General features: G+C 40.2%; 2 protein-coding genes and 2 pseudogenes across 16 annotated transcripts; 1 reads left to right on the forward strand and 3 right to left on the reverse strand.

The window, feature by feature from the left end:
- The first annotated feature begins 4,330 nt into the window (after positions 1-4,330).
- On the forward strand, positions 4,331-120,787 carry Asah2 (N-acylsphingosine amidohydrolase 2). 11 transcript variants are annotated; one of them, XM_029472846.2, is made up of 25 exons: positions 4,331-4,671; positions 11,183-11,260; positions 37,487-37,588; positions 45,734-45,849; positions 46,455-46,576; positions 49,177-49,305; positions 51,408-51,568; positions 53,003-53,152; positions 62,940-63,116; positions 64,199-64,326; positions 65,632-65,709; positions 75,333-75,453; positions 77,773-77,898; positions 81,234-81,320; positions 83,475-83,579; positions 83,697-83,778; positions 85,996-86,111; positions 87,786-87,880; positions 90,822-90,861; positions 91,591-91,686; positions 93,947-94,042; positions 96,435-96,581; positions 105,425-105,484; positions 108,731-108,819; positions 120,412-120,787. In XM_029472846.2, the coding sequence occupies exons 6-25, from the start codon at positions 49,179-49,181 to the stop codon at positions 120,599-120,601; spliced, it is 2,271 nt and encodes a 756-aa protein (XP_029328706.1). In that variant the 5' UTR covers positions 4,331-4,671; positions 11,183-11,260; positions 37,487-37,588; positions 45,734-45,849; positions 46,455-46,576; positions 49,177-49,178; the 3' UTR covers positions 120,602-120,787. The 11 variants fall into 11 exon arrangements, with proteins under 11 accessions (XP_029328706.1, XP_085690125.1, XP_085690126.1 ...); XM_085833999.1 differs by lacking the exon at positions 37,487-37,588 and adding an exon at positions 45,474-45,621 and having other exon boundaries at positions 45,731-45,849; XM_085834000.1 differs by lacking the exon at positions 37,487-37,588 and adding an exon at positions 45,474-45,621.
- Positions 31,334-32,991, reverse strand: LOC110286018 (DNA-directed primase/polymerase protein-like; annotated as a pseudogene).
- A 36,385-nt stretch (positions 120,788-157,172) lies between the features above and the next one.
- On the reverse strand, positions 157,173-233,873 carry A1cf (APOBEC1 complementation factor). Of its 5 annotated transcripts, none has more exons than XM_021151318.2 (12): positions 233,785-233,873; positions 208,122-208,265; positions 194,325-194,459; positions 192,141-192,271; positions 185,259-185,497; positions 182,487-182,651; positions 176,631-176,728; positions 172,274-172,547; positions 170,128-170,309; positions 166,855-166,991; positions 166,050-166,201; positions 157,173-164,416 (listed from the first exon to the last, which is right to left on the reverse strand). In XM_021151318.2, exons 2-12 carry the CDS (start codon positions 208,218-208,220, stop codon positions 164,265-164,267), a joined length of 1,764 nt encoding a protein of 587 aa, XP_021006977.1. In that variant the 5' UTR covers positions 208,221-208,265; positions 233,785-233,873; the 3' UTR covers positions 157,173-164,264. The 5 variants fall into 5 exon arrangements, with proteins under 5 accessions (XP_021006977.1, XP_021006976.1, XP_029328740.1 ...); XM_021151317.3 differs by having other exon boundaries at positions 170,128-170,333; XM_029472880.2 differs by lacking the exon at positions 208,122-208,265 and having other exon boundaries at positions 170,128-170,333.
- Positions 185,504-192,134, reverse strand: LOC147000150 (bifunctional phosphoribosylaminoimidazole carboxylase/phosphoribosylaminoimidazole succinocarboxamide synthetase pseudogene; annotated as a pseudogene).
- Positions 233,874-288,358: the final 54,485 nt, after the last annotated feature.

A 288,358-nucleotide genomic window follows, 5' to 3' on the forward strand; every position in this document is an offset into this window, starting at 1 on the left:
TGTGCACACAGTACTTTCCCCTTCGTTCTCCTCCCCAGTCTCTGTGGTTTCCTGCTAACCATGAACTGTATCAAGAAAGAGGAAACATAGCTTCAGCAAGCAGTTAATAATATAACCCAGTACATAAGTGCATAACCAAGTGACCATGGTTGGTAGTAATTGTGGTCACAGTATACAGAGGTGATAGACGACATAACCAGGAAATTCTGAGTTAATTATTGGCCCCTAGCATCTCTCCATATCCTCATCAGGAGATCTAATTCCTTTAAAGCTCAGCAAATTTGTAACTTGAGTCAGTTCCTCATTCTTGCTTGGCTCACCTCTGAACGTTCCCATTAAGTCTTGGAACCAACAATAATACAGCAAGACCACCCTAACTTTTTGGTAATCACCTAACTGCTGTTTGGAATACGTTGGTGGGCAAATTGTTGTCAGAACTAAGTTCCCATCAGAAGAAAACATCCAGATGTTAGCTGATGTTCCCAGTCCAGGGCCTTGTGTTGACTCAACCTCACCTTCATTGTTGATCTGTTCCCCTCCCACAATCCTCAGAGAAAAACAAGAACAAGTCATAGTCCAAGCTTTCTTTTTCTGTTTCTGATACATCTGTAAAAGACAAAGTGAAAGTAAAGACAGCAAAGTCAAAAATGCCAACACAAGGCAAAAGTGAACCAAGCATTCCTCCGGGAAAGGCCAAGGGGGTTCTGCACATGTCCTTGTTACATGCGGACCTGACTCCTCAAGCCTTGCCATAAAGAGAGCAGTCTGCGTTAGACTCATTCACCGTTCCCAGCAGAGGCTAGGTCATTTCCACAGAATCCTCAACTAAAATTCAGAACTTGTCCATACTTTTATCTTTTGAATTAAGACTTACTGGTTGTGTTGGTTAATGTATTAAAGACACCTTACAGTGGGTGCCGAAATGTGTTAATATCTCACTAAGGAAGACAAACTTCCTCCTGGAATACTTTGACCAAGAGCCAGCTCAAAATCGAATTCTTCATTTTTCTCCCTGTGTCTTCTGTCTGTCTGTAGATTGTTTCTGGCCTGTCTGTCATCAGTTGTATGTGCCCGATCTGTTCCTATTGCCTTTCCATTCCATCCTATATCCCTACTTGGCCCTAACAAAGGGCTTTCCTCTTCACTTCTTGAACAGCACAGAAAGCATGTTATAGGAAAGGAACAAGGGATTCCTTAGAGATAGCTTTAGCAGACTTATACTACGGGAGAAGCTACCTCACTGATGTAACTTACCTGGAATAATACTCAAAGCTACACAGATGCTATCAACCACATCTACATGTTGCTTCCAACATTTGTGGGATATTTGTCCTGTTTATAGATGCTTTTTATACTGTTGGGCTCTTTGAGCAAAAGCTTACCACAACACACACATACACACACACATTATTCTACATTAGGGGCATGGAAAGAATACATAACTTAAAATTAAAGCTGTGCCTTTAGATGATATTATGAAGGCTGATTGCCTGAGAAATCTAAGACATAGTAAGTATGTACGTAATAAGGTAACAACATTGTTCTCTTAAAAGCAGGTAAAACTTAAACGGGTTACATACACAGCGCAACCTCAGGTGAAGTACATGCATAGTCTTAAATGACCTTGAGGCATATTATTAACTTGGCTGCAAGGCTCTTATAGTGATGCAGGGCTCTGTAGTGATATAGATAATAAAGCTTTTGTGTCTGGCTTTAAGTGAAATGTCTCAGCAAAGCCTTTGCTATGTTGGGTTGGTTAATCAGTAGAGGCTGAAAAATTGTTTTGAGACTGTTTGAACCTTAAAGAAGTGTTGTCTCCCTGGAAAATCTGCACTTGGTGCTACATGAGAGCTTGCAGCTGCACCAGCCTTAGTCCTCCTGGCAAACGTGGAGTTCTTCCTTTTGGTTATGGCTAGCCACAGTCAGAAGGGACCAAGATCTGTGTGGGTGGGTGGTCTGTTCTCCAGGCAAGACAACTTTGGTAGTTGGAGCCTTTCCCAGCCCCAGTTAATTTTTCGAAATGATTGAATAAAAGAAACTGGAGTGAGCTAACGAGGGTCAGTATTTTCCAAGAAGGCTGGACCCCTCTGCTCCTTAGGGAAAGGAAGGCTTAACGTCACCGTGAGCTCTGTTCTCTACTGTGGCACCCATGACCAACATTAATCAATAAGACCCAGTGTTTTCAGGAAAAAAATGTATATTCACAATTTAATGATAAAATATACAAATAAGCTGTTTGAGAAATGTATGCATTTATATAACCCAAACATCTACCATGATATCAAATAATGCTATTTCATGAGAAAGTTTCCTATACCGTTTCCAGTCAACCTTGACTAGCCATGAAGAGCTGAGGCAAAGTCTTTGTTTCTACTACCGTGCTTGCTAGTTTTTATGTCACCTTCAGGCAAGGAGACTCATCTGAGAAGAGGGGACCTTAGTTGGGAAAATATTTCCACACGATCAGGCTGTCTGTAATTCTATAGGACATTCTCTTAATTAGTGGCTGATAAGGGAAGGCCCAGCCTGTTGCAGGTGGGCTGGCCTGGGTTCCATGCCAAAGCAGGCTGAGCAAGCCAGAAGGTACAAGCCAGTAAGCTGCATCAAGGCCTCTGCATCAGTTTCTGCCTCCAGGTTTCCACCCAGAATGAGTTCCTGTTGGGGTCCAAAGAACTGGGGCACATGGCTAAGTCTGGTGCCTATTAGCATATCAAAGCCCATGCTGGCCTCCATACTCTCAGCATCATAAATACCAGCTATTCTGGCATCTTGGGGTTCCCACCCTAAACTTCCCCAGCTCGCAAGATCCCTTTCCCCAGATTCTCCTTCCTCTGCAATCTCAGCCATGGGTTCTCTTGGCTCCCTCTTTCTTTTGTCTTCCTCTCTTGGTCCCCCTCTCCCCACGCCCTCTCATGGTCTGGTTCAGTCTCCTGGCCATGTTTGGTCTACTACTTTCTCTCCCTGCTCTGGACTCTTCCTCTGGTGCATATTTGATTGTAGATATGAGGGATTCTTTATGTTTTATTGAAGATATGAGAAAGACTTTACTCTCCCTCTTATCTACAATGAAAACCTTACCCTCACCATCCCTTGAGGGATCATGTCCTCATTTGATACATCATCAGTGGATTGTAATCCAGGGTATGTAAACTGAATAGACCCCTTACTCCCCAAGTTGTTTCTGGTCATGGTGCTTTAGTACAGCAATGATAGCCACATATTTATTTTCCTTCTTTTTTACTGTGAAAGGATTAGGCAAATGCTCTACCACTGAGATATGTATCTACCCCTCCACGACTTTCCCATAATACCATGTATTCAATAAGTATTCTCTGCATCTGGTTTATTTTACTCTGCTTATATTTATATATTCATCTATGGTAAGTGTTACACACACACACACACACACACACACAAACAGAGGACTGTTTGAGTTCGTACTGGCTGGACCAGTACACTGCTATCAACAATCTCCTAGGTCAGTGGTTCTCAACTTGTGGATTGCAATCCCTTTGAAGGTGTCACCCGAAATTTTCCCAGGGATGGCCTAGGATAGTTGGAAAACACAGATATTTATGTTACCATTCACAGCAGTAGCAAAATTACAGTTACGGTTATGAAGTAGCAGCAAAAATAATTTTATGGGTGAGGGTCACTACAACATGAGGAACTATATGCATTAAGGGGTCACAAATGATTTTTTAGAGCTCCAGGGGCTCATTCCATAATTCTTGTCCTTGAGGAAATATGAAAATATGTATTTTATGTAGATTATAACTCATATTTTATAGATTTAACTTATATATAGTTCATATTTTAACATATCTAATTTTCACCTAATGTACATCATTTTCATTTAAAATATATCATTAATATTTATTCAGTGTACATGATTTTTATTCATTGTATATAATGTATGCAGTAATAATGTATATAAATCACATTCAGTGTATATAATTTATATTTACCGTATATAATCTGTATTTATCTTGTATAACTTCTATTCAACGTATAATTTATTTTTAACGTGAATAATTTATATACACACATGCATGTGTGAATATGTATGTAGTAAATATGTATACAGTTACTAAGGACGAGTTCTCTTCTGAGGACACAAATAAAACATAAACTTTATACACTAGACATGTTTCAATGTACATAATCCCTGACTTGCTTGTATGATATATGTTTAGTTTCTATAATGTAAATTTGAGGCCATCTGCGTGGAAATCAGGACTCCTTACTGCTTGTCAGTGCCTGAGCTGTGAGTTTGGAGCTGGTGGCCTGCTGCCTCTGGAGGAGGAGGGAGCTGCAGGAGAAGGGAGGGGCGAGAGCGCTCCAGCAGGCCGCTCGCTCTGGCTGCAGGGTCCTGCGCTCTCTCCTGCGCCACTTCTCTCTCCTGGTTCAGTCGCAGAGCCTTTTCTCTCCCGCCGCTGCAGCCATCTCCACCCCTGCCTGCCCCAGGGGTCTGTGGACGCCCGGGCAGAGAGCAAGCACCGAGCTGGGCCTGCTGGAGACCGGGAGACCAGCGGCCCGGCCCGGCCCGCCCACTGCAAGCCTCTTGAGCAGCTCCGGAACAGCTTACTTTCTGTTTCCATCTCTTTCGGACCGGGTTGGCCTCTCCAAAAGCCACTTCTCCTAACTCTAATCAAGGTTCAAAGGCTAAAGGTATCTACAGGCACTTTACCTGGTCCATGCACATGATAATAACTTGAAGTCTTTCCCCAACCTTCTTCCAGGTTGCTTACTTTATTGTACCTTCCTCAGGAAACCAAGGACAACCCTTCTCTATGAGATCTAAAACAATTCTGTGATTACTGTTGCTCCACTTTCACCAAGCATATTACATAGCATGTTTACTTCAAGCATGTTTACTTCAAGAAGTGTACGGCCGTTTCCATTTCCCATTTTTTTTTTCTCCCTGGACTTTTACTTTTTACAATCTCCTCACTTTTTCCAATTATCTGTATTCTCCTATGTCTGTAACTCCGAGGAAATTCTCAACATACCTTTATCTTTTCGGAGTGCTCCGGATTTTCCCACTTAATCCCCTATACTTTCAGAGCTGTCCTCTGTTTGAGACACCACACTGCACTGGTCCTGCCGGTGCAAAGTCCTCTGATGGGGAAGGGAAGAAAGATAGAAAGATAGGAAGAAGAAGAAAGAGACGGGTGTGGGAGAACACTGGTGAATACCAGTCAGTAGCATATGTATTTCTCATAGCCTTCTTATACTACAGGACCATGGGAAGCAAAGACACAAGATAACAGAAACAATTTTGCTAAAATGTGCACAAGACATTTGGTTCCATCTTCAAAACCTTTCTGTTCTTCCACCAAGGTCAATAGAATCTTCAGTCCCTAGCCTTGAGCCTGGGTTGTAGGCCCAGAGCTGCCTTGACTCTGCCTAACAGGCAGATCTCTCTCTCTCTCTCTCTCTCTCTCTCTCTCTCTCTCTCTCTCTCTCTCATTATCTCTCTCTTTCTCATTCTCTCTCTCATTCTCTCTCATTCTCTCTCTCTCTCTCTCTCTCTCTCTCTCTCTCTCTCTCTCTCTCTCTCTCTCAGAGGAGTTGCAAATGAGTCTCTGAGGACACAGCTGTGGGTGTCAATATGAAGGCTTTTCCAGAGAAGACCACTCTTAGGGCTGACTGTGAGCAGCGCTATCCCCTGACATGGGAACCCTGACACAATGAAAAGTGAGGAAGGTATCTCAATGTCCATATTTCCTTTCTTTTTGCTTCCTGATTGCCCTGGAAGTGAGGAATGCTTCCCTTCCACAGTCCCCATGCCATGACATTCTGTACAAAGGCGTAGGACCAAGGGACCATGGAATGAATATTCTTCTTCTTTGAAGTTCTTTCTGCTAACTCTTGGATCACAGTTACATGAAAGTGTGTGTGTGTGTGTGTGTGTGTGTGTGTACAATTCACTCTTTCTGTTAGGGATTAGTAACAAATTGAACAAGCATGCCACAGCTCAACTCTTGGTGAGTATTGGTATGAATAAAGCAGCCAAGAATATCCCTGCATAAGCATACAGTGCCCAGGCTGGGATGCATGTGTGTGTTTTCCTGTGGATAAATATGGAGGTGTGAATTGATGGGCTGTGGTGGTAGACTTATATTTAATTTTTTTCCTTTTTTTATTAGATATTTTCTTTATTTACATTTCAAATGTTATCCCCTTTTCTAGTTTCCCCTCTGAAAATCCCCTATCCTCTCCCCCTCACCCCCCCCCCCCCGCTCCCCAACTCCTGCTTCGTGACCCAGGCATTTCTCTATACTGGGGCATAGAACCTTTACAGGACCAAGGGCCTCTCCTCCCATTGATGACCAACTAGGTCATCCTCTGCTACATATGCAGCTACATATATTAGATATTTATTAGAAAATATCTAATAAAAAGAGCCATGAGTCCCACCATGTGTTTTCTTTGATTGGTGGTTTAGTCCCAGGGAGCTCTAGGGTTACTGGTTCGTTCATATTGTTGTTCCTCCTATGGGGCTGCAAACCCCTTTAGCTCCTTGGGTACTTTCTACAGCTCCTTCATTGGGAACCCTGTGCTCTGTCTAATGGATGACTGTGAGCATCCACTTCTGTATTTGCCAGGCACTGGCAGAGCCTCTTAGAAGATTGCTATATCAGGCTCTTGTCAGCAAGCTCTTGTTGACATCTGCAATAGTGTCTGGATTTGGTGGTTGTTTATGGGATGGATCCCCAGGTGGGAAAGTCTCTGGATGGTCATTCCTTCAGTCTCTGCTCCAAACTTTGTCTCTGTAACTCCTTCCATGGGTATTTTGTTACCCCTTCTAAGAAGGATCCTTTGGTCTTCCTTCTTCTTGAGTTTCATGTGTTTTGGAAATTGTATCTTGGGTATTCTGAGCTTCTGGGCTAATATCCTCTTATCAGTGAATGCATATTGTTTGTGTTCTTTTGTGATTGGGTTACCTCACTTAGGATATCCTCCAGATCTATCCATTTGTCTAAGAATTTCATGAATTCATTGTTTTTAATAGCTGAGTAAATTTTCTGTATCTATTCCTCTGTTGAGGGACATCTGGGTTCTTTTCAGCTTCTGGGTATTATAAATAAGGCTGCTATGAACATAGTGGAGCATGTGTCCTTATTACAAGTTGGAACATCTTCTGGGTATATGCCTAGGAGTGGTATTGCTGAATCTTTTGGTAGAACTATGTCCAATTTTCTGAGCTTATATTTAATTTTACAAGAAATTCCTAGAGCAACTTCTTGGAAGTTTTTCTTGCTCTTAAATATGATTGTGGACACAGGTGCCCTGTTCCTCTAGCAGGGCCAGATATGGATCCTTAAGCTGTCCTTGAATCCTAAGATAATGAACAGCTGGGACACCCTCCTTGGCCAGTCTGTGTTGCAATAATAACATCCATCATTGTTACTGTTATTGTATTTGTTACTGTTATTGTTACTTTAGCTCCAGTCAGAGAGACTTCCTACTTTTTACTTGACAGAATAAAATGAAACGATAAACTTCACTCAAGTATCACAGGCTCACAGGTGACGCTCCTTAACTCTCATAAGTTGAACACACATGTCATTTGCCTCCAGGCCGAGAATTAGGAAATGGGGCCAGCCGTGAGCATGTCACAGTAATTACAGGTGACAAAGCAAAATTAAGATGTCCAAATGGGTTGGTGATGGATTTCCCTTAAGGAAGAAATGATGATCTTTCTCGATAAAACTGAAATTAGACATCCCGAGACTCCCGTTCCGTTTTCTCTTCTGCGCTGTGTCTTCCCAGCCTCCTCTGGTCACTTTATTGATAAGGGTCCCCCTTTTCAGTTTGCTCTGTGGGATCAATTCTGTCACTTTTGATTTCTCTTAGCTCAGATTTCAGGTACAGGGCAGCCCTGACTATAGGGTAGACTGGGAAAGAGTAGAAAACCCGGATTTTTCTGGCATTTCTGGTGATCTTTCTTATGGACATTTAAAGTGGTCAGCACATTTGCTGGCGTGAGGCAAGCTTCAATGTAGCTGCCTTTGTTAGTGTCCTTTCTGATACCCAGGTGGTCTGTGCTCTCCTCTTCTTTACAGGTTGATTGCACTCTTTTCTGGAAGCTTTGAAACTCCCAGGGTAGACGAAGTTTAGGCAAAGGAGGCCCTGGCGCCTAGGAGCCCAGTTAGCAGATAATAAACCTCAGAAGGCAGCCCTTGCCATTCCAGATGGCAGAGAGAAGGAGAAAGGGCCGCAGTTCCTGCTGGCCTTCCGGGTTTCCCCATGGAGGGGTGATTACCTTTAATAGCTCAGTTATTAGCAAACACTGTCACACCTGCCAGCTTTGTACTTAAATTTTTACTTCCTTCTGAGGCCACCGCAAACTCTGTAGCCTGAAGAAAGCTAGAGGCTTGCTACACCTTGATTTATGCCTTGGCACTCTATGTAGCAACCCATTTATAAGCCAAGAGGAGCAGTCTTTTTTGGGGATTCTAGGTACATTAGGCTTCTGTATAGAGACATGGGTGGGGGTTGGGGGGATGGAGATGAGATAAACTGCAAAGACCAGAGCCAGGACCAAGCATGGGACACGTTTCTGAAATACCATCACTCCAGAGGCCCAGGAGGCCAGGGCATGGCTGTGAGTCGAGGCTATGAAAATACCATGATTACCTGTCCCAAGAAGAAAAGGCCCAGAAGGAAACAACAAAAAGAGAAGTTGATCCTACACTGGCTTTGCTTTCTGTCCCTGACTTTCATACTTGTAAAGCAACTCCCAAAGGCTCAGAAGACTGATCCTCTTCAATTCCCCTACCTGCCCTACTAGGAGCCCTGGTAATTGTAGGGTAATATTGCAAGAAGCTGGGTTTTTTTTGGGGGGGGGGTGTTCCTGGAGGGATATTATGGGAAATATAAATATGGCTTTATCTGTTTATCCAAATTACTAAGGTCTGTTTACTACATGTGAATAATAATTTTCTCCATCAAGTTGCCATCTGTCCAGAAACATCCTTCCTAGAATGTATGTCCTTCATTCAAAAAGTTCTTTACTCCAGTCACTGCAGTGATTGTCTACTTTTGTCTCTGCGGCGTGCAATTGATATCCTTGGGAATGAATTGCTTGCTTTCCAAATCCCAGAGGACAAGCAGGTTGGGCTGAGCGAATGATGTTTGTTCGTGGTGCAAAAAGACAGCCTCTAGGGCAGTGGTTCTCACCCTTCCTAGTGCCTCTACCCCTTCTTACAGTTCCTCATGTTGCAGTGACCTCCAACCATAACATTATCCTTGTTGCTACTTCATAACTGTAATTTTGCTACTGTGATGAATCAATATCAATATTTGATAGGCAGGATATCTGATCCGTGACCCCTGTGAAAGGGTCTTACTACCAAAAGGGTCCTGAAATGCAGGTTGAGAAACACTGTTGTAGGTGTTACCTTCCAAGTATGGTGCAAGTGTTCATCCATCAGCAGGCTCAGCAGGGTGCACCGTGTCTGCTGAATGAGTCAGCGTGTAAGTGGTTAAGTTACAGAGCCTTGGCTTTCTGGGTTAGAGCTTCCAGCCTTCAAGAGTTAACCTGCAGCAGTGTTCTGAAGAGCCGGGCAGAGGATACACAAGCATCCCAGCAGGCACTCTGGTTTGCCCGAGAACGATATGCGGTTTTGAATGTGCAGCTGCTGCAGCGGGTTTGGGTATGTGGCTTTGCTTTGATTGATGCTGTATTGTTTTCTCTCATGAGAACAAAGCAATGCTTGTTCCTGTTTGCAAACAAGGTCCCTTTGAGAAAGAGCAGTTGTCTATTAGCCTGCATTCTATTGTGAAAATAAGAGCCTAGGGTGCATGGGTGAGCGTTTGCAGATTTCTCCATCCTCATTTAAGCTGCATCTCGGATGCAGTGGATTGTCTTTAAACTGATCTGAATTCTAGTGCTGCAGCGTCAGGTCATTTGAATGTCACGATCGCAGTGGGATTCAAACGGTAGTATTTTGCTATCTCTACTGGAAATCTATACTTAGAGGTAAATATTTGAAGTTGTTTGTTGAATTGGTAGATGCAGGCGGCAGAAACACATTTTCCTGCCCATTTTGGAAGATACGTTTTAAAACCCCAGACTCAGAGAGCAAACTTCTATAATTCATCGGAAGCCCGAATGAGGGAGGCATCATCTAAGACCGAATGTTTTCTCCTCTCCTACAACCTGACTACTTTAGCCCCAGCATACACAGTGTGACCGGAAACATCTTTCAGCATGTCATGACTTCTAAGCAGTCTCTACGTGCTCAGCTGGGTATCGGTATTACTTCACGAACCTTTATTTTGTTCGTGGAAACGTATCTGAAACTCAAAACAGACTAGAAATAATCTTCAAAGACTTGAACTGAATGGAATTTCAAGGAATACAAGGTTTTAGCTTAAAGTTTTTCAGGGTTCCGATGTGCTGTGAAGGTACACTCTAGAAGCACTGTACACACTGATGACGGTGTAGATATTTGCAAACTTCCCGGAATGCATGGTGCAGTTAAAATGCAAGGCAATCGACGTTTAGGTCTACAACTTTTCTAAAAGTTTCCCCCAACTCGGACACCATATTGAATAAGAATACACACATACGTGCACACACACATACATGCACAGAGAGAGAGAGGGAGAGGGAGAGGGAGAGGGAGAGGGAGAGGGAGAGGGAGAGGGAGAGGGAGAGGGAGAGGGAGAGGGAGAGGGAGAGGGAGAGGGAGAGGGAGAGGGAGAGGGAGAGGGAGAGGGAGAGGGAGAGGGAGGAGAGGGAGAGGGAGAGGGAGAGGGAGAGGGAGAGGGAGAGGGAGAGGGAGAGACTCTTGTTTTTGATTTTAGGAAACAGTTTTTTACATATTTATTATATAATGTCAGCTAACAGGCTGGTCCTGTATAGTCTTTATGTGGAGAAATGTTCTTTATATCCCTACATATTCTGGGATTTTTATCCTGAAGAGATGTTGGAGTTTGCCAAAAGCTGTTTCTGCATCTATTAATTGTGTATTTTCTAGCCTTAAGCCTCTATATGTTTTGTATTGCCTTGATTGGTCTGTGCAGGTTGACCCAACCTGGAATTCCTGAGATGGAACCAACTTAATCACAGGATATGACCTTAATGTTATCATGAAGAGCTTGGGCAAATATGTTAGTTTTTAAAATATTTATTTTACTTTTATTCTTTGTATGTCTCTTTGTGCAGGTATGTACACATGAGTGCTGGTGTGCTTAGAGGCATCAGGTCCCTTTCAGCTGGAGTTGCAGTACTTGTGAGTACCATGTAAGTACCCCTGCATGGGTCCCGAGAACCGAGGTTCTCTGGAGGAGCAGTGCATGCTCTTAATCACTGAGCCATCTCTTCAGGCCTGCGGTTAGTTTATTCACCTGCTCTCTGGAGCAGTCTTCTGTTTGCATCTGTGTCCTTATCTGGTTTGGGTGTCAGGGCAATATTGACTTCCCAGACCGAGTCTGCTTTTAATGCTTTGACTGTTCTGTCTTGGGAGCAGCTTGATGAGCGATGGTGATGACTTGAAGACTTGGTGGAATCTAGCATCGAGCCCGCTACAGAGCTTTTCTTTGTGGGCAGATACTCTCATCACTGTCTGACTCTTGTTGCCAATGAACTCTTTAAGTTGTTGGTATCTTCTTGATTTAATTTAGGTGGGTTATATGTGTGTCGGGATTTCTCCTAGACTGTCCAGTTTTTAGGATTGCATTTTTAAAAAGTCTCTAATGAGACAATAGATTTCTTTGGACTTTGTTATAAGGTCATCCTCAAATTTTGTTTTTCTGTTTATATAATTGGCCCAACCTGGAATTCCTGAGCTGTAGCAAACTTAATCACAGGATATGAACTTAATGTTTTCATGAAGAGTTTGGGCAAATATGTTAGTTTTATTTTATTTTTATTATTTGTATGTCTCCTATATAGTATATATATGTGTGTGTATATAATATTTATCCTTTCAAGCATCCAATTTTGTGTTTAATTTATCCAACATTTTCTTCCATTTGTTTCTGCCCTTGCATTTTTATTTCTTGCCTCCTATTGCTTTTGGGGGGGTTTGAATTGTTCTTGTTCATCTAAAACCTTGAAGTTTATCATTGGTATTTATTTGAAATATCTTTGCAATATCTCTATTTTTTTCTAATGTAAGCATTTACAGCTATAAACTTTACCTCTTAGAACTATATTATTTCTATCTCAAAAGTGCTGATAAATTGTGCTTTATTTGATTATAGAAGCATTTACAAATCCCATTTCTGGGTTTGCTGATGATCTGCTGGTCATTTAATAGTATACTTTTCGTTTCCCTAGTATCTGTGTACTTCCTGTGGTTTCTCTTGCTATCTCTCTCTCCTTCTACGCCACTGTTAAGTTCTTAGAAATTGTTGTGATTATGTTGTTAAGACCTGATTGCCTAATGTGTTCTATCTTAGAGGACTATCTACAGGCTACTAAAAACAAAATGTGTTTTCCACAGACATACTTTGTTTCTATCTATTAAGTCAATTTGATCTGGGTATGCCTTAACCCAGAGGCGTCCTTTGTTGTTTGTTTTGGTTGCTGTTGTTTTTTCCCCTTGGTTTGGATGACCTATTTAAATATGATGTTACCCATTATTACTGCACCAGTCAAACATTTATTGCTCATTAGTATCTCTTTATGGCATTGGTGACCCCACCACTCAGTGCATATATAGTTACAGTTGTTATTTCTTCCCAATTATTTGTCTTTTCTTTATTAACAGGTAGTAGCTTTCATCGTCTTTCCTGTCTAATTTCAATTTGAAATCTTCTCGATCAAATCTCAGGGTTACTATACCAGCTTGTTTTCAACTTCCACTAGGCTTGAAAGACTGGCTTTCAAACTTTGATTTTTCACAATGTGGGTGTCTTTACAGATGAGGTGGGGTGGGGTTGTTTGTTTGTTTTTTGTTTTGTTTTGTTTTGTTTTTGTTTTTGGCAATAGGCAGTGGTCTTGATTTTTAAGCTGGTTGACCAGTTTGCATTTCTTTACTGGTGATAGGAAGCAATTACATGAAAGGCAATGTTTACTAAATCCAGCAATTTTATTTTATTTTATATCTGCTTTCTGGTTGGTTATGTTGTTTTCATTTTTAAAAGGTTTATTTTTATTTTATGTCTATGAGTGTTTTGCTTGTTTGTTATGCATGCATGTGTACCACGTGCGTTCCTAGAGCCCTCAAAGGTCAGAAGATAGCATTGGTTCCACTAAAACTGGGGTTAGAGATGTTGTAGGCTACCATGTGGGTGCCGGGGATCAAACTAGGGTCCTCTGGTTTGAAGAGCAACATGCGTACCTAAATGTTGAGCCCACTTTCCAGCTCTGTGCTTTTCCTCTGCCCGTTAAGTGTCCTATCTTACCATGCTACCCATGGTTAATTCATTTCTAGCTTTCCTTAGTTGTTTATCCCCCTCATGAAGTTCCTGTGCTGTCTTGATTCAGACTCTTCAAAGTCTCTGTATATAGTATTAAGTGTCTTCAGCAGTTTTGGGTTGGGGGTCATGAACTGCCTTAGTGTGGTGCACTTGTCTTTCCATCAACTTTGCTAGGTGTAACATTTTGATTGGCAGTTATATTCTTTAGGGGCTCCATCACTACATGGATACCTGCCTTCTAGGTTGCCAGTATGAGAGCCGGTCTTATTCTGTTTGCCTTTATAGGCAACCTAGTGCTTTCCCCTTTGTGTTTTTGATGTATTGATCACAATATGTTGTGAGGGCATTCTTCTCTGGTCATGTCTACTTGGGATATAAAATGCTTCTTATCTTTAAATGTCCATACCTTTATCTGGTTTTGAGAAATTTCCGTTATAATTGTGTTGAACAAATTATCTGTCTTTAGCTTTTAATCTTAGCTCCTTTTACCCACTGGATACTGAGGTTTGTTCTTTTGTTTTTTTTTTTTTTTTGTTTGCTTTAAACTTATTTTATATATACACAAGTTCTATCTGCATGGACATCTGCATGCCAGAAGAGGGCATCAGATTCCACGTGGTTGCTGGGAATTGAACTCAAAACCTCTGGAAGAGCAGACAGTGCTCTTAACCTCTGAGCCATCTGTCCAGCCTGAGGTTTCTTCTTTAGATCCCATGCCCCAGTCTTGGAGTTTGAGGTCACGCTCATGTCTGTTTGTCATTGTTTGCTGGAGCTGCCTTTACCTTCTCTCTTTAATATTCTCTCTTCTTGGTTGAGTCTGTTGGTGAGACTTTTCTCTGCATTTGCAATATGGCTCATTGAATCTTTCTTTTCTAACATTTCTATCTCTTTGAAAAAAAAATCCCCATTTCCTTGTGCACTTTCTCTTTCTCGTGGAGTAGTTTGACCACAAGGAAGCACAAGCTTGGATTCTCTCCTTAAATCCCTGTGTCTTCTGCCTGACACTTACAAAAGGCAGAACAAAACTCTGTGTTTATTGACTAGCACAGAAAACACACCGTGGGAGTAGATGAAGGATTCTTACAGAGTTTTACCAGGGAAGAATCTCTGTACTGACACAACTCACCCAGAATAGCACTCAAGACTGCAAACACATATTACCCTATATCCATATGTTGCTCCAATGTTTAAGGGATATTTGCTTGTTTGTAATGGCTTTTAATCTGTTAATCTCTTTCGGCATATTATTAACTTGGTTGCAGGGTCCCCCAGAAGTTCAGCCTCTTTGGAGTTTAGAGATATTTTCAGGGAAAAAAAAATTCTTTACCTTGTCCTTGCTGTTTTTTTCTCCTCCATACCCTGAGTTCTCCTACTCCCACCTCAAGTCCCTGCTCCCTCAATCCATTTTATTGTCTTTTTTTTTCCTCTGTTGTTGCCAAATTTCCTGTCTGGGCCCTGTATTTAATTCATCTGATTATTTGGATCTTTGTTGTTCCCTGAGACTGTGTTTGAGAGGTAGCTCCTAAGTGACTTGGCACAATGACAGTGATATGTGGGGGCCAGCTCGAATTGGCTGGTTAAAGTCAGTTACTCTACTGATCCATTCAGGCTGATGTTTGAGAATTATCTTTTGGTTACTAATGGAAATCAGCAGTGATTGAAGTCTGCAAAGAAACGGACAAATGTTATACATCAAAGCTTTTTCTCCCTTAACAGCTGGTTTGAACATTTACCAATTGTCTAACAATACTTGTTGTAGAACATTTTGGATAGAGAAATGATGTGCTGTTTTAAGACCCTGGGAGAAAAAAAAATAGTTTTTAACTCAGAATTACTCTGAATTCTTAATGGAACATTATGGTAACCCAAAGACCTACTTATTTCTAAGATGATTCGAAGAGGACAAATTATGGTCAGGTCACCCTTTTCAGAGCAGGTTACTACTTTCCTAGAGGTTCATACTTGTCAAATTATTAATTGAATCATACAAATACCATATTTATGATGCTACATTGCAAAGAAAAAAATTATGAAGACATTTTGAACCCCCCCAAACTCCAAAGGGGGCACTTTCATCTGAGTTCTGCTGAAGACGCACTTCATTTAGGCTTAGGAGATGCTTGGCCTTTGTAGACAGAACCCTAGTCCTTTCCTGGTCCCTGTGCCATTCCGTGAAACTAGAAGAGGTACAGGGAGTTTGTCAGGCCGAGGTGGAAGTGTAGCTCCAAAGCAGAATATTGCGCACCCCCAATCCCACCCGGATTGCACCTCCATGGTACACACATTATTTTGGTTTCCTGTTGAGCTCTATTGTGAAAGGTCAGTTGTCAAAGTCCTTCCCAACGTCATGTACATGGAGATTGGGTGTGGCTGGTAATTACAGTATATTGGCTTTGTGGTTAGGATGAGACAAGGAATTCCCTTTATGTCACATGTTTTTCTTGTGTAGGCCTTTAATATTTCTTATCAAGTCCAGATGTACTAAACCAAGGGGAAATTTCAGAAAGTCTGAGAACCAGCTATTAACAGTGTTAAAGTCCAGAAAGAATCGTTAGTACTCAACGTGACTGAAACAGTTATATTTATGGTTGAGTCCATTTGACATGTATTTCTCATCCATCCTTGCAACAATTATTTTATTAACTAATGGGTTTTTTATTTAATTTTTTTCATAAGATATACTTTGATCACACTCTCTCCCCTCCCCCACCTCCTCCCATCTCCTCCCTACCTTCCTGCCCACACAGCTTTATGTTCATTCCCTTTCTCAGAAAAAACCAAACCAAACGAAACCAAACCCTAAAGTACAACAAAAAAGGAAATAAAAAGGCCCTAAACCCAAGAAACGCAACAAGACAAAACAAAACAAAAATGAACTGTGTGCGGCCTCAGTCACCCAGAAACTATTCCTCAAGGACAGTCTCAAAATAAAACAAAACCAGAAAACCCATGGAGTCTGTTTTTTATTGGCCCACCACTCCTGGATGTGAGGCCTGGCCTAGAATGTGGTCAATTCACCTGAGCTGCTCCATTGGAGAAAGTAGATTTGCCCTTTCTGAGCAGGTATCAGTTGCAAATAGTTAGAGGTGGGATTCCATGTTTACCCCCCTCCTCAGTGCTGGGATGTTTGTCTGGTTTGAAACTATGCAGGTCTCGTGTGTGCTCTCTGTCACAGTCTCTGTAAGTTCCTATGTGTACCAGTTCTGTTATATTTGAAAGACACTGTTTTCTTAGAGTGACTACCAGTCTGTCTCTTACAACCCCTCTACTTCCTCTTCTGCATAGACCTCTGAGCCTTGAGGAGAGGGGTTTAATAAACACACCCCATTCAGGGCTGAGTGCTCCAAACTGAGGGCTATTACTTGATGTCCACTGTCCATGTTAGCTCCAATCCATGCCAAGAAAACCTCTTCAGTGAGGGTTAAATGATTGCTCCAACCTACAGGTATAACAATATGTCATTAGGAGTAATATTATTGCTGCATTCCGTTAGCAGATAATAGTATTTGTTTTCCCCCTAAGGCCCATGACCTATCTACTGTCAGATTTTGGTGACTTTGGCAGTATTGGGCATAGGTTGTATCTCATGGAGTGGGCTTTAAATCCAATAAAAACATGATTGGTAAATTCTATAATATTTGTCCCACTATTTTACCAGTATATCTTGCAAGCAGATCTCTGTTGTAGATCACAGACTTTGTAGCTGAGAACTTTTTCCTCCAGTAGCAGGCAAAGTACTCTACAGTACCATGAACACTAGTGGGTAGAGGTGAAGCTTCTAGTTGGGCACCAGCTTAATAATCCACGTTTGGTGACATAAGTAAGTCGTATCTTCAGCAACAGGGTTTTACTATCACGTTATAGAGATTAATCAATGGTGACTATGGGGTGTGATGTTTGAGGGCTGTCTATGAGATCTCTTTGGCCAATGACTCAGCACAATGCAAACCGGTACTGGCAATAGAGGTTTTAGCTGTCGGCATGAAATGACTAGTTGGGTTTTGTCACCAGTTTTATATGGTAATCCTATATAATTTCCTTTTATATATGTATATATTTAGGATATGCCTGTCACATTAGGCTTCTATATGGCTTTTCATATGTTAGTTGCTCCTCCTTATATTCCCTCCTTTACCTTGTCACATATAAGCAGAAGAGCAATCAAACAACAACAACAACAACAAAATGCCCCAAACAAAATGAGACAAATAACAAAAATACTGTTGAATTTGATTTCTGTTAGCCAAATACTCCCTAAGCTCTCCATGACTTTTACCATGAAGGGGTTTTGGATTGTGTCAAAGGCCTTTTCTGCAGCTATTGAGGTGGCTGTGTGGTTTCTGTCTTTCAGTTTGTTTATATGGTGGATTACATTTATCTATTTAAGAGTGTTGGGCCATATCTACATCTCTGGGATAAAACCTACTTGATCATCATGGATGCTCTTTTAGATGTGTTCTTGGATTTAGTTTCCAAATATTTTTCGAGGATTTTTAAATCCATGTTTATAAGGGAAATAGGTTTGCATTTCTCTTTCTTTGTCGAAATTTTATGTGGTTTGGATATCAGAGTAACTGTAGCCTCATAAAAGAATTGGGCAATGTGCCTTCTGTTTCTATTTTGTAGAATAGTTTGAGGAGTATTGGCATTAACTTTTTTGAAAGTCTGGTAGAATTCTGTGCTAAAATCATCTGGCCCTGGGCTTTTTTTGGTTGTGAAACTTCTAATGATTTCTTCTTTTTCCTTAGGGATTATAGGTCTATTTAAATTGATTATCTGACCTTGTTTTACCCTTGGTAAATAGTATCTAATGAGAAAATTATTCATTTCTTTTAGATTTTCCTATTTTTTTGTACATTTATCCTTGAGTGAAGGAATTTCCAATTTTGCGGAGTACAGATTTTTAAAGTATGTCTTTATGATTCTCTGGATTTCCTTGGTATCTGTTGTTATGTCCTGTTTATACATTTCTGCTTGGTAGATATTCTTTCTCTACCTTTTAGTTTGTTTGTCAATCTTACTGATTTTCTCAAAGAACCAACTCTTCATTTTATAGATACTTTGTATTGATTTTGTTTTTGTTTTGTTTCTATTTTCCTAATTTTAGCCTTGAGTTTGATTATTTCTTGCTGCCTTTCTTTTTTCGGACATGATTTTTTTCCTTTTTGTTCTAGAGCTTTCAGGTATGTTGTTAAGTTACTCGTGATACACACACACACACACACACACACACACACACACACACACACACACATGTGTATGTTGTAGATGGAATGTTAAGGCCTAGGTAAAATGTTAAGGCCTAGGAAACAGTTACCTGGCTAGCCTGTCATTATAAGGAAACTTTCTCATATATTTCTGCTGTTTCTAGGAAATTCTCTAAGGTTCTGTGCCCTTGGAAATCAATCACAATAAAAGTCAGTAGAACTGTTTTGTATAGTTACCCACAACGAGCTTGGACCCAAACCAACACCCAGCAGCACATGTGTGTGTGGTGTGTGTGTGTGTGTGTGTGTGTGTGTGTGTGTGTGTATCACAAGAGATCTATAAAATATAGGCACTTAATGCTATGAACTTGCTTCTGGGAACTGCCTGTACTGTGTCCTGTAAGTTTGGGTATGTTGTATTTTTACTGTTATTCAATTCTAGAAAGTCTTTGATTTTTTTTTTTCCTTAATTTTGTCTTGACCTGTTGGGACTTAGGTAAAATATCAAAGCTTAGATGGAATGTTAAGGCCTAGGTAAAATGTTAAGGCCTAGGAAACAGTTACCTGGCTAGCCTGTCATTATAAGGAAACTTTCTCATATATTTCTGCTGTTTCTAGGAAATTCTCTAATGTTCTGTGCCCTTGGAAATCAATCACAATAAAAGTCAGTAGAACTGTTTTGTATAGTTACCCACAACGAGCTTGGACCCAAACCAACACCCAGCAGCACTCCCTGCATCTGTGTATAAGCTTTTATGGTATAAGCTGCCCCTGGGTTGGACCCCAACATAAAAGAGACACTTGCACCAATAAATGAAAGTATTTGGAATAAGACTTCCATTTTGAGTAATAGTCAAGTAGAGTTTAAGTTCTGAAGATCTCCTTGGGAACTGACGTCCTACTTAGCAGAAAGGAACATGTTTGTGGGTAACTGACATTCTGGTTGGCAAGTTAAGACATGATTGTTAGAAAATTCCCACGCTGGTAGACAAGTTAGGACATGAATGTTAGACAAGGCAACTCCCTATACCTAAATCCTGGCTTGTGAAATAACATGGCACAGATATTTGTGGATTTGAGACTTAAGACCGCTGTGGGATCTTAATTCAGGTCATGGTTCAGTTCCAGAATCTGTACCATGGCCCTGGTCAACAACATCATGGCACATGCTCAACAAACTATCCCTATCTGACTGAGATCGTTGTTCCTGTCACTTGTGAGGCAATTCCTGGACCTCAACAGACCATTTTTGGTTGAGTAGTAAGTTGTTCAGTTTTAATAAGTCTGTACATTTTGTGCTGTTTCTGTTGTTGTTGATATCCAGTCAGATAGAATGCAGAGTGTTATTTCAATTTTTTAGTATCTGTTGGACTTTGCTTTGTGTCTTATTTAGCTAAAAATATGATTATTTTTAGCTAAAGTTCCTTGAGATGCTAAGAGGATGGTATATTCTTTTGTGTTTGGGTGAAATATTTTGTAAGTATCTGTTAGGTCCATTTGGTTTATAATGTTAGTTAGCTCCAGCACGTCTCTGTTTGGATTTTGTCTGGATGACTCATCTATTGGCAACAGTGGATACTTAAGTCTCACACTATCAGTGTACAAAGGTCCATATGTGAATTAAGCTGTGGTAGTGTTTCTTTTATGAATTGGGGCTTCCTTTTGTTTGGTGTATAGATCTTAAGAATTGCAATGTCCTCTTGATAGATTTTTTTCTCCTTTGATGAGAATTTAGTGTCCTTCCCTATCTCTTCTGATTAATTTTGGCTTGAATTCTATTTTGTCAGATATTAAAATGGCTAGATCAGCTTGCTTCTTAGGTCTATTTGCTTGAGATATCTTTTTCCATCCTTTTACCCTGAGGTGATATCTATCTGTGATATTAAATTGTGGTTTTTGGATGCAGAAGGATCATTCCTGTTTTTGCATTCATTCTGTTAGTCTCAGACAGTCTTTGACTGGGGAAGTTAGATGATTGGTGTTGAGAGATATCAATTAGAAGTATTTGTCATTTTATTTTAGTTTTGGTTTTTGAGACAGGATTTCTCTGTACAGCCCTGGCTGTCCTGGAACTCTGTAGATCAGGCTGGCCTCAAACTCAGAACTCCACCTGTTTATGCCTCGTAGGAGCTGGGATTAAAGGGATTAAAGACATGCTTCACTACCCAGTGTTTGTTGATTCCAGCTATTTTGTTGTTATTGTTGTTGTTGGTGGTGATGGTGGTGATAAGGTAGGGGTGTGTGTACGCTCGAGCATGCAGGCATGTGGGCACGTGTGTTCCCTCTTTTGATTTGCTGGTCTGGTTATTTATTCCTTGTGTTTTCTTGGGTTTGGTCAACCTCTTTAGGTTGGAATTTTCCTTTTAGTACCTTCTGTAGGGATGGATTTGTAGATAAATATTGCTTAAATTTTATTATGGAATGTCTTATTTTCTCAGTCTATTGTGATTGAAAGTTTTGCTGAGAAAAGTAGTATGGACTGGCATCTATGGTCTCTTTGTGTCTGTAGAATACCTCTCCAGGCCCTTTTGGTGTTTAGAATCTTGACAGAAGTCTTTGAATAGATCTGCCTTTATATGTTATTTGGTCTTTTTCCTCTTGAATTTTTTCCATCTTATTTTTTATTATATATTTTCTTTATTTACATTTCAAATGTTATCCCCTTTCCTGGGTTCCCCTCTGAAAACCCCCAATCTCCTCTGAAAACGCCCTATTCCCCCCCCCCCTGCTCACCAACCAACCCACATCCACTTCCTGGTGCTAGCATTCCCCTACACTGGTGCATAGAGCCTTCACAGGACCAAAGGCCTCTCCTCCCATTGAAGACCAATGAAGCCATCCTCTGCTGCATATGTGGCTGGAGCCATGGGTCCCTTCATGTATACTCTTTGGTTGGTGGTTTAGTCCCTGGGAGCTCTGAGGGTACTGGTTTGTTCATATTGTTGTTTCTCCTATGGAGCTGCAAACCCCTTCAGCTCCTTGGATCCTTTCTCTAGTTCCCCATTGGGGACCCTGTGCTCAGTCCAAAGGTTGGCTGAGAACATATACCTCTGTATTTGTCAGACACTGATAGAGCCTCTCAGGAGACAGCTTTATCAGGCTCCTGTCAGCCAGCACTTGTTGGCATCCATAATAGTGTCTGGGTGTGATGACTGATATGAGATAGATCCCCAGGTGGGGCAGTCTCTAGATGGCTTTTCCTTCAGTCTGTACTCCACACTTTGTCTCTGTAACTTCTTCCATGGGTATTTTGTTCACCCTTCTAAGGAGGACGACATTATCCATACTTTGGTCATCCTTCTTGAGCTCCATGTGGTCTGTGAATTGTATCTGGGGTATTCCGAGCTTCTGGGCTAATATCCATTTATCAGTGAGTGAATACCATGTGTGTTCTTTCGTGATTGGGTTACCTCACCCAGGATGATATTTCCTAGTTCCATTCATTTGCTAAGAATTTCATAAATTCATTGTTTTAATAGCTGAGTAGTTCTCCATTGTGTAAATGTACCACATTTTCTGTATCCATTCCTCTGTTGAGGGATATCTCGGTCTGTCCAGCTTCTGGCTATTATAAATAAGGCTGCTATGAACATAGTGAACCATGTGTCCTTATTATATTGGAGTATATTCTGGGTATATGCCTAGGAGTGGAATTTCTGGGTCCTCAGGTAGTACTATGTTCAATTTTCTGAGGAATCTCCCGACTGATTTCCACAGTGGTTGTACCAGTTTCCAATCCCATCAGCAATGAAGGAGTGTTCCTCTTTCTCCACATCCTCACCAGGATCTGCTCTTACCTGAGTTGTTGATCTAAGCCATTCTGACTGGTGTGAGGTGGAATCTCAGGGTTGTTTTGGTTTGCATTTCCCTGATGACTAAGAATGTTGAACATTTCTTTAGGTGCTTCTCAGCTATTCAGTATTCCTCAGTTGAGAATTCTTTGTTTATCTCTTTAACCCCATTTTTAAATAGGGTTATTCGGTTCTCTGGAGTCTAACTTCTTGAGTTGTTTGTATATATTGGATATTAGCCCTCTATTGGATGTAGGGTTGGTAGAGATATTTCCCCAATTTGTTTGTTGACCTTTGGTTCTATTGACAGTGTCCTTTGCCTTACAGAAGCTTTGTAATTTTATGAGGTCCCATTTGTCAATTCTTGATCTTAGTGCATAGGCTATTGGTGTTCTGTTCAGGAAAATTTCCCCTGTGTCCATGTTCTCAAGGCTCTTTCCCACTTTTTTTCCTATTAGTTTCAGTGCATTCAGTTTTATGTGGAGGTCCTTGATCCACTTAGACTTGAGCTTTGTACAGGAAGATAAGAATGGATCGATTTGCATTCTTCTACATGCTAACCACCAGTTGGACGTGCACCATTTGTTGAAAATGCTGTCTGTTTTCCACTGGATGGTTTTAGCTCCTTTGTCAAAGATCAAGTGACCATAGGTATGTGGATTCATTTCTGGGTCTTCAATTGTATTCCATTGATCTACCTGCCTGTCACAGTACCAATACAATGCAGTTGTTTTTCTTTTCTTTTCTTTTTTTTCTTAAATCACAATTGCTCTGTAGTACAGCTTGAGGTCAGGGATGGTGATTCTACCAGAAGTTCTTTTATTGTTGAGAATAGTTTTTGCTATCCTAGGTTTTTTGTTATTTCAGATGAATTTACAAATTGCTTTCTAACTTTATGAATTGAGTTGGAATTTTGATGGGGATTGCATTGAATCTGTAGATTGCTTTCTTCAAGATGGACATTTTTGCTATATTAATACTGACAGGCAATGATCATAGGAAATCTTTCCATCTTCTGAGATCTTCTTTGGTTTCTTTCTTCAGAGACTTGAAGTTATTGTCATATAGATCTTTTACTTGCTTATTTACAGTCACACCAAGGTATTTTATATTGTTTGTGACTATTGTGAAGGGTGTTGTTTCCCTAAATTCTTTCTCAGCCTGCTTATCCTTTGAGTAGAGGAAGGCCACTGATTTATTTGTTTGAGTTAATTTTATATTCAGCCACCTTGCTGTAGTTTTTTATCAGTGGTAGGAGTGCTCTGGAATTTTTGGGGTCACTTATTTATACTGTCATATCATCTGCAAATAGTGATATTTTGACTTTTCCCTTTCCAATTGTATCCCTTTGACCTCCTTTTGTTGTCTAATTACTCTGGCTAGGACTTCAAGTACTATATTGAATAGGCAGAGAGAGAGAGAGAGAGTGGGCAGCCTTGTCTAGTCCCTGATTTTAGTGGGATTGCTTCAAGTTTCTCTCCATTTAGTTTGATGTTGGCTACTGGTTTGCTGTATATTGCTTTTACTATATTTAGGCATGGGCCTTGAATTCCTGATCTTCCCATGAAGATCATGAAGGGGTGTTGAATTTTGTCAAATGATTTCTCAGCATCCAATGAAATGATCATATGGGTTTTTTTCTTTGAGTTTGTTTATATAGTGGATTATGATGCTGGATTTCCATATATTGAACCATCCCTGCATTCCTGGGATGAAGCCTACTTGATCATGATGGATGATCGTTTTGATGTGTTGTTGGATTCGGTTTGCTAGAATTTTATAGAGTATTTTTGCATCAATATTCATAAGGAAAATTGGTCTGAAATTCTCTTTCTTCTTTGGGTCTTTGTGTGGTTTATGTATCAGAGTAATTGTGGCTTCATAGAATGGGTTGGGTAGAGTTCTGTCTGTTTCTGTTTTGTGGAGTAGTTTAAGGAGTATTGGGATTAGGTCTTCTTTGGAGGTCTGATAGAACTCTGCACTAAACCCATCTGGTCCTGGGGTGTTTTGGTTGGGAGACTGTTAATGACTGTTTCTATTTCTTTAGGGAATATGAGACTATTTAGATCGTTTATCTGATCCTGATTTAACTTTGGTACCTGGCTTCTGTCTAGAAAATTGTCCATTTCATCCAGGTTTTCCAGTTTTGTTGAGTATAGCCTTTTGTAGTAGGATCTGATGACGTTTTGGTTTTCCTCAGTTTCAGTTGTTATATCTCCCTTTTCATTTCTGATTTTGTTAACTTGGGTATTGTCTCTATGTCCTCTGGTTAGTCTGGCTAAGGGTTTATCTATCTTGTTGATTTTCTCAAAGAACCAGCTCCTGGTTTTGTTGATTCTTTGTATAGTTCTTTTGGTTTCTACTTAGTTGATTTCAGCCCTGAGTTTGATTATTTCCTGCTGTCTGCTCCTCTTGGGTGTATTTGTTTCTTTTTGTTCTAAAGCGTTCAGGTGTGCTATTAAACTGCTAGTGTATGCTCTCTCCAGTTTCTTTTTGGAAGCATTCAGAGCTATGAGTTTTCCTCTTAACATTGCTTTCATTGTATCCCATAAGTTTTGGTATGTTGTATCTTCCTTTTCATTAAATTCTAAAAAGTCTTTAATTTCTTTCTTTATTCTTCCTTGACAAAGTTATCATTGAGTAGAGCATTGTTCAGAAATGTATATGTGGGCTTTCTGTTGTTTTTCTTGCTATGGAAGACCAGCCTTAATCTGCAGTGATCTGATAGGAGGCATGGGATTATTTCAATCTTTTTTTTTTATATCTGTTGAGGTCTGATTTGTGACTGATTATATGGTCAGTTTTGGAGAAAGTTCTTTGAGGTTCTGAGAAGAAGGTATATTCTTTTGATTTAGCATGAAATGTTCTATACATATCTTTTAAATCCATTTGGTCCAAAACTTTTGTTAGTTTCACTGTGACTCTGTTTAGTTTGTGTTTCCCTGATCTGTCCATTGATGAGAGTGGGGTGTTAAAGTCCCTCACAATTATTGTGTGAGGTGCAATGTGTCCTTTTAGCTTTAGTAACGTTTCTTTTCTGATTGTGGATGTACTTGCATTTGGAGCATATATGTTCAGAATTGAGAGTTCTTCTTGGTAGATTTTTTTCCTTTGATGAGTATGAAGTGCCCTTCCTTATCTTTTCCAATGATTTTTGGTTGAAAGTTGATTTTATCTGATATTAGAATGGGTACTCCAGCTTGTTTCTTTGGACCATTTGCTTAGAAAATTGTTTTGCACTCTGAGGTAGTGTTTGTCTTTGACAATGAGGTGCATTTTCTGTATGCAGCAAAATGCTGAGTCCTGTTTACATATCCAATATGTTAGTCTATGTCTTTTTATTGGGGAATTGAGTCCATTGATGTTAAGAGATATTAAGGAATAGTGATTGTTGCTCCCTGTTATTATTGATGTTATTTTTATGTTTGTGTGGCTATCTTCTTTTGGGTTTGATGAAAGATTACTTTCTTGCTTTTTCTAGGGTGTAGTTTCCCTCCTTGTGTTGTCATTTTCCATCTATTATCCTTTGTAGGATTGGATTTGTGGAAAGATAGTGTGTATATTTGATTTTGTCATGGAATATCTTGGTTTCTCCATCTATGGTAATTGAGAGTTTTGCTGGGTATAGTAGCCTGGGCTGGCATTTGTGTTCTCTTAGGGTCTGAATGCGATCTGCCCAGGATCTTCTAGCTTTCATAGTCTCTGGGGGAGAAGTCAGGTGTAATTCTGATAAGTCTGCCTTTATATGTTTCTGATCATTTTTCCCTTACTGCTTTTAATATTCTTTCTTTGTTTAGTAAGTTTGGTGTTTTGATTATTATGTGATGGGAAGAATTTCTTTTCTGGTCCAGTCTATTTGGAGTTCTGTAGGCTTCTTGTATGTTCATGGGCATCTCTTTCTTTAGATTAGGGAAGTTTTCTTCTGTAATTTTGTTGAAGCTATTTACTGGCCCTTTAAGTTGGGAATCTTCCTTCTTGTCTATACCTATTATCCTTATGTTTGGTCTTTTCATTGTGTCCTGGATTTCCTGGATGTTTTGGGTTAGGAGCTTTTTGCATTTTCTTTGATTGTTGTGTCAATGTTTTCTATGGAATCTTCTGTACCTGAGATTCTCTATTCTATCTCTTGTATTCTGTTGGTGATACTTGCATCTGTCACTCCTGGTCTCTTTCCTAGGTTTTCTATCTCCAGTGTTGTCTCCCTTTGTGATTTCTTCCGTGTTTCTATTTCCATTTTTAGGTCCTGGATGGTTTTGTTCAATTCCTTCACCTGTTTGGTTGTGTTTTCCTGTAATTCTTTAAGGGATTTTTGTTTCCCTTTTAAGGTCCTCTGCCAGTTTACCTGTGTCCTCTTTTATTTCTTTAAGGAAATTAGTTATGTTCTCCTTAAATTCCTCTATCATCATCAGGCAATGTGATTTTAAATCATAATCTTGCTTTTCTGGTGTGTTGGGTAACCAGGGTTCGCTGTGGTGGGAGAACTGGGTTCTGATGATGCCAAGTAGTCTTGGTTTCTATTACTTACATTCTTGCGCTTGCCTTTCACCATCTGGTTATCTCTGGAGTTAACTGGTCTTGCTATCTCTGGCTTTGGCTTGTCCCTCCTGCAAGCTTGTGTGTCAGTACTCCTGGGAGACCAGTTCTTTCTGGGAAGAATTTGGGTATAGAGAGCTGTGGTACAGAGTCAGTTCTGGGGTGTAGATAGAGACCAGAAGGATTCTGCCCCCAGTTGATCCTTGATTCCTGTGTCCTCATGGCACTTCGAGGGTCCCTCTTGGGTCAGGAATTTGAAGAGAAGTAGTTTTCTTACCTGTGCTTGCAGGTGTGTAGGTACTCCTGGAAGACCAGCTCTCTCCTGGCAGTATTTGTGCATGTAGCTCTGTGGCACAGGATCAGTTCTGGGTGCAGAGAGAAATTGGAAGTCTCTTGTCCCAGGCAGCTCCTTGGTTCCTGTGTCCTGAGGGTTCCTCTGAGCAGCAGTGGTGATTGTACCTGCACTCACAGGCCTGCCTAAACTCCTAGGATGCTCACTCCCTCCCAGCGCTATTTGGGTATGGAGCCCCATAGAAGACGATCTGCTACAGGCAGAGATGGAAATTGAAAGGCTCCTATTCCAAGCGACTCCTCTCTCTTGCAATTTTTAATAGTCTTTCTTTGTTCAGTATATTTTGTGTTTTGCTTATTTTATCCTGAGGGGAATTTCCGTTATGGTTCAATCTATTTGATGTTCTGTATGTTTCTTGTACCTTGATAGGCATCCCCTTCTTTAAGTTAGGGGCATTTTCTTCTATGATTTAGTTGAGAATATTTTTAGTGACTTTGATCTGAATTTCTTCTCCTTCCTTTATTCCTATTACTCTTAGATTCGTGTGGGTTCCTATCAGCTCCTCCACAGGGCACAGCCTCATGGGGAGTCAGAACACTGTCTGAGATGTGGGAAATCAGGAGCTGGTTCAGGGTTCCCTGGGCCCGTGATGAGGCTGGTGCTGTGGGGTTCCCAGACTCTTGGACATTCAGGTGCCCCTGGGAGCGTAGAACAGAATTGAGGGCCCACAGGATGGGGACAGCGTCTAGCCCAGGGCCAAGGAGGAGGATGTGACAGAGGGTGGGGAGAGGATCTCTGGCTTTCTCCAGTGGTAATTGTTCTCAGCTTGGCAGAGGTAGGCTTTGTGGTGGCTCTGGCAAGGAGTACAGAGGGGCCTTTTGTGGGAGAATTAAGCCATGGCTCTGTAGTCGAATGTCTTCTCCATGGCTTCCCACAGCATATCTTGATAAAAGAGATAATCCACAGTTCTAAACAGTTTATTGATTGTTCATGGTGGAAAATGGATGTATAACTTACCATACCCACTTCTCAGGGTAGACCTGAGATTTAAATGCCTTTTGCAGGGAGGAATGTCTGGGAAGGGAAGCTTACTGGCTAAGCCCTCTGGGCCTCTAGGACCTCATTAGCATGGAGAACTCTGTTTTGGGCCTACATGGCCATAGAACTCATTTCTTTTATGTGAGAAACATGGCGTATGTTCCAGGCCAGGAGTCTGGCAGGGAGCTGGGAGTCGCCTAAGTCTCAGGTGTGTGCCCATGGTGTCTCAGGGTCTACCTTATCTAACTTCCTGGCATGCTTTTACTGTCCAACAGATTTGGTCTTAATGTCCCAGATTTCCTGGATGTTTTGTGCCAGGAGTTTCTTACAGCTAACATTTTCTTTGACTAAGGTCTCTATTTCTTCTATTATGACTTCAATGCCTGAGCTTCTTGTGACTTCTTCCATCTCTTGTGACTACAAGATAAGGATGTTGATGAAGCTTGCTGCTGAGTTTCCTGTTGGGGTTCCCAAGTTTCTCATTTCCATTTTTACCTCACTGTATATGTTTTCCTTATTGAATCTATTTTCACTTTCAGGTCTTGAACTGTTTTGTTCATTTCCTTCTGCTATTGGTTTATGTTTTCATTGAGGGATTTTTGAATTTTCTCTTCAGGGATCTCTATCATATCCATAAAGGCTATTTTATAGTCTTTGTTTTGTACTTTAGCTATGTTGCAATACTCGGGACCTGCTGTGATAGAGTTATTGGGGTCTAGAAGAAACATATCATCCTGGCTATTATTGATTGTATTTTATGCTGATTTTTAGGTATCTGTATTGGGGATAATTGCAATTCTAGATGCTGATATCTACTCTTGTCTTTGTTGGACACACCTTTTGTTCCTTGGTTTCGGTTGCCCTCTCTGGTTCCTAGGAAGGTGTAGGGGCTGTGTGTTGCCTGGCAGGGAGTTCTTCTGAGATCCTGCTAGGTGTGGCCACTGTGTGTGTGTGTGTGGGGGGGGGTTCTGGATAAAATGTTTTTCTAGACATTGGGAGCTGGCACTTTGGGGATAGGATAGGGTAGGGCTGAGGAGATCCACAGGAAGAAGGAAAGCTGGGTGTTCCACCAGGATCTGCTTAGTCCTCTGTAAATAGGGTCAGAGTGAAAGAAGGATCCCAACAGGTAGTCAGCTGTAGAGCTGGGGATGAAATTGTGGGATTGGATATGGAGTAGAAGATTTGAAGATTTGAAGCTTGATTTTTAGCTTCACTGGGATGTCATACTAGCTTCTCTGGTAGGCTTGCCTGGTGGGTTCCCAGGGAATGCTTGCTGGGGTTGGGGGCTGGGATAACAGGATGAGTAGATTTGAAGGTTGGTAAAGCAAAACTGCACAATCCATTGGAGATGGGGGCAGAGAGGAGGAGAGGCCACAGCAGATAGCTCTGTAGTCTGCTTCAGAAATGGAGGAGAGATGAAGATGCGGTGAAGATCTGAAGTTAGGTTACTTGCATCTACAGCCAGAGTGGTGCATGTAGGAGTTGGGTGCTGGGATAAAGCAATGAGTTGTGGGAAGTTTGGAGAAGAAAATCTGTGTCAATGTCTTGTGCTTCAGCTATATCAAAATACTCAGGGCCTACTATGGTAGAACATCTGGAAAAGATGGAGACAGTGTAGAGGGGAGGCTACATCCGGTGGTCTGTGCACGACTGGGGATGAGAGTGGGGGAATGGATTTGGAGTAGAGGAGGAGTAGGGGGTGGAGATTTATAGTAAGCCTACCCGTTTCCCTAGCTGGAATGGCATCAACGAGTCTTAGATGCAGTATCACAAAAGGTCAGTGGGAGAAGAGTGGGTAGAAATATAATCCCAAAGCTGGCACCCATATCTAATTCTGCATCCTGGCTTAACTCTGGAGGTCACCCAGGGTATTCGTGTGACAGTATTAGATATGAACATACAGTCTTTTACATCGTGGAAGAGATTGAGGACTGTAGTTCTCAGCTTAGACAAATCATACCAATACAGATTTTGTTGTGTTTTGCTTTCTGCATATTGCCTGATGCTTACCTTTGTATGTCTTCCTGGCAAAGTCATTTTTATTCTTCAAAGTCCAGTTTGAATTCTACTTCTTTCATGATGCTTTCCCTGAGAGTTTTCAAACTAGATATGAGCCTAGATAATACTATGTTTTGGTTGTGAGCTTAGATTTTATGGGCTGAGTCATTTCTCTAGCCTAATATTATGTTTATCCAAGCGTAATATCTACTGCATGGTTGTTTTTCTGCAGGGAGCTCTTTAAGTCTCCCTGGGATGAATACACAGTGGGTCTCTCACGTCTGTCCTCTGATCACACTTTTGTGTCCTCCCTTGAAACCCTTTTGACTTTCTTGCTGCTGGCACAGTACACAATTTGTATTCCCTAGAACTCCATTTTCTCTCTCTCACTTGATTACGATCAGGGCTTTTCATACACCACATCCTCTATTAGTTAAAGAGTGTTACTAAAATGGCTACAGTTCTTGGCCTCACCCAGAAACTATGCCTTCTGCATTGTCACTCCCATCTGGAGGTGGAGATCATTGTTGAGTCTGAGCTGGCTCTAAAACTGGCTTTGGCCAACAGGCTGCAGGGAAAGTTACTCTGGGCCAATTCTAAGCCTTGACATTGAAAAGGCTTGCAGTTTCTACCCATTCTTTGAAGCTTGCCCAGATACCATCAGTGCAAACATCTGCCAAGCTATTGAAAAACAAAACAAAACAAAACAAATGAACAAACAACAACAACAACAACAAACCCAAAACAAAACAAAAACCCCAAGAAACCCAGATCTATCTGATGAACTCCTGCTATTTATTTATTTATTTATTTATTTACTACAATAAACTTTAATGATGTCAGTGCAAATGCAAGCATAGAATGATTCTGGTTAATTAGGAGCGTCTGCTGAAATATGTCAAAGGTAGCCTTCAATAAATCTGGCTTAGGTAAACCAAGTGATAGAACAGTTGCTATAAACAGGTTTAACAATAAGTTAATAATTTGATTTTTTTGTATGATGTTAAATTCAGGGCCTTGTACATCTTAGGTAAGTATTCTAATGTCGGGCTATAGTCCCAGCACTAATTTAAGATTTATGTTATCACATCTCAGGCTTCAGGCAAATTGTAGCCTGGTTGTGTATGTTCTATCCACAGCCAGCTATTCTGTAAAGCTTCTATAGTTAGTCCCTCAGGAATATCATCCATTGAACCAAGAAGGCTCTTATCTGCAGCGTCAGCAGAGTCAGCATCTTCTGTAGCATCTAAGAAAAAGGCATCATCTTCATCATCCCAGGCAGTGGCAGAAAGCCCACTGCTGGCAAGTTGCAGGATGGTGGGTTTTGAGAATCCTTGGTCAGTGAGTTGCTGGTTTCATCTGTTTCTCCAGCAGTGAAGTCTTCATCTTTCAGAAGAAATAGCAGACTTGCTTCAGTGGGTGATGGGGAACCGGGTCGTGGCATTTCTGACACCAAACTTCATTCTTCAGATCAACCAGAGTCATGATCTGATCACTCTTGTAATAATATCCTCTTCCAATGTCTGCACACCAGCGATATGTGCATATATCAGAAGCCAGTCATTCTCCTGGGAACAAGGACTTCCAATGCCGAATCCCTCCTTCAATGTCATGGTTGTTCACCAAAGAAAGAACACATTGGTCAACCTCAGGGTACAGGAGCCCTGGAAGCCCTCAATGGACTCCACTGAAGTGCCAGTACTGTTAAAACACTCAGCCCGCTTTCGTTTCGTCTGAGATGGGTCGCATGTGAGAATTCCCAAAGTGTCTGAAAATCTGATGTTGCTCACCAGGGAAGATAGGAAATACTGGTTTTCCTCAGAAATATCTTTTGACTGTTTTGGAATAGATCTGTTATCTTCAACAACCTCCAAAGGCACACACTTTCTTATTTTGAATGACTGATACAGTTGCAAGTTTCTGGGTTTTTTTTTTTTTTTTTTTTTTTTGTATACACTCCTAGATCCACAAAAAGGCATTTTTCTCTCATGTGATTTTTCATAACTAAAAATGAAAGATTGGGATCACACTGCTTAGGCAACTTCAGCTTCTCCCAGGCCTCTGAAATCTCTTGTTTTAATGGTGTAACAGAAAAACAGGAGGCTTCCTGGCCCACTGCCTCTGGGATCTTAGCTTCATCATCCTTGGCCATCAAGTGAAGAGCAGGTTGCAACATTTTTCTCACAAAATTACCAACATGACTGTTATCTTTGAATGCCACATTGTGGAGCTGAAATATTAGGTGTTGGCTAAATTTCTCTTCAGTGCTGGAATCCCGGTTGAAAAACATCTTCGGCTGAGCATTGAACATTGTAAAACTCCTCAAGTGCTTCACAAACATGCTCTATGAGCAATGCAACCATCTTCTACCCATCAGCTCCCGGGTTGGCCAATTTGTTAAATTCTAAATCAAAAAAAGCTTGCACACAGCATTCTCAGGAATAACTTCATAGCAGTGCAAGAGGTTTTCCTGGGTCTTATAGTAAAACCAAAGTTGAGCATAGGACGTTACAAGGTAAATACATTGTCCATTTCCCATTTTGCACTCCAAAGCAAATATGTGAACGCTCTCTTTACAGCTTTTAACAAAATTAAAAGCATGATTCTGACGATGAAATAGCTTCCAAATGGAGGATGGTTCTTCTCACTTGGCCAGTTTTGGTCTATACACGGAAGACAATGGCTTCCTTTCATAGTGGGATGCCCACTCTTCAATCTGCTTCACCCTTGCCTCCCATTTCCTCAACATTGCTATATTAATGCCTTTGTCTTCAATTTTAGCTGATTTCTTTGAACCGACATAATCTCATTAGCAAATAACATATTCCCTTCAAAGGCAATTAGATGATGTGGACCCTCTTCATGAATCCCTATGGTGGTACTGAGAGATGGTGAAAGGTAGGAAGTGGGGCTCAGTCTGAGGAAGTACTGTTTTCTGGCTGCCAGGATGTAAACTGCTGCTCCATCCTGCCCTCCCAGGCGAGATGGACTGACAACAAATGGAAGAGAGTGACCACGCCCCGCTCCTAGATCACTTCAGAAAGCCCTCTTACTCCAGCTCTCCCAACCTGGAAAGTGTCATATTGCTTTTCATGAATTCTTTCTCTCTTGAGGCCCACAATGACTTCAGCTCCCTCTGGGTCCCGCTCTGTAGACCAGGCTGGCCTCGAACTCAGAAATCTGTCTGCTTCTGCCTCCCAAGTGCTGGGATTAAAGGCATGCGCCACCACTGCCCCGCCACTTATCCTTTTAAAACCTCTGATGGAACTCAAGTGGCGCAAGTCCGCAGGAAGAGGCAGCTGGCGGGGCCAGAGATGGCGGGAACCAGAGCTTACTGGTGAACTCCTTCTTAAGATGAGTGGTTCCCATCCAACCCCCATCCAACCTAGCATCTCTGTGGATTTGATAGCCCCAGGTGACAGCTGCTCAGCTGGCCCAGAACTGTGAACTCAGGAAATTATTACTTTTAGCTAGTCAATTATGGGGACAGCTTGATAAGCAGCCACAAATATTGATAGACTGGGTTTCAATTTAGATATCATCTCTTTGGCAAAGCCCTTTCTGGTACTCTTTTTATAGGCTTACCTCATATATCCCAGAAGTACTGATAGCTCAGGATTAGAGTTAGCTGCGTATCATCTCTGTTTCACACTAGATTTAATTCTTTTCATTTATTATTATTATTTTAAAAAATTTAAAATAAATAAATAAATAATAAATAAAAACAATAATTTTGTTCTAAAAAAAGAACTCAATGGTTATTTTAAACAGTTTTAGGATGAAACCTTGCCTAACCCATGCTAGACATAGACTTTGCCACTGAACAGTATCCCAGCCAACCTGTGAGAGGTATGAGGGCAGGGACCTTGTTTTGTTTGTTTCTGAAGACAGGGTTTCTCTGTGTAGCCCTGGTTGTCCTGGACCTCCCTCATCTATTAAGCAACTCAGAAGAGTGCCAGATAAACATGCCTGCTATCTACTTCTGCCTTCAGTAGTAGAGTTTACATTGGCAGCTCTGGCCTCCCTAAGCATCACTAATGGTCCCTGCTCCATCCCTTACAAACGGGTTGTTTTCTTTCTCCATTCTAAGGATTTTCTATGATAATTCAGCTCTTTATCAGACTAAACTGAAGCAAGATTCTTAAAATCAAGTTAAGTTAGTTTTGTGATGGCAGAAACTGTACATGGCTGAAGGCATCCTTACCCATGAGTGCTGGCAGACTAGTCAGGAACATTATGCCACTTTTCTGTTATTTTCTCCTTTAATGGTGTTCTCAACACTCTTTGTAAAACTGCTGCTGTCTCCCTTATGAAGAATTGAAATAACTTTTTAGCATCATGAGATGAGATTGTATGGTTTGAAATGTTGGGGGGGGGGTTTCACTATCCCTTCTTTTTATAAAGCTTATATCTCAATGATTGAGTCTTTCTTGAAGCCTACCCTCTACCACTGCAAATCCTGGGTCTCTAAAGAGAAGCTCAGCCTGGCTGGTTGACACTTAGCAGGAACGTCAACCTGCCCATTGTTTACTCGGGTATCTGCTCTGACCTACTATAGTTGATGCTGAATCAGTATCTAGAAATTTGAATTGATCAACCTTTCAACTGATGCATAGGGATGGAAAATATTCTGGTTTCAGGTCATATCTTCAGCTCATCATACTCATTTGCAAAATCAACAGGCTGGGCAACTTAGTAACAGTTCCCGGAAAATGGATTTATTAAATCCCCTATGTAAATACCAGCATATTTATCCAATTCTGAAGAATTTTTTTTATCACTGTAGTGCATCTAAGGTTTAGCTCACCCTGGCATGACAGATAGCTAAACCTGTTCTTTGCTTATTGAAGTGAATTGGGCATGTAGAACTTTGATTCATTAGCTCTGACTCAGTTTACTTCCCAAAGCCCCACACACTTAACCCCTGACTAAGTAGCTCAACCTTGATGTAATCTGAGGTGGGTCCACTCTTAAGGATTCTGAGGAGAGAATCAGGAACTGATCTTATCAGCGCTAAATTGGTTGTGAATGCACTGTGATGTGATGCATTAGAAGGTGGCTTTATCTTATGCGGAAGTGGAGTTCATTTCATCAGAGTCCTTGAGAAATACCTGACTTCATCCCTGAAAAGGTTACTTTTGTATCACAAAAGTAGAATGTAATAATTATAAGAAAAATTAAATATGATGAAATGAATGAAAAAGAAAGAAAGAAAGAGAGAGAAGAAAGAAATTCTCCAAATCTCTCCCTAACAAACATTTTGAGCATCTTGAAATGTGTTTGGTGCAGCCATCTCTGCCTCTGTCTTCCTTTTTGTATTTTAATTAGTTTTAAAATGCCTACTTCTTTGTTTTAAAGTCAAAAAGTGGGATGAAGGTCAGGGTGGGGGAATAATGTATCTTGGACGAATGTGTGGATACAATATGTGTATCTTACAGGTTGTTAAAAATGACATGAATTAGCATGCACCTTTAATCCCAGCACTCAGGAGACAGGCAGGAAGATCTTTGAGTTTGAGGTCAGCCTGGTCTACAGAGTGGGTTCCAGGGTGGCACAGAGAACTCCTATCTTGAAAAACAGAAACAAACCAAAGCAAAGCAAACCCGATTTGTCACTCCAACCACTGATAATAGTTCCAGGGTGAGTCATTCTGAGTCTCTTTCAGTTGTCTTTTTTGCCATTGAGACCTACTTCCAGAAATACTAATTGAAGTAGTTGTCTGTGATTATAAAATTATATTATGATTATAAAATTATTTATGACTATAAAATTATATAATTGTCTATGATTATAAAAATACATGGCTAGACATAAGTGAATGAAAAGTCACATGGTCTGAATAAGTCCCAGAGCCTTTCTTACATGAAATCATAACTTTTTTTTTCCTAATGAATTTTTGTGAGCTAAAGGTTTTTTATCTTCCTATTCTTAGCTATGTCTTAAAGTTGAGATTTCCTGAAATTTGACATTTTGATAGCCTTTGAAATGAAGGAATAACCATTAGATTCGAGGTGTTTGGTGAATGGGATGATGTTTACAAACATGTAATTGAGCTAAGCAGAAGAATTGTCATCATCAACTGGCAGTGTCTTGGCATTTGGATAGACAAGAGGGTTTACTTTAGTAGCAGACGCATGCCACTAAACCTTAGTGCTTAACATATAAATGTTTATTTCGTACTGTGAAAAGTGTATACCTAGTCTGGTGAGTCTTTGAAGTTTGTTTCTTCCATTCAAGACCTGGCATCTATTGTGTATGGCAATTAAGTTTAAAGTGGTGTAGAAAGAGAGAGCAGGTGGCGCTCACCTCCCCTCAAATGCCTCAGTGTCATTGACTCTAGAAGTGACTCATGCCACTGACACCCATTGGCTTGTAACTGCGAGAGGGGAAAGCATAACTCTGCTATATGCTCAGGAAGAAGTGGAGAACCAGATATAAACGAGTTCAGCAAGTTTGCACAGGCAAGCAGACTTGTCGTAACTTCTATTTGCCTCTTGGCTAAGTTGAGATGTCCTTAGATTCCATGCTTAGAGCCCCAGAGTCTAAATGCTTGATTTCTTCTTTTACATTTTAAATTTTATTTATTTTTATTTCTTATGTACATTGGTGTTTTGCCTGCATGTGTGTCTGTGTGAGGGTGTTGGATCCCCTGGAACTGGAGTTACACACAGTTGTGAGCTTCCATGGGGTGCTGAGAACTGTATTTTGGGTCTCTGGAGGAGCAGTCAGTGCTCTCCAGCCCCTTCCTCAATCTTGATTTTTTTTCTTATAGTAGCTTTGGGCATTAGATTACATTGTATGCATTGGCTCATTATTACTTTGGGATTCTCATATCTATTAATAGCAAAAGGCACATATTCATGTTGCATAGTGAAATTGAGAGCTAGCAGGAGGACCAAAAACAGATAACTTTGTCCTCAGAATCTAGTTTGGCTATTCAGTTGTTTATTTTCTCTATGATAGGTTTTGTTTTGTTTTGTTTGTTTGCTTGTTTGGTTGGTTTTTAATTTAAATATATATTAAGGATAGGGATAATACTATCCTAGAGTTATTGGGACCACTAAATGAGGTAATTTGTATAGCATTTTTGGGACACTGCCCAGCATGTATTAGGAGTTGATTAAGTTTATTTTATGGTGATTTTTAAAAAGGTGACCCTTCTTATATTAGTTTTGTAGGAGTCTACATATAAAGTCTCAATGGGCTATTATTGTTTTAATTATTGTCTGTCTCATTCCGGTTAGATAAGCGAGCCCAACCCATGCAAACCTCTAATCTACTAACCCACAAGACAGAGCTATGTGCGTTGTGTGGTGGAGCCTTGGGAGTGAACCTCAATGCCTCAGGTTTGTGCTTCATAAGTCTTAGCTTGGTCCTTCCCTGGCCCCATTTTGGCTCCAACACCTGACACCTGAGATGGATCCTGCCTTTGGTTTCCTCAGGCTCCTGAATCCTGTCTGGGTTTCCTGCTCTGAATTTCACTCATAGACTGATTGATTTATGGCTCCTAAACTTTTAAGGAATCCAGATTAGGCAAGAGATACAATCTAAACTCTCGACTACTCCAGATTCAAGGTCCACCTCACTTTCTGGTTACTCTGACATCCAGGTAACTACGGGAAGTAGAAGGGTATGTATGGTGCTGGCTATTGGGGCCAAAAGCTGGTGACTTTTGGCAATTTAACTCTCTGTTGCTATTCTGGGGCCAAAGATGATGGTTTATGGCAGTTAACTCCTGCTGATGACAGCAGGGGATTACACAGAGGAGCGCAGTTACCTGGGTCCTCTTTTCTTTGGTTCAGGGGCCTCCAGGCAAGGGCTCAGATTTCATTAACTCTTCATGAGCCAGAGAGAAAAAAAGAGGAGAGAGAGAGAGAGAGAGAGAGAGAGAGAGAGAGAGAGAGAGAGAGAGAGATTGATTCAGACACATACACACAGATACATGCACACTGGGTGAAACAGAAAAGGGCTATACCAACTTTTTAGTTTTGCTTTTAGCTTTTTATAGCTTTTTAGACAAAAAGTTCTCTACATAAAAACAAAAAACTCATAGATAAAATATTATACAAAAGAGGAGTTCCAGAAGGATGTCGATAGTAAGTTGAAATCAGTGTTTCATTCTATAAGCTCGTTATAAGTTGAAAGAACCAGTTTCACACGGCCTTGCTTTATTCTAGTGCTTATCTGTGGTTTCAGCCTTGCACCTGACCTAGATGAATGTTTTTCCTTGATTACAAATCTGCCTCAAGCCTATTTCTCCTCTTAGTGTAATTTATGAAAGCTCATTATTATGCAGCCTTATTATGCAGCCTTTACTTACTATTCTATGAGGAGGGGGCACAGTCTATTCTTGAGTCTAACTTTATTACATCTTTCAGGCAAAACAACTAAAACCATCTCCTTAAGTTTTCTTCCTAAAATGATTTCACTCAAATCAGGAATTCTATAAAGTTATTAATTCATATAAACCACTAATTCATCCATCTCTCTCTCTCTCTCTCTCTCTCTCTCTCTCTCTCTCCCTCCCTCCCTCTCTCTCCTTCACCCTCTTTCTCTCTCTTCATGATGATCTGCAGGGAATTTGTCCAATATGCTGAGCTATGATGCAGGAAGTAATCACACCAGACAGTGAGGCTCTCCCAGAGTCCATTCACACTGAACCAAATAAATGAGGAGTATGGCAATGACAAACATGAGAAAGCACATCAGTAGCAAGAAGTCCTCCTGGGGCAACATCTCTGGGGCTGTGCCTCACTAGAGTGCACCCATCACAGTTGAGCAAGATGGAGGACCATCCCCAGGTGGCTTCCTGCATGGCATTCTTTAGCGGCAGACAAGTGTCAGATAGACTCTACTTTCAAGGGACTTGGTAAATTTAGATGTTATTTTGCCCTTGTCACTACCCAAATCCATAACAGATTTGCAATGATAAGTCCTTCTGAGGCAAGTTCTTTCTAGGAGATACATATAAGTAAGAAAAATTTTCCTTCATGGTTCAAGGATCTTACAGCAGCTCTCCTTGGAATGTAAAGGAACAGTCAAAGCAAGAGAAGATATAAGAAATGGTTGCTGGCTTCTGAATAGGAACTGGGATGACTAATTGTGATTGCCAGCATGATTAGATGATGAAATTCCTAGAGCATTAGTGAGGAGATCTTTGGGCATGTCTGCAAGAAACTTTCTAAAGAAGATTAACTCAGGAGGGAAGACCGACCCTGACTAGGCAGCATCATGCCATGGACTGGAGTCCAGACTGAACAAAGGAGACAAAGGAACTGGTCCAATGAGTGCTGGCATCCCCCCGCCCCCTGCTGCGATTTGAATTGCATCTCCCACCATGACTTCCTCCATAAGATACTGTACTCTCATACCGGAGCCAACTTAAATTTCTTAAGCTTGTTGGGTAGTCGCAGTATCACAAAAGTAGCAAACAGATGCCGTGAAGCTTCCATTTCCTTTTGCTTCTTGGTGAATCTAATGGGGGGACTTTCTTCATGGTTGTGGATGGTTGTGCTCTAAGCAGGGAAGTGAGCGATTCTCAGCAGGTGAAGCCCATCCTCGGACCTTCTTCTGCTCAGCACATGGAAGACAACACACCTTCCATCAACCTCCATCCAGTCTCTCCTTTATTTGTCATGCCTCTTAGAAAAAGTGTTGCTGAAGTCTGGCCTTTTTTTTTTTTTTTTTTTCTCCGACTCTCCCTATCTCTAGCTTTATCAAAAGATAACTTGGTGCTTTTCCCATAAGCTCACAGTCAGCCTAAGCAGGAGACACCAAGTTTCTGAGATTTATGTGGTGGCCAAGAGTTATATGAAAAGGTATTGTTACCCTGTCTCTGAAATGATGACAAATGCAGCTGTTGCCTGTTTTCTTCCAATCTGCCTTTATAATCTTGTATGGCAAACACAGAACATTCGTCACTGACAAAATGAAATAAGTTTTTATCTGTTGTTTTGGAAAGGGATAAGTCACCAGATAGTAATTTCCAAACACTCTGGAAAAGGTCATACAGATCCCCAGTGCTAATCACAAGTGCAGAAATGGTGCGGTTTTACAATTCCAATTTTATCTCTTCTCACTGGGCAGCTTATCAAAGCTTGAGAGGGAGATCTTTGGAACTTGGCATGAGACGCCGGCTAAGAGAAAACTATGCTATAGGGGTTTGACTATACAAAATCTATCCCTCTTAGACATTTATATAATGTAACAACTGACATCTGGTTATAAAAATAGCAAAGAGCTTTTTTAAAAAAAATGTTTTATCTCCATGATGTTTTAACAAGATATGTTCTTGTTAGGTTGTTTTCTAAAAAGGAGAACTAAATCTCAGAGTGATGAAAGAAACCAACAGTAACCTTCAGGTTCAAGTCCCAGCCTCTCCCATGCCCTCAGTGGCCCCACTTGTTTTTCCCTTTGCTTCCAGGGCAGGGCTGAAGTCAGTTAGGGGAGAAAAACTCTCTAACAACACTGGTATTTTTTTTTTTTTTCATTCTTAAAGACTGCTTAACAACTACTGGTGTCTTTGGAGGGGTGCATGGGCTTGGTGAATATTCTAGGGTGATGAGTAATGTGTTCTTCAATGTTCTATGCCTTCTGCTCCCTGGCACTGTGGTGGTCACTACTAGGTCTTTACAAGATTACATGGTAGAACGTTGCTAGCTGTGGCCCCGACTCACTCTAAGATGAGTATAGCCTTAAAGGGGACATCCAAATTCCCGATTGCAGCAGACAGAATTTCTCTTCCAGATCAAGGCTAAACTGAGACAAGAGAAGAGGTGAATCGACAGTTAGCTTTCAGTGTTTTGAGGCTCAAAGCAATCCCCCCTCCATTCCTGTGCAATGTACCACGATGTCAGTCCATCTGCTCTGTGTATTTAAAACTAATTCCTTTTGTGAAAATTCGTTATGTCAAACTGCTCCTAACTTTTTATTGTAAAGATCATCCTAGAGGATTGGGGTAAGGTGGCTCCGTTGGTAAAATGCATACTCCATAAGCATAAGGACCTAAGTGAAACCCAGCACCTACTTAAAAATTGAGGCACAGTGTTATTATGTACTTGTAATCCCACTGTTAGGGGGACTTGAGACGGGCAGTTCCCTGGGGCTTGCTAGGCAGCCAAGTTAGTCTGATCACTAAAGCCTCAAGCCCCAACCCAGTAAGAGGCCATGTCTCAAAACCACAAAATGGATAACATACAAGGTCGATCTCTGCCTCCACTTGTACACACACACACACACACACACACACACACACTCACACTCACACACATACACACACACACATACATCCACACCCACGCACTCACACACATACACTCACACACACTCACACGCACATACACCCCCAGACACATACACCCATACCCACATCTCCCAACACACAGACATACCCGCACTGAACACACATGCACAAGCAACATGCACCAAATGTTCTCAGAGACTGTTTAATATGTACAGAATTTACTGCTTAGAATGTTGACATTTTCCAAAGTGTGGAAGGTCCAAGTGCTTGTGTTTATGAGGCTGAGCTTAGACCGGATGTTAGTCAATTATAGCAGAGACACCTCCAGGGAGCCTAGAAAGTAAAGAATGTCTCAGGGCTGAGGTAACTTTTGGAATCACTGCAGAGGCTAAAGACAGAGAGCTGAGGTTAAGTTACAGAGCCCAGCTTTAGAGTTTAGGGCCAGAGCCATAGAGTGAGGGGAGCAGCCAGGAAGTTGCCAGCAGATCTGTGGAAGCAGGAGACAAAGCAGTGGGAGGCATGCCTCGGGCCCTGTGTCTCCAATAGCACCATCCTGATTCTAAGTCTAAAGTCAGTACCCTGACAAGCAGGTCTTAAAGCATTTTGGCAGGCTAGGCAGATGGGGGTCCAGTATCTGCGACTGAAATGGGAATTGAGTGAAGCCCTCTATTTCATCCTGCCAACTGGCAGCAGATCAAATAACAAAGCTTGTGCCTCCTCTGTCCCATCCCACCCATCCACCCATTCACCCAAATTATACTGTTTTTGTTTGGCTTCTTCTATTATCTTTAAAAAAAAAAAAAAAGAAAAAGAAAAAAAGATTCTGTTTCGGAATGCATTTCATTCACAGACAACCACAATAACAACAGCAACAAATTCTTTAAAAATATAACCACAATATCATCGGCACAGTAACATTTTAACAAGAATTTTCTAATAGCCTATCTAATGTCTAGATAATATTCAGTTTCCCCCAACTGTTTCAGAACTTTGGGTGGGAATGCAAATCCACTTTCTCCCTGTGAGGTTCCAAATGATGTCGTTTTGGGGGCTTACAGCATCCAATGCCACTCTGACTCTTAGGGTTCTCGTATTCTGCTCTCTCTCTCTCTCTCTCTCTCTCTCTCTCTCTCTCTCTCTGCTCTCTCCTTTCTTTCCCCTTGCTGTGGTCTAGGCTTTCTTGCTCTTCTCTCTCCCAGCCCCCTGCATTCTTCTCCTTCTGTGCTTCCTTCATCCTCTCTCCTCTTCTACATTTATACAAACAAGCTCACTTCTTTTCTGGTTCTGGCAGCCCGGGGTTTTCTTGCACTCAGCTTATTGGTCCTGGCCCACAGTCACTTGTCATTTTGTAGTTTGTATAAAACAGGAAGTCAGTTTTAGAGGATCATCTGATTTAAGTTTAACCTAATGATGAAAATCCTTAAGAGTAAGTTTTGAACATCACCTAGAGACTTGACAAATCTCTTTGTTCAGCCCTTTTCATTCTCTCCTCATTCCTTAGACCACGAGAAAAGATTTCAACAATTATTTGACTTCTCCAGGGTCTATTTGACCAGATAAAAAATTAACTGAGTAGATCTCAATTTCTGAACCCAAACCCCTTTCAATTTTTGCTATCAGCTATTAGAAAGGGCAATTGGTTCCTTAGGGTCTTTTCAAAAATGGGGGTTTATAGGACTGATAAATTTCTCTATCTATAGCACAGTGAGGGAAAGCTATGCATTATAATTTATTATGTATGGCTGATCAGAGGGCTCCAAAGAGAATAAGAACGAAGAAACAAAAATGCTATCCTGACTGGATTAGTACAATTGCTATGTTAATCATGAGATGAAAATGCTAACCACCTTTATGAGATTATAGATTCAGACTTACTTCCTTCATCCCATTGTGTAGTTACTTTTAAAACTAATTATCTAATTATCAATCTTTGATTAATAGATCAAAGATTTTTTTAAGCTCTTTTGACACACTGCTAATAATCTTGATGACTTTCTTGAATTCTTATTTAATAAAATATTATGGATCTGGGTTGGTGTGATTCCTGTTCCTGATCCCAGAGAACAACTGTCTTTCCAAGAATATTTGGTTTCTTGAGAAAGAAGAGATGCAAAGGACAATATGGATGCCACCTGAGACATGTGCTTTCTTAAGTTAATCCAATTTTTAATTATCGTAAGGGTTAAAGAATAAAAAGCTATGACTGTTAATACAGAGTACATGAACTAAGGACCATGCCTTTCAAGGCCCAGAAGTGATAGACACAAGTAATGTATTAAGAAAATTTGGAACCTAGACAGATGGTTCAGTTATTAAAGACCACTTGCTGCTCGTGTAAAGGTTCGGTTCCCAGCAAACTAGGTAGGCCTCTGTGATTCCAGTTCCAGGGACACATGGCATCCTCTTCTGGTCTCTACTAGCACCTGTGCACATGTGGTGCACACACACACACACACACACACACACACACACACACACCAATAAAAAGAAATCTTTTTTCTTAAAGAAGTTTGTGATGCTAATAACTATCAGCTAATGGTTGAGGAGCTAGTGTGTTTTAGGAGAAACACGTTCCTAGTGTGGGTATCATCTTCCCCTTACTTTGTGCTGGGTCATTTCTCTTTAGGGTATGAACAGTAATAGTTCTCAGCAGTCTGCATTCTAAGGCTTCTTTGGCCTCCAGGCTTAGCCTGCACTGATGACTGCCAGAGAACTCCATATCAAGGGGCCCCACATACCCCTAACAGTATGACCCATGCTGGATCAGCTACATGCCATCTTTCAGGTCTCAAAGACCAAGGAAAGAACACAGAACCCTAAAGTAACAGGAAAGCACAAGTCTCATTGGTAATGTTCTGCCAAGATGTTCTGTAGCCCCTACTCCCATAGCTGCAGAGATGCCCTTCCTAGAATATACATCTCCCCTCCCTCTCTTTCTGCTGTTTGGATTAGCTAGATCTATTACCTTTAAGACTTTTAACCAAACACACACACACACACACACACACACACACACATCTTGTTTGCTACCATGACTTAAGTTGTTTCCCTCTGCAGTAGCAGAACAGCATTAAGATATATCACTTAGGGGGCTGGTGAGATGGCTCAGTGGGTAAGAGCACTGGACTGCTCTTCTGAAGGTCCAGAGTTCAAATCCCAGCAACCACATGGTGGCTCACAACCACCCGAAATGAGATCTGACGCCCTCTTCTGGTGTGTCTGAAGACAGTGTACTTACATATAATAAATAAATAAATCTTAAAAAAAAAAGATATATCACTTAATGATCCGCCTGAGGGCATTTACTCTATAGACCACTGTCTTTTATAACTCTGAAAAAGATTTGGTGGCCTTTATGCTGATTCCTGGTCCTTGAATTTACCAGGAGAAAAGCCAGGAGGGTGGGCCTCTTTCTGCTTCACACTTGCAGAGAACACAGTCTCCAAGAAGAGGAAAATGTCTTTTTGTCCTTACAAAAGGGATAAAAGAGCTGTCATAGAAACCACAAAGAGATGGGAAAAAGGAAAGAAAGAAAGAAAGGAAGAAAGTAAAAAAAGAAAACAAAAATCCCACCCCACCCTTAATGACCAGATAATGACTTCTGACTGTTTTTGCTGTGTATCTTTGTGTCTGTTGGGTTTGTATCATGTGCTGTTGAAAACCTGAGACAACGTACTAGATCGTGATGCTTTTAGTGTCATTGAAGCTGCTCAACACATTTGTTCTATAATTCTGTCATCATGGCCACTATTTTATGGCAGTCTCTTGCAACATAGCTCAGATTAGTCTCTAAAGCTTGATGAACATGATTGTGCCTTGCCTCCAATATAATTTTAAATGTTATATTATTTATGAATCACATTCTTGTTTAATTTGGACTGTTTACACTTTACTAAAAAAATCACTGCTTTACTCTGAAATAGGAATATGTCTTACTCGGTGGTTCCTATAACCCACACCCATGTCCAACAACATTCATTATATTCCAGATCACAGGATGAATAAATATACCAGATGAATATTCTTTAATAATCTGGGTTGCAGGTCTGCCCCAGAACTTGTCATACTGGAAGAGTTGCATTAAGATTGAAATGACCTTTAGTCTAACAGGCCTTCTGCAAGTTCAGGAGAATGCATGTAAGCTTTCTTTAATCAATGTACTTTAGTCATATCCTATTGCTGTGGCTGCAGGTATGCTAATGAGAGCGTTAATGCTCCTGGACTTGACTGTGGAATCTCTCTTCAGTAGATTTGGAAACACATTGAGAAACCAGCCTGAGCAACCTGCAAGGCACAAGACACACGATTCTGCATGGCTATCTGTTCTCCCAGGAGGTGAACACTTGTTTTGATTCACAGAGTCAGGTAAGAATAACTCTATGTTTATTTTTAATGAAAAGAGATGGGAAAAGAACCATAGCTCATCTTATCATCTAAGACCTGGGTACAATCTGGGAGTTTCACCTCTTTCATAGTTTTGGAAGCCTGTTTGTGTTAAATTGTTTTTGTGTTTCATCATTATCTCCTTGAAACGCAAATCCTTGTGTTGCAAACGTGTGTGCCAAATTGCTGAGCTTGCTGGTGTCTGACTGATTGAGCCATTATGAAATCTAGAGTCATTTAAGTTACAGTGAAAAATGTTTTCATTCTGAGAATTTGAGGTTATACAGTGCTAATCAAGAGTCTGATTTCCTGAAAAGGACTGTAAGGTCAGATAAAGTGGTTTTAAAAGAATGGTATTGTATCGGAGCAAGCAATTTCAGCAGATAGAGTGGGGAAGCATATGAGGTAGACCATTCAAATCAAGTAAGAGATTAGATCAAGTGAGTTATTGGTTTGTATAGAGGGTTGGTTGTGTAAAACCAACACACACACACACACTCACACACTCACACACACACTCAATCTCTGTGTTTCATAAACAAGCTGTGATTACATTTATATATACAGTCTTCATTCTGATGATCTAGGGTTGAGATGCCCAGTTGTTCCTCATCTTGGCTCAGAAGAAGCACCTAGGAATAAAAGCTTTAAGCTGGTATTAAGTATAATGGGCTTAAAGTCCACTACAGGAAACAACAGCTAGTGACAGGTAAGTGTCCTTCAGTATCAGAGGCTCAGAGGAATGTTTTAAATGTGTTTTCTCATTCTTGAGACTGGTGAAGGGAATTGGGACTAAGACATAATTAGCCTTTCCCTAGATCTGAAGTTGCCCTACCATTGGTGTTGAGGGTGATGGTAGTCACCATCAGGAAGAGGAGAGCATCCCAACAAGAAGAAAACGTTCCCATCTTTCGTCCCTTCTCAGGTCTATCCAACTCAGAAGTTTCTGCCATTGTTGATGTTTTTACCTCTAGTCCAAAGATTGCAAAATCCAATGCTTACAGAAACCAGGAAATGATTTAGATGGATTAGGACCATGGGCAGGGGTTAGAAGCTAGAGAGTTTCTGAAACACCCAAGGGATATGGGTGTTGCTGCCATATTTTAGGCACACTATTTGAGTAAATGTCAACTTTCAGATTTTATAAGTGTAAATTCTACTTTAGCAGAGAATCTGATGATGATACTGTTAATTTTCTTGTCTGGGTTAAATAAAAACAAACCCTTGTCTGGGCCTGACAGAATGTCTCTAGCCAGTTTGAAATTCATAGGTGAACAGCATCTTAGCCTGAAATGACTTACTTTGAGGCCAAGCCCTGGGATTTCAATTCTGTATGCCTGCGTGCGTTTTCTAAAGCACAGGTTAAAAAAATAGACTGGAGACAACTCAGCTGTGAAGAGTTCTTGTTCTTCTTGCTTTAGTTTCTAGCACCTGCGTGGTGGCCCACAGCCATTGGGAGAATTTGACCTCTGAATTCCTTAAGAACCAGGCATACATGTGTTACACGTACAAACATGAGAGCAAAAGACTTTCTCACGTAAAATAAATAAATCAAGCCCCCAAATTTTAAATGAAAAAAAAATACTCCGAAAAATCCCACTTGGGTTTATAATAATCCCCTAACATTGAACCCTGGAGAGGTGTCCAGTTTTGGTGTTTTGAAATGTAATGATAAAGACTGTCATTTGAGCACTTAATTACATCTCAGGAGACCAAAGAAGTAATACAGATAGCATAGCATAGCATTTTATTGAATTCTGTAACATTGATACTAAAATGATCACTGCATACCTAAGGCTGGATACCTAAAAATTTCCTATGAGTTCCCTGTAAGGAGAAGGTAAGAGGTTTCAACTCTATAGTTAGGCTTCAGAATGTAGTTTTGAAACACCAGTTTATAATTTTTCTCCTTATATTTTATTAAGCAGTGGGTCTCAACCTTTAAAACAGATTCTGATTAATGTAATACAGGTTCTAATCCTTTAATACACTCCCTCATGTTGTAGTGACCTTCCAACCATAAAGTTATTTTTATTGATACTTCATAACTGTAATTTGTTACTGTTATGAAATGTAATATAAATATCTGTGTTTTCCGAGGGTCTGAGGCGACCCATGTGAAAGGGGCATTCCTTCGACCCCCAAAGGAGTCGCCACCCACAGGTTGAGAGCCACTGTTGTATTGCATTTTTAACTCCAGAAGTCACATTGAATGGTGATAAAGTCTAAAACAATTTATAGAAAATGATAAGGAAGCACTTTTGTGGAACATAGGGTTTGTAAGCCATGTGACATTTTTCTGATCACTGAAAGAAAGATTTTCACTAATTGCTGGCTTGAGCTACCAATTAGTACCTCTTCCGTACCAGGCAGTCAGTGAAGGTGCCAACAGAGTTTGAAAGCAATGCAATGGGTTTCACCTCCATTTGGTCGAGAAAAAAAATTAAAATGCTATCATCATCATCATCATTTTAATACATCTAGTTGGGCATGGTGGTAAACGTCTTTAATCCTAGCACTTAGGAAGCAGAGATAAGTAGATCTCTATAAGTTTAAGGCTAGCCTGGTCTACATAAAGAGACCCTGTCTCCATAAATAAATAGTTTATTTTATTTTATGTTTATGAGTGTTTTGCATGCATGTATGCCTGAGCACCACTTACATGCTTAGTGCCCATGGGAACTAGATCCCCTGAGACTGGAGTTACAGATGGTAGTGAAACTCCACTTGGATGTTGATGATCTTGGGTCTACTGAAAGAACAGTCAATAAATAGCCTTTACCACCAAGCCATCTTTCCAGCCCCTGGACAAGATAATTCTACTTAGTCCATAAGCAAAGAGTACAACTCTGAGCCAGCTAGCCCGCTGCAATGTACAAGCAGTGTGTTGTGCATCAGTCACACTATGGAAGCACTCTCAGCCCAGACCTGTGTATAGACCCATAATAGTACCACTGCCACAACAGAAGCAGTATGGTGTAGCCAAGGAACGCCAATGGATTTTTCTTCGGGTGCTGGTGTCATAACATTAGGAATGATTGCCAAGAGGATCACTGTGCTGAGACAGATTTGGAAACCATATCTAGGCTTTTCAAAAAGAGTACTTTTATTTGTTGGTCTTATTTTCTAAGGACTTGGGATATGGAGCCAGAGGTAAGTGTGTTTTGTGCTTGCCATCCTTGGTATAGGCTACTGAAATGGAAGAACCGTGGTTGCTTAGTGAGTCTTGGGCAGCTTGAAGTGCATGCCTGTTAATCAGTCATTTTTTTTTTTCCTCCTGTGTTTCTTCTTCCATCTTTGTCTTAGAAGAAATGGCAAAGCGAACCTTCTCCACCTTGGAGGCATTCCTCATTTTCCTTCTGGTAATAATGACAGTCATCACAGTGGCCCTTCTCACCCTCTTGTTTGTTACCAGTGGGACCATTGAAAACCACAAAGGTAAAGTGTCTTGGGCTCTTCTGAAGGTCACTCCCGGACCATAGGATGTTTCTAGATTGTTGGGCTGCACCAAGATGAGCAATGGTGTCTCTTTGCTTTAGCTGCCTGTGGGCAGCCTGAGATGGCTGTCTTCCACTTCACTATTTGCATTTTCTGCAATGATAGAAGCTTTTATCACAGCTACCTTTGCCCACAAATAGCCAGATAACAGACAATTACATATATCTTCTTAGTTTTTCTGTTGATGCACTCATAGTTTAAGGTTCTTTTAGGTCTAGAAAGTTCACCTTTCAACACTAAGCCTTTCTTTACCTGCCTGTTGATACTGGGGGCAAAGTAGAAACCAAACCAAACTAGCCAAACAAACCACCCTAAAACAGTAATGCCAGGTCTCAGACCCAGTCCCTACAAGGGCCAGTTAGTTTCTGTAAACAAGGTACACCTTATTATGATATCATATCTAATATTAATTTACCAAAGTTTCTGAAAGGACATAGAAATTGTGGCATTTAGATATTAATTTCCTTATTCCAATGCTGGAGGCAAGTTTAGTTTCTGAATGTGGTTTAGGGAGCATTTCTAGCTACTATTATCATTGGGCCATGGATGGAGCCTTTGTTTCAGAGCAAAGATACATGGCTGTTAGCTGAACAGAGAAGACGTTTTGATCAAATTAAAGAGGGAATGAGGGAGAGGGGAAGGAGAGGGGGGGAGGGGAAGCTTTTATCACAGCTACCTTTGCCCACAAATAGCCAGATAACAGACAATTACATATATCTTCTTAGTTTTTCTGTTGATGCACTCATAGTTCAAGGTTCTTTTAGGTCTAGAAAGTTCACCTTTCAACACTAAGCCTTTAGCCATGGCACGGTGGGGAACTTAATGATATCTTCATTATTAAGCAACTCTTAATAATATCTCCATTGCTGCCAGTCTTGTTACAGTTGGAGTTATTGACCTCTAAAATTTCAGTTCCAAAGTTCTGGGATCTCAGAAAAGATCAGGCATCAATCCCCTTCTTTAAGTACTTACAAGGCCTGTGGCACTGTCCTCTGATGCATTGACTTCTCCTGGCTCCTGTCTAATGGTAGCAAAACAGGAAGCAAGCAAATGTATATGCAAAATGTCTAGCTGTAAGGAAAGTCAAAGCTGTATAGTAGCACTGCTCCAACTCTTCACTGTGTTGAAGTTGAGTCACAAAATTACCACTCCAAACTAAATATGTGTATAGATATGCAGAGTTGGTATATATATAAAAGCACGTACATATTAGAATAATCAAAGTGAGGTAGAACCATGTCACAAGTATACAGTGATTGAAGCTGCAGTAATAAAAGGCCTGAGCATGCTGAGGACCAGAGTGGAGAAGTCACAGCTGGATGGTATCTTCCATGAGGACCTGGGCTCCGTGTAGAAGTGATGGAAATGGACTAGGTCTGAAAGGAGTGGTGGACAGTGTTCCCTGAAGAGAGCAGTGGGAAGTCTGGAGATGATGGGACAACAAGTCCAAGTCAGGGCTGAACTTAGGAGCTGAGTGGTAGCACCTGTACATGGTTTGAAAGTAGGGGAGGGGAGGTGGATGAGGCACCAAAGAAAGGCTTGGTGAGAACTGGAAGGTGAAAGATAATTTTGCAAAGACCTCGCTTGCTCTAAAATATCACTAGTCCAAGAGCAAGACTGTGCTTTGATTCATGATTTCAAACTGGCTCCCACTTCTTACTTTCTAGTTTATATACAGTCCAGTGCATAACACTGGGAGAGGTGGGATGCACCTATGACCCCAACATATAGAAGACAAAGGCAGGGAGACCTTTGAGTTCCAAGGCTGCTTGAGCTACATAATGAGACTCTGTCTTAAGAAAAAACAGGGGGCAAACTGGGAGGGGATGAAGACTGGACTGTAAAAAAGGATTAAAGAAATAGAAGAGAAAGAAATGAACCAATCCAAACCAAGCAAAAGTAAAAAAAAAAAAAAAAAAAAAAGAGAGAGAGAGACAATATGAAAAGTTTATGTTAGGAACTTGAAACTAGGTCTTTAAATGGGATATCAGGGAGTAAGTGGGATAAAGTGTTGCCTTTCAAATATCCTGTTTTGTTTTTAGATTCAGGAAATCACTGGTTTTCAACCACTCTGGGCTCCACGACAACTCAGTCCCCTCCAATTACACAGACTCCAAACTTCCCTTCATTTCGGAACTTCAGTGGCTACTACATTGGCGTTGGGAGAGCCGATTGCACAGGACAAGTGTCAGATATTAATTTGGTAGGTAAATGGCTTGGCTCCTTAAAGACGACACAAAACAAGTACTTCTTTCATTTGGTATCCTTTTTTTCCTGATTATTATATAATCATTGTTTCTTTTCTTTTCTCTTCTCTTCTCTTCTCTCCTTTCCTTTCCTTTCCTTTCCTTTCCTTTCCTTTTCTTTTCTTTTCTTTTCTTTTCTTTTCTTTTCTTTTCTTTTTAACATTGTTGCTGCTCAGTACTAAGAATCATATCCTATAAGGACAACTCATTTTAAAAATTTAATTACAAACAATTTTGTGGTGGATCCATATATTTTGACCTTCCTATTTTATAGATTTGTGGCGAAAAGCCAGAAAAATCTCTGAAGATTTGATACTGTAAATCTCCTATTTGTAAAATGCAGATGAGTATAGGGTTTTTTTTTGCTTATTTGTTTTTATTTTTTTAATATATTTTTAAAAATAATGTTTTGTGATATAAACCATGGCTGGCCTGGAACTTACAATGTAGAAAAGGCTGGCCTTAAGCTCATATAGATCTGCCTGTCGTTGCCTCTCTCCCAAGTGTTGGCATTAAAGGCATGTACCATGATGCCAGTACAGGCAAAGATAGTTAAATCTGTAACTCTAGTGTGGATAGCATCATGGACTTCCATGAGTCAGAGGCAGCCTATTGACAGCCACCATGCCAATAGTATAAATTCCCACTTACTACACTGCTTGCCTAGGGAATTAGAGCAAGAAGTTGTCGGCTGGAATTTGTTCCTTTCTAGCAAATACTCTTTATATATATATAAATGTATGCATATATATATATCCAGCTGTTTGTTCTGAAGAGTAAGCCTGAACTGTGAACCCTAAATGAACAATCAAGAGTGGGAAGACAAAAAGAACAGGTGGTCATAGGAAGACCTGGGTGTAGTTTTATTAGTGATGTTTGTTTCTTTCTTTGTTTATTTTGGATATGGTGAGAGAATCGTTGTGGAAGAGGAATGCATGCTCTTCCTTGGCTTAGCTAGAGAATGATGATCTGGTAAAAAGCTGAGTGATGGTGGAGGAAGGAGACAGGGTGCCTTTCTTATAAAACCTTAGATGAAAATCATCCAATTATAGATTTAGGAAGTCTCCTGAGGATGCAACCACCTGCTCTCTCCTCACGGAGAAAGATTGCCAGTGTGATCAGTACCTTTCCTTTTTCTTTCTCTGTACAAATACCAAAGGCTTTATCATGATTTTGGTTTCTTTACATTTTTGGAAACACAAATCTCTGTTTCTCTCTCTCTCTCTCTCTCTCTCTCTCTTTCTCACACACACACACACACACAACACACACACACACAATTTCACTGAGTCACCGTGTAATGCTGATTTTTAATTTGTGTCCATGAGTTGTCTCTTCTGGTAGGATGGTGCCTGGCTCCTGAAGAAGTTCAGTGTCTTTCTCTCTTTTAGATGGGCTATGGCAAAAATGGCCAGAATGCACGGGGTCTCCTCACCAGGCTGTTCAGCCGTGCTTTTATCTTGGCGGATCCAGATGGGTCAAATCGAATGGCATTTGTGAGTGTGGAACTATGCATGATTTCCCAACGACTGAGGTTGGAGGTGAGTGATACAAGGAGGGGCTGGAAAGGGCTCTGTGGACGCCCTTGACAGGAACTCTGTACTCTTCTTGCTTTCTAATCTAATGAGTATCTCCTACCTTCAAAGTAAGGTGTTTACAACCAGCCAAATAATGATACATAGGCGGGTGCCCTTCCTGACTGCAGTCTTAAGTGTTCCTTTTCAAAGCACGTTTTCAGTCATGCTGATGGCTCGTCATCGTTATGAGAGCAAATGCTCTCTGAAAGCTTGCTATGCTCCACTTGTGGTCTCCTGTGTTCTCACAGTCCCTCTTGCCAGCTTGTCAGGCATCTCAGAGCACCAACTGGTCCCTGACCTCTTCCTCGGGTTCTCACACAGTTGAGAATGCCTGTAAGGAACCAATTGAGGACTGAAAGACAGCAGAGAGGTGTAACACCGACAAGAGCAACAATCAGGTGTCAGTTATGCAGGCCTGTGTTCTGGCAGTTTCTCTTGCTGAACACTTTGCTGCTGTGCTGTGTGGAGCCTGCAGTGATGACATAGCTGGAAGACATCACCTGATGTTGCCACTCTTGGGACTGTAGAGATAGGAGATAGGAGGAGGAGGGAATTAAGTCCTATGCCAACCATAAACCCCTGAGCTGGCTCTGATGTTTTCCCCAGACAAAACAGCCAAATCCTAGAGAAGGGGAGTCACTTTCCAAAATCAAGGCAGTTATTAGCAAATGGTAAAGCTGGGTTATGAGAAAACTGTATTTATTTATTTATTTATTTATTTATTTATTTATTTATTTAAAACTCCAGATTTTATTCTTCTCCTGGGCCACCCTCTGACTGTTCCACATCCCATACCTCCTCACCAACCCCCTATCGCCTCAAGGATGTTCCCACCCCCTATCCCACCAGACCTCTAAACTTCCTGGGGCCTCCAGTCTCTTGAGGGTTAGGTGCATCTTCTCTGACTAAACCCAGACCTGGCATTCTTCTGCTTGTATGTGTGTTGGGGGGCCTCATATCAGCTGGTGTATGCTGCCTGGTTGGTGACCCAGTGTTTGAGAGATCGTGGGGGTCTAGGTTAATTGAGACTGCAGGTCCTCAAAAGAGAGATTTTAGCCCCATCCCATTTACTTGATACAGTGTCTCATGTAGCCCATGCTGATCACAAAGTCACTGGCATATGCTAGGATAACTTTGAACTTACAGTTTTTCTGCCTCTACATTCTGAGTACCAGGCTTACTTGTGGTTTAAGTATCTTACTTGCTCTGAGGAACTGTAGTTCAGGACGAGCTTAGTGACATGGTTCTGGTTTGGGTTCTCTCCTCAGTTATGAGGATGGCAAAGAACAGACATGAAGGCTTAACTCAGGCTGCAAGATCCATGTGCAAGATGACTCACTAATGGGCTTGTTGACAGGAAGCTTCAGGCCTCCACTCAGTCGTCCCGAATTCTTGCAGGGTGGGAGACAGTAGTTTTCTAACTCATTTTTAGTAGTTGTACACAATGACCCTGTTCTGTTCACTAAGAAAGTCTGTACATACTTAAAGTTAGGGAAGTTAAGCTTTAGCACTATGTTTTGTTTTGAGACCAAGTCTCACTATGAAGCTTAAGGAAGGCTATTTATTTAGGTCAGATGGGCGTATGTAGTCTTTTAAGACTATCACAAGAAGACAAGGAAATGTAGAGAATGAAAATCAGGAAAACATTTTCAGAGTAGATATCATACTTCACTGTGGAGAGGGAGTGTGTTGGTTAGTTGTATTTTTGTTTTTTTGGTTTTTTTTTTTGTCAGCTTGTCGCAAGCTTGGGCCATCTAGAAAGAGGCGACCTCAATTGAGAAAGTGCCTTTATCTGAGTGGTCTGTAATTTTGTGGGGGCATTTTCTAGACTAATGGGCAGTGCCTCTTGGTATATAAGGGTATATGGGTACTGGATTATATAAGAAAACAGGCCAAGTAAGCCAGGAGGGAGGGGAGGAGCAAGCCAGTAATCAGTGGTCCTCTATGACCTCTGCTTCTGTTCCTGCCTTCAGGTTCCTGCCTCAAATTCTTCCTCTAACTTCCTTTCTTTCTTTTTTTTTTAATTTTTTATTAGGTATTTTCCTCATTTACATTTCCAATGCTATCCCAAAAGTCCCCCATACCCACCCCCCTACTCCCCTACCCACACACTCCCACTTTTTGACTCTGGCATTCCCCTGTACTGGGGCATATAAAGTTTGCAAGTCCAATGGGCCTCTCTTTCCAGTGATGGCCGACTAGGCCATCTTTTGATACATATGCAGCTAGAGACAAGAGCTCGGGGATACAGGTTAGTTCATATTGTTGTTCCATCTATAGGATTGCAGATCCCTTTAGCTCCTTGGGTACTTTCTCTAGCTCCTCCATTGGGGGCCCTGTGATCCATTCAATAGCTGACTGTGAGATTCCACTTCTGTGTTTGCTAGGTCCCGGAATAGTCTCATAAGAGACAGCTATATCTGGGTCCTTTCAGCAAAATCTTGCTAGTGTATGCAATGGTGTCAGCGTTTGGAAGCTGATTATGGGATGGATCCCTGGATATGGCAATGACTAGATGGTCCATCCTTTCATCACAGCTCCAAATTTTGTCTCTGTAACTCCTTCCATGGGTGTTTAGTTCCCAATTCTAAGAAGGGGCAAAGTGTCCACACTTTGGTCTTCGTTCTTCTTGAGTTTCATGCGTTTAACAAATTGTATCTTATATCTTGGGTATCCTAAGTTTCTGGGCTAATATCCACTTATCAGTGAGTACATATTGTGTGAGTTCCTTTGTGATTGGGTTACCTCACTCAGGATGATGCCCTCCAAGTCCATCCATTTGCCTAGGAATTTCATAAATTCATTCTTTTTAATAGCTGAGTAGTACTTGATTGTGTAAATGTACCACATTTTCTGTATCCATTCCTCTGTTGAGGGGCATGGGTTCTTTCCAGCTTCTGGCTATTATAAATAAGGCTGCTATGAACATAGTGGAGCATGTGTCATTCTTATCAGTTGGGACATCTTCTGGATATATGCCCAGGAGAGGTATTGCGGGATCCTCCGGTAGTACTATGTCCAAATTTCTGAGGAACCGCCAGACTGATTTCCAGAGTGGTTGTACAAGCTTGCAATCTCACCAACAATGGAGGAGTGTTCCTCTTTCTCCATATCCTCGCCAGCATCTGCTGTCACCTGAATTTTTGATCTTAGCCATTCTGACTGGTGTGAGGTGGAATCTCAGGGTTGTTTTGATTTGCATTTCCCTGATGATTAAGGATGTTGAACATTTTTTCAGGTGCTTCTCTGCCATTCGGTATTCCTCAGGTGAGAATTCTTTGTTCAGCTCTGAGCCCCATTTTTTAATGGGGTTATTTGACTTTCTGGAGTCCACCTTCTTGAGTTCTTTATATATATTGGATATTAGTCCCCTATCCGATTTGGGATAGGTAAAGATCCTTTCCCAATCTGTTGGTGGTCTTTTCGTCTTATTGACAGTGTCTTTTGCCTTGCAGAAGCTTTGCAATTTTATGAGGTCCCATTTGTCGATTCTTGATCTTACAGCACAAGCCATTGCTGTTCTATTTAGGATTTTTTCCCCTGTACCCATATCTTCGAGGCTTTTCCCTACTTTCTCCTCTATAAGTTTCAGTGTCTCTGGTTTTATGTGGAGTTCCTTAATCCACTTAAATTTGACCTTAGTACAAGGAGATAGAAATGGATCAATTCACATTCCTCTACATGATAACCGCCAGTTGTGCCAGCACCATTTGTTGAAAATGCTGTCTTTTTTCCACTGGATGGTTTTTGCTCCCTTGTCGAAGATCAAGTGACCATAGGTGTGTGGGTTCATCTCAGGGTCTTCAATTCTGTTCCATTGGTCTCCTTGTCTGTTGTTATACCAGTACCATGCAGTTTTTTTTTTTTTTTTTAATCACAATTGCTCTGTAGTACAGCTTTAGGTCGGGCATGGTGAATCTACCAGAGGTTCTTTTATCCTTGAGAAGAGTTTTTACTACCCTAGGTTTTTTGTTATTCCAGATGAATTTGCAGATTGCTCTTTCTAATTTGTTGAAGAACTGAGTTGGAATATTGATGGGGATTGCACTGAATCTGTAGATTGCTTTTGGCAAGATAGCCATTTTTACGATGTTGATCCTGCCAATCCATGAGCATGGGAGATCTTTCCATCTTCTGAGATCTTCTTTAATTTCTTCCTTCAGAGACTTGAAGTTCTTATCATACAGATCTTTCACTTCCTTAGTTAGAGTCACGACACGGCATTTTATATTATTTGTGACTATTGAGAAGGGTGTTATTTCCCTAATTTCTTTCTCAGCCTGTTTATCCTTTGTGTACAGAAAGGCCATTGACTTGTTTGAGTTAATTTTATATCCAGCTACTTAAGGAAAAGTAATTGTTGCTTCCTGTTATTTTTGTTGTTAAAGTTGGCATTCTGTTCTTGTGGCTGTCTTCTTTTAGGTTTGTTGAGGGATTACCTTCTTGCTTTTTCTAGGGCGTGGCTTCTGTCCTTATATTGTTTTTTTTCTGTTATTATCCTTTGAAGGGCTGGGTTCGTGGAAAGATAATGCGTGAATTTGTTTTTTTCATGGAATACTTTGGTTTCTCCATCTATGGTAATTGAGAGTTTGGCTGGGTATAGTAGCCTGGGCTGGAATTTGTGTTCTCTTAGTGTCTGTATAACATCTGTCCAGGCTCTTCTGGCTTTCATGGTCTCTGGTGAAAAACCTGGTGTAATTCTAATAGGTCTGCCTTTATATGTTACTTGGCCTTTTTCCCTTACTGCTTTTAGTATTCTATCTTTATTTAGTGCATTTGTTGTTCTGATTATTATGTGTCAGGAGGAATTTCTTTTCTGGTCCAGTCTATTTGGAGTTCTGTAGGCTTCTTGTGTGTTCATGGGCATCTCTTTCTTTAGATTTGTGAAGTTTTCTTCTATAATTTTGTGGGTGCTGTCCCAGAAGCTGTTAGCTTCAGTAGTCCACACTCTTGCCTATGCAGACTAGTTTCTGTCTAACTTCCTTTCATAATATAGTGCAACTTAAAGATAAAATAAACAAACCCTTTCCTCCACAAGTTGCTTTTAGTCATGGAGTTTTATCCCAGTGATAGAAGACAAACTAGAATAGGGAGAGAGCAAAGTAAGGGGCAGAATAAACAGAGAGCTGGAAAGGAGGAATATAGACCTCTTTTGGAGGGCATAGAGGAGAGCCAGCTGACCATATGGAGTCATGTATACAGAGATATCTTTGGATGGTACAGAGATCACTGTCACAGAGAACCTTGGATGCTGAATGGATGTCAGTTATGTGGGAAATGTGGAACCTTGGACAGTGTTTGAGTGGAGAAACATAAAGACAGTTTTATGGGGGATGTTTGATCAGACAGTGAAGCTTTATTGGGATTGCAATTACATGCAACTAGAAGGAAAGTTGCAGATTAGTAGATTCGTTTGTTTGTTTGTTTGTTTGTTTGTTTTTGTTTTTTTGAGACAGGGTTTCTCTGTATAGCTCTGGCTGTCCTGGAACTCACTCTGTAGATCAGGCTGGTCTCGAACTCAAAAATCCGCCTGCCTCTGCCTCCCAAGTGCTGGGATTAAAGGTGTGCACCACCACGTCCAGCTGTAGATTCTTTAACATGGGGACTCAATTGGTAGGAGTATGAATAAGAGAACAGTGGTCATACTATGCGTGTCAAACAGAAAACGTGTAAGGTGTTAGAAGGCAGAAAGAAAAGTTAGGGTTTGGGGAGGGGTTGCCAACCTCTTCCTGGCAATTTCCTGTGTGTCCCATGAATCCAATGGGGGTAACAGTGAGACTACAAGATAGTAAGATATGAAGATAATTCAGGAATACATTGAACAAACACTAGCATTCATGGTGAGCCAGGTACTATTCAGAATGACCCATAGGTACTAATAGCCCTCGAACTTTGTGAAGGAGATGTTATTATATTGGGGCCAGAACGACAGAGAAACCAAGTTACTGAGACTAAAGTAGCTTAGCCAAAGTTGTGTGATGAGGAATTGTCAGAGCTAGGATCCAAACTTGGACATCCTGATGCCATAGGTTGTGCTCATTACCACTGTACCACACTGCTTTTCTGGGCAATCAAAGATGGTTGGCAGTGGGAGAGTCATGAGCAAAAAGGCAGACAGTGGAGATGGAGATGGAAGTATGGAGAGGTTGGCAGGTCAGAATCTAGATGCTCTTTGGTCAATAGTGGTCTTGACTTAACTACCTTTTTCTGTCTTCACTCCCCCTTGCAATCTGAGGTCCAAGGGGAAGGCCTTTATACCAACCCACTTAGTTTTTACAAGTCAGTCCAAGGAAACGTAGAAGAAAAATGAAAATAGCGAAGCACATGTGCTTTTAGGTCAGCTCTCCATCTCTGCTCTAAGACTGATGACATTGCCAGTGTGGAATGCAGATAGGGATCATCTGTAAACGTAGGGATCATCTGTAAACTGCGAGGTGGGAAAGGAAAACAGATGGTCTTTCTTGCTCTTTTGATCCTGTTCCCAAGAGTGTTGTCAGCAGAGTGGAACTGAAAGGGAAGACTCAGAAGTGAGCAATAGACAGGACTGCGACCACTTTGCTCTGGGCAGACACAACCCTGCTTTCTTGAAAGTGGAGCATGATTGTCTTTAACAGCTATTCACAGGTTTGGATATCACTTCAACATTTAATTTCTTTTCCCTATCTCTATCTATTCTCTATCAGAGGCAGTAGGTTAAGATATATATGAGCTGTTTATTGTTCTAAAATCCAAGGTTCATAGTATTTTTCTTAAGAACTTGCCTCTTGACTCAGCGTAAAGAAATGTGCCAACACCTAAAATTCTAAGTTAGCGTTTACTAGGGGCAAAACGAATGGTGTGTGGAGCTTTAAACTTGACTCTGCCTTCTCCCACCTCCCTGTCCTAGTGGAGAACTCTGGAGAACAGTGGCCTTTGACTTTAATTCAGCTCCACGGTGGTCAGACATTGATCATTTTTCTTTCTGATAGATTTTTCTTCTCAATAAGCATGGTAGTTCCTGCCTGTGGGAATGTATGGGAGAGGCAAGTCCTTGGGACTAGAGTTAGCTAAGCAAAAGAGACACTGAAATGTGTTTGGATGGGGTAGAGGGCTAGTTGGTCAGAGGGATGCTAGTGAAAAACTCACTCTCTTCCCACAGTATTGTTTATGTGAATATGACCTAATAGGGTTCTGTAGAGGAACATAACAGATAGCATGAAAAATAGAAAAGTGTGGATTTTATTAAATCACCTTTCATTGAAACAGCAGCAACAGTTTGTCTCACAGCTGAGAGGCTGAGAACCTGGTGATCACTGGGTGCTGGAGGCTGGGAGCGTGGGCAGTGGGAGTGGTCAGACCCACAGTAGCTGTCTCAAACTGCTGTCTCAAACTAGAGAGACAAAGAGCTTGGGAGTTTCTCAGTGTCTACGCAGTCCCAATCTGACACTGAGGTCCTGTTGTGTTCTGAGAGAACAGCTAGTCCTCAGCCAACGATGGAAGCTTAGAAACCCTGCTTCTAGCATCAGTAGAGGAGTCTGTAGCAGCTGCAGCAGGATAAATTTACGCAGGTGACAATGTTTCCTTGTCTCGCTGCTATTCAAAGGTTCTTCTCACATTTGGTGTGGGTCTTGCCGTATAAATTAAGGCAGTTAAGACAAGTCCTCAGGACTGGAGAGATGGTCAGTGATTAAGAGCACCGAGTGCTCTTCCAAAGGTCCCCAGCAACCACACGGTGGCTCACAACCAACCATAATGAGATCTGACACCCTCTTCTGGAGTGTCTGAAGACAGCTACAGTGTACTTACATAAAATAAAATAAATACATCTTTAAACAGAAAAGAGAATTCCTCAACTAAGGCTTCTTACTTCTCCTCCTTCTTTAGATTTACGTATTTTATTATCTTATTTTATGTGAACAAGTGTTTGCCTCCATCTATGTATATGTGCATATGTGTACAATAGCTGCAGAAGCCCAAGAAGGTGTAAGCTCTCCTGGAACTGGAGTTATAGACAGGTATGAGCAGCCATGTGGGTGCTGGGAACTGAACCCGGGTCCTCTGCAAGAGCAGTAAGTGCTCTCAGTCACCGAGCTTTCGCTCTAGCCGACTAGCAGGTCATTAATTAATTAATTAATCTGTAGCAAATTGACATTAAAAATAGCCATCACACATGGTAACCCTAGGGGCATAGATATGCTTTCCATGGTCTTCTGTTTTGCTTTTCTACACTTGATCTTAGCCAGAAGGCCGAGAAGTGATGCTGTTTTGCTTTCCTGACCACAGTATTGGAGCAAGGCTGATAGAGCTTGTTCGTTAAAGGAGAAGAGAGCCAATTGATATCTCTGCATGTTAAATCATATCACGTAAGCTGTTAAACCAGTGGTGTGCTAAAACTGGACTGCGCTATCTCATGAGAGGAGCTGCTAGTGGTTGCTTTGTGACTGACACTTTTTGGGATCATTTTAATGAGATGCTGCATAGAAACAATAATAGCACCAAATGAATCATAGTTAGCTACTCAGCAACACTTACATTTTTCAGTATTTTCTTGATGTGTTGTGTGTATAGGTGTGTGTGTACATATACATATGTGTGTTTATTTTTTTTTATTTTTTATTTTTTTTGATTTTCGAGACAGGGTTTCTCTGTATAGCCCTGGCTGTCCTGGAACTCACTTTGTAGACCAGGCTGGCCTCGAACTCAGAAACCTGCCTGCCTCTGCCTCCCGAGTGCTGGGATTAAAGGCGTGCGCCACCACCGCCTGGCTCCATATGTGTGTTTATTGATTGCCTAATCTAATGAACATTTACGAAAGTTCCTTTATCTGTTGCTGAACAATGAAATTAAAAATCCTGGTGGCTCAAAGCAGTACCGATCTGGTCTGATGACGGTGTGTTTTGTTTTGTTTGTTTGTTTTTAAGTCCTGAGGGGCATGGCTCCTCACTCATATGCCAATCATATTACTACTGATAGGATGGTTCTTTCCACCGTGAGTTCTCCACCGGATTCTTGGGGTGGCCTCACACACAGTAGGTGGTTTCTTATAGACCAGCTCAGGGAACAGAGGAGTTTTGATCTTGCAAAGCAAACCTTTGCAGTCTGTCTGTTCACTGTGGCTGGGATGTTTTTCCTATAACCAAAAGAAGCAGCTTCTCCATTTTCATGTAGACATCTGCCAAACAGAGCCCCTCTTCCAGAAGACCTCTTTTCACTACCATCCATCACCATTTTCCTTACCCTGCCGTGTTTTCCTGCGTAGAATTCATCGCTAGGTGGTATAATTATGTTTGTCTTTCTCTTTCATTGTAATAAGACACCTTGGAGGGCCAGACCTACTATATTTCTATCAGTAAGAAATAGTAGATTTCAAAAGAGGAATACATAAGAGTTCTGGTTAGAGAAACTTGGGCCTGAAATTTGGCCTCACTGCCTTTTAGATTTGTGGAAAAAAAATCAACTCTTGTGTATTAGTGTTGTCAGCTGAAAAAATGGGGTTAGCAATAACAAACTTTTGTGGTTATGAATATTTAAAATAACATAAAGTACATAAACTACCTAGCCATGGCTGTACTTGCATGTAGCAAGGCCCTACAGAATGATAGCATCCACTGTCATCATTATTACACTTGTTACTATGATGAGCAGCTTGGAGGGAAGGGCCAGCTGAAAGGGAAGTGGGCAGGGCAGACCAGTGCTTGAGCTCTTCAGAAGCCCCCATCTTGCTGAGATGCTATAGGATTCTTCTTAGTTCTATGTTTTGTTTTCCTTCAAGGTCCTGAAGAGACTAGAGAGTAAATATGGCTCTCTGTATCGAAGAGACAATGTTATCCTGAGTGCCATTCACACACACTCTGGCCCAGCAGGGTTTTTCCAATATACACTCTATATACTTGCCAGCGAGGGATTCAGCAACCGGACCTTTCAGTACATAGTCTCTGGGATCGTGAAGGTAGGTGAAGAGCATCCTAGCAGCTACAGTTTACTGTTCTCATGGATCTTTCCGTTTCACCCGCCTTTCTTCCTCTTTCCCAATGTTACCAGAAGCCCATCTGTCTCTTTTCAGCTCAGACACCAATCACTAGGAAATTATAGTGGATGCGAAGGTGGAAGGATGCTACAATGTCCTACCTCAGAAGGAGAGAGAATACCTCAGGGACTCAGCGGTGGCAGGGCTTGGTTAGGGAGGGAAAGGAAGTACTGTAGGGGCAAGGAGAAGGCCATGTGCTAAGTAACGGCGTTGTCATCCAGGTCGTGAACCTCTATTTTCTCCCTGAGGCTAGAGCACCTGCAGCAGATTGTCACCTGCCATGGTTAGTTGCAAAAACATGACTTTTCTGTAAGTTAAACAGTATAGTAATTTTTGTGACTTGGGTTAGTACACAGGTGACAAAGGCAGGCTTTTCTTTATAACATATTTTCTACTGTGTTTAGCAATGTGTTAAAGGTTTATGAAATAAAGGTCTTGGGCTTTAAGAAATACCAATTATAAAAGAACTCAGTAGATTAGGAAGCAGACATAACATACCTTAGTAAGAGTATAGTATAGCTTAATTTTTTTTTTTAAACCTTGGTTTCAGAATGTATAAGTTAACATGTATTAAGCTGTGACAAAAATATCCCCTTCCCCATGGCTCTCAGTTAAATGTTTGAAAATAAAGAGGATGATGAGGTTGGCTACTTGTATGACTTATGAAAATAAATTTTAACCCACACTGGTAGGAATCAAGTGTCCCATTTGGGCCACCTAAAAGGTGAAATTGTTCATGACCCAGATATCCGCAGAGCCCAAGACATGGAACTCTTGCAGGTGTGGTTAATAGACAGAAGCATCCTTACCAACAGCACTTTAATTATGAAGGTCATTTCTGTTTACCTCCGGAATGGTCCTGTGATTCTCCAGCTGTGGTCCTATAGTCAGGGCACATTAGAAACAATGGGTGTTGACAGAGGCCTCCTCTGTTTGAATTGGCCATCATCCCTCCAAAGACACATAAGCTTACAACTCTTCTTTTTTTTTTTTTTTAACTTCAGAGCATTGATATAGCTCACACAAATCTTAAACCAGGCAAAATCCTTATCAACAAAGGAAATGTTGCTAACGTGCAGATCAACCGAAGCCCCTCCTCTTACCTTCTGAATCCACAGTCAGAGAGAGCAAGGTAAGCGGGATCCATCTAGAAAGTTATATATCTTTATGCAACAGCAATGAAAGTCTAAGGTCAGAGCTGGTAAGTTGTTGGATGTTGTGGAATCCCAGAAGAAGAAAACAACCTTAACATGTTTATTTGAGGCAAGAAGAAACCAGAAATGAATATAGACATAGAAATCAATTCTTTTCACCGTCGTCTCTGTACACGGGGTTTTCTGTGGGAAGCCACATGGAGACTTGGACGACAGTAGATGCTCCTGAGATTTTTTTATTTTCTACTGTGTAGCTTTCTGGGATTTCTCATCTCAGTTTGTTGGATCTCAGTTTCTCTGTCTCTGGAGTAGAGATATGATCATACAAAGCATACCATTGAAAGAGCAGGGTTTAAGTTACTTTAGCTTATTATCTGTTGTTTGGAAGCATCATCATGTCTACCTGAGTTGAGCAAGGGAGGATGAGAGAGATTCTGGGAGGGAGAGCCAGATATGACACAATCATAACTAAATGGAACAGCCAGTGGGCCCGAGGGCTTTGTGTTTTTTAAAGTAATGACCAGGCTTGTGAATGATGAGAAGACATACATGGACACTGTGGAAGTTAACAGGGTTCTTAGAGCTTACAGCTCTAACTCTTATCAGTTGACAGCTTACATCTCTATACTTTCCCAAGCTACTTAGTTGTAGGAGTTAGAATCTGATTTCCCTTGAAAAGACAAGAATTCTGAAGCCTCAGGTCTTGACCAACTGTGGTTAACACTCTCCAAGTCCTTCTGAAGAGATTTCATTGAAAGCTGATATGAGTGGACATTTCAAATGCAAAACCTATTTGTAAGAGACTCATCCATGTTATATTGTGACATACATATGATTTAAAAATGCATTTTAGCTTCAGTTAGTTGATCTAGTGCCACCATCATAGATCATAATTGTAACCTGAAGAGTGAGGTATTGGCTGTATTGAGGGCTTCTCTTTACTACGGGGTTCACTAAGAGGCATCGACATGTATCTAGTCTGAGTGTGTGTGTGCACGTGCACGCAAGCACACCTGCATGCATGTGTGCATGTGTGCTTGAGAGCACTCATGCCACACCACATGTGTGCAAGCCAGAGGACAACTTCTAGGAGCTGGCTCTCCCCTTTCACTTTATGTGTGTTCTGAGTTCTAGAGATGGGGCTTGCCTGGGTAGTGCCTTTATCCTCTGAGGCATCTCACCCACCCCTGTTTTGTTAGTTTTTGTGTCTGCTTCTATTGTTTGTAGTAGATTAGGGTCAGTCTCTATGATAAGCTGACCAAGTTTCTTCATTTTTCTGACAGGTATTCTTCAAACACAGACAAGGAAATGCTGGTCTTGAAACTGGTGGATTTGAATGGAGAAGACTTGGGTCTTATCAGGTATTCCATTCCTTTCCTTTTTTTACTCTCTCTACTTCACTCCCTTCCTTCCTTCTCCTAGATTAGTGTCTTTTCATAATTCTAGGGAGAGAAAAAAAGAGACTATACACATGACATTAAGTATTGAGAATTGTTGTGTGGTTAGAAGTCCAGCCTTGGCATCAGACACAACCGGATCCTACCACGAGAACTTGGACATGGTTCTTAGCCTGTAAGGGCTAAGCAGCTCACATGTAAATTAATTAGCATAAAGAGGGCTCAAGTAAGGGATTTTAGAGGTAACCTCAGGCTATGTACATCTGACACATAATTTAAAGAACCCAGTAAAGTTGTTTTGCTTTGATTTCATGGTACTAGAGGCAGAACCCAGAGTCTTAACGCATGTTAGGCCAGTTCGCCACTAAGCTGCATCACTAGCCTTTAAGGTTTTGAGACAGGATCTTATTATATAGTTCAGGCTGGCTTGAACTTGCTGTTTAGCCCCAGGTTGGCCTTGAATTAGCCCTTGTCTTGCCTCAGCCCTACCGAGGGCTGCTGAGTGCTATCACAGCTAGCAAGACAGTAAATGTTATTGCTTGCCACTTTATCAAGATGTAGCATGTAAATTTCTCTGATGTGTTTCTTAAGGATAGTATTTAATGCAGAACAATGCCTACTAGGTATAGAAGCTGAGCCAACAACCCAAGGATGGAGAAGAGACAACACTGCATCTTAGTACAGATTTTTGACACAATTATCTGATAGGGACATCATGAAAGAAGGTACAGATTTGGTTTTCTTCAAAGAGAAGGCATTTGTCTTCATAAGACATTTTGCTCACTGTGATTGAACTAATCTAGGAATTGTATAGGTGGCTAGCATTGGTATAGACACCTTGATCTTTGGACTTAAAAGTGATGCAAAATGCCCTCAGAAAGTTTCTGGGAATGCTTGGTGCTACATTCAAATGTCTTGGGTTCCCTCTGGGCTCTCATCCTCTCAGCTATGTGACTATAGGCATCAATTATGGGTCTGTCTTATCCCATGCATACTAGGGAGCAAAGCGAGTCCTTTAGTAGACTCAATGGAAGATAAGCTAAAAAAATAACCATAAGACAAATAAGATGATCAACAGAACTGTTATGTTTATTAATGAATGATGAATGAGTTAATTAACTGTCTTAATAATACTGTAAGATATTGGGAAATATAGTACCAACTTATTTAAAGGCTAAAATGTGTCTGGGATAAAGTATGGAAGGAAGGAGGCTTCAAGTTCTAGTTTGTAGAGCACATTGGTATGAGCTACTATGATCGGGAGAGGATTAGCACAAAAACATACATCTTTAATTAGTTTTACAGAGTAACCCACAATTGGTGGGGCAAGAGCCTTGCCCTTACTCTTTCTATTTAGCAGTAGGCTGAGTGGTTGAAACCATTTACAGTTCCCTCGTACTAGTTTCAAATCATTCGACAATGGCATCAGGTGATTAAAACACTCAGCTGTGGGGCCAAGATGTTCTGTGCTGCTTGCACATCACTGAGTGGCAGATCTGGGAGTCTCAGGGTTAGCTGTTAAGATTATTAGCAGAGCTTCTCCATGTGCCGTGCCTGACATCCTGCAGTAACTTACCATTGTTTCCGGGCACTTCTAACATGTTCTCCTTGACGCAATCGTCAAGGAGAATGATTGCCTCTGGCCACATAGTGATATCTGTTCTTTGAATACATCGAAAATGATCCATGAAGTAAGTCTGAGCCATGAGACTGGAGAGATGGATTTGTCATCAAGAACCCTCACTGCTCGTCCGGAGGTTCTAAGCTCTGTTCCCAGGACCCATGTCGTGTAGGCCATCACTCTGTGTACTGCATGTACCTCCAGCTACGGGGAATCTGGTATCCTCTTCTCTCTCTTCTGGCTTGTGCAGGCATTCACTTGTACCTGGCATACGCACACACAAACATACATAGACACATTAAAAACATCTGGGGGCTGCTAAGTAACTTAGCCACCACGTGCTAGTCCCTGATATCATGTAGAATCCCAAAGTGGGAGGAGTTTGGAAATATCAAAAAAAAAAAATGGAAATTGACTAGTATGGCTTTCAGCTGGGGAACAGAGATGAAGTGATTGGCCCTGTGTCATAGCCAAAATCATCCTCGCATCTTCCCTTCCTTCCTACTTTCTTCAGTCAGTGAGTTTGTACCAGATATCTATAAATGAGAAAGGAACGGTTGGTTCATCCTTTGGCCTTAAAAATAGAAACCAAATATCTTAGAATTTAACGCTTGTGTTTGGATTCCTTGAATCAGTCCCTTGGAGTTACTCTTAGAGACCCAGTCCCCAAATTGTGGGCATCCTGTCTTCTCTCTGCACAGTGCTGATTCTTACTCTCTTACCAGTGCCTGTGAAACCTATACACTGTGGCCTGTGCTGCCCATGCGGTGAGCCAAAATAGGCATAGCTGGTTTTCTCATAGGACCTGTAACCCACCGATGGTAGCAGAAGGCATCTAATTAGCATAAGATATACATAAAATGATCGGGTTAAATGCTAGAAACTATACAATTAAAGTATAAGTGGGTTATATGTTTAGAAAGGAATGGGTACAGGGCTATCTTAAAAGAATTTGTAGGAAAGATCAGAAAATATTTCCTTTAGGAAATGAATGGAGCTAAAAGCTGAAGCCTATTAACTGGAAAGATGGAGGCTGAGAGGAATATTTGGTGTGCATGGAGAAGGGCGTGATGTTCCATTTGAACAACTGATAGGATATCAGGGTGTCTAGAGAGCAGAGGACAAAGGGGCAGGCTGTATGAGACACTCACAGATTAGATACAAAGTAATGATTTTTACCTTGCCCTGGGTGGTGGCACCTACCTCCCTTCCAGCACTCAGGAAGCAGTCCAGAGGTTTCATTCAACCTGGTCTACATGTTGAGACTTTGTTTCTAAAGCCAAACTAAAAACAAAACAAACAAACAAACAAACAAAAACCAAAAACAAAATAGTGACAAAACCAGGAGAAATTTTGGGTTGGACCTAGAGAATAGAAAATCCTTAAAGTATCTTAATCTGAGGTCACAAGTGGGGACTGACTGTTGAAGAGCTAGGAAGAGTGTCAACTTGAGCAACAGAACAAAGTTATGCGAGGCAGATTGGTCCACAAGCCACACATCTGTAACTGTCAGCCTTCACTACACTGGCTGATCCAGGTCTATAATATTTCTATCTTTTTGTGCACCCTCAACCTCCATGCCACCAAGCAAAAGCACTATGTGATCTGGTGATCTGATCTTACTCCATACACAGAGAGCATGTTCTAGGTCATTCTGAATCATGACTTGAAATAGAAGCTGTGCAGTATACATAAGATCTTCTTGGTGTGTGTGTGTGTATGTGTGTGTATATATATATATATATATATATACATACACACACATACACACACACACCCATATATATGTGTGTGTGTATGTATATGTATATGTCATTTATGTATGACATCATTATAAGACATGCTTGTGTGAATCTTGACCAAAGTCATAGTGTCTGGTTATTCTCAGTAGCTCCATCTTTTCTAACCTGTCTACTTTCCCCTCAGTTCACTTGACATCACTCAAATAGCAAATGCTAAAATTTCAGTGGCAGCTTTTCAAGAAACCATTTTTAAAGTATTGAAACAGGGTCCCATGCGTAGCCCAGTCCTCAAAGGTATGATCTTGGCTCAGACTTCCCAGTGCTACTATTGCAAACAATCACCATGGTAACTCATCTTCACTTTTTTCTCCCATGTTACCCCATCTTAATCTTCTCCACCAGTGCTAGCCCTGCTTTGGGAAGCTCTGATCTCTGTCCTTGTGGGTCTTTCCTGTCCTGCCCTTTTCTGAGTAGCTCTGAAAGCCAGCACTGGCTCTCTGCCCTGTTCTTCCTTCTGTGCTTTGCTCTTCTCCAGTGAAGTCAAGGTGACTGCGTGCCTGCTGCTAGGTCTGCTACCTCTTGGAATGGGAGGGTGCTTGATAAGGACTTTCAGGTGCCAGAGTAATGACCCTTGACTGATAACAGAATGTGTCCCAGCTTCAGAAATCAAAACCATAAAAAACCAGATGACAAGAGACCTTGAACTTATCTAATCATTGAATTCTGGGAAAGTTCCTAACCAGAAGAAATCTGTGGGGGGCTTGTTTTGTTTTCCTCCACACAAATTTCATTTTTTTTTTCCAGTATGGAAATAAAATGTTTTTACCATAAAGAACATGAAGAATTTAGAAAAGCAGGCAGAAATTTTTTTTTAAAAAATTACACAATTATCTTACCATAAGCCCACTGTGGTAAGAGTTAATCTTCCCATACAAAAACAATTGTAAAAATAAGTGTGAACAAAAAGACACGTGGTAAGGGTGGGTGCTTACCTGATTTCACTCAGCAAGCACTAAAACTTTCAAATTCCATGAAAAATATACACACTGCTCATTCTCACACTGCGATGGCTGAACAGAGTTTGCTGCTCACTAAATCTTGTGGCAACCCTTTTCATATCTTATATATTTTTTTTTTGCCTCAAAGTCTGTGCAGTTTTATTAAATTATTTTATAATTAATTCAGCAGGGCAGACATCTCAATGTGGGTTTTCAGAAATGATTTTCCAACCTTCCTTTGTTCCTTTGCGTGAGGTGCTGCTTCTAAATGTTGTCCATCTTTGCTGTAAACTTGAGCACTCCAGTATCCCACGGGGGCGGTCAGTCTCATCCCAGGAAGTGATCATTCTGTAGCCTGACTTTCATGTGCCTCCTATTGTGTGTGATTTGTTTCTTGTCTACAATGCTTTACTCCTGTCTCATCACGTGCACTCTTTTGAACTGGGGAAGATTTAAAAGCTGCCTTTACATGGCAGATTGTAGTTCTCAGCGATCCACTCAGGGTAACAGTATCTCTTGTCTCATAAGACCTTGCCAGCCCCGCCTTAATAACCAGGACATATTTCTCTTGCTTTGGTCCTATGATTTTTTAGCAGTGACATTGTCCTAGTGGTGGCCACAGTTTCTTGTTATTTAAAAGACTTTCAGGCACACATAGTTTTCAAATTGTGAGCCCTAGAGGAAATAATTTAAATAAAAAATCATCTGTTAATCTTGAGGATTAGAGACAGCTTTTGTGAACATTTTGTGGCATAGTCATTTAAACTTTTGCTAATTTGTTAATTTATAAAGTAGGATTTTATTATATATAAAGTTTTACTTATTTTTATTAAGCAATAACTTATGGATATGTTTTAATATTAGTGTTTTATATTACCAGTTAAATTTTTTCATAGTATTCATATATATATATATATATATATATATATAAAAATGTTCATAAGAGAATACATTCCATTATATTTTGTAATTCAAATGTAGGCATCACATTATGTGGGAATTATGTGTCTAATCATTGTGATAACAATTCTTCAACTAATCTGCATTTGCCAAAGGTTTCCTTCAGCTTTTTCCTTGAAGTTGGAACCTGAGGGCAGACTTGAAGTTGGACTTCCAAGGGGATACGTAACTTTCAAGCTCTAACTATCCAGTGCTGCAGATGAAGCAGAGTGTAGCCTGATTCTTGCTAGGCCAGTGACATCATTCATCACAATTCCTGCCAAGAAATAGACTCAGCAAAGTCAAAACTCTGTTGTTTTCCTCCAGCTTTCTTCATTTCCTAGTTGGGCTGAATTTCCACAGAACACCATTGCTGATAGCTTCCTAGTTTTCCTTTGCGGATTTCTTGGTCATACCATAAGGATAGAATCCACCGGTGAGGCATCTCCCTAATATCGTCACTGTAAAGGCATTTCTTGGGCAGGAATTTTGAAGATGAAGAAAAGGGCTAGTGAAGAGTATCTGTCTCTCTTCAGATGCAGGGATCTGAAACTACTGGGAAGATGCTGTCTATCAGTAAACCCAGAATGCCTCCTTTGACCACAGCTCATTGTCTTTCCCTTATCTGAGTATTATAGAAAGAGTTCGGTTCCATTTGAGACCAATTATGGTTCAAATAATGCTTCCGGTGTCATTCACTGAGCCATCTTTTCTTTCCCCCAGATTTTCCAGTGGGGTGAGGTAAGAATTGTAAGGGAGGTGACACAGGTGTCTTCATTAAAATAATTCATGTCAAATACCACAACAGGCAGGGCATGAAACTCCAGTAGCTTAACACATGGAAATCTAGTGAGTATTGATTGGTTCTTCTGCAAGCTTATCATTAGTCAAAAAAGGTTCACATGCCCTACCCTTCAAGTTAGCTTGGGAAATGAATGTGCTTATGGGTATTTAATGAGCATCCAATCTCTGCCACTAGAGGGCAGAGTTTCCTCATGTAATCATTTTAACATACATGGGTGGCATGTATGTTAAAATGCCACTGCTTATTTTAACATTGCATTAATACGATCAGTCCTACAAATATTGCATTAATACGATCAGTCCTACAAATATCTGTGCTCATGGATTTTTGCGTTTTCTTCATGATCATCGTTACCAGACTATCAGTAATAGTACCCTCAGGGGGAGATATTATCTCAAGCACTTATGATTTCTGTTACAGACATTAAATGCTCTGGTTTAGTGAATGCCACTTGTGCCTCACTCTGGAGTTGGTATCTTAGCCACTATGATATATACTCTGTGTATTACTTTCTCTTGGAGGCTAATCATGGAGAGAGGGACTTCCATCTTGTTCTCTAATACATCAGGAGATCAGAAATCCAAAACCAAGGCATTGATGGGGTTAGTTCCTTCCTTTGAGGGAGAATCTGTGCCAGGCTGTTCTTAGCTTTTACGGGTGGCCGTCAATCCTTGGCTTTCTCGCCTGTGGACACAGCGCTCTAGGCTGCACTTCATCCTCACGTCATGTTTCACTTGGGCTCTGGGCATTGCTTCTTGTTGTTTGTTTGTTCTGTTTTTTTTTTTTTCTTCTCTTCTTGTTTAAGTATGTCAGCCATCAGATTTAGGGCCCATGCTAAGCAGGTGTGGTCTTATTGAAGCTTTACTTTGATTATAAACTCAGGATAGCTTTTTGTATTGTTCAAAGAGTTCCCATGAAACTTCATGAACTCAACTTTTCAATGTCATTTCCTTGTCTGTGAACATTTAGTCTGGATAGGCCTACAGCTAGCACAGAGGCTCTTGCAAGATGTCTTACCAATCCATTCCTTCCTTTTGTCTTTTCTGGACTGACTGAGGTTCCTGACTCAGTGAACTAAGAGGGACTGGAGTTATGTGTATTTTCTTCAGTTGTAATGTGGTTGAATCTGGCTCATGTCACTGTAAATAGATTACGTGTTACTATTTTGGATGACAAACCATACACCTGCTGTGACCATCATGAAACTCTTTTTTCAAATCCAATAAATAAAATATTAAAACTACAAAATTCGCCTACTAGGGAAGTGGTTGATTTGGATTTGTGTTTGAAGAGGAAGATGAAAACTGAGGAAGGATCAGGGAAAGGAGGAGAATGGGGTGGGGAGGGGGGAGAGGGGAGGGATAGTGAGGAGACAAAGGGAGAGACCAGAATAGAGTTTTTTTTTTTTTTTAAACTGAGAATCTTGCAAGTAACTTCTAGAGAATGGGCATAGAATGTTTACAATGTCCATTCTTTTGTGTAGTGGTTAGTAGACATCTTGGAGATGGACTTATACTTACAGACTGACAATTTATCTAGAAACTTACTGTATTTAGAATTTCTTGGGATTACTTGGGAGTCTGAGGAGTGGGTGGGTAGGGGATTGGGGGGGTGGGTATGGGGGACTTTTGGGATAGCATTGAAAATGTAAATGAGGAAAATACCTAATAAAAAAATAAATTAAAAAAAAGAAGAATACAAGGACAGTATGCAGACTATATTTTGACTATGTATATTGTTTCTTAATAAGTTTAATATGTGACAATTCTATATAACTATTATTATATACATGCATTACATACGAAATGCTATTTTACAGATACATGCACATGTGCATGTGCACACACACACACACACACACACACACACACGATTGATTGATAGGTTTGTTTCTCTGTGGTGGAAGAGCTAGCTGCATCGGCTTGCCTTCCATAAAGCAACCCCAGGGTCGTCAGCTGGAGCCTCTCAGCTCCTGCAGACTCCCCCAGATCTTTGTAATCCACACCAGGCCCCATTGTACCAACCAGAGTAACTTCTTTGTGCTGCCTGCCTAGTGCACTGGGTTTTAAGGTTTCATCTCCAACCTACCTCCACTATCAGGCAATGAGAATAGCGATCTCGAAGCCTGAATCTTTAAATAAATGTTTACTTTTCTGTGCTGTTTAAACTGATGTAAGCAAAATGTTTAATTTTTTTCCAGCATAGGATCGAATCCATAAGAGTTTAAAAGTGCCTAAATTACTTGAGACTTAAGGTATCAACATCTCTCTTTACTTGAGCTTTTTGGTTTCTGGTTTATTGCCTTGCCTCCAGGAGATGCCTGTATTAGCTAACTTTCATCATTCCTTTCTTTGTTTGAGGTTTCACAGAGCACTGTGGCAGGGAAGTCCCTGAAGCATGGACAGCAGTGGACAGCTGTGGCTTCATGTGACAGCAGAGCAGGAGTAAAGGGCTTCAAGCCAGGTGCCTATAGATCTATAGTACCCATAGTCTGAGAGCCAGGCCCCATATCTGATGAATTGCATAATCCCCCCAAAATGGCACCGTCAGTTAGGAACTACGTTTTTGAATACAGGACTCTGCGGGAAAATTTTTACATTGAAACCACAACAGCTTCTTTCACTTATGTGAAGGTTTGATTTATAATTTGTAAGTCCTCCAGGCAAGCTGTCGTAGGACACTATCTGTGACATATGGACCACCATTTTGATTCTCTGTGTCACCTATGCAGATGGAGGCAGACAGCCTACCAGCACTGTGAAATAAAGTAACAGATGTGTAATTAGTTTGTAAATTGTATGGCTCTGTATTTAAACAAGGTATTACAATGCACAAGGACAGGTTGAATTATGCATCACACCCTCTTTTAAGCCTTCACGTACTTATTCTGCTGTTTGCCCTTTAAATTAATTACTAGTCATTGCTGGTCTGAAAAGCCTTTATGTGCATTTCTGTATACCATTTGTCATACAATATTAAGGCCATTTTTTTTCACATTGCTGTCTTCTGTGAGATTCAGAGAGAAACCTCCATTTATTCTGTGCTTGGCAGACAGCTAATACCCAGTAAGTATCTACTGAATTAGATTGGGTTGATTTGAATAATATTACCCTTGTGTCTGCCTTGAAGGACAATGTCCATGTCTATCCTATTATTCAGAATTATCATCTGGTACCCGACCACCCTTGGAACTCGTATAATGCTTTTATGGAAATAATGGGGATGCAATATTCATGAAAATAGAATTCTACATTTTTTAAAAGGAAATGATCAGAACTTCTGGGTGTATTATTTGCAATTTTATCTGATCTACTTAGAATTTAAGGCACTTTTATGTGCCTCATTAGTGCAGTAGGTAATGGATCAGCCTCACAAAATACTTTTATTTGCTGGAGAAGACTTAAGTCTTTGAGAGAAGGCTTCACCTTTGGCCCACTCTTCAGGCTCCCTTGGCTGACTTGGAGCTTTCTTCTCTTTCACAGCTGGTTTGCCATCCACCCCGTGAGCATGAACAACAGCAACCACTTTGTAAATAGTGACAACATGGGCTATGCGGCTTACCTTTTTGAGCAAGAAAAGAACAAAGGCTATCTGCCTGGACAGGTGAGAATGCACATCGCTGAAATCTTCATTGTGATGCAGCGAATGGAGGGAACAGCCCTTTCAGATCTCAAGAATAAAGTGTTTTCACGGGCCCCATGACTGTGCTTGCATGGAGAGAATTCACTGGTTGGGAGAAATGGGTAAGAGTGGGTAAATCCAGTTCTGGAGAACAGGACTTGGTTCTTAGCACGTACACCAGGAGGCTCACAACCACCTACAACTCCAGTTCCAGGGGATCTGACCCCTTCTGGCCTTTATGGGAAATTCTTGTGCAGGGTGTACCCCCCACACCCCTACCCTATCTAATCTATCTATCTATCTATCTATCTATCTATCTATCTATCTATCTATCTATCTATGCATCTATCATTGATTTATCATCTACCTACCTACCTACTTACTTATACCCAGTATGGAATGAAATGTTTCCAACAATAAAGGTATAATTTGCTCTGCACAGCAGATGTTTCTTATATTGAAGGCTTCATAAATTTATAACCAATTACATAAGAAAGACTTGTTTTATATTTTTGTAGCATGGGATAGTCTTTGATCAAGCTGGTAATGTGATACACTGCACTGACATTAACTTTGTTAGTGCTATAAAAGTAATATGCACCTTCTTAGTGGTGTAAAAGCATGAATGGAGACAGACCATGGGACCTTTTTCTTGATTCAGGATTTCCCAATGGAACATTCTTTCCAAGGATCTTGATCTGGTATTTTTCCAATCAAACATAAACGGCTGGAAATATGACCCAGCAGTTAAGAACACTGGTTGTTCTTCCAGAGGACCCAGACTCAATTCACAGAATCCAGATTTCATTTTATAGTTGTTATAACTCCAGTCCCAGGGAATCCAATGTTCTCTTCTGGCCTCTACAGGTACCAGACATGGACATGTAGAAAAAACACCCACATATATTAAAAAAAAAAAGTCTAAGCCAGCAGCAACCCTAATCCATGCCATCTGTGACCCTGAAACTAACCTGGTAATGAGATCAGAAAAAAAGGAAGCCAACTGTCCTACTACAGGAACCTCCTAAACTATGGGCAACTAGTGACTACAGATAGACGAGTGACAAGATGCTGTTCTGCTTGGCCACTGGTTGCGAGCATCAGATGCAGAGAAATAAAGATAATGAGAATCCAAGGTCTTAGTGCAGAATGAAGATTACGTTATATAGACAGTAGCCTCATTAAATAATTCTGCTCTTTTAGACAAAACCCTTCTATACAAAACTATCTCTCTCTCCCTGTCTCCCCGCCCCCCCCCCCCCCCCGTTAGCTTGCATTTAATTTTAGCCTGTTTTTTCTTGTCTTCCCACTTTCCTGAGTCCTTTCTTCCCTCCATTCATTTCTTCCTTTTTCATAGCCCCTCCTACCTCTTTCTATTCTATTTTTGAGAAGGTTTTGCTACGTTGTCTAGGCTGACCTTGAATTTATAATCCTCCATCTTTAGCCTCCCAACTTCCAGGATCTCAAGTATGTTCCATTATGAAATTTGGGCAAAAAGGTTCTCATTTATACATTAAAAAGACCATTGATCTATGTCTTTCTCTAAGAAAATTGGAGATGTTTATTGGGAAACAAGATGGGCCCACGTGGATACCTGGTCTGTCTCTAATCTGGTTTAAGAAAAGAGTTGCTCATAGTGGGCCAGCCAGGGTAGTGAATTCCAAGGGCAAGTATGTCTCTGGGCTTCAGGTAAAGCATTCGGACACTAGATGGATGGCTCCACATTTTATAACTTAATGTACTCTGTATTCACATCAAATTGTGTTAGAGAAAAGGTATGCTTTTGAAGGGATCCATTGAAAACTTTTGTCAATAATTAGATTACTTTCAGTAATAATAAGAATATTGATGGCAACATGAGCCTTTTCAGAAATAAAAAATTTTCTCAGAATATTATATATCCTCTTATTGTCTGTATATGATTTTGCCTGAGGGATTGGAGATAGTTCAGTTAGTAAAATGCTTCTTGTACCTGAGTTGAATCCCCAGCATCTAAGCCAAACTTAGGGCATGCTTATAATCTCAGTATTGGAGAGCCAATGGCAGGTGGATCCCTGGAGTTCACTGGCTGGTTACCATGGCCTAACCACAAATGATGTGTTTGTGAGAGATTGCGTCTCAAAAACCAACCAACCAAAACTGAACGAGGAGGATGGCTTCTGAAGGAATGATGCCTGTGTTGGATCTCTGCACCCATCCACACACATGTGTTCATATAGAGCGTTATGAATGCATAGAATGTTTGTGCTTCTAATAGAAGTCGTTATTTAAAAAAAATAAAATATGGATTTATTTTGGCAGGGACCATTTGTAGCAGGCTTTGCTTCATCAAATCTTGGAGACGTGTCACCCAACATTCTTGGCCCGCATTGTGTCAACACAGGGGAGTCTTGTGACAACGACAAGAGCACCTGTCCCAGCGGTGGGGTAGGTAGTGAGGGAGGACACACTTACCTCCTGCTTGGTTATTCATCCATAGCATGCGAATGTGTTGTTTCTAAGTACACTCTGGCCTGTCGGCCTCTAGTCTCTGCTCTTTTCTGAAGCACCCATGCAGCTGCTCTAAATCTTAAGTGGCTTGTCACAGTTTTCCATTATGACGTCAAATGTAGAGGTTGTGTGCAATTCCTTGAACCTGGGCAGCTTAAAATATTTTTACCTTGGAATATTTGAGTTTCTGAGTTTGTACCTAAACCTGTCTGCTATGACATTTCTCACAGATTGCATACCTATAATATTTTTCTTTAGAGATTTTTCCTTTTCTTTCCTCTTAAAAAAAGAACAAACCTGGTCTTTCTCTAAAACATCAAATAACATGAATGCACAAAATAGTAAAAATGGAAAGTTCTTAAGTGTGATAGTTTAATGTGAGTGTCCTCATAGGCTCATATGTTTGGATGTTTGGTCCTTAGTTGGTGGAACTATGTGGGAAGGATCAGGAGGTGTGGCTTTGTTGGAGGAGGTGTGCCATTGGAGGTAGACTTTGAGTTTTCAAAAGATTTATGCCGTTTCCTGACTCTTTCTCTGCCTCCTGCTTGTACATTAAGATGCGAGCTCTCAGCTGCTGTTCCAGGCACCTACCTTTGTGCCCTTAGTCCACCATCATGAACTCTTACAGAAACTGTAAACCCAGTTCAAGTCTTTCTTTTCTAAGTTGCCTTGGTTGTGGTGTTTTACACAGCACTAGGAGAGTAACTAAGACATCAGGTACCTCTTGCCTCCTTAGTCCGTAGTGATTGTTACACGCACCCTTCTTCCTGTGTTTGTCTATGCCTTCGTAAAACAATTTTGATTTATTTATGGATGCTAGGACTTGAATTTTCCATATAATTTCCCGTAGCAATTGTTCTGTACCTACATCTCTGTGGCAGTTTTGGAGGTCAGCCATTGAGGATGTCCTCTCATTTATTTACCCACTCTCCCAGAGTTCATGTGAGCCTGGTTCAGCTTTCACATAGCAGCAGGAGCGCTAGCTCCATGGTTCGCAGTGTTAGTGAAGCACCCCCATCCTGTGGTCGCTTTTGTTACACTGATTCTATTTTCCAACTGTACCTGATGCGCAGCAGGGGTTAACAGTTGTACTGTATGCATGTTATTATGTTTAGCTAGAAATTTTCCTTTTTCTTCATTTGTACATTTCCTCTGTGTATTGAAATTAAATCTATTTGCAATACATTTTAAAAGTACTTATTAACTCTGTAATTCATGATGAAATGGCTAAATATACTCACTTGCAATAGAATATATGCAGTAGTTTATCAAATGGGCCTGTCTACCCTCTCAGTTGCTCACACATGGGTGATCACTCATGTGTGAGCAACTATGGTCCCAACCTTCATTTAAGCCAAGTATACTATTCTTGGACTCTTTGATAATATGCAAAAATCTGGCTCTAGTTTAAATTTCCATTTCATTGATCACCATCACTCATGTGTGAGCAACTATGGCCCCAACCTTCATTTAAGCCAAGTATATTACTCTGGACTCTTTGATGGCATAATATGCAAAAAGCTGGCTCTAGTTTAAATTTCTATTTCATTGATGAAGTTGAACTTGTCCTAATATTGAATGAGAGTTCATAACACACACACACACACACACAGAGAGAAACAGACAGACAGACAGAGAGACAGAGACAGAGTCAGAATATGAGTCACCTGTTCAATCTGTAGTCCATGGTCCATGCATTGTGATGCTTTTTATTGCAAATAATAGAAACTCCAACTCAGCATGGATAAATAGAAGGGTATTAATAAGGATGTTCATTTGCTTTTATTTTTCAAATTTAGATACAGTACTTGGTCAGTCTATATTACAGTAATTTGTTGTATCTACTTCTGCCTATGTTTATATATGTTGGAAATTTTGCACCTTCCTCATTCATTAGTTTAAATATAGCATTCATTGTTGTCATTGCTACAGAAACCAGAATGAATCCAGCCTAGCACTGTTTTGGTATTCTGATCTAATTTCTCTCTGCCTTGTTCCTCTCTGCTCTTCCTTGGTCTTTAGTGACTACCATTCCACCCCATTCTTTCATGAGATTAGCTTTCTAGCCTTTACAAGTAAGCGAGAATGTGTGAGGTTTGCTTTTGTGTGTCTGGGTTATTTCACTTAACGGAAGACCTCTGACTCCATCCATAATGCTGCAAATAAAGGGACCCTACCCCCTTCTTACAGCTGAGTAACGTAGTATGTGTGCATAGCAGGCATCTGCCGACGGGCACTGTGATTGATGTTAGCTGTTATGGATAGTGTTGGGGCGAAGGCAGATCTGTGAAAACTGAGTAGAATACGTTCATCTCCTTTACATAAAGAAAAGCAGATGGGCTGGTGAGATGGCTCAGTGGGTAAGAGCACCCGACTGCTCTTCCGAAGGTCCAGAGTTCAAATCCCAGCAACCACATGGTGGCTCACAACCATCCTTAACGAGATCTGGTGCCCTCTTCTGGAGTGTCTGAAGACAGCTACAGTGTACTTACATATAATAAATAAATAAATCTTTAAAAAAAAAAAAGAAAAGCAGACACTCCAAAAAATCTTAAAGTCCCTAATATGTTATATTTGTTATAAACATTGCAGAGTTTCCTCAGCCTATGAAATTTTATATCTACCTTATTTATATTGTCTCTCCTATATAGGTGTTTAAAATATCAGGGTGTCAAATTTACTAAACTTGCTCTTTATTATGTTTAAGTCTCCCCTCCGCAATGATAACATTTATTCACCTGTATCTTCCTTCTGTACATTCTTTGTAACATTTATCAGATTTAAGTAGTTGACCAATCTTGAGCCTCTCTGATCTAAGAAATAGGATATAGAGCTAGAGTTGCTAATTTTCTTCCCAGGACGATGTCTGGTTGTTCTAATGTAATCTGAACGGGTTTCTGTGTAAGACAATCAGAGTAAGAGTCCCAGGCAAGCATAAGCAAACAAATAGGTAGTGATAGAGGATATGGCCTGGCTCCCAGTCCCAGCTCAGAGTTAGTTTCTGTGCAATGTGCAGCAAATCTCTCAACCAAGCTGAAACTTTGTTTCCTAAGCTTAAAAGGAAGTTAGTGGAAGAGATGGGATCTGAAAAGATTCCTAGCTCCGAATACATGCATGATTATGTTTGCGTTAGCTGTAAATTAAGACAATGCCTGAAGAGAAATGCCAGAGTCCGCTTAGCCCATGTATTTGCTTGGGTTCATACGTAATCCTCTATTTCTTAAAGCCGCCACTTACCGCACTAAGAATCATATTGTCTCACTTTGCTCCAGCCTAGCATGTGCATGGCCAGCGGACCTGGACAAGACATGTTTGAGAGCACACACATTATAGGACGGATCATCTATCAGAAGGCCAAGGTAGGCACCAGCGCAGTGCTTGACAGCTGTGTTCCGTGTTGTTCTTTAAAACCCACAGGCATCATTCAGTAGGAAGTCCATAATTGCAAGGAAGGCCGCAAGTGCTCTGGCTGGCCAGGAAGTCTGAACGACTTTGGTTTATGAGGTTGCCCTTGGGAGCCACGCAGGACTCTGTCTGATCTGCTCAGACTTCCTAGTGCATTTAAAACCAAGCAGGCAGGGAAGCGTTCTATTTTAGGATGCTGGAAACCCAGAGTGCACAGCACAGGACGAGGAGACAGATTCACTCGAAATGTTCAGTTAATGGGGTCCTGCTCTGAACTAGCTTCATCTAGCTTCTCAGAAATCTCTCCAGTCATTGCCTGGCTAAATGCCCCCATCACGTCTGAATTTGGCCTGCAGTGACAAAACTGAACATCTCAGTCACTACGAGCTCCCATTAGTTTGTATGCTTCTTTGAAAGGGCAAAGGGCACACTACTTTTCTTTTAAAACAAAACAGAACAAAACAAACAAAAACAGTTGTGCTGAAGGAAGTATCCAGTTTGCAGTGAGCTTCCTATGAATGGCTGTTTTCCCCTTGCTCCTAAACTTTTTGTTTCATGCCTGTGGTGTATGTATAGGCGTGTGCTTTGGGGTATAAGGGTGCATGCCCATGTGTGTATGTGTGTGCATGCACGTGGGGGCCAAGGCTGAGGTCTTGCTTAATTGCACTCCACCTTGTTATTTAGGGGCGGGCCAGGGGGAGTGTCTTTCACTAAACTTGGAACTTTATCAATTGCCTAGACTGGCAGGGATCCTTTAGCAACAAGCCCCAGGAATCCTTCTGTCTTTGTCTCCCATGTACTAGAGTTATAGAAATGTATAGAGTTATAGAAGCCTCTCTGCTTGGCTTTTGCATGGGTACTAGGAATGGAACCGAGATCCCCCTGTTTGTGTGATAGACACATTATCTACCCAGTGGTGTGCTAAATTTTGTCTTTCATGCTGTCCCTATTTTTGTATTTGTTTCTATGGAGATATTTCTGAGAGGGATATGATAATGAGAAATGGCTTCTAACCAATATGTCCATGATAATGTTAAATCCCCTTGTTTTCATAGTTTGTACACACACACACACACACACACACACACACACACGCAGAGACATTCACACAGAGACACACATACACACACATATATAGAGACACACACAGAGACACACAGACACACACAGGCACACACACACACACACACATACGCCTACTTTTGTTTAAATAATTCTGCCTGAGTTCTAAAATGTTTCCGAAGCAATTAAGAAGAACAAAAGTGCCTTTAAAAACAATTAGGCATAAAAGCCATAACCACAGCCTGACTAATTGCTGTAGGCTCTTTTTATTTACTGTGGATTATTCTAAATTTACAGATTCTTTGGGGACACGCCTATGACACACTTTGTTGTCAGAAATTTTGTTTCTGTCCTTAGCTTAGGGCAGAGCAACTCTGGATTCTCTTCTCAACAAAGTACAACTTCCTTGGCTATCAGGACGGCAGGCTGTGGCTGGGATTCCAGTTGCTCATCTTAAAAGTCCACACTCAGCTGTCATAGAAGTGGGCTAGGCATCAGGCCACTGTACCTGTGCAGAAATGTAATTTTCCTGAATCGTATGCCATAGATGAATAGGCCAGAATATTCTTAAAAGTATCAAACTCACATTTCCCACACACTCGGAAAAACGTCACTTGACTTGATAAAAAACAAGAATGTCAAAGATTAACTGACATGTGAGGGACCTGAAGTCTTTGAGACACTGCCTACTCCTGTCCTTGGAGAACTCAAGGGATTCTGAGAGGGCCATTTTATACCAAGTCTGGTGCAGACAACCTCACATTCTAGCAAGTGGAGGTTGGGGTTTTTATGTCACGGTCTGTTTTATGTTAAGTTCTTTTTTGGGGGATAATAGACAGAGGTCAACATCCCTGGAGGTTTCAAAATGTAGGGAACACTGGGGTTGATGGAGGGAATTATGGGGGGTTGGGGTGGAGTGGGCATGGGGTTGTTCTCAAGGAGTAAAAGAAAGGTGTTTTGGTGCAGAAGATACTAGGTGCCAGGGGTTGTGCCCATTTCTCTTCAGTTCTTTTCCTCAGGACAGTGAGCCTATGTGGCTTTTCTAGGAGCTGTATGCCTCTGCCTCCCAGGAGGTGACCGGCCCAGTGCTTGCAGCTCACCAGTGGGTGAACATGACAGATGTGAGCGTCCAGCTCAATGCCACACACACAGTGAGTATGGCAGTGGACAACGACCGACCTTGCTACGTGGGCCAAGCACAGCTCACTGTTGCTCCCAGCTCAACTTGTGTCTCTTTCTTTGTTTTTGTTTGATGATCTTTCCTTCAGGTGAAGACGTGTAAACCTGCCCTGGGCTACAGTTTTGCCGCAGGCACAATTGATGGAGTTTCGGGCCTCAATATTACACAGGGTGAGAGAAAGGAGGATGGCATGTGTGCTTCCAGGTTTAGGGGGCTTCAGGCTTCTGTTTCCTAATGAAGCTGAACTGTGGCCAGTGTGTTTATGATTCCCGTCTCTAACTCAAGAGGCTCCAGGCTAGCTGAGTGTCGGTGTGATGTCTCAGATTGCTCAGGGATAGGTGTCTTTTGTCCCTTAGCTTTGTTAATTCAAATATAACCAGAAACATATTCTCTTAGCATTTTAGCATATTGATGAATGTTGGTAACTCATTTAGTGTGTGTGTGTGTGTGCGTGCGCGTGCATGCATATGCGTGCATATGCACATATGTGTAGGGATCAGAGATGTTGGACCTCAAGCTCCTTCCACTTAATGTTAGAGAATGGTCCTCTCACTGGCTTGGAAATTGCCATGAAGACCAGGCTAGGTCTTCAGCTTCTTAGCATCTGCCTATTTCTATCTCCCATTTCACCATTGCCGAGATTACCAGTGTATACTAGCACACCTGCCTTTTTATGAGGGTTTTGGGGGATTGGAACTCAGATTTTCACACTTTAGAGACAAGCACTTTCCTCACTGAGCCATCTCCCTGCCCCCATGGCGACATGCAAGAGTATGAGGAAGGAAGTGAAAAGCATAAGTCCTGACAAGGACAGACAGTATTTTCAAATAATATGTCTGATAAAGGAATTGTATATAAAATATACTTTAGAAACCTCTCACAATTTAATAATAGCAGTTATTTATTGAGAAATAATTGACAAGCCATATAAGTCAGGTATTTAAAGTACAGTTGGTGGGTTTTAATATTTTGACAGACATACAACTTTCCCAAAGTCAATGTTGGAGGTTCCACCATTCCAGCAGAAACTCTGACCATGCTTAGCCGCTACATGTCCTCTGTCTCGGTATAAGCAAGCAGCAAACCTCCCATCCTTACATTTGCTACCTTAGACATTTCAAATGCCCAGGAATGCACAATATCTGGATTTCTGTTGCATCTTTTATGTAGCATTCTGCTTTAAGGTACATAGAGGCATAGAATGTGGAAGCGCTCCATTCCCTTTTAATGCCTGGATTAATTCATGCTATCAACATACCTGGATTAATTCATGCTATCAATATACCTGGATTAATTCATGCAATCAATATGCCAGATGCTATTTGCCAGATGCTTAATTGATGGATGTTTGGGTTATTCCATTTTTTTTTTGTATGTTAAAAATAATGCCTCCCTAAGTATATATGTACAAGAGTTTGTGTGGGCCTGTGTTTTCAGTTTCCTCTTAGGCATGTATATAGAGAAGTGCTTGCTGGTCACATGCTAACTATGTTGTTACATCTGAGGCCATTTCATATGAGCTTCCAAATGACTACATTGCTTTATGTCTGTGTCAGTAATGTCTCCGTTAAAAATGTCCACATCGTGGTCAACTTATGTTATTTGGTGTGCTGATTCTAGCCAGCGTGTGTGTGGAATGCTGTCTCCTTGTGTGTTTGATTTGTATCACTGACATAATGTCAAATATCTTTTCATATGATTATTAGCCATCATCTATATTTTGGGGAAAACTATTTATCCATATGCTTTTTAAAGTTTGGGCTTTTAAATTGTAATTATTAAGCTATGAGGCTTTCTAAAATTTATTTTTGTATAGAAATCCCTCATCAGATAAATTATTTGAAAATCTTTCCCTCATTCGATAGGTGGTCTTTGCAATTTCTTGATGATATTCTTTGAGACACAAACATCTAGATAAGTTTCCTGTTTGTTGCTTGCTATCACACTAAAGAATCATTCACCATCATGAAGGCTTACCCCATAGTTCTCAAAGTTTTACCATTCACAAGCTGGACAGCTGGGATTCCACTGTTAATATCACTGTTAATTTTTAAAATGAGAAAAAGGTGATGCAGTTCAAAAACTTGTGGATTAAATTAAACTGTCTTTATGACATAAATGAGCAAAGTTCATATGAATACAGCTTTGGGAGTGTCAGACAAAATGTATTGTTATTGTTTATTAAAATGACAGTCTAACTAAGGTCTATTATTTTATGAATAAAGGAAACACTGCCCTTTCTATTAATCAAATTGTTGAAGCCATTGAATGACAACCTTAATAAAGAATTTGAAATATCTAAAATGATTGTGTGCCATACTATTGAAATCATGGCCTCATTAGAGGGCTAGTCCAAGGTATCTTGTTAATCATAAGAATTCTAACAGGAACTACAGAAGGGGATTCCTTCTGGGACACTCTTCGGGACCAGCTCTTGGGAAAACCATCCGAAGAGATTGTAGAGTGTCAGAAACCCAAACCAATCCTGCTTCATACTGGAGAGGTAAGGCCTCTGATTGTCACAAGGAGCTCAGAGTGTTATACTTTGTCGCTTCGGAGCTATCAGATAATAAATCATTAATGTCCACTGACACGGAAGATCTGATTTATCTATAATTCTTAGCGATGTTGTTATTTATTGTTATTGCATATTTACTGCGACTACCACTATTATTGGATATATATGTGGGGGCATGTGTGTAGAGGTCAGAGGGCACCTTTATGGAGCTGGTTCTCCTTTTGCACTTGGATTCTGGGGACTGAACTCAGCTTTGTGTGCCTGGCACATTACCTGCAGAGCCTTCTCAGTCAGCCACCTCTCATGAATGTTTGATCTTAAAAGTTTAGATACTGGATCCAACTTTAAAGAATTACTACTATGAAGTCTACTGAGTTATCTAATTATTAAGAAACATGGAAGGGAGTGGAATATAGAAAAGGAAGACTAACATTTGTGTTATTTGGGCTCCAGGAAGGCAGTCCGTGAAGAGTTCTTTGCATAGAAAAACATGTAGGTCGTATAGGGAAGTGCTCATGTGTCAATTCTCTCATGTTAGGCAGAATGGTTTATTTGTTTATTTAGTTGTATATGTATGTATTTGTTTTTGTTTGTATGTGTGGCTGGGTGTATATGGTGACCAGAGATGTTATTAGATACCTCAGATGTATTCCCTGACTACACACCTTGTGTTTTGAGACACAGTCTTCCACTGGGACCTGTAGCTCACCAATTAGGCTACACTGGCTGATCAGCAAAGCCCAGGGATCCTTCTGTCTCTACATCCCAGTGCTAAGATTATGGACATGCCACCATGTCTGTCTTCCATGGGAGTGCTGTGCTGCAGATCCAACTCAACTTTGTCTGCTTAAGTGGCAACATCATTAATTAAAGTGTTTTGTTTGTTTTGTTATGTTTTTCTGGAGACAGGGTTTCCCAGTATAGCCCTGGCTGTACTGTAACTTACTCTGTAGACCAGGCTGGCCTCAAACTCAGAGGTCCACCTGACTCTTTCTCCTGAGTTCTGGGATTAAAGGCATGTATCACACCCAGGCTGAAGGAATTTTCTTTTCGTACTATTTTAAAACACATTTTTTTTGTTTTTATATTTGTGATTTTAAGATGTCATTCTACTCTTGGTAGAAGCATGATTGTTGAAGTATATGCATTTAAAAATTATCCTTTTCCCAGTATCCTATTAAAATTCGTAGGGTAGGAGAAAGAAGGGAGGAAGGAATGGCAAGATAGTTTCTACTAATCACCATATGGAAAAGATAGATTCTCTTGAAGGAAGGTTGGAAGATGAAGTCAGACTTGCACTACTGGGGTAAAGATAGAAATGATTGTATTAAACAATTCTAAATGGTATTCTCTATTCATTGAGGAGATAGCTTCTTATACTGCTCTGGCGGAGCCCTTGTTATACCATAATGAGGAGTCTACTAAAGCTCACTTGGTAAATTCAGGGTAAGATAGCACTGGGATTCACAGGTTGTGGTCAGGACATAAACATGCATGTGATGTGTTTCATGTTACAGCAGAGTTAGAAGTTCATCCTATGATATGGTAAAAACAAACCAAACTAGCTTCAAACATTCAAAATTGTTTAATGGAGGAACTTATGTGACAGTAGAAGGGGTAATTTATGCCTAATGTTACTTTCTTGTTTTGGGGTCTCAGCTGACGATACCACATCCTTGGCATCCAGATATTGTTGATGTTCAGATTGTTACCGTGGGGTCCTTGGCCATAGCTGCTATTCCTGGGGAATTAACGTAAGTTCTTCTTAAATTACTTCTTTTTAAAGTTGTTTATCTTTTTGGTTTGTCTGTGGAGGGGGCTTGTGGGCCATGCTATACTCGTCAGAGGATAAGTTGTCCAAGTCACTTTTCTTCACTCACCAAAGGGGCTCTGGAGTCAGAACTCAGCTCATCAAGCTAGATGACAAGCACTTTTACCTACTGATGCATCTCCTTGACTTTGGGATAAGTTCTTAGGGGAAGAGAATTCTCTGCTGATCTCTTGGTAGCCTCCTGTACTATGTTTGGCAACACTGAGAAATAATGTTTCCTTATTTGGTGGAGCCTCTGTAGAAGAAATCTGCCTATGCTTGTGACCTGTGAAAGAGACGAGGGAAAACATGAAAAATTCACAAGCCTGGCATTCCAAAGGAAAAGGGGTCCAGTGGATTAAGGAAGTGATATTAAATGATATTATTTAATGATATTAAGTGATATTAAATGATGAAATGATATTAAAACACTTAAGCATCAGTTTAGATAGTAAAAAGACAGAAGAATATTTTATGCCTGTATCTTTTACAGTCTTTCCTATCCCCCATAAGGGAAATGTGTTGAACTAGCCCTTGAATATTTTTCTTCTTTCAAGAATTCATCAAATTCTTACATTCTGCCCAACACATCCTATCATCACTGCCATCATTCACACAGATTATTTCACTAACCTTCAATTTGGGTTCCTCCATGGCTCCTCTGTAGTCCTTTTTCAACAGGATACCCAACTACATTCCTTTACAATGGTGGTTCTCAACCTTCCTCATGCTGTGACCCTTTAACATAGGTCCTCATGTTGTGATGATCCCTACCATAAAGTTATTTTCTTTCCTACTTTATTACTGTGATTTTGCTACTTTTATGAATCACAATTTAAATATTGCCAAAATTTAAATATGTGCCAAAGGGGTTGTGACCCACATGTTGAGAACCTCTGCTTCAAAACATGACCTAAACATGCTACTTCTCTGTTCCAGATCTCCCAGTCCTTTCCCATCTTATTCCAGGCACTCACTCACTTCCTTCCACGTTCTTTACAGGTCCATGCAGACTGTTTCTCAGCAAGTTCCCTGCTGTGATTTCTTTTGGCTTTCCTTCTTTTTCACCCTGCTTCAGCCATCCTGCATCACTGTTAAGGTTTTCTGTATAGAGAGAAATGTACCTGCTAAGAACATGCACCACTAAGCATGTTCTAGACTTGGAGATTTTGAACTTATGGTTCTTTCTGTATAAAACACATTCTCTTCAGCTAGCCTCAAGGCCAAGTCTTTTAATTTTTTAAAATCCTTTGCTCAAATCTCTAATGGAGATGCTAATACTATTCATACCACATAAAAGCATCGTTACCAACAGCAACCAACTGTCTCTCGCACATCAGCACCAGCACCAGTATCAGCACCAGCACTAATGCCATCACTCCCATAATTCCATTTCACCTTTACTCTGCTTTTTTAGTCTCTGTTTTTTTTTTTTTGTTTGTTTTTTGTTTTTGTTTTTTTTTTTTAACTAGCCCTTGGATTTTTTTTTCTTCTTTCAAGAATTCATCAAATTCTTACATTCTGCCCAACACATCCTATCATTCCTCATCATTGCCATCATTCCCACAGATTATTTCACTAACCTTCAATTTGGGTTCCTCCATTGCTCCTCTGTAGTCCTTTTTCAACAGGACACTCACTTTTCCATTTATTTATTTGGTCACCTTCCAGTTTTGGAATGTTGGGGTTTTGTCTTTTACCGTCTATTGTAACACCAAGAGTGGGCTCCCCAAAACCTGGAGTCTGGATATAGCCCCTGGGACCCTGACCCCAAGTTAATTCTGATTGGGGAATAAAGATCCCAATAGACCTTCACAATACCAGGAAGCAGGAGTGGGTGGGTTGGGGAGGGTATAGGGGGCTTTGGAGATAGCATTTGAAATGTAAATGAAGAAAATATCTAATTAAAAAAAAGATCCCAATAGTCAATAGCTGGGGAGAAGAGACAGAGGTGGGGATTAGGTTTCCTGGACTTGAGACTACAGAGGAGAGAAAGAGAAAAAAGCCACCATGGGATAGAAACATGCAGAAAGAGGAGAAAGGAGAGCCACCATGGGTTAGCTGAGCCATAAAATGTGACCATGTGGGCTGGCCAATTAGAGCTAAGAACATGATGAAACATAATAAGTAGTAACTTGGGTTACCATTACGAAGGTAGATTCTAACATCATGGAGGGTAGACAGTTGCCCAACTATTGTGCTGCTTAAGGATTATTTAAAAATATAAAGGTTGTGTGTGTGTTGTATCCAGGAGCATGCATGGTCCAAGGTGGGTAGAAACTCCATGCTGGGATTATTCAATATTTTTTTTAGTACAGAATGTAATTTTCATTCCATTAAATCATTATCACATTAAAGTGGGCCTGGTAAGCAGCAGATATTCAATATTTGATTGGAGGATTAAATATGAAAATGAAGTGGCAAGTTCAGTGTAGGTGGGGCTAAGTCTCAAACCTTCTCTCTGTCTCCCCTGCTCCCATTACTGTCATTCATGTTGGATGTAACTGACCCACTACGTTGATCTCCTGAATAGAAAATGATGTTGTCATTTTTTTGTGGTGCTGGGGGCAGGATCCTGGGCCTTGTACCCGTCAGGGAAGTACTCCATCATTGAGCTACACCGGAACCCTTGATGGTCTTCTCTCATTGATGCTCATTGACTTTATTTCCCTCTTTGGTCAAATTGTGCTCAGTTCAGGATTTGCTTTGAAGAGAGGCCAGTCAAGGGGAAAAAAACTAAGCTTTTTAAACCATCAACATCTACATATTTTACTGCTGTGTGTTGAGCTACTCTAGGACTTTTGGCTTGTACCAAAAGCCTTTCTGAATAGCTTACACATATACAAATCAGAGGATGTTGACATAATTCTGTTTTCTTGATTCAGAACCATGTCAGGACGAAGATTTCGTGAGGCAATTAAAAAAGTAAGTTAAATATCAAATACAATTCCTGTAAATTTATATTTGAGGAGAAAAAATTTCCTTGTTAAATTATTCTTTCCCCAAATCACTAAAGTTTATGTTCCTTGAAATTAGTGGATAGAGGTAAATATGAAATGTCAGTTATTTAAGAATCAGAATTCAACTATAAGGGAGTAATAACCAGGTTAAAGTATTTTATTGGCATTTACATTTATATAATTAAAAGTTGATAATGCTTGTATAGTGTAAATAGCAATTATATCTAGAGGTTGCTTAAATCCTCCAAAATGGGCTAAATAAAACCATCACGTTTGGGGATTTTTTTCCCTATATTTTCTTCAGGTTCAATATATATTGGAAACACTTGTAAAGTGATATACTAATGAATGTCTTGTCTTGTTATTTGGGTCTTATAAACATGTATTTTATTAACATAATATAAATTCAATATAGTTGAGGCAAGTTACTCCTTCATAGTAAGATTCTACATCTACTGATATGATTATTATGATTTTCATAGATCCATTGATTTGCCCAACTATAATGGGGATCTTGTCTTTTTTTCAAAGTACTCTTTGATACTTTCACATTCCTTGGTGGTTTGGGGGTCATTGGGAAGATTTTTCTTAAGAGGTATATCTTCTGTTAACAATTCATACAAAATGTACACTTTAAATGAAACTCAGATATTAATAGCCTTGAGCAGTATAACTTTTCACTTTTCCCTCCTAGGAATTTGCACTTTATGGGATGAAGGATATGACCGTTGTTATAGCAGGTCTAAGCAATGTTTATACACATTACATTACCACATATGAAGAATACCAGGTAAAGTAAAAAGTTCTCATAACTTTTTTTTATTACATAGTCTCTCTGGATCTCTTGAGCCATGCTTCTGAGAGATGACTTTGTTGTAGGTGGGAATTCTAAGAGAATAAGCCGAGGATTATATTTGGCTTGGGGTTCATCACTTCCATGTACATGTCAGTGCCATCGATTCACTCACTGACTACCATGTAATGCTGGCATTTGTTTCAGCAGGAGCACTGGTAATAAACCTAGGTTATGACATGCAAATAACTTACTACCCATAATACATTTGGTGTCTTAAGCTTCTGTAGGTCTTGCTGTCTACTATGGCTTGAATGCACTATGAATGAACTACTTTGCAAATGTAACTATGGACAATCCTTGAAGTATATCCTGAAGTAGCATATTGCTCTATAATGATATGACTCAACAAAACAAAACAAAACACAACACAACAAAACACAACACAACACAACACAACCCTCTGAGTTAGTAATATGATGCTTACAATTACTTCTTTATGTGTAGAGTTCTTAAAGCAGCCCAAATCCTTAAAAGAGAATAATTGGTTAAATATGGCAATAACCTAGTGTCCCATAATTAATTAATAATTATGAATAGATCTCCTGGCATACCATGGCAATCCATACAGGAGCGTTTGGTGATACAAGAATTGGAATCTGCCCTGCTGCCTTCTGTTGGCTTTGCTAAAGGATCCTATTGTCTAGAAAAATCTTAGTTGTTTCAGTCTGTTTCCCATCATTATAACTATCTGAGACATCGATTTACACAGAGAAAGGGCTACTTGGCTTATAGTTCTAGAGGCTTCCATAGCTTTTGGCATTGCTGAGGATGCTGGAAAGATATGATAGTTCATGCTATCATATGTAAAACTCTTTGCTTTGTAACCAAGAAGCTTATTGAAATAAGAGAAAAGAGACTGGTATTCTGAATCCCCACCCCCACCCCCAGGGCATGAAATCCTTCTTCCAGCTACACTTCCTGCAGGTGCCACCAACTCCGTGGAGCACTTTCCATAGAACCAAGACTTTACCATGAGGAACTTGGGGGTGCATTCCAGATCCACGTTGCTGGGTGAAAGTTCTTACCTGGGGTTAGGAACAGTTGAACTTTTAAGTGTTCTCTGCTATTTGGTACTCTTAAACAAGCAACGGTAATAGTAACAGACTTCTTACCTTGTCACATAGTTCTTATGGACCTAGAAATACCTTTTATTCTTTTTCTTTTGTAAACATTACAGGAGTTCCTAGGCCTGCCTTCATCAAACTATCTGATAGCGTAAAGAAGCAGTGCATGTTCTTTTGCAGAATTGGTCACTGTAGGTTGATAAACATATTCCAGGGGCTAGGGTTGGAGGCAGGGTGAGTAGAGGGAAGCGTTCCTTATGCAGCATAGTGGAGTGTTGACTTTGTTGAGAAGGTTTTGGAGAGAGTGCTTTGATTCACTCTATAAAAACATTGTTTGGAAGGTACTCTATGTATGTGGAGACAGAATTTGATTATCGCATTAGAGAGGATCTGGGTGAGAAATGAAGGTTTGCACAGAACTAGGGCCAGGAGGAAAACAGAAAACCTTGAGAATTTTTAAAAGGAGGCATAATGACACAATCTGAAGACTTATATGAGGTGGAGGAGGGGTCTAAAATGATTGTCAACTGATCGCCATGGAGATACTGAAGGCATGGCATGCAGAATACTGCAGGGAAAGCTGGTGTTTCTGGGAGGGTGAGGACCTTTATCCACTGATAGCTTTGAGGTTCCTGTAGAGTCACCAAAGGCAGGGAGCTCATAACGAGATGCACTTGATTTTATTTCATAGCTGTGTGGTATGGCAGAAGTTCTTCCATCAGTAGAAGGGACCATTAGTAGCCAACTTATCTAGAAATTATTAAATAAGATCCATTTCACCCTCAATTTTCTCTGCTGATGTTCAGCCTTGGAGGAGATCACTAATAGTACAAGAACTTACAATAGATACAGGCATAAGAAGTGGAAGGTTGTAACATCTTTCAGATGAAAAGAAACGGAGCCTAAATGGAATAAGCAGAAAGAACCCATCACTTGGATCAGATTCAGCCATTCACTTTGGCTGGTTAGTGGAAAATGCTCACATTCTGTTTTTACAAAAACCACTGAGTATTTGCTGGTATTGAATAATGTAAATGGTCCAGACATCACTTCAGCCCAAAATGCTATACTTCCATAAAACTAATTGATGTATACAAAACTACCTGTACCTCTTCTTGCTTTTACTGCAGGCTCAGCGGTACGAGGCAGCATCTACAATCTATGGACCACACACCCTGTCTGCATACATCCAACTCTACAGAGACCTTGCTAAGGCAATTGCTACGGTAAAGAGACCATGTTTTGTATGTGTGTGTGTGTGTGTGTGTGTCTGACTGTCTGTCTATCTGTCTGTCTGTGTCTGTGTCTATATTGGTCTTTAGGGGAAAAAGACACAGAGTCAAAAAAGAACCTTAGGTACACATGTTATTTGATTAATTTTATATTATATGCAATTCCCCTTAGGAAAGAAAACTGGACAACAATATTACTAAGAAAATAATTTAAAGTTTACTGATAGTAAAATTTTTTTTTCAATTTTCTATTAGATATTTTCCTCATTTAAATTTCAAATGCTATCCTGAAAAAAAATTCAAGCCCAATCAATTTCATTTAGTGGTAGCAATATATATATATATATATATATATATATATATATATATATATATACACACACACACACACACACACACACACATATATATATATAACTATAGCCAGTGTTCACTTGCCAATCTTTTCTTCCCATTCAGAGAGTTGAGTAGACTATGTAGTTACAGAATACTTAGATGCTCATTTTCTTCATTATATCATCTCTGAAATTAAGATACATTTTCCAATTGGAGAAACCTCACTCTTATAACTAGTAGCATTTTAAATTTCTTGATGATTTAAATAGTATAAATTGTTGTAATGAATGGAGACTTAAGTTTGTTGAACTCTAGTATTGCCTTGGCATGCACACATCTATATTTCTGAAATGTATACAACTGATTTATTAAAGTCTCTTATACTGAAAAGTCTCCTTTAGGACATACTTATTTATATAGCTGCAATTGTGGTATAGATAGTTAGTTGACAAGTGGGACAAAGAGCTTAAAACAATAAAATAATAAGCAAATCTGTATGTAGTGCATGTAGAATTTATAATAGTAAGTATATTACTTGCCAAATAATAGCTTTATAATAGTAAAAAGCTGTGAAATTATGGCATAATAAGTACAGCAAACCCTTTAAAGAAACAGTGTGCATATACTGGATTGAAACAGATGATACTTATGTGCTGTAGACCAACTCAGGAAATTTCCTACAATTCTATAGCTGGCTATTGTATTTGAAATTCCAGTACAATCTGGAGACATGAACATACTTTGCTTACTATTTTTTTAACCCATAGTGCCCCTCTGAATTTTAGACCTAGTCCTTTGCCTCATGGAAACTTGGTTCTTGGTCTATGTTATGGCCTCTTGTTTTAAGACTAACTATGGGGTCTTGAATACCAACTGAGTATATTCAATTCTGTCTTCTTGCCTGCAGAGTAAGAATGACAATATGCCCCCCCCCATACCATGTGCAGCTATAAAAACTAAGAATCCAACGTGAACATTAAGGAACATTAAATATACATCAAGGGCCATTGAAACAAAGAGGTTGTTATTTTGATGCCCCCCATTAAAGTAGCTAAATCTTGTGGAAAACATTATATTGGTCAGGATATGGCTGATCTTAAATTTTTAATAAAGATATATTTATTATATTGTTTAGCACAGATTTGGAACTAGAAATGACTTTGGGTAAAAGATTACCCACCATTGGAACCAAGCATGTTGGTACTTGCCTGTAGCCTTGGTACTCAGGATACTAGGATAGGAGTATCCCAGTTCAGGGTAGCCTTGTCTGTGGAGCAAGTTCCAGGTAAGCCCAAGTAACATTGATAAGATTTGTGACAAGACTCCACTTCTACTGTTAACTAACCAATCAAAGTAACATCTTAGAAGCTGGAGCTATGGCTCATATTTGCAAACATACTTTTCAGAGTTTGACCCTTAGCACCTGAACAAAAAAGCAAGACTATATCTGCACTGTACTCTTGTAATCCCAGTACTGGGGATACAGAGACAGGAGGATCCCAGGGCCTTGTTTATAAGCTACTTAGCTGAATCTGTGGCAGACACCTGTCACAATAACCAAGATATGTAGTACTTGAATAGGAATGACATTTAATATTGACTCTGACATGCATATGCCCTGGAACATGTGTATGTAAACATATATCAGACTCAATATTGAAAATATAAGCATAATTGCAGTATCATGTCATGAAGTTATAGCATGTGGTAGATCACTACCCTGACCCACACAGGGAAAACGATGGCTGCCCAGAATCTAACTTGAATAGTCTGCATTTGCTTTCTGATCTCTGGATTATACCAGCCAGCTTAGCAAAGCAACTACCTTCAACTAAAACATTCTTCTACCAAAAAATTTAAATTACAAACATGTAGGCTCTCATTTTAGGAACGTGCCTCACATTTTGCTAAATGTTGTTCGTTTTCAGAGGGCCGGTGTGTAAATATGTGTGTCTCCTTTAATGAGGGCATCTCTTGGGCTATGAATGGGGGTGGGGAATGCGACTTCATCTCCATTGTGCGTTTCTTTAACAAATGTTCTCTGTTTCAGGACACAGTAGCCAACATGAGCAGTGGTCCTGAGCCCCCATTCTTCAAAAATCTAATAGCTTCACTTATTCCTAATATTGCGGATAGAGCACCAATTGGCAAACACTTTGGGGATGTCTTGCAGCCAGCAAAACCTGAGTACAGAGTGGTAAGACTTACAGGAAAGTCTCCAAATGCTTTAAGAATTTGTGTCTGGAGGGAAAAGGAAAGATATCATCACCTGCTTTTAGTGGTTCCATATCACTGCTTCAGCAATGGTGATGTTGACAGTGCCACAGGCTAGCTTCATCAATGGTGATGTTGACAGTGCCACAGGCTAGCTTCATCAATGGTGATGCTGACAGTACCACAGGCTAGCTTCAGCAATGATGATGCTGACAGTACCACAGGCTAGCTTCAGCAATGATGATGCTGACAGTACCACAGGCTAGCTTCATCAATGGTGATGCTGACAGTACCACAGGCTAGCTTCAGCAATGATGATGCTGACAGTACCACAGGCTAGCTTCAGCAATGGTGATGTTGACAGTACCACAGGCTAGCTTCAGCAATGGTGATGTTGACAGTACCACAGGCTAGCTTCATCAATGGTGATGCTGACAGTACCACAGGCTAGCTTCAGCAATGATGATGCTGACAGTACCACAGGCTAGCTTCATCAATGGTGATGTTGACAGTGCCACAGGCTAGCTTCATCAATGGTGATGTTGACAGTGCCACAGGCTAGCTTCATCAATGGTGATGCTGACAGTACCACAGGCTAGCTTCAGCAATGATGATGCTGACAGTACCACAGGCTAGCTTCAGCAATGATGATGCTGACAGTACCACAGGCTAGCTTCATCAATGATGATGCTGACAGTACCACAGGCTAGCTTCAGCAATGGTGATGCTGACAGTACCACAGGCTAGCTTCAGCAATGGTGATGCTGACAGTACCACAGGCTAGCTTCATCAATGATGATGCTGACAGTACCACAGGCTAGCTTCAGCAATGATGATGCTGACAGTACCACAGGCTAGCTTCATCAATGGTGATGTTGACAGTACCACAGGCTAGCTTCATCAATGGTGATGTTGACAGTACCACAGGCTAGCTTCATCAATGATGATGCTGACAGTACCACAGGCTAGCTTCAGCAATGGTGATGTTGACAGTACCACAGGCTAGCTTCAGCAATGATGATGCTGACAGTACCACAGGCTAGCTTCATCAATGATGATGCTGACAGTACCACAGGCTAGCTTCAGCAATGATGATGCTGACAGTACCACAGGCTAGCTTCAGCAATGGTGATGTTGACAGTACCACAGGCTAGCTTCAGCAATGATGATGCTGACAGTACCACAGGCTAGCTTCATCAATGATGATGCTGACAGTACCACAGGCTAGCTTCATCAATGATGATGCTGACAGTACCACAGGCTAGCTTCAGCAATGGTGATGTTGACAGTACCACAGGCTAGCTTCAGCAATGATGATGCTGACAGTACCACAGGCTAGCTTCAGCAATGGTGATGTTGACAGTGCCACAGGCTAGCTTCATCAATGATGATGCTGACAGTACCACAGGCTAGCTTCATCAATGGTGATGCTTACATCTGTTTCTGTCTTTGCAGAGGGGACTGGGCAACACTGCTTTCTCCCTTGGTGGTTAGCAACATAAAATTGAATTTCCAAAATGCAAGTTATTGTTTTTATTAAATATATAGTAAGATCTGTGCACAGGAGTTAGACCAAGCTGTCTTTTAGATCAAGGAATAGGAAAGTAGCAACAGTGAAGCAGAACCGCACCGCTATAGTTTATTCTGATTTTGTGTTCTGCATTCTTGCTGAATAATGTATTAATTCCAGCAGGGTTTCTCTTCTCCCCCGCCTGAGGGATTTCTATATTTATTATATAATCAGCAAATGAATTTGACTTATTCATTTCTAGATTTCTCTTTTTTTTTTTAATGAAGTGTGACTAAGCTTCATAGTCATGCTTCATCAATTACTCAATGATCTGGAATGTAGTGTCAGTTTCTTACTGTTCTGATAAGACAGCTGAGAGAGCAACTGAAGACACACATATCAGTTAATTCTCTGACTGTGGTGACAAGATGTCTGACAAGAACAGCCTGAGGATGGAGGAGTAGGTCTTTGGCTCACAAATGGAGGATGCAATCCACCATGGTGGGGGGACCATGGCAGTAGGCATGTGAGGCAGCTGGTCACACTGCCTTCCTAGTCAGAAACAGAGAGGCAAATGCTTGTCTACTCACCTTTTCCTTTGTCTTTAGTCCAGTATTCTAGCTCATGGGGTAGTGCCACTCAAACTAGAGACTCCCATCATCCACTTACTCTCTCTGGAGTGTCTTCTCCTAAAGACTCCAGATGTGTGGTTCTCATCTCACCAAGTGGTGGGGAGAGTTAAACATCACGGCCATGAAGAGGACTTGTTTTGACTCATTGTTTCAGCTTTCAAACCTCATTGCTTGGCTCCATTGCTCTGGGATTATACATAGTGAGGTAGAACAGCATGAAGGAAGGGTGTGTGACAGGGGAACTCTTCCCACCCATGGTAGCTAGGAAGTATAGAAAAACCTAGGGATGGGCCAGGGATAAGATATGGTCCTCAAAATGTACACTTCCAGTGACCTTCTTTTTCAGCCAGGTCTTATCCCTTAATGAACCATTCCGTGTAAGTTCATAGTAGATAAAAATGAATAAGCCTATAGTTGAAATTAGTGCCCTCATAATTCTGTCATCTCAGAACAGTTCTAACCCCTAGAACCCCAGCCTTCACTACAGTAACCACAGTGGAAGGGAGGACACATCATATTTAAACCATAAGAGCTCTGGACTAGGATTTGTGAGACTTAGTAGTCTTGTCTTGTTTCTGATCGTATTCAGATTTCCTCTCTCTCTCTCTCTCTCTCTCTCTCTCTCTCTCTCTCTCTCTCTCTCTCTCTCTCTCTCTCTTGTGTGTGTGCATGTGTATGTGTGTAGCAGTGTGAATGTATGCTGCATGTGCAGGGGTACCCACAGATGACAGAAGTGGGTGTCAGTTCCTTAGAGCTAGAGTTATAGGTAGCCATGAGCCATCAAACACAAGTCTTCTGTAAGAGAAGGAGTTGCTCTTAAGTGTACATTCCATGTACTATCTTTAATATGACACACTTGTCAGGGGTTTAGTAGACAACAACTTAAATCAGGTCAAGACAGTTGTATTTCATACTCAGCATGCTGGTAGGCTTTTTTGGTAGATGTGGGATTTTTGTGAGTGCTTTTCTGTGTCACTGACATGACCATGTAGTTTCCTTGTGTTCAGTCTATTAATATGGTATTCTGTGTTAACTGATTTTCAGATATTAAATCCTGCTGCTTCTAGTGGCTAATCTGTTCTTTGTGCTGTCAGCTTTGCCAGCCCATTGTTCTGGAGTTTCAGACTCTTGCCAAGGAAGACGGTTTTTACCTGTTTCATGGGTTCTGGTGCCAAAGTTATTAAGGATGAGAAGGGAGGTGTTTCCTCTTATGTTTTCTGGGAATCTATGCAAAGAATATGAATCAGTATCTTTGACTATTTTTTGACAGCATTTTTAAAAAATTATGTATTTTCTTATTTTACATCTCAAATGCTATCCCAAAAGATCCCCTCCCCTCCCCCTTCTCCCCTACCCACCTACTCCTACTTCTTGGCCCTGGTGTTCCCCTGTACTGAGGCATATAAAGTTTGTAAGACCAAGGGGCCTCTCTTCCCAATGATGGCCGACTAGGCCATCTTCTGCTACATATGCAGCTAGAGACACGAGCTCTGGGAGTACTGGTTAGTTCATATTGTTGTTCTACCAATAGGTTTGCAGACCCTTTTAACTCCTTGGGTACTTTCTCTAGCTCCTCCATTGGGGTTAGATATGAATGAGTATCTTTGACGATTTTTACTCAGATCTGGTGGCCAAAGCAAATGGACTTGGACTTTTCTTCATGGCCAACACTTTTTAATGAAAGCTTTTAGTTTGCATAAGGAATAATGAGTTTCATCACAACATTCCTGTGCATTTTGTCTGAGATAGAGTTTCAATTGCTGTGATAAAGTACCATGTCCAAAAGCCACTTAGGGAGGACAGGGTTTATTTCATTTTATAGCTTGAAGTCCATCATCCAGGGAAGGTCGTGCAGAAGCTTGAGGCAGGAATTCATGCACAGGGCATGAAGGAGTGTGGCTTACTTATTTGCTCCACCTGACTTGCTCAGTTTGTTTTCTTATATGCTCCCCAAGTGCACCTGACCAGGGATGGCACAAGAGACAGTGGGCAAGACCCTACCATATCAATCATTAGTCAAGAACATGCCCTATAGACCTGCCCACAAGCCAGTCCTGTGGAGGCAGCTTCCTGGTTGCTTCTCTTTTTCCAGATGTCCCTAGCTTGTGTCACGTTGGGCAAAACTAGCCAGTCCGCATGTACATATAGCTACTTCTCTGCCTAGCTTCCACTGTGCCTCCTCCTGAGTCCCCTTAGTCTCACAAAAAGTTCTGGTCTGTTTTCACCACATATGTTTAAGTCTAGAGAAAACAGGCCATGCTTGCTTATCACCCCCAACATCCTCTCTTTACCTCTGCCTTCACTCTACAAATATTCCTTGCCCCATCCTTGGAATTGAAGGTCATACCGATTATATATTTTCATGCATATTCATCTTCTTTCAATTTTTAATATTATGTTTTTGGTTAGCATACAAAGAAATGGGTTTCATTTCTATATTCTCATACACACACACACACACACACACACACTGTTATATTTTGTTCTTATTTGCTCCCTACTTCCCTCCCCTAGTCAGCTCAAACTCTTTTTTTTTTTTTTTCTAATCAGAGCTGGGATAAATCATGACCCTGGTTTGTCTTTCCAAATGTAGAGCTTGTAGATTTCCTCATTAGGCTAATGTGTCTCTGCTAAGTGCCTTGGGCATCACATTCCAATGCCCAACCCCAGCATCAATCCCAACCGAGTTGATACAACAAAATATTCATGAGACAAAATACACAAACTGGGGCTAGAATAAAGAATAAAAGCTTGTGTGGCCCGTGATTAGACGGAGTTTAGACAAGGCTGGAGCCTGGTGATGCTAATTTTTGTCTGTCTCTGTGTTGTATAAATTTGTTTTTGAAATAATTTTATCAGCATGCAATGAGATGAGGAGGTATGAAGGTAAGAGGAAGTGAGAACAAGGGAGAGTTATAGACTAGGCATGCCATCAAAGCAGAAAGAGGAATGCTTGGGGGAAAGAAGGGCTCAGGAGTAAGAGGATCTGGGGACAGGGATTATGGGGTGAACAGAGACAAACAATTAATATGTAAATTATATATATAATTATATATACATATAAATTATATATAATTATGTATATATATGTATGTATGTATGTATATAATTTGTAACATTATCACAGGGAAACCTAGCTCATACCTATTTTAAACCCCATAGTTTTTTCTACTTTCATGTCACAATGTCAGTTATGTATTTACATGTGTTGAATCTATACCCACATGTGAAGCAAGGTACACCATGATTGTCTTTCTGAGTCTTGCTTCTTTTGTTTAATTCAGTGGTCATCAGTTCTATTACATCTCCTGTAAATTTAATTCTCCTTCATAGTGACATAAACTTCTATCGGGTTACATCTGCTAATGAGCATAAAGGATGGCTTCCTATCTTAGCTCTTGTCCATAGACCTGCAATAGCATAGATATGCAAATATTTTTCTGGTTTGCTGTGCTAATTAGTTTTTGTCACATTGGCATAAACTACGTCAGCTGGGAAGAGGGAGCCTTAACTGCAGAGTTTTCCTTCATCTTGAATTGGCTTATGAGTATGTCTGTGGGGCACTTTCTTGGTTAATGATTAATGTGTAGGGAGCCCACTGTGAGTGGCAGCATTTCTAAGCAAGCTGTCCTGACTTGTATTAGAAAGCAGGCTGAACAAGCCATGGGGAGCAAGCATCACTTTTCCACACTTTCTGCTTCAGTTTCTGACTCCAGGTTGCTGCTTTGAGTTTCCACTCTAAATTGCTCTAATGGTGGACTATGAAGTAAAAGTTTGAACCCCTTCTTCCTGAGGTAGTTTTTGGTCAGTGATTTACCACAGCAATAGAGAAGCAAGCTGGGCCATTGCTGACTTGGGATCCTTCATGTATATGACCAGGGTGGTTGTACTGGTTAATTTTGTGTCAACTTGACACAGCTGGAGTTATCACAGAGAAAGGAGCTTCATTTGAGGAAATGCCTCCATGAGCTCCAACTGTAAGGCGTTTTCTCAATTAGTGATCAAGGGGGAAAGGCCCCTTGTGGGTGGGACCATCTCTGGGCTGGTAGTCTTGGGTTCTATAAGAGAGCAGGCTGAGCAAGCCAGGAGAGGCAAGCCAGTAAAAAAATCCCTCCATGGCTTCTGCATCAGCTCCTGCTTTCTGACCTGTTTGAGTTCCAGTCCTGACTTCCTTTGGTGATGAACAGCAGTATGGAAGTGTAAGCCAAATAAACCCTTTCCTCCCCAACTTGCTTCTTGGTCATGATGTTTGTGCAGGAATAGAAACCCTGACTAAGATAGTGGTAAAGCTGGATCATCTCATAGCCCCAGCCTTAGTTTCTGAGCAGTCTCAGTACTGATTTATATATTGGCTGCCTATGTGTGCATGTCCAATAGCAGGTGAGATGGGTTTCTCTTCCCCCAGTCCTTGCCAGCAGTGGCTGTTGCTGGTTTAGTAACCAGTCCAACTGGCGTGAGATAAAATCTCAATGTGGTTTTAAATTGCATTTCTCTGACTGCTAATGATATTGAGTACAATATTTCTAGAGCAGTTTTCCTTCTTCCTTTCAGAACATTCTGGTCTACTCTTTAGCTCATTTATTAATTAGATGATTTGATTTTTGGTATTTAATTTCTGGAATTCTTCTATAGAGCCTAGATATGACTACAGAGTCAGATCTCGTGATGACTAATGTTAATTGTCAAACTTGAAAGAATTTAGAATCACCTAGGAGATGGGCCTCTGTGAATCCCTGTGGAAAAACATCTTGATCATGTTAATTGATGTTGTAAAACCCAGCTTTTCTTTCTCTGATTTTAAACTTAGTTACGTACTATATGTATTTATGTATGTATGTATGTACGTATGTATGTATGTATTTATAGGAACTAGAAATGTATTTTAGGAGAGACTAGTGTGGCATAATTCCCAGTAAAGTTTATCATTGAGGCATATAGTTCTACAAGCTTTTCTACTTCAATTAAATTCATTATTCAGTAATTTCATATGTGTCTAGAATGCATTCCAATTGTTCACACCCCACTGTCTCTTATCTCCTTCCCACTCATGCCCATGGTGCCCCTCCCTGCAGGTCCTTTCCTATGCTTGTGTGTTTGTTGTTGTTGTTGTTTGATGTCCCACTGAGTTTAATCAGCACCATCTATGTGATCATGGATATAGAATTAGACAACAGATCCTGTTGGACCCGCCAGTGGGTATATATCTGAAGATAAAGACTGATCATCACCCAGTCAATAAATAAATAGCCACTGCTTTAGAAGGAATGCTTGGGCCCCGTGAGAACCCACCCATTTCTCAATTGACAGTTGGCAGGTCCAGTCTTGTGCAGGTCCAGTGCAGCTCACAAGTCCACATTGCAATGGCTATGTCATACCCTGAAAATAGCATTCCACAGTCTCTTCCCTATCTTCTGGCTCTTACATTCTTTCTACCACTCCTTCTGCAATATTACATGAACCTTCCTGGGAAAGGTATAAATATCCTTTTTACAGCTAAGAACTCAGCTGTTTCTTTTTTCCTTTTTTTCTTTTTTGTTTTGTTTTCTTTTGTTGTTTTTGTTTTTGTCTCAGCACCTTGAGCAGCCAAGACTTTGCCATACACTATTCATTGTATAGAGAGGCTTCTCTGATTAAAACTAAGAGAAGCACTTGTCTATATTTACTTACATCAGTGTTCTTGAAAGCAGTTTGACACACTGTCAATCTTGATGGTAGGCATGAACATTTTGGGGGAAGGGGATCCAGGTCTGTATAAAATGAAGAAAGAGAGGGGTTGAAGGGAAGATACAGCACTTAGGAGTGTGCACTTCTCTTCTAGGGGCCATGAGTTTGGTTTCCAGCACCCATGACTGGTGGCTCACAGCCACTTATGACTCTAGTTCCAGAGGAATTGAAGGCATCTAGCCTCTGTAGGCACCTACTCACATGCAGAGGGACAGACAAATAGGCAGGCAGGCATGCACACACACACACACACACACACACACACACACACTCACAATTAAAAATGAAACAAATCTTTAAGGAAACTCAGAGAGTGAGCTCACTGCTGCCTTGACTTGCACTTTTGAATTGTGAGCCAGAGCAGGCTCTTTCTCCCTAAGGCTGTTTCTGTCCCATTATTTTATCATAGGAATAGGAAAAGAAACTAAGATAGCTATACAGTTGGCAAAGATTTGTTGCATCCGGTAAATGCCTCTTTACTCTGTGGACGGTTTTCTTTGCTGTGCAAAAGAAACTTTCTAATTTCCTGCAATCTCATTTGTTAGTTTAGGGATTATTTCCTGTGCTGTTGGAGGTCATGTTTGAGGCTGCCTTTTCTCCAGTTAATGTGTTGACACCTTTGTCAATGATTGGGTGACTCTAGTTGTGTGTGTTTACTTCTGATTCCTCTGTGGTCTATGTGTCTATTTTAAGACAGGGTTCTGTAATATAAGTTGAAGCCCTTTTCATGTGTTATCACATTGAAAATTATAGCTCTGGATCTTAATTTATTAGAATCTGAGAATCTGCCAAAGTCAAATTCTTTGGATCTGATTCTTAACAAACTTAGAAGGAATCACTTAATGAAATAGTGTGGAATGTGTACAGCATCTAGGGTGTTGGAACATAGAGCAGACAGTGTTTCCAATCTGAATAGAGAGGCTTAATTTAGATTTAATTCAATGCCATTTTTATTTCCAGGGAGAAGTGGTTGAAGTTATATTTGTAGGCGCTAACCCAAAGAATTCAGCAGAGAACCAGGTGAGCATCGCTGTGTTCCACATTTATACCAAGTTTCCCTTCACTTTACAGGAGACATCGCACATCCAAACATATATCAGGGTTTTTTTTTTTTCTTTTACTTTATTTGTGGAGGTGGGGAAATGTTCAGTGGGTACAGGTAGGGTGGAATTGGATGTGGAGATCAGAAGATTTAATCAACTTCTTCTAGTGCCACGTGTAGAATAACTCCTCCAAGACTACACTGCTTCCACAGAAGATATGGATTCAGAGACATTCTCACTTACATATTTAAATTTAGAACTTACTAAGTTTGTTAACTTATTGAAAGGGCCAAAAAAAAGGACATGTTTTCCCTGCCTTTTGGGGGACTTTCTAACCCCTCCAGCATTGCTACCCAACTCTTCTGTTAAGATGTGATCACACACTGGAACCTGCCCCGAGGTTCTGGCCCATCTGCTGTTTGTTATTTTACATTATCCATTTTCCTGTTCTTTACTCTTGCAACAATAAAATGTTTATTTATTAATCTTGAAAAATATATGGCCAATGTAAAAATAAACAGCATATTTAGAAAATAGAACATGCAAGTGCCTCTCTTCCCATAAACCTATTTTAGAGTTATTATTGTTAATAATTTCTTATAAGGCATATCTTTTTTTGCTTTTATTATATGTTATACACACACATATACACATTATGTCTAGAAATGAGATGAGTTTAATTTTCTGTAATTTCCTTAGAATTGTCTTATGTCCACACAAACAATAAATAATAGCACAGGTTCTGTCTATAAAAATCTGAGCAAACGGATACAGTGGCACAGATTGGTAATCCCATTTATTGGGAAGCAGAGGTGAGATATCAATAGTTGAATGCCAGCCATCGCCAGATACAGTGGCACAGATTTGTTATCCCAGAACTTGGGAAGTAGAGGTGAGATATCACTATTTAGATGCCAGCTACTGCTATATGTCAGCATTGACTTACAAACTAAGGAAATTAGATGGCAAAGTGACGCAATTTGTAAATATGTTTGTTACCAAGCCTGTGGAAGCTGAGTTCACTACCAGAAATCCACATAGAGGAAGGAGAGACTCGATGCTCACAAGCTCTCCTCTGGCCTTGACATGAGTTCTGTGGCATGCACACACCTCTCACACTACGTGCTCAATAACATAAATAAAGTAAACACACATTTTAAAGGGCTCAACAAAGTAAAAGAAGATAACAAACCATGACCACAAACTCCCTACAAAGTTTGAAGAAACATTTTAGAGGAAAGCAGGTATATGGAATATGGAAGTGTCTTTTTGCTTGCTTCCTTCCTCTTACTGAGGATGTAGACATTAAATTGTAAGCCATTCTCCTTGGGGTCCATAATCACTTATAATCCAAATTGTTTTCTTCCCAAATGAGCTGTGTCATTTCTGTCTATTCAAATGTCATTACTTTCATGGTAGACTTGTGGCAATATAATATCATCGCATATAAGGTTTGGGAGAAGTGTTCTAATGTTTGGGCAGTCAGTATACACCTGTAGCCAGGCCCTACCAGAACATCTGCATGCTTGTAACACTGCTTTCTGAAGACATCAAAATGCTGAATCAAGCCCAACATCCACAGGGTACTTCCATTGCCATTGTGAGAGCAGGATGATAACAGCATGGTAATGAGAGGAGATTTCATTTCTCACAATACTCTGAGATGGTACAAAACAATGTGTAGAGCTCTTTGATCATCTGCAAATATCAATTATTATCTCTAGTTGCTGAACAACTGTAGTCTACAAGTATTAGTCTAGATGCTTTGTATATGCTATTACATGCATCTAATTGAGTCTTCACTGCTATCCAGTAGCTTTTCTTATTGTCCTTACTTGGTGCATGAGGAAACTCAGTGGCAGAACATTCAATTTGACTAAAATTGTACCTGTAAGAGATTACGATAGGGAGGTAGGGAAAAGTTAATCACAAGCTTTGTCCCTGATTGTTTGGAGACCTAAGTATATTTTCCAATCTGTATTCTAGACTTAGTTATTAGGGACCATCAGACCTACTACTTCATCTGATCCCTCTCACGCAATGCCATTATGCCCTGAATGTGCAGAAACAGATCTCTTGATTAGCCATCATGATTATGAGCCTATTTTTATTAAAGTATCATATATCAATCAAATGATTGGAGAATTGTTTTAAACAATGACTTGACCAAAATATAAATAAGTAATCCATTTATCAAAGTTATATGAAGACGTGTAAATGGCAGGTATAAAGGGTTGTGAAGAGTAACTTAGGCACAGCTCCTATTTGTGTGTGTGTTCATGTCGATGTGTACATACATGTGAGCTGTGGATGCATGCACATGTAGGCCAAAGACCAACATTGGCTCTCTCCTTCATTTGCTCTCTATTTATTTATTTTTTGAGACAGAGTTTCTCACTGAACTTGGAGTCTTAAGGTGGCTAGCCGGTGAGCTTTGGGGGTTCCCTGTCTCCACCCTCCCAGTACTGGGACGATAGGCACCTCTGCCATGTGCCTGTGAGCTCTGTGCATCCGAACTCTGGTCCTTGTGTTCCCCCAGCAAGCAACTGATCCATTTCCACTGCCCCACAAGGCCTACCTTTAAGGGAGGCAGTCTAAACGTCTTGATAGTAGTGGACACATGGCCATTTTTATTTATTAGCTTTGTCATATTATTCAAATCTCTCCTTTATTTGAGGCTGGACTCTTGGTCTGAAACCAATGCTTTATTAGTTATCTTTCAGTATAGAAACACAGTCTGTTTATGTTATAGTTTCTAGGCATCTATTATTAGTGGAGGTGTCTTTAGAACCCTAGGACAGGGGCAATTTATGAGTTTTTTACCTGTTTGACTGAGGAAGGCATGGAAACTAATAATTCAGTTACCCAAAGGCAGAGTTGAAGTCCCATTCCCTTGCTGATTAGAGAAAAATCTTTCACTCTTAATCTTGACTTAAGTCTTTTTAAAATCTCATTTCATGTTGAATTTCTTCTCAGCTCTAATTTGCTGTGAACACCATAATTATGCTTTTTTAAAATTCCTAAACTTCCATTTTATTTGAGGGAGGGTAACTGTTATTCTGAAGACACTGAATACAGGGGTTATCTAGTTATTTGGGTAAAATCCTAGTGTGTGCGCACAGCAGCAGGCATGACTGGATTGCTGTGTATCAAGGAGAGACAGTGCAGACCGGACCTCCCTGTAACTGCTTGAGCTTGATAAGTGGTGTTAATTGTATTTCAGACCCATCAAACCTTCCTCACTGTGGAGAAATACGAGGACTCTGTAGCCGACTGGCAGATCATGTATAACGATGCCTCCTGGGAGACGAGGTAAACATGTCTATTGATCATTTGTCTTGGAAGCTTTGAAAACAGTTGCTTCACAATATAGGAAGGACAAACTAAAAGACTTCTCAATACATAATATTAATCATACCAAATTCCCAAGGCTCCTTCTAGCCACATTTAACAGATTTATTAGGCCCCATTTTGACTGTCTTGACTGGAAGCAGCATAGTGCAGCTTTCTTTAGGATTAGGTACTAATGGGGTGTTAGCTGCCATCCTTTGGCTTTATTTCAGTGGTGTAGTAGGTGGATCTAGATTCTGGCACATAGTAAGAAGGTGCCATATCTCTGAGCTATGGACCCAGACAAGCTTCCACGGACTTCAGTTTTCCCTGGTCACAGGGATTCCTGGAAAGACTAGCCAGCCTTTTTGTAAACTGATGGAGAAGTGAGCTGGGTGAAGGAGTTGAGATGATTCTGTAGAGTTCATTGTAGAGGTCCAGTGTAGAGGTCCATTGTACCTCCTTGCTTAGGTTTACTCCTATATATTTTATTTCCTTTGACTCTCTTGTGAATATGGGAGTGTGTTTGTGATCTCTTTCTCAGCATGTATTGGTGGTATTTACAAAAGCTTTTAGATTTTCCTAAGTTGATTTTGTATACTGCCACGTGGCTGAAATTGTTGATTGTTTTGAGAAGGTATCTTGTGAAATCTCTTTTGGCATCTCTTATGTATCATAGCATATCATCTACAAGGAGGAATAACTTGACTCCCTTCCCCACGCCCATATGTACTTATGTAATGTCTCTCTCTTCCTTATTGCTCTAACTAGTGGTTAGAGCATGATATTGAAAGTGAGTTGGAAGAGTGGGCAGCCCTTTCTCATGCCTGATTTTAGTGGAATCGTTTCAAGTTCTCTCCATAATTTAGGATGATGTCCGCTGTGAATTTGTCATGTATAGCCTTTATTATGTTGAGTTTTGTCCCCCTGGTACTTCTTTCTCTAGGATTTTTATCAGGAGGTATGTTCATTTTTGTCAAAGGCATGTTCCGTATCTATTGAGATGATCATGCCTTTTTGTTTTTAAGTTTACTTACGTGATTGATTATATTTATTGACTTATGCTAGGTATGTTTAACCATTCCTGCATCTTGGGGATAAAGCCAACTTGATTGTTGAGGATAATCTTTTTGATATGTGTCTATATTTGGTTTGTAGTGTTTTACTGAGGATTTAAATCAACTATGTTCACCAGGGATATTGTTTTCATTTGTTTCATTGTGTCTTTATCTGGTTTTGGTATTACCATGATGCTGACTTCTTAGAAGGAGTTTGAGAGGTGTCTTAGTTAGAGGGTTTTACTGCTGTGAACAGACACCATGACCAAGGCAGCTTTTTTTTTTAATTTTTAATATTTTTTATTACATATTTTCCTCAATTACATTTCCAATGCTATCCCAAAAGTCCCCCATAGCGCCCCCCACTTCCCTACCCACCCATTCCCATTCTTTTGACCCTGGCATTCCCCTATATTGGGGCATATAAAGTTTGCAAGTCCAATGGGGCTCTCTTTCCAGTGATGGCCGACTAGGCCATCTTTCGATACATATGCAGCTAGAGACAAGAGCTCCGGGATACTGGTTAGTTCATCATGTTGTTCCAACTATGGGGTTGCAGATCCCTTTAGCTCCTTGGGTACTTTCTCTAGCTTCTCCATTGGGAGCCCTGTGATACATCCAATAGCTGACTGTGAGCATCCACTCCTGTGTTTGCTAGGCCCCGGCATCGTCTCACAAGAGACAGCTATATTTGGGTCCTTTCAGCAAAATCTTGCTAGTGTATACAATGGTGTCAGCGTTTAGAAGCTGATTATGGGATGGATCCCTGGATACGGCAGTCTCTAGATGGTCCATCCTTTCATCACAGCTCGAAACTTTGTCTCTGTAACTCCTTCCATGGGTGTTTTGTTCCCAATTCTAAGAAGGGGCACAGTGTCCACATTTGGGTCTTCATTCTTCTTGAGTTTCATGCGTTTAGCAAATTGTATCTTATATCTTGGGTATCCTAAGTTTTGGGCTAATATCCACTTATCAGTGAATACATATTGTGTGAGTTCCTTTGTGATTGTGTTACCTCACTCAAGATGATGCCCTCCAGGTCCATCCATTTGGCTAGGAATTTCATAAATTCATTCTTTTTAATAGCTGAGTAGTACTCCATTGTGTAAATGTACCATAATTTCTGTATCCATTCCTCTGTTGAGGGACATCTGGGTTCTTTCCAGCTTCTGGCTATTATAAATAGGGCTGCTATGAACATAGTGGAGCATGTGTCCTTCTTACCGGTTGGGACATCTTCTGGATATATGCCCAGGAGAGGTATTGCTGGATCCTCCGGTAGTACTATGTCCAATTTTCTGAGGAACCGCCAGACTGATTTCCAGAGTGGTTGTACAAGCTTGCAATCCCACCAACAATGGAGGAGTGTTCCTCTTTCTCCACATCCTCGCCAGCATCTGCTGTCACCTGAATTTTTGATCTTAGCCATTCTGACTGGTGTGAGGTGGAATCTCAGGGTTGTTTTGATTTGCATTTCCCTGATGATTAAGGATGTTGAACATTTTTTCAGGTGCTTCTCTGCCATTCAGTATTCTTCAGGTGAGAATTCTTTGTTCAGTTCTGAGCCCCATTTTTTAATGGGGTTATTTGACTTTCTGGAGTCCACCTTCTTGAGTTCCTTATATATATTGGATATTAGACCCTTATCTGATTTAGGATAGGTAAAGATCCTTTCCCAATCTGTTGGTGGTTTTTTTGTCTTATTGATGGTGTCTTTTGCCTTGCAGAAGCTTTGCAGTTTCATGGGGTCCCACTTGTCAATTCTCGATCTTACAGCACAAGCCATTGCTGTTCTATTCAAGAATTTTTCCCCTGTGCCCATATCTTCAAGGCTTTTCCCCACTTTCTCCTCTATAAGTTTCAGTGTCTCTGGTTTTATGTGAAGTTCCTTGATCCACTTAGACTTGACCTTAGTACAAGGAGATAGGAATGGATCGATTCGCATTCTTCTACATGATAACAACCAGTTGTGCCAGCACCATTTGTTGAAAATGCTGTCTTTCTTCCACTGGATGGTTTTAGCTCCCTTGTCGAAGATCAAGTGACCATAGGTGTGTGGGTTCATTTCTGGGTCTTCAATTCTATTCCATTGGTCTATTTGTCTGTCACTATACCAGTACCACACAGTTTTTATCACAATTGCTCTGTAGTAAAGCTTTAGGTCTGGCATGGTGATTCCACCAGAGGTTCTTTTATCCTTGAGAAGACTTTTTGCTATCCTAGGTTTTTTGTTATTCCAGATGAATTTGCAGATTGCACTTTCTAATTCGTTGAAGAATTGATTTGGAATTTTGATGGGGATTGCATTGAATCTGTAGATTGCTTTTGGCAAGATAGCCATTTTTAAAATGTTGATCCTGCCAATCCATGAGCATGGGAGATCTTTCCATCTTCTGAGATCTTCTATAATTTCTTTCTTCAGAGACTTGAAGTTTTTATTATACAGATCTTTCACTTCCTTAGTTAGAGTCACGCCAAGATATTTTATATTATTTGTGACTATTGAGAAGGGTTTTGTTTCCCTAATTTCTTTCTCAGCCTGTTTATTCTTTGTGTAGAGAAAGGCCATTGATTTGTTTGAGTTAATTTTATATCCAGCTACTTCACCAAAGCTGTTTATCAGGTTTAGGAGTTCTCTGGTGGAATTTTTAGGGTCACTTATATATACTATCATATCATCTGCAAAAAGTGATATTTTGACTTCATCTTTTCCAATTTGTATCCCTTTGATCTCCTTTTGTTGTCGAATTGCTCTGGCTAGGACTTCAAGTACTATGTTGAATAGGTAAGGAGAAAGTGGACAGCCTTGTCTAGTCCCTGATTTTAGAGGGATTGCTTCCAGCTTCTCACCATTTACTTTGATGTTGGCTACTGGTTTGCTGTAGATTGCTTTTATCATGTTTAGGTATGGGCCTTGAATTCCTGATCTTTCCAAGACTTTTATCAGGAATGGGTGTTGGATCTTGTCAAATGCTTTTTCCGCATCTAACGAGATGACCATGTGGTTTTTGTCTTTGAGTTTGTTTATATAGTGGATTACGTTGATGGATTTCCGTATATTGAACCATCCCTGCATCCCTGGGATGAAACCTACTTGGTCAGGATGGATGATTGTTTTGATGTGTTCTTGGATTCGGTTAGCAAGAACTTTATTGAGGATTTTTGCATCAATATTCATAAGGGATATTGGTCTGAAGTTTTCTATTTTTGTTGGGTCTTTTTGTGGTTTAGGTATCAGAGTAATTGTGGCTTCATAGAATGAGTTGGGTAGAGTACCTTCTGTTTCTATTTTGTGGAATAGTTTGTGAAGAACTGGGATTAGATCTTCTTTGAAGGTCTGATAGAACTCTGCACTAAACCCATCTGGTCCTGGGCTTTTTTTGGTTGGGAGACTATTAATGACTGCTTCTATTACTTTGGGGGATATAGGGCTGTTTAGATCATTAACCTGATCTTGGTTCAACTTTGGTACCTGGTATCTGTCTAGGAACTTCTCCATTTCATCCAGGTTCTCCAGTTTTGTTGAGTATAGCCTTTGGTAGAAGGATCTGATGGTGTTTTGGATGTCTTCAGGATCTGTTGTTATGTCTCCTTTTTCATTTCTGATTTTGTTAATTAGAATGCTTTTCCTGTGCCCTCTAGTGAGTCTGGCTAAGGGTTTATCTATCTTGTTGATTTACTCAAAGAACCAGCTCCTTGATTGGTTGATTCTTTGAATAGTTCTTCTTGTTTCCACTTGGTTGATTTCAACCCTGAGTTTGATTATTTCCTGCCGTCTACTCCTCTTGGGTGAATTTGCTTCCTTTTGTTCTAGTGCTTTTAGGTGTGTTGTCAAGTTGCTAATGTGTGCTCTCTCTAGTTTCTTTTTGGAGGCACTCAGAGCTATGAGTTTTCCTCTTAGAAATGCTTTCATTGCGTCCCATAAGTTTGGGTATGTTGTGGCTTCATTTTCATTGAACTCTAAAAAGTCCTTAATTTCTTTCTTTATTCCTTCCTCGACCAAGGTATCATTGAGAAGAGTGTTGTTCAGTTTCCACGTGAATGTTGGCTTTCTATTATTTATTTTGTTATTGAAGATCAGCCTTAGTCCATGGTGATCTGATAGGATGCATGGGACAATTTCAATATTTTTGTATCTGTTGAGGCCTGTTTTGTGACCAATTATGTGGTCAATTTTGGAGAAGGTACCATGAGGTGCTGAGAAGAAGGTATATCCTTTTGTTTTAGGGTAAAATGTTCTGTAGATATCTGCCAGATCCATTTGATCCATAACTTCTGTTAGTTTCACTGTGTCCCTGTTTAGTTTCTGTTTCCATGATCTGTCCATTGGTGAAAGTGGTGTGTTGAAGTCTCCCACTATTATTGTATGAGGTGCAATGTGTGCTTTGAGATTTACTAAAGTTTCTTTAATGAATGAGGCTGCCTTTGTATTTGGAGCATAGATATTCAGGATTGATAGTTCCTTTTGGAGGATTTTACCTTTGATGAGTATGAAGTGCCCCTCCCTGTCTTTTTTGATGACTTTGGGTTGGAAGTCAATCTTATCAGATATTAGAATGGCTACTCCAGCTTGTTTCTTCATACCATTTGCTTGGAAAATTGTTTTCCAGCCTTTCATTCTGAGGTAGTTTCTATCTTTTTCTCTGAGATGAGTTTCCTGTAAGCAGCAAAATGTTGGTTCTTGTTTGTGTATCCAGTTTGTTAGTCTATGTCTTTTTATCGGGGAGTTGAGTCCATTGATATTAAGAGATATTAAGGAAAAGTAATTGTTGTTTCCTGTTATTTTTGTTGTTAAAGTTGGCATTCTGTTCTTGTGGCTGTCTTCTTTTAGGTTTGTTGAGGGATTACCTTCTCGTTGTTTCTAGGGCGTGGTTCCCGTCCTTGTATGGGTTTTTTTCTGTTATTATCCTTTGAAGGGCTGGATTCCTGGAGAGATAATGTGTGAATTTGGTTTTGTTGTGGAATACTTTGGTTTCTCCATCTATGTTAATTGAGAGTTTGGCTGGGTGTAGTAGCCTGGGCTGGAATTTGTGTTCTTTTAGTGTCTGTATAACATCTGTCCAGGATCTTCTGGCTTTCATAGTCTCTGGTGAAAAATCTGGTGTAATTCTGATAGGCTTGCCTTTATATGTTACTTGGCCTTTTTCTCTTACTGCTTTTAGTATTCTATCTTTATTTAGTGCATTTGTTGTTCTGATTATTATGTGTCGGGAGGTATTTCTTTTCTGGTCCAGCCTATTTGGAGTTCTGTAGGCTTCTTGTATGTTCATGGGCATCTCTTTCTTTAGATTTGGGAAGTTTTCTTCTTAATTTTGTTGAAGATGTTTGCTGGTCCTTTGAGTTGAAAATCTTCATTCTCATCCACTCCTATTATCTGTAGGTTTGGTCTTCTCATTGTGTCCTGGATTTCCTGGATGTTTTGAGTTAGGATCTTTTTGCATTTTCCATTTTCCTTGATTGTTGTGCAGATGTTCTCTATGGAATCTTCTGCACCTGAGATTCTCTCTTCCATCTCTTGTATTCTGTTGCTGATGCTTGCATCTATGGTTCCAGATTTCTTTCCTAGGGTTTCTATCTCCAGTGTTGCCTCATTTTGGGTTTTCTTTATTGTGTCTACTTCCCTTTTTAGGTCTAGTATGGTTTTGTTCATTTCCATCATCTGATTGGATGTGTTTTCCTGTTTTTCTTTAAGGACTTCTACCTGTTTGATTGTGTTATCCTGTTTTTCTTTAAGGACTTCTACCTGTTTGATTGTGTTATCCTGTTTTTCTTTAAGGACTTCTACCTGTTTGATTGTGTTATCCTGTTTTTCTTTAAGGACTTGTAACTCTTTAGCCATGTTCTCCTGTAGTTCTTTAAAGTCCTTCTTGATGTCCTCTACCATCATCATGAGATATGCTTTTAAATCCAGGTCTAGCTTTTCAGGTGTGTTGGGGTGCCCTGGACTGGGCGAAGTGGGAGTGCTGTGTCCTGATGATGGTGAGTGGTCTTGGTTTCTGTTAGTAAGATTCTTACGTTTACCTCTCGCCATCTGGTAATCTCTGGAGTTGTTATAGTTGTCTCTGTTCAGAGGTTGTTCTTCTGGTGATTCTGAGTAAAGTCTGTCAGCAGACCTGGGAGACAGGCTCTCTCTTCTGAGTTTCAGTGGTTAGAGCACTCCCTGCTGACAAGCTTTCCTCTTAAAGGGAAGGTGTACAGATATCTGGCGTTTGGACCTCCTCCTGGCCGAAGAAGAAGGCCGAAAACAGGACCTTTCCCAGATGCTGTGTTGCTTTGGCAGGTCACAGAAGCTGTCAGCTTCTGTGGTGCACACTCTCAGCTGTGCAGACTAAGTTCCTAAGTTCAGTGGAGTCCTGGATCCAAGATGTGCTCCCTGCTCCTGAGGCAGAGGGCTCCTGTGCAGGGCAGACCACTGTCTTCCAGCTGGGAGGGTGCTGGATGTCTGCGGCCCCAAAAGGGTGCTGCCTCAGTGGCTCTGTGGCTCCCGCCTGTCCCAGAAGCTGTCTGCCTCTGTGGTCCTCACTCTCACCTGTGCAGACTAATTTCGGTGGAGTCCCGGAGCCAAGATGGAGCTCCCTGCAGGGCGGATCACTGTCCTCCGGCTGGGGACAAGGCAGCTTTTATAAGTACAACATTTAATTGGAGCTTGCATACAGGTTCAGAGGTTCAGTCCATTATCATCAAGATGGGAGCATGACAGGTTCCAGGCAGGCATAGCACAGGAAGAGCCAAGAGTTTCACGTCTTGTTCTGAAGACATACAAGAGAAGACTGGCATCCTCTGGAAGCTCTCAGAAAACCTCACTCCCACAGTGACATCCTCCAGCAAGGCCACACCTCTAAATTGTGCATCTCCCTGGGCCAAACATATTCAAACCACCTTAGGAGGGATCCTTCTTTTCCTGTTTTTGTTTTTATTTTTTTGAAGTGTTTGAGAAGGATTTGATGTAGATCTTTAAAATAGGATTCTGCTGGCCCTGGACCTTCCTTTTTTAGTTGGAAGGCATGTTATTATTCTTTTCATCACTTCATTATTTTGCATCTGTTTAAATTCTTGAGCTCTTCTTAAATTAGTTTAATTTTGGTGATTTTACCAAATCTAGAAATTTGTCCATTTTTTTTCCATTTTATAACTCAGTAGAGTACAGATTTTCAAGTATTCTTCCCTTAGAATATTCTGAATTCCTTTGGTGTCTATTTTCTATTGTTTCCTTGTTCATTTCTAAATGTTAATTTTTATTCCTTCCCTCCCTTCTTTTGGTTGTTGATCTTGTTTATCTTCTCAAAGAATCAGCTTTTAGATTTGTTGACTTTTTTGCTTGTTTGTTTCTATTTAGTGTCAGCCCTTGTTTTTATTATTTCTTGCCATCTAAGTGGGTTTGGGTTTGTTCCTGCTTTTCCAAACATTTGACATTCACCATTAAGTCACTTATTTGTACTCTTTCTATTTTATTGTTGTTTTCCTTTTTTGAGACAGGGCTTCTCTATGTAGCTCTGGCCATCCTGGAACTCACTCTGTAGACCAGGGCAGCCTCATGCTCACATAGATCCATGTGCCTGTGCCTGTCATGTGCTGGGATTAAAGGTGTGCACCACTATTACCAGATTGATTCATATATTATGTAAATGTAGATAATATAGATACTTTTAATGTGTCCTAGAGTTTTTGTTGTGTTTCATTTTCCAATAGTTGCAGATATTTAAATTTTTTCTTTTTTTTCTTTGACACATTCTTCAAGCAGAAATAAGTTATTTAATCTCCATGAATTGTGTACTTACTGGAGACTTGTTGCACTGTCTGCTAACTGTTATCACATTGTGGTTAGATAGAATACATGGCAATATGACAGCTTTAACGAATTTGTTAAGATTGGTTTTGCATCTCAATATTTGTTCTGTTTTAGAGAAACTTCCATGGGATACTGAGAAGAGTGTTTAATGTGGTGTGTCTATAGAATATTCTGTAGATATTCATTAGGTTTATTTGATGAATGATGCCATTTAATTCTGACAGTTTTCTTTTCTTTTCTTCCCTTTTCTTTTCTTTTCTTCCCTTTTCTTTTCTTTTCTTTTCTTCCCTTTTCTTTTCTTTTCTTTTCTTTCAGTACAGGTGGCTTGTCTACTGGGGACACTTTATTAAAATTGCCACCTAGTATTTGTTTGTTGTTAATCTGTGTCTTTAATTCCAATTCTATGATTTTTTAAAATTAGATGGACTAGAATTTGGTACATACAAATTTAAAATTATAATGTCTTCTTGGTTAGTCATTCCCTCGATTAGAATCAAGGGTCCTTATTTATTTCTTCTGGTTAGTTTTAGTACAGAGTCTACTTTTACAGACACTATGAAAGAAGTGCTTGCTTGATTTCCATGTCCCATATGCTTGGAAATGGTTTTTTCATCTTTTAACTTTAAAGATAAGACAAGTTTTTTTTAATAGACAACAGAAAGATGAATTTTGTTTCTTGTTTTTTTTTTTTTTGTTTTTGTTTTTGTTTTTGGAGACAGGGTTTCTATGTGTAGCCTTGGCTGTCCTGGAACTCACTTTGTAGACCAGGCTGGCCTCGAACTCAGAAATCCGCCTGCCTCTGCCTCCCGAGTGCTGGGATTAAAGGCGTGCGCCACCACGCCGGCTGAATTTTGTTTCTTAATTGGTTCAGCCAGGCTGTCTTGTGACTGAAGAGTTAAGCCATTAATAGTTAAAGTTATTGTTGAACGGTGTGTGTTGATTGCATAATATCATTTTGTTGTTTTTTGTTGGCTATGCTATTAAATATAATTCCTATATTAGTAATTATAACCTTATCTGTTCTCTTTCAACCGTCTCTTGGCTATGATTATTCTTCTCTTGAATCTGAAGTATTGCTTCTGGTATACTGTTTAGGATTGGTTTAGTGAACAAGAGCCTTTTTGTATTTTGGAAAGGTTTTCTTTCTCCATTCTTCTATGGCAGATAGATTTTTCTGGGTATAGTAGTCTAGGTTGGTAGTTATAGTCTTTAGAACTTGGAATGTATTGCTTCATATTTTTTTGGTTCTTGAAGTTTGCATTGTGAAATTCGAGGTTGTACAGCTAGGGTTTCCTTCATATTTCACTAGTGTGTTTTTTCCCTTATATCTTTTAATGCTCACCTTTTGATTCTTGTATTAGTGTTTGAACAATGATATGCCATAATGAGTTTCTTTACTGGTCTTGTTTATTTTCTGTTCTGTGTGCTTCTTCTAGCTATATCACTGTGTCTTTCCTTAGTCTGGGCAAGTTTTCTTTTATTATCTTGTTGAACATCATGGCTATTCCATTGACCTGAAATTCTCTTCATCTATGCCTACAATTTGAAAATGTGTTCTTTTTTCTGGTATTCCATAGTTTTTGATTACCTTTTCCCCCTTTTTTTCATATACTTTGTTAGTGTAGTCTAATACCTTTACCTTCAAGTCCTAATATTCTATATCATGCTTGATCCATTCATTCAACTAGTAAAGTTTCCTTTGAGTTTTTCCTTGGGTTATTCAGATTATTATCAGATGCATCTCTATCTTTAGCCTGAGTTCTCTTTCATGTTTCTATATATTTATTGAATTCAGCATTGAAGTTCTGAATTGTTGTCATTGTGTGTGTGTTTTGAGCATCACTTAGGCACCCATTCTCTTTAAGTTCTTTGGTTTGTTTCTTTGTCTTTTCTTTTTTTTTTTTTTTTAAAGATTTATTTATTTATTATATGTAAGTACACTGTAGCTGTCTTCAGACACTCCAGAAGAGGGAGCCAGATCTCGTTACGGATGGTTGTTAGCCACCATGTGGTTGCTGGGATTTGAACTCTGGACCTTCGGAAGAGCAGTCGGGTGCTCTTACCCACTGAGCCATCTCACCAGCCCTCTTTGTGTTTTCTTTAAAGTCTTTGAGTTCTTGGATGAAGTTAATGATTGTTCATCAAACATTGTGTCTTGAGGATTACCCATGTAATTATCATTGGAGAACATTTCTATAGGACTGTTGGATTTCAGAGAAGGACAAACTGTCTTGCTCTTTCACATTGATTGGGTATTTGTGATGAGACCCGGGCATGTGGACTTCTTCAGTTGGTTTTATGTCTAATGTGGACACAAACAGGCTGGGACAGAGCATAGGATGTGCAAGCTGGGCCAATCCTGAAAGTGGTCCATAGTGCAGGTATGATAGAATCAAGTAGTATAGGGGAACTTGGACTCATGCACATTCTTTCCAAAGCTTGGGGGTTATGGGCCAGATGGATGTGGCTGTCTAGACTAGGCTGAGGCATTAGGTGTGGGACTCAGAGTAGATTTGGGGACTGAAGAAGATGTTAGAAGAGTGAACTTACTTAGTAAGGCCCTGGCATAAGGTGGGCACTGCAAACTGGGCCACGAGGTTAAACGTTGTATATCAGCAGGTTGAACTCATCTGGTAGGTAAGAGGCCTGGGCTTGCATTCAGGATGAAAAATCGCACATTTTAAAGAGCAATGTTGTATCTTTTTATTATTTGTTTTCTATTAACAGGTTTTATTGGCACAAAGGAATACTGGGTCTGAGCAATGCAACAATATACTGGCATATTCCAGATACTGCCTACCCTGGAATCTACAGAATAAGATATTTTGGACACAATCGGAAGCAGGAACTTCTGAAGCCTGCTGTTATACTAGCATTTGAAGGAATTTCTTCTCCTTTTGAAGTTGTCACGACTTAGTGAAAAGTTGACAGATATTGAAGAAAAGCTTTTCTCTGTGCACATTATAGAGTGATCAGAGAAATGTGAACTACCAGTTTAATTTCTGTAATTGTCTCTGTTTGGGGGACAGGTCGTTTATTGCTAATGGGACAGAGGTATGTGTTTGTATTGTTGTATGATTATGAGTATGCATGCTAACAGGAAGAGAGAGGGAGGAGGGAGGGAGGAGGGGGAGGGAGGGAAGAAAGGAGGGAGAGGGAGAGTGAGAGAATGAGAGAGAGAGAGAGTGAGAGAGAGAGAGAGAAAGAGAGTTATTAGTGAGCAAGAGAATATGAGAGAAGGACCACTGACAACCAAATACCTTGTGATCTTTATCCTAAAGCATGATTTTCCTTGAAGCTCTGTGGTTGTTTAAGAGATAATTCCCTCTAATATGAAATCCCTGAAATATAATGACAGTATTTGAAGATATGTGAATAATGTTTATCCTATTTATTTATAGACTTACTAAATGAGAACACTAGAGAACTTTCTAGAAGTCCTCTAGAATGATACTTGATTTTACAGACAGGAAAAGGAGGTTTGATTCTCTTTAGGTTAGAATAAGGTTAGTATATTTTTCCCTAGTCATATTTACAAAATACCATGTAACTTTACTACAAATATTTGAGCCCAGCTAAAATATACCTAGAAAATTAGCATACCAGTTTTTTGTTTTGTTTTGTTTTTGCATTCAAACAAGCATAGTCCTTCTGACAAGTCGCTTTAGAATGGATCTGCCTGGCTCAGGGTTATTGTTCATGCCCAGATCATTTCTGGAATTACCTCCAGAGTCCAACTATGCGAATGTCACTTGCAGTGCTTTGATTTATGCCTTGTATTCCTCAAAGTGTCCTTATCCTACTAAGTCACACCTCTTCCTCCCAACATTTACTCTAAATGATTTTTAATGTTTTCGCCAATCAAATGTACCTCACATTACAAAGCTTTGCCTTGAATGTAGATTTTAAAACAAAGTGTTAAGGCTGGAAATGTAGTTATCAAAGAGGAAGTTTTAAATGTATCTGTCTGTTCTTTTATCAGCTACTCCCTCCCTCATGGTTCCTTTGAATCATTGAATAGTTATTTAAACCCACATATCCAATATTGTACTCATTCCTGGGTCTTCACAGTTACAGACATCATATTGAGATGATTGGGTAGACAACTCCTTTGAAGGACAAAGTAAATATTTAATGAGAAATATAGATTCTGGAGAGGCATTTGAAAATCACAAATGTTTATGTCTCAATTTCGTGTTTACCAGGCTGGGTATTCTGATTTGGGAGGAAAGCAGCCCCAAATGATTTTTAAATATCAATCTGAAAGTAATGTTTTAGAAATTATGATCTCAACAGTCTAATTAATGAGATGGAACAATGTAACCTGAATTGTCTGGAAGTTCTAGCTGCGTTTAAAATTATGTAAGTTAACTAAAGCCAATTTTTGAACCCCAGTCATAATTTTGTAGGTAGGTAAAAAGAGCATTTTAGGAGGAAACCGAACTTCATTTCAAAACTAAATTTGTTTTAAAAGAACAATATTGGTAAGGTAAATCTTCATTTATTTCCCTATGGTTTACCTACTTAAACATTGAAGATTGAATCAAAAGGCACCTGGAGCATATTTTGGTAACTCCATTTCCCACTTGGTAATTCTATGGATGCTAACTGCTGAAGTATAAACTGATCGGGATTTTCAAGGGTTGTGAACATGTCTCCTGATGGGAATACCCTATTAAGTATAAAGGTTCAAAATAGTTGATCTCAAAACTATATACATACACACACACACACACACACACACACACATACACATGTACACACACACACATGCACATACATATGGTATTGTTTAAAATTTATTTCTCATGACTTAGAACAATATAAGGATTATACAAGGATTCATTTCCCACCATCATTCTCCCCAGTGAAGCTTTTCTCAAAGTCTGAGTAGGAGTTTCTCCTTTCTCACTGGTAACTATCGCACAGTGGCCATTACATCACTAGTAATTGGTGTGCCCAGCCCTGCATGGAAATAAATCACAGAAACACAATTTCCCAGTAGACTTAGTCTCTTCAAGCCTGTGTGCTTCTAGTGTATACAATCTGTAAAAAAAACCAAAAACCAAAAAACAAAAAAACAACCAGGTCCCTGCATTATCCAACCATAGTGACTTACTTGCGCATAAAGGAACCTCACTAGGTAACTGATCTGGCCAGTTCATCTAAAGTCACAGATCTTGTTTGTGTCTCTGCCTGGAAATAGCTTTATGGAGCCAAAATACATGGAGGAACCTCTGGAAAAGGGCGCTGAATGTGTAAAGTGTTTGGTTGTGTTGGTGAGAGCACTGTTTCTGAGAAGTGTTTATTTATCATGTCCACCTGTCTGTGCTTTACTGTGCTGTGCCTTGCCTGCTCTGATTTCAAGGATTCCGTCAGAAAGCCTAGAGTAATCCCTTTTCCAGGTCTATGTTTTCATTTTTTTTTTTTTTGATGAACATTCTGTAAAAACTGTCAGCATTCAAGATTATATTTAATAATAAATTAAGAATTATACTTGGACAAAAAATGTTTGGGGAAAGTGATTTGTAATGAGAGCTAATGCAGACTCTCTGAAGAAGAGATGGAAGAGGGCTGTGGTTTCATGTTATTTGAGGTGGTTAGTAGAGTATATATGGAGGGATCCATGGCTCCAGATACATAGATAGCAGAGGATGGCCTTATCTGGCATCAATGGGAGGGGAGGACCTTGGTCCTGTGGAGGCTTGATGCCCCAGGGAAGGGGGATGCTAGAGTGATCAAAGATTGCTTTGTACAATTGCAGGCTGGGGCAAGGGGGGAGTAAAGGTGGAAGGAAGAGTATGGAAGATTATGTGATTATGTTTAGGATCTTTTTTTTTTTTTTTTTTTTGGAAGGTAGAAACTAGTAAGAATACAAGGAGAATACTCCTTATTTTCTCTTCTCTAGAACTATACCACGTGAACATTCATAGCTGCAAGGGAGCCTTGGAAAGAGGATATTTGTTGTTTTCTCACATTGAGAAGCAAAGGCAAGTCCTGATAATGAGGAGAAAGAGATGAAGGGTGCAACTTCTCAAAAGTATGTCAACAAAACAAAGTATTTTGCAACACTGGAGATTTACTTCTTGATCCATGATATGTGCGTGACATATCTGTACATAGCTTCTTTAAAAAGAACTCCTCCATCACTGAGGGAAGAGAACCTGTGATCTGGAGAGTCGGGCATGAAAATTCATGCATCAGCTCTTAACAACATCACATCACTTTTTGCATCTCATTTATGGCCACACTTAAAGGCTACCATAACTACACCCCAACCTAGTTTCTCTTTATAATAACAACAGTGAGTTTTACCTTAGGAAATACATCTTAGAAAAGCTATCAGAACCACAATCCTCAAGAGGAACCGAAATTTCCACTGGAAAGCATATTTCTTTAGTAAGTTTGTTTGGAGCACCTGTGTACTTGTGGCTGATTAAATCTTTAGGATTAAAACATGGTGAGGCGACACAGTTGTTTTTTTTCTTAATCATTGAACTTGGAGTTTAATGGATAAAGCATATAGGTCAATCGATGCTTAATATACACCATATCCCCCACTGCTATAGTACTCATGGTACCAGAGATGACAACTCAGTATAGTTTGGGAAGATATCCTAGGTTTCCTGGGATATAACCTCTTAGTTAAGACCTAAAGTAGATGAAGAAATTAGCCAAAGGAAAGGGAATATGGAGTTTGTGCCAGTACGCAGGCCAGCTATTGTATACTCTCTTTCACTGAGAACTGAATCACGACAGGCCTAGATGTTACTATACTTTCCCAAATTTTTCCTCCAAGTTGTGCACTGATACTCAATGATAGTCTGAATTCCAATGAGGAGAGAGGAGAATCTGTTGACATAGTTACCAAGGAGCGATAGAGTGTAGACTAAGAATCAGTGCCCTGTGTCAGCTGTACAGACATTATATATAGGTACCAGGTAGAGGAAATAGCAAGTATTTTATCAAGGATATAAGAGGACATTGGCCAGGACTATAACACTGAGTTTGTAACAAATGGTTTCTATTTGCATTTCTCTCCTTGAAACTGTTCTCTTACGGTGTAAATGTCCTTGAATGTATTAGCTTTATACTTCAATAATAAAGGACATCTTTTATAACCAATAGCACTAATTTTAGTTTCCCATGGTATTGGTGATACCTCACCCTTCTGTTTTTATGGGTTTTGACTTTGTCTTTCTGCTTGAAGTTTTTCCCATATACCTCATGTTTCCAGACCTGCGATGCTTCTTGCTTCTTTCTTTCCTTTCCTTTCCTTTCCTTTCCTTTCCTTTCCTTTCCTTTCCTTTCCTTTCCTTTCCTTTCCTTTCCTTTCCTTTCCTTTCCTTTCCTTTCCTTTCCTTTCCTTTCCTTCCTTTCTCCCTCCCTCCCTCCCTCCCTCCCTCCCTCCCTCCCTCCCTCCCTCCTTTCTCTCTCTCTCTCTCTCTCTCTCTCTCTCTCTCTCTCTCTCTCTCTCTCTCTCTTTTTTCTTTCTGAGACAGGGTTTCTCAGTATGTCCCTGGCTATCCTGAAGCTTGCTCTGTAGACCAAGCTAGCCTCAAGCTCAGAGGTCTGCCTGCCTCTGCCTCTGAGTGCTGGGTTTAAGGCAGGAGCCAATATCACCCAGATTTGTGATTTCTTTGTCCATTTTTTGCACCTGCTGAGTATCATATCACATAGGCACAAAACCTGTACCTCCTGGAAAGATGCCTTCCAGGTTTGCTAAGCCTTACTAAATGGAGGACAAGAACACCCCCAGCTTCCTTGCCTGATGAAGTCACATATTAAATAGACACATGGTTTTGCAGAAGTTCCCACGTACTCTTTATGCTGAAATGACCATGAGACTTTCCAAACCACCTGCTGCAGCCAAAGCTATAGGGATATAGTGTCTGTTAACCTGATCTGATGATGTCAGCTGACCTGGTACCCACTTCCTCGTGGCACAGCATCTTCCCTTCCCTACTTTCTCACAAGGGACCTTAAAAGAACACGCTTTGCTTTTCCAGTCCCTCTTTTTATCAGTTCCTCTTAATCATTTATGAACGTAATAGAATCTCAGGGGACTGAGGGTGGCTTTTGGGTGTAGATGTAAATAGGAAGCTGTGTAAAGTAGAAGAGAAACATGGGCTTTAGCCAACTGTGGTTCTCTGATCGTGGAAGGCTACTTCTTTGCTTGGTGTGTAAAATGGTGATAGCATCAGTGACTTTTGATTTCTTTGGCCTTAATGCTGATGAGAGGGCATTCTAGGAAGTACCTGGCTTGAATCTTCATTCTACTATTAAATGGTGTCAGACTTTGAGTAAATTGTTATTAAAGACTTAATTTGGTTTTAATTGTGTGCGTGCGTGTGTGTGTGTGTGTGTGTGTGTGTGCGCGCGCACACATGCAAACAAAAGGACAGGGAGTTGCTGGATCCCTGGATCCCTGGGTCCCTGGATCCCTGGATCCCTGGATCTAGAGTTATAGGCAGTTGTTAGTTACCTGAAATAGATGCTGGGATCTGAACTTGGTTCCTCTGCAAGAGCAGCACACATTCTTGGCTGCTGATTCATTTCTTCAGCCCCAGAATAAAGTAATTTTGTAAAGGCCCAGTCTCTTCATTTCAATATTTTAATTACTAAAAGAAGAACATTTATCATTTTTGGATTATGAGATTAGAATAAGAGTAAGTCAGTCATCTATGGAAAGAGAGGCCCTTGGTCTTGTGAAGATCACATGTCCCACTACAGGGGAATGCCAGGGCCAGGAGGCGGGAGTGGTGGGTGGGTTGGGGAGCAGGGCGGGGGGAGGGTATAGGGGACTTTCAGGATAGCATTTGAAATGTAAATGAAGAAAATATCTAATTAAAAAAAAGAGTAAGTCGTTGGCATCATATTTGGTGTACATAGGTGTTCAGTTGGCCTGGTGGCCCATTTTGTTGGATGATATGTACGATAATGCATCTGGAAAATGGCAGAAACTAAAAAGCCAAAGTGCTTCCTCTGAGCACCAAATCCTAATTGGCCTGAATGTCTCTATGTTTTCCCAACTCTTTTCTCGAAATTCTGCTTTGATACCTCATGTTAGCATCTTCTGAAGGTCTGAAATAGAATGAGAAGGATGAAGAGCCTGTTGCTGTGATCTAGACCCAATGAGGATGGAATGTAGCATCAGTACAGCTGGTCTAGGAATGGTACGGAAGTAGCTATAATTACAACACATGGAATACTGGTCGTCTGAGAGATGAGATTGAGGAGAACAGGTGGAAACAATGAAATTCTGAAAACATCGTTTAGGGGATTATAACATCCCAAGTTAGAGAAAGGTAAAAGGGAGAAGATCCAGGACACTGATCGCAATCTGATTTAGGACATACGAGCCTTTGACAAAATGTCCAGGTGGGAAAATCTAACACATACTGGGGAATGTAAAGTAGAGAGAGAAACTAAGACAAATGATGAGATATCACAGAAGGAGAAAAAGAAGTTGATGGCTTTGCTAAAAGAAGAGAATAACAGGAAGGAAACAAAAATTTGGATAGCAGGTCATAGGGAAACAGTCACATTAAGTGTTCTATGGCTCCAGCCGCATATGTTGCAGAGGATGGCCCTGTTAGGCATCAATGGAAGGAGTGAAGGCTCAATGCCTCAGTGTAGGGAAATGCCAGGGCAGGGAGGTAGGAGTGGGTGGGGGAACACCCTCATAGAAGCAAGGGGAGGAAGATGGGATAGGGGGTTTCTGGAGGGGAAACTGGAAAAAGAGATAACATTTGAAATGTAAATAAATAAAATATCCAATAAAAGAAAAAATATTAAAGAAAAAGAAAATAGTAATTAAAATTCATGGTAAGAAAAAGAAAAAAGAAAAAGTGTTCTATAGGCGTTTTGTACCTCTTGGCTATCTCTTTCTTTAGATTGAGGAAGTTTTCTTCTATGATTTTGTTGAAGACATTTTCAGGTCCTTTGAGCTGGGAATCTTCGTTCTCCTGTATTCCAATTATTCTTAGATTTGGTCTTTTCATTGTGTCCTGAATTTCCTGGATGCTTTGGGTTAGAAGATTTTTATGTTTTGAATTTTCTTTGACAGATGTGTCAATATTTTCTAAGGTACCTTCTACACCTGAGATTCTCTCTTCTATCTCTTGAATTATGTTGGTGATGCTTACATCTGTGATTCCTGACCCATTTCCTAGGTTTTCCATTTTAATGGTTGCCTCCATTTGTGTTTTCTTTATTGTTTCTGCTTGTACTTTTGGTCTTGGACCACTTTGTTCAATTCCTTCACCTGTTTGTTTGTGTTTTCCTGTATTTCTTTAAGAGATTAATTTGTTTCCTCTTTAATGGCTGTCTTGGGGTTTCTATTCCTGCACAAACATCATGACCAAGAAGCAGTTGGGAGGAAAGGGTTTATTCGGCTTATACTTCCATGCTGTTGTTCATCACCAAAAGAATTCAGGACTGGAACTCAAGCAGGTCAGGGAGCAGGAGCTGATACAGAGGCCATGGAGGGATGTTCTTTACTGGCTTGCCTCCCCTGGCTTGCTTAGCTTGCTCTCTTATAGAACCAAGACTACCAGCCCAGAGATGGTCCCACCCACAAGGGGCCTTTCCCCCTTGATCACGAATTGAGAAAATGCCTTACAGTTGGATCTCATGGAGGCATTTCCTCAACTGAAGCTCCTTTCTCTGTGATAACTCCAGCTGTGTCAAGTTGACACAAAACTAGCCAGTACAATGGCTTACCTGTATTTTCCTCAATTTCTTTCAGTGAGTTATTTATATCCTCCTTAAAGGACTCTATATGTTCATGAGATAAGATTTTAGATCAGCTTTCTGATTTTCAGATATGTTGGTGTATCATGAGCTTTGCAGGCTCTCCCTCCCTCCCCCTCTTTCTTTCTTTTCCTCTTTCTTTTTCCCTTCCTTCCTTCCTTCCTTCCTTCCTTCCTTCCTTCCTTCCTTCCTTCCTTCCTTCCTTCCTTTCTTTCTTTCTTTCTTTCTTTCTTTCTTTCTTTCTTTCTTTCTTTCTTTCTTTCTTTCTTTCTTCCTTTCTTTTTCTTTCTTTCTTTTCTTTCTCTCTCTCTATCTTTTTGTTCTCTCTTTCTTTCTCCCTCTCTTTCTTTTTGTTTTCTTTCTTTCTTTCTTTCCTTTCTTTCTTCCTTTATGTATGTATATTGTGTGTCATGTGCATGTAGTGTGTATGCTCATGCATGTGAGTGCATGTTTGTGCACATAGTTCAAAGCTAGAAGTCGACCTCAGGTGTCCTTCTTGATTACTCTCCAGTGTTTTTCTTGAGATAAGGTTTCTGGGTGAGCTGGATTGTATAGATTCTGCTAGCCTCTGTGCCCAGCTTCCCTGGGGAATCCTTCAATGCTGAGATTTCAGGCAAGCTGCCACACACACCTGGCTTTTATATGGATTCTGGGAATCCAAAATGTGGTCCTTACGCTGGCATGACAGGCAAACCCTTCATTATGGGAACATCTCAGCTCCTTATCTGTTTATTTATTTAGTCTTTTTTTTTTCCCATGTAGGATCTCAGCCTGACCTTCAGCTTGCTATAGAGCCAAGGACGCCCTTGAATCTGTGGCCCTCCTATGAGTAGCACTCATGAGATTACAGATGGGTGCCATGACAGTAGACCTGGTTTAATTATTAGTTGTAGTTTCATTTTAATTAGATTAAGGTTAATTTCATTTCTGTTTGCCAACAAGGCTTTTGTAGTAAATTTTTTTTTTTCTATTACACAAAGCCATAGACACATGGTGCCTGGCTTTTCATTTCAACTATGATTGGTACTAGATTTAGTAGCTGTCAGCCTGATCCATTCCTTTAAAAGACAGTCAGATATTTCTCCAAAACAGGTTTCTTTTGTCTCCTGGGAAAAGCAACATAGCAACCGCTGATAGTGGGGTATTCACCAAGAAGACTATTGAAACATGGGTTTAAGTCAACAGAAAGTTTTTATCAGCCAACCAGTGACTACACTGGATGTTCATGATCCCAGTGTAGCACCAAGCCTTTCATAGGGTGAACTTTTAGGCATAATATCCTAGGGGAAAAGATGGCCATCCACCTATAAGAACCCTACAGAACTCCAAATTAGCAGCACTAGAAAGTAAAAGTGTCACAAACTATTATAATTCAAATACTATAGGTAAAATATTTAGAACACAGAGTAAAGAATGGGTATTAAAAGCAGCAAGAAAGAAAGGTCAAGTCACTTACAAGGATAGGTCCACCTGGTAGTGAAAGCATCCAGACTGGGGGGCTGTGTATATGGTGGTAGGCTTTCCTCCATCTGAGAGCCTGGGTCAGACCAATCAGTTCTGTTCTATGGGCTTGTGCCAGGGAGTTCTCACACCAGAGAAAGCCATTGTTAATACAGGGAAGCAGAACTGACAAACACACAGAAACACACACACACAGAGACAGAGACAGAGAGGGAGTCACACACACACACACAAAGAGAGAGAAAGAGACAGAGAGAGAGAGAGAGAGAGAGAGAGAGAGAGAGAGAGAGAGAGAGTAAAGACAACCAAGGGTGGCCACGTTCATAACCTGAACAGAGGGATCCAGTGACGTCTCGGTTCAGTTCCTGGACACTGGATCAGCAGCCAAGTCTGACCTCTCCTTTATGTCCAAACAGAAGGCATCTTAACCAGACTTACCCTTGGCGATGACAGACCAGGCAACTTTCTAATTTGTTTCCCTTTGGAATGGAGGTGTCATTTCACAGGTGCCTTTGAAGCATTAGGCAGCAATTGACCCTAGAAGTTCCCTGATCACCATACTCTTCCTTGCTCCAATGGCCTCTGAGAACCCCAGTATCTTGAAGTCTAGTCCTTGGGACTTCAATGCGACCCCCAGAAATTCCTCTTTTCTCATTTGTGAGCTTTTAAGCACAAAAGCCATGCTCTGCATGGACAAACTTCAGTTAACAAAAACAGGCAGAAGCAGAACTGTAGAAGCCACAGAGCAAGGTAAGTACATTTTGAGGCTTTCCCAGAAATATGAACGTATATGGATTGTTTTTGGTTTTAGTTTTGGCATGTGGTACTGTCTATGTGCTGAGTTTTATGGCCTGAATGGTGCTTCCATCATGGAATCAGTTGTGCTAAGGTCTGGGCCTCTGTTCCATTTTGAGATGCCCAGTGCTCCCTATTGCTTCATGGTCTTGTCACTGGAGAGAAATTGGACATGTGCATATTTCACAAGGAAGTTAATAAGAGCAGTCTGGTGCTTCAACTGCAGTGAAAATGGTTGATTTAATTTCTCTAAATTTTACTTTATTCATTTTACACTGGAAATCGTGGTTCCTTAAAACATTAACATTTTTGCTCATTGAGAAAAATTAAAATTTTTATTAACCACGAATTACTGTGCTGGTTCGTTTTTGCCCATTAGACACAAACTAGAGTCCCCTGGGAAGAGGGAGCCTCACCTGAGGAATTGCCTCCCTCAGCCTGGCCTACAGGCTTGACTGATGATTGACAGGAGCAGGGTCCAGCCCACTCTTGGCAGCAGCATCTCTGGGCAGGCAGATGTGAATTCTGTAAGAAAGCAGGTTGAGCAGGCAGAGGAAGGAATCCAGGAAGTAAAGTCTCCTCTCTCTGCTTCCTCCCTCTCCCTACTTCCTGTTCAAGGGATAGCCTGATTAACCCTTTCCTCCCTCAGTCACTTTTTAGTGGCCATTTTATCACAACAGAGGCGCTAAGTAGACAATCACTTTCTAGTTCACTGTACTCGGGTTTTGAATAAAAGTAAGAAAAAATTATCTGCTTTTCAGTTCTAAAGAAATTCTGAAAATTTCTCCTTTCCCTAGTACCTATAGGGCTTCATTGTTTGCTTTCAGAAATACAGTGATGGAAATACTGTAGCCTGGGGTTGCTAGCTAAACTAAACACTTCCTCCTGGAAATTGCTTTTCTGTCAGGATATTTTATCATGGTAACGGAAATGAACCTAGACCAATGAGATTGTTCTGTCTTGTGGTGTGTGCGCATGTGCACACATGCGTGCACATGTGTGCGTGAGTGTGTATGTGTTTATAGTATTTGTTAATTATTGGTAACAATATTATATTCATTTTACAGACAGCATTTACTGGATTTAAACCCCTGCTTCTTTGTCTATACTTCCTTAGATCTCAGGTGTGTTGCCTGATCTTGTTTTCTTGGAGTTCTGTTCTGAAACCATCTGGGTGTGGTGACTTCCATTTATTTCATTTCATTGCATTTCATTTTTCACTTCTGAGAAGCTCTTCTGTGATTCTTCTCTCTTTACCTATAGATATTTAGTATATATAGTATTTAGTATATATAGTATTTAGTCTCGCTGTCTCTACTATTTGTGAAGAAATTATTTTCTAGACCATCTTATTTAAGTTGTCATTTTTGAATGATAGGCTGCATACTGTATATTTTAGGTATTTTCCATTTTCTGTAGTTTGTAGATGATTTGTCATCCCCTCTGGATGGCCTGCTCTTTCCACCAACCCCTTACTATTTAGCTAAGTGTCCCCTGCTCAGAGAACCACCCCACCGGACGTAGCTTCTTTTCCCTTTTTTCCATTTTTTGTGCCAACTCTCCTCCTGGCAACTCACTCTCTTATAATGTAGACCTATGGAGTCCTCTCATATTTTGATTGTAAGCTTAACCTTTAATGGCTGAGCCATCTCTCCAGCCTGAGTCAGCTATGTGTCAGCCATTCTGGCCCCAGTGCCTAAATGTGATCTGATTGGTAGCATTTCTCTGTAATAACTATTAAAATGAATACAAAACCAAGTATCCCCTGCCGCAGACCCTCTGGGTCCCTTTGTCTGTGTGGAAAGGGTCTCTAATCACAGGTGGGCAAGGAGTCGGCAGGAATGACAGACAGATGCACACAGGAGATTGTGTAGAATCTGAATGTATTGTCACAAAGTGAACACCAGTCTTATATAGTACAGAAAATAAAAGGGGGTAGGAAGTCACAGCAGGCAAAGTACATTGAAGTTGCCTGACACAAAACAAAGGAATGACCACAAAGGGACTTACAGGAACCAGGTAAATGGTTACAGTAAAGATAAAGCAGTCCTGCAGCTTAATGACAGGTAAGGATTTCACACCCTAGTCAGAATTTGTGCTACTCCTTTGAACCTCGTGAAGGCTAGCACCAGGGGGTTCTGCTCTAGTAGACCTTCTCATGAATAATGCAATACCACAAACCCCCTATTTCCTAGGCCTTGATAAATTCTTATATGAGTGTAACTTTTAAGTATCTGGAGAATCTCCATTTGTCAGAAGAATTCACCAACTTGCTTCTAATATGCAATGTAGCCTGTACTGAAGATTTCTGTCTCAGTGGGATTCCCTGGCTCTTTCATGGTATTCCCTTGTTTGGGTGAGACTGGCTACTGTCCTTAGTAAACACTCTGCAGACCAGCTCTGAGCTGCTGGCTCCATCTTTTGTAATGCTTAATTAGTTACTGTCTCTTCCAAGCTCCTCAGCTTCAAGCATTTTCTAGGACATTGGAACACTGGCAAAGGCTCTGGCTATGTCAGAATTCAATCTTAAAAGACACTTAAAATAAAATAATACTAAAAGAGAGCACGTGGATCCATATACTAAGATAGGGTGTGAGTATATGGGTTATGAGAACGTCAAAGCTCCAGGAGGTGAGTTCCTTTCGAAACTCTATGCCTCGTGAGTGCTTCCAGGCTTCTCAGCCTGTCAAGCAGACTTCACTGGAGTGTGCGTGACAACCCCCCTCCCCTTTTTTTCCTTTTGTACCTAGAACCAGGTAGCATGTTTCAGGAAAAAGGAATCCTGCTACAATTTCTGTTCCATCTTTGGTGCTTCTCCGTAAGAAGAGTCTAAGCTATATGGCTTCTTCATAGTTTGTCTAATCCTTGATTTGTCTTGAGGTTGAATTTGGCTTTCTAAGCAGAATGGTGTTCATTCCAATGCCATGGTGGGCCAGAACTACACACAGGTGAGGCAGCATATCTCTAGAGATCCAAAATGTGTGAAAATAAGTTGGGGTCCTAGATGACGTTTGGTGACGTGGATGCTCAGCCAGCTGTGTTGTAAAAGTAGACAGATGGCTCAGGCAGGGCAGCTCCAGTGAGGATGGGACCTTGGACCCTAAACCTCAGCATCTGTGGCTAGCTCCCAAGTGAGCTGTGGGATGTTAACCTTGAGTGATGATTGCCATGGAAATTAAGTGGAGAAGAAACAGTCCTCACAAGTATCATGTTTTCTGATACATTCTCTCTCCATTAAGTGTTATTAAGTGTATGGAAAGACATTAGGCAAAAACTTGTTTTATTTCATAATCTTATGTAAGTATAAATAAGTTTAGAATATTAATACACTGTGAAAAACCACAAGCCAGAGAGACTCAAATAATAATTATTTAAAGGGATGCATGAGTCTGTGTTGCTGAAATTAAATCACCATTGATTTGATTGCGGTTCTAGTTGCTCTTGCGGATTTTGAGTCTGCTTCTCTGTGTTATAGTGGACTGTGATAGCTCACCTCCAGTGATTACTCTTTTCATTTGTACTGTTGTGAAACTTACATTTGAGCCAACATGGTGGTACCTGTTACTCCTTGCATGCCACAGAATACCAATTGCCTAAAAGCCCATCCTTGATGATGGGCTATGACGCAGAAGCATAGGATGAAGTAAACGCATTCCTTTCCCAACCCCAACTAGCTTTGGGCTGTGGTCTCTATCAAAGCAATAGAAGCCATAACTAAGACATAAACCTATGCCTTGGATGCTTCTTCAAAGCTCTGAGTCTTGTCTAGGATTTGACCTTGCAAGTCTATGGCAGGTATTGTAAATACGTTTCATCTTTCGTGGTTTTGTTGACGGACATACAGCAGCTGCTTGCAGACGGGAATTAAAAGGTTTGAGAGATGGTGCTTGGGTCTGTGGGAAAAATGGCTGTGATAGGAGAACATTGTTTCACGTGGGCAAGGTCTGAGTTAGGAACCAAACATAGACTATGTTTGTCCTTCTCTATCCATGGCATTGTGTAAATAACCTTTTTGAGACACAAGTTTAATGGCACATGTATAAGATCCGCTTTTCTAATACTAGAAACATTTTAAAAATAAAATTTTATCCTGTTAAGTTTTTTTTTTCCTCCTGGTTTTTATCACTATACAGTGGAAACAAAGACATATAAATATGAAAGACATTATTAAAAGTTACAAATGCTGGATTTCAAATGGGTCAGATATACGAATAGAATTTCCAGGAGGGACAGAAAAGCATTCCTTAGACTGCATGACCCCATGTCCTACTCCAACAAAATAGTCAGCTTCTCTCTCAGCAGGCAGACACCTCTGCTCAGGAGAGGGCAGAGAAAAGAGACACATTCACCCTAGGGTGCATGCCGGCACACAAGCGAACTCTCCCTTTGCTGGATCTGCAGCGCCACCTACTGAGCCAGAAAGGAAGTGTATAGAGGCTTTGACATGCACATGGGAACCCTGGAGGATATCTTTTCTTTTTTTCTGAAAAGCTCATTTTTGCATATCATAATCTAGTTTACTTGCAAGGCAATGTTTTGATTGAACCCTTCTGAGAAGGTCTCACTGCTATTTTTAATTTAGTGTAGAGTATAATCATGCATGCTGTCAATGTACATTAAATCATTTTTTTTCTTAGAATTAGTGTTTTAAATAAAAAACCTCAAGGTTAAAAACCCAAAACCTCACTTCCCATGTCTTTCAAATTACAGAACTAAGGCACATTGTTTGAATGCTGTTCAGGAGATGATGAAGTCCACGTGGGAGAAGGGAGGACAGCAATATTGGTTACGTTTTTATTTCAAGTTGGCATTTCATGCCATTGTTGATGTTGGTGCCATGAAAAAAGAAACACAATGATCCAAGAACTCTAGGAATTAGATTCTACTCAGTCTCTCTGTCTCTGTCTGTCTCTGTCTCTGTCTCTGTCTCTCTCTGTCTGTCTCTCGGATTTACATCACATACTGAGATCATACTGGGTTTGAGGAACTGAAAGCCATGCATCTAAGTAACCTTTTCTAATTTAGTGTCTCTTAAATGTAGCTGGACTGGGATGATTTGTTTTCAAAGCATTTCCAACCATTGTCTCTGTCTTGCCAGGTAGGCGGTTGTGTATTTTGCATGTGTGCCCTGGTCTATACCTCCTGATTTCCATCTCTACTTCACAAGAAGAGGAGACTGGAGTTGGGAGAGTGGACAGCTGTGTGCAGAAGGCACAGTTAGAAAATGTAGGCTGAGCCGGGCGTGGTGGCGCACGCCTTTAATCCCAGCACTCCGGAGGCAGAGGCAGGCGGATTTCTGAGTTCAAGGCCAGCCTGGTCTACAAAATGAGCTCCAGGACAGCCAGAGCTATAAAGAGAAACCCTGTCTCGAAAAACCAAAAAAAAAAAAAAAAAAAAAAAAAAAAAAAAAAGAAAATGTAGGCTGGAATGAAAGAGAAGGCATGTCTGGTTTGTAAGACCAGTTTGCTCCTGTCAGGCCACACAGCTGATCAGAGGGACAACACAAAAGCTTACATTACAGAAATAAGCAACTTCATCTTGGATGTTGGAAATCGTGTGTCCTACCTGTAATGAATGAAAAAAGGTGGCTTATGTCTCACTCCACAGCAGCAGTCCATCTAGCTTCTCCTAAAGCCAGGACATTCTCTTGAAATTTTTCTCTCTCTCAGTGTCTCTCTCTTTCTGTCTCTCTGTCTCTGTCTTTCTCCTTCCCTCTCTGTCTTTATCTCTGTCTGTCTCCCTCTCCCTTACTTTCTCCCTCCTCTCCTTCTCTCCCTCTCTTCACCCTCCTTCCCTCTCTTCCCCTCTCCCCCTCTCTCCATCTCTCTTTCTCCTCTATCTTTTCTCTCTCTTTTTTCTTATTTTCTTTCTTAGAAAAAAGTTTCTGTAGCAGTAAGGATGAACCCAGTGGTTTTTGCATGCTGGGCAATCATTATACCCCTGATCTGAATTGCTAAGCTTCCTGAGAGATTCTGAATAAGGTATAAGACACATTTCCTCTGGTCCCTTCCCATGTCTATGCAAGGCTCTGGGCTTCTTAGCTATGAAAGTGAGATTTAATTCACTTTAATTCTCTGTGATTCCACTTTTAAACGTACTGTCCCGAAGAGACCACATATTGTGAGTTTTGTCAGTAAGAAGTGAATGTAAACGATCAGATAATCCCGGAAGGAATGGCTGGATGCCTGACCTATGATGTAAAATATATTTCAGGGATGTCTCAGCTCTGTCTGCTTTCCCACAGCCATGTATAAACTGCCTACCCCAGTGTATCTCTGGTTATCTTGCGTTTCCTGCAGCTTTGCATCAACCACACTTACATTATTCCCCTTTGGACATTAATACAACTCAATAGCTGCTGCCCAAAGCTGCTATTTTTGTAGGAAGTGAGTGTCTCCAAATGTCTTCAAATACTTGAGACATTGAATTATTGTGGTTATTGCTGCCTTCAGGGTATCTTTCCAGGTTGGTAGCAGAGAACTCTTTGGTAGTGAGGAGGTTGCCACCTGTGTGAGGGATAAGCTGTGCTCCTCATTCTGTGTGGGACGAGGTCCTCCTAGCAGGTGGGTGGCAGAGGAGGCAGACATGTCTTATTGTGTTGTCCATGTTCTGTAATCACTTCTGCTTCCACTTGTGGTTTCCAAGAATTAATTGGCAAGATGGGTGTAGACACAATAAGAGAAATGCCTCAGGGGACAAAACCTGTGAGGGAGAAGAAGAAACAGGTTGGGGAGTTTTAAGGCTGCAACAGAGGTAAGATAGGTGTGAAGCCAAAGGTGAGGGAGGAATAATTGAAAAGAATGTCCCTAGACCCCAGCATCTTGAGAAAGTCTTTGATGGAATCCAGAGGGGATCCTTAAGAAACTACCTTGATAAAGGAGTCTGTGTTGGTCAAGAGTGACCTGGTCCCAATGTTTCTGCTGTGTTAACTCCTTGACTGGGCATCCTAGGGTCAGTGTGAACCCCTCTCCTGAAAGATGGGTTAGATCCTCTGGTGCTCTTGGTAGCCTCTTAAGGGAGGTGTGAGGGGGCTCCCCTCTGCAGACACTCAGCTCTTGGCTCTGGATTCTGCATTACTGGGATCAAAGCTTGCTTGTACCACTGTCTATGTGATCCGTAAGGTACTTAATTTCTCTAAGCTGTCGTTATTATTTCCTCTCTGCTTTTACACTCCTCCCTCCCCTTCTCCGCCTCTTTCTCCTTCCCCTCTCCTTCTCCCACTATTCTTTCCCCTTTCCCTTCTCTCTACTCCCTCCTTCCCCAGGGACTCACGATGTAGGTCAGGTTGGCCTTGAATTCACTATGTAGCTTAGCTAGACTCAAACTCATTATCTTTCTGTCTTAGCCTCCTGAATACTCTTGAATTCTAGTGTTAGATGACATGTGTTTACCACTACATGGATAAGAGAAGATTATTTTCTTGTTTGAGTTTTCTCATTTGTTTGGGGGAATAGAAGTGAAGAACTGAATTCTCCGTAAGTCCCTTCTTGAATGTAACTCTGCTCTGATATTGAGCAGAAAGAGACTCTGTGTTTTCCTAGGGAAAATTAAGTAGTGTACATGGAAAATAGTTTTCAGGGTTCAGAATTGTGTCTAAACCCAAAAATAATGGCAGACCTGACCAGACAGGAGAAGGCTTTTGACTGGCCTATTGATTATGTTCAAGGATTTAGATGTGGCAAACCCAAGCCAGGCTTCAAGACAAGCTATTTAATTATACTGAGATATCCTCTCTCATTATCTTCCATTTTAAACCATCCCAAATTACATTAAGTATTTTTTTTTATCTAATTAGACATAGGACTTTAAGAATACTGTAATCTTCCTTAATGACCACAGGGTTATCACTGTGGCCATTAATTATTACCCCAGGATATATAGAAAGAAGCCTTTGGAATTTAAAAGCTTTCAGATGTCTTGTCTCCTAGATAATTGGGAGTACACACACACACACACACACACACACACACACACACACACACACACATTTTAAACAGGGTTGTTTTGTTGTTCTTTTGTTGCCAGTTCTTGAAGCAATGTGCCCAGTTGTACTTTCCCAGTTCTAAGAATGAAGGCCCAGTAGTAACTATACACTGTCTCTAGATTAAGGCAAAGGATGCTTGTGACCACAGTTGAAGTCTGAGAGGTCTTGCTTGGAATTGAAGAGTATTTTTAGGGGCACTTCTGACCATGGGCTCCAGCCTTATGTAGTTCTTTACATTTTGGCATTATTTAACCTTCTTAAAACTCATTTCTACATTGGTGAAACAGAAACTTGGAACAGGGGCATTAAAGTCCCAGAGTGTGACAGGTTGCATGATGTCAGTAGTCAGACTTTGTTGAAAAAAATTTTAATTTGCAGGAGCAGGCTTCTACATCACTTCCTGTTTTCTTGTATTAGTGCGTGATGCTATTGGTTTGCAGCACTGTGACTTGTAGATAAAACTAATAAGGAAAGTTCCTCTTGCCCTGCCTGCTATCTAGGAGACAGACCGTTGGCTGCTTTTCTTCAGTTGATTGAAATCTTATCAGCAAGATTAAAAGACAAAAGACCTCAGAATTCCCCCAACTATTTAAAAGCATCTAAGTGTCATTAACTAAACAGGCCACTGGATGTCACACTTGATCTAAGTTCTATAGACAAATTCTCCTGTACACATGGTGTCAGTTTGACAGTTACAGGCCTTTAGGTTTTGTACAGGCCTTTAGGTTTTGAACCATCTGCCATCTTCCAGGCCTGAGTTAGAAAAGTCACAGGCTGTCGGGAGGTTTTTATTTTGCACCTGTCTTATTTCCCGTTGTTTCAATTAAACTTGAGTGGGTTTAGATAAAATATGTATTCTTCAGCCTGCTCAAGAGTTGACCCAGTTGGGTCCTACACTCGATTCCTGCTGGGATGCTCTTTCGTTTGTGTGACCCACCTTAAGGCTCCAGTGTGGGAACCCTTGATTGCGTTTTACCAAGAAGGAACCTGACTACCTGCCATCTTTCACACTTTGACAAGACTGGAAATGAGGCTGGGAGTAGAACTCGGGCCACTTGACCTTTCAGGCAGTCCATGTCGTGGAGTAATGCATTATGGAGAAACAGTGAGATTATGCCCTGTTAAGAACTTTCTAGCAGGAACTAAAGAAATGGCTCAGTGTTTAAGAGTCTGTATGGCTCTTCCAGAGAGACCTGAGTTTGGTTTCCAGCACCCATATCAGGCAGCTCACAATCACCTAGAACTACAGGTGCCAGCATACAGAGGCCAACATTTTGGGCTTCTATGGACAGCAACCATCACATGTGCATAGCTCCCCCCACATAATTAAAATTGATTACATCTTAAAAATTAAATTTCTAAGATTTAGAAATGCAATGAAGAATGCAAAGCTGCCTGTGTGTGCTTTGGTGAGAAAGAAGTGTCTAGACAAGGAAACGGAGATGCTATGACAAAGAAAGAGAAGGAGCATCAGAAAGTCACAGAGGAGACATAACAGTGGAGAGTGAGTGTAAACCGACAGCAAATGGTGCAGGGGAGAAACATAAGGTAAACACAGCTCAAGTCATGGGACTCCATGGGAAATGGGCGGTCACCCAAAAGTAATATTTTGACTTTATCCTATTGGTTTTCTTGTATCCTTTTATTATTTCATTTTGTTCCTCTTCTTGCATTTACCTAAGTTTGGTTATGAGTTTTATGACTATTGGGAAACCCTTTTCATTTTTCTTTCCTTTCTTACTCTGTACTCTGCCCTTTTAGCATTTTTTTTTATTTTTTTATTTTTTATTCTTCCATCTACTTCTTTCATCTAACCCATCATCTCTCCCAATTTCCACCTTTCCCAGCTCCCCTCCTTTATCTCATTTATTTATTATTTCTATACTTACTCCAAATAATAAACATCATAGTACACTCTACACCGTTTCGCCATTTTCTGTTTATATCCATTGGGGGCCTACTTGTAGCTTTAAATCAGTTTCGAGACTATTTCTATGTCTCACATGGACTCCTTTTGCTTTTTCGAGTGGTACTAGGGATTGGATCTCTAGTTACTACAAAGATATTCGAGTTAACATGGATGAGAGACCCTCAAACCAATGGATGTACAAATTGTAACCTAGAAACCCAAGAAACGTAAAAGAGCAAGGCCACATGGGATAGAAGAGGAAGCCAATGTAGATATTCTAATATCTGATGATATAGGCTTCAGTCCAAACTTATAAGAAGCAAAGACACTATAAACTAATAAAAAAGAACAATACATCAAGCTATAACATTTGTAAAAATATGTACACTGAGTGTTTGGGCTCTTAATGTTATAACATATACTAATGGGCAGAAACAGCTATAGAAGTTCTGATACAAGTGGGTGATTTCAACTCTCAACTCTTATCTTTGGATAACTGATACCAACTAAAGATCGGCAAACAACAATCAAATGGATTTGACATATATTGACAGAATATCATATCCAATTGATATAGAGTGTACATTCTTCTTAGTAGGGCAAACACCTTCTCAAAACTCACATTCTTGGCATTAAAGCAAGTCTGATTAAGTGCAGTAGAGTTTAAATAACTTCTTGATCATATTTTTTATAGTCAGACAAAATTCAGATGGGAAGGTAAACCACAGAAACTAGACCTGGTTGGCTTTATTTTAAGGGTGCGAGAATGATTGAATATACTCAGACATATAAATGTAAAGGCAGAATTCAAGTCGTCATTTCAGTTAATGCACAAAATGGCATTTGACAAAGTTTAATGTTCCTTCAGAATAAAAGCCCTGAAGGAAGTAGGAGTAGAAAGAACATAATCTCAACATAAAATGCTGTGTGTGACAAAATGATAGCCAATATTCTACTAAATGGGGGAAAATTGAATGCAGTTCCTCAGGAGAGATGAGGTGCCCACTCCCTCTGCTGTTGTTTAAAGTGGGGTTTGAAGCCTTATCTGGATGAATACAACAAAAGGAATAGACAAAAGGAGCACAAGTAGAAAAGGAAGGGATCGAATATCTGTTTGCAATGAGCATGATCCTATACTAAAAGCCAAGAGACCATCTGCAAACTCTTCAGATTTGATAAACCGATTCAGCAAACTAGCAGGATACAAAAAGCAATACATAAAAAAAAAAAACAAAAACAAAAACAGAGCCTTTTTTATATGCCAGTAACAAACCTGCCAAGAAAGAAATGAAAGCCATTAAATGCTCAACAGCCTAAAACAACAACAACCAAACCACTACGACCACCAAACCCCCAAACCCAAACAAATGAAAAACAAAAACTACCTAGAAATAAACCTAACCAAAGGAATGAGAGATTTCTACAGAGAACACTTAAAAATACTGTCAAGACTAGAAGACTGAAAGGCCTGCCATGGTCACGAATCTGCAGATTTGATACCATCCATCCATCACATTGCGCATCAAAATTCTAATGGCATTCCTTATAGAACCAGAAAGAAAAATAAATAATCTTAAAATTCACATGGAAGCACAAAAGGCTCAGAGAAGCTAAAGCAGTCCCAGGCAGAGAAAACAAGGTTAGAGAGAATAATGAGATAATCCCAAATTATCTCAGAGAACCATACTAACGAATCCATCATGATATGGGAATGAAAAGAGAGATGAGGGCCAATGCAGTAGAGGACCCAGAGGTATAACAGACTCACCCAGCTGTAATAGCCCAATGTTTGGTAAGGGTGTCAAAGGCACACACTGGAAATAAGATATCCCTTTTCACAAGTGGTTCTGGATAAAGTGGATATTCATATATAGTAGAATGAAATGGACACATGTCTCTTATCCATCACAGAGACCAGTTTTAAATGAATCAAAGAGTCAAAAAATACAAAAACCTTTGAAGTTTCTAGTAGTACAAGAAATAATTCCAAGGAATAACAAATAGGAACTTGTGAGATTAAAAGGTTTCTGCACAGCAAAAGAAGTCCCGAACTGAGGAAAGAGGTTCTCTAAAGAATAGGGAAAATCTTTGCCAAGATATAACTTGATAGGGGATTAATAAAGAATTACTGATAGCTAGCCTGGATCCCTGAGACACTGTATCACCAATCAGGCAGCATATACTAGCTGATATGAGGCCTCCGGACACATAATACAGCAGAGGACTGCCTCAGTGAGAGAAGAAGCACCTAACCCTTGAGAGACTTGAGGCCTCAGGAAGAGGAGAGGTCTGGTGGGATGTTGGGGGAGGGGACATCCTCTTGGAGATGGAGGGAGGAGGAATGAGATGTGAAACAGTTGGAGGGTGTACTGGGAGGAGGATAATGACTGGACTGTAAAAAATGATGAAGGAATAATTTTGAAAAAGAATTACTGATATTAAATGTCACTCTCATTCTGAATCCTCCAATTAATGCATGAGCTGATGCAATTTATAGACAGTTCTCAAAAGGAGAGATACAAATGTTGGTTACTATTTGGAAAAGTGTTCTAAATTCTTAACCATCAGGGAAATGCAGATGAAAACTGCCTTGTGATCCCATCTCACTCAGAATGTCTTTCATCAGGAAAGCCAAATAAATGAATGCCATAAAAATATTGTGAAAGAGGCACCCTTATCCCGTATTCACTGCTCAAATGTGAACTTGTGCAGTCACTGTGGGAACCAGGGTGGAGGAGGTTCCTCAAAAACAAAACAAAACAAAACAAAACAAAACAAAACAAAACAAAACAACCAAAAACACCACCACCACCACCAACAACAACAATACAACATACTATCCATCTTTACTGCTCGTAGATGTATTCCTAAAGGATATTGAGTTAGCAGATGTCAGAGAGCCTTGAACATCCGTGGCTATTGCTGCACTGCTTACAGTAGCCAAGGTAGGAAGCCTGCTTAGATGCCCATCAAAAAACCAGCTGAATGGATAAAGAATGGGTGCTGTACAAGTGTAAAGTAGAATCAAATGATGACATTTGCAGGAAGTTGAATGGCTCTGGAATCATTATGCTAAGTAAAAATAAGTTATACTGATAATGACAAATACGATTTGCTTTCTCTCATATGATGTATCTATGTTTAAATGTATACCTGTGTGTGTGCATGAGTGCATATATGTGTGTATGTGTACATGCGAGCGCTGTGCTTAGGTCATATAAATAGGAAGGTCACTCTGAGGAGAGAGAAATCTAAAGGGAGAAAAAAACCCTGAGAGGTAATGAAGAATGTGTTTTATGGAAGTAGAAGGGAGAACTATTTGGATGGATGAGGAGGATTCGCAATAGGGAGAAGGGAGGGCTGTGGGAAATGAATAAATACAATGGCAATTATGTCTAAAAATGTCACAATAAGACACAACGAAGAATCCTCACCTAACTCGGTCTTTGTCTAAACTCTGTCTAACCACAGGCCACAGAAGCTTTTTCCTTTCTTTGCTCCAGCCCCAGCTTGGGTGTCTCATCTCATGAATATTTTGTTGCATCAACTTGGTTGGGATCGAGACTGTATCCTGTGGTTGGTTGTCGGAATATGATCCCCAAGGCTCTTACCAGAGACACATTAGTCTAAGGAGGAAGTCTACATGCTCTACAGGACATCTGTAAGACAAGCTAGGGGTCATGATTTATCTCAGCTCTAATCAGGGAAAGGAAGCCAAGTGTTCCCGCTGAGATCTAGTAAGTTGTAATATGACTACATGTATATGTGGACATGTTCGCACACAATTTGAATTATTATAGCTTCTGAGCAGGTGATATAGTGACATTGTTCACACCACACTGCTATGTTGGAAAGGCAGAGCCAAGAGACTGCAATTATATTTACAATTTAGTTTCCTCTATTGAGTTGTCATTAGAACAGTGGAAAGCAGGCAAGGCAGCTACAGAGACAAGAATGACTCAGGGATAACTGGGACACATATTCTGAGAGCCACACACTAGTGCAGGAGGGAGTACCTTTCCTGGGGACCAGGATGTGCTGCAGGTGAGCTGTATTGGTCTTTTAGGCAATAGAAAACTTGAAATTTCCCGAGGAACTTTGCTGGAAGTCTCATTAAGGTCTATTTTGCAGAGATTTGATATTCAAAACAATAGCATAGCTTGTTTGAAGCTGTCCTGTATTAGAGCATCACTCCTGACTACATCACACCGAAGTATCAGAAAATGGGTCCAGGACTGGTAGACTGGTGCTACAGAGCAATTTAGCTAGGTTGGTCATTTTTGAATCCGAAGCACTGGACTGTTGTCTTCCTTGGTTTTTCTGATTGCTCTGCTACCTTTCCTACTTCACACCCAGTTTTGGTAGTTGTTATGTAGAGGGATTATTGATACCCAATAAGGTACACATAGTATTCTACAACTTGATACATTCTGACAGATGTTCATTGGCATAAAATCATCATTACAGTAATGTGTTGATGTACCAGTCTCACCACATTTTAAAGTTTCTTAGTGCAGTTGGGTGTGGAAGTGCACACTTGTAATCCCAATACTTGGAAGGCCTAGGCTGGAGGATTTTGGCAAGCTTGAGGTTTGGTTGGTTTATGCAATGAGCTCAAGGACAACCTGGGTTACATATTAAAATCTTGGTTCAAAATTAGAAAAAAAGTGGGCCTCAGGGCTTCAGTCCTTTTCCCTCACCCAATACCAGATCAGGTTCCCCTCTCCCCCAACTATCCCCCGACCCTGTCCACTTTCCCTCCCCGCCGGAACCTCCCTCCTCAAGAGGGCCAGCAGAAAGAATGTGAAGAGGCAACCTCAGGAAATAGAAGATTGGGGGACACCCCCCCCCAGAATGCACCAGAGACCTGGGAGGTGAGAGACTCCCAGGACTCAAAGGGAGCGATCTTAGATGAAACGCCGGACAGTAGGGTGAGGGAACTTATAGAGCCCACCTCCAGCAGGAAAACAGGACATCAAGTGAGGGATGGGGTTGCCATCCCACAGTCACATCTCTGACCCATAATTGTTTCTGTTTGAAAGAATTACAGTGGTGGAATGGAGAGGAGCCTGAGAAAAAGAAGGTCCAGTGACAGGCCCAAGGTGGGATCCAGCTCAAGGGGAGGTTGCAAGGCCTGACACAGAGGCTATGGAGTGCTCACAAAAAGGGACCTATTATGACTGCCCTCCAAAAGACCCAACAAGTAGCTGAAAGAGTCAGATGTAGATATTTGCACCCAACCAATGGACAGAAGCCCTGACCCCTGTTGTTGAATTAGGGAAAGCTGGAAGAAGCTGAGGAGAAGGGTGATCCTGTAGGAGGACCAGCAGTCTCAATTAATCTGGACCCCAGAGATCTCTCAACCATTGGACCACCAAACAGACAGCATACACCAGCTGATATGAGGCCCCCAACACACATACAGTAGAGGACTTCCAGGTCTGTGTTCATTCAGAGATGATGCGCCTAACCCTTAAGACAATGGCGGCCCCAGTCCTCAAAGGTCATCTCGTTAGATGCGGAAAAAGCATTTGACAAGATCCAACACCCATTCATGATAAAAGTCTTGGAAAGATCAGGAATTCAAGGCCCATACCTAAACATGATAAAAGCAATCTACAGCAAACCAGTAGCCAACATCAAAGTAAATGGTGAGAAGCTTGAAGCAATCCCTCTAAAATCAGGGACTAGACAAGGCTGTCCACTTTCTCCATACCTATTCAACATTGTACTTGAAGTCCTAGCCAGAGCAATTCGACAACAAAAGGAGATCAAAGGGATACAAATTGGAAAAGATGAAGTCAAAATATCACTTTTTGCAGATGATATGATAGTATATATAAGTGACCCTAAAAATTCCACCAGAGAACTCCTAAGCCTGATAAACAGCTTCGGTGAAGTAGCTGGATATAAAATTAACTCAAACAAATCAATGGCCTTTCTCTACACAAAGAATAAACAGGCTGAGAAAGAAATTAGGGAAACAACACCCTTCTCAATAGTCACAAATAATATAAAATATCTTGGCGTGACTCTAACTAAGGAAGTGAAAGATCTGTATAATAAAAACTTCAAGTCTCTGAAGAAAGAAATTATAGAAGATCTCAGAAGATGGAAAGATCTCCCATGCTCATGGATTGGCAGGATCAACATTGTAAAAATGGCTATCTTGCCAAAAGCAATCTACAGATTCAATGCAATCCCCATCAAAATTCCAAATCAATTCTTCAATGAATTAGAAAGTGCAATCTGCAAATTCATCTGGAATAACAAAAAACCTAGGATAGCAAAAAGTCTTCTCAAGGATAAAAGAACCTCTGGTGGAATCACCATGCCTGACCTAAAGCTTTACTACAGAGCAATTGTGATAAAAACTGTGTGGTACTGGTATAGTGACAGACAAATAGACCAATGGAATAGAATTGAAGACCCAGAAATGAACTCACACACCTATGGTCACTTGATCTTCGACAAGGGAGCTAAAACCATCCAGTGGAAGAAAGACAGCATTTTCAACAAATGGTGCTGGCACAACTGGTTGTTAACATGTAGAAGAATGCGAATCGATCCATTCCTATCTCCTTGTACTAAGGTCAAGTCTAAGTGGATCAAGGAACTTCACATAAAACCAGAGACACTGAAACTTATAGAGGAGAAAGTGGGGAAAAGCCTTGAAGATATGGGCACAGGGGAAAAATTCTTGAATAGAACAGCAATGGCTTGTGCTGTAAGATCAAGAATTGCCAAGTGGGACCTCATGAAACTGCAAAGCTTCTGCAAGGCAAAAGACACCATCAATAAGACAAAAAAATCACCAACAGATTGGGAAAGGATCTTTACCTATCCTAAATCAGATAAGGGACTAATATCCAATATATATAAAGAACTCAAGAAGGTGGACTCCAGAAAGTCAAATAACCCCATTAAAAAATGGGGCTCAGAACTGAACAAAGAATTCTCACCTGAGGAATACCGAATGGCAGAGAAGCACCTGAAAAATGTTCAACATCCTTAATCATCAGGGAAATGCAAATCAAAACAACCCTGAGATTCCATCTCACACCAGTCAGAATGGCTAAGATCAAAAATTCAGGTGACAGCAGATGCTGGCGAGGATGTGGAGAAAGAGGAATACTCCTCCATTGTTGGTGGGATTGCAAGCTTGTACAACCACTCTGGAAATCAGTCTGGCGGTTCCTCAGAAAATTGGACATAGTACTACCGGAGGATCCAGCAATACCTCTCCTGGGCATATATCCAGAAGATGTCCCAACCGGTAAGAAGGACACATGCTCCACTATGTTCATAGCAGCCTTATTTATAATAGCCAGAAGCTGGAAAGAACCCAGATGTCCCTCAACAGAGGAATGGATACAGAAATTATGGTACATTTATACAATGGAGTACTACTCAGCTATTAAAAAGAATGAATTTATGAGATTCCTAGCCAAATGGATGGACCTGGAGGACATCATCTTGAGTGAGGTAACACAATCACAAAGGAACTCACACAATATGTATTCACTGATAAGTGGATATTAGCCCAAAACTTAGGATACCCAAGATATAAGATACAATTTGCTAAACGCATGAAACTCAAAAAGAATGAAGACCAAAATGTTGACAATATGCCCCTTGTTAGAATTGGGAACAAAACACCCATGGAAGGAGTTACAGAGACAAAGTTTCGAGCTGTGATGAAAGGATGGGCCATCTAGAGACTGCCGTATCCAGGGATCCATCCCATAATCAGCTTCTAAACTCTGACACCATTGCATACACTAGCAAGATTTTGCTGAAAGGACCCAAATATAGCTGTCTCTTGTGAGACGATGCCGGGGCCTAGCAAACACAGGAGTGGATGCTCACAGTCAGCTATTGGATGTATCACAGGGCTCCCAATGGAGAAGCTAGAGAAAGTACCCAAGGAGTTAAAGGGATCTGCAACCCTATAGTTGGAACAGCATGATGAACTAACCAGTACCCCGGAGCTCTTGTCTCTAGCTGCATATGTATCGAAAGATGGCCTAGTTGGCCATCACTGGAAAGAGAGGTCCATTGGACTTGCAAACTTTATATGCCCCAATATAGGGGAATGCCAGGGCCAAAAGAATGGGAATGGGTGGGTAGGGAAGTGGGGGGCGCTATGGGGGACTTTTGGGATAGCATTGGAAATGTAATTGAGGAAAATATGTAATAAAAAATATTAAAAATTAAAAAAAAGACACTGGAGGCCCCAGGGAGTTTAGAGGTCAGGTAGGGTTGGGGGGGGGATCCACGTGCAGACGGGGTGGGGTGGGGAGGAGGTGTGGGATGTGGAGCAGACAGAGGGTGGATGTGGGGGGTGGGGGAATGGAATATGGAGTGTAAAAAATAAATTAAAAGTAAAATAAAATTTAAAAAAAGTGGGGAAAGGAAAGGTAGGACAAGGGAGGGGAGGAGGGAAGCAGAGAGGAATGGAGAGAAGAAAGAAAGGCTCCTCCTGGTGCCTGTGATCCCTGCCCATGCCTCTCTACCCCCAGCCAATCACTGATTTGCTTGCTCTCTCTTTAGGCAAGTTTGTGCATTTTAGGAATTTATACATATGAAGTCATCCAACACATACATACCGACTTCCTGAGCTTACTACTCGGAGGGGTCCATGCTGTAAAACACTGTTCATTGTTGAGAAGACCTCCACTGTTTGAATGTAGTTGACTTAGCCTGTTCATTCACCTGCTGATGGATGTTTGAGCTTAATTTGGTTATTGGTCATTGAAAATGAAGTTGCTGTGAGCATTTGTGCATGTGTCTCTGTAGGGATATGTGCTCTTGTTTCTCTTGAGTCAGTATAGAAAAATGGGATAGCTAGACCATATGATGCAGATGTATTTAGCTTAAGAGTATCTTTATTGAGGTATAATTGAGATATGCACATAAATTACATATATCTAAATTACATACATTAATATGTTTTGACACAGGTAGCTATCTATGGAAATGTCACCACAATTAAGCAGTGAACATGGGTCTGGAGAGGTGACTCAGTGGTAAAAGGCACTTGCTGCTCTTGCACAAGACTAACGGGTGAGGAAACAGAAGTAGGGGTTGTCAGAACAAATTCAGTTCTGGCTGATCTCAAGTCTGTGCTTGTGACAGTCAATGGTGCAGCCCGAGAAGCAAAAGACTGACTTGGAGCTCTGATGAGGTGGGTGTCGGAATGGCAGGTTTCAGTATGCAATGCACAAAAGAAAAAAAAGGTAATTTTTCTGTGGTTATTTTTTTGACTGATCTCCCATCTGTGAGGATGAATGAAAATAATAATTATCAGGGGTTACCCTGTCATTCTAGAGGTGTTGAAGTTCAAAAGGTGGTCTTCATAACTTCTGAGGGGGGCAATTGCAATCTCTGCCCCCATCGCAATTTTTACTCCCCATGAGAAGTCTCTATCATGTTTGGGGCATGGACATATGTTTGGGTTGTTCCAATTTACTTTGCAGCTGCTCTGAATCTGGTTGCCTTCTTGTTGGCTCTGCTTGGAAGCAGGATTTCCATTCCTTGTGCTCTTGGTTCCTGACATTCATATTTCTTTCTTTCTCCATCTCCACCTTGCTTTAGCTCCAGAACCACCCATTCCTATCCTTACTTCTCTAGGATGCTTTGTCTTCACTGTGAGTGACTTTCTTTCTGGTTTTACACCTCCTACCAGACGTGCCCAAGCTTTGACACTGTGGGCATGCTGTCATTGTCTACAATCTTCCTGCTGGAGAACCACACAATTGAGAGAGAGAGAGAAAGAACAACAGCAACAACAAACCATAATGCTCTAAGTTGAAGTTTTATATTGCGCTTTATTCGTACCTATTCTGAATGTAGTCTGTGAGCCTTATGTGGGACACATCTTTCAGGACACTGTAAATTATTTTAACTATGAAAACTTTTGGTAAGACACAGTCAGAACGTTTCATATTTGGCAGGTACTTATACAGAGGCAAAGACAGACAGATGAACGCGCTGAGAAAATACAGTGAGAACAGAAGCAAGTTATTACCCAAAGTATTTGGCTACAAGTGAAGACATCTGTATTTAGTTTAGGAGACCAGCTCTTTGATTCTTGGCTGCAGAGAGGTTCTACTTTTTTTTTAAAATAAGCTGTCTGTAAGTAGTTTTGCTAATGATAACTTTAGTTCTGGGAGTATAGTAAAGACAAAACAGTGTGTGTGTGTCTCAATTGTGTGTCTTTTGAAAATTTGTCATTAAATGACAATGATATATTGTAATGTCAAAGCTTGGACAGGAATGATATAAGGAAGTAAAAGAGTATAATTCATAGTGAAGACAGCATCATGGAGAAGCAGGGTGAGCAGTGTGATACCAACAAGAAGGCCTGGGGTGCTATCCCTCCTCAAGCATCTTACTGTATGCATGTATATATACATGCATACATACATACATGCATGTATATATGTATTAAAGACAGGCTTTCTCACTAGCCTAGAACTTGTTAAGTCATATATATATATAATATATATATATTATATTATAACAACCTCAATTTATATATTTTATATATATATATATATATAAATTGAGGTTGTTCTACAGGTCAACAGAGAACAGCTGAGTAGATTTCAATATTTGCCAAAGGGTGGAGGAGGGGCCTGGCTGCCAGCATGATCCCTATCGCTAGGCCTGGTGTATTATCGTTTTGTTACTCTTTAGGGACATTCAAAGGAGATGGAAATTTAACATACCAAGGAAACAGGCATTGTGATCATAATATGTTCATGTTTGGGAGCTTGAAAAAGCATTGGCCCAGTTGGGTAGTGTGGTGCACATCTTTAAACCTAGCACTCAGGAGACAGAGGTAGGTAGATCTGTGAGTTAGAGACTACCTTGGTTTAGAGTGAGTTCCAGGAGAGCTGGGGCTACACAGAGAAACCCTGTCTCAAAAAACCAACCAACCAACCAACCAACCAACAACTAGCATTGACCAAACCAACATTGTCATCACGTTTTGGTCTTTAGTTTCTATCATAGTTTCTGAAATGTCAGTCATGTCAAAGACACCACTGGGGCAGGAATTCTGGACTCTTGGCTCAGCACATCTGTTTTCCAGAGTCTTATATATTCTTGTACATTTTCTTGTGGAAGGGTTATTTCCTTTTTGGCGACACTTCCTGGATCTAAAGTGGTTCCTACTGTGGAGTGCTCAGAAAAAGGAAATTGGATTGTTTTTCCCATCCTGGTTCTTTACTCTGTTCCCTCCATTCCATCTTTTCTTTTCTTCCCTCCCCATTTACACCCCTGCCTTTCTTCCAATCCACGTGGTCTTTCCCCTGACTGCCTCCCTCCTCTCTCCGTTCCTCTTCCCTTACCCTCCTTCTTCACTCATTCCTTCTATTCTTGGGCACCCACTGTATTGGGTGTAGATATTTCCTTGGTTTTTATCTTTTAGGCTGTGTGTTCCCATGTATATGGGCAGTGAGTCTCTATATCTGTTGCCATGGCTCTCAGATGGCAAACACATTTAAATTTATTATCATTTTACAAATTGTGTTGGTTGTATCATTTTTTGGACTCGTAACAAGTTTTCCAGAAAAATGCAACTTCCAGTGACGTTTGTAATTTCGGTGACCACGAGGCTCTGTCCTCTGCTTCAGACTCTCGTCAGCTGCATTGAATGCATTATTCCCATCAAGGCTCAGCTGAGGATGCTGAGCTCTGCTCACTGTTGCTGGCAGGACTCCGTGTTTCAGGTTCTGGGCTTAAGACTGCTATTAGTTCTTTGCCACGGGATCCATTCCTCTGCACAGTGATACCATGGAAGTTTTCTTCTTCGTCGGGAGCAAGGAGTGCTAGCAAGATGGAAATGATGGCCCTCTATAATCCAAGCTTGGGAATAATACATGGATGCTTTTGCCACACTCCACTGTTAAAGTTCAGATATCAGGTCTGGGTTATACTCAGTAGGAGCTTTTGTGCTGCTGCTGATAAGTGGGGGTTTCTGCAATCTTCCTCACTACAGTCCTTTGTTCAGTAGGTAAGCAACTCCAGGGTATTCCAAGCTTTTTCCCCTAATATCCATTTATCAGTGAGTACATACTATGTATGTTCTTTTTACCTCACTCAGGATGATGTTTTCTAGTTCCATCCATTTGCCTGGGGATTTCATGAAGTTATTGTTTTTTGTTGTTGTTGTTTTGTTTTGTTTTTATTGGGTATTTATTTCAATTACATTTCCAATGCTATCCCAAAAGTCCCCCACATGCTCCCCCACCCACTCCCCTACCCACCCACTCCCACTTCTTGGCCCTGGTGTTCCCCTGTACTGAGGCATATAAAGTTTGCACGACCAATGGGCCTCTCTTTCCACTGATGGCCGACTAGGCCATCTTCTGATTCATATGCAGCTAGAGAAGTCATTGTTTTTAATAGCTGAGTAGTACTCCATTGTGTAAATGTACCACATTTTCTGTATTCATTCCTCTGTTGAAGGACATCTGGGTTCTTTCCAGCTTCTGGCTATTATAAATAATGCTGCTATGAACACAGTGTAGCATGTATTCTTGTTATATGTTTGAGCATCTTTTGGGTATATGCCTAGGAGTAGAATATCTGGGTCCTCAGGTCCTATGTCCAATTTTCTGAGGAATGGCCAGACTGATTTCCAGAGTGGTTGTATGAGCTTGCAATCCAAAGAGCAGTGGAGGAGTGTTCCTCTTTCTCCACAACCTTGCCAGGGTCTGCTGTCACCTGAATTTTTGATCTTAGCCATTCTGACTGGTGTGAGGTGGAATCTCAGGATCATTTTGATTTGTATTTCCCTGATGATTAAGGATGTTGTACATTCCTTTAGGTACTTCTTGCTCATTTGAGATTCCTCAGTTGAGGATTCTGACTAATACAGGTGCAGATGCTTGCAGCCAACCATCAGACTGAGCGCGGGGACCCCAATGGAGGCATTAGGACTGAAGGAATTGAAGGGGTTTGCAACTTCATAGGAAGAACAACAATATCAACCTACTAGACCCCCAAGAGCTCCCAAGGACTAAACCACCAACCAAAGAGTATACATGGCTCCGGCTGCATATGTAGCAGAGGATGGCTCTATCTGGCATCAATGGGAGAGGAGCCCCTTGGTTCTGTGAAAGCTTGATGCCCCAGCATAGGGGAATGCTAGGGTGAAGAGGTGGGAATAGGTAGGTGTGTAGAGGAGTACCCTCATAGAAGCAGTGTGGAAGGGGAATGGAATAGAGGATTTACAGAGGGGAAACCGGGAAGGGGGATATCATTTGAAATGTAAATAAATAAAATAACTAATAAAAAAAGAAAAAAAAGAAGAAACTCCAGGGTAGCAATTTCCTCTAATCTGATGGAAGCAGATGAAGGGGAAGCAGGAGCCACAAGTTTCTGACCACGTGTCCAGTCACCTTCCTGATGAGATCATGTTTGATTTTCAGGAACTTCTTGTGGCATATCTGTGGCAGAAGGGTAGTTTTCCTTCAGTGTTCATGTGCTAGTCCTAGTCACATGATTATTAGGGTCACCTAAAGACTGCATTTCCCAATTGCTTGTGTGGCCGGAAGTGGCCACAAGCTAAAGTTCAACCTAGACTTCAGTGTTGTGTAACAGTAGCTTCCAATAACTCTCTCTAAGAAGTTCTGGGAGCTGGCCTTCTCTACTTCCTTTGTCCTTCTACTTGGAATATAAATCCTAGATGTTGAAATAATGTAAATTAACTATCAAGAGGGATTCTGTGTTTACAAGGTGTGAATGTGAGCCCAGCGTCATTGTGCCTCCTGTCCTTCTGGGGCTAAATGAGTGCTGTTGGGTATCCAGGTATTAGCAAGCTTGGAAGGTCACTGAGGATGGACCTCTTCACAGTCATCAGCTTGGGAAAGTAAGAATGAAACTGCAAGACTCTATTTGCTGGTCAAAAGAATGGACTGTGATGGGCTGGAGACATGGCTGGCTGGCTCAGCCATTAAGAGCATGTAGAGCTCTTGCTGAGAACTTGGGTCAAATTTAGTTCCCACAACTCATGTGGAACAGCCTGCACAACCATCTAAAACTCCAGTGTCAGGGATCCAACACTGTTTTCTGTTATCCAAGATCACTTGTATTCCTGCCGCTCATATACATGTAATTAAAATAAACAAAATCTTTTTTTCAAATAAAAGTAATGGAATATGTGCATTTTCTCTGCTGGAGGCCAGCCCTGGCACTCAGGTACTGAGGTGGGAACCAGCATTGTATGAAGGCCAAAGGCTCTTTTAACTTTTAACTCTCTCTTACTCTTCTGCAACTTAACTTTTACTATTCTGAGGCCAGAAGCTGATGTCTTTTGGCAATTTCACAGAGAAAGAAAAAGGAAGATAGTTAGGTGCATGTGTGCACACATACACACGCACACGCACATGCACACACTGGCTGGACCTGACCACCTGTTTCATCAATTTCATAAGTATACATACATATTTATATACATACACATATTCCTACATATATATGTATGCACATCCATGTATAAACTCCTTCTACCTTCTACTTATGCATTGTGTATCTCAACGAGTTCTTTTGATGGAGATCACAGGGCTGGGTCATTGATGGAAATCCAGAGCAAGATTCCTATGGCTTTGATATTTGAGCATACATTTATGCCAACTGTGCCTAGTCCTAATTAGTTCAGAATTTACTGCCTAGACGTGGGATGCTATATATAAAAGTAACCATTAATTTAACACAGGCTTGACTGGCTTATAGATGAGGTAGTGCTGAGAACGTGAAAAAGAAACTGATCAAGTAGCTTAGAGCGGGAACCCAAGGAGTACAGTTCCCTTCTTGTCCTTGGCTAGCGGCTGAGAATGTCCTTGGTTCTACCTAGAGTGCCAGATGGAGCTCTGGTTTCTTACCTCTGGTTTCTTTTTTTGTGTGTGTGAACAGCCTTGCCTGGAAACTATATACATGGGTCTATGATTCGCACTCCAGTCCTGATGCTAATTCATTCGAGTGAACAGCTTTGGAACTGGATCTCTGAATTTTCCTGGTTGAAATGAAATTTTGTATATACCTCAGTTTTGCTCCAATCCCTAAGTGATTTTAGGGCCTCAGCTTTTGAAGTTGAGTTTGCTTTTGAAGTTGGGTTAGGAAGCCAGACAGGCATGCTAGAACTTGAACACCATTAAAGAAAACCTAGTTTTGGGGAGTCAACTTTGGCTTATACCTCCTCTTCCCCTGTAACATTAGAAAGGGAAGCCCTTTCTTAGGATTTAAATTATGGTACAAAAAGGTAGAGGTACCTAGACTTGGTTGGGGCCCATTAAGACTAAACTACTTCTGTCTAGTCAGAAGAATAAAATTTAAGTGTTACCTCTGGTTCAGGGAGACCTGACATTCTCAAGGACTCAAATTGTTCCTTACCACTGTTCTCTCTGTTTAAACACTTTATCTAGCTGAGGTGTGTTAGTCCCATGAACTGGCATCCACCCCTAGGGAAACTGCCTCATCTGAAGACATGCTAAGAAGAGGGGAGGACCAACCATCTCCTTGATGAGATAATGCATGTAGTATCCTTTCTACAGCCCCACCCTTCCTGCAGACACCTGCTGCAGTCAGTGCTTCAATCAGGGAACACTATCAAGGGAACATCATGGAGCCTGTCTTGTTTTCTGAGAACTAACTTAGAAAAGTGTAACTGTTCTCTTTTTCTTTTCTACCTCCTTTTCTTTGAGACACCACCCCAAATCTTAAGCACATTTCCCCTGGCATTTTTCAGCTTTCTCAGTCTTTCTCTGAAGCCCTCTCTTCTTTTGCCATGTGGCTGCATACTCTGTTGATGATTTACCTATTTTCTTGGACTAACTCAGAAGACGTGGCTTTCTCTTCCATGTTCTCCTTTTCTTGCCCCTGGCATCTGGTTTGATTGACAGCTTGCCTGGGCTGTTGTTTCTCATGAACTCTAACACAGTTGCCACTGAGCCCCACTGAGTCCTGTTCTAGACTCTTTCATTGAGGAGATTAAAAGTCCCGAAAGGGGACTCCAATATTCCCAGTACCAAAAGGAAAAACTTGAGGCTTTGCTATCCATATTAGATTGTATAGTCACAAATTCTTGCTTTTTAAATCTTTTTTCCCTAAATATCTTTTTTTTTGATTTGTTATAAAACAATCAAACAAACAAACAAGAACAAAAACAACAAAACATTCTTCATTAAATCCTTTTACAAATAGGAACAATTTTTAGTTGAGAGATCAACAAACAGGACTTATTCCCAGGGAACCATTTAATGATGAATTTTCCTTTTCACTAATGATAAGTAGATGCTCCCAGGTAAACCTTGATTTCACACTAACTTGGGTGAAGTCTTTTTGTCTTTATTTTATAGTTTCTGGGTTTCTTTCACTTTCTTGTTGACTGGAAAAGGACATACACTCCCAGAGGATCTGCTATAAGGAAATGACATAAACACAGAGCTCTGGGGACCAACCAAGTGCACACTGCAGGTGTGTGCCATTTATGTTCAGACACTTACTAAAAAAAAAAAAAAAAAACCCAAACAAACACAATTTCAGTTTTCAGGAAAGAAAAATTAGCAAGCCAGGTTGATAATTTCTAAAACTTTATTGTGGAACTTGAAAACTCAATTAAAGCCATATCACCATCCTAAAATCTTACAAAATTGTGTCATTTCTCATTTCATTTGAATTATGACCCTAAATCATATGACCAGAATATTTGTATTTTCCACAGCAACAATCATTTTCCTAATAATCCAATGATAAAATGTTACTTAATATAACTAGATCATATAGCTCTACAAAACATTGTACTCTAAGTACAAAAATAATGCTTTATGCACATTCTTTAATACTGTTCTTTTAATATAACTTTCTTTTGGTACACTAGATAAGTCCATATAAATAACAATAAAAAGAAAAGAACCAAGGGTGTTAACACCTGGGAACTGGAAATCCAGTTTGTTTAAAGCTTTGTTTTCAATAAAAGATAAAAGAGAAAGAGAAAGTAATATTTGATTGTATAGCAGTCACAAAAATTGATTTAAAAAAAGATTTCTATGAGAGAATAGTACTAAAAATACCAGTGATTAAGTAGTTAAAGCAAGATAATGAAGATTGATTTAAATTGATATATTTGGAGTTTGAACTCCCAAATATCTCCTAGGAATTATAATACAAAATAACAAGATTGAAAATAAGATTGTATATTTGTAGAAGATAAAAAGACTGCACCGTAAACCACTTACTGTCAAAACATGGAGATATGGCAAAGTCTTGTTAAATAGAGTTTTGAATTTTATAAACACAAGCATATTTAGTAAACAGAAATACTTAATGACCAAAATGTTTTCAAGTAAATAAGCCTGGTGTGGGGCTCATCACAATTTTAAATCAGGTACATATTCCTTATAGCCATAAGTTTAAAGCTTGTGACTAACTAAACCTTTGTCTTTTATTTTTACATAGCTCTTGGTATTTTTCTGGGAAGAAATACTTTAAAATTCATTTTACTCTAAGAACATGCTGGGTGGTAGTACTGGAAATACAAGGGTTAGGATGGAACTGGCTTATTCTGGGGATTTTGACGAAGTGACAAAGTTACCAGCTGATCTCGTTATGTTCAGTTTTGAAAAGTGAAGAATGCGCTCCTTGGATTGTGTTCCTGTTGCAGAGAGGAACGGAAATATGTGTGCCTGTATTTCCCATTTCTGGAGTAACAGAGGGCATATGGTGAACAAAGAACACAGTAGACAATGACACATTCTGTCATGAATGAGCAGGTGGGTCAATCAACATGGACTGTAAAATTCTCAGCATTAGTAAAGGCAACAAATGATAGGCGAGAATTTCGTGAAAAGGGGCATAAGCCATTGATGCTACTTTCTATTAGGAAGCAACGGAAGCCTTTGCATAGGAGAAACTGAAGAGTTTGGATGAGAAAGTGGAAGAGCAACAGGAACTGTGAAGTTAAATGCAGATATTACTTTTGCGAACATCTGAAAAACAGAAAGGAAAGGGCAAAAACATCTATACAGAAATTCTTTCTAGTTTGAGGTATCACTAGCTTAGCTGAAGGGAGGAGAGAACCCGCAAAAACTCTGAGACTCCCCTAGTCCTCTGTGAATCTTGGCAGGGTAAGCAAACATCCCCAAAAGCCATCTTTTATCTTGTCCCCTGCCCAGTCTGGCCTTGATTGTACTGGTTCTGCCAAATAAAGGCGGAAGTCAAGTCCGCAGTCCAGGGAGAATGAGAGGAAAAGGATAACCAGACACAGAATGGTGAGAGGGACCCCTAGAGAGAAGGTGGCAGAGGTGACTTAGCAAAGAAGGGATGCATTTCTTCAGTTCACAGATCCTGCACCAATCCGCAGCCGAGCCAGTTAGTTCAAGCTGCACCTGCCTCTCCGAAGAGCAGATGCTGCGGCTGCAAGCTGGAAAGCCAAACCAACAGAGGAACAACAAAGAGCAAATGTTGGAAGGTGTTGCTGTGGGGAGATATTTCAGATTAAGAGGGGGGGCACTGTCCTGTGGGGTTCAGTAACAGCTAGGGCTGTCCTGTCTACCACGATGTATTGTTACTCATCGAGAGAATTGATAATCCCTGAGCAGGGAAAATATTCTTCAGTCTCCACAAACATTCCAGTGACCTAAGGGGCTGTTTCTTGATATCTCCCTTTCTATTAAGGAAGGCACATGAGAGAAGAGAGCAAACTTTGTTCTTTTTCTTGATTTCTCTCTCAAAATGGAGACACGTCTGCCTAACACACTTGAAAGAATGAAGGCTTTTGGTGTGCAACTTTCTCCTCTTTTAGATTAGTTATGAATTCATCTAAAAAGTTGTTACCACAAAATCGAGGTGGACCGGAACCACAACTTTACAGTTTGCCATGAATGATTCCATGTGTTCAAGAGGTACGTTGTGGCACAGTTCTTTGTATAAACATTTAAAATTAAATCTAGCATTTGGGAATATTGGACACGAGAGTTTATAGAATATTCTATACTAATTTTTATTGATAGAAATGTAATGTTTTATTTCACAAGAAAAGAGATATGATGGAAATCCGATCATTTTTCCTAATAGCTTCACTCCTGACAATGTGATACACTTTGTTCTAAGACTGGCACAAATTAAGGCCCAGAGGGCACATGGCACTTCTGAGGAGTATGTTGGAATTAAATTCAGAATATTTCCAAGACAGCACTCGGATGAAAGAAAGCCTCATCACTGAGTTTGAGAACTCGTTAAAGCTCTGATGTTAGTAGTGTATCTCACATCAAGTGGTAGTGTATGCTGCCTCATTTCCTTCTGTCCAAGCTGTATGAAAACGTATCTCATGACAATAAAAGTGTATTCATAAGATAAAGAATGTGCCAAGTCTCCAGGTTAATTTTTAGATATGCTCCTTCCCTGAATTCTTACACAAGTTCAAGGAATTGATCACAACTTGGTCACAACGACATGTGACAATTGAGCATTCTGTCCCTTATACATTCCTTTTAAGAGATCTTAAGTAGGGATGGATTCCTCAACACTAAGAAACTTCACCAATTTCTTTTGAATTAAAGATTATTCTCCCATATATTCTTTATTTATTTTTGTCTCTTACTCCACAAAGGACAAAATGATGTATCTCCTCACTGACATGGATCTCAGTCATGGCTCAGTTGACTGAGAATGTTTAAAATAACCTGAAAATGAACGTAATTTGAAAATTATAGATAAAGAATTTTGCTATTCTACATGACTGAAAGAATTAAGAAAGTTTTAAAATGAAACAAAACCTAATTTTATGTCTTTCGTTTATGACCCTCCTTGCCAGGTATTTTTGATGTCACTGTTTTATTATACAAGGTAGTTTGTCAGCAGTGTTTTGGATGTTGTTCGGCATGATACTGTGCTGGCTGCTGGATACACCTTACGTCATCTAGGAGCATTTTTGTTTGCTGCAGTTGGAGGTACTCTTCTTGATTAGCTTAGGGTATGGGATAAAAGGGAGCAGCCTTTTGAGAAAGGGCAGCAGTTGACAGGCAAGAAAAATGAGACTGTGTCCCACCTGGTTCCAGTTTTTCTATTCTAAATAATACCCAGCGGATTTTATCAACAAACTACCAACTGACAGACTTTAGAAACCAAATCCTAATTTGGTAGATGCTTCTAAACTATTGCCCAGGGTGGCTTGTCAATATCATTTGGTTGTGTTGATGATTTTAAGTTTTTCCACGAAGAATTAAGAAGCACACAGGGAAGAGATAAGATGAATTTTGATTTGTGATTTGTAAGGTCAGAAGGTATTAGTCCTAATTTGCTAAATCTAAAATATAAACACTATGCAAAACTAACCTTTCATTTGACACTTGATATTCTCAAAGTTTATCTTTGAGGTATGTGTGGTGGTACAAGCCTATGAGCCCAGCACTTAAGAGGAAGAGAGAGGAGGTTGAAGAGTTTGAGGCCAGCCTGAGCTGCATAGGGAGAAAATGTCTTAAAAAATGTTAACAAAATAAAACACCCCAAAACTAAATCCAATAGCAACACCTCCACCCAAAATAGCAACTCATTTTCTCCCTAGAGTCAAACCCAGTACACCAAAAATTGGTCTGTCATGGTAGTAACACACTGACACAGACTGTGAATGTTACAACGGAATTCAAATTCCTCTCTCTATATTACCAAAATAAAGTAAAATTTCAGAACCATCCCTCCAAAAAGAAGAAGGGGGAGGATGAGGAGGAAGAGGAAGAGGAAGAAGAGGAGGAGGAAGAATAGAATGAATGAGGAGGAGGAGCAGGAGGAGGAAGAGAAGAAGAAAGAATAGGATGGAAAGGGAGAAGGACGAAGAGGAAGTGGGAGAGGGAGAAAAAGAAGAATAAGGAGGAGGAGGAGGAGGAAGAGGAGGAGGAGAAGGAGGAGGAGCAGCAGCAGCAGCAGCAGCAGCAGCAGCAGAAGCAGCAGCAGCAGCAGCAGCAGCAGCAGCAGCAGCAGCAGCAGAAGAAGAAGAAGAAGAAGAAGAAGAAGAAGAAGAAGAAGAAGAAGAAGAAGAAGAAGAAGCACCAGTACCATCACCAGCAGCAGCAGCAGCAGCAGCAGCAGGCAGCATTCATCCATCCATCCATTTAGTAGTATATAGATTAGCCACAGGGAGGCAGGCCATTAATTAGTTATGTTTTCTCTGGACAGTAAGCATGTAATATCCCACTGGTAATTTTCTTCACACTTGATTTCTTTTTAGTAGCATTTGGTATGATGTTGCTGATGCTTTTAGTGGATGATGATGGTATTATCTGTATGAAGCCCTTATCTTTTCCTGTTAAATGGATTCCAATCTTCCACAGCATCTTCTATCTTGAGAAAACATATAGTGAGTCCTTTGCTATATATTTTTGAGGGTCTTCCTCAGGTAGAATTTGAAATGTCTTTACAGGCTGAGGAGAAATTTACCTGGCCAGAGAACATTTGTGTGTCAATGTAATTCTCTCTCTCTCTCTCTCTCTCTCTCTCTCTCTCTCTCTCTCTCTCTCTCTCTCTCTCTCTCTCTCTCTCTCTCTCTGTGAATAAAAACAGGTTATGGTGAGTATAAATTTGAATATAAGAATTACTTTAAGGGAAGTTGAATTTTCTTTTTAAAGTTTGCTTAATAATTAGTTTGAAGCCATATTGGAGAGCATGTGCTTGATAACTCTAATGACAGCTATATGATCACTTGTTTTTGACTAAAACAATGTATAGGCGTTGTGTATTTGGTGCAGATTGAATTATAAAGGAAAGAATGAAAGAAGCGGAGTGGATCTACAAAGACTCTAACAGTCCCACTCCAAGCTGCTTTCTCAAACCACACAGGAACCTTCCTGAAACACTGATGTCAGGCCCCATGCCAAGACTCTCTGATATATTTGGCCTGTGAGCTTGGCCTTAACTGATTGAAAGCTCTTTAGGTGTTTTGGATATGCTGCCAAGCTCGGGAGTTCCTGTTCTTAGGAACACAATAACCCGAGAAAGCAGGCATAATTCAGGAAATCCAGAGCCTTTCGTTTCAGCTGGGGTTCTCAACTTTAGATGTCTAGCTAGACTTAAGAGAACCTAAAGGTTATGAGGTATTCAACTCTGGTTGACATTTCCCTGGCTTTGATTGGATGGAATCTGGCCTGATTTTAGATTCCAGAATTCCAAGGAGTTGACAATATTTTCTGTACTTTTGTCTTTATTGTCTCTTGAGTTCTACAGACTTTCACAAGAGCCAAAAGCTTTTTTGTTTTTGTTTTTAAAATGGGAATTCAAGTGCCATATCTCCTAAAATCCCCAATAAGGCTGGAGTTATATCTAATTTGTATCAGAACATTACATCCTTTTTACCTGTATGTAGCCTCCCTCCCCCAGTCACTATCAGATGGTCTAAATCGGGACATTTTGGAAAACAACACTTTTACTGAATGCTAAAAGGGATGGTCTCTAAGCAACCATGATGGGTATAAGGCTTTCCTGGAATAGTTTCACTATAAAGGGACTCAGTCATAGTAAAGCCAGCTGCACATATTGAAAGACAATCAAAAGATGGGATGGTCAATGATTCTTAGTAGATTACTATGAACTGGGTAGAGAACTCAAAGGTAACCTCAATTTTAATGCAACTTCTTGGAGATGAGTATGGTGTTGTGTGTAAACAACACCAGCATGGGGGGAGCAGAGGCAGGAGGATCACAAGATCAAGATAGAGGCCAGCCTGGGCTACCCAGCGAGACAAAAGCCAAACACTTTTCTCTTTGAAATGACTTTTTGGTCAAGTTTCTGATTATGAAAATATCATAGTGATTTTTATGTAGGTCTGATTTACTTTATAGTGTTTGGGATCAGCAAAATGAGTCTGAGATGAAAGCAAATGAGTATGGACAAGCCAGAATTTCCTGACCAAAAAATAAAAAACACAAAGTCATCTTTCACTCTAGAACTTGGTACTGGCATGGTTTCTGTGATTTGGGAATCCTTGGGCAGGGAAAGGATCCTGAAGGAAAACAGTGGCTTAAAGAGTTGAATAAATACAGGGCTTGGATTTGTCTCAAGTATATCTGAAATACATTGTACTGATTTCTAGAAAGTCCCCAGAGGTTGCAGGGACAGGAGGATGCCGACCTATGACAGGTGAACAGTGTGGAATGTCCAGACCAAAAGTGAGAAGGAATCTATAATGTTTCAGACAGTTTTGCTGAGCTCAGCCTGGGATCATACTCCACACTGTATGTAATGCTGAAGGCCTCTTACAGAGCTTCGTGCTTTTCTCTGGTGTCTAAGTTCTGTGAATGAAGTAGCAGCTGCCAGCCAGTGACTGAGATGGGCATTTTACTGGCTGTGCCTTACTATGGACTGCCCAGCTCTCCGTACTAAGAGCATATGCTAATTTGTCAGGGTGTTATCCTCTTCCTGAGACACTCAGGATCCTTGGAAGAACAACTTTTGCTGTCCGTGGATCTTCAGGTTTCTGTTAAGCTAAAAGCTTAACATTTGATTTTGTTGAAGAATAATAGTCACATTTCATGAGTAATACGATGAATAAATCTTGTGGTCTCAGGAAAGGCATTGCTTTGGGGGAAGGTATGACTTGTGATCATGAGGGATCTGGCTAGAGGTTTGTGTCTTCTACAGATCCTTCTATAAAGGCTTATTCTTAGAGGACAGGGATCTTTAGAAGGTTCCATATGCATCGCCTCGGGTGGTCAGTGCAAAAGTAGGGTAGACCTCATAGGTTGTATATGCTGCTAAGTCTTGTCCAAGTGTCACTGCTTGCTTGAGCTGGGCTGTAGACACAGGAGCGGTGGCACTGGGGACAGCATATCCTGGAGGAGGAGGCAGAGACAAGTTTATGAAAAGCATTCAGATTCCCTCCCTCTTTGGCACATTGTTTTCTTTTAGCAGTACTATAGAATTAGCATATTGCTTATAACAAGTGAGTCTGTATGTTGAAAATGTGCTCCAAGGGGATCCAGCACGTGGGCTTAGTTGTGTAGAAAAGCATTGGTTTTAGGTGTCCATTTTTGGGTTTGCTCTTTGTAGGTTTTGAAACAGGGTCTCTCTCTAGGATACACGGAGAACTGTAAAAGCTATCTTATTTAACCAATGGAAACGATACCTTTTCTTTCTCTGTTGTTTGGATATAAGCTAAGCATGCTTTCCCTGGTACTGTGGCTTTCTCACTTTTTCTGAAGAAGTCCCACCCAATTCCTTTTGCCACGTGGCAACAGCTTGGCTTACTTTCCTTCCTTTTCAATTGCCTTTCGAGCAGCTGCTGAGATTTACAGCTTGCTTAGCTATTTTGTTATCTGCCTATCTATCTATCTATCTATCTATCTATCTATCTATCTATCTATCTATCTATCATCTATCTATCTATCTATCTATCTATCTATCTATCTATCTATCTATCTATCTTCCATCATCTTCTGTCTGTCTATTTATCTGTCTATCTATCCCTATAACTTAACTGTCCTCAAGCTTATTTTAATTTGTTTAAAAATTTTTGTATTAAACAGAATAAGAATCCTGGAAAGAAATTCCAGTCTTTCTGGTAACACCAGCTTCAGTGATGGCCTGTCTCAAAGGATGAGATAAAGGGGATGGAGAGATAGATGGCTGTGGTTGAATACATACTGATCGCACACAGGATCCACTCATGTTGGCTGCCCAACTGCCTACAACTCCAGCTTCAGTGGATCTAACACCTGTGGCCTCTTCAGGAAGTTGCACTCATGTAAACACACACACACACACACACACACACACACACACACACACACACACACGTATCCTTCCTTCATTTTAAAAAGATGAGGTAGAGTGTAACGGAGCAAAGCAGCTGACCCTGACCTCTGGGCTCCACACATACACTTGCATACAAACATATATATACTACACAGACATACACACATGTGTATGCACACATAGGCATACACACACAAATATAAAAGAAAAAGTAGAAAAATCTCCAAACAACAAGTAAAAGTTAGCCAACAGTGGTCAAATTGCTTAGTCTTCCCAGTCCTAGGCTTCTTTATTTGTAATACAAAGGGATTGCACTTCTAAGTCAACTGTTAAGCACCATAAGGGTCCTTGTGGGGAATATATAGTTTGCTGAGCACTTTAGTGAGGACCCAGCTCATAGCTAGAGCTCCAAAAAATACCAGCTAATAGTAGTACCAAAGTCACTTCATAATAGTAAAAGCCAATTCACACCAATTCAGACTCAGCAAGTCAACAGTCTCAGGGGTGCTGACTCATTCAGGATCGTGGGCCATTAAAGAAGAGGCAGACAGATGCCAACCAGCTTAGGCTGCTTTGGTTCTGTTTCCCCCTCTCTTTTCTGTCTGCATGTAGTTGAGGGTTCTACAAAGAAGCTCCCCACCCCCACCCCCTGTCCCCCAGACATTCTGCAGCCTGCTGTTTCTGGCGTGACTGATCCCCGCTCCCCAGTACCTGGAAACACAGTGGCAGATGTGGCTGTGGGTGCTGTAGTCCCAGCGTCCCCTCCTTCTGTGGGGATGCCTAGTGTCTGTAGAGTGTGCTCTGCAGCATACCTCTTCGCTTCATCCACATAGGCGCTTAGCTTTGGAGGTATGAAAGGGTGGCTGGAAAGCAGTCAGCAATGTTAATTATTCAGAAATTTAAGTACTCAGGTTAAAGATGATTGGATGATGGGATTTTGTGTATGTGTGTGTTTCCTGTTTGTTGTAAAAAGCTTCTACATACAAGCCTACACAGGCATATTTGTGCATTGATCCCGCACCTCAGTAGCAGATGATATTCCTGGGAACACATATAATTTTTGCTGCATGACTCTTCTAAGGTAAAAGATGGTTCCTAAATATATATAAATGCAGCCTGGTGGTAGAATCTGGAAGGTGATATCTTTTAATGATCGGGTCTTTGATATGAAATTTAAAAGGTGGGACAGAGGGTTATACGGTGAAGTGGCAACTTTACACAGGTCACCTGTGTCAACCTAAACACTGCAGGAAGGAACCACTTACAGGCTCTAATCATCTCTCCTTTCCATTAGTCAGTTATCCTAGAGAGCCTTCCCAATGTTTGAGACTTTGTGGCTTTTAGGTGCCAGTCTAACAGCTGGTGCATAAATACCAGCTGAGCGAGTGCCTGCTGTTTTATTTAATTACAAGGGAGTGGGTTGGGTATGTTATTGGAGTGAAGATCAAATACAGTTAATACCCAGGCTAATCTTATCTAAAATTTCAGTTACTAGGAGTTTGGAGAAGGTACCCACATTGCAGGATTCTGGCTGGCCAGTGCTGGGATAGTTACTTTGTAGAGGAATAACTGTCTTTGGTCTTGTCCAATGGCAGAATGCAGCTGGTACACTGGCTGTCCCCAGTTATTTTTCTGACAGATTTCTTCTAATATCTACAAGAGAAAAACAACAGTTTCTCCCTCAAATGTCACATTTGCATTGCTTCTCTAGATTTTAGGCTTCGAGCTCTGAACTTCAGATTCAACTAATAGAAGAGAGAAAAATGTCATGAGGTGTAATGACTCATAAAATTTTAGTTGAACTTAATCTGGACTCTATTTAAACTGTGAACATTTATTATAGTTCATAAAATCATTTTCTCACACCATTTACTCTAGTAGTTTTAGTTTAGTCTGTGTATATATATATATATGCATACATGCACACATTATATGAATGCATATGTATGTATAATTACCAAGAGCTTAACTTTACTTTTTGTGTATGTATTTATTCCAATTTTTGGGAAGTTGTGGTTGTAGCACTATGTGGGTGGGTTTCTCTCTTATCTGCATTTAAGCCCTTGTGCATAGGGTTAGGGTTAAGGTTAGGGTTAGGGTTAGGGTTAGGGTTCAAGGGTTAGGGTTAGGTTAGGGTTAGGTTAGGGTTAGGGTTAGGGTTAGGGTTAGGGTTAGGGTTAGGGTTAGGGTTAGGCTAGGGTTAGGGTTAGGTTAGGGTTAGGGTTAGGGTTAGGGTTAGGCTAGGGTTAGGGTTAGGTTAGGGTTAGGGTTAGGGTTAGGGTTAGGGTTAGGTTAGGGTTAGTGTTAGGGTTAGGGTTAGGGTTAGGGTTAGGGTTAGGGTTAGGGTTAGGCTAGGGTTAGGGTTAGGATTGTTATGGTTATGGTTATTGTTACGGTTAAGGCATTTAACTTGAGAACATATCTTTACTTCTTGCCATTCATACAATGTTTTTTTTTTTTTTTTAACTTCACATTTTTTAAAAAAAATCAGGAGGTCTTATGGGTTAGCATTTGTTTTCTCACCTATTTCATTTGTTTTATTTTATGCATATAAGTGAGTGTTTTGCCTGGGTGTATCTGCATCACATGCATGTGCCCTCAGAGGCCCACAGAGGGCATCAATCTGGAACTGTAGTTGTCAGCTACTCTATATGGCTGTTAGGGATCTGACTGCATCCTTTCAAGAGCATCAAATGTTTTTAACCACTGATCCACCTTTCCATCCTTTGGGGCAGTATGTACAGATCAACATTAATATGTATTCGCAGCGGTGATTTGTTTTACTGAGTTGGCCTTGTGCCACTTTTAGCTATTTTTATGAGCACCTGTTTTTGTTTCCTGCCTGCTTAGTTACTCTTTACTTCTGTAATCACCCTGAACAGAGATTTCCCCCAAAAGATTCATGTTTACTTTACCCTAAAGCTTTGGGGATGCTGAGGTCCTGACCCTCCATTCACATAGCAGATTTAGTATCTGTGTCAGAAGAAACTGAATATAAAATATAAAGGAACAGTGCCTCCCCCAGCCCCAAGCTCAGTTCTCTGGAGCCTCCTATCTCATTGTTCTCACATTAATACAGCTGCTGTCTCCCATGACATTTTCCAGTTTATTAATTTGAAGACTGAAGTTATTTTTCCATTATTAAAAAGCACTTAGTAGCATCTCCCGTCATTTGTAAGCATGCTCTAAGGTTCCCTGAGTCTTATCAGTTAGCTTTGACTGGTAGATAGGCTGTCTGATCATTTATGCCAGTTGAACAAATGTACTTAGAGGCATGGTCTCTGCAGCTTCCTCTTGGGCAGGGCACTTCTTGATCCCTGTCTACTGGTTGGCGATTCCTACTTCTAACGGGGGATTAGTCTCCAGCCACATTGGCTGGGGTGGCCTGGTCTTCAATTTTTCAACTCTATTTGTAAAAATTTAGAGACACCTTAGTTAAATATTTCTCATTATGGCCACCCTCTCATCTAGCTTTAATGTGTAAGCAGAGAGTTTGGCTCAGAACAAATATTTTCATCTTGACCCTTACCTGATTTCCTTGTAATTATCTGTTCATGTGTCAGTATTATCCCACTAGGTTGTTACTTGATTTATGATTGCAAGGATTTTTGTTATATTCATTTTTGCATCTCTAGTGTCTAACAAACATGCTTCACCAGAAAAGCTCAATAAATGCTATTTTTGAAACTTATGATTCCTGTTTGCCGTGGGGATAGACATTCCTCTGTTTATTTATTTATTTTTCTGATTGCCTGAATATAATTTAAGAAAAATTACTTAAAGTTACATAAAAGAAATCATTGATAATACCTCTTCTTTCATTCTCTGGTCAAGCTTCCAATATCATGTTTGTTTGGCTCTTGGTTGCAACCCTGAGGCTACTTGTTTTCTTAAATCAGAGTTCTACCTTCCTCCTGAGAGCAGAGATGTTTCTCTTACAATCCACAGACTATAACTATAGCTATTTGGCTTCGGAGGGAGAGCAGGTGATGCACAATAACAGGAGAACCTGGGCTTAACAGGGATTGAGTCTGTTTTGTTTTAATTTATCAAACATAGTATGTAGTTTCCCTATTGGAATAATAATTATAACTTTCAGTTTCTACCAATTAAAAAAAAAGATAGTCACACAGAAACGTAGAAACACAACAGTAGATACCATCATGATACAATTACCATCATAACACTGCCCCAGTACAGAAGACTTTATATGACTGATGGCATTTTACAGTTTAGGATTTACCTAGGTTCCATGGTCAAATGTTCTCTCTCTCTCTCCCTCTCCCTCTCTCTCCTTTTTATTAAAATTGTGGAATTATAATATAGTTACAGCATTTCTCCCTTCCCCTCCCTTTCTCCAAAGCCTCCCACATGCCCTCCCTACTTGCCTTCAAATTTATTGTCTCTTTTTTCATTAATTGTTACTGCATGCCTATATATATATATATATATATATATATATATATGTATATATATATATATCTTGTATGTATATTTCTTGGCTGACCATTTTCCATTTGGCACTGGACAACCAAACTGGGGTCTGTGCTTTGTTTTATTTTCATTTAAGATTTTGGTTGACATTCCTTTTCAGGATTTTGTTTGTTTTTCATTTTGCTGGGTCTTGAAGAAGTTCCATTTAGTGCCAGAATGGCAGCCGGTCTCAGCAGCCACTGGGAGTATGCTAAGCTAATTGCCACAGAACAGTATCCCAAATTAAGATCAACTCTAACCATGGGAACAATGGTCCCTGGCCCAACTTAACTACCTCTGGATTGATCTTACCTACCTGAGGAGCAAGTTTAATTCCTTGTGGTTTTAAAGAGACAGTATTCATCGGGGTGAGCTCCATCCCAGGCAGAAGATCATAGAGTTTGTCTTCTCTCTTGTCTCCTTTGACGTGGTATCCTCGACCCAGGCCTGTGTATGCCAAATACCCACGGCCGCCCAGTCCTCTCACCCCCGCAGCCCCTACAGGGACATTCATGTAAATTTCTAGGAATGTAAGAAGGCATTAAACTGAATCAAACCACCAGAAAATCACCCTGAATCTTACTGTAATGGAAAAGTTAGCCCAAGTCACATTGATTACTGCCCGGAGGACGGACAGATAACCTAAGATTCTAATGTAATGAAACTCAACCTCAGGTAAGGCTCACCATAGACTCTTGCTTTCTTAAATCTCCTTCGGAAGGAAGCAATTCCTTCAAGGAGACTGATAAGTACACAGCTGCTTCAAATTTTGTCAGAAGGAAAAGTATTTTTTTTTTAACTACTGTTTTGTTAAAATTTTTGGCAGAATCACTAAGGTTCAGTATGCTCTTATTAAAACATCCCAATATAATATGACAATTTGAATTATAGCTAGTCTGGGATAGAGACTATTAGAGTAAATGCCACTCTGCCAGTAAGGCAGAAGTGAATTTGATTATCACATCCATGGTGGGTCATCAGACAAACATTTAGAAAGCACCTTTTCTTTAAGTTCACCACTCTCTTATGCACTGTTGATGTGAGGCTTAATTTTGTTGAGTTTCATACAAAGATTCCTTTTTGATTTTTGTTTATCCATATTTCTACAGTGATTTCCTATTGGTGACATAAAGGAATAAACCATTAAGTGGATCACTCTTTGCCCATAAATATCATTCATTGATTATGTTTTTGTTAATGCTATGTATTATTTCCCCTTGGAATGGAGTTTGCGTTTTTTTCTACATCACAACTGGTTGATAATATATAAGATATATGGATTAATTAATGATGCATTACATATATATGCATAATGTCTCATGACATAATTTGTTATAATATATAGAAAGTATTTCAAATAAAATCTTCATTATCACTTTTGTATTACAATTTTGGTAGGGGTAATTGTATTATGAGAAAAGAACTTTTAAGGCCATTGAAGAGGTCCTAAGATGTTCAATTCATTTTTCTCGCATGAAAAATAATGTAACATAGTAAGAGAATTGTTTCCATAGTAATCTGGATGGGACTATTCTAAGTTACACCCAAGAGTGTATTTAAACACATCATTTGTTTCTATTTTCTAGATTGCTATCATATGTGGAAAACAGGATTGGGATCCATATAATGTTGGCTATAACCAAGAAAAACTACAATAAAAGATACCACAAGGCAGAGACAAATTACTTTTATCATTTACTGAATTTCCTGAGCTCAGAAACCTGCTCAAACAGTGAATCTGTGTAGGATTTAAACATAAAACACAGTCTGACAGTGAGATTGAGTTTATTTTCTATTTTAATGTATTTGGTTTCCATTATACTAAAGAAATATTAATTTCTTTAATTGTTTGCCTCTTTTCAAAGTGATTGCACATAGATGGGTTACACATCTGCCACTACAGCAGTCAGGAGGCAGAGGCAGGTGCTGGGGGGTTCTTGAGCAGCCTGGAATATACAGTAAGCCCTTGTGACCAACATGCAGACAAACACATGGAATAACAAAGGTGTGACACACATATCTGGGAAGGAGTTCATATGAGAATGCCTCATTGGAGGAGGTTCCCATCGGGCAATACTGCTCTCCCTTGAAAGTTCTGTAATCAGTCTAGTTGGTCTAATAAGGAGGAAGAAGCAATGGTTATAGAGCTACGTTGTATTCTGTGCCTACTTTGTGGATCCCTCAAGGATCTAATTTATATATTGCGCACATTCATATCATGTTCTGACAAGTATTTTCAATAACCAGTTGTAATGTGAAAAAACAGATTCTATAAAACAAGAGATGCTGATATATTCGATTTTTAGAAACAGTTTTCTACTCTTTGTTTTTTCTTCTCCCAGTGATTCCACCCAATCTCTTTAAGGCTACCGAACTATATAGTTTGTAGTTCATCTAAACTCTAGTTTATTAGTCATTTGAAATTTAGGAGTTATGGAAAGACAAGAACTAGCTAGTGTTACCTCTGACAGAAGGGGTCCTGATGAGAGCCCTGTTGCTGAGATGTCCTTTAGTAGCTGGGAAATGAAGACTTGGAATGGCTGCATAGGCTTGGGGGGTATAGAAGACAGGAGCTCCAAGGTAGGTTGTGGTAGGGTCATAAACATGACTCAGAGGGTAGGTGTATTCTCCTTGCAGCATGGTGTTCCTGCCACCGGTGCCCCGGGTGTACCTAACATAACTGTCCTTGTCCACTGGCTTTGCCAAGGTCACTTCTATTGGGGAACCATCCAGCACCTGTTGTAGAGAGTGAGGAAAAGCCAAGCTGAGAAGTCATCCGACAAGTCTTGGTCTACCATTTGGTGACTTGCAATTCTTAATGGTTTTGTCCCTTACCAATCCCATGCTTCTGTATCAGTTGACTAGTCTCCAAGTAGTCTTGTTGATAGTTGCACAGAATGGCAACAGGCTTAACAATGCCATTTTGACTACTGAATTTATAATACAGAGACAGTCACTGAGACATAAAATTATGCAATATTTTCTATTAAGTGTGATACTTGTGTTTAAAATCGCATAGTTATGTAAGTATAAACAGCTGGGGATCTTTATGGGTGAAATACAGGTTATGCAGCATGATAAAATGCAGGTGATAGAAACCAGTAAAGATATCTTATCATTTATTAACACTCTGGTGAGCAAGTCTTGCCAGGTTCAACAAAAGGCTCATTGGAGCAGCTACCTAATAGGTATTTCCTGGGGAGGGAGAGGAGCCTAGTTAGTTTCTACTCAAGCAAGAGGAACCTAATAGACTGTTGCAAATGTTTGCCCTACTGTGAAGTTGGAAGTTTCTAAATAGGGATGTCAGGGATATGGGTGATAGGGATACTGAGAACTCTCAAGTCAGATACCACTTAAAATATGGCCTTACACTGAAGGAGCTGAAAGGGTTTGCAACTCATAGGAAGAACAACAATATAAACCAACCAGAGCCCGCCTCCCCCCAGATCTCCCAGGAACTAAACCATCAAACAAAGGGTACACATGGAGGGACCTATGGTTCAAGTTGTATATGTGGCAGAGGATTGCCTTATCAATGGGAGGAGAGACCCTTGGTCCTGTGAAGGCTCGATGTAGTGTAGGAGAATGCCAGGGCAGTGAGGTGGGAGTGGGTGGGTAGGTGGGTGAGCACCCTCATAGAATTAGGGGGTGGGGGAGGGGATAGAGGGGTTGTGGAGGGGAAACTTGGAAAGGGAATAACATTTGAAATGTAAGTAAATAAAATATCTAATTAAAAAAATAAAAAAAATGCCCTTAAGAATTATTGCAATAGCCAGACAGGCGGCATACACCTTTAATAACAGCACTAGGGAGGTAGACAGGAGGATCTCTGTGAGTTTGAGGCCAGCCTGATCTATATAGTGAGTTTCCAGAAAGTATAGCCTACAAAGAGATACCCCTCTCTATCTTAAGTACCCAAATTAATTAGTTAATTAATAAATCTTTTTTTTGAAAAGGAAAGGAGTGATCTTGCTAGCCACCGTGTACCATTTCACTGGTCTCCTTAAATTGTAATATGATCACTATCTTACAAAAGATCCCCAAAGTCTAACTTTTTCCAATAAATAGAAATAACCATAGGTATAATAAGCAGCTTAGAAAAACTAATGCATAATTTTTATATTATGCTTAAACATAGCAGTTAATAGTATTTAGTAATAGTATAGCACATATTTAGCTACATATTTGTAAACATTGTTATAGAAGTGTCTATGTAATAAACAAATAATAATTGAGCTTCCTGACTGGTTACAGTGTGACTAGCTATCCCATGCTCCTGCCACTGCCTCCAGATTCATAATATTCTGTATGTGCTTATTAAAACATTCCAACGTAATACAGCCACTTGAACTTGGCATAGAGACTATTACAATGAATGCCATTGTTTCTGTCTGTAAGTCTGGAAAGAATTGGACTAGTTCATCTCCATCCCTTCCCCACCAAAATGGACTATCTTTTCTTAAACTTTAAGCCAAAACAAAGCCTCCCTTCCTTAAAAATTGGTATAACTTAAACACTTTTCAACTGGAATTATTCCAGTGTATTATTTAGCACTGGGTTTATGGTTGCTGGTTCTTCTCAGTAGATACCAGGTGAATTCAGGCATGTTTATTGAGGGAAAGCTACCTTAAACATTGTTTTTGAAGTAGTATCATTTTAAAGATGCTAATGTAGTAATCAATGAAGAAATAAAGTTTTGGTCATAAGGTACATTTAAATATCAATTGATTTTACTTTACAATATATATATATATATATATATATATATATATACTTCAGAGTCACCACTTAATTCCCTACAAGAGTGTTGCAGGTCCCTAAGGTTGCACATGCCCTAGGCTCCCCCAGGTCTGAAGGAATCTTTGCTGGGAAGCCTTTCCCTTGTTCTTCACATCCAGTTCCCACCAGTGTCCAGTCTGCAGTCTGTTCTGGTAATTATTCTATATAAGTTCCTCTTTGGGCTCCTGGGTCCTCTGATTTGTCATTGAGTTTGGCCGACAGGAACCTTGTATATGAGGATAGGGATGAGACTACAGTGAACTTAGGATGTGTTTTCCTGGTTTCCTCCCTGAGATGTCTTCTTGGACCCACTATATTATTTAACCAAAGACCTTTTGGAGAAGATCCAGCAGCCTTAGGGCAGTATGATTCTAGATCAATGTTCCTTCCAAGGGGTTTGCTCTCTACAGCTTGGTCTCATTTTGGGCCACCTCTGTGAAAACCCTGGGGGCCATGCAACCTCCAAAGCATCCCCTGCAGGAGGACCAAATTGAGGACTGCCTGAGAGACCAAGGATTGCTGGCGCAGACAATGACAACCATTTGGTAATTGCTGTTTAGAAGAGATGCTTTCATGGGACCAATGGGGTACGGGTGGAGGGTATAAAAAGCATTGTTCAGATGAACTTGCTAAGGCATCTCTTACCTGCTCTTTCTATTGTGCATTTACTGCCAGAAATCTGTGAGTGCTAGCCTCTGACACTCTATTTTTGAATCCCCCTTTCTCACATTTGTGGAGTGAATTTCTTTCTACCCAACCTCTACTGGAATCTGAACTGATAGAAGACTTAATGGGCAGAGCGGTCTCCTGGGCCTTGTGCTCTGACCCAATTTGCTGTCCTCGGATGTTCTCTTAATATTTCAAATTCCGCCATTAAGACAGACTCGCCTTGCCATAATTTACCCTTTGAAAGTATATCCAATTTTCATACATTCTTTTGCACAGAATCTTCTAATCCATGATGGTTTTCTGAACTCCTTCATTTGAACTTCTTACTTCTAAATGTCTTTTAATAACATCGAGTTGACTACTTTGCAGAGGTGTTTGTGGGCCTGACTTAGTTCTCTAGACTCTCAACCCCTTGATAAGCATCTTTGCTTTGATTAATTTTGCATCCTGGACATTACAGATCAGTGGCCCATAGATGGGTTTTAGTGTTTATTTGATTGATCCAAATACTATATAAGTTTCTGTAGACAAATAAACAGTAGGCATATATAGAAGTTGATTTTCTCCTAGCCTTCACTCTTGGCAAGGAGAGGAATTCTAAGCCTCCCTGTTGGGAAGATCAAATACCGAGATCAGAATGACAGCTATCTTGACCTTTTTTTCTGGCTAATGTTCCTTAAATCACTGCATTATAAAGTACAATAATTAGAAATAATTGGAACTTGGGGGATTTGGTACTTTGAATGAGAATGTGCACCATAGGCTCATGTGTTTGCAATCTTAGTTCCCAGCTGATGACCTGTTTGGAAGGATTAGGGGGTGTGGCCTTGTTGGAATAGGTGTGTCCCTGGGGCTTTGAGGCTTCAAAAGCCCAAGTGTCTCTCTCTGCCTGATGCCTGCAGAGCAGGATATAGAGCTGTCAGCTACTCTCCTGCCTGCTGTGGCATATTTTCTGTCATGATGATAATGGGCTTACCTCTGAAACTATAAACAAGACTCCAGTGAAATGGCTCCTTTTATAAGAGTTGTCTTGGTCATGGTGCTTCTTCACAGCAATAGAACACTAGCAAGGACTAGGGGAACATCTGGAAAAAAACTTGAATCCCTTCTTCACATAAAAATTGAGGTCAGTGACTTGTTCAAGTCATAAAAAGAAGTAAGTGTTAGAATTAGCTACCTAGCCACTTCCTTGTTCTCTGTATCTTTTCCTGCCATTTCTCTATTGCACATCCCCAAAGGACTGCAGCTTCTGGGTCAGTGGTGGGGAAAGAGAGCTGGGCTAACATGGACTCCAGAGGTTGCTCTTTGGTAGAGCATGCCTATACCAAGTATGGATGGAATCTGTGTGCATTTTCTTCTTTCTTATGTTACCTTGCCATTCAAAGCCTTCATGGCTTCAACTGCATCTTCTCGGTTACTGAAGTGCACAAAAGCGTAGTCTCGGATCTTCTTCACTCTTTCCACAGCACCTGTTGATATGATGGCAGCAACATTATTAGCAAACTTGAGACAGTGATGTGGCTAGCTTCCAAGGGTGAGATTCCTTTGCATGTCTAGGTTGAGAATTCTGTATAGTCAATATAAGTTTTACTTGTTATAAAATGCTGATAACCTGATTTATTATAAATAGTTATGAACTAAGTTTTCTAATCCTAGATTATAGGAAATTTAAAGGTAAGGATAACATCTTAGTAAGGAGATATAAAAATATAAATGGTAAGAAATATAAAAGATAATATTCTATACAAGGTAATGTGTTACTAAACTAGCTTGATATTGGTCATCTTATACACATATATTTATTTAACTCATTTACTTCAAAATACTGCTGTATCTTGGAGGTTCAACCAAGGTATAGAAGTAAGAAAGTTCAATTGCAGCTAGAGCAAGGGGATGAACAAGGAACTACTCATGCAGCCTTGGAGAGGAGAGGCGGGTATATCCCCTGGTTGCTGAAGTCTTCCCCCAGTCTCTGTTGTGGAGAAGAAACAATACTGTGCAATGATCCATGGGCGTGAGAGAAGTCACAATTTCCCATCCTATTCGCATTGGTCAGATTTCAGCCAGGAGTATTAGCTGCTTTGACCTATTATGTCCCACCCCCTATTATGTGTTAGTGTGGCTCCATGGAGTGCCTGATCTTGTGTCCTATGGTGGAACTTTCATCCAGGTCTGCTGGGAAGAGAAGGAAAATCAGGTCACATGAATATCCAATGTCACGAGAATGTGATGTGGTATCTGTGACACTTCCTTCACAGCTCAGTACTATCTTCCTTAGGCTTTTCATGAAGTCATTTACTGGTAAGTGATCATGGTGTCAATGAAGTGTGATTCTGGGCACTGTAGAAGCCTGTGGGAAAGACTTAACTCACTCCCATTAGAAACACCACACTCACTCTGCTGAGAATACCCTATTTTATTGTCTATAAAGGAAATCTGGAACTAGGGGAGCCATTAGCAATGTGGTGTGCTAATTACTGTGTAGTTAATTTTATTTTACTTTTATAAAAATACAAGGAAGTTACAGTTCTAACAAAGGTGGGTTCATAATTCACACAGCATGCAGCTAACTAAGAATCATATGTCCCATGCACTTAATTAACATCTTTAAGTTGTGGCACATGCCTTTAATCCCAGTACTCTGGAGGCAGAGGCAGGTGGATTCTGAGTTCGAGACCAGCCTGCTCTACCAAGTGAGTTCCAGGACAGCCAGGGATGTACAGAGAAACCCTGTCTTGAACACCCTCCCCCTCCCCAAATGTTGCTTCTGAAAGCACATCAGAAATCTAAAATAGTTTCTGCCTGTAGTATTTGAAAGATTGGAGAAAACTACTTATCTACTATTTCTAACTTGTTTCTTATACCGAAGAGTTTCTGCTTATGCACAAGGATTTTCTATAAAGATGCTGGTTAGGCCACCATAGAAATAACAAAAGAAAGCAAGACCCATTTTCTCAGAAATGATTCCATTTGACACATTGTTTTTTACAAGCTCCATTGAGTCTTTAAAGAGATTAGAGTAAGATGATATGCACTTACATGGTAAGATCGAAACCCTATTGTCTGTTTCTAAAATTTATAATGGGATAAAATGTGAGTATCTGTTTTAAATATCTCAACCCACGTGTAAATACAGACAAACTCAAGTCCACCTATATTCAGAGATACCTGGAAAGGTGGATATCAAACTGCTAAGCATGGTTACTTCAGGAACAGAGAAAAAAGTGTTGGGGAAAGTGAAAGCATTTTAATTATAGGCGCGCGTGTGTGTGTGTGTGTGTGTCTGTGTGTCTGTGTAGTTATGTGCATGTGAGTGCAGGGGCCTGTGGAGGCCAGAAGTTGGTGATAGATCCCAGGGAGTTCAAGTTACAGGCATTAGTGAGTCAGCTGACATGGATGCTAGCAACTGAATTGGGGTCTTCTACAAGAACAGTGCAAGCTTTCCAGTCCCATGATGAAATTATTTTAATTGACCTGCTTTTATAAAGATTAGTTTAGTTTTTTGTGTAAAAACATCCAGAAAGCAACCTATCCTATTTTTATGTAGAAAGGTCATTGTACATATTAAGGATAACATATTAAAAAAATAGTTGGACAAAGATGCTTAATGTTATCTTTTAAGCATACTGTTGCCCGCTCAGTATTCCAAACAAATGTTTTCTTTAGCTGATGGTTAAGTGGAATCTTGTTTCACTACCACCTGAGCACACTGGTTATCTTTCAGCTGGTGTGATTTTGAAAGGCTGGGTTTCTTCATTTCACATGTGGTTCTCAGAGTCAACATGACGTAACACCATTCCCAGGAAGAATCGGAAGAAAAAGAAAATCCTTTTCCTATCGGAGTTCAGTTGCTCTCTCAGATTCAGGGTCACTGGAGCATTTAGAACTCATACTGTACCGCATGGTTCAATGACCATGAATTACCTTCCTTTGGAACAATGGGAGACATGTGATCTAAGGGTAATTTTAAAGTATTGCAGTAGTTCTCTCTCCATTTAGTATCTTAAGTATCATAAGAAGCCCTTAGTGTCTCATGGCAATAATTACACAGAGCAAAATTATCTGGCCAGACTGAGACAATGAAATAAAGGCATGTGAGCCCATGAAACACAGGACATATAATTAACTGAGATTTTAAGTCAATATCCTTAGTCCTTCAGTGTTGGATGGAAGGGTGAGAAAGGCTTCATCCCACGCTTGTCTTGGTCAATGAGAACCAAGGATCATTGAACCAGGATGGCCTCCACCCCTCCCCTCCACTCTGCTCTTCTGAGCTATAATTTCCTAAGGTGTGTGTGGGGGTGTGTGTACTTTAGCTGCACAAAATATCATTTTCACTTACCTCTTCCTTAGTGTCAAGGATACAAGAGCTAGTCTCTCAGTAAACACACAGAGTACAATGTATTATCAATTTCCATATACACCATCAGTCATGTTAATTATGTAGCATTGATATTGATAATGGATTTGGGCGTTCTGAAATTCTTGCTAGTATTGAAATTTTTATGCTTTTTTAGCAGCAATATTCAGACTCTGCTTATGGAAAGTTTCATTTGTGAAAATTTGAGCATAGAAAGTAAATTAGAAAGTAGGGGTTTGAATAATACAACATGAATTTCTCCCATCTAGATACTACCCTGGTCTAACCCTACTTAGAGACCAAACAAGAGCCACCACTTTCAGAGTTATTTATATTCAGGGTTGGCTAGCTTCTGTAGAATAGCAATGGCCACAGGCTTTCCTTTAAGATATTCCTCCTCAGTGCTTGCTATCATTATTCAAGGCTTATCTGTCGGCAAAGAAGAACTAGATCTGTGATCCTAACAGACATTAGGAAAACACGCTCAAAGTGTAGTTCTTTACTCAGTAACATTAGCTGCATCTGGGAATGTAAGAAATGCAATACAAAAGTGTGCACTCAACCAGATGGGGTGAGCAGTCTGCTTTCAGCAGTCCTTCAGATGATTCTGCTACTGGCGAACTGTTTAAGGGAAAAGATTTTACACAATACCATACTTAGCACGACAGCAGATACCCTAGACTTCATGAGAACAAAGTATCAATGGCCCAAGGTTTCTGTGGCCATTGTCATTTGTTTTCCAGAATATTGATGCAGTATTTTCCTAGGTCATTCAGGGTTCAAATGATATACAAAGTTAGATTTTCAATGAATAATGAGGTCTCTCAAAAACCCAAATCTTTAAAAAGATTGATACATTATACTGTTGCACTGAAGAAGAAATTTGTGGATTTTTTCTCTATCTCCACAGGATATATATCTGCTAGTTGTTCATAATCTTTTAGGCATCACACACATCATTATAGAGCCCCAAGTGTTGTGCCACTGGCCTAAGAAGTGCCCCAGGATTGCTGGAAATGTTTTAATAATAATATAGTATTATGCTGGGGGTGGTTGTAACTGAAGATATGGGAGGAGATGGGGGAAGAGAAAGGAAGAAGAGGCAAGAAGGAACAAGTTGGCATTCATTATTTTCTTACAGCTTCCAGGACACTATAGTCTAGGCATATTTATCTTAAATGTTCAGACTGGACTGATAATCACTCACTATAAAGAAAAGAGTCAGTCTTTCAACATTTCCTCACTCTAACCTCTTTCAAAACAAAAGCGCCATTTTAATTGGAAGGGAAAGTAAGTATTATTCACTCTGGGAAAAACAAAACCCAACCTGAAGCAGATGAAACCTATACACATATGTACTAGCTCCCAGTCCGGTACAACTGCATTGAGGTCTATCATTTATCCATGAGTGATTTGTCTTAGGATTTTGCTCTGCATTCCAAGCACAGGATAATTTAGCTGTGACTTCTCTATAAATTCCTTCCACACACAGCTCACATCTGTTAATTCCTCCCACAGTGCGTGGCATGCTGGAGCTACTGATGGAGTAGCAGCTGCAATGAATGAATGTGTGAAAGGAATGAGGGCTGGTGTGAGGGTTCAGAAGGTTGTTAAATCTGGGGTCTGCCAGCTGCTAGCTGTGTGACGATTTAACTACTCTGAGCTCTGTTTTTTCCGCATTATAGGAAATAATAGACACCACCAGGGAACCTGCAGGATAGGGCATTATGATGTTAAATGGCATGTGATGTGAACACGCCCACTCTAATTCTAGAGGATTTTTTTCCCCCAGTTTCTGTAGTAACTATGGATTCACAGCTGTTGGTATCCAACCATACCATGATACTGAATGTCAGGGAAGGCAGAGTTCTTGAGGGTGAAGGAAGAGAAGTGTTTGAGAATCTCTCAACTGAAAAAGATGATATCCCTGCTAATTATCTGTAAAAAAAATGTTATATGCTTATTACCATTGTAATATACATGTAACATCACATCCACTTACAATCTGAGGGTGTGAACACTGTCAGGAGGCTTAGTAGGACAGCATCATGGCCCATGTTTGTTAGCATCCTATAGCAATTGCCCAAGAAACTCTCAGTTGCATGAAGATGTTTTTATGATAGACACAGGCTGGTGTGACTGAGGACATTCCCAGACAGATGAACAGGAAATGTCAGGAGATGCCTTTGGTTGTCACCTGGGCAGAGTGCTATAGCTGGCAGGGGAAGGCATGGACCTTGCATGTTGTTCAATACCCTGTTCAATCTACCAAGGATGATTTGCCCCCCAAATGTCAGTAGCAAAGAGGTTAGGAAAGCTGTGTTAGAGGTTAGACCTCCAGTAAGAGCCAGACACCATTAACATAGTAAATATTTACTTTGTTCTTAGTCTGAGGGTCTAGGGACAGAGGAGCTAACTAGAGGGAGGGTAACTCATAGAATTTAGTTTGGCAGAGGTGATGTGTATTCATTAATAACTACACAGATGAATATAAACCATAATATTCCTAAGTGCTGTAGGACCATATGTCTCTTTTGGATCCAAAAATGGTGGAATACCTGAACAATATACAACCTATTAGGAGAAGTGACTAAATAAAAGCTATTCCCCTTAACATTGTGGGTAATGGCCTCTGGCGTAAGTGTTTTTAGAGCACATTTTTTTTTTTTTTTTTTTTTTTTTTGGTTTTTTCGAGACAGGGTTTCTCTGTATAGCCCTGGCTGTCCTGGAACTCACTTTGTAGACCAGGCTGGCCTCGAACTCAGAAATCCGCCTGCCTCTGCCTCCCGAGTGCTGGGATTAAAGGCGTGCGCCACCACCGCCCGGCTAGAGCACATTTTGAAGAAGTAATTGCACGTTTGTCCCACCTGGTTTAATACTGTTGAATTCCTTTTCAATCATTTCTTCCGAGGTAGACAGCATAAGGTTCCTTACATACAGGATTTTCACGGAAGACATCGTGTCCTCATCAACTTCAACTTCTGGTTCTGCCCAGTCTACTGCAATAGGATGTCCCCACAACTGAATTCTTCCTGTCGACAATGACCAGAAGAGTGATGAATTATTTAGAAGTCACGACATCATCTCAGCGCATGCTGATGGTCTTTTAAATTGAACTGACCGTTAAGGTCTTAAATGACCAAGACCACTAAAAAAGATTACTATTGATTTTTAAAGACATTTAAATAAAGTGAGAGTCTGGTAGGAGAGTCTTCAGTGTGACTAGTGGCTTATCATAATGATTGAATGTATATAGAGAAGCAGGATGTGGTTTGAAATGGAGAAGGAGTGAGGACGCAGTGGGTGCATTTGACTCTCAGGACAGCTTTTTCAAGGGGGGAGGTAGTTTTTAAGGTGAGATAATAAAAGGGGAGAAAGAGCAGATTTAGGGCTCAGACACAGAGTCTGACTCCATGAAACATTAAGAGGTCATTTGGACAGCATTGGCTGTAGTTGGAATGTGTTGCTATTAGCCAGACACCATCACTTAGACATACACAAAGGAGTCAGGGTGGATGGGGCCAAACATTCTTTGTTCTCAGTCTCTCAGATTTGATCCAGGGCTCAGACCAACTGTGCTCCTTCCACATTCTCAGTCTGAGTACAGGCAATGTGGGAACTCGGAGGAAAAAATATATATATTTAAAAGTCCCAATTCAGAGAAGACTAAGAAGACAGGTGATGATAAGAAATTGTAACTTGTCTTAAAAGAGTGGGTGTGACCCAAGTCAGAGAGGTTCCTGTACTCTACAGTGGTAGTTTACTGGGTGCTTCCTACTATGCTGTGTGTTTCCCATGAGCCTCTCAGTTCTTTCTTATCATGATCTTGTGGAAGGAGGGGGCAGCACCCACTTTTACAGCTTCAAAGATTGCCACCGAACAGTAACTTCCTATCACTACTTCTTTCTTCCCCTTTGGATTTTGCCACTCAGCCACCATATCCCCAGAGGCTCCAGGTTGAAGTGGTGGGATAAGGGTGAGAGATCAACTCAGTTTCTACATTTTGTGGAAAATCTAGGTTGCTTGTTTAATTCACTGTTTGGAAGTAAGTTTTATCTTGTAGGGAACACAGAATTTGACAGAACAAAATCAGAAATTATTATTAGTGTCAGGAAGGATCTATTGGTGTAATTATTATATAGGGGAAGCAAATGTCCACCCTCTTATTTCTTACAAATCAATTGTGGTCTTTGGCAGAACGCTCCAAAAGCATACAAACAGAAAGTGTAGACTCTTTAATAAATAGCACTAGGCTCCACTGGGCATAGTGGTACCTGATGAGGCAGAGGAAGGAGGAGCTCAGATTTGAGGTCAGGCAGTGCTAAATAATATTTAAAAGATTTCTGGGTAAAGTGGGGTATCCTAATCCACACGTGGAAATCAGACCTCTATTCTAAACCATATAAAATAGTAACGGGAGCTGGAGGGACGACCCAGCTGTTAGGAGCATTAGCTGCCCTTCTAGATGACTTGACTTCAATTCTGAAAGCCTACAAGAGGCTCACAACTGTCTGGGAATCAGAGGAGGTAAAGAAAAGAAGATGAGGGGGAAGAGAGTCTACCGAAACACTGAACATACCTCAATGATACCCAATGCCTTATATGCTAACTTATAAGGAACGTACACAGAGCAAGGACATAGTTGAGTGGCAGAATGTGGGCCTACAAAGCTCAAGACACTCTGTTCAATCAACACCGCTATTAAAACCAAAAAGTACAGTCAGGAAAGTCTGTATAAGTCAAAATAACTTTAGAGTTTGGTCCTGTTCCACCTCCCCCACCATCTCTCATAGTTTTCTTAAGAGTAGACCCTAGTGCTAGCTACTTAACACTCTAGATCACTGGTTCTCAACCTGTGGGTCACACATCAGATATACTTCCTACTAGATATTTATATAATGAGTGGTAACAGTAACAAAAGTACAGTTGTGAAATAGTAATGAAATAATTTTATGGTTGGGGGTCACCATAACATGAGGACCTGTATTAAAAAAGAATCTCAGTATTATGAAGGTTGAGAACTAGTGGTTTAGATAGTTTCTTCCAATAGGACTGTGTTGAGTTTTAGTGACTATTTTACAGCAAGCCAAGGAGCTTTGCATATTTGCCTGTGTTGGTCTGACCTAGGCAGTGTTGGTGTGTCGTTAAACTCATGAATTGATGATTGGTGCTCACATGTGTGTCTGAATTGTCTAAATAGAGGTGTCCAGGAAGAACATTCATATTTCTTATCTCTAATTAGATGGAAATTATTAGAAACTGGGAAACACATTGAAAGCATGTCTGTTGGTTATCCTTGGGATGGTGTGTCACACACTGGTGTGTATGTACACCGTGATAGGTAACGTAGCCCAATTCTAACTCGCCTGTGAACTTTCATGCAGCTATATCCGTGGTGGATTTCTTTAATCTTAAAAAGTTTCTTTGCGGAGGATTCTCTGTGGGATTGCTATCGATCAAAGTTCTCCTGATGTGCAGAGGTGTGACTTTTCCAAAATACACATCTATAAACATTTTATGGAACTGAATCAACTGTGAGAGAAATAAACAAGATGAAGAGCTTAAAGGAAGATCAACAGGGACGCTCATGCCGGGGGTCTGCTGCGGGCTGGGACAGTCTCTGTTCAGAAATGGTTTACCTGGCAGCAGCCTCCGCCTAGCCATGGCAGCTGCTCGGTGACTCTCATATTCCACAAAGGCAAATCCCCGGTTTTTGGTTTTATCAGCAGCACTTGGGTAGACAATGACATCAACAACTCCTTCTGTGACTTTTTTCATCTCTGATAAGATTTCTTCCCTCTTTTTGGTTTTGGGGATTCCTCCCACAAACAATCGGCAGTTGTCCACACTGGCACAGACTCCCAAGAGACGGCCAGTCCTAAACGGGGATGGGGGAAAAATTAAGCAGTTTTCATAAGTGAGAATCTGTGTGTAATGGAGGGTGGTGGTAGAGGTCGCAAGTGTATAACACTTCCAAATACAATATGGTTTCTTTAGAGGAAAGATGTTTCAGTATAGACTCATACCCCTTCCCTCTTTTCTTTTGTGGTATCAGGACCATTGTGTGTGCTACACAGATTTTGCCACTGGCCTCCTGGATGTTCGCAGTCTTGACTTCTGAACTTTGTAAGAAGGGACACTAGATGGAAAGCTGATTAGAACCTGGTCTCTTTAGACTGGATGTAGGTTCACCACTTGACATCCGTTTTCTCCACATCCCGACATCTCCACATGTCTTAGCACTAAGGCATCTGTCTATACTGGGCCCTGCTCCTCACTTCACCAACTCACCCTGTGCTACTGGGGTTTGCTACTACTCATGATGCATCTATGTCACTGCCAAATCAAGAAGCGGTTCTGATATGATTACTGTAAAAAATGCACTGCCCCCAATCCCAAAATTACAAAGAGCCAGCAATATGGCTCAGTGGATAATGGTGCCTGATTGTAAGTGTGATGATCTGTGTTCTATCTCTGGACTCACCTGGTGGAAGGCTAGAACAAATTCCCACAAGTTGTCCTTTGACCACCATGCACTCATGGTGTACATGACACACACAAAATAAAATAAAATAAAATAAAATAAAATAAAATAAAATAGAAATAGTTTCTTGTCTGTAACAGATTTTCTTCTATTATTTGTCCCATATAAAAAAGCCTGCAAGATGAGCAAACTAGGTGATGTTTCTATTTTATAGATAATGAACTTGAGATTCCAAGAAATTAAGTGATTTGGGCAAGGCCTTAATTGATTCTGAGAGGTGCAGCTGGTCCTGAGGCCTCTGTTTATTCATCTTTGCAGAGCTGCCTATAGTAAGAGGAAGGATGCCCACACTGGTTTTGTTTGTTTTTCTTTTTGATGGTTAGTGGACTGTTCTGATATCATTTGTCAGCAGGAGAGAGTCTAGAATTTCTAAATGTGTATGGCTGATCAACATCCTTTCCTAGAATTGTCTGGAGACAAAATAGACCTTCTCACAAGCCAAGGACATGACTTTAATGTCTCCAGAAGCCAGCATTTAGAGGATGCTCAGTGAATATTTGATGGGGAGGAAGATGATGTGATAACTGCAGGTCTTTTCTGGGTAATAGCCTCATCCATCCCTGGAGAAATGGCGGCTGACAGCAAAGTAAAGGTTATTGTTCCTTTCTGGAAGGAAGGTTTTTTTTTTTCTCTCTCTGGCAGATTGACCACAGCAGAATGGAAGTCGTGAAGGCAGCTCTGTGGTCTCTTCTTGACTAGTTCATGTTGAATTTATCCCACTTCCTAATTTGTAAAGATTCTCTGTTTCTTTACCTTGCTTCTGACTTCTAAATGGGGAACTGACTGTTCTTGAATACTTTATCTTTCCAAATTATTATATTTCCCCTCCTTCCTCTGCCCTTCCCACCAGTCACCCCCACAGTTGCCAGTCAACTTACAGATCACCCAACCCTTTGAGGGCCAGAGATTTAAGTACCTTACTTTTGTTATTTGTATGACACCCTGTGTGAGAGAAGTAGTTTTATCTGTTTTATAGAGTCAACAGTGGGATTCACAGAGAAGACTGTTAATGAATAATAACCCTGTAGCATGGTGGTATTTATTTCATATCTTCTCTATTTTCACTACCATTGGCAGGACCCCGTGAGTAACCTCAGGTGGAATAGATACAACTAGCTATCAGTCTCCTGCATAGTCAATTTCACATATATTTCAAATCAAACCCTCCTTAGGATTGTCCTTACTGATAAGATGTCTGTATTTCATAGAAGACTGAGAGAGGAGGAATCCTATCATTCCAGAAACCATCTAACTAGAATATATACTTTGTTGGAGTGGCTACCTTAATCTAGGTGAACGCTTTTAAAAATGGTATAATTTTAAACCTTATTTTTAAAAGGTACTATTTAAAAAATATTTATTTAATTTTATGTGTATGTATGAGTACCCACCCGTGTGTATGTGTACCATGCCTGTGCCCAGTACCTGAGAGAATAGAAGGTTAGAGCCCCTAAAATTAGAATTACAGACAGTTATTATTCTCCATGAGGATGATGGGAACTGAACCCAGGTCTTCTGCAAGCACTTCAGGTGTTCTTAACCATTGAACTATCTCTCCAGCCCCCTGTATGTTTTCATTTGTGATTTCATTATTATAAAGTGATTTTTTTTTGTTATACACAAGTATTTTAATTTTCAAAGCATCAACTCAGATCAAGCATTATCTACTGATTAATAAAAAAAATGCTATTACCATTTAGAAACAATACTCTTTTTAAAAAGTTTACTTTTTAAAATTTTGTGTGTGTTGGGTGTATTTGAGAGCAGGTGCATAAGGAAGCCATGGGGTCAGATCCCCTCAGTTAAAGGGTATTTATTGTGAGGCAATCTATACAGATACTGGGAACCAAACTCAGGTCGACGGCAAGAGAGCCACACTGGTTCTTCATAGTGGTTCATACAGCAGACACATTGCTCCAGTTCCATAATTACATATTTACCCAAAAAATGACCATACAGAGGGTGAGAATAAATTTAGTAATGTCATGCCAATTTTACTAACTATAAAGATTCCCTCCCCGGCAAGTAGAGTCTCAATACACAGTTCAGGGTGGCCCTGAACTTAGAGATCCTGCTGCCTCAGGCTCTGGAGTGCTAAGGTTACAGGGTCGTATCACTATGTAGAGCTAGAAAATATTAATAATATCCACTGACAATGTGCCAACTCATAAGCATTGAGTACCATTTGTTCATTAGTAAACTGAATTGTTTTCTCTTATGTGAAATGATTTTTGCCTGATGTTTTTCTTTAAATCCAAACTAGGACTACGTAACTTTTCTCCTAAAAATTAAATTGCTCTTTCACAAATTGCATTGTCTGATTTTCTTATCAGCCTGCTTTAAGGATATCCAGGTGTTCAATATGCTCACTCGAAGTTTGGCCCACACCAAGTGATTGTTTAACCCAAATATCTGAGCAGCAAACTGAGCTGATCCTTCTGGAGAAAGTATAGTTGAACAGCCAAGGCCACTGGGCAGTCAAAGAGATGACCACACATCCTGAGCTCCCCAGTCTGGTGTGATCCGGAGACAGCTGATAACCAGATGTGCAGTATTACCAGACATCACTGGGCCTAGACCATTGCTTCTGCCTGCCACTGCTACAAATACAGTAGGCACACCATCCCCTTCACATTCTGCTTCAACCCTCAAAGTCTCATCTGGTCCTTTATGAGCGGATGTTACACGGAATCCCAAAATTTCCACAAGCCTTCTTAATTTTTTCACAGGTCACAAGGTCAGAGGTGTAGCACTAGCATCAGCCTACCACCCTGCACGGACTGTCTGACTTGAGAAGCAACTCCACTCGGTCTGCAACCCACTCAAAGTTTTTCTTTACCATCTGGAGTCCTTCTGGAGTTACTTCTTTGAGATCAATGTTAAGACTGTCTTTCTGCTGGTTCCGATCTCTCGATGGCCATAGCCTCCAGGAATCATGACCAATGACATCAGCAAGAACAATCTCTTTGGTGGTTACATCAACACCAAATTCAATCTTCATATCTTCAGCGTACAGTTCTGGGGCAGCCAGGACTTCCCCAGAATTTCAAAAATAGTTTGTGTGTCATGACTCATGATGCCCACGTCAGTCTTCCCTATAACAAGGCCAGCAAAACACAATTTTGCATGAGCTGCTCCTCAGACCACTGTGGGTCATTATTGGCATCCTCCTTGAAGAACATCTCCACTTGGGATGGATAGAACTTGTACCCCTCCTATACACCAGGGTTTCTTTGAGGAAAGATCCAGTTGCTATTCTTCAGCATACCCATTCAATGGGAATCATATCACATTGGGGTGCAATGAAATCAGTCTCCCCACATTTCTTGGTGAAAGCAGTTTTTATACCAGCTTCCTGTAACAACTGAAATATGCGGCTGGTGATCTTATTGGTGATGGCAGCTTTGACCACTCGGGGAAAAAGGGGCAGCCCTTGGGCTGGCTGTGCTTGGGGTTGGAGTCCTGTCCCCAGGTTTCCCACCACGCAGGCTCACTGACTCGACCCCACTTCCCTAAAGTGACTTTTTTTTTTTTTTTTTTTTTTTTTTTTGGTTTTTCGAGACAGGGTTTCTCTGTGTAGCCCTGGCTGTCCTGGCACTCACTTTGTAGACCAGGCTGGACTCGAACTCAGAAATCCGCCTGCCTCTGCCTCCCCAGTGCTGGGATTAAAGGCATGTGCCACCACGCCCGGCATTAAAGTGACTTTTTAAAAGCAAGTTAAATGACAGTTTTGCAAAGCCTTTTCTGAATTTGTCAGTGTATATTATTTTTGTATGATATTTACAGGATCTCTGTGTGATATGATCAAGTACAAGGATAAAAGCGATGTTCTAAGAAGTCAAAGGTTTTACCAAAGGGGAAAATGCCCCCAGGTCTCCTGATTGGGATATTCAGTTTTCTGCATACCACACAGATTTTTTTTAGTTCCACAGAGGCTGTGTGGGAGAGGAGGCCTACTTGTGCTTTCTCTCAAACTGTTCTAGAACCCAGCCTTGGAACTGACCAGCTTAGGCAGTTAAAGGTTGCCATACCCAGTCATTCTACATGTAGCTAAAAGAGTTGAAGAAAATTGAGCTAGTTGTTAATTTCTTCTCAGGACATGAAGATGCTTTGTGATGCAATGTACTTTCATATAAGAAGTAGGGAAATACTAGAGAGAGAGGCCACTCTGTCTGTGGCCATCGAAGTTAAGATTCCAGTAATTTTAAGGTTTGTCCACATTATAGAAAAGGGATTAATATGGAAACTGAATCTTGGAGTTGAACTGTTATAAGTTTTATCATCTGATGGCTACTATGTCCTAAATAGTGCACTAAGTTTTCAAAACTCTTTGACTTATCTTTACAATCAAATCTGGGAAATGGATATAATCTCCACTTTATAGATGAAAGTTGGGGCTGGAAAGATGGGTCAGTAGTTGAAACATGTACTGCTCTTGCAAAGGGCCCAATTTGGCTCCCAGCATCCATGTAGGGCAGCTCAAAACCACCTGCTATGTCCAGCCACAGGAGATCAGGGATCCTTTTCTGGACTATGCAGGTACATATGTACATGCGCACACATGCACACTCAGCACACATATACATACTCATACATAAACAAATGAAATTGAGACACAAAGAAGCAACTACTTGCTGGTCCTTAAGTGAAGCTTGGCTGACCCAAAGACTTAGCTGTTGCATGGCTGTTCCTTGCCCTCTCAGGTGGTCCAGGGTCTCTTTAAGAAAGGATTTATTACAGGTTTTATCCCTGGTGGTGTTTTCTTGTTTGTTTTTCAAGAAAAACGGTCTTATAGAAACAAGATTACTGGTTATATATCATCAGTTATGCCCTCCTGGGGTCTCATGGTTTACAATGCTGCAGAATGCTATAACTGTGACGACCCTCCTCCTGCCGCTACTCTCACACAGTTGCACTGTATCTTGCCTGAGGTGTCTGATGTGCATCTTTAAGGTCAAATACCTCAACGAGGACACTTCGCATGCTTCCTTCTCTCCCCAGTCTCTCTTTCCCAATGGAACAGCTTCTTTCACAGATACTTGGAGTCAAATCCCATGTTATTTGCCCAAATTCTGAATGTGATATTGAGTCATCCTGTTCGCCCCTCGCCTGCCTTCCTCAGGATGTCTAGTTCTTAATCCTTTTTGTCCCTTTTGCTTGTTGTCACGCACTGAGTCACTGTCATTCCTTGTCTAGATCTAGAATGTGCCTCAGCCTTTGACACAGTTTCCCTCTTTCGGGTCCTCCTCTACTGTAGTTAGCTGTATAACCATAACCATGCTTTAAAATCATAAAGCCACTTAAAATTCTCCTCCAGTTCCAGGTCTTTATGTAAATGAGATCAGATTCTCCAGCAGGGACCAATGTTCCCCAACTCTCCCACCTTTAACTATTTGTTTTTCTTTCCCCCCTCCTGGGTTTTTCTTCTTGTCTTTCAAACACATCAAACATCAATTTTGTTTCAATTTTAGGAATTTTGTACTTGCCATTTGTTGCTTTTTCTTTTCTTTGTATAACCTTGTTTAGGGTCTGACTGTCTTGACTGAATTTTTCATCTAAACATCAGATCAAATTTGACTTTCTCATAGAGTATTTTCTTAAAACCAACAAATTCAAGTAGCATTCTCTCCGCACAATCTTACCCCTCCTCGGTGGTTTTATGTTTGCGAGTTATTTATTTAATCTTTTGTATTTGTGTCCTATGGGAACAGAGGATATCTTGATCTATTTCTAATATCTGGAAGAGTATTCAGTACATATTAATGAAATTAGTTAATTAATAAATTTTATTTCTGTGGGTTTTATGGCTCATTCACTAATGAGATTAAATAGATGTTTAAACAGATCATTTTTAGCGAAGAAAGATCTCGCATTTTATTCCTAGTTTAGCTAGCTTACACATGGACGCTATCTTGATGTAAAGCAGGTGCAGGTGTGGCTTTAGAGTCAGCTTGTGTCAAGCAGACTAGGAACTTACCGAATTTCATAATTATTAAGTTGCTTGATTGCATTCTTGGCTTCCTGCTTATTTGAGAATGTTACAAATGCATAGCCTCTGTTGTTACCATTAAAATCCATCATCAATCTCATTTCATAAATTTTACCAATCTGTAATGAATAGAAACAGAACATTCTTATTTACATATTTATTCTCCCAAACGTACATAAACACATGCACCACACACACACACACACACACACACACACACACACACACACACACACAGAAACACACTCCATACTTGCCAAACTGCCTCCTGCCATGTTTGGCATTTGTATCCATGGGGACTGGTTTGCATACTTTTATGCTGGCTTTAGATTAATTATCTAACTCATGGGAAAAGCCGAGTTAAATAAAGAAAATATAGACAAATGGCATTTTGGCCTCAGCTAACAGAATGTACTTTTGGCAGAGCAAATGACCTTTGTCGTACAAGTATCTGGAAATTTATGTAATGTCTTGGGGACCCAAAAATGCATTTGTCATCAGAAGCACAGTTTCCGGATAGATTTGCCCATGCCTTCTGAGTTGTTCTCTAACGTCTCCATGCTTCGACCTTTACTTGGCTATGCTCTGTCACTGACATTTATAACAGGAAATGAGGGTACTCATTTTGGGACCTTGCTAACCTAACTTCCTGGCTGTACTTTCCCCACTGCTATGATGTCAGAATGCATACAGTGTATTTCGTAGGTGGCCTGGGGAGCACTCTTATTTGAGCAGTTTCTAGGATGAAAAGGAATGCTAGCCTCAATACAACTGATAGAGGATCAGAACCTCATAGAAAAGGGGACTTGTTCTCCATCTATCCTGCTTGCCCTTACTCTTCCTCTATACTCCCAACTATCCTGAGTAATACAGGTTAAGCAGTTTATTGCCCCTAGCTTTTATAAGCAGGGTGGTCCAAATATAAACAATAGGCATATGGGATGCCATTAAGCCTGCACAATACTTCAGTGCTTGGCTGCTTTCTGCATAGCCTTTCTCTACTGAACTCCAAAGGACTCATTGAGAAAGATCTGTTTCTTCTTCTTGTAAGATGAGCCCAGTTTTTACCTGTTTTTCCGGAGTTTTAGTATGACAGCTAGGATTCTGTGTATAAAACCAGGGGTTCTGGTTCCGAGACTACACATCCTGACAATTGATTTTTTTTTTTTTATAATGTAGGGGAAGAGCCAAATCCTCATATTAAGTGTTTGGGCTGAAAATATGCACCTGGTAAAGTATTGGAAGTAGGGAAATATATTCCTTAGTAATCATTTAACGACATCATTGAGTAATCTTGCTCTTAAGGACATTGAGTAACATGTTTTTAATCTGTTCATTGCATTAATAAGATAATCAATTCTACTTGCAGAAGAAAATTTTATGTCAGTGTATACAGATACATATTTAAGCCATGACAAGCATACATTAATTTTTATATGAAATACTGTTCTTTATAAAGTCGTAGTAAGATGTCAAATTGGAGCAATATCTTGTTGTTGGCAGAGTGCTACTCTGCTCTGTATTGTTAGATACATTGAACTTACAGTGGTTCAGCTGCCATCCCTGAGATTGGAGGAAGAGATATGAATTTGAAAGTTGTCAGCAGTGGTTATTCAATTCATCAGTTCAACAGGACAAAGAGCTGGGCAAAGAGGTGCTAATACAAGGGGACAGTCATTGATGTCAGGGAAGATTTTAACACTGTCCATACTTGATGTGTGGACTTAGGAGAGAACCATCAAACTGGGCACTAGAGAGATGGCACACTGGGTAAAGTGCTTGCCGTACAAACAGGAGGATGTATGTAAAGCCAGTAGCACACATCTGCAATCCCAGGGCTTCTAGAGAGAGCCAGGATGCCAAGACGGGAGAAATCTGGAAGTCAGCTAGCCTTGCATGTACAGCAGTGAACGATAAGAAAACCCCGACTCAAACAAAAGAGAAAGTGATGGCAGATACTAGGTGCTGTCCTCTGACCTCTGCACATGTGCATGAGGTTTTCATCCACATTCACACACATGAGCATAAACACACACACACACACAACACACACACACACACACAGTACACATGCATCATACACAGAGATGTAAAGAAAGGGGAAAACCAGTCAGAGCAAACTAAAGAGAATGATATTTTTCTCCTGAAAGAAGAAATTAAATTTAGCCTCACTTTTTCACACAATGGTATGAGTTCATCTTCAAAGAGGTCCCGAGGAAGTTTCCCAATGAAAATCTCGCAGCCCCTTTCTGGGGGTGTAGAATCCCAGCCTGGTGGAGGGCCACCATACTTTCTTTGTCCATTTTCCTGTGTGTTCAGGGAGGAATGGTGTATGAGGGAGAAAAGAAAACAACAAAATCTTTAGTTCATTTTCCTCATTTGTAAAAATCATTTTAGCTAAGGACTATTTTGGGAAATATTTGAGATTGCCAAGTAATAATAGTTGATTATCTAGGATATAAAAAGATTTGCTTATGCCTCAATGCAGCACTTTTCTGCTTCAAAAGCTTGCCCAAGGTAAGCACGGCTGACACATAAAGTACTGAAGAATAGCAGTTATTCAAAGATATATTTACATGATTCCATATCAATTACAATGTGAGAGTATGTGCCCTAATACTGAGGAGTGACTCAGAACCCACCATAGCTCTGGAGAAAGAGCCAAAGTCTGTGGCACTGTATTTTGTCTTTTAAGAAATTTATAAATTTTGTCATTTCATTTTACTGTGATAGAACACTTAACTGAGTCCTAGCTTCTTAACAATTAAGGAGATAGTTTGTCCTATTGTTGTATGAATGTCTCAAAGGCAGATTATTAAGTGGTCAATTACAATTGACATCTGGGCTCTGATTTAACATTAGAATTGTGTGTAGAAGCTAGCACTGTTAGAATGGATAGTTTTGACTTCATTCATTATTCACTAGCTCAGGGACTTAAGGTAAATGACAGTCTCTCAGCACCTTAGTTTCCTCATGTGCAAAGTAGTGGCAACAGTGGCCTTTGTCAAGAGGGTAACCTACATCAAATAGGCAAGGCTTGGCTCTTGGCCAATGCTCAGCTGTTTACTAATTCCTCTTTTCCCTTCTTTCCTAGGTCAAGCCAGGCAATGGAGAGACCCTCTAATTATAAAAACGTGAATATCAACAGTGGGAGATGTGAACTGGCTAATTTTGGGGATAGCTGCTGAGGGATTTAAGTATGTTTCTGAAGGATAGTAGGATATGTTTCCTAATGTTGTCGCTTTATGTGAGGAGCCATGACTTTCTCGTCCAAATAGAGCTGACTTCTATTTTTCTCTCTTGACCTAATAGAGGTTCATTTGGGAGAAGAATGATACTGGCTTTTTCCTCCAATGATCTGTTTTCCTAGGGGGTTAAAGACCAAAGTTTGGGCACAATCCAGTGCTACTTGATGCTGCAGTTCATTTGCTGGGGGAAGATAAACAAGCCACATTGCACATCAGCACAGTCAGAACACTAGAGCATCACGTTTTATCATGACTATTAAAGGGGCTACATGTTGGCATTCACCACAAAACTCACCATCAATCCATTAGGCAGTTTTGTGCCAGGATGCATGGTGTTGTGCAACAAATGTAATATACAAAATAGAAAGAAAAACACCCCAAAGTATCACCCTACCCGTCCTCAGCAGTAATTACTGGTAGAAACTTCAGTCTGCCTTTCCAAATGTTTTCTATGTATACTCTTAAGAGGTATGTTTTAGTTTAAAGATATTGTTTTGTGGGGTGACTGTTTATTGTTTAGAATAGAAGTAAATCAGCTTGTAATACCACTTTTACTCTGAGTGTATGCTAACTTTAGACATTATTTGTTCAGAGTCTGCTCTAATGCTCTTTGGATTGCAGTATTTCAAAAGGTGTCTGAAATCAGGTTCACCTCTGTATTCTTGGTATTGTATTTGATGTTGCTTTAACTAGTAAGACAAAAGGATGCCTGGGTTACATTTTTGCTTCAAGTGATTGGGCAGGCTTCATCTTACTAAATCTTTAAAGCTTCACCTATAACGTGCTTGTAATTTATTACCCTATAGTCTTATCATAGTAGCAAAATCTTGATATCACTAACAAACTAGAGAAATGATGAATTTTTATGTTTTTAGTAAAACAACAACAAAAAGTATGCCCCTGCCAAGAATGTGGCATCTATATCCCATGCAAGAGTTCTCTAAACATATCAATTTGACACTTGTGAAGATTGTCAATGTTTTATTTTTTGGTTTTCCAGCTAATACCCAGACATCAGCTCCTGCATGCATAGTATCCTGGCCCTAGAGCAGTATTTGATCCAGGAGCCATAATAGTGACACTTTATAGAAGATAAAAGGTCAGAGAGGAATTTGCTGAGGTCCTAAGGCAGTTATATAGGGAAGGCAGAGTTTGAACAGAGGAAGTCAGCCTGAGTTTATCAGCTTAATTCTTAGATATATTACATAATTACATAATATATGTAAAGTATGTATCAAAATATGTAATTATATATTACATAATCATTCCATATTATGACCTTAAGGTTGGAAAGCCTAGGGACTTTCAACCAACATAGACATTAAACTCAGCACTTGAAAATGTCCTGTCACTAAGCAGAAAGTGTCCTGCTTCACTCAACACTCTTTCCAATTTCCAGTCATTCAATTACACAAAATTCTGGGGAGAACATATCTTACCCTGACTGTACACAGAGGAGCAAATTATTGATGCTGTTCACCATTCCCTCCCTGGGCCAAATATCACTATGTGGGTGAGGTGATAGCTGTCTACGCTATATTGTTTCTTGCGCATTTCAGATATTTATAATACCCAGCTAATTATTAGAATACAAGCATCAATTTGGCCAGTATTTTTACCCCTCAGAACGAGGAAATTGAATTCCTATTCCCTAATGGCAAGGTGGCATCTGGAGTCTTTGATTTCACAAGATTCCTTTGGCTTGAAAATAAGTAAGCAGTAAGCAGATTGCCCGTTTGAAATCTCATTTCTATTGTCTTGACTGCTGTAGTACTAAAAATATGGATGTGTTCGGCACGGTTTGAGAGCCCCACTTGTTCATGTGGTTCAGAAGCTTATTAATTGTGTTTTTGTGGTTTCTATAAACACACGAAGAAAATGCCCAATAATAGTCTTGGGGATTGCAGAGTCCGACCGGTTTAGAGATGCCCTGAAGTTCATGCAATGGGGAGCATTTGCCCTGGGAACCACCCATCAGGCTTGGAATGCACCAGCGGAAGAAGTTCAGAGCAATTTGAAGCAGGCCTGGGGCATTAGTCACGGGGTCAGAATAGCTGTCCATTACTCTGAGAGGACAGTGGGCTGATATTTCAGGCCCTATTTTTGTAGTTGAGGAGTTTAAAATAGGGAAAGGCAGACTAGAACCGTGCTTTTCCCCTCTGGCTCATATCCTCTGGGCCTTATTCTCCTCAGCAACCCAAACATATTAATAGTTTAGGGAAATAGATTAGAGATTTTTTTTCTTAGAGTCTTCTTAAAAGTGAGAGGATGTTTATTCAATGCTGGGATCTTTTACCTTTCTCTCTAATCAGGTCTGTAAAATCTTTTTTGTTTCTTCACCCACATACATAGATAGAAAACTTTTAACTGTCTAATTAAAAATAAACGACTCGATTCTAGCTACAAGCCCTGGTCCTTTTTTTTATTTATCGCATGCCGAGGCTGCCTAGTAACTCAGTTTATGTCAAGAGTCTTTGGAATTTCCTCCTCCTCAGATGTTTCAAGTTTTTCTTGATGAAATTAGGGCCACCATCTTCTTGACCCTGCCTACAGCCAGATAACTTTGTTTAATAGGTCACGCTGGGCAGTAAGTCTTAGAATTAATGCTAAAAATTTATTTTGTCCACCATGCATTGGAACTTTATGTATATTTGGGAAAAATACCTTCCTGAGGTTTTTAAAAAAATGTCAGCCATTTGCTTTTCTAGCTTCCCTCGCAACTAGGACAGCCATGGTTGTATTAGTGATAAAATTGAGCTCTGGCACAAAATTTTAATAGCTCACCCTTCAGTGTTGTGCACTTGAGGATGGTGGGGTCATTTTTTCATAATTATAAATCTGTGACATGCCTTTGAGTCTCATACAGGAGAGTTTCCCCTTATCCTGGTTTTCAAAATTTAAGCTTCCAGCAGCAGCTATGGGTGGGTCCTTTTGAAATACAAATACCTGTATATACGAGCAACACTAAATTGACTCACTATGTTCTATGTCTCTTTCTATCATCTATCTACCTACCTACCTACCTATCATCTATCAATCTACCCACCTCTCATCTATCTCTCATCTATCTATCTATCTATCTATCTATCTATCTATCTATCTACTATCCTTATTAGTTATTTTTTATAATCTATGCAAGGTATAAGATATAGTTACATAAAATATCATTTGCCTAAAGACTTTTGAAGATCAGTTGCTTTGGTACATAGTCCCTCCTTCATTTTAAGTTATTAGTAGTATCACACGGAAGAAGACAGTTTAAAAAAAGCAAACGGACTATTTTAACACCATCTCTTGATACTCCTTTATCTTTGAGGAGCACGTACTGCAAACTTCTCGGGGAGGCAGTATCTCAATGTCTGAAGCATTCAAAAGCAACTTTCTTTAAAAAAAAAACAACAACCCGTACCTTATAACGTTGTTAACCATCCACAAGGATACTAAATTCAAGCATAGATAAAATCAGATGTCAGAAAGCATATTCTGAGCATGCGTATTTGTTTCTCCATAAAAGAGAAGATCGAAAGTGTCAACTAGCTTCAGAGACCTGCTCGCACTTTGTAAAGCACTTTGTATAATCATGGGCAGAGAATCATGTGTTTCCCTGCTGAGTCCTGGGATCGCTGTGCTCTGCCCACGCACTCATAGTTTTGGACATGCATCATTCCAACATCTAGGTGCCTCTGGAACTTTAGATATGAATGGTGAAGAGCTTGGCCAACACACCCACGTGTTTCGAGCTTTTATAGTATGCCCTGTAGCTAGTAGCCTCAGCTTGTTAAACTCCAAGCTGAGTCTTCCATGTGGGGGTTATGTCAGTAAACATCGAGTCCGGAACATTTTGGTATCAGTAAGTTTCTTAACACTCAACAAGCAAAAAGGTATTCAAAAGCAAATTGTGTGATGAATCCTAGTTGTTTCTGGGGACGCTCACCTATACTGCATTCTGAAACTTTGCTGCAGCCTTGGTTTAAACATACAACATGCACGCATGCGCACATGGCGTTGCCTATTGGGCCACTCAGTGCTAGTGAGTGCTATCTAATATACTAGGGCTCGAATTCAAAACTATCCTATGTCACAAATCATAGTGGGTTTTACTTACATAAAAAAATTTCTGGTTTGTCAAGAGACTGGAGGCCCCAGGGAGTTTAGAGGTCAGGTGGAGTGGAGGCGTGGGGACATTCACGTGGAGATGGGGTGGGGTGGGGAGGAGATGTGTGGGATGTGGAACAGTCGGAGGGTGGATGGGGAGGGGCGGGGAATGGAATATGGAGTGTAAAAATGAATTAAAAATAAAATAAAATTAAAAAAATTTGGTTTGACAAAGCATAATGATTTAGTTATGGGAATTGACTATTTTCTTACCCTTACCTCTCAGTACGTAATCATTAAATTAGTATACCTTTGGGTTTTATTACGTTAAGATGTTTGATTTTTTTTTTAAAAAATTGTTTGAATTACTGACTGGAGTTTCATAAAATAATCATTAGATGAATTTTGGCTTGCTTTGGGGACACAGTTTCCAACACTTTCTGAAATGTCCCAGCCTCTACTAATCTGTATCACTTGTGTATATGATGAATTGTTCTTGCATTGAGGATTACAAAATCAAAATATCAGTTCTGAAAACCATTAGTGATGGTCTGTGTCTTTCACTACCAAATGTGTATCCAAGATTTAATTCTTCATGCGAAGCAAGGGCACCAGCTCAGAGTATTAAGTTTGCTTTCATTTTTGGTCAGTGATAAAGCCACGTATATATCAAAGGAAATTTTTTAAGATAAATTTGCTTTGACTTATTATTAGTCAATGTTTGATTCGTATGCCTATTTTATATACCCATATATATAGGGATGCATAAAAACTTACTAGGCAAAAAGGGGGTTATGAATAGAAAAAATTTAAAAGATTCAAGTTAGGTATAACTTCTTTTTAAATTTTTTTTTGGGGGGGTGTTTTTCGAGACAGGGTTTCTCTGTATAGCCCTGGCTGTCCTGGAACTCACTTTGTAGACTAGGCTGGCCTCAAACTCAGAAATCTGCCTGCCTCTGCCTCCCAAGTGCTGGGATTAAAGACGCGTGCCACTACACCCGGCTAGGTATAACTTCTAAAATTAACTAATATAGTAGCAGCTAAAGATCTAACTAAATGGCATAGACTGCCTGTGTGTACATGGACATGGTAAGGAAGACTGGATTTGGATAATTGCTCTTCTGTCTGTCCCTATTTCTACACATGCCAAGGGCTGTCTCCTCTAATGCAGCTGGTTTTAGTTGTGTAAGACATTCCATGGTATCTTTATTCTTTTTACCACACTTTTGTGAAAGATGATTCTTTGAAAGCTGAGGGACTTAGCAAGACAGTGCTCATCTTTCTTGCTTTTACTCTATTAAAAAGTAGCCTTTACTAGGTAATTGTAGTAGTCTTCTGGGAGTGCTAGGATGTTTTTCAGAAGGAGTTTTGATACTGTATTGGAATATGTAAAAAATATTTACAGGATGAATGTGAGCTAATCAATGGAAGCCTTACAAGTACTATTCTTACAGTTTGAAAAATCAGCAAATTTCCAGTTCATAGACCTAGCTATTCTGTTAGTTTTATAATGACTTCTATCTATCTATCTATCTATCTATCTATCTATCTATCTATCTATCTTCTATCTATCTATCTTCTATCTATCTATCTATCTATCTATCTATCTATCTATCTTCTATCTAGCTATCTAGCTATGTGTGTGTTTGTGTGTGTGTGTATGGATATAGTATACATCAAGATAGTTATAAAGACACTTACAAAACAAGGAAATCATGATCACATTATTGATTGAAACCGTTATCTTCTGAGAGCTCAGATCATTTGTCCTGCTCTTTCTGTTTGAACGATTACCAGGGCTGAAGGATTAAGATATGACGCCAACTTTCCTTACCAGAAAGCCTGAATGAATTGAAAATGGAATAATTCTGAGTGGGGTTAACTTTATTTAATACTGTTACAACGTTTGGTTGTAAGACTGCCTCAGTAACCTGCCCACTCCTTTTAGGTCAACATTATAAAGATTCAAAGCTGAAGCCATCAATTTCTCCATTGATCTGTATTTGAAATGTTGTGGGGTTTTGTTGTTGCTGTTGTTGTTTATTTGTTCTGTTTTGTCTTTATCTCTGGCTAGGGTTTAGATTCTAAAGACGAAGAGTCACATATTTATATTTGTTAACCAAAATCAACAAGTGGCTAGCTCTTAGGAAACTCTTGAGAATGCCTGAAAACAGAGTCCAATGTTAAAGCCCCTGTCTGCCTCTGCACATTTTAATAATGAAGTTCACACTAACTTTTAAGTTGATGAAATAAAACACTTCTTTGCCTCTAGTCTGAGGGAAGGCACCACAATGCTAGCTTGTGATGATACTGACTCTTCTGTTTAGAATCTCTTGTGCTAAGTTTCTATTAGGGTATTTGAAGATCAATTCATCACTATTTGAAAACAGTTGCAGAAACACATGTATTTCCTGGGATGAGGAAGTTTCCAAACACATGACATTGGACCCACTCACAAAGGCGCTCACAGAATTATTCCTTCATTTGATTATTAGATCTCTGTCTAGAAGAAGCAAGGTTCTTCTGAGCTTTAAAATAAAATTGGCCTGGGAGTGGCTGGAGGGACAAGCGTGTAGAAGCTCATGTCTCCAAGAATTTGACTCTTCCGACTCTGTGTTCTTAGAACTGACATACATGATCTAAGTTTTGGACAGCCTGGGAAGGAAGAGGTGGTGAGAGCTCGCAACAGAAGAGAAAGTACCAGAAGCTGTGCTTCACCATGAAGTCTGTTTTGTCTGTGTCGTTAGGATTTATGTGCAGTGATGGAAAAGACTAAGTTAAAGCTGCTCTGATATTGCTATCTGCCTCTTTCTGAACCAGTGTTGGTGATAGCAGCTTGTCTCCTCTGCAGTTGCAGTGTACCCTGCAATTCTCCTGCAGTCCCCCTTGCAGTTGCCCCTGAGTCCCCCCTGCAATTCCCCCTGCAGTCCCCATGCTGCCCACTGCTTTTATCCCACCATTTGCAGCCTTTTGACAAATTGAATTCTTTATTTGATAACCTTTGTCTTCTTTAAAGTTTTTTATTTCACATATGTGCAGCAGGTGTCTGCACAACTTCTTATATCTCCTTTGTGTTCTCTGTGCATGAATATCTTCCTACTGCTTCACTTTCAGTTCACACGCCCCCTAAGGTGACATGAATTCCTGCAAGCAGCATAGCAGTGTGTGTGTATATGTGTGTGCTTATCAAATCTGTCTTTTTAACTGAAAAATTCAGTCCATTTATATCCAAGGTAATTATTGATTTTTAAAGACTAACTACTTCCATTTTGTTGCTTTGTAAATTTGTTTATTCCTTCCTTCTTTTACTGTCTTCCTCTTGGTTAATTGAGTTTTCTCTGGTAGTGTATTTCCATTTCTGTTTTAAATTGTAACTATAATGAGGATTTTAAAATAAGATTAATTTTAATTTTATGTGTGCTCCTCGAATACCCTATGTGTATGGGTCTTTTACTACCAGATATGCCTATGTAATATGTGTGTGCTTAGTATCCAGAGGTCAGAAGTGGATGCTGGATCCTCGGAAACTGAAATTGCAGATACCTGTTAGCTACTTGGGTGCTAAAAATCAAACCCCATTACTCTTAACCTCTGAGCCACCATCTCTCCAGATCTCTGTAATGAGGTTTTACTTAGTGTTTAGCAAGAGGCCCATTAAAAACAGTTCTATAGTTTCAACAAATTATTTTTAACCAATAACTAGGATGTTGTTTTTAAAGAATAATTGATGTTACAATTTACACCTTTGGCAACACATCTCTCCTTGCTAATATTATTGCTATTATCACTATCAGTAGGACTATTACCATTTTGCAGAGCTGGAAGTGGAATCCAGGGCCTTGCAAATGTAGGTAAACAGTCTTACTCTGAGCTCTACCTGGGTTCATGTTGTTGTATTTTGTAATAATGTCTTATCTTGTTCATTACACTAAAGATATAAGCACTTCATGATGATGCCCAATCTTCTGTGTCATTGTGACACAGCTGGAAAGAGTGAACATTGACAGAGGAATTGCTTCTAGTAGACTGGCATGTGGATGTGTTTGTGGGGCCTTTTCTTGATTGTTCCTTGGTGCCAGAGGGCCCAGTTCACTGTAGGTGACTCTATCCCTAAGCCCGGGGAGCTGGCCCTATAAGAAAGAAAGAGCCAGCAGTAGGTAATGTTCTTCCATGACTTTAGCTTAAAGTTCCTGCCCTGCAGGAATTTCTACCTTGGCTTCTCTCAAGGATGGGCTTGTCACTTGGAAGATGAAATAAAGCCTTCCCTCTCCAAGTTGCTTTTGGTCATGGTGTTTAGTACAGCAATCAAGCTAGCACACTTACATAGCATGATTAATCTTCTAGAGGATTCTGAACCAGCAGAGCTTAGCAATTTTCATGTTACTCTTTGGCATCTTTTTGTCCTGAAGATTTAACTGTAGCATATTTTCTAAGACAAGTCTGGTGGCGATAAGTTCTGTGAGCTTTTGTTTGAGACACTCCCTATACCTCTTTCTAAATGCTGCTTTTACTGGATACAGTGTTCTTGGCCAACAGTTTGTTCCTTCTAAACTTTGGCTGCTAAGCACTCTTGTATCTCAATTGTTGCTCTTCTGTGGGTGTTCTTTCCTGGTTCGCTTTTTGTCTAACCCTTTGACAGTTTGATACATTTAACTAAAAGGAGGCTAGTCCCCTCCAGCCCCCAGCAGCTCTTCTCCATATAGTCCAGCCATTTTGGCTATGTCAGCCCTTTTACCCTTTTGCCATCTTAGTCTCTTGGCGTCACCTCTCTTGGTAGGTCAGTGGTTTCACCTCTCTTGGTAGGTCAGTGGTTCCTCTCTTGCTCTCCCTCCCTCCTCTCGTGATCTGGTTTTATCTACTGGCCATGTTCAGCCTACACTCTTCCCTCTCCCTGCTTTCTCCCTTGTATCGACGATAAAAATCTCTATACTTTAGGAGTGGTCATGTCCTCCTCCTTTCTATTTTTCTTTTCTTATTCTTTTTCATTCACTATTATCTTTGGAAACACAATGCTGTTTGCATCCAGCACTGAGTTTAGATACAGGTGATAGCTATACTTGGCTGATTGCTCATTGCCTTCCCAGTCTGTGGTTTGTAATTCTAGGGAAGTTGTCCTAACTTCCAAGAGGAGGGTTGGACTCTGTCACTACGAAACAAACATTAAACACAAGGCTTGCCCAATAACTCCAGGTACCCATCACCCAGATGAGATAGTGAATTTTCCTCTGTGAAAATTGCCCAGATTTTTGGTAGTATTTTATATTTTATGATACTTTCCCTCCAAATAACTCAGTCACTGCAAAAAGACTGGAAAACAAAGACAAGGATCAGGCATGAAAACACTTACTTAATTAGAGAGACTATTTTATTTTCCACTTTTAAAATAATGCATATGTAGCTTTATAACATGTTATTTCAAGCATTCAGGTTTGAAAGCTGACTGTTGAGGTGTGGGCACTTTTCCATGTCCTGTGACTTTTCTCCTTTGACTCTCAAGACAGTATTTTCTGCCTTCAGAAAGCTAGGGAATGTCATTAGGAGTGGAAAAGCAGAAAAAGAAAACCCTCAAATGGCATAACCTCAAATGGCAAGGGTTGTTTGCATTTTAAAACTGTGGCACAATTTCCAAATATTTAGGAGCAATATGTATTTAAATATTTTGGTTTTAAGGAAGTTGCATTGAATCTCTTTTCCCAAAGAACTTGGGTAAAATACAGAAGCATATCCAGTTATATAAAGAAAGAGGTTCCAATTTACACTTTTAATTCTCGTAAGCACAAGCACACATTGTTGCATCAGTTGCCACATTAAAGGCTAGCTTATGTTATTAAGTAACTTGTAAAATTCTATTTTTGATAGCTGTGTTTGCCTTGCTGGTGATAAGAGTGCCCAGCTCTTTCACCTCTGTGGTTTGGATTTTGATACCACTGGAAAGACACAGAAAGACAAATCCTTCAAATCAGAAGTTAGTTAACGTCTTCATTTTTGCTCAGAGATTTTTTTAAACTGATACTCTCTTCTATTTTGTATTAGTCATTCCTTTATTCCAGCATAGGAACTGTGAACATCAGGAAGAGTAGGGAGATATCCCTGAATTATTGAGCCGGAGGCTTTGTCTACTCTTCGTCCAGTTAGCTGTCCACCAGAAACTGAGACGATACAGATCACAGATCAAGGCTAACAATGTGGGATGGACCTTACTGACCTTAGGGTAAATTAAGGTCCCCAGAAGTTAGGAAACTTGTTTAAGATCTTATGTGTGATAAGGAGCAGGTGAGACTACAGACCTCCTGATTGTGTCACATTCTACATTTTGAGCCCAATGCAGGACACATTTGCCAATGCAAAACCATTTAATTCTGTATGTATTTGAAAACATATTATTAGAGAACTTCAGATCCAGTAATCATTCTAACAAATATTACTTAAGTAGTGCTGGGACTTTTGTCCAACAAGGTAGTTTTTGAATGCCTTGATACCTCTCTAAAGTGACCCATGGCTTATCTTCCATTCTCTCACGAGGTGGCTAGTGTGTCTAAATGAGCTCAGTGCAAAGATGTCTGGTCAAAGAAAGTGTGGCCAGGTGAGGGTCCTCCAGCAGTGCTATCGGGCTGTCTGCGATCTTACAGGGGCTCCCAGTGGCTTCAGTTTCTCAGTCCCCTGTGCCACCATTAGTCAAGCATTTCCTCCTCCCTGCTCTCTTTTGCTTTATTCATCCTGCTGCTTCAAGGTCAAGTGAGAGCTTGCAGTTAACAGAGCAAAGAGTAAGCTGAGAAACACAAGAGGAATTCTCTTCCACCCTGATGTGTTTAGGAAAGTTGAAGCTACTGAAATTATACTTGACTGAAATCTTAGCATATTCACAAGAAACCTTTTTTTTTCACTTGAATGCTCCTAAAATATTATTAGGCTTACCCTGCCCTAAATTCTATCTTGCATGTGGTCTGTCCACACTGAGAATAAAGTTAAACTGAAATTCTATGCTGTAGGATCTTCCTCTTGAGATTTGCTTGTTGAAGGCTATGGCTATTTATTTAACCATTTCCTTACTTTCTTTGACTTAGATCTGTGATAGCAAGGTACTCTTTGCTGTTCTCGACAGGTTTTTACATACTTCTATCATAGGTGGACTTCCCTTATGTGCTTAAAATTGACCGTTAGGTTTTAAAAGGGTTAAAATGTCTTTTCACTGTTGCTTCCCCTGAATAAATGTTTCAGGCTTGAGGAAAGTCAAAAATAATAATAATTAAAAAAACCTGATAAAATCACTTCCTTTTTCTACAATATTTACAGAAGAATTTGACTAAAATGTTTACAAAATTTAAAGAATTGGCTAAAAAAGGAAAGAAAAAAAAAACCCAACTCTTTTAAAAAAGAAAGATCACCTTTACAGCCAACTATGCCTGTTGACATGTGTAAAAGAAATAACATTAAATATAATATATTTCTTTTGTAGACTAAGTTCTTTAGAATTTTCTGTGATTATTTTAGTGTGGCGGAAAGATACACAAATATTCAAACTATTCATTAATTTTAGAGATTAAAAACATTTACAGTTCACTAATTCTAAAATAACACAGCTTTTAGTGAAACAAATATCTCAGTGTCTCCCTTGACTTAATGATACTTTAAAAAGTCACTACAGAATAAAAAAATGCATGAAATACTTAAAAGTCCTGACTAGCACTCCTTAATGGGATAAAAAAATATAAATACTTGAGGCATTGTATCATGTATAATATACATTTATGATTTATAGCATCAGTATAAGTAAATCTAGGGCATTTCCAATAATCCAACTCTAGGAGAGCTAATAAAACCAGGACATGGCATATTCTGTCACTACTCACATGTAATATTTGTATTCTGAACAGTAGGGAGATTTGAGTTTATTGGAAAAGTATGTAGGTGAAAACTAATGGTTGTTGGATCCAAATACACTGTTTTATTACAAAATGGGGTGTAATGTACTCTAATGAGGTAGTTTTGATGATTCTAACACTAGCCTGCTCATTAATACAGCATACATTCTCTAAAAGGCATTATCCCAATGGCGATAGTCATATGCAAATAATTCTTAATAATTAGGTCTTTTTCATGGCCCTTGTATTTTTGTCTTTCAAAGGTCTAACATGGGCAGAAGTTGTTGTTAAATACCATAGACTGGAGAAAGTAGAATAGCTAGGAAAAAAAGGTCATCTTCTTGGAAGCCACATCTTGAAGTCTTTATCTGCAGGGACCTCTCTTGAAACCAAAGTGATTATTCCTGAAGTTTGTTCTCCACTGATTCCTAAAGTATTAGCTAAGGTCACCTTCACTAAAAACTGGGGACCCTAACCATGCTTCTGTATTCCAAAATGGTCTTTTGAAACTGTAATTGTCTCCATGACTGTGGTTAGCCGTTATACTTTCAAGCAACAGATTAAGGTCTAGTGGACAATACAGGTAGGAAGAATCCAGATTACCTTCAGAGCTGAATGAAACATGCTATTCCCATCTTTCCCCTGAAAGACATTTATACAGGAGTCATACCAGGGCTGCTGGCTTTCTGCATCAAGGGATATTAATGTTTCCAGGACTCTGGATTTAGTGTTGAGTCTCAGCAGATGTCACAAGAAGTTCCTACCTGGACCAAGCTATATCCTGTGCGCTGGACCAGTGCGCGGAGTGCCGCTTCCTTCTGGGTGCCGCTCAATCCATCCCCGGATTTGTGATTTGATTCCATTGAGAGTGATTATCAGCAAAAAATCAGGTTAATTAGGGTTGCTCACTGAAACCAAATTTAAGATAAATTAAGTAAATTACTGTAGCCAAGTCTACATTGCCCTTCAGGTGAAGGGCATCTTTAGGAAAGGCCTATAAAGGAATCATTAAGGTTATAGCTGCTAACTGCTACATTCAAACAAGACTGGACAACAGTTTTTTTTTTTAAATCATGTGTTTATAATTATATATAATTTTTAGATGTTCAACCTTTTGAAATGAAAACTGAATTATATCCATTCTCTAATTAGAACGTAGTCCACTCATTCTCAGTTCAGTTATCTTAAGATATCACTAAATATACAAACAGATGAGTTCATGCCAATTAAAAAAAGGGAAGGGATGTGAAAGGATATGGCTTAGCAGGTAACAGTGCTTGGTGCTCAAGCTGAAGACCTGAGTTTGAATCTCCAGCACCCCCTATAAAGCTTGTAACCCTAGCCCCATAGTGGCATCCCTGGAGTTTGCTTGCCACCAACCTGGCTCTGGTGGTGTACAGCAGAAGACCTTGTTTCAAAGAAGTGAGGCAGAGAGTGATGGAGTAGGGTGCCTGATGTGTTCCTCAGGCCTGCAGGTGTACACTTGCAATTCATATACATGTGCATGTCTTTTCTGTGAACACTAAAATCTTGTGAGAAGTGTGTGCGCACACATACACACACACACACACATGGAAAGAGGGAAGGCAGAAGAAGAGAGGAGAAGAGAGGAGAGGAGAGGAGAGGAGAGGAGAGGAGAGGAGAGGAGAGGAGAGGAGAGGAGAGGAGAGGAGAGGGGAGGGGAGGGGAGGGGAGGGGAGGGGAGGGGAGGGGAGGGGAGGGGAGGGGAGGGGAGGGGAGGAGAGGAGAGAAATGGTAGGAAGTAAAAATTGTGAGCTTGAGCTTCGTCTGTCTATTCTGTGTTTTGCAAGAGACACTTGTCTATTTATTCCACAGTCAAACAAGACTGGTTAAAAGATTTTAAAATTCATTTGGGCACACACATGCACACACACACACACACACACACACACACACACACACACACACACATGCAAGCGCGCGAACACACACACTTCTCACAAGATTTTAGTGTTCACAGAAAAGTTTTTTTTTAATTTTTATGTACTTAAATGAATGAATGAATGAGTGTGTGTGCGCGTGCGTGCGTACGTGTGTGTGTGTGTGTGTGTGTGTGTGTGTGTGTGTACATGCATGAAACACACACAGAGGTCAAAAGATAACTTGTAGAAGTTAGTTCTCTTCTTCTACCATTTGGGTCCTGGGGATTGAACTGAGGAAGTTAGACTTGGCAACATGTGCTGAACCATCTCATCTATCCAGAAGTTGTAGCCGTGCTTTTAATCTTGATTAGGAAATTAGTGTCTTTTACATGATAGTGGTGATTTGACATTATGAAGCAATTCAGGTTAGGTCATGTAGCTTTACTTCTGTAGTTGGAGAACATACTGTTTCTATGGATACTAAAACATAGATAAGTTGATGCCCATATTCAGTTTATAATCCTTATCTGTTGGCACATACAGTTATAGAAATTGCTATGAAGTAATCTTATAAATAAAACTATAAAAACCATTTTTGAAGATTTATAAAGAAACTTTTGCAAGAGTTACATTTTACCTAAAGCTACTTTTATGTAAATGTTGCTAAATTTATTAAATGTCATTAAAGTTACTGTTTAATCAGAAAGCTCTCGGGTTCTCCCATTGTTCACCTAGCTTATCCTGGAGGACCAGGAAGGACTGGGGAATCTGATAAGGTTATTTCTATGTGCCTTAATAGTTTCAATGGCAAAGTCTACACTCTGTTGGCTAAGCTGTAGTTTGTTTTTTGCTAGACTTCATCATTTCCATCAAAAAGGTAACAGTTCATAGTTACATGATGAATTTGCTGTTTGCAAAACCTGCCTTGAGCTTGGGTTAATATTTAGTAAAGGTTATTAAAGACATTTTGACATCAGAAAGGCCTCTGTGCTCCATTGGACTACAGTGTGAAGTTCTGAGAAATTCTTTACAACATCTAAATCTCAAATCATTGCAATCAGCACATTAAAGCAAAACTCACAATTTGCAGCCTAAGGCACTTCAGGGATTGAGTGTGTTTTCGCTTGCCATAGCACTTGAGTGACATGTTTGAAGTCCTTGGTTTAGACACCAGAACTCTCAAACAAAACCTATCCCAACCCAAAACAAAACAAAACAAAACAAAACAAAACAAAACAAAACAAAACAAAACAAAACGGCAAAACAAGAATAGAGTTGAGGAAATTTGTGGAAGAAGAAGCAGAAGTTGGGTTATGGGTTGCTGATTTTCACAGTGCCTTTAGCTATCCAAACAGATAAACTGAGTGACAGGTAGACAGAAATCCAAGTCTGAATTTCAAGGGAGAGTTTCAGCTGAGACACTGACTTGGAGCTGATGTATGACAGATGTTTAGTCTTGAGATTGGATGAGCTCATGTAAGGACTGGGGAGAGGGTGTGTATCTAAGGCAGACCTGCAGATAACTCCAACTCAAGAAGCCAAGAGATAAGGAAGATCCAGCGAAGGAGATCTAGATGGAACACCATAAGGATAAGAGCGCCAGGATGCTGAAGTAGTTTAGAAGCAAGGAAAGAGGTCTGGGAATGGGGGAGGTGAGCTGTCCAAGGTCCACGAATCAGGCAGAAGCTGACGTGGGAAGAGCCTTTCTGTTCTCTTTCTGCCTTTCACTGTTGTCTTCCTCAATCTCAACACTGTCTCACGTGCAGCAATGATATCCCCCCAGTTACCCTGGGGCTTGGGAGAGCAACATACTGATACAGCTTTGGAAAAAAGTTCCTGGCTTGTTGTGCCATAGAGTATCATTAGGCATTGGATCTTAGCACTCATCAGAGGAGGCAGGCAAGGCAAGGCATCACCAAGCACCTCCACTTTCAATTGCCAGGTTCTGCTATGAAAACTTAGGTAGGTCCGTGGCACAGTTCTGTTTGTCAGTGCAGATAAAGAGATAAAAATAGAAGTTGTTGGAAGAGGGTCAGGGCAGCATTGCAGGGAAGAATTAAATTTCCAGGCTCACTCTAAAGTCAGGCTTTTCATTTGTGAATTCTAGTCAAACAGGCTGTGGACAAGTGGCTGAAGTGAAGATGAATGAGAAAACACTTCGGATGTATTCTGTTGAGGTCTAGCACATGAGATTCAATGTGATTTAATATTTCTGCTAATAAGTCATAATGGAGGATAGCTGTGAGATACAGGGGCAAGAGAGTAAATCCAGAAAGGCCTTGTCTATTTATTTATTTTCAAAGCTGCTCTGATAAACACCAAGACTAAAAGCAATTTAGGAAAGAAAAGGATTTCGTTTAACTTACATGGTATAGCCCATCATTTAGGGAGTTCAGGCCAGGAACTCAAGCAGAAACAGTGGAAGAATGCAGTTTCCTGGCTTGCTCACTGAATCCTGCTTAGCTTGTTGTTTTATACAGCATAGGTCTACCTGCTTATGAATGGTACTGCTGCCCATAGTGGGCTGGCCCCTCATATCAATTAGCAATAAATATACATGCCCACAGGACAATCGGATGGAAGCAATTCTTCAAAGGAGGTTCCCTCTTCCAAGGTTATAAGGTTGTGTCAAATTACAATAAAAAATAACCAGGACAAACTCCCTGGACAGTATTCATTTGAAAAATATGATACAAATTCCATGGCTCTTTACTAGCACCGCTTAGCTGCCATTTAACAGTCTCGGGCAATGTCTCCATAGTCTCTAGGACTATATTTTTCTTAGCAATGAAACTCTTATCTCAAATATGTATGCCACTGAAAATAACTACATAAAAATGGACTCTGAGCCAAGTGTGATGGTCATGTCTGTTACCCAAGTCTATATGGGAGGCTGCAGCAGGAAAATCATGAATTCAAGGTTAGCCTGGGCTGCATAAGGAGACCCCAACGTTAAAAGAAAAGGAAAGCATTCCCATATATCCTTCTACTTCCGTCCAGGCTCTTTGAGCTTCAATGTCTTTATATAGAAAATTAGGATAGCAGTATATCTTATTTCATAGTCTTCTGAGGATTAAATATTAAGGTAATTATTAAATACTCAAAATGGTCCCTGGCATTTAATACTTGCACAGTGTTGGCTATTATAGCTCTATATGGAGTTGTACATAGCTCCATGTGGTAGATAAAGTCCAATGTCATCAGTATGACACATTCTCCTTAGTAGCACATCCCATGTCTGCTTTCCCCATCCTTCACATGCCCCCTTCTCTTAGCACTCACATGCTTCCTTAGGTCTCCAGGCTCACTGCTTACAATTTCCCTTCCTGTATCTTCTAACTTCACTGTTTGGTCTCATTGATTCCATCTGGATTTGGTTGAAAGCTGTTTGCTCCATGATGCTTTCTTTGACAAGCTCCCTGGGTAACATTAGATGCCATCCTCTCTTTGTTCTCAGGAAAGCCTGCACAACTCTGTACTGCCTCACACAGTGTTATAATGTTCCCCTGATGCTCATTCTCCCTGACCTGTAAGCATGATAAATGGAAGGGCTGTCTTCTACTTGTAGTTTGTGCCAAATGTGAAATGGGTATGGCCTGAGACAAACACTGGCAACGTATTTGGGAGGAGAGCCTGTTTAAAAGCAAAGACGCTAGAGCTTAGAAAGTAAAAGCAGAAATTACAGGGAGAGAAAAAAAAAAGGAGGTGCAGAGAGTAGATGTCAGAAAGGAGATGCAGACCGTGGATGTCAGCGTGCATCTTGATTAAAAGTGAAACGACGGCTGGAGAGATGGCTCAGCAGTTAAGAGCACGGACTGCTCTTCCAGAGGTCCTGAGTTCAATTCCCAGCCACCACAGGGTGGCTCACAACCATCTGTCATGGGATCTGATGCACAATTCTGGTGTATATCGGAAGACAGCTGCAGTGTACTCGTATAAATAATAATAAATAAATTATATATATATATATATATATATATATATATTGTGTGGCTCAAGGCTGGCTCAGCGGTTAAAAGCACCGACTGTCCTTCCGAAGGTCATTAGTTCAAATCCCAGCAACTACATGGTGGCTCACGATCATTCGTAACGAAATCTGATGCCCTCTTCTGGAGTGTCTGAAGACAGCTATAGTGTACTTACATATAATAAATAAATAAATCTTAAAAAAAAAAGTGAAACGACATTGGCATAGCCCCACAAGAGAGAGCTATGTCAGGGTCCTGTCAGCAAAATCTTGCTGGCATATGCAATTATGTCTGGGTTTGATGGTTGTATATGGGATGGATCCCTGGGTGGGGCAGTCATCTATTGGATGGAACACGGGCCTCTAACGAAGGAGCTAGAGAAAGTACCCAAGGAGCTGAAGGGGTCTGCAACCCTATAGGAGGAACAACAATATGAACTAACCAGTACCCCCAGAGCTCGTGTCTCTAGCTGCATATGTAGCAGAGGATGGTCAAGTCGGCCATCAATGGGAGGAGAGGCCTTTGGTATTGCGAAGATCATATGCCCCAGTACAGGGGAATGCCAGGGCCAGGAAGCAGGAGTAGGGTTGGGGGACAGGGTAGGGGGAGGGTATAGGGGGCTTTGGAGATAGCATTTGAAATGTAAATGAAGAAAATATCTAATAAAAATGCCTTAGAAAACAAACAAAAAAAGTGAAATGAAACAGTTATCCTCAACTTTAATGGAGAGTCCAGTAAATATTAATTTCCTCTATACGAATTTCCTGTCTTTGGCAGCTTAAAATTTGGAAAGCATAGTTCTGCTGCTACAATTACTAACAACCCTCTTATTTGATGCTCTGGAAGAGGTTGGACAAGAAAACTAAATGGGGAAAGAGACTGTGACTTGATCAGTAGTGGATAGGTCCTTCTCATTGAGTGGGAACCTCAGGGCTCTGGTGACACCAGACCCCATGTGCATTTGAAGTTGTTGAAGGTGTAACTTGCTGTTCGGATCTCTCTAAGTCATATCAATTTTTCTCTAATGTTTTATTGTGACCTGGTCATGCATGATATAAGTGAGGGGTACAGTGACTATTGTAAAACATATACAAGTTGTTTTGAGAAGCAATTCAGTTCCAGATTGCGCAGAAATGAAGGGGTTGTGATAAAAGTCTCTTGATGATGTGAAATAAATATTACCTTGCATTAATAATAAAGTATTTTAAAATTTTATATTTTATTATAAAATAAAATAATAAAGTATAATAAAAGAAGTATAAATTAGTTGGTACTTAGAAAAATGTTTACAAATGAAATCAATAGTTCATTTGAGTTTGCATCATGAAGGATAGAAAAAGAATATGCATATCTACACATTCCAAAGGTCTATGTGGTGGTTACATGGATTAAAAAAAATAGACACCATGCATTTGGAGAGGAAATGAAGGTGGTACTGGCAAGGGTTGGAGGGAGGAAAGAAAAGGAGGGAAATGGTGCAATTATATTTTAACTTAAAAAACTAAAAAGCATTTTAAAAACTCTTAGTGTATCACCTTATTATTTAAAAAATATATCAGTCAATTAATTAATCAGAACAATCTTTCTGTTGTTAAGGCATCAGTTAATGTATGATGCATTAATTTGGGTCCAGATCATCTTGAAATAAAGAAATTAAAGTTGTTTTTAGTGACTATCAATTGTACTTATAATTAAAAAAAAAAACCTCAGTAGTAAATTTTATATTGGTTGAGAACACAACGACATTTCAACTTCTGTTCTTCTTCCATGATTTTAACTCTCTGAATATTGGTTTTCTTTCTTTTTTCAACTCTCACAGAGTTTGTAAGAAAGCTTAGACATTGCCCAAGTAATTAGTGACAAGGAGATATTGGCATGAACAGTGGTACAATACCAGTTGATATGCCAGTCAAAGGAGTCACAACTGAGGTAGACTTTTTGGAAAAATAATTGGAAGATAAGTTGTAAAAAGAGTGTGTGGTCAAATTTCATTTACATTAAATTTATATTCATAAGGTTGTTGATTATAAAAGGCTAACTGGCTAAACTGGGTGGTAGAAAAATGAATATATTTTTTATCTTATGATATATGGCTTCTAAAATTTTCAATATAAAGATTCAGATTTTGTTACAATGTGAATACTTGGCGAAGTAGAATTTTCATTATAAAATTGGGTCAAAAATCCTAATCTGAAAAAAATTTACTGAAAACAGAAACCATTGCAAATAACCACTCAAGAGAAGAAGCTAGGAAATGATCACAGTTGACCAATAGGGACCAGAGACAAAAATAGAATTACTAATCAAAGTTCTATAGACTGGACATGAAGAGTGAGAGGTGACAGGAGAGCAGAATCAACTGGATGGCTGTAGGCCTTATGATCAGGCAGAGAGATGCGAATTCTTCAAATGAGACAAGAGTCCATATCACAAGCCAGAGACTTCTTACAAGTGAGTATATTGCTTCTAATAATTAAAAAATAGATGCAGTGGTTTATTGGGCATTTACTCAGGAAAGTATGATTTTATTTTTATAAATTTGTTCCAAGGTTAAATCAAGGTTTTACATAAACTAATAACTGTTGACTTGAATTGAAAAACATTTAATGCTTTTTTTCCAAACAGATAGTTTGATTAGGCATATTTTAAACACTATTGAAGAAATGGGGGCTGGAGAGATGGGTCAGTGGTTAAGAATATTAACTACTCTGTCAAGAAGATCATCCTTCAGTACCTAGCACCCACGTCAGGATGCTCACAACTCCAGGGGGATCTGACGCCCTTTGCTGGGTGTAAGTGCTCACATACACATCACACATACACATACACATACACATACACATACACATACACATACACATACACATACACATACACATAAACCAGCCAACCAACCAACAAACAAATAAAATGAATATAAAAAAGAGAAAGGAGTAATTGTTTCATTACAGAAAACCCTTTGAAGAATGGAAAATTATGTAAATCTATGAAATTATTTGTGGTTTTTTTGAGAAAAACCACCAAATGCATAATAAATCAGAAAACTAAGAGAAAAAAAAATCACAGATGAGTTTAAATATGGACTGTCAGCACAGCACCAAGATTACGAGACAGCATCAATATAAAACACAAAGATTATTGAGTATTAGGGATTCTATAAATTTAATTCTCTTCATTAATGAAAACATACACGGATTTTATATTAAACAAACAAATGGTACTAAATAAAAAGATATCTATATTAATTTAAAGAAAATGAAGATTTTCATGCATTAGGAATAGAACTCAGTGTCCTTGTAGTGATAAAGGCACCGCAAAGGTGTACTATCAGGGCAGTGCAGCTGTTCATTATTATTCAGAATAAGCCAATAACACTGTAGTGCAGCTAGTCAGAGAGCACTGCGAGGGTAAGAATGAATGTTTGCTAAGAGAACAAACAAGACACCAGGAGAAAATCTGACCAATAAAGGGAAATAATAAACATAAGGAGTGCCCGAAATCATGTGAAGGAAATGATAAAGTTTAACAGAAAACCCTAAAGAACGGTTTAAGTGAAAAGTGTATTATGTAAGGAAATCTGTACTTCCACATTTATTATATTTAGATTCTATTATCTTAAAACCTGAGAAATTAACCTCATAATTCTTCTGGCAGTAAAAATACATGTGATGGTTGCCACAGGATTTATCAAACACATGGAATGATCTTGAGCCAGCTTACCCAACAGTAAGAAATTAAACACTCCCAATAACAGAAAAATCCATGTCACGGAATCTAAAGCCTCCATTTATAGTTGTTTTGAGATTGGTGTTTGCCAAAAGGTGTTATTTCAGATCACAGGGTGGGGTCAGGGACAATTTGAGAAAGAGATAAATTTGGGCTATCACCTAATAACCTATGTCCAACTTCTAAGAGGATTAAAGAGATAACCTTTGAAAGCATTGTGTAACTACCTGAACCCAGAAGAACAAGAACAAACTCATACTCTTGTGGCAGGGAGTCTTTCCAAGTAAGTGTAAAATCCCACAAGGAAAGGACTGCCAGATTTAACTACATAGAAATCACAAGCACACATAATTGTAATGTCACCCTGGCAGCGGCTACAATAAATGGTTGGCAGATAAATAGTAGATAAGAATGATATCTGTAAAATGCAAACAGCAACAACAAAAAAACCCATGCTTAAATCATTAACAGAGAGATTCACCTATCAGTGGACAGATAAACAAAGGGCAGAGTGGGTCGAAAGGAATAAAGATAACTTAAAAACTTGTCATTTATATGTGATAATAATATTTTTATAATATTATTGTCACAGGTAAACCACAACAACAATAAAAGCAATTGTAACATCATCATAATAATAAAATTAATTATTTTGGTTCTTTTGAGACAGTGTTTCTCTATGTAGCTCTGGCAGTCCTGGAACTCACTCTGAAGAGCAGACTGTCCTGTAATTCATAGAGTTCTGTGTGTCTCTGCCTCCCAAGTGCTGGGATTAAAGGTGCTTGCTGTCACCACCATCACAAAGCTTACAGGTGACAACCTTTTGTGACCAAGTTAAAATGCTGTTACTGCTTTTTGGCTGTTATATGGAAAAATTTTAAACAATAAGTAAGAATAATAAACAAGGCCAACATGCTGTGTTTCACATTTAAACATGACTCATTCTTATTCCCATAAGAATTCTGTGAAGTAGGTGTTAGCATTTCTACGATTAGTGGAGAAAGCAGTAAGCCAGAAAGAGAGAAGTTAGTTGACATGCCCAAGATGCTGTGGGTAATAAGTAACAGACAGACAATCTGAAGCTAAATGTCCTAAGGCTCAGATCTCTGCCCTTAATAACTAAATTTTTCCTAATTGATTTTTTTCTTATGAAAGAAGTGGGTGTGGCTTGGGGGAACTATCTTCAATTTGATTAAAGAATTAAGTTTGTCCCATAGCTCTTTAGCTCTTCTAGACTATAGAAAGTCAGACAGAAGGAAGTCAACTGTGGACCAAATGCCTGATGATGTTGTGATGTGTGATGCTGGGTCACCAAGCTACAGAACCTTGTACAACACTAAACATGACTGCCCTGAGAGTGGGGTCTGGTCCTCTCTGGTCAGTTATACTTGTGAGTCACCGTGTGGGTGTTGGGAATTGAGCTCAGGACTTCTGGAAGAACAGTCAGTGCTCTCCACCACTGAGCCATCTCTCCAGCCCAGTTAGTTGTACTTGTAATCCCTCTTCCTTACCCTGCCTCTGTCTCTTATTCTTGCTACAGTATCTTTGATGATTCTCATGGCCAAGAAGTTGCTGACAGCATTCCATTATTTTTGGAGAGCATTGTTGAAAGGCACAAGTTTTTAAAGAAACAGCTTTTGCAAGGATGTTTTGGGCCATTAATCACTATGGTTATCTCTTGCTTATGCTTAAAATCCACCCACCATCTGATTTAGAATCATTTGAGGTCGTACTTAGAGTAACTTGAGCTAACAAACCCCAAAATGCTGAGAAATTGCACAGTAATAAAATATTTACAGGAAAAAAACTGCATGGGGGGGACGACCACTGGAGCTATTGACTTAGAATTTTCTGGAGAAAAATAATAAGCAGATATCTCGTAGACATGATATTTTGTATGTTTTATACATACTCACAAATGTGTGAATGAGTATAAATATTTACTTATTCATTCATCCATTCATTCAAATTTGTTCTAAGTCAAGGCATTAAAGCATGCATAGTGAAGAGGAAACATATTTTCTAATTTTTATTTAACTTTCTTACTATGTTAAAATAATTTTTTTTCACTAAGGCACAATCTAATTCCAAAAAGTTTCCAGAATTCTTGAGAAAAATGAAATATAATCAGATGGTGCATTGATTATCATTTTTGCAAGTCAGTCCTGATATATAGATTTGTTTTTGTTTGTTTGTTTGAGGACAAACTTTAGGTAATTAGAATCATCATTTTTATTTAAAAAATCTGTTTAAAATTATATAGTCTGTGGTCCACTGTAAACATTTTTAATTAAGCAATAGTCTCATTAAAATAGGTATTAGAGAGACAGGCTTTTTCTGCTTCAAAGATATTTCACCATTTAACTGTTTGAAACTTCCTTTAGCTATCAAAGAGAAGGTCTTTAAATCTCTCTGATTTAGCTTGAAACTAAATCCTACAAGGGAAGAAGAGGAGAGGAAGCATTGAGTTCTTCACATCCCAAAGCAGGATGCATGAGACTTAACTGTGTTCTTAAAGGTTAGCAAGTACCATTCACAGCAATGACTCTCCCTTTCCTCTTCTTTCATCTTATTAGAAACAGCATCACTGCAATCATCTGCTCAGAGATTGTGTCTATCCCAAGGGCATGTCTTAACTCTGACTTTAGTTGCTTGCTTTAAGGCCTTACCCTTGGGCCATGACGTGTACTGGTCCTTACTATTATTCACCAGAGGGTAACCTCAGTAGAGCTGGCTGATGACACATACGAGATAGTAGGGGCCTTTGAAGAGAGAACAGACTCCTGGATGGAGTCAGCTCCTCTTAGGTGTATGTGGTATGTGTTTGTGTATAGTGTGTGGTTTGGGGGTGGTGGGGGTGGTGGGGGTGTGTGTGTGGTATGTATGTGTGAGTGTGTGTCTGTGATTCAATTCATCTGTAGAAATGATATAAATCGTCCCTTGGTAAGAGCACTAGGCAATTGAGTTAATAATAGCTCGTTGGAGCTCTAATATAAATACCATATGTGTTCAAACAAAGTAACTTGAGAACAAATGAATGTATACTGTCAAAAAAGGTTGACAAATAAAAATGTATTGAAAAGAAGATTTGAAGGAAGGTAGAAACTAGATCACAGAAGAGAAAATGAGCCCACATTTTCTCTAGTAATTTGTTGCCGACATATTCATGACTTTCAATGGATAATTGGTTTCTAAAATAATCTCATTCCACTAGATCATTATTAGATCTGGCTCAATTGATTTGGGCTGAATTTAGTCTCAATGCAGTCCAACTAAGAAGTATTTTTATTAATACCTGAATAAAGATATTAATATAAACTGTACAAAATGATAATTTGTAGTGGTGTTTAGAGGGAAGGAAACAGCTATGAAGAGAGAATGAATAGCTCAAGTCAGGAAACTTTCACATAACAAATAGGCAAGAGCCAAGTAAGTCTGTGGTGTCCTCCTACCTTAGAGGCTTTTAAGTCTGTGTAGCCCAATACCCTGGATAGGAGCTTCAGCAAGCCTACATCCTGACTATTCTTGATTCCTATGTACACATATTCTTATTGGATGTTGTCCTTTTTCACAGTCTATGGCTAAAACAAGTTTATACCCACTCCATAATGTCTTGTGAGTAGGTATGTGCTCACAGACTGGCAATGATGACTGTGGATGTCTATGCACAAGGACAAATGAAGCCCTGGTGGCCAGTGGTGACAGTAACGCATGCTGTCTATTTCTCCTTTCTTTTATGATTATCTTGGAAACAAAAATCCCTTAGAAAGCATAACAGGAAGATCAGATACAATGAAATGGAGACACTCAGGCATAACTACTGTTCTTTCAACATTAAAAATTATAAAGGGAACGGTGGCTTTAAAAAATTTTTAGTTCAAGAAAAGAGTTCAGAAAATGTTAACAGGTGGAAACTGTACATATTTTGTTAGGAAATCTGGGTGGATGATTGGAGCTAAGAGAGTTTTAGGATCAAAAAACATACGTAGCTTTCCACTTCCTTTAAGTTTATCCTGTGGTTAATTGTATGGGTCAAATTGTGTGGCTTGTTACAGAGATGACAATTGGAAAAGCTCTATTTGTTTATTTAGTTTTGCTCTGAGATGGGGATCTATGTGCAGCCTAGGTTGTCCTGAAACCTGTAATCTGTCTGCCTCAGTATCCCTATGCTGGAATTACATGCATGGATAACGCCCATATTTTATTATTGCTTGTACTTACTGAAGATATTTATTAAATAAACTCATGAGTAAAAACATCACATAGCAACTCAAATAATACTTGCCTATTTCTAAACTCTACATTTCAGTAAACTTCTGTACAGTTAGAATGGATCTTCTGATGACACAAAGCTGTATCTAGTGTTTTACACTTTCCCTATCAATTATATCTGTATATGTTTATCCATCATACATAAAAGAAAACTACTCCGACGGTTGAAACTATAGGAACAATTACCTTTATATCTCCTTTCATGACATGGTGTGTCCTTGCACCTGCAATCTGTCCTTCCTTATCATCTACTATTACCCCCTTGTGGCCTCCTTTTTAAATGCTATTATACCCACCTGTCTGCTTCTATGTATGTCTATATTACAGGCTATGATTCACATACAAGTAAGACCATGTGTTTATGTTCCCTTTTCTTATCCATTTTCCAGCAACTATTCCAATTCATTATTTCCACAACGGAATAATAATCAGTTTTGCACATGCAACCTCTCAGATCATTCCAGACATAATTTGTTCTGCTTTACATAATTTTACAATCATGCTGCATGATATTAAAACCCAGAGTCTCTTATCTAACATTGATTATTATTCATGATTATGGTGCCATCATTCTCGATTGACTGATACTTGATGGCTGGAGTGCTTCCACTTAACACTTTGCAAATTTGGGTTAAGTTAATTAAGCTGTTCCTTCCTTCTGAGTTCAGGTTAGGGATGCCTTCTCTACAGAGGAACAGTAGCAATGCACCAGGGTAGGGAGAGTGTGACTATGCAGCACGGAACTTGGCAAAGGGTGCTCAATGCTTACTTGACCTTTCTCCTGTATCTTTTTAGTGAGGGGGGCTCTTTCATCTTACAAATGAATAATATTGTAACTTAAAAAAGAATAGAATAATTTTTCTGCCTTTAGGAAACAACTACTTTACCATAGTTAACAGGGACACAGTTTTTTAGGAAAAACCTCTGTAAAAAAGTGTTGATCACTTAATCTCAGTTTGCAAACTTTAGAGACTTCTTCCATTTTAGATAGTCATCTTTGCATGCAACACTGCACTTAGAAAAAGATAAAGTTACATGAGGAGGTGCTGGCAGGCACATGCGATTTAAGTCAATTCTGAGTGTGTGTTGTTATAATAACTCCAACTTCTTCAAGGGTGAGTCCAGCATCCAGATGCAACAGGGAAGTAGGCATCTGCGTATCACTTGTGACAGGAGGATCAGTCTTGTGTGTTTTTCACAAGAATTGTCAGCTACTAACTAATGTGGAGCTAGAGGTGGAGTGGAGTGAAGATTGCTTAGGGCAATGTTTAGGACTGTCGGAACAAGATGAGCTGCTAGAATTCTTGGTAGAAGGGCACCACTTAGTCCCACATAAAAGGAAGAATTTTCTTGGTGTCCCTTAGTGGATACTGAACTGATCTAATTCTTTCGATGCAGTCTTGATGATCCACTTAGCCATCCATCCCCCCCCACCCTATCTTCAACATTTAGTTTTCTCTTCTGGGGTATGCTCTTCATGAAGTTTCTATGGTTGTGCAGGGGATTTTGGGACAGGATAATGTATTTAATACCTGCATTTTTGTAACACTAACATTAGATGACTAATAGTCATCTTTTAAAACAATCACCTGAAGTTTTATAAGTAGCTTTGAGTGTTGAGTGGTTTTGGTTTCTCTGGCTGTAACTATGTCAATAACAAAGCCCAAGAGATTTGAACTCTACTGTAAAGATTCATCTCTCTACTTTGCTTGCTTTAATGGTTACCCAAGATCCTTCAAGTCATTCTATACGAAAAAATAAATAAATAAAAATAAAAAAATCAGGTGGTCCTGTCAGTGATAGAGAATACTTATCCCCTGGGAAAACTGCCACAGAACTGGAGTGAGGGGGGTGCCAAGCTCACAATTGCAAACTGGGGGTGAGGATTCTGTTAATTTCTCAGCTTTCTTTTTGTATCCTAAAAACTACTCTCAATGGTCCATCTCTCTCCTAACCATTTTCTTCTTCTAACGTGTTGTATTCACAGCATAGAACTGCTATAAGAATCATGGCTGTACAATCTAAAGTTGGCTTACCCTTGCTTTGTATTGTCTTAAGCAGTTTACATATAAATTCTGTTCTCCTTTGAAAAATTACCTTGATTTTAGTAGAAGTTAAGTAATTGACCCAAAGTCAGTTGCTCAAGCAAGGCTATGTATTCTCAGACTAGAAATTTCTGTTTTAACACATTATTTCCTTCTGCCATGTCAACACTATATATTATTGGACATTATCTAATCCTTTAAAATTCTGAGATAATAAATGAGTATTATTATAAAACATACTTAATTCTATGTGTTGTTTCTGAAAGGTAAGAAAGAATGAGTTTGTAAATGTTATAAGTTATTTTAATTTAAATTTTTATGAGTATTTTGAATACACATATATTTGCACACTATGTGAGTGCATGGTGTCCACAGAGGCCAGAAGCGGTTATTGGATATCCTAGAACCCATGTTACAGATGACTGTGAACTCCTGTGTGGGTGTTGGAAATTGAACCTGGGTCATCAGGAAGAACAGCCAGTATTCTTTACTGAGCCAGTTTTCTAGCCTCCTTAGAGCTTTTTGAATTTAATCTATTTATGCATTTAGTGTGTGTGTGCCTGCGTGTGTACACATGTGCCTCTCTGTGCGTCTCTGTGTTAGTATGTGTGTATATGTGTTAGGTGCACATATGGTATGTGTGTGGAGTCAGAGGATGATTATCAGAAGTCTGCTCTGCTCTGCTACCTTGTGGGATGTGGATGTCAAATTCACGTGATCAGTCCAGCCCACAAGTGCTCTTGCCAGCCCCATTTTAGGGATTCCCACTCAGGTATCTTAAAGAATCACATAATAACATTCTCAGGGTGACACCAGTTCAGGTCACTACACATGCAACATGTGTTTGTTACAGTGAGAAACATGCTGGGATCAGTGTCTAGTATATGTGATGCTCCCTTGACTAATAAGTTAGAATTGTTTAATAAGTTAACACAGACACCTGCTTCAAGTCCTTCATTTTACTCTCTCCTGCACTATTCAACTTTCCCTTCCCTAATCACCATGACACATAGCTCGATCTTGTTTAGGCTTTGAGTGCTAGAACTCAGTCTGCCTCCCAACTAATTTGTTTCTCTAAGAAACATATGAGAGGAAATTCACTCTACTGCTAAATGACTCATACTCTATTCAGGCTGGAGAAGTCATAGTTAGCAGCATTTGGGTCTTCATTTAAAGTCCCAAATGAAAGTTGGTCTCATCCAGGACTTCCTGTATACACACAGGGCTAGTTATTCTTCCTACTTGGAGAAGGCTGCGTTTCCCAGGAGATAATTTGTTATCTTCCAGACATTACAAGAATTTGGATGTGAGGCAGCCAAGTCCTTTATGACAATTGCTTCAGGTGTTCAGTGATAACTCTAGGACTAGTCCTGCCACTGTGTAAACTATACCTTTGCATACATACATATTTATTCTGCGAGTTGAACTTCTTAGGCCATAAGTCACAGCTGAGTTTCCTTTAACTGAGTTTCTGTTTGTCTATGAATCTGATCATAGAGAAGAAAGTGAGACTTAATGAAGAGACAGGTCTTATTAACATTGGAGGATCTACGCCTCCTAGAATTGGCAGACAACCAGGCTGAATTAGAGATGTGTACAGTGAGTGGTAATCCAAAGCAATGGCCCACTAGAAGGCTTCAGTTTTGAATTTTGATTACTATTTTGAAAAAGACATCCTCTATTCTTGGGACAGTCTTTTAGTTCTCTCTGTCAAGAGATCCTTCCCATTCCAAGCTGCAATGCTGTTTAGAATCATCAGTCTGCTCTTAATTTGCAAGCTGATGAGTATGGCATGGCTTGTTCTTCATGTTCCTAAGCCTTAGTTTCATTATTGGAAACTAAGTAATAGCATCTATTTTGCAGAAGGGTTAAACTGGTTCACCAAAGTGCCTAGCATGTGGAAGAGCCAGGGGAGAATGTTGAAGTTAACTTATTGTTAATACCACTATTCTCATAATTACAGCTTGTAAGTTCTAGTTGGTTAGGAGTAAATGTCTGTATCCTGCTGGGATTGTGTGTGTGGGTGCCTTTATGCAGCTTCAAGAAAGAAGATTTGAAGATTTGTCTGCGAACATTGTTCATTCCCCCATGGTATCAGATTTAGATTTCTGACTTTCAGAGCAAATAATCAGAAGCAATAGGGTTTGAGTACATCTAATAAGCCATTTGCTTCATGCTAACAGCCCCAGCAGAGTAGGTAAGTGCTATTCAGAAGCCCAATAAGACAGCGAAAGTGAAGATTACTAACACTGCTAGAAACAAAACAATTGCATCTGTCTGTAATGGCTTGCACTCTCCCAACCGTCTGTTAGGATATTTTATGATTGTCTATGCTTCCATTTCTCCCCCTGCATCCTTCCATAGTAACTGAATGGTTCAGTTTGTTTTAAGGGCTGCTTTCCTCTGAAGCCTCTTTGGAACTGGCTTTTCAGTCACCTTGATATACCCTTAATGTATTGTTTCATTCAGCCTCTGACTGATTGATAAGTCAGTTGTTATCTACTAGAATAGCTGAAGACCTGTGAACCATTAGTATTCTACATAAACAGGTAAAATTTCCTTTAACCATCCTGAATCCCTGGAATGGTGAATCATAACTCATTTACTTTAAACCAGATCATACTGAAATGAGCATGAAGAAGCTTGACATTAAACTCATTTAAATTCTTAGGCATGAAATACTTTAAATCCATTCACTTCTTATTGATACCTGCAGAACCAGTAGCCATCCAGTGTGGGATGCTTTTACAAGAATTGCCGGCTAGTAAGCCCGTAGAAGTCTCCTAAGACAGTACAGGTTCCTGTCTTTAATCTTAGTTGCTCACCAGAACTAGATGATAAGAGTCTATTTCTGATGACACCACAAACACTGATTGTAAGGTACACACACACACACACACACACACACACATCTCAAGTTGTAACTGAACTAGATACTTCCATTCTGTGGACAGCTTGAAAGTGTCAGAAACTGCTACTTAACATACTAGCAGAAAAAAAAATGTATCAATGGTCTTACTCAGTTACCTACAGAATGAGCTATTTTATTAACCTATCCAAAATATGTTCACATACACATTAGTGGTGTGACTGTTATGGGGCTAACCAAGCGTTCCCAGGATGTAAGGTGAGGCCTGCTCCACAAGAGGGAATTCATGGTTGGCGTTGTAAACTTGGATAAAAATGAAAACAATACTATCCTGTTTCAGGAGGTCATAGATCCTGGAGGCCAACTTACTACTGATCTTTAGATAAATAGATTTACCACCAAGCTGCCTTCTGCACATGTATATTTATGCACATAGACAAATGTTATTATTGCTTCTAATGAGAGAAGCTTATCTCTTTCATGAATAGCAGTGAATGAAGAGACTCATGACTACCCAAGATTTTAAGAATGATAGGTTGAAGGCTCATCCCTAAACATACACTTATATGACTCTGCCTGTGGCTCAGAGATCATTCTGGAAGAAGGTATGGGAAGCATATAGAAGCCAGAATATAGGGAGAAGAACTGCAAAATGCTATTCTATAGAAACGACATGGCCATTGTAACCATGAAGTCACACCAACTACAGTTATTTGCACTGGGTCTTCATAAGACAAGCTTTGCAAATAATACGTTATGGATGGGGAAGGAGCTTACAGGGCCCTATTCCTTACTTCTGAACTGATGGATTCTGGGAGAATGGGATCCACTGTTTTCAGTTGTGCCCCCATTGCTGAGCCCATTAGTCTCCAATGCTTATTTCCAAACTCAGCATCATGATAACTGTCTAGTGGGCAAACTCAGTGGGTCACAAACAAAACAAAGTGACTTAAATGTGACAAAATGATTTATCAGGACAAGGATGAAAGAGACAAAAAGATATAGGGACAATGAGGGGTTTGGAGGAAGAATAGTTAACACTAGAGATGTTTGAAAAAGCCATAAAGGAATCCATTTTTATAACCTTCACATAACATATATAAACATATACATGCAGTCATATAAAATAGTCAAATGTTACTCTACACAGAGGATGAAGAGGATGATGCTCTTTCAAAAACCACAGCCTGCCCTCCCTGCCAAAGTCTAGTGCTAGGTGGAATACCTTGCCTTTAGTTGTTGATCAGAGGTATCCCAGAGACCTCACAAAGAATACAGGATATTGACATTGCTTAGTTGCCCAACAGAAATGAATAAGATATTTTTCGGCTGGCGACATCATACGCATTGTATACAGAACAGAGAGGAATCAAGTCAGTACTGACTAGGAAGCCTCCCCCCCAGTTGAAATGCTTTCATAGGACCGGAAGGTGCTATGCAGCCTAGGAGGGAAAAAAGTCATTCAGAGTCTTAGTTTAGCTTGGCATCCTTGAACTGGCATGGTAAGACATGGTACCATAGTGGCACAAATGTTATAGGTGTAACCAGCCACGTTCTAACTGGAGTTAAGACCTGCCCCACAGAATGAAACTCACGCTTTGTACTGAAAACCTGCCCAAGAACACATGGTTGGGGAACTTATAAGCTGGAGGGTTGAATCTGACACTACTGTTCTGCTAAACTGACAAAGTATCAAACTTCCCTATCAATTTATATCTTTCTACTTGTTGATTAGTGCAGGTCTCAGACCTCATCAGAAAGTTCTGCTTTGTAGTGATTGGACAATAGTTTATGTAGAAACTCACATCACAGTACAGAGAATAAATGACCTTAGAGTGACAGCTACAATTGTGACTGATATATCACACTCACTCCTTATTACTTGGGGACCATTCTAGAAGAGGGGCAGAAAAATTGTAAGAGAAGAGGGTGGAGACAGGTCAAAATAAAAAAAAAAAGTGACATACAGAAGACCTACACACTGCACAAGATCAATCCAGTCAGTGATCTAGCATAGAGTGAGAAGGGCTTCACGAAACTCCCAGCCTTAACAGAGAAACTGTGTACAGTTGATGGCTCCTCAGAGAGGCAGGTTTCTTTTGTTTTTGTTTTTATTTTAGAATGTGGCTCATCAGAGGACCAGGTAATCTCTTGATGGATGGGATCTCTTTATGTATGTCATGGAAGATGCACCCATGAAATCTCAATAATATGGCATCTAAACAAGGTCAGAACTCACATGCGTATGTGGATTGTGGAAATCTCCTAAGGCTCCATCCAGAGGTGAAGAGCTATTGGCAAATAACGGCTAGTGGGACAGGTAGAATCAGTCTTCTCCAGGAATCAAATCCCTGATAGGTCATCCAGTTCAAAGTGGTCAGGTCTAAACACATATGAGCAGCACTAAAGGGGCTCAGCAGCTTGTATTTGTAAGTGTGTGTGTGTGTGTGTGTGTGTGTGTGTGTGTGTGTATGTGTCTAACTATAATAATTATGGAACAGGAAGTCATGACTTCAATAGGAAGTTGCGGGGACATGAGGAAGAGTTGAAAGGAGAGTAGGGAAGATAAATGATGTAAAACGGTACTTGTGAAATTCTCAAAGATATCTAAACAAATGCATAAATAGAATTGTAAATGGCTTCTGACAGGTCAACCATCTGTGGACAGTCTCATATGCAGATGTGTACGGACAGCACACATCTTATTTGATCAGTTCTTAGGTATTGCATTTTTAAAAAGGACATGGAGGTGAGGGTTATGGAAGGTGGGAATGGATCATAGAGGAACTGAAGGTAAATATGATCAAAATACAGTGTATACAATTTTCAAAGAATTAGCACTAATATTTTTCAAAAGAGAGGTTAGGTTGAAAGCAACCTCATGTGTGTGTTTGGGGGTGTGTGTGTATGTGTATGAAATTGTCAAAGAACATAAATTTAATCCATAAAATTATTATTATTGTTATTATTGATTGTTTATTATTGTGTGCATGGGTATGGGTATGAGTGTGGATGTGTAAATGCCAGAGGAGAAATTTGGATAGTTAGTACTTGATTTTCATTATGGGTTCTGGGAATTGAACTTGGGGTTTCGGCTTATATAGTGATTGGTTTTACCTGCTGAGCTATCTTTTCTGGCCCTGAAATACATTTATAAAGTAGAATATTCCATGGTAAGATGGTACAAGGGTAAGGAATTCCCATACTCAGACCTAGTGTTCTTTAAATCAATAGAGCATCCCAACCAATAGTTATTTCCTAATTATTGGAGGAAGTAAAGCCATTACTACCAAATTGAAAAATAGGATTTTATAGACTTATAATTGAGTTTGCTTATTTAGACAGTCAGTCTGGTTAAATTGTTGTATGCTAATTCTCATTAGACATATTATTTACTGACACAGAACACTCTGCAAGTATAGGGAATTATCATATCTTTATGACTATGTCCTCTCAGTATCGCTAGAAATTAATCCCTAGTAGAACAAGCAAGCCTGGAACATGTTCACATGATTGTGAACACTAGTACACATAAAATGTCCCCCACAAAGCCATAAAGAAAACACTTTGCTTAGATATATTTCAAAATGTCAAAATAGACAGTTACAGATGTCAGCATAGTTTAGTGAAGACAAAACAAAAGCGAACATACATGGACATCTGAATTTGTAGGTTCTCTACCCATAGATTCAGCCAACCACAGATTAAAAATATTTGGAGGATGGAGCTAAAAAGATGACTCAACAGTTAGAGCACTGACTGTTCTTCCAGAGGCCTGAGTTCAATTCCCCATCTTGAGTTCAATTCTCAGCAACCACATAGCGGGCCACAACCATCTGTAATGAGATCTGATGCTCTCTTCTGTTGTGTCTGAAGACAGCTACAATGTACTGATATACATAAAATTCATAAACAATTCTTTAAAAAAACTAAAATTATTTGAAAGAAATGCATCTGTCTTGAACATAAACAGGCATTTATCTTGAATCAGATATAAACAACTCAGCATGAAGGTCTTTAATAGTGTTTACAATGTGCAAGGGATGGGAAGTAGCCTAGAGCGAGCTAAGAGTATTTAAAAGAATGTGCAAGCATTGTATGTACACACTGCACTGTTTTTCTATAGGAGACTTGGATATATGAGAATTTGAGTACCATAGAGATCCTGGGCCCAATCCCCAAACCAAAGATCAGTGTGCGACGATATTTTAGTCTTTATTTGGAGTCATCAAAAATATTCAACACAAAACTTTGGTTGTATTAAAAAAAATGATCAGTCCTAAATTTATACAAGTAATGCCATATGGCCTGAGTCGGTTGTATTTATATATTTAAGAATATCTATCTAATTATATCTATCTATCTATCTATCTATCTATCTATCTATCTATCTATCTATCATCTTCCCATCCTACACACACACACTCACACACACACACACACACAGGTCATATATTTGATATATTTGAGTAAGAGCAATGGGAGGAACTTGGGAAGGATCAGGAGGAGGAAAGGGAAGGGAGAAAACGGTGCAATTTGAAAAATAAAATTTTAAATAATCTTAAAAGCTTATAGCCTGTTTGGAATAGGGTTGATGGCTTAAAATGATAAATCAACTTTCCTGATCCATTTGGCAGTAAATATTTGTTAATGATAACTGACTAGATTTGCAGTCTTAAGCTAAGGGACAGATGGGTTTTGATGTTGACTATGCATGGTCACCACTAGAGTGAGGCTTCTCTTCCAACTGCCTTTCCTGGGGAAGTTTGGACTGTGGGAGTTGCACTTGAGAGAAACCTAGTTACTGTGTCCATGGATAAGATAAAGCAGTGTTTATCCTCTGTCGATCAATATGTCTTGTTTGAACTTTCTGAGTCATGTACAGGCACATGTGGTAATGAAAGCCATTGGGCAATAGTACCCAAAGTATTACCCAGCGTACTAAAGGGATACCAGAGTTTTTTGATAGCTACTGAAATAGTTTTTAAACCATCTGTCTGTGTAATAAAGTTAACATGTACAGTGTCAGAATGTCAGCGTGTGAAATTATAGATGTCAATACGGACATGTTGAATTTTTAGTAGCAGCTTTGAGAAAGTCTCTAAAATGAAATTTATCCTGTTTGTAGTTGTGTGTGTGTGTGTGTGTGTGTGTGTGTGTGTGTGTGTACAGGTTCCAAAGAAGTGCAGTGGCTTTTGTAAATAATGAGAAAATTATTTACAACTCGAGTGGGAATTTACTAATATTTGGCTTACAAAACATTAATCTCCTAGGATGCACAAATGATTTCTCAGTTATATACAAAATATATATAGTTTTCTATTTTAATGGAATTGTTTTGAGAAAGCTAGTGGGTGGTAAGTTTAAGTTTTTCTGAAAAAAAATTGTTATTAATGGGAACATGGTAGAAGAGGTCAACTGGTTCCTAAGCACCAGTGCTCTACTTAATAATATTTATAATGTCGTGTAGGTACATCACACATCCATTTCGCATCCGAGGAATCTGAGATCTCAGGAACTCAAGTAATGTGCACAGCTTCACAGGCCAGGGAGGTCTGGGGTAACTGTTCCAGCCTGATTATGTCTGTAAAAGAGTATGGCACTCTTTCTGGGATTAATTTTAAAGCCTTTAATCTAAGCATGGCTTTGTGGAGGATTATGAAAGAATGTGATTTCTTGGAAGGTTTGACTGAGATCAATCCAAATGTGGAGATTTCAGTTGATCTGGTCATTGCAAATAGGCATGGGCTACAAAAATATTTTACTCTTAGCCTGTAGCCTAACGAGTAAAATTTTGGAGAGATGCTGATAGACATCTATCCTGGAGGAAGATGTTCTCTCTAAAGGAAGGTTAGGAAACTGCATTACTTGTTCTTTTGGCTAGTCCCAATGATAAACACCCATGTACACAGAGTGAATCCTAGTGACGGAGTACAGAGCACCCATGTGCTCTGCAAGTAGACCACCTGACTGCGTAACCTGGCTATGTCACTTGCCTTTAACATCAAGTCTGTTAAATAATTTGTCTGAACCTCAATCTAATAACAGTATGATATATAGTAGTATAGTATTGGCCTCATATGGGTATTCTAAGAATAACATGAATTTAAACTTAGAACATGTGCTTAGAAATGTGCTTGGTAATCTAATACGTAACAATGATTACTGTTACAGTGAAGAGCACCCAGATGGTATGATGGCCTGCTCTCTGTTGTCTTACTCAGCTCATTTGATTGACTGTTGGAGACGCATGCTTGTGACTCCCTGTGTTCCTCAAGTGCAGTGGAGGTAATGTTGATATTGAAACATCACAGATGAACTTGTCTAGTTAAAATGGCTACCCAAGATTTTGGATCCATTACGGTGTTCTGTGAGTGTCACTTAAAACAATCTGTTTTTAGCCAACTGTATTTTATCTTTCCCCTATATTTAATCCATAGTAAATTGGAACATCAAGATGTATGCGCTTTCTTCAGCTGAGAAGTACCACTATTATTCCAGAAAACATGGTCTTAAAAATAAACCAGGCATGTCTACTTCTCTGTGTCAGCAGGGGAACTCCTAATTGTTTGGACACGTAAGTGACTTCCCTTTTATTTTCAGATTCCATTCCCTGACAGTACATGTTGCCTTTTACTTTAGTGTTTCAAGCTAGACCAACTCAATTTGATTCTCCTAAATTACAACTCGAGTGGGAATTTACTAATATTTGGCTTACAAAACATTAATCTCCTAGGATGCACAAATGATTTCTCAGTTTTCATCCCCTTGGAGACTTCCATCCGTACCTTGCACTAGTACAGAGATGTGTTTCATGGGGCTGCTTGATGGCTTGCTTTATTGATAGTGAAGCAACACTGACTCTTCAGGCAGAGAGTTGAGATTTCTTATAGGACAGAAAATGCCCTGATCTATTTCCCCACTTTAGAGCTATTGTATTTTGGTTCTCAGTTATCTTTTAAGTGTGAGAAAAATGATATTGCAAAAATACATGTGCTGTGCTGGTTGCTTAGTCTGTGAAAGCAGTCTAATAAATAGACACTTCAGGGTTGAGATTTAACACACTCAAAAACACACACTTTTCCATAATGTTTTCTTTCCTTGCTAGACTCAAAAGAAAGTAGCTTAGGATATTATTTTTGGTTAGCAGGCTAATAGCAAAAGAAATAGCAAGAATTTATCCTGATTTTTTTTTTTTTTTTTTTTTTAGTGAGGTAGCACACAGAAGTTAATTGAATAGGTGGGGTCTAAAGTATTAGAGGATACACAGAACTCAGAAGGCTGTCGGAGATGTGAAACTATGTCTTAATCACATTTCTGTTGTTGGGTCCTAGAGATCAGGACAGACAGTGAAACACAGCCCTCCCCGACAGCTAGCTGGAGGTTAGGTTTGCAGCACATGGGCTCCACTTGTGAACCCACGGATGACTCCACTTCCCACAAGTTGTGGAAGCAAGAAGTATACCATGAAATTCATCCCCGCTTGCAAAGACAGGATCAGTCTAAAACATTGTTTAGCTTTCCGGTTGGTTTCATTCCCAAACGACGACAATTCTCTGCATCAGGCTCAGAGATAGTTATGAGCACAAGTTGTTTTCATGCAATCTACCAGACACAACAAACCAGAATTGAAACAGAAAATACATAAAAAGCATGGGCCATACCTGAGCAATTTCTGAGGTTCCCCACCCGGAAAAGGTTCCTTGATTATGGCGAATTCAGCATGCCACTTTGGTTATATTCTAATCATCTATCAAACTCCAAAGGTTCAGTGGCTGTAGGTTTGGTTTACAATTCCCGGGAGTTAAAGTTTAACTCACCCTGTCTCTTGCATCCACGCAGCCCTTTGACCAGGTAATTGGGTCACTATGGCCTGAACAGAGGCTCCAAAACTGTCTTCCTGCCTTGTTTACAAAATGGAAATGTATTTCATATTACAACCATCGGGGTCAATATGATTTTGAATCTAGATTATGAACATAAATGTTAAATTTAAATTCATTCCATTTTAGATAACTAAGCTTCGCTTTACATTGTTACCATGTTTATTTGCTATGTCGAAGTGATATATTTGGGGAAGGTAATCTGGGAGACGGTGTTGTTGTGCCACATGTCTTCTATTGCGATTGTGCATGGAGTAAACTGTAGAGTTTTAGGTCAAGTATGTGGATAAACCGCTGGCTTTCCAACAGAAAATACAAAAAGCATTTATATAACCAAGTAGTTGAATTCAGGCCAGATCAGGTTGGGAAAACATTTCACTTTGTAGGAGCTGCTTGTTCAGATTTGAAGAGGGAGCTTGCTCTTATGTAAGAGCCAGTGCTGCTGTTCATTGCTTGAAATCTCAGCAGTTGCTGTGCTTCTTAAAGAATAGATGACTTGTATTTTGTAAAAATGTAAACTCTATTGTTAAATTATGCAGCATGAGCGCCAGTCTAAATAATAAACCTAAAAGGATTTTTAAAATCTGTTTATAAGATAAAAAGAACAAACCCCCTTACTTTTGAGTGATTTTTCTTTTTCTTTTTCTTTTTCTTTTTTATTTTATTTTATTTTTTACATTCAAGGCTTGTAAAACGCAGGCTGTAAAACTGAAATTAAGGAATACATTTCATTGGCTTCAGGTCAAGTAAGAAGAGCTTAATTTCCAGAAGCCAACTTTGGGCATTTTTTTATCTGTAGCAAAATGCAAATGAGCAAGGGATGCCACCATTGATGAGTTTTTTTTTTTTTTATTAGAGAGGAGATTAAAGATCTATTTATTGCAGTTGTCATTCTGCCTACAGCTTTACTCTTCATTGATTTACATTTCTTTCCAGTGAGTACACACCTGTCCTAACAAAAGCACCTCTAGAATTATTGATTTGCCCTGGAATTGTGCTTATGGAGAGTCAGCTAGGGCTACCAGTCACTGTTTCTCACATACAGGCATTCAAAACTAAATGTCTCTATTTATTTCTTCTAGGGAATGGATCTGCTCACCAGGAACCTTGTTAGTTTTCCTAAGAGAAGCTCAACCAAGGCTTGTCTGGCTTCCCAGTGAGTGAGGAATTCTTTGAGTCTGATCCTACAAAGAATTGTTGATATTGAGAGGCTGAAGGTCCTGGCAGCAGGGGGTCCTGATTGTGTGGTAGGTGGGTGGATATATATCACTTACCATATATATATATATATATATATATATATATATATATATATATATACACACACACACACACACACACACACACACACACACACACATGAAAGCAGGACCCTTTAGGTAGTTGGTGGAGACAGAAAAACATAACACACACACACACACAGAAAGAGGAGATAGATGATAGAAAGACAGACAGACAGGAAGAAAGAAAGAAAGAAAGAAAGAGAGAAAGGTAGATAGGTAGATAGAATTCTTCCTTCCTCCCTCCCTCCCTCCCTCCCCCTCTCTCTCTCTCTCTCTCTCTCTCTCTCTTTCTTTCTTTCTGATCTATTTTATTTATATGAGTACACTGTAGCTGTTTTCAGACACACCAGAAGAGGGCATCAGATCCTATTACAGATCATTGTGAGCCACCATGAGGTTGCTGGGAATTGAACTCAGGACCTCTGGAAAAGCAGCCAGTGCTCTTAACTGCTGAGCCATCTCTCCTGCCTGATAGGAATATTTCTTAACAACCTTCCTTTCGGTTCAAACTACCCCAAGTTTAAGTGCTTCCTTTGGCTAACTCACAGCTGAGCAGGGTAAGGAACTGTTTACTTCCTGATTGTCCACTGACTGCCTCTACCCAGCATCTCTGGAGAATAGCCCAAGACACAGCACTAGAAAAAGATCCAATTTTAAAATTCCAAGTATGATCTTTCCTGGAATGCATGTCACTTTTACAGCAGCCAGCAGTTAGATTAATCCAAGTGGAGCCAGTGTGAGTAATGGATGAACAGGTTTAACCAGCACCCCACTTCAGGTTGTTCTAACTGCACATCCCACTTCAGGTTGTTCTAATTGCCCACCCCACATCAGGTTGTTCTAACTGTGCACTGGGCAGCTTCAATGGCTCTCATCTTCTCAGGGGTCTGGAGGCTGGACTTCCAAAATCAGGTGCTGACAGGATCTCCTTTTTTCTGATTATGTCCATGCTTGAATTTTCTTGGTATATGGCCATGGAGAGAGACATTTTAAAATATATTTTTATTTTTATTTTACTTATGTATGTGTGTGGGCATATGCATGCCACAGCATGAGTGAATAGAACAGAGGATAATTTTCAGAAGTTGATTCTCTTTTTACCATGTGGATCCTAGGGATCTAACACAGGCAATGAGGTGCCAAAGCAGATCAGGTATGTTGGCAGGTGTCTTTACTACATCTTGGTGGCCAGAGACCTTTTCCTAAGAAGGACATTTATACTCTCCAAGGTCATATGCTCATGACTTACTATAACTTTATTTTTTTTTCAAAACCTATTTTTAGTGATGGTTCTTAAATGCCTTAACCTCCCTTCTAGCCCATCACCCACCAGAGGTAGTGGGAAAGAAAGGGGGAAGTGGACTTATTTAGAAAGCTTCTTTGGAGCAAGTTTCATCTGTGTTGTCTGGAAATTAGCAGTTCAGTTCACAAGTTAGCAGTGGCAGGTTACTTCACTTGAAAACATTTCATGGATGGACCAGCAAGCAGTCCAGTTCAGTAGACTCAGGTTAGCAACAGCAGTGTCACGACCTAGCAGAGACAGCCAGGCCTTAGCCTCTGCTTGAGTCAGCAAGAGGAACCAGGAGGAATGCCAGAAGAAGTTGTGTCTCTCTCAGGGAAGCAAAGATGATGGAAGATACAAGACCCGTAAGCTAGCTTTATAAGCAAGCCTAGCTCAGCCTCCATTGCGTTCTAGTTATACCTCTCAAACATCATGTGAGATGCTTCTTCACATGTCTTGTCCTGGCATGTGTCTTGCCTCAGCTGACATTACTCTGTCAACCAGCCCATGTCCACAGAAGCAACAAAAAAGCTACCTAATACCACCATTAGTTTTTTGATGCGTTTCTTTCTATGAAGTACTGAAAAACACAATTCAACTATGAAATGTAAGGTGGCTCAATACATGGGTGTTGTTAACAAAGAATCTTTCATCACAGGTCCTTTCTTGTGCTTGCTTTAGCAGAACATCCTTTCACCTATGTCTACTTCAGCTAAATGTTCCTTCATGTGTTTGCTCCATCAAAACACCATCCAACTGACTTTCCAAAGAACACTTAAGTTTCCACTTCAACCTGCTTTAATCCAGTTACCTTCAAAAGAACCTATTTCCAAGTGTCACTGAATTGATGCTTAGTATTTTAACACAAAATTTAGGAGAAAGCAAACATTCCATTTCCAACAGTTTCACATTAAAAAAAAGCCCATTGTCCTAGATAAAGCCATGGCAGAGCATGTTCATGTTAAACCATAACTCACATTTAATTCACCAGGGTCAGTGGCAATATTGAATTCATTTTATTCACAAGGGCCAGCAGCAATAATGAATTGGGTACCACTGTTAGGTTATTTATCTTTATTTTCCAAACCATTTTATTTTATCAATAGGGATTTATTGACCAGAATTAGAGCAACACACAGCCAAGCAGCCTCTTTTAGGAGGGCTATTCTTTCATGGTGGACCAGTTCTGGGACAAAGAATCCACCAGATTAAAGTGGGCTCAACACATGACCTTGATTCCCTCTGTCTAACCATGGAAGTTCACTATCACCACAGTGACCACATTTGCCTTTATTTTGTAAAAACAGCCCCAGTTTGAATAGTGCCTGGAAAGATACCAATTTCCTACTAGTTTACCCTACAAATTACTGGAGAGCGACTTTTTCTTAGGAGCTTCCATGATATAGTAACTGTTTAAAGTGAGTGGTGTTGGGCTGGCAATATGGCTCAAACAGTGAGGGACCTGTTGCACAATCAAGAGGACCTGGGTTTCGATCCCCAGAACCTCTGTAGAAATTTGGACACATGACTGTAATCCTAATGGTTGGGAAGAGGAAGAAGGTAGATTTCAGAATTCACTGACCAGCCTTTTTTAGCTTCGTTTAGTGAGAGACCTTGTCTCAAAAAAATAAGGTAGAGAGTTGTAAAGAAAGACACTTTGATGTTGATTTCTGACCTCCACACATGGTTGCATACACATGTATGCATACTCAAATGTGTGCTCATAAGAGAAAGAGAGAGAGAGACAGAGAGAGAGAGACAGAGACAGAGAGAGACAGAGACAGAGACAGAGACACAGAGAGAGAAGCAAGTCAGACACAGAGACAGAGATGCAGAGAGAGGTGACTCTATTAGTAGGTTGTAGAACTAATATTGTATCAAACACTCTAGTTAATTACATACCCACCCCCACCTTCCACACATCCCAAAACTGAATGTCAAGTTCCTAGAAAGCTGCAATAAATGAAGATGGATTTCATTGAGATGGGAGAGGGGGAGAAGGGGATGCTGTCAGGGAAGGAGATTTCTTATATTAATAGTTGGTAATCTTGGGGTTTTAGATCATGTTTTAGGTTTTCCAAAGCTTTAGGCTTTATTTTTGCCAGTGAGAAAAAAATGATGATTTTTATAAATGTAACCAAATAATGAGAGCAGGATTAAAAATAAACATGAGCCAAGTGATTGCTGCATGGGAGACTGAGGATAGTGGTTACCTAAGGAGCCTATCCAATTCAGCCCATCTCTGCCAGTCCCTTCCTCTGTGAGCATCATCATCTCAGCAAACAGCGTCTCCACCCAGATATTCAGGAGTTCTTCTCAAAGGTCCCAGGTATCCCTCCCTTGTCCCAGGTCCTTTTTATGCCTCAACACCTCCACATTGGACTGAACCTTGTGTATTTCTTGCCCAATCCAATCACCTTCACCTCAGCTGTCACCTGTCACCTCTCCTCTGACTGGCCTTTGATGCCTTCATTTCTGAAGTCTAGAACACGAAGTTATCTGAATAAATTCATAAACAAAATAATTCTAAAATAACTGAAGGGGTTGTCTGAATTTGAATACTGCTGCTGTAATTATCTGGCAAGAGGCAACTTAGGGTAGGATAGAAAGTATTTATGTTAGCTCACAGTTTGAGGTAACAGTTGATCATAATAGGAAAGTCAAGGCATCAGGAAGTTTAAATAGCTATCATCCCCCACTCACTGAAGAGTGAAAAGAAATGAGTGCATGAGTGCTCAGTGTTCAGCTAGCTTTCTCTACTCTTACATGGTCCACAGCCTCAAACCAGAGAACGCTGCCACCCACTGTCAGGGTGGGTCTTACCACATCAATTAAAACAGTTAAGACAATCTGACAGAGACATGGCATGACTATGCTCAGCCTGATTAGGCAATCCTTCAGAGTCTAGGTTGTGCCAAGGTGACAGTTTAAACAATGGTGAGGAATGGAGTGTTGTTTGTCCACAATTTTTTCTTTACTTTATACTTTCACTGCACTCCTTCCCACCCTCCTGGAACTTCCCATCTGAACAGAGTAACATTGGACATTTGTGACAGTCTTAAACATGACCTCTAACAAGCCAGCTTTGACTCTGTCACCAACTCCAGTTTCTTTCTCCTACTTCTTTTTCCCTCCACTGCTTCCAAATAGTTCCATTCATCATTTAAATGTGCTCAGCTCCAACCCAGATTCCACATGTGCCATTTGCATCAGCTAGAAGGCACCCAAACAGACACACACACACACACACACACACACACACACACACACACACACTCACACCTCTACATATTTATGAGGTCCAAAGGAAATACAGTCAGATATACGATATGGGGCAGGACCTTAGCTCATTTCCTTGCTTATTACACAGAAAGGACACAGAGCTCAGAGTTAGACTTGGGATTCCCATTCAGACCATTTAACTTAGGGGCTGTATAATGTTTCTGCCCCTTTCTCATAATCATAGTATTCTGGCTTTAATGAGGAAAACGCCTCCATCTTCCTCACAGATTAGTCACCATAATTATCACAATAATTAATCACAACAATTAGTCGAATAAATTGGCTATGTGCCTGCAACTTGAACAGAACACAATACAAGTATAGAGTTGAACGACTTTGAAGCAGGTCATGTGAGCTTCCTGCCAGGCTCTGTCAATGTAATATCTGTGACTTCGAGGATTTGTGCTTGCTTTTTTGGAAAGTTATAACAGTCCAGATGAAAAGTCTCCATGCTATTCTTGATGTCTGCCAGGCTTTTGGAGATAACACTTCGGTTGACTGGGTTAGAATCCGTCTGTTTTCTGAGTAGTTTGGGACAGGATTTTGGAGTTTTGAAAAACTAGTGGTTTTGTAGCTACAGCCACCTAGTGTCCAGTTGACTAAAAACACACTTACTGTGTTCTCCATACACACCTCTAGCTGCAATTGGTTTGCCCACAACACTGCAATATAACATTTCATTGTCACAAAATTGAGGAACAAATGAGAATGTACATGAAGTCTAGACTGCATATAGAATGGATGGAAACAAATGGGAGCTCTGAGGATCTTGTCTTTAAACCTGAGTTGAAAATCTTATTCTTGTCAATCATTGCTCCTTCCTATGGTCACTCACTCCTGTAGCTAAGGAGTAACACATGTTCTCAATTTAGAGGTTTAATGTCACCCACATTGAAGAATACTTATTTCCTTTCAACTATCTTTATTATTAAATATTACTTTTTAATTATTTAGTGTATGTGCACATGTGCAAATGCATGCATGTGCATGCGTGTGTGTGTGTGTGTGAGTGTATGTATGTATGGGCGGTAGCATGCATATGGAGGTCAAAGAACAATTTTTGTGAGTTGGTTCTTTCCTTCCACTGTGGGATCCAGGGACTGAACTCAGGTAATCAGGCTTTCTCAGCAAGCACCTTTCCCTGCTGAGATAATTAGCTGGCCCTTGTGTCACTTTTTAAAAAATGTATTTTATGAGATCAATAAGCTCAAAAATAGGTACTGAGTTTTGTAAAATAAACAGCTTTAGAAACAAATATAGTTAACAAACCTGTTATTTCCTTCTAGTAATTTCAGAAAATATGTGTTCCTGGCCCTTTATGTACTGCCTCAATCTCTTTCTCTCTCTCTCTCTCTCTCTCTCTCTCTCTCTCTCTCTCTCTCAGTAAGACATTTGCATTTGATTTTCTTATTAGTTTTTTTAGTCTACCAAATACTGGGCTGCATTATGACATTTTTAGACATATGGCTGTACTCTTTATTGTAAAAAAAAAAAAAAAAAAAGGCCAGGCTAGTTGACACTGTTGTTCTTTCTGTGTGGTTGCCATCCCCTTCCACTGCTTCAATCCTTCCCCTAACTCTTCCATAGGGGTCCCTGTCCTCAGTCCAACATTTGGCTATAAGTATCTGTATCTCAGTCAGCTGCTGGTAGAACCTTTCACAGGACACCCATGCTAGATTCCTGTCTGCAAGCATAACATGGTATCAGTAATAGTGTCAGGGTTTGGTGCCTGCCCATGCAATGGATCTCAATTTGGGCTGGTCACTGGTTAGCCATTTGTACGGGCTAATTTTGTGTCAACTTGACACAGCTGGAGTTATCACAGAGAAAGGAGCTTCAGTTGAGGAAATGCCTCCATGAGATCCAACTGTAAGGCATTTTCTCAATTAGTGATCAAGGGGGAAAGGCCCCTTGTGTGTGGGGCCATCCCTGGGCTGGTAGTCTTGGGTTCTATAAGAGAGCAGGCTGAGCAAGCCAGGGGAAGGCAAGCTAGTAAAGAACATCCCTCCATGGCCTCTGCATCAGCTCCTGCTTTCTGATCTACTTGAGTTCCAGTCCTGCATCCTTTGGTGATTAACAGCAGTATGGAAATGTAAGCTGAATAAACCCTTTCCTCCCCAACTTGCTTCTTGGTCATGATGTTTGTGCAGGAATAGAAACCCTGACTAAGACAAATTGGTACCAGCAGAATGGGGTATTCCTGTGACAACCTGACCATGTCTTGTGGAGGACTGTGGAAGGACTTTGGAACTTCGGGCTTGAAGATCCATTCGTTGTTAAGAGCTCTGTCAGATGTTGTGTAGGAGCTTGGAAGATAATGTTGAGAACAGTGCAGAAGATGGAAGTCTGGTTTGTGAAATTTCAGAGGGAAAATTAAAGACTCTTTTCAGGGCCATTGCTGTTTTGATTGTGAAGATTCTGTGCTTCTGGTTAGCTAGGGCTGAAGAATCAGCTGTGATTAACAAGATACCAGAACTACTAAAGCAAAAACTTGGCAGTACTGGGACTATTGATGCTGGTTAGCTGGAGCTAAGAAATTAGCGGTGATTAAGAAGAGACCAGCATCGTTGAGGTGACATCTTCTGGAAAGTGTTTTCTGAAAGCACACGAGGCGAGGCTGTGTTCCAAAGATAGCCAAGGTTTACTCCTGCTGCAGCGGGACTTGGTAATGTGTAAGGGTCACCCAGGTGGTACTGGTTTTGAAGGCATGAAGGGGTCACCCAGAGCAGCTGAGGCTCGGCACTGTGAGAGGCCATGGAAGGCCATTGGTGAAGGTGCAGCCTCAGTTGCAATTGACTGCCCAGGACTGGAGGGGTCATGCAGTGTTTTGGAGATGCCAGTACCATGAGATAACCACCAAGAGCAGCAGCAGCAGCAGTGGAGTACAGGCATTTGGAGCCTAGAGGACCATGTGTGTGCTACAAAGGGCATGGCTGGAGAAGTAACCCAAGCCCTTGGAGGAGCCCAGAAGATCGTGAGTTGGATCCCAGACATTGGATGGTTGGAGATTTTTGCTTTTGATTGTGACTGTGCCCTGATATTTTCCCTCTTGAAGGAAGAAACTAGTTTAGTGGAGCCCACAGTTAAGAAACTTTTAATTGTAAAAAGACTTTGGATTTTAAAAGAGACTTATATTTTAAAGAGATTGAAATTTTAAGAATATGTAAAGACTGTGGGACGTTTAAAGTTATTCAGACCTTGGGGATGAATAAGAATGTAAGGGTTGGCCAGGCATGGTGGTGCACGCCTTTAATCCCAGCACTCGGGAGGCAGAGGCAGGCGGATTTCTGAGTTCGAGGCCAGCCTGGTCTACAAAGTGAGTTCCAGGATAGCCAGGGCTATACAGAGAAACCCTGTCTCGAAAAACAAAAACAAAAACAAAAAAAAAAAAGAATGTGTTTGTGTGTCAAGTTGACAAGGGGTCAATTGTACTGGCTAATTTTGTGTCAACATGACACAGCTGGTGTTATCACAGAGAAAGGAGCTTCAGTTGAGGAAATGCCTCCATGAGATCCAACTGTAAGGCGTTTTCTCAATTAGTGATCAAGGGGGAAAGGCCCCTTGTGTGTGTGGCCATCCCTTAGCTGGTAGTCTTGGGTTCTATAAGAGAGCAGGCTGAGCAAGCCAGGGGAAGCAAGCCAGTAAAGAACATCCCTCCATGGCCTCTGCATCAGCTCCTGCTTTCTGATCTACTTGAGTTCCAGTCCTGCATCCTTTGGTGATTAACAGCAGTATGGAAATGTAAGCTGAATAAACCCTTTCCTCCCCAACTTGCTTCTTGGTCATGATGTTTGTGTAGGAATAGAAACCCTAAGACACCATTCCATCAGTCTCTGCTCCATTTTTGATCCTGTGTTTCTTTTCGACCGGAGCAATTTAGTGTTGAAAGTTTTGTAGCTGGGTTGATGTCCTGATCTCTTTACTGCCAGGTCCTTTTCAACTACTGGAAGTGGTCTCTTCAGGTTCAACATCCTCGCTGTTGGGCATTTTGGCTAAGGTTGCCCACATTGAGTCCTGGAGCCTCCCCCATTCCTGGAAGCTCCCAGAAACTGAGCCACCAACCAAAGAGCATACAGGGACTTCTCTGAGGCCCCTGGCACTTATGTAGCTCAGAGATGCCTTGTCTTGCTTTAGTGGGAGAGGATGTACCTAATCTTGTAGTAATGTGTTATTCCAGGATCAGGAATACCAGGGGCTGGGGGAGGCACCCTCTTATAATAGGAGGGAGGTTGGTGGGAAGAACTCTGCAAGGAGGGACCAGGAGGGGAGTAACATTATTTTAAAAAAGAAAGAAAATAAGCCCACAGGAAAGCCTATCTTGGGTTTCAGGAACCTCCTTGAGAAGTTTTCCCATAATCTTCCTCTTCCTCATGCTGCTATCTTTTTTTTGAATTAATTTTAGTGAATGTTGGCAAAAAAAGATGCATTGTTTTGAAATGATGGGGAACTCTGGGGGAAAGCCAAGTCTAAGCACAGCCATATCATACTTGATTAGGGACACATTAAATATCCAAGGGTGGGCCTGGAAGATTAAAAGGGAAATATAAAAATTCCCATTGGCAAAGAATATCATAGCCGATATAATTTCATGATATTATAGTTTGATGCTTCATTGGTTTGGGGAAACATTGATAAAGATTAGCTAGATTCACTACCAGTCATTTAACACAGGGAGCCACGATTCTATAGAACCCATAATAATTGGTTGTGAGAAAAACAATGGCGACTAGTTCTTAGACCACTTTTGCCATGATTTTAGTGAATATTGCTTTGTATTTATTTAACAAATGTTACCTAGACAACAGCCTCAGGCTGGTACCTTTGGCAGTTTTCTGTCGGAGATGACAGCTCCAGGTGTGTGAGTCAACCTTCCATCACTGTGACCAAAAACCCCTCAACTGTTGCATGTAGTTTTTGCTACCCCACCTAAGCTATGAAAATAGACCATGCTACCAGCCCCCACCTAGAGAATATTGGATCCATGGATGAAAAGCACAGATATACACAGTTGTTCAATTTCAACTTGCCTTTTTGGCACAGTTGCTGGGTGCACCTGGAGAAGTGTGCTCTTGTCAATCAATAATCTTAGCTCCGGACCTCTCCACCTGCCTCAACTTAAGTTGCTCAGTTACATCTAGTCCCAGTTAAACATTCCCAACTGCCTGTCTGTAGAAGTGGCCTGTGGCCACTCTGCTTGAGATCTCACATGGCTGCTTGGTTTTTCTCTGGAGCCTGGCGAACTCTTTCTTCCCTTCTCTCCTGCGGCTGTCTCTTGCTAATGAGAACTAGAAGTCCTGTTTATTTCTTTGGCTCAGCAATTGGCCCATGGCTTCTATACTGATAGATCAAGAACCAATTGGGAAACAGGACCTTAGCATCAGAACCATCCTTACACTCCACACAGTCAACTTTTTCACAGAGAAAGTTTGTTTGGGCTCATGGTTTTAAAACATTAGTTCTTGGTCATGTCTCCCAGTTTCTTTGACTCAGGGTGTCAAAATGCATCCCAATGGTGGTGTATGGCATAGGACCCCACAGAAGCACAGGGAGACGGGAGTACCTCAGGCCCCACATCCCTTCTGAGGGTCCACCCAAATGAGCTAGCATCCTCTTGCTGGGTTCATGTCCATAGACTCTATATTACCCCTTCTCCTCATTCACATAAATATGCCAATAGTTCCATAGGCTAGGGATTAAGCTTTTAATAATGTAGACCTTTGAATATTTTCAGATATAAAGCACAGCACACATGACAGCCTTTTTATATGAGACAAAATGAGAAGGGAGAAGAGGCAGAAGTGATGATCCTGATATGAAGGATCTCTCTCTGCTTATGAATATATTTATATTTGTTTTTAACAAATAATTTTAAAACAATTTTTTTCAGTAGAAGAATGCCTATAGAAAGGTAATATAAGCACTATGCTTGCATAGCTATACAGTGCACCTGTGTGCAGCGAAATAATTGGGTTTGTAGTGAGTGAGAATCTTCATGAGATTGAATTGCGTGCGCTGGAACAGAGTTGGATCTAGAAAGGAAGTTGTAGAGGGCTCCCTGCCTGTCTTTCCTGGTCCAAGTATGTGGTGAAGAATGCAGTGAGAATCACTGGCTGCGGAATGTACTTGCCAGCCAACTGGAGCCGAGGGCTCTGAGAATCTGACAGATGGACGTTATGGTTAAGTATACGGTCTTCTTATGCCCTCTTATTTTTTTCTTCTGGTCCTTACTTTCATCAGTCTCCTCCTTCATGTTGTTCTACTGAACTAAGCATCAAAACAAGACTGCTTGGTTTGATGTCCTGACGAACAGCTAAGTGCTATCTGACTTTAGGAGAAAATGGCATCAGGAACAGTTGGCCTCTGTTTTCCAATTGTTACCAATGGAAGATCACTATACCTTTCAATCATTAACTTTTCTCGAAGTAGTGAAAGCCTACAACCGTTTCTTTCTAAGACACTCCACCCACCCCCACGTCCAGCCTTCCATCCCCAGTTCTTCCAGCTCTTGTGGGATGAGCACCTAGGAGGCAAGCACACTGGGTAGAGTTAAAATTCTGGGAAAGTAGGAAGTTCAAAGGATGCTCTTATGTAAACCATCAAAACAGCTCCAGTTCACATGAAGAGAAGTTTGGAATCATCATCAGTTTCAGGAAATTGGGTTGCAGAAAGAAGCTAAATAATCCGAACTAATGGAAGGTTCAATTTGAAGAAGGATGTGACAAAACACGAAGAAGCAACCTTAGGCCTTGTGCTCACAATTAGGTCACACTGGAGTGCTGTGTGCAATAGAAATGCTAAGAACCTGATGGAGAAGCTGGAGTGTGTTTGGCCTTTCAGGCTAGATTTATTGATGATTTAATTTCACCTTATCTATTTCCCAATGAAATCTTAATGAAATTATATTAATTTCATTAATGAAATTACATTTCTAAGACCCCTGATTCTACCAGATCTTTTTCTAGACACACACACACACACACACTACACACAGACTATATATAATACAGTCAACTTTCTGCAGTGCTAGAAAGTAAACCTAGGACCTGGCACATATTAGGTAGGTTAACTACCATTGAGCTATGCACTATTTAGATTTTCAAAGTTTCAATGTATGACTTTTTTTCTAAAATAGAATGTTTCAGAATTAATTAATAGAATTACAAAAGGCAATTAATCTACTGTCTGGCATAAAAGGGTACTGTGGATATTAGCTAGATTATTGAAGAAAAACATGATTTAAACAATTATATAGTTTCATTATCCAGAAAAAAAGTATTAGTAAAACAGTGTTCTGAATAGTTTTATGTCTTCTTGACAGAATCTGGGGTCATCTGAGAGAAGGGAACCTCAATTTAAAAAATGCCTCCATAAGGTCTGCCTGTAGGCGGTCATGTAGAGCATTTTCTTGATTAGTGATTGATGTGGGAGGGCCCAGCCCATTGTAGGTGGTGCTATCCCTGTGCTGGTGGTCCTGGGTTCTAGAAGAAAAAGCAGCCTTAGTAAGCCATGGAGAACAAGGCAGTAAACAGCACTCCCTCATGGCCTCTGCATCAGCTCCTGCCTCCATGTCCCTGCCCTGTTGGAGTTCCTGTTCTGACTTCCTTCAATAATGAACAGTGATATAGAAGTGTAAGCCAAATTAAACCCTTTCCTCCCCAATTTGCTTTTTGCCATGGTGTTTCATGATAGTAATAAAAACTCTAACTAAAGCACAAGAAAAGGTAAAGTCACTTTATACATAGAAGAGACCCGAGTCAAGTGTGACTACCCACATGATAATGTGGTTAGCATGAAGACTACCACCAGTCTGCCTTATCCTGTGGTGAAACAGTTGGAGAGGAAAGCAGTTTAAGGCTGAAAATGTCATCCAGGTCGTATTAAATTTGACCAGCTACAAAACTTCTAGATCTTGGTTGTTAGAGATCTTTTGTCCTGGATGTATAGATTACCCCTGACACATTAATGCTTCATGGTACAGAAATGTGAGCAGATAGAACCAGCTATTTTTATAGCTTAACCTAGTGCTGTTGACTAGCTTGGAAAATGAGCTTTGACTTAATGGATTGATCTCCTGCAAGGGGACAGTCTAGCAAAGCACCATTTTAAGGCACACACAAGTCATCGGAGACCTACTTTGAGTAGTTTCTCTGAGTTCAAACGTCAGACGAAGGGCTTCATGGTATAAGAGTTGTTTGCTTGGTTTTTGTTTGTTTGTTTGTTTGTTTGTTTTGTTTTGTTTTCCTTAAAAGAAAAAATATACTTAGCAAGGAATTAGATTTTTAACTTCCTCGCTCTTTGAACATTATACAGTCTATGTATCTGTGACCAAGAAAATTTCATGAATGATTTTTATCTCATTAAGGCCATGATCAGTGTCAGACAAAAAGAGAAATAATTCATGCAAAGAAAGCAGAAGAATTAGAGAGATTTCAGCCTATATCTGAGTTCTGGCATGGCTGGTCACAATTTCTAAAATTTCACTCTCATTTGTCAAATGGGGACTTCTTATCTATATTGAGGGTGCTCTGAAGACCAACTTCTGTCTTAGTTAGGGTTCTCTAGAGTCACAGAACTTATGGAATGTCTCGATATATTAAGGGAATTTATTGTGGTGACTTACAGTTTGTAGTCCAACTAACCCAACAATGGACAATTGTGGATGGGAAGTCCAAGAATCTAGTAGTTGCTTGGGAGGGATACACTCTGCAGTGTGTCTTAGGGTTTTACTGATGTGAATAGACAGCATGATTAAGGCAACTCTTACAAGGACAACATTTAATTGAGGCTGGCTTACAGGTTCAGAGGTTCAGTCCATCATTGTCAAGGAGGAAACATAGCAGTATCCAGGAAGGCATGGTGCAGAAGAATCTATCTCTTCATCTGAAGGCCTTTAGGAGAAGAGTGTCTCCCACGTGGTTAGGAGGAGGGTCTCATTGCTGACCCACACAGTGACACACTTCCTCCATCAAGGCCACACCTATTCCAACGAGGCCATACCTGCTAATAGTGCCACTCCCTGGGCCAAGCATATTCAAACCATCACATTCCATTCCCTGGCCCCCATAGGCTTGTTGGAACATATGAGTATATGGGAGTCACACCTAGCCATAGCATAATAAAAAAATACATTTAGTTCAGCTCCCAAAGTTCCAGATTCTATAACAGTCTCAACAATCTTAAAAGCCCAAAGTTTAAAGTTTCTTCTGAGATTCATCCAATCACTTAACTGTAATTTCTAAAAAAAGACAGAAAACCAGCTGGGCTAACTCCAAACTTTGCATCTCCATGTCGGATGTCAAAGTAGTCCCCAGATCTTCAGATCTTCAGGTCCTTTTTTAATTTTGTTGACTGCCACAAACTTCTCTCTCCTGGGCTGGTTCCATTCTCTGATAGCAGCTTTCCTTGGCAAGTATCCCATGGTTCTGGCATCTTTAACATCTTGGGGTCTCCAAGTCAATTTCTTGTTCCAATGTCTCAGATCTACATATGATGATCTTCTGGACTCTTCCAAAAGGTTTGGGTCTCTTCTCCAGTTCTGCCCTCTGTAGCATTCTAGGCTCTGGTTGACTCTACTCCACTGCTGCTTCTATTCTTAGTGATCATCCCATGGCATTGATATCTCCAATACACTGGAGTCTTTCACTGCAACTAAGCTTCATCAATAGACTCTTATAGGCTCTCTTCATGGTGCCAAGCCTCAACTCCTTTGCATGACCACTTCCATCCTGGACCATTAACTGCAACTGAAGCCATACCTTCATCAATGACCTTCCATGGCTTCTCATAGTGCCAAGCCTCATCTGGTCTTCATGACCCCTTCATGTCTTTAAAGCCAGTACCATCTGGGTGACTCTTATATATTATCAAGTACAACTTTAGCATGAGATACAACTTTGGCTATCTCTGGAACATAGCTTCTTTGTGCTCTCAGAACACACTTCCAAAAAGATTTTACTTCAGTGATGCTGGTCTCTTAATCACCACTAATTTCTTAGCTTCACCTAACCAGCACCAATTTTCCCAGTAGTCTCCTATTCTTGACTCTAAAGCCAGAGCTACATGGCCAAAACTGCCAAGTTCTGCTGCTTGTTGGAGCTGGAACATGCCCCCTGACTTGTCTTATTACATTATTACCAGCTTTCTGTTTTCCAACTCCTTCACTGCCTAAGCTTGGCTGTCATGGAACTTGCTTTGTAGCTTGACCTTGAACTCAAGAGACCTGCAAGGCTCTGTGGCCTGAATGTTACGATCAAAGGTATGTACCACCATTCCTGGACTTAAGATTTTTTTTTTTTTTTTACTTCAACTTGCTCTATACCAGGCTAGACTTGAACTCAAAGATCTGCTTGCCTCTTTCTCCTAGGATTAAAGATATGTACTAACCACCATATTTGCACCTATGCTTAGCTGGGTGGGATCTTGTCCCAAACTCACCACTCCCTTAACCTGCTTAAGTGGCTTGCTGCTATGCTGACAGGTGCATTTCTCCCATGATGCTTTCCTTCGTGGCCTAATGGTTGCATCTTGAAGGAAACTCAGCATTAGAGAATTCATCTTACTTCCTAGCCAGTAGCCTTGTTGAGTCTACATTGATGAATGATTGTTCTAGATGAGTTTCCCTACCAGAAATGCTTAGAAATTATAATAATAATCATCATCCAAAGAGCACCCACCTCCTCCTCGTTCATCTGTTTATTTCTTTAATAATTTATCTCAGTGTCTTAGTTACACTCACTTGGTGGAAAACCACCATGACCAAGGGAATATATAAAGCAAAGAATGTAATTTGGGACTGGTGGTTCCAAGAGTTCCATGACTAAAGTGGCAAGTATGGTGGTAGGCGGGCATGACAGGAGAGCGGTAGCTGAGAGCTCACATCTTTATCCCCAAGCAAGAGACAGAGAGAACTAATTGGGAATGGAGTGGGTTTTTGAAATCTCAAAGCCTGTATCCTGTAAGACCACACCTCCTCCAACAAGGCCACACCTCCTAATCCTTCCCAAACAGTTTCAGCTGGGGGCAAAGTTCTCAAACATATGAGCCAATGGAAGCTATTCTCATTCAAACCACCACACGCACTTTCTATTTTTTTTTTTCATATGTTGGTTTCATTCATTGTTTGTTTTACTGAAGACTGTGTAAACTTGATGGTGTTCGTTTTGCTTGACCAGCTTCTTTTGTATGTTTCAGGCACTGTGAAGGAAGAGGAACAAAGAAAAGTGACTGGGGGTGATGGTGTATTTGAGCAGACAAGAAGGGATACAATCAAGGAGACAAACACATGAGACAGAAAGAGCAGGGCAGAGCTCAGTGTGGCTCCAGCCTGGAAGCCCTGTGAGTCTGCTGGGGATGCTGCCGGAGTACAGAGTCAGTGGGGATGCCTGATTTTGCACTTTTCTAACAAGCTCCCAGGTGTTGTCAAGGCTGTGTGAAAGAAAGTACTGATTACTAGTGTAAGAACAGGACAAAAGGATATCAAAGTTAAAGTACTGCTGAGAATAATGAGAAAAGAAAATAGAGGAGTTAGAAGCATGATGGGGCCAGCAGAACCGGAATTCAGTGACTATCAAGGGAGAGTCGGGGAGACCAAGATTAATGCACGACAATGCTGACTCCAAGTGCTGGGATTCTCTATGGAAAATATTAGGAACTTTTATTTAGATCAAGGAAAAATGGTTCCGTTGGCATTAATTCTACCATTACCAGACTTCACATTCCAAATGAGAAATTATGGGTCCCATTCAACTTAAAACCTATATGCTTTGGCACCTTCTGAGGACCTCAGGACATCTGGTAAGCAACACAAACAGGTTTTCTAGCTCTGACCACTGCTTTTTGTAAAGAACCAATTATGCCTGTCAAGTGAAATACATATCCTTGACAAAGTTACTGACCCTTCATTACAGGTAAACACACATACAGACACACACACATACATGCACACACTCATGCACGTATATACTCACAAACACACACATGCACCTATAACACACTCACGTACACAATATACAAACACACTTACACATAAACACACACACACAAACACACACAGATACACATACATACACACAAACACATACACACACATACACACGCACAAACACGTACACATATGTACACACATTCACAGGCAAACAGACGGTATTAGGCAACATATGTTTAGGATTCATATTTCTGTTTTCTATTTATTTGCAAGATTGTATTTGGACTGTAACATCTGTGTCTTAATATTACCTGGTAAAGATGGGAAGAGAATAAATTGGAGTTTTGGCCTTAGGCCGTGGCTGTCTACTATTCTGAAGAAATTTAATGACAGAATAAGAGCCATTAAAGTTGCAAAGCTGTCAGAAATTGTATCTCATGGACAGATTCCAAATTCAGGTCATACTTAAGGGGATGCTGAAGTGGCTGATTTATTCACTCAGTAAGTATTTTATTAGCTGATTAGCCATCATATAAAAGTGAATCAAACAGATTTAATACATACTTGGTGTCTGTTATATAAAAGGTTCCTTTTTAGGCACTGAGTAGAATAGGAGACAGACACATGAATATCATCTTCAGGGTACTTACAGCAGATGCTTAAGACAGGTGCCTGAATAATTAATGTAAGCCATGCAAGTATACACCTTACTAGAGAACCAACAGGAGGCAAGGAAGCTCTCAGGGAGTGGGGTTTTTCATCAGCCTACACCATGAATCAAGTTTTGGAATTCAGTAATTTCATCAAAATGTAAAATAGGCACAAATTCAACCTTGCTATCATACAAAATTTATACCACATCCAGATGTTGAACAAAGTTCTACGGATTTCGAAATATTTACAATTTTATTAGTTCCTTTTCTACGGCAAAGCAAACAATTAGCATCACTGTAAATCTTTTTTCTTTTTCTTTTTTTCCCCCTGAATGGAGCTAAAACATGAACCATTTTATTAGCAGAGGGATTGGGCTAAGAAAACTTGTTTATTAATAAAATCCTGGTGGAGTTATTTTTATAATGGAATATTTAGAGCTGCTAAGAATAACGAGAAATATCTATTAATATGTGCCTCTGAAATGTTGAATGACAAAGGTTAAGCGCAGAAACCTGTAAAGTATATAATGTTTATTTTCAATGGACACAGTAAATCTCTCTGGAGTTGGAAGTACTGTTGTTTTTTTTTCTAGTAGGGTGGGAGCACATATTATACTGGTTCAATATTTACCATGTGCATTTGTAACACTAAATAAAAAGTTAAAATGTGGCAACATCAGCCAAAGCAGAAGAGATGGAGTCCCTCTTTCCAAGAAGACTGTGTTGACAATCTATTTGGCTGTTGTGTAACACAGATTTGGGTCCAAACACTGAAAAGGCTTTTTCATAGGGGCTTCAGGGCCCTGTGGAGCATAGGAGACCTGATAGTATCTGCACTTAGAAAATGGTAACCTTACACACAATCAGGATAGTATAGTATAAGCACAAGAGCCGGCAGAAAAAGTGTCACGTGACAGAAGGCAAGGATGCACTCACTGAAGCCACAACTGCACTAGCTCTAGAGGGAGGCCAGGTAGAAAAGCCAAAAGAGACTTTATAGAAATATGGCAAATTTAGTCAGGGAAAGCAGTGCCCAGTTGTGTGTTTTGTTATTGATAACATGTGTAAAGAGTCTTGTAAAATTCCAATTATATATGGAAGTCCCCTATCATGTAAAAGAACCCTGTATTTTTTCCATTAAAAAGTAATGTTATTCAGGTGTAATTAACAAGTAACTTTTGTATAAAATTAAGGAAAGTAGCTTGATGTTCCAATACGTGTGAGTACTTAAGATGCTGTAATATTATTTCATGTCTTCTATTTTCTCCTGTGTGTTATTATTAGAACTCTTAAGGTCTCTGCTTTAGCAGGTTTTTTGTTTACTTTAATTTTTTTAAAATTTAAATTATTTCATGTATTTATATTCTAGTCATTGCCCTCCCTCGGTTCCTGCTCTCACAGTTCCTCATCCTATTCCTCCTCCTCTTTCCTCTGAGAGAGTGTTCCCTCCTACCTAGCCTCCCCCTTTCCTGGGGCCTCAAGTCTCTTGAGGGTTAAGCACATCTTCTCCTACTGCGGTCAGACCAGGCAGACCTCCACTACATATGTGCCAGGGGCCTCAGTCCATCCCATGTATGCTCCTTGTTGGTGGCTCAATCTCTGGGATAGTTGAGACTGATGGCCTTCCGGTGGGATTGCTCTTTATGCTTCTTCAGTCCTTCCCCTAATTCTACCATAGGGGTCCTTGACTTCAATCCAATGGTTGGCTGTAAGTATCTGCTTCTGTCTCAGTCAGCTGCTGGTAGGGCCTCACCGAGGACAGCCATGCCAGGCTCCCATCTGTAAGCACATCATAGCATACTAGTGTCAGGCCTTGGGGCACCTCCATGAGATGGTTCCCTCCAAGTTGGGTCCTTCATTGGCCTGCCTTTCCTTCAGTCTCTTCTCCATTTTTGTCCCTGCAGTTCTTTTAGACAGGAACAATTCTGGTTCAGGAACTTTGACTGTGGGTTAGTAACCCTGTCCCTCCACTTGAGGCCCTGATCTACTGGAGATGGACTCTTCTAGTTCCCTTTCCCCAATGTTGGGCATTTTACCTAAGGTCACTCCCAATGATTCCTAGAAGTGTCTTGCCTCCTGGGTCTCTGGTACTTGCTAGAGGGTCTCCCTACCTCTCACTTCCCCAGGCTATTTATTTCCATTCATTTTCTTGGCCCTCTGGGCTTCTCTCCTGCTCCTCTTCACCCCTACCATATCTGACCCTGTTCCCCTTTTCCTATCCTCCTTTCCTCTCTCACCCAGGTTTCTCCCTCCCTCCCTCTACCTTCCCCCTTCTAAGTAGGATTGAAGCCTCCTCACTGGGGATTTCTGCTTGTTACACTTCCTATGGTCTGTAGGTTGTATCCTAGGTATTCTGTACTTTTTGGCTAATATCCACTTATCAGTGAGTATATAACATGCATGTCCTTTTGGGTCTGAGTTACTTCACTCAGGGTGATATTTTCTAGTTCCATCCATTTGCCTGTAAAATTCATGATGTCCTCATTTTTATAGATGAATAGTATTCCATTGTGTAAATGAACCACATTTTCTGTATCTATTCTTTGATTGAGGAATATCTGGGATGTTCCAAGCTTCTGGTTATTAAAAATAAGGCTGTTATGAACGTGGTGGAACATGTGCCCTTGTGATATGGTGGGGTGTCTTTTGAGTATATGTCCAAGAGTGGTATAGCTGGGTCTTCAGGTAGAACTACCTCCAATGTTCTAAGGAACCCCAACAGATTGATTTCCAGTATGTTTTTACCAGTTTGCAATCCCACCAGTAATGGAGGAGTGGTCCTCTTTCTCCACATCCTTGCCAGCATGTGCTGTCACTTGAGTTTTTTATCTTAACCATTCTGACTGGTGTGAGGCGACATGTCAGGGTCGTTTTGATTTGCATTTCTCTAATGACTAAGGACTTTGAACATTTCTTTAAGTGCCTCTCAGCCATTCAAGATTCCTCTGTTGTGAATTCTCTGTTTAGCTCTGTATCCAATTTATAAATTGGGTTACTTGGGGTTTTGGAGGTTAACTTCTTGAGTTCTTAATATATTTTGGATATTAGCCATCTATCAGATGTAGGACTAGTAATGATTTTTCCCAATTTGTAGGTTGCAGATTTGTCCTACTGATGGTGTCCTTTGCCTTACAGAAGCTTTTCAGTTTCATGAGATCCCATGTATCAATTGTTGATCATAGAGCCTGAGTCATTGTTGTTCTGTTCAGGAAATTTCCCCCAGTGCCAATGAGTTTAAGGCTCTTTCCCACTAGACAACAAAAAGTATTACAGGGATACAAATTGGAAAGGAAGAAGTCAAAGTATCACCATTTGCAGATGATATGGTAGTAGTATACATAAGCAACCCCCAAATTCCACTTGAGAACTACTACAGCCGATAAACAACTTCAGCAAAATAGCAGGATATAAAATTAACTCAAACAAATTGTAGCCTTTCTTATATAAATGATAAACAGGCTGAGAAAGAAATTGGGGAAACAAAACCCTTCACAATAGCCACACGTAGTAGAAAATATCTTGGTGTAACTCTTACCAAACAAGTGAAAGATGTGTATGACAAGAACTTCAAATCCCTGAAAAAAGAAATTGAAGAAGACCTCAGAAGACAGAAAGATCTCCCATGCTCATGGATGGACTAACATAGTAAAAATGGCGATATTACCAAAAGCAATCAATCTACAGCTTTAATTCAATCCCCATCAAAATTCCAACACAATTCTTCACAGATATGGGAAGAGCAATTTTCAGCTTCATATGGAAAGACAAAAAATCCAGGTCAGCCAAAACAATTCTCAACAATAAAAGAACTTCTGAGGAAATTACCATCAAACTGGACTTGACAGGTTTATCAATGGAATAGAATCAAAGACCCAGAAGTAAACCCATACACTTATGGACACTTGATATTTTACAAAGAAGCGAAAAACATACAGTGGAAAGAATAAAGCATATTCAATAAATGATGCTGGTCTAACTGGTGGTCTGTATGAAGGAGAATGAAAATAGATACATATTTATCCCTTTGCACAAAGTTCAAGTCCAAGTGGATCAAGGACCTCAACATAAAGCCTTAGTAGGTTTTAAGCGTGCAATACAGTGGTGTGTGTAGCTCTGCTGCTTTGCAGTACTATCTGGCTTTCAAATAGTGCTTACTACGAAGTATATAGTACTTAGGTAATTCTTAGTGCAGGGCTGAAGCACATTTTAATAAATAAGGTTTTGCTTTAAATTTTTTCTTTTGTCCTATTTGTATTAATATCTTCTAAGGCTTACATTCAGGAATTGTAGCTACTTATGGGACTTAAGGTGACATTTCTATATGTGTATACCAAATATGACAATGAGATCAAAATACCTGGCATATCTGTCACTCAGATGTTCATTATACCTTTGTGGTGAGAGTGTTTTGACTCCTATCAGGAATACCCTTTAATTCTTTTGAACTTCTGTCAAGTGTATTCTAATACTCTTTAACTCTCCTCTATACCCCCTCTGTTCCATCCAAGACTCTTCTAGACTCTTGTCTATACTCTATATCTTTGAGATTAACTTGTCTTTCACATCTAAGTGAGAATGTGCAGTGCCTATCTTCCTGTGTCTGTCCCATTTCAATGTCTTCCAGGTGCATTCATGCAAACTATGTAAATCTCATGGCCCTGTAAAGCTTCCCCCTTTTGATGTGTCTGGACAGAAGAGTGCATCCCATGTACTCAAGGAGCAAAAAGAATATCGTCATATGTTTTGTTAAATCTTATTTACCAAGAATATAAGGCAATGTAAGATAATTACCGGACCACAAGGAATCACTGGATCGTGGACAGTGTCCCTCTCTTCCCCCTACCCCCTATCCCCTGACTCCCTCTCAGCTCTTGAGCCTAACTATTCTGGGTGGGATGTCCATTTGTCTGGCCCCTAAAACACATGGACTGATCCCCATCATAGCATTGATTGACCCTTCTTACAAATATGCTCCGTTGTTCCCTTTTGACCAGACAATTTCTTAACCTGAGGCTAAGAACTCTGTGCTTTTATTTGTATCCTTGTGCTAGAATTCTATGCATTGAATCCTGGTCAAAAGATCCCAGAACAACATTCCAGCTGTGGCAAAACTTCTCATCCTTATTAGTATGGTGCTGATATTTCAGAAGTGCTGAATCGAACTGGTCTATTCAGGATTTTCTGGTTGTTCTCAGCCTATTGTTTCCTCAGCAAGAATCTGTAGTGGCATGGTTTTGAAGACATCCACAGAAGAGGATCTTGTTTTTTTTAGCTTGACCCTCTCATAGCCTTCCTTCATGCTTACGTTATAGGCTGTTACCAATTCTGGCAGTAAATAGAAGCACAAGCCACCATTCACAAAGTTCGGATGTGAAAAGCAGAATAGGCGAAACTCATTTCTCACACCACCCGCCTCACAGAGCACTGGGCTCACAGTAGCTGACTACAGCAGTGGTATAAAAAGAGGTCAGTGACAAATTTAGGTTCTGATTAAATCAGGTAGCCTGGGAGGCAGCCAGTACATTAGGACAGAACACAGGAGAGACAGAAGGGCAGGGAGGACATGTTTCCTTCTACCACTCTCTGTAGGAAGTGTCTATTCATCGTTTCTGAGTGAAAGCATATGGACTTGAGTAGCCTCAAGCACTTCAAAATATATTCTAGCTAGGCTGCAGGTAGTAATGTCGATCTTATGTCAGAACAAAAATAATTTCTAGAATTTATTTTCCTCATCATGATGCCTTTATACAGCACCTGGGGTTTTCCACAGCTTGAAGCTTCGTGCGCTGAAAAATCAAAGATAGTGAGTAAATAAGCGTTTGGAGGGGCCTTAGCATTTGGAAGTTCTTTTAGGAAGAATCAAGCCACTATCTAACACAACATCTGGAGCCGAGTTGTGGAGCCCAGAGATGGAAGGTATGTGGCACTGTGGCTCATGTGGTGGAGCAAGGTCAGCCACCAAGTCCCTTAGGCTCAGATGAAGTAATTGTCCTTTTCTTACCCTCTGGGATTTGGGTCCCATCTCCTCAGGTACCTGCCTTACTGTTCTTTTAAAGCTCATAAAATCTGGGTGAACAGGATGGAGACTGGAGTCAGTAAGTATCCATACCATCTTCTGGGCGAAGCACTGAAAACCCTGCAGATTAGACTCTTACCTCCCAGGACACATGGACTCCACAGGTGGCTAGGATATGTTTAGTGGCTCTGCTGGTTTTTGCCACCTGTTCCTCAGCACTTGTGATGATTTGAAGGAGAAACATCCCCCGTCAGTCCAGGTGTCTGAACACTTGGTCTCTGCTTGGCGGCACTGTTTGGGAAGGTTGCAGACCCCTTGGGATGTGTGGCCTGCAGGGAGGAAGCATGTGACCTGGGTGGGTTTTGAGAGCTCATAGTCTTCCAGTATGCTCCCTCTGCTGCGGTTTGTGTGTGATCTCTCAGCTTCCTGTTTCAGCTACTTCCTGTTTCAGTTACTTCCTGTTTCTGCTACTATGCCTGCCCCACTGTTATGGTCTCTCCTGAACTCATAAGTCCCTTTGGTTGTGGCGTTTTATTATAGCCACCAAAAAGTAACTAATACAGCCATGTATGAGCCATTCACAGCTTCTGTTTCAGAGGGAGCCCCGCCTCAATATCACAAGGGGAAAATTCTGTCCTTTGAATGACTTAAACATTCTCTCTCTTTTGCTCTTTCCCTATGGCCCTGCATCTTCTTTAGTATTAGTCCTGACTCTGCCACCCAAGGTGGACCATGGTAGGAGATTGCACTGAGGAACAGGCTCACACCCAAGGTATCTTTTTTTTTTTTTTTTTAATTTTTTTCCCCAAGGTTTCTTTAGCATGGCAGTTGGAACTTGTTCTCTGCTGTGATGGCTAGTCTCTTAGAATGCTTCTTTGAATGCCATAATCGAATGCCTTCTTTCTTTTCTCGGCCTTCCAAGTGCTTGGTCAGAAGCAGGAAGTGGAGAGTGGGTTGGTTGTAGGGATAAGCTTTTCCTTTTACTGCATATATTGCTTGGTTATTCTTCCCTTCATAGAATAATCATATTGTTATGAGTCTCATTCTTTGGCAGTTACTTCACAGAAGCACATATACAGAGACAATAGAATAAATGAAGAAAAGTCAGCTTGAAATTTTTCAAATATATGTTTGGGTCAGTGTATCTGTGGACTTAGAAAATAGGTTTTGCTTTCCCCTTTAAGCCAGTTGTCCTGGCTCCAATTCCTCCATGTCCCTCTGAGTAACAGGCTGTCTCATTCATCTCTCAGAGATTTATTCAAGTGGGGTAATACATTTCCATTTTAGTACTGATATTAATATCTTAACATAAACCTGGAAGGTGAGATAACAGAATTAAATGACAGTTTGATGAAGACCTATTCAATCTGGAGAACTTGTGAGGAGTTTTGGTATATCCTAGCTCTGTTACCTCTAGCATATCATGTAAAGAAGCCTTAGCTAACTCTGGTTACAAATACCAGACATGGTAATAACTGTATGTCATCATTTGGAAATGTACAGAACAGCACTTAACCAAAGTTGACTGTGCAGAAGTACCTTGCAGAGAACTTGCTGAGCTATGAGGCCTGGGACTTATGCCCTGTGCAGGTAGTGCTTGGTCATGCCAAGGTAGGGAACAATAATGTACATTTAATATACCATGTGTTCTAGATGATGGGCCACACCTTAACCGGTGCTGATGTAATAGCTCTTAGGATAGCAGTTCTCCAGCCTGGCTAGGAAACTGGATCATTGTTAATAATACAGGTCATTGGATCTCTCTGGGAATGTGATTCTATATCCCTAGGAGGAACCTATAAATATATTATCTCCCTACCCTCAGGTAATTTTGTATTGTAACTCTGGGTTCCTAGCCTCAATTTATATAGTTTTATTTTCCTGTAGATTTTGTTTATTTGGGGACTTCATTTTTTTTTAATGTTCACTCTTTATCTTCCATCCTCTTTCATATATAGGAATAGTTTCCTTTGCTTTTATTTTATATCTAAATAACTCTGATTCCTGTTTTTAATGGTAGTCCTTTTTCTTTATATAACTTATATTTTGTTCACAATATTTTTAACCAAAGCTCTAGGTTACAATTAACTTGCTATCCTGATGTGGATAGGTTTTTGTCTGTATTTTCTTTTAATTCTGTGACTTGTTTTGAAAATTGTGGCAGGAAGTATGGTAACCCAGAGATAAGGAATTAAGTCTATCATGATTTGGAAAAATGTCACTCTAGCCAACTCTGCAGGTGTCACTCTCAACAAAGGTCACATTCTACTCAGTTTTAGTTCTCAAACACACATGTCTCACTGAATATCATTCAGAAGCACCTCTGAAGTACGATTATTGCTTTCTCTGAAATATGATGCAGGGGGACGGGAATGCTTTCTAAAGTCATAAAGGGCTGGTTGGTTGTTCTAATATCTTTAAGAGGCCTGTACCCATCAGAGGGGTGGCCATCGACGTTGGAGTTGGTTCTCCCAGAACCTCCAATGACATAACTTCCTGTTAGGATGATACTAGGGGTACTGGGTTTGTTTATATGTTCTTTGTGAACATTACCCATCACTTGAATTTATTTTACAAATCTGCATGACATCTGAATTCTTGACACATTTCTTCAGAATCTCTAGTTTGAGTCTATAAAAGTTTGGTTTCTTGGTTGTGATAATATGCTCTAATGAATCAGAAATAGAAAAAAAATATCATTTGAAATGTATTGGGCACTATCTCCGGAAACTGTTGGGAAGATGGAGAAGTAGTCTCCAACCTCAAGGAGGAGTAGGGGAGATCAGGTCTTGAGGGATTCTTGTTTGAGTTCTCCCATCAGAGATTGTCTATTTAGGAAGCCAGCAGCAGCTGGCAGCTTATACATAGTAACTTTAGGTCTATCTTTCCCAACACTGGGACCCAAAGGTCATAATGAGCATTCTGTTATCCATTTATTAGCCACCTTCTACTTTGTTTTCCCTGAGTGGGAAAATAGTAAGAGATGGAGAGTATTCAAATGACAGACATATGTTGCAGATATGCACTGTAGGTATCCCTTCTTCCAACTGAGGTGCAATGGCAAGAGATGCTTGGTGTACAACTCTGTGCCTTTTCTGGCATATTGTACTAGCCTTACACTATTCTATTTTAAGATCTGATTTCTTGAGATTCCCTCTATAAAATTTCCTTTCTGTTGATTCTAAAAATTAATTTTCATCCCAAAGGGCTAGCTTCAACTGTTTCATCTAAAGCTGGAACACACATTACAGGTAGTGGGACTTATTCCGTAAGGATAAACACTTTTGCTTATGAATAATGAGATTCCACAATAAATATAAATTTAAAAAACTGATGTCTGGACGTGTAATTTAGTAGTTTAAAATGTCAGCACTCTGAGGACTTGCAAGATGGCTCAATCAGTAAATTATTTGCTCTGCAACCATTAGGAACTTGAGTTTAGATTCCTAATACTCAAAGAAGAACCCAGCTTTTGTTCTGAGTGGGTCGACACAGGAAGATCCTGAAAGTCTGCTGGCCAGCCAGCCCAACCAAGTTGGTGGGTCACAGTAAGAAACTCTGTCTCAAAAATGAGGGGAAGAAGCTGGGCGTGGTGGTGCACGCCTTTAATCCCAGCACTAGGGAGGCAGAGGTAGGTGGATTTCTGAGTTCAAGGCCAGCCTGGTCTACAAAGTGGGTTCCACGACAGCTAGGGCTATACAGAGAAACCCTGTCTCGAAAAACCAAAAAAAAAAAAAAAAAAAAAAAAAAATGAGAAGAATAAGATAAGGAGACATCCAAGGTCAACCTCTGGCCTCCATGCATGCATACATAACACACACACACACACACACACACACACACACAGACCTACTCACATGCACTCCCTCATATGTCAGGAATTGGGCCTAGAGTCTATAATTCTCTTAGTGTTTATATCCTAATTGCAGAATGGCATTTATAACTGTAGGCATGAAAACATCCAAAGATGCATAGTAGGGAACTTATTTTCAATCCTTAAGTAACCCTTTCCCAGAAAGCCTCAGGTAGAATAATCAATTTCTGTTTAAGACTGGCTAATGGTTTAGGTGCCAAAGGTCTAGCTGGACAGGATAATGGTTGTTTATATTTTCATCATGGGAGATAAACTACACCACTGAGGTAGGGGAGAAAATGACTCCTTGTAATCAATAATGTTTTCTTAAATGTCTAACTTAGCATTCCAGAATGGAGGAAACTGAGCTGATCAGAATTAAGCATTTGCAAAAATCACTAAATTGGGCAGTGGCAGATTCAGCAATGGTGCCAATGAGAGCAGTTGAGAACTCTTTCTATGCTGTTCACCATCTCTACACTTTATTTCTCTTTACTTAAAAGCTCTTTTGATAAAAAAAATATCATCCTGAATGAGGTAACTCAGACACAAAAGGACATGCATGGTATGCACTCACTAATAAATGGGACCCTCTCTGCCCAAAGTACAGAATACCCAAGATACAGTCCACAGAACTCAAAAAGATCAACAAGCTGAAGGGCCCAAGTGAGGACTCCTCAGTTCTACTTGGGTGGGAGAAGAAAACAATCACAAGGTGGGAAGGAGGGAGGGACCTGGGAGAGAAAGTGGATGGGGAAGTGAAAGAGGGGAACATGATGTGTTATTGGGTGGGGGAAAAGGACTAAAGTCCTGAGAGCCAGCAGAAAGAAACAGGCAACCTCAGGAGGAATGAGGTTGGGGGACCCTCTAGGATGTACCAGAGACCTGGGAGATAAGAGACTATCAGGAATTAAAAGGGAGGGACCTTACACTACTATTTAATGCCCTACAGTGGGGAGAGGGGACTTGTAGAGCCCACCTCCAGCAGAAAGTCAGGGCATCAAGTGAGGGGTGGGGTTGCCATCCCACAGTCACACCTCTGAGCCAGAATTGCTTCTGTCTGAAAGTTCTTCAGGGATGAAAATGGAGAGAATCCTAAAGAAAAGAAGGTCCAGTGACAGGTCCAATGTGGGGTCCAGCTCAAGGGGAGGCCCCAAGGTCTGACACTATTACTGAGGCTATGGAGCACTCACAAAAAGGGACCTAACATGACCGCACTCTAGAAGACCCAACAAGCAGTTGAAAGAGTCAGATGCAGATATTTGCACCCAATCAATAGACAGAAGCTGCTAACCCCTGTGGTTGAATTAGGGAAAAGCTGGAAGAAGCTGAGGAGGAGGGTGACCCTGTAGGAGGACCAGCAGTCTCAATTAACCTGGACCCCGAGATCTCTTAAACACTGGACCACCAACCAGGTAGCATACACCAGCTGATATGAGGCCCCAACATATATACAGCAGAGGACTGTTAGGTCTGGGTTTAGTCAGAGAAGATGCACCTAACCCTCAAGAGACTGGAGGACCCAGGGTCTGGTGGGGTGGGGGGTGGATGATGGGGTCATCCTCATGGAGACAGGAGGTAGTGAGGAGGTATAGGATGTGGAACAGTTGGAGGGTGGACCAGGAGGGGAATAAAATCTGGAGTGTAAAATAAATAAATAAATAAATGATAAAATAAGCTCTTTTGAAAGAAAGAATTGCTTTTCAGGTTTTCCATGTCATCAAGTCCATCACTATAAGATAAGGTTGTGATATGACCTCATAGGCTAGTTGGGGGATTTTAATAATAGAACAAACATATTTTATATCTGTAGCAGAGCTTTGGGGCACTGAATTGTGTACAAGCAAGAGATTTAACCACCTAGAGGATTTTTTCCCATAAATTTTTAATATTGGGTTTAACATACTTAAAAGAGGAAGAGGGAGATCAAGATGAAGTGGTGTGTGTGTGTGTGTGTGTGTGTGTGTATGTGTGTGTGTGTGTGTAAGAGAGAGAAACAGACACACAGAGAGACAGACAGAGACAGAGAGAAAGAGACAGACAGACAGACAGACAGACAAAGAAATAGAAAGATAGGACAAAGACACACAGAGATAGAGACAGAGAAAGAGAGACATTTAAAGAGACAATGCAGCTATAGAATAGAAATGATTGTTTGTGAGGCAAGGCTGGTCCAATTTTGTCAGTTGAAGAGGGGACAATCTAGAGCCCTTGGCTCCTCTCTGGATGCAGGGTGAAGAGCATTTGTAAGTACTCATTCTTTTTGCCTACTTGTCTCTATGATACTCAAATGTTCCCATCACAAAGTACTGGGCAGATGGGGATCACATGAGCACCTCTTATCATGATTGCTAGTTAAGTGGGTAGTTGTGGTGCCATCCTGTTCAGGAGCAGATCTGTGTGAATTTCATTTGTTTTCAGTTATCATTCAGCTGTGACAGCTGAGGGTCTGAACACGAGGTGAAGAAAGGATGCGTGGGAGGCAAGCAAGTAACATAAAATTGGACATGACCTGGGAAAAACAACAAGTGAAAAGGGAAGGAGAGAAAAAGCCAGCTGTGCTTTATAAAGATCCTCACATATTTTATGGTACGGACATAAGGCTTGATTGGCTAAAGATGTTTTGTTCGCCTGTGGTATTTAAAGAAGTTGGTCTCATAGTTGTGGGGAGTAGATGGGTGGTTCCCAGGGAAGGCTGTGAAGGTACTGAAAGAAGCTGATCAAAGAGTCCAATCTACACTTAGCTTAAAGAACAATTTTTGATATCTATGGTTAATAATATTCAAAATAGCTTAATGTTTTTCTACTAAGAAATGGTAAATATATGAAACTATGGATATCTTACAATTCTGATATGATTAATACTAAATACCAAAGTATCTCTGTGTAAATATATGTTTAACGATGTGACAGGAAGATAGTTTACATCTTTTCCCTTAGGTATGAACATTTAAATTTTTTTCTTCTACTCAGAACCCATATAGATATCTCTGTATACTTGTGTGCCTTAGTATTTATTCTCTGGGCTCAGGTAATGGAACATGGATAGTGGTCTTGACTATGCTGTGCTTATCTATTGGTCATTCAGAAGATATGGCTTGGCTTCAGGAGAATAGGAGCACCAATCAAATTCTAGCTTACGCCCACTCCTCATTATCCCTTGTTCATATTTGGACTGAGAGAACAAAGTTGGAATCAGTTGGCGATGCATAGAAGGTTAAACTTTATGATACAAAATTTGGATGTTGACTACTTTGAGTTATATGTAAGGATAATTAGAAGAGCCATCAGTGGAGAGTGGAAAATCAACCACATTCAGGAGTTTGGGAATTTAGCTCAGTGGTAGAGCACTTGCCTAGCAAGCACAAGGCCCTGGGTTCAGTCCTTAGCTCGTGTAGGGAGTGGTGGTGTGTGTGGGGTGTAGGGTGTATGTGTGTGTGGGTGTAGGGGAGGAATAGTAGAAACTAGAAAGCCTGGGTGGGGGATAATGGGAAAAATGAAAAACTACTTTTGATTAACATAATTTCTAATGAATATACTAATACAGGCTGGAAAAATGTTTTAGTAAAAATGCTTGCTTTGTAAGCTTGAGGGTCTGAGTTTGGATTTTCAAAGCCTACAGAAAATCTGAATGTAGAGAATATGTACCTCTAATCCCAGCACTGGGGAGGCAGATGTAAGAGTGCCTCTGGAGCTTGCTGGCTAGCCTAGCCAAACCAGTATACTCCATGTTCAATGAGAGGCCTGGCCTTGAAAACTAAAGTAGAGAAAAAAAAATAAAGGAAATATTTGAAGGTGACCTCTGACCTCCATGCACACAAACCTGTACAGCACATGTGTAGCCACATGCATGTAGACACAGCAATACATACACACCTGCCACTGATGCTCATTTATTCTTTTTCTGTCATTGGTCCAGGAAATACTTATATTCCTGTCATTAATCCCGGATTTTAGTCATAGCAGTTTGTTTCTGTCCCTTGTAACCATAAGAGACACAGGTCCCTTGGAGGAGTCAGATACCTGGTCACTTGAAGTTTATTGCTAGAGAACTCCTAAATTTTATTCTCTTCCAGAGTCCTTTTGAGAGTGAGGTTCATGTAAAGTGGTAGTCTGACTTCTTACATGTATTTTGCAAGAGTATACTCTCAGTCTATTGAAATAAGTGAATTATGGGTGAGGGAAAATACAGGGAATGGGGGAGGCATGTCTTCATTCACATACATGATTCACATACATGTTACTTTTTAAAGAATCATTTATTTTTATTTTATGAGTATGGGTGTTTTGCATTCAAGCATGTCTGTCAGCTATGTGTGCAGAAGCTAGAAAAGGGTGACAGATTCCTTGGAACTGAAGTTATATACAGTTGATAAAATGCCATGTGGGTAATGGGAACCAAACCTAGGTCCTCTATGCTCTTAACCACTGAGCCAGCTCTGAGCCCTAGATGTTGCTTAATTTCAAAGTACATTTTAGGAAAAAAAGGCTTTCTGAGGGAGCAAGGTACAGAAAGGAGAAATCAGGTTAGTTTTCAAAAGTCAGTGACAATGATGTCACTGAGCTGGACAAAAGGGAACTAAGACTGGGAACTGTTTCCTTGAGAGTGGCCATAGAGTCAAAGAGCTTAGCAGTGACTTGCCTATAACAAATACTCAATAGTTACAAATAATTAATTGAAAATAGGAAAAATAATGGATAGGGCCTCCTTACCATTGATGTGTCACAGGATGTCCTCAAAGGTCTTTAAATAAACCAAGACCTGGACGATGTCTCGAGCTGTCTTAGTGTTTTATTGCAGTGAGGAAATATCATGACCAAGGCAACTATTTTTTTTTCTAAAGCATTTAATTGGAGGTTTGCTTATAGCTCAAAGAAGGAGTCCATGATCATGATGGTAGGAAGTATGGCTTCATACTATTAGGCTGTCAGGCAGGCAGGCAGGCAGGCAGGCAGGCAGGCAGGCAGGCAGGCAGGTATGGCTTTGGGGCAGTATCTAAGACCTTAAATCCTGGTACACAGGATATACTGTCCTGGCATGGGCTTTTGAAATCTCAACCCCCAGTGACACATTTTTTTTCTAACAAGGTCACAGCTCTTAATTCTGCCCGAACAGTTTTACTAACTAGGGGTTCAAGCATTCAAACATATGAGCCCATGGGGGTCCATTCTCACTCAAATCATGTCTTCTCTTTTTCATGAATGGAGTTTGAACAGCAAGAGAGAACTTTATGAAATGCGAAGCTACAGGCCAAAGACTTTTCATTTAAATAGGTTTTTCCTAACCATTAAACAAGCAAAAAAGATTTGCATGTGATTTGCATTTCTGCTACCTTTAGTGTGTAGAGAAAGAAGGAAAAGTGGTCCCCAAGACAAGATTAGTCTAAATTGTCCTGGGTGTGGCATAGTGATGCATAATTTTTTTTAAAGCTCTTGTGTTCTCTGCTTATAAAACCTTTAATCTAGGCTGAGAACAGAAGCAACAAGTTTTAGTAGTATTATTAGCTGCTCAGTGCAATCGCATGTTCTAAAATTACGATTCTAAAATTACTAGTAGAGAATTTAGGACACTGCTTAGATTTCAGGTCAGTGCTCCCTCCCTCCCTGATTTAGAATAATTTTCTCTAAGAAAAATCAGCAGCACGGATTTCTTTATGAAGAAGACGAGTTTGAATGGGATTCAAGCAGTGGCATGTGGAAAACGTGGAAAACGTGGAAAACGTGGAAAACGTGGAAAACGTGGAAAACGTGTCTGTCTCTTAAAAAAAGATGTAGGATGGCCTATGCAAAGGTTATTCTTATACATTTGTTGGGTGTCAGTCTCTTCAGGAATGTGTATTGAAAATGACATGAAGGAGCATGTAAAGGAAAAAACAAGCTGTAATTCTTTAGCCAAACCAAGCTGACAGCTGACACGCTTCCATGAGACTGCACACACTTAGACGGGATAGACTAGTAAACGATGTTTTGACACCCAAAACAGAATATGTTTTATAAATTGATAGAGTTTCATTTGTTTCCACAAGGACTTTTAACTTCAAAAGCCTCTCTGGGTTGGAGGTGTTGGATAGAGGTGTGGAGGAAGGAAGGAAGGAAGCCTGCCATCAAGAAAGATTCAATGTATAACAAGGTGGTCTTTGGAAATGCCCAGTGTTTTAGGATCATGAACAATTAGGCACTTGGTGGACTTCCCTTGCTTCTCCACCCCTCCCCCAGATCATAGCACCCTGGCTTTTTTGTTTGTTTGTTTTTGGTTATAAAATCTGTGATGCCATAGAAGACAGAGTCGGAAAGTGTTTTCAGGGTAACAAAGAGGTGTGAGATGAAAGGTTCCAACATCAGAGGTGTGAACTGCTTCATCTGAATATGCTCATTCATGGGTCTGATGCAAAATTTCCCAGATTGTTTCTAGTTAAACCACTTGGGAGTTTCCCAGCCTGAATACCCATTGATTAGGGAGCAACAAGGCTGTCCCTGACATATGCCAGACTTTTAGATATATCTTTCTTACTCAAACCAGACCTTTCATCTCTGATTACTGAGCCATGATTTCTATTTCAGGATATCATTTTAAAACTACATAATCTCTTCATTTACCTGGGGAGCTGCTCATGGACACCCTTGCTTTCCATTTCTTAGGCCCTCTTACATGGTCTTTTGAGACAGAAGAACCAATTTTAAATGTGAATTTATTCAAATGAAGATGAATATATACTTCCCGGAACTTCAGAGGCATACACAGGGGCAGGGAAAGCTCTTGAAGGGTGACAGCATGTACCTGAGTGAGTGTATACACTCATGACACAAGAGCCATCTCCATGACTTCTGAGGTTCTGTGGTTCCTGATTCTAGTTTACCTGAACGGTGAAGAGCTAAATGAAAGAGAAAGAAAGTATGTCGAATACCCACTGTGTAGGCTCCTGTCTTAGAAGACTTCTCACCCTAGTATTCCTCAAGATACTTTGAAGGGAAAAACAACTATGCTTGGTTTAGAGATGAAGATGATTTGGGCCTCAGGGAATTAAATAGCTTATTTAAAAGCATGTGGTTTAGCAGTGGAAGAGCTGTTGTTTAAACCCAGGTGTGCTCCGTGTCTTTCTTCAGTCTCCGTTCATTGGTTCTCTGATTCCTTCTTAGACTTACCATATGGCAGGAGCCAAGGGTCACAGCAGTGTGGAAGAAGACAAAATTATAGCCCTATAAACCTTACTTCAGTGAAGGAGACAGATTATGACAACAGTGATAGCAAAATTATACAGGCCTTTGGGAGATATGCTACCATAGGAATCAGGATTTTGTTTAGAGTGTTATGGGGAATTGATATTTTCAATCAAGTATGACACAATATTGCCTCTTGTTTCAGAAGAATGGCACTGGCTATTTGCATTGGTGATGGTGAGGATGGGAACTATGAGAGGATGAAGAGAGGGCAGTTAAGAGGTGACTGCTATGAATAGGAGAGATGACTCTTGTGGACTAAGCTTGGAACATTAAGGGAAGAGCTGAGAGTCCAGGGTGGTTATTACTTTCTCATGGCATTGCCTTCTCTAGGCAGGGGAACAGCTCTCTTCCCCAGGCTGGTTTTTGTCTGTCTTCAGAACATATGCTTCTCCATCTTCAAACCCAACGAGGAAGATGAAGATGACCAACAACTAGTTTCATGGATTAGACTTAGGGCAGTATGGTACACTTTAAAGCTCCCATACCCCCTGATGTTTTCCCCTCATTGTCTCTCTTAGTAACCCGCAGTAGATTGCTAATTGCCATATCCCTTACTTAAGACTTCTGGAATAACATTTTTTTTTTAATTTGCCCTCTGTGTAATTCCAGTTTCCAAATCAGTTTTAAGGTCTGGAAATATAAGCCCTTTATCTGTGCTGTGATTTCAAAACAGACCAGGACAGCACTTAGATCAGAACTTTCCCAGCACCAGGGAATCTGAGCTAGTCATTGTTGGCCTTAGAGTGAAGTGTGCTCATTAACCAAGAAAATTGGAAACTAGGCAGCACTTTCCATTAGCGTGCTGCTTTCTGAAGCATTAATGGACCTTGCTACTGCTCCAGAAACTATTAATAATTCTCCCCTCAGTGCCCAATACAATACTAGTGACCCACCATGAGTAGGGCATGTGATTAAAACTTCTTAAATTATTCAGAAGGCGTATTGATAGGTATAACAGTAATCAAAGTTATTTTAGTTCTGGATATTGGAAACTAATAGCAGAAACAAATACCCTAGTTGTTACGCAAGTGGCTTTTATAGTCTGTCATTTTTCACTTAGGAGCTTATTTTTACAGTGCTGGGGCTGGAACCCTGGGTCTCTCACATGGTTATCGCCTGTTCTACTTCTGAGCTGTGCCAGTGACTCACACAATACAGCAGTGTTTTATGTAACTAGCAGGATAAAGGTGCAGTTGGATCTTGGGGATCACCGAACTCAAACCAGAAACCCACCTGGTATGCGGGTGTGCTTTTCTTCTTCTCTTCTCTGAGGTTTGCCCCCAGTTCTCTACTAGGGAATCAAGTTAAAGGATCAGGCTTCCAGGTGAACACAGCTCTTTGTCTGTGGCCTCACTACTGTTTGCTTTTCCTTCAATAAGCGGTTAACAGTTGATGTGACTAGTTGTCCCACTTGTCTGGAATAGTCTTGGTTTTGGTATTGCAAAGTATGCAGCACTATTGCATGGAATGTGGGTTTGGGGAGTACAAAGGGACTAGAACCCAGAAAGATCCAAACTGAGTGCAAATACGTATTTTATAATGGTTATCACAGTCTTGTCTAGTTTGATGCCACTGTTCCTGCTAGGAATATGAAGAGAATCAACCACAACCTCTAGGATGCTGCTTCCCATTGTTATCATATTACCTCTTCCGCAACAGATACAGTGCCCACCAAACAAGACAACCGTCTTCCTTGCCTCCTTCAGTCCTTGAGAAAGGCTTGTAGCCCAAGCTGGTGTTGAACTTGTGTTTCTTCTGCCTTAGCCTCACAGGTGCTGGGATTATGCAGGTGTTGCTGTCACTCTGCTCAGCTGTTTTCCACTCTTGTAAAGCGATGGCAGATTTAAATCCAGCACTATATGGCTTAGCCTCCATTACTTGGCTGCCATTGAAGAGAAAACTCAGAGCTGTGATCTCAGATAAGTGAACTGGTTGTCAGTCTCGGGGGTTGCCATCTCACTCACCAGCATCACACAGAGATTCATTTCTACTTATTCCAAAGGTGAAAGATGAGACTAGTGGCCCTCTCACCTCCACAGGATCCATCTCCCATCTTAAGGTCTTAAGGCTCTTTGTTCTTTTACTCTTCAGATTGGTACCAAACCCAAAATCACCTAATAAAAAAAAGAAGGAAGGAAAGAAAGAAAGAAAGAAAGAAAGAAAGAAAGAAAGAAAGAAGAAAGAAAGAAATTATAGCTTAGATAATGCATTTCTTTTTTCCTCCTTTTTAATTCTCCTCTCTCTCTCTCTCTCTCTCTCTCTCTCTCTCTCTCTCACACACACACACACACACACACACACACACACACACACATACACACTGATGCGCCCATTATGTGTGTTGCTCATATGCATATATTCTTAGGATGGACCACTTGGTGGTAGGTAATCAGTTAGTGGCTCACCCTGGGGAAGACTGTCCTCGGGAGTTGTTAGTTACCCACAGGTCCTCATCAAAGGGTGCAGTCTTGTTAACTTCACTTGTTGCTGGTGTTGTCAAAGTTAAGGTCTTGTTTAGGCTACTATGTTAATGACATTTCATTGGCATAGCTTCCTTGCTCTACATAGAAGATGCAAGGTCATAGCAGATAACTTGGGTCTGTGGCTCTTGGTATCCTTCTCTCTCTCTCTTTTTTTCCATGATGTTCCTGAACTTTAGGAGTAGGGACTGTGTTATAGAGGTACCAGTTTGGAGTTGAGCTTCCCATAGTCATTTTCTGGATTTTGACCACTTGTGGCTTTCTGTAATGGTCTCCTTCTGCTCTAAACAAGGAGCTTCTTGGATGAGGGGTATGACATAAAGCAAGTATTTACAATATGGTTAGGAATTACACTGATGTAGGAAAGTGGCAGTAGTAGGTTCTGACCTAGGTTTCACAGTCTCACCAAGCATGGGTAGTTGGCTAGGTTTTCAGTACTGGGCATGAAGTCCCTTGTACTGAATGGATCATAAGTTGACTTAGCATTTTCACATTTGGTGATCCATTGCCAGGCTGACCTATGCTGGGATTCATAGACTTTACAACTCAGTAAGATTATTGATCATTATTTTTCCTTTGCCAGCTCATACAGCATCTTCTGATACCATGGGAGCTAGTCCTTAGAAAGGAGGCTTCTTTTTCCCCCATTATATAAATAAACTGCAATTTTTAAATTTCTTTTTTAATTGTATATTTTATTTATTTCCATTTCAAATGTTATCCCCTTTCCCAGTTTTCCCTCTGCAACCCCCCTATCCAATCCTCCCTTACCCTGCTTCTATGAGGGTGCAACCCAACCCACCCGTCCCCTCCCACCTCACCACCCTAGTATTCCTCTACACTGGGGCATCAAGCCTTCCTAGGACCAAGGGCCCCCTTCCCATTGATGCCAGATAAGGCCCCTTCAGCTCCTTCAGTCCTTCCCCTAACTCCTCCATTGAGATCTCTGTGCTTAGCCTGATGGTTGGCCATGAGCATCTGCATCTGTATTGGTCAGGATCTGGCAGAGCCTCTCAGGAGACAGTTGTATCAGGCTTCTGTCAGCAAGCATATCTTGGCATCCATCATGTCTGGGTTTGGTCTCTGCATGTGGGATGCATCCCCAGGTAGGGTTGTCTCTGGATGGCCTTTCCTTCACTCACTGTTCAACTCTTTGTCTCTGTATTTGCTTTAGACAGGAGCAATTCTGGGTTAAAATTTTGAGAAGGGTGGGTGGCCCCAACCCTCAACCAGGGAGGGGGTATGCCTAACTTCCAGATACAGTCTCTTCAGGTTCTCCCTTGCCTTTGTGGGGTATTTCAGCTAATGTCATCCCTGTGGGGTCCTAGGAGACTTTTGCTTTCCTGGCATCCAGGACTTTCTGGTTGCTACCCCCAGTTTCCCATCCCCCAATACTATATAACTCTGTTCAGTCTCCTGACCCTCATCTTCTCCATCTCCTCCCATACCTGATTCTTCCCCTCTTTTTCTTCTCCCCATCTTCTCTTCCTCCCAAGTCCCTCCCACCCTCTAATTCCCTTAATTATTTTGTTCCCCCTTCTAAGTAGGACTGAAACATCCAATCTTTGGACTTCCTTCTTCTTGAGCTTCATGTGGTCCATGAGTTGTATCATGGGTATTCCATGTTCTTTGCCTAATATCCACTTATCAGTGAGTGCATACCATGTGTGCTCTTTTGTGACTGAGTTACCTAGTCTTTAATTTCTAGAACCAGCTTCCATTTATCTATATACTTGTCTGTCTATCTGTCTATCTGTCTATCTATCTATCTATCTATCTATCTATCTATCTATCTATCTATCATTTTATATGGGATCTCAATATATGTCCCACTGTAGCTTCAAACTAATGGCAATTCTCCTATCTCAGCCTTCCCAGTTCTATGATTATATGCTTATGATATCATGCCCACTCCTTATTCTGCTAAGCTACTTTTGGATTGGATCTAGTTTTTTCGGCCTGCATGGTGCTTCAGTGGATATTCCTACACACATTATTTTTCCTAATATCTAGGGTAATTCTGTAAGTATATTTGGATAGAAATCTCCAACAGTGGAATGGGCAGATGGACGATCTGTCTGCCAAGAGTTTGTGCTCTATTGACATTTTTTGTGTCCTCACTATCAGTGTACAGAAGTTCTCCGTTTCTTGGATGTTTGTCTATCCTATAGGAAGACTTAGGAATTTGTATTTCTAATCATGACTGAGGATAAAGTTAATTCATGAGTTGATTATATTCCTTTTCTGTGTGTGAATGCCTGCTCAGACATTTTTATTTTTTCTATTAGATTCTTTTTGGTGGGTGGAGTTAATTACTCGACTTTCATTAGTTCTTTGAAGATAGTGGTCCTTAGCCTTCCTAATGCTGCAATCCTTTAATACAGTTCCTCATGTTGTGGTGACTTCTAACCACAATATTATTTTTCTTGCTACTTCATAACTGTAATTGTGCTACTGTTATGAATTGTAATGTAAGTATCTGATATGCAGGGTATCTGATATGCAACTGCTATGAAAGGGTCATTTGACCACCAAAGGGACCAAAACCCACTAGATGAGAACCACTGCTCTTAAAACACATTGAAGAGAACTTTGAGAGAAATCCCCATTGCAGATGATAATGATGATGATGATGAGGAGGAGGAGGAGGAGGACTACGACAATGACAGCAACAGCAGCAGTAGAAATCACTTTATGCTTTGACCCATTTATTTCTGCAATAGTGATTTCATATTTAGGTTTGAAACCTAAAGATAACTTTGTGGGTAGACTCATAAACATTCTAAGTATTTGCTCAGTCTCAGGAATAAGAAACAAAACACAGTGTGCAGCACTGTATGTAAGGGTGACCTCCTGCCATGGTGTGTGAACAAAGCCACTGTTGCCTGTCAGACTCATCCAGGTGCTCCTGCCCTGGTCAAATAGCATTTCCAAGGATGAAAAGGTCTCTCACTGTCACTATATGAAACAGCAGGCCCATCTTATTTGAAAGTTGACTCTTCTTCACAGAACATTGGGAGACTGTAGCCAACCATGTGAGTCTCCTTCATGGGTGTTTCAACGGTTTCACAAGTAATGCCCATGGCTTTGGAAATACTTTAACTGAAACATGTTTATAATTAAATTTTTAAACTTTTTTTTTCAAGAAACTCTACTGCAACAAGAGTTTTTACCTCTGAACATTTAGTTTACCTTTGATGGAAATGAAAAAGTATCACAACTTCTGTTATTAACTTTTCCAAACGGATTCATTTCTTCTTGAAGAGATCACTATGAACTAACTAGCAACATACACTTTACGTTTAGCATGGCTTAAAATGCTTCTCATAGGGCAGTTAAATAAAGCTTAACATTTAATCCTTTATTCTATATAGTTAGGATTATAAAACTGTTAGGAAGAATTAAAGTAATTTTTATTGTACATTTTCAAAACCAAAAATTTGCTTAATCCCAAACCTACTTTTAAGTTATCAAGCTTTTAAAAAAAATAACAATAATGGCACATTCCTATTGCTTTCACCTCATATTTCAACTTGTATTCTTTTTTTTAATTGGCATTAATGCCCAAGGAGCTACCCTCCCTTTTTTTTTTTTTTAAAAATCAATAACCATCCCCCCAAATGCTACTCTAGCAGACTTGAGTTGGGTACTTACTAGTTTCCAAATTCAGGCTATTTTCCTATATATAGATGTACATGAGGTCACTCTTATTAAATTATGTATTACGGACTCTTCATCTCCCATCAATCACCCATGTCTAAAATAAGAAATTTGCTTTTCTTCTGGCAGAAGTAAGAGACCATTACAGGGGTGATGACTGACTTTTCTCTTAAGAGAAAGTTTATATTACTGAAACATTGTGTTTTAATGGTACAGTGGAGAGGGGGCCAGCTGCATAGGCTGTGTCAAACTCAAATATATTTAAGGTGTGGGAGTAAAATAAAAGTGTTTGTAGAGTGAACATCCAGTAGGTTGTATGCTTAGTATAGGTTAATGTATAGAACAATCATGTATTCTTGCTGATAGACCATTTCACCCTGAAATACTGAATTTTTAATCGCATAATCACAATTCTACATCATTCTCCCAAAAGCACTGGGTTTCAAGTGTTTCAAGAATTCCCCTTTAAATTATATACCTTATTTGACATTGTTCATTCCACTTAATGAACTGTAATATGGTGCCTACTATTAAAGCTTTTCACTTATGGTGCTAGACATTGTCTTAGCCATATATGACATGGCTGCGAATATTGCTCCAAGTACTAATTGTATACTATGTGACTGCTTGTCTCCGAAAACCACACACACACCTCAGTTCAGCATTTATAGCAATCCTGTATGTAGGTGGTATTGGATGTATTTCTCAAGGAGTCTGAAGCCTAGAGACCTATCTAAGAGATACCATAGCGTAAGTAACTTACATAAGAGGATGGCAGGGCTGTCTGGGTAACTTGAGAATCCAAACTACAAACAGTATTCATCTTGACAGGTAAATCATAGGCAGCTGTATTTTTACCATCTTCAATGGTATCATCTGTGGTTATTCCTTCCACAAGGGCCTATATTTCAAAATTATACCTCTCCCCGACCCCTCTCTCACATACACTAAGCAAGCAGATTTAAAAAAAAAATCCAAATATCCCAAGAGAAAGAATGATCAAAGTTTGGAGATGAATAGCCAGTATGCTTTGCTGTGCCCTCTTCATGTTTAAAGTCCTTTGTGCAATTTGAAATATCACCCATCTTCTAAAGAGAAATGGCATTTCCATTCCAGCCAATATATTTCTCCAGTTTTCGTTACATCTGGAAAAGTCACCACTCTCTGAACTTTAGTTTCAGATTCTTTAACAGAGAGAAAATAGTCTTTCTCCCTGGCCAAACAAAAGCAGTAAGTGAGGAACCAACCGCTAAGACAAAAATTGAAAATCGAAGAAAATTGCTTTGCCTTCAATTCCATCTCCTATCCCGAGTCCTTGTTTGAGATACATAATGAGCTCACTCTACAGGAAGAAATGAAATGTTATTTTACCAAACTTAATGTGTTGTCCGTATAGAACACATTTCATATTCTGAAAGAATTTTATTGAGCCTGGTGGCAAGAACATCACCCCTTTAATTCCAGCCCTTGGGAAGCAGAGGCGGGTGGATTTCTGAGTTCGAGGCCAGCCTGGGCTACAGAATGAGTTCCAGGACAGCCAGGGCTACACAGAGAAACCCTGGCTTGAAAAAAAAAAAAAAGCAGATAGTTGGTGATTATGTATGTCAGGGTGACTTCTGAAGCCAAGTGTACTTTCCTCTGAGCAGTCGTTGAACCCTTTTGCTATTTTACTTTTGATAAAACATTAGAAAACAGGTGGGGATAAACAGAAGCTGCCTTTAAAAACCATACAAAAAGATATAGCAGGAGTTAGAAAGAAAACAAGGTAAACTGTAGAAGCTACAGAGAATATCTTTTTTTTCCTTTTTTTTTATTTTGTTTTTTTTATTAGGTATTTATTTCATTTACATTTCCAATGCTATTCCAAAAGTCCCCCACCCACCCACTCCCACTTCTTGGCCCTGGCGTTCCCCTGTACTGAGGCAGATAAAGTTTGCATAACCAATGGGCCTCTCTTTCCACTGATGGCCCACTAGGCCATCTTCTGATTCATATGCAGCTAGAGGCACGAGCTCTGGGGTTACTGGTTAGTTCATATTGTTGTTCCACCTATAGGGTTGCAGATCCCTTTAGCTCCTTGGTTACTTTCTCTAGCTCCTCCATTGGGGGCCCTGTTGGGTTTATGGCTGAAATTCCCCTTGCATTTGATTGCCCAGGAAACAGGTAACAGCAGTGACAGTCGGGCGATCTGGTCTGCTCTGCTGTTGCCTAGTTGTGCTTTGTTTGATTGGATCCATCCAATAGCTGACTGTGAGCATCCACTCCTGTGTTTGCTAGGCCCCGGCATAGTCTCACAAGAGACAGCTATATCTGGGTCCTTTCAGCAAAATCTTGCTAGTGTATGCAATGGTGTCAGCGTTTGGAGGCTGATTATGGGATGGATCCCCCGATATAGCAGTCTCTAGATGATCCGTCCTTTTGTCTCAGCTCCAAACTGTGTCTCTGTAACTCCTTCCATGGGTGTTTTGTTCCCAATTCTAAGAAGGGGCAAAGTGTCCACACTTTGGTCTTCATTCTTCTTGAGTTTCATGCGTTTAGCAAATTGTATCTTATATCTTGGGTATTCTAAGTTTTGGGCTAATATCCACTTATCAGTGAATACATATTGTGTGAGTTCCTTTGTGATTGTGTTACCTCACTCAAGATGATGCCCTCCATCCATTTGCCTAGGAATTTCATAAATTCATTCTTTTTAATAGCTGAGTAGTACTCCATTGTGTAAATGTACCACATTTTCTATATCCATTCCTCTGTTGAGGGGCATCTGGGTTCTTTCCAGCTTCTGGCTATTATAAATAAGGCTACTATGAACATAGTGGAGTGTGTGTCCTTCTTACCGGTTGGAACATCTTCTGGATATATGCCCAGGAGCGGTATTGCAGGATCCTCCGGTAGTACTATGTCCTAAGCCCCATAAGATACTAAAGATTTTCTTCTTTGTTCCTAGGACCTATTTTGCTAAAAGAAAAGGCTGCGATGAGAGAACTGGAAACCCTTGAGTGATGTCGGCATCACCGCAAATCTGTCTTGTGTGAAGCATTAGGTTGTTGGGTTTATGGCTGAAATTCCCCTTGCATTTGATTGCCCAGGAAACAGGTAGCAGCAGTGACAGTCGGGCGATCTGGTCTGCTCTGCTGTTGCCTAGTTGTGCTTTGTTTGATTCTTAGGAACGCTTACATCACTGTGTAAATGACTCAACTTTCTGTAAGGACGAGTGCCTGGCTCATCGTAAGATCCTTGAGAGTCATCCTAATAAGCGAATGACTAAGGCATCAGGAAGCAGTAGACCATGTACAAGTTCATGGCTGGAATAAACTTCAGCATTCACTGAATTAAGCCTATTCATTTTATAACACGACATGTGTGCTTTTTTCAGATGCCCTTTTTTATTTAATTTTTTTTTTTATTCTTTGACAGTTTCATAGGCATACAAAATGAATTTTTGCCAGTTTTACATCCCATTATCACCTTGGATCTACTCTCCTTTTCCCACGGAAACATTTTTTTCTTCCCAAGAAGTCTTCCTCCTGATTTCATGTATTTTTCCTTCATGTCATCCACTGAATTTACTCTGGGTTGCTTGCGTGGTCTTGGCTGGAGGGTAGTTTGCTACCATATGGGCAACTTAGCAGTGGCTACCCCTTGGAAGAGATCCACAGCCTTTACCTGCGCCTCCATTAACTGCCAGTAGGCCCAAGAGAGAGATGGGGCCTCATAAACCCTTGCCCATCTCATGACAAACATGCTCACAGTCCCAACCTGAGTCAAGCCTCTGTGTGGATCCACAGCTGCCATGAGTACAATGGCCAAGGCACGTCCAGAAAGCAATCTTTGCAACAACTTTCCTATCCTATGGCTCTTCCATAAGGTGGAAAGAAGATGGAGGCAGAGATTTCTGAGTGAATCTATGATTTTTGGTCAAAGACTAAAATTGTAATTTGTTCACAATGGGCCCCATGACCCCACCCAGACCCCAAGTCCTACCATCCAAGACTACTTTTAACTAGGATTAGGATGCATTGGATTTTTTTTTGGGGGGTGGGCTAAAACCTCACTGCACTGCTTTCCCCAGACTCTTCTCTAATTAATAATTACCCCATGTTTTATGTTTACTCTTAAAATAGAGCTCCCCCCCAGGAGGACTTCCCTTCCCCACCTTCCGTGCACTCTTGCGATGCTCTTGTTTTCTTTGCCAATTACTACCCATCTCTTTCTCCTTGGTGTGCTGCAAGCCCACAAAGGGCTTATCCTCTGAGTGGTTTTTCCTCTGTTCTAACCCTGGTACAGCTCCAACACAGACCATATTCAATCCATATTGATAAAGGAACATAGGCTGTGCATGGATATATTATCTTCATTAAGCTGGGCCAGGTGAAGCTGTGGTTTATGGGTAACAGGACTGCAAGAAGAGATCAGAGGATTTTCTGCTGGGAAGATGAACGTCAGTGTTTTTGGTTTAACCCTACTTCTTGGCTGACTTCCAGTTTGGGGTCTGGAGAGCCAATTTGCACCACAAATGGAACCATATCTTAGTTCTTTGGCAAGGGCATGTATAATTCTAATTAATACATGCACTGAAGGCCAGTGCAAGACTGTTAGAGCTTAAAAGAGTCATAGGATCAGCAAATTGTCCCCTTACCTGGTCATCAATACATTAACATACTTAAAAACTTGGAGTTGATGGTTTGAGTAACACCACCTGTGTATTTAGGTAAATGACAGAAGATGGACCATTGTCCTATTTTGCAAACATGCTTAGATTGTTCTCATTCTGAGTAATGTAGGTTTATGTGTTATAGTTGTGCTCAGTGTCTTCCAACTTCCATTCTGAAGACCAGGGGAGAGTCTGGTTTTCTATGCATGTATTAATGTGTCAGAGGCTTGCTTTAACGAATTCTGAGAGTTATAGCTTGCACCCCACGTAACCCATTCCTGCTTCTCAGTAGAGCCACTGAGAGGACGGGTTGAAAACCCCTGTGATTGCTTTAAATGCGGACGAGTTTCTACATTTCTCTTCTGTCACAGACAGAAACAAACAAACAAAAACAAAGAAACAGGAACCCCCAAATCAGTTCACCAGTTTCTTACCCTTTCCTGAGATCATTGCTCCTTGCAAAAATCTATTAGAAGATCGTTGATGGATCATTTTATAAAACTACACAGTGTTCTATTGCATGGGCATTTCTTCATTTCTTAACTAACTTTGACATTTGACCATTTGGGTAGTTTCTAATCTATTCGTTATATATGGCTGAGAATGCTGTAATATCTCTCCAGGATAAACTTCTAGAAATCAAATGATTCGTTGTGGGGTAGAAAAATTTCAATGTAACTACCACATGTTACCTGATATATAATCATATTTTTTCTCAAAAAGCTTCTTAAACTTCTGGACAGCAGAGTTATTGTTAAATACTGTTATTTCCTAACAGCTTGAATAGTTAGCTTACAAAAGCCTTAAAAAGTCAAGCATAGAGGTTCTGGCATACCATACATATCTCTGCGTGATTGATGTCGAGCTTCAGTAACACTGACCAAGCTCTTTCCAACTGTTCTTTGAGCTAAACTTTAAACTTAGCATCAACTTTCCTTGAATAGAGATGTGTGTGGATGACACAGATACGAGTAAATCTGCTGCTGGCCACTTTTGCCTTTTGAGAGCTTTTTGACCTTCTGATACCTTTTGTTTCTGTAACATTTTACAGAAATTGGTTGATTCTTGACATGTGTAGATGATGGTGACAACAGTTATATAGAGCTGTGCATGTGTGTTGTGTGGTAAGGATGTAGCTGGAGGGCCATCCTTACCTGTTTAATTAAGTATTTAACCCCTGGGCTCTTGGATACACTTCTATGATCCTCTCCCCGTGTTCTATTACTGAACTGAAAGTGTAGACCGAGCTATAGGTTCTGTTAGCAATTGTAACTTGAGATCTGACCAAGATTTGCACTCCCAAGAATTTTCAGTCTCTTTTAAAAGAAGGATTTGTTTTGTTCCAGTTGCCTCTAAACTTGTAAATTGGAATACTTGAAGCTTTTAAAGACATCTCACATTCTTAGCACTAGATGGCGTGTTAGAGTTGTCATACTAGCTGAAGTAGTGGGCTAGAACTTAAAGCAGATGCAAGAATAACTTACCCTTGTGATTTAAGAACTACTACACCCATTTTACAACCACTCAACTCTATCACAAGAGTAGTAAAAAGATAGTATAGGAAAGAACAGAGGTGGAGATCACTCAGACTCACCGCATAGAAATAGCCATTGCCATTTGGGGTGGATTTTCTTGGGACATGTTAGTGCACATTTGTAAATATATGCGGCTAGGTAAATACAGTTTTGAAAAGTACCAAATACACAGCAAAATATGTATTTTGCCCAACAAATCACATATGCTTTATGATCCTGAATGTGTAATTGTACACAAATTACATTTACTTAATAAATTTTTAACCAGTTTATATCAGCTTCACTTTGACTATGAGTTGTGCTGTTATAAACATTATTGAAACTGTCATCCCCTGTAGCAATGATTTCCATACCTTTCCAATTATTCATTTGCATTCTGAAATGCCAAACGATACAAGTATTTGAAATGTGGACCCTTGTCCTTCCAGATCGGCTGGAGAGTTATTGAACTAGCTTTTTTTCTTCTGTCATTGCAGAGATTACACAAGTGGCCAGTTTCCCCAACACTTAAACCAACACTGAATGTTCTCATTCGCTTGATTGGTTTTTAGTATGAGATGTGAAAAATTGATATTGCATTGTTTTATTTTGCGGGGTTTTGTTGTGGAGTTATTCATGAGATCACTCATTATTTGCATTTTAGTGTTTATTCTCTATTTCAGAGTTAGATGTTTGCCTAACTTGTTGGCTACTGCTTTGTGGTGGTTATGAGAGGTCCTGATGTATTCAAAACCTTAATCCTTTGTGTCTTTATGTTACAAAAGTTTAAACAGTTGTTTAATGTTAATTGCTGTTTACTACTTGCTTTTTTGTTTTATGTGCACTGGGTCTGGAGTTACTCAGCCTTTAAAACCTTAAGAAGTGATGTTTAGAAACTCCTTAATCTGTACTTTGTTCTAATGGCCCAAAATGGCGTGTGACACTCCTCAATAGGAAATTGTATCATTTTCGCAGTCCTGTGCCTAAGGATATTGCCAGTGGTGATTTCTTAAATATTTGGTCACCCACCTACTCATCCATTCACCCACCCTCCATCCATGTGCCCATATGTGCAGTGACCCCACAACCCCAATAATAGCTACTCATCCCTCTGTCCGTCCATATCCATGTATCCCTCCATCCAAAACATATTCTTCAGTACTTTGCAAACACCAGGCTCTGGAGATATATATTAGCAAATGGACAGGCACAACCCTAGCTGATATAAATAAATATTCAAGTCAGAGGAGGAAGCAAATGCAAACATAAACCCAGAATAATTGAATATTTCATGTAGCCTTTCAAAAGACTGCGAGAGCCCATGAAACTGTATCTCAAAGAACCCTGGCAGAGACAGCAATCAGTAAAAGCTAAATCGTGACCATTGGTAGAAGTTTTCAGGAAGCAAATACAGTGGAGAGCTTTTCAAGCCAGGGTAGGCTCACTAGAAAAACAACAACAACAACAGCAGCAACAACAACAAAACCAAAAAATGTTGTAGCAAAAAAGAATCTTGCGTATTCAAGGCTTTGAAAGCTGGCCAATGTAGCTAGAACAAAGAGCATCCTGCAAAATGAAAGTGAGATGGGCAGTCCTGGCTTAGACATGTGGGATCACATGAAAGGTGCTTTCTGGGTCTAGGAGGATTAGAGAACCTGGAGGGCTTTTAAGGGAAAGGCATTATGAGAGCAGACTTTTACACTGTTATTGTAGTGTTGGGGATGGATTGAGAAGGAGCCAAAATAGGCAAGGGGTCCTGTGGACAGCTACAGTGAACCAGGAGGGTAATAATTGGTGTGTGAAGAAGGGTCGTGGTTGCAAGAGTCAGAAAAATATGCTGAGAAAGTATGCTGAGAAAATGATATTGACACTGTAAGAAGGTAGTTTGAAAATGGAACGGAAATAGAGAAATATATTGATGATGGCTTTATGAGTTTATGGCTTTTACAACTGAATGGCCACGGAATGTTATTCACCAAGGAGACATGTCCTAGGAAACAGGCAGGAGTGAGGTAGAATGATATGTTAAGTATAGAACATTTGAGATGCCTCTGAGACATAAATGTACACATGTCAAGTTGGCAATGAGAATCAGACTTGGGCTTCAAAGGAGAGGTCTAGGCTGAAGCTATTAGGTTTGAAAAACGTTAGTCCATGCCCTGAAAAACCACACCCAGGAACTGTAGCAACGGACATGGCAGAGACTATAAAGAGGAAGAGGATTTTGGAAAAAGCACAGGACTGGCCTTTAGCTTCAAGGAAACTTTGAATGTAATGCCTGGTCAGAGGGACGTGAGCTTGAAAAGGAACCGCCACAGAGGTGGCAGATTAGGAGGTTGTATTTTCCCAGTTCCATGGGTAACTGCATCCTACTTGCTGTGACCCCACAATCCCAATAATAGCTACTGGACAAGGACTGGACATTTGATCTAAGTACAGCTCTTCTCCAGGCTAATTAGAAGCACATGAGGCTTGCTGACACAAATACTGTTTCCAGCACAAGTTCTCCATTGGATGGAGGCTGAAGAAGTAAATCGGATGGTCTGCCTTGGAGATCTTGAATACCAGACCCACTGAAGAAGGAAGTCCTTAGAAAGGAGAGCAGATGCCAGAGACATCCCCTCCCCCAGGCAGAGAAAAGAGAGAAAGGCACCCCCTAGTTCCTGCTGCTCCATTGCAGGGAGGAGGGGACACCCAGGAGCACAAAGCTATTTTGCATTCTAAACAAGCTTTCATTCTCTGAATGATGTTTCCCTCCCACGCAAAGTCAAACTGCATGACTGTTTATAAGTTTGTATAAACATAGGTTCTTGACAATCAGTCTCACCGGTCTTATTTGGGCATCCATTGTCCCAAGGAAACTCACTGCAGAGGCAACCTTACAAGTTAAGCTGCAGGCTTGCTCTCTGGGTTTGGGTCTTCCCAAGTGCTTTTGTTTTTCCAAGCTTGTTTCACATGGATTGCATCCTCTTGGCCACTACCAACCTCCTTCTGATTATGTCCACATGTATTGCATCGGTTCTTGTATGTACTAACTCCAGTAAAACTCAGAAACTGTAACCCACTGGCCATTTTACATTTAAAGAGACATGGGCCGTCACAATCTTATCTCTTTAAATAAGATCCAAACACTTTGTACACATTCACTCTTACCAGACCCCCACCCTCTTGAATTCCTTAGCAAGGCCAAGCTCCAGGACAGACATCACTTAATCTCATCAGGCAGTGGTGACACCAGAGTACAACCAGAAGGGCTTGTTAGTGATCAAATGGCAGACTTTGTACCTGTTGACTCGTGCTAATCATTAATAGTCTCTTCCCGCTGCCTACGTTTGGACTACAAATTTTGTGGTCCTCTACTTTAATCTTTCTTCTTGTTCCCAGGATTTTCTATCGACCTTTCCCCATTGTCTATTTCTAATCAAAACACTCTACCTTTATGATGTTTCCAGCTCCCTCATTTCATTCTCTGTGTGGCTATGGCACTCAAATCCTATGGAGGGGACAACTCTGATGGTGTACCTTGTAGGAATTCATTCCATTGTCCTTGCTCTCCTCTGAGACAGGGAAAGAGGATGAAAGCTCTGAACCCCAGCATGGTAATAGTGATCTCTTCAAACCCTTGAGAATCCTCCTAATTGTTATCATTGTTTCTGTAATAACAATCAACAAGTTATTGTTTTCTTAGAGTGTAAGCCCTTGGCTCAGTTCCTAAGGCATGGCCTTTCATGGTTTCTTGGGTTTGTTGCTTAAGCACCCATATGACTCTCTCTCTCTCTCTCTCTCTCTCTCTCTCTCTCTCTCTCTCTCTCTCTCTCTCTCTCTCTCTCTCTCTGTCTCTCTCTCTGTCTCTCTCTCTCTCTCTCACACACACACACACACACACACAGAGAGAGAGAGAGAGAGAGAGAGAGAGAGAGAAAGAGATGGCTGTAGACTCAGATTGCCTAGTGAGAAGGCTGCTTTTTACCATTGGCACACTTTGTGCTCTTGCCAAAATCGCAACCTCAGCATGTCCTCACCATCAGGACTATAGAATCAGACTGTATACCACAGACTTGCGGGGCTGCAACACACGGTGTATGTAGCATGATCTTTATTAGTATTCTCCATTTCTCATGCATGAAGGTTTTTTTTTTTTTAAACCATCCTTAGGGGTTGGAGAGATCTCTCAGTGGTTAAAAGCATTGCCCACTATTGCAAAGGACCCAGGTTCCATTCCCGGCATCTATATGGTAGCAGGCAGCTTTCTGTAATTCCAGACCCAGGGGATGCAGCATCCTCATCTGGCCTCCGTGTGGCACACAGACATACATGTAAACAAAATACTCACACATATGAAAATAATAAATGATTATTTTTAATCTTTAAATATCACTGTTGCCATGTTTCTTGTTAAAAACTCTCACTGCTTTCCTGGAAGAGGAATGCAGGCCTCCCAGTTCTCCTAACATGGTGTGGTACAAACGTCTCAATTTGATAGTAACAGTTCAAGGAATAGTTGCTACGCTTACAAGTCTGCTACTAGTAATAAAATCCCTACTTCCTGTTTTTCTCTTTGAGTGCTTGCTTATTTATTTTTGGATAAATCTTTTTAGGCTATTTTATTTTATATGTATGGATGTTTTGCCTGTGTGTTCACATGTACCTGCTGACCTTGGAGGTCAGAGCAATAAATGTGACTACTTAATAAGTAAAAACTTATTTATTATTTATTTAATACTTATGACATTTTTAAAAGTTGTGGGTGCTAAATAGTAGAGAAAAATATCAAAATACCTCATCCTCTTGATAGCATCAAACAGTTTGACTTGTTAGGTGTGTTGATACATTCCTGAAATCCTATTACTTGAAAGGCTGATGTTGGAATATCATGATTTTGTGGTCAGGGTGGGCTACAAAGTAAATTAAAAGTTAGCTTGGGTTATATAGGAGACATTGTCTTAAAACACACACACACACACTTATATATACAGTCACACACATGCATACTCACACTTAATAGGCATATAGACTCTCATAGTTACATATATACACACACATATACACACACATACATTCACACACATCCACTCATATACACACTCACACACACATATCCTAACTAATGTACATATATACGTAGTCACACGTACACATATACACTCATATGTATACATACATACACTGACACACATACATTCACTTATGCAGACATCCACACATATTCTCTCACACACATACAACTCACTAACATACATATATACACACTTACACACATACACACACTGACACACACACACACACATAACCTCAGAGTTTGTGTTTGAAAGTAAAGTTTGGCATCCCAGGATGAAACCATGAGTCCTCTCAAGTGTTCCGTGCTCCAGACTCGAGCAGCTGGCAGAGCTGGCTCATTATGGGCAGATGGTTTTATTATCAGACGGCTCTGATTTTGTACTAAGGGAGTCTTATTTTAAAAATAAGTCTTTGTATATAGTTTGTTGGTCCGTAGAGACTGAGGCTGTCATAAAACATCTGAGTGGAAAAGCTGCATCAGAGGAAAACATGAGCAGTTTGCTCATAAAACTTGTCTGCCTCACACTAGCTCCAGAGACCTTAGTTGCTGTCAATGTTTGTTTCTTCTCTAGGAGAAAAGAGAAAGTAAACCCGCCTTGGTAAGTGTGTGTGTGTGTGTGGTGTGTTTCAGATAACTGTTGTTTTTCTTTTAACATCTTTGTAATAATTTATTTGTCCTATTTCAATGAAGAATTTTCCTGCCTTGTACTTGTGAGCTATTTAAACAATGAGTGGTTGGATTCAAGTGAATACTTGGAACGTTTTATTCCCTATATGTTTCATCAGTTGGCATAACTAACACTGCTGTTATCACAGACGACGCTATCTGACACTCTCAACAGTGAACATAGCAGGACCTGCACAGTTCGTGCATGATTGATTCATAGTACTGGCCCCATTTCATGGTAGTCCTTTATATAAAGCCCTTTGGCAGGCAGGTTCTCATTTAATACCTGTGCAGTTACTTTTCTGTTGCTGTGATAAGAACAGCATAGCCAAAGCAATTTATAGACGAGTGTTTACCTTGCCTAAGAGTTTTAGAGGGGGACCCATAATGGTGGTGGTGGGGGTATAGCAACAAGTATCCAGAACAGGAAGCCGAGAGATCACATCATAAACTGCAAACAAGAGCAGACCATAAACTGTGAGTGGGGCAGGGCAGTGAAGTCTATCGCCCACCCCTAGTGATGTGTTTCCTCTAGTAAGGCTGCACCTCCCCCAACCTCCCCAAACAGTGTCACTAACTTCGGACCAAATATTCAAATAGCCAAACCTATAAGGGAAATTTTATTCAAACCATCTCAACCTGTTTATTAATGTCTTAAGTAGAGCTGCCTAGAGATTCCCACAGAAGAGGATTTGGGTTAGGAGAAAAAGATGGAGTCAACTTTAAGAGCAGGCCGGAGGGGTTACCCCCACTCCTCTTCTCTCTTGACAGAATTCCTGTTCAAACCACCCCTATTTAATATTATCTCT

Source organism: Mus caroli, unplaced genomic scaffold (genome assembly GCF_978045245.1).
Source record: "Mus caroli unplaced genomic scaffold, Mus_caroli_1 scaffold_20, whole genome shotgun sequence".
Lineage (NCBI taxonomy): Eukaryota > Metazoa > Chordata > Mammalia > Rodentia > Muridae > Mus > Mus caroli.

Bases quoted from the DNA above. Each gene is read 5' to 3' on its own strand.
- A1cf (XM_021151317.3), bottom strand. From the start codon at position 208,220: ATGGAATCAAATCACAAATCCGGGGATGGATTGAGCGGCACCCAGAAG. The intron at 194,460-208,121 runs GTAGGAACTTCT...CTGAACACACAG, and splicing joins CAGGATATAGCTTGGTCCAG to GAAAATGGACAAAGAAAGTA. The intron at 185,498-192,140 runs GTAAGTTCCTAG...ATCCCCGTTTAG, and splicing joins CTTAATAATTATGAAATTCG to GACTGGCCGTCTCTTGGGAG.
- Asah2 (XM_029472846.2), top strand. From the start codon at position 49,179: ATGGCAAAGCGAACCTTCTCCACCTTGGAGGCATTCCTCATTTTCCTT. The intron at 51,569-53,002 runs GTAGGTAAATGG...TCTCTCTTTTAG, and splicing joins AAGTGTCAGATATTAATTTG to ATGGGCTATGGCAAAAATGG. The intron at 87,881-90,821 runs GTAAGTTCTTCT...TTCTTGATTCAG, and splicing joins GCTATTCCTGGGGAATTAAC to AACCATGTCAGGACGAAGAT.